The sequence below is a fragment of the Diplotaxodon limnothrissa genome, linkage group LG6, assembly GCF_057381915.1.
Source record: "Diplotaxodon limnothrissa isolate DT_005_m linkage group LG6, D_limnothrissa_male_GT1.1, whole genome shotgun sequence".
In the NCBI taxonomy this organism is placed as follows: Eukaryota; Metazoa; Chordata; class Actinopteri; order Cichliformes; family Cichlidae; genus Diplotaxodon; species Diplotaxodon limnothrissa.
In genome coordinates, this window is record NC_140601.1 from 41,694,487 (window position 1) to 41,982,844 (window position 288,358).

A 288,358-nucleotide genomic window follows, 5' to 3' on the forward strand; every position below is an offset into this window, starting at 1 on the left:
CCTTCCGAATTTATATTTTACCATCTGCATTTCTATTCATCAGCAAGTGAATGTTGGAAACTGGAGCTTAAGTTACTTCAGCCACAATGTTGCAAATGCATTTTCAGTCAGTACAGTACGGTTTATTCTCAATAAAATCAATAATGTAAAAGATCAAACCACCTGCAAAAATCAAATTTGCACTGCATTTTTTTAAAGTACCTGCCTAAACATGGTCACTGGCTGAACTTGTGTTTGCAGCTTTATCCAGTTTTATGCGGGGACTGATAAGTAACAAGAATTCTAATAGAATAAGTGTTTAAAAGTTTGAAATTTGATCTCTGTCCTCGCAGCTTCACATGATTTTTTCCATACTGAGTAAAGCACATGCATGATAACTCAAAAACTTTTTGCAAACATTAGGCTCAAAGTATAATTAACCATGGAAACGATAAGTAAAAAGGGAAGATGCAAAACTGTAAAATTAAGCAGAAACATACATATTATTCGAAAAAAAATTTGGTCAAAAGAATAGGCGGCTTCTGTAGCTGTGGTCTGTTATCAATTCATTATAGTGTTGCTTATGGTTTAAAAAACAATTTTGTTAAAAAACTATTATTAAAATACTGTAGCTACATTGCCCCATTATTTAGTATCAGTCCAAATACTTACAAATATGTTACCTTTGGATTGAGAAGTGGTTGCGGTATATGATGTACCACTTAAGGTAGTCCTTAATGATGTTGCCTTTACCATCTAAAGAGTCCGGAAATACATAGCAGCCAGCTGTCTGCAATAAGCTGCAATGCATTTCAATGCACCCATGGAGTTCCTTCAGCGTTGCAGCATTGGATATCTAGTGTTTACATAATAAAAAAAAGAAAATTGCAGTATCACAAGGTTGTTGTCCATGACGTTCACATCAAAATCATTTTAAATATAATTACTAGTGCACTTCAATGTTTGGTCTATATTTTAAAGCATGTTATTCTGGTATTGTTTTCTACTCCTCTACTTAAAGTCAAACATTTATCTTTGTTCATAATTAACAAACATTGGTACACTTAGCATGTTGATTAAAATTACAACTACTATGGAGCACAGCGTTACAGTCCAATGTGCAATTAACACATCAAGCTTTGTGATAACAAAGGAAATTGTAGTTTTACAATCGAATATTTAAATCAACATACTTCCAACAGAAAAGCTTTTGTAGCTTCATCAGTTACATCTTCAATCGTGACCTCCACCACATCAGACTTTGTTGTCCCAATCAGATGCTGGTAGAGTGTCTTGGAGAGGAAGGCAGGCCCTGGACCACCATGTACCAATGATGTGGCAATCATTCTGCCAGTAAGGAAATATTCATCCTCTCTTGCAGCTGGTAATGGATTTATTTAGTTAGTTATGCTAAAATAATGCTTTAAATTATATGCCTTTTTATTTTAATAAAAAATTTATCATCCAAGCTTAACTTCAGAATGTATTAATTTAATTTTATAGTCAGATGGTATAAATTTCTCACCAGCGCTGTCAAATGTAAGAAATTTGCTGTCCTCAGGTCCATCAAAGATTCATCGCGATCTAAGGCATTTCATTAATAATGTCAAAAATTCACGTTTAGGACCACCATTATCCATTCCATCTTCACGCTGTCCTGCATCATCGCTGAACTTCACAAGTATATCATCAGTTGGGTTGTAAGACACACGTCTAAAGCCCCGAGCTGCTCCATCCCAAACATTTGCCCTGTTTATATTAAATCTGCTGACAGATGTTTTTATTGTCTTAGACGCCAGCTCTTCGAGTACTTCTGCAGCAGACAGGCCATTTGTACTAGAACATAAAAAAATTATTAAATATCACATAAAATGAGGATGTTATTACTCACTTTTATCATATTTACATTCTCACATTTAAATGTATACTTACCTTTGTGTTTCACTCTCATCCTTTTCGATGAGAACTTCTTTGTCTGAGTCACTATCAATTACAATCGGTGCATAAACACTTGTGTATGTGCTGCAATGAAAAACATTTAGTGGGCAAAGTAGAACATTTCTTAAAATCTAAAGTTAACTAATATTTTATTGGTCTAGTCTAGTGTGTCAATACACAAATTTCTGTGTCCAAAACATACCTGTAGCAGGGACCTTGAGTCTAAATATCAAAAATATATGAACAGTTAATATAATTTATGTTTGTAGCCTGTATGATAATTATTAATGACATTTTTCAGAGTCTTACTTCAGAAGAAGTTTGCAAGTTTGACCCCCTGTAAAGAATTTAAATAATTTCAGAATTTACAATATAATACACAAGAATGTATTTTGGCTCCACCCTATTCACGGTCGCCGCACTGTATTCTCCACAATACAAAACTTACCTATTTCTTGAAGGTGCTCTTTCCGGCGTGCTGTGATTATCTGGAAAATCCCATACCTGATAAGTAGTAAAATAAGATTAACAGCACTTTTTAAAACTTTAAACTTTTCTTGATTATATTGGTGTATACAAACACACACACACACACACCCACCCACCCACCCACACACACACACACACACACACACACACACACACACACACACACACACACACACACACACACACACACACACACACACACACACACAAAACACCGTTAAAAAAAAAAAAGACTAACCACAGTGTCCGACAGTGGGCTTTCTACTACTTTTACTTGAACTTCATTGTCCTCTTCAGATTCACACTCTGTGTTGCAATCTGCAAATATTCAATGATTCAAAAAATACAGTCTAATTTAAATATATGTATGTATTGAAAGGTATATCTAACAATTAGCAAACATATACAACACTTTGGCTATGCAGCACAAATTAAATATATTTAAAATCTGTGGCAAAATCATGTCACTCTCTGATTAACATTTTTTGGAAAAATCTTGAATTATTTTTAATATCTAAACTTTATGATTGTCACTGCTTTATCAAAATCACTTACCAGTATTAAAGAAGTCATCATGGTTACAAATGTAGAGAGTTACTCTTTGATAGGCCTTCCCTATGGCATCCTTGTATTTTTGGATGGTGAAAGGGGTGTTGGTTCCAGGAATTGTGCTAACTTCCCTTGCATCAGGGTATAGCAGTACATAGGGTCCATCGGCCATGGCCTGGTTAAAGTCCTTATGTTTTTTCACGCTGGCAGACAAGATTTGCTCAGTTGACCAGTGAGAATGAACATCAACCGGAAGTGACTTTCCTCGAACAGGTGTTATACCATCACTGGTCCTTCTCATGATGCCAATCTGTATCTAGAAATGAGATTAACAATAACATGTTTTTACATCTTTGTTCCTACATGGTCTTCCATTTTATTTCTGATCTGTAGTTGTGCTCCAGCTGTGCTATGACTCAAAAGACAACATTAGCGACTAAATATAGTTTTAACAGGGGGCATATATTATTGAAGGACTGTTGACCAAAGGCTGACAATTAAGAAATTCAGATCAGGTTAAAAATTGTAAGCCCTGTATCAGTGGTGAACTACAACCCCCAAGAGCGGCAACTAGATCGTTTCTAGTTTCTTCGACGTTCCCCGAGCAACACTAATGTCCAAGGTTGTGATTAGCTGAACACACCATATACAGGCAATGAACAGCAATCAGCCTGAAAGTAAATTAAACAGAGATAGTACGGGGGGGTCCATAGCTGTAGAGGACATAGTTAGCCACCCTTGCAATATATACAGTTCCTTTCATATGCATATGGAAGTTTACAGTGATGCCTTGGCAGTGCTAAAGGTAATTTGGATTTTGTATTAGCAACAAAAGTGGTCAACTTCCACGTTCAAGTTTATGACATACCTTCACTGGTTTCTGTTCCTTCTGTTCCTGGTGTTTCTTTGAAAAAAATGCCTTTCTTTCCCTTTCTTTCACATCCCGAAATTTTATGAATGACTCCACTAATGATTTCCCAGCTATAAACAGAAAAAAAAAATTATCATTTTAGGGAAGGGACAGTTAACAAGATTTATTTAATACAAATATGTTTTTTACCCTGTGTAGACTGTATAGTTGTGCCAGTCAGGATGCTGGAACTGGTAGATGGAAGAGCTGCTGCCTCTTCACTAAGGGCAGGATTTCTCGACACAGTGCTGGTGATGTCCTTTAAAAACTTGATGTTTTTACCACATAGACTACAAAAGGCAGGACTGTCTGCCAAGAGGTGTCCACAGAAGGGACAGTACATCTGTAAAAATGACCCCATCAAATGTTTTACAAAATTAAGATTCACTACAACCCACAGAAAATACAAGTATTTCACATCTTACATTAAGACTCCTGAATGCACAGGAGATTACATATTTTATCTTAACTTTCATTATATATATGTATATAAAGTGCACAGCATGCTACTTTGGATGTTTAGCAAAGGACAGAAATCGCTAAAACATTACGTTTTCATACTTTTATCCATTTTTTAAAACCAGTTGTCTATGAGCAAAGCATAAACCAAGCGTTCATATTAATAAAAACAAACAATCAAACTAACAACAGTTTGCACATTACCTTTATTATGAGGCGTGGTGACTATCCTTGATGGTGTTTTCCGCTGGTATCCATCTCCGTGTGTTTTCAACAAAATTGCCGTTTAGTTTGCAAATCTAGCTCAACACTGCCCCTAGCGTCCTGGAGCACTTCCGTTGTGCTTTGGATTTTGCATGTGTTTTGTATTTTGCAAGTGTTTTGTATTTTGCATGTGTTTTGTATTTTGCATGTGTTTTGTATTTTGCAAGTGCTTTGGATTTTGCAAGTGTTTTGTATTTTGCATGTGTTTTGTATTTTGCATGTGCTTTGTATTTTGCAAGTGTTTTGTATTTTGCATGTGTTTTGTATTTTGCATGTGTTTTGTATTTTGTACGTGCTTTGTCTCTAGGGGCCACCGTACAACAGGAGGGAGACACAGCTGGGAGAGATCAGGGCTAACGAGACAGGGGGAACAAAGCTGCACACGCTAACATAAGACAAAGACTTTCACAATAAAACAGGAAACATGAAACACTACTCAAAGACACGGACTCGACACAGAGGGGTGGACAGAAAATAATACATGAAACTCAAACAATACATGAGACCACAATTCCTAAAACATGGATAAACAGAAACATGAAACTCTAATAATAAACATCATCATAATCATCATCAACACCAGCACAACAAGAGAACAAGAAAACAATCCATGATGCAAAATTAAACCAAAACATAATAAACTCAAAATACTGAGTCCAACGGACCCAGAACCGTGACAGAAGTGCCAGAACTTTATTTATTAAAGACTCGTGTTGTCAGGTGTTTTTCATTTACCACAACTGTGTTTCTTTATAGAAAAACTGTGATGTACCGTTGAAATTGCACTACTTGTTTGTACGTCAGTAATTAAATGTGCAGTAAAACTTCTTCACACAAACACAAAGGGACTTTGACCGGGCACGCTTTGGGAGGACAGCTGTGGTGATTGTATAAATGAAAGCGAAGCGAATTAGTCTGGCTTAATTAAAATAAAAGCGGGCCCACAATGTTCAATGGTTTAACATCCCTCATCCAGATACTTAAATGAGGGGCGTGTCTACTTTGACAGGTATCCTAACACAGACAGCTGTAGCTGATTGGCTGACAGGCTTAAGTTCTGCTTGGCCCATGTTATCCGATGTGTGGGATTGCAGTACAAGATACAGATTCACACAAGACATCTAGAAATGCAGAAATGAAATCTTCTCATTTCTGCACATAACCACCTGTGACTTTGATAGTTTGTAAAAATGCTTTGCTTTAAGTTTGTTTGTGAAAAGCAGTGGTTGGTAAAGCAACTCTTGTGGAACGAATGATCAAAGAACTCGTGGCTTCTGTTCTGAAGGCAAAGACAAACATGTAACAACAGAAATTTCTAAACTCCGACCTTAGCATGTACTGTTGGGCAAGGTTATTTTCTAACTGAAATATTTTTGTTTTAAGTATTTTTACTCATTTGCAGCTCAGTTTAAATCTGAACCGCTCAGCTAGTTATTATGACTGTGTGGTTATAGTTCTATCAGATTATAATCACCATAATCCTAATTGATTGGAGATCATGTATGTGCCATCACCTTTTGTCTTCTTCAGTCTCTCTGAATTCACACCAGGCCAAAGATTATACACAGGAAAACGTTCCCTTTCTAGGAACTCATTGGATTTCCAAGAAAAAGTGCTGTTTGAGAAAATATTCAGCAGGATTTTCAGTGTTTGTGGGAGAATAATCATTGAAAAAGGAGAATAATAATGATGGGTTACTGAATGATAAATCAATTCTACAAGCAGGCACTACTGTGTTAGACACCTTTAGGACACAGATACTCACAACCACCAGTAGGAGTGAAAACATGAATTAGTAAGAGACTGCAGTGAGTCACATGAGCTAAATGGAAGATTGGCAGTTGGGGAGGTGATGTCAGGACTACCTCTGTCCTCTAACAGGGCGCCCACATCCTGACATCACTTCTGGGTCATCCTCTGTCTGACTGGCTTCTTTTACTAAGTCAGAAATGTGATGATTTCCTTTATCCGTCACATTCCTTTGGGTTGTTTTGTCTATTTTAGGGAAATATAAAAATGTGCCAGATCTGTTTTTTATGACTAAATACTGCTATATTACTTTTAAGGTAACCTGCATCAGTGATATGTACAAACACTGAGATGAAACAAGTTCTTCATTAGTTGATCAAATGAATAAAAATAACTAATCACATCCTCTTAATATGGACATTAACCTTCAGCGACCCTGACAGAATTAGGATGGAGGTTGAGTTTAGTTAATGATGAGCTCTTTTTAATTTTAATTTCATTTATTTTGTATTTTTATTTCTGCCTGTTGGGAATCAGACATTCAAAAGAAACTGTGATACCGAAGACGTGAGACTTCACCTGAAATCTAACATCTCAGTTTCTGAGTGTTTTCTTCTTTGTAAAGTAACACAACACAACTCTGAGCCTTTCAAACGTTTAAGACCACTTGAAACAAAATAGCCTGTTTCAGTTTGAGCTTTGTTTTCAATAAAATAATTGTTGCATGTTAGAACCTTGATGCAATCCAACCATTTTTTTTTTTACCATTTTTCAAGTGGCCTTAAACTTTTAATCGGGACTGTATGAAGGATTTTATGAAGTCAACTAAACAAACTCGAGCTATTTTCAAGTCCTTGAAGTCCGTCCTTCACTTGAACAGCTTGCAAGGGCAAATGGTCTAACTCCAAACTGCCATTTATTGTACTTTGAGTCAATCGTGCAACATTTTGTATTTCATTTCTGGTGCACTCTGTGTGTGTCTGTGTTAGTATGATTATGTGTGAATTTTGGGGGGCAGGGGGTTGTTTTGTTTACCAGAGATGAGTTTTTGAAGCGATTCAGACCCGTCCCTGTAGATTCAGGAATATTTGAAAGGTTTCTTTATCATTGTGAGACTTGGGGACTTTGGCAAAATTGAGCATTTTGGACCATAACGTTCCCGTTTTAGCTTTAGTTTCAGTTTTATATGTAATTGGAAACATTTACTGAATATTCTCAAGAAAATATCACAAACTAATTAAATTCAAGAATTTGTTCTGGACTGCATTTCATGTATGTTTTGCATGCAAATTTTGCCTTTGAAGAAAAGCTTCAGTCTCTGCGCTGCTCGTTTCTTTTGTGTTTCCTCTTCCTCATTTCTGTTTTGTCTCTTTGATCGGAGGAACGTGGGACCACACATGCAATCAATACGCACGTCTTGAAGTCACCCACTCATCAGCGCCCTACAGCATTTACACTCCAGCTCATCTCATCATTCTCCGCCACATCATAAAATTAGTTTGCTAAAAAGGTTATTTTAAACTATAGTTATAGATTTTTAGTCTCTAGATCTCTTGTTCAATCTCAGTCTCTTGTTTCTATGGTTCAGGTGCATCATCACCAGTCATCAGTGTGCTGCTTGCTTGACCAAGCTCTCCACCACCTACTCTGCATGGGTGAAGCTTGCCTGTGCAGCCCTCTGCTCAACACCTACCAGCCAGCCTCTCAGCTCCCTCCACCTCCTATAGCCTCGCTTACTGGCCAACTCCTGTCAGCCACTCACCTACACTCTACAGCTTTCGCTGTTGTTGCAGTTGTAAAACTGCAAGAAACCTTGTTCTTATCCCAGAGTGATGCTCTGCTTTGATTTGAGAAGATATTAACCAAATGTAGTTTGTTCAACAATACATGTTTGCACCATAACTCTTACTATATTATATAAGATAAGATAAGATAAGATAAGATAAGATAACCTTTATTAGTCCCACACGTGGGAAATTTGTTTTGTCACAGCAGGAAGTGGACAGTGCAAAAGTTATGACGCAAAAATTAGAATACAATAAGAATAAATACAGTACACAGCTGTACAGAATAGAATAAAATAATATACTATATACAGTAGAATAAAATAGAATAAAAATATACAATAAGATAAAAATAGAATACGAATGCTATATACAACTGAGTAAAAATACAACGATGCCAGAAAAGATTATTGTACTTAGTGTTATTGCACATGTGTGGATGTGTGTGTTTGTTCAGTTAAAGTCTTTGTTGTGGAGTATGACAGCAGTGGGGAGGAAAGACCTGCGAAATCTCTCCGTCCCACACCGTGGGTGCCGCAGTCTCCCACTGAAGGAGCTGCTCAGTGCTGTCACAGTCTGCTGCATGGGGTGGGAGACGTTGTCCAACAGGGATGACAGCTTAGCCGCCGTTCTCCTGTCACTCACCACCTCCACTGGGTCCAGAGGGCATCCTAGAACAGAGCTGGCCCTTCGGATCACCCTGTTCAGTCTCTTCCTGTCCCCAGCAGAGATGCTGCCGCCCCAGCAGACCACACCATAAAAGATAGCAGAAGCCACCACAGAGTCATAGAAGGTCTTCAGGAGTGGGCCCTCCACCCCAAACGACCTGAGTCTCCGCAGCAGGTACAGCCTGCTCTGCCCTTTCCTGTAGAGGGCGTCTGAGTTATGAGTCCAGTCCAGTCTGTTGTTCAGATGAACACCAAGGTACCTGTAGCTGTCCACAGCCTCAATGTCCATACCCTGGATGTTCAGTGGTTGCAGTGGAGAATGCTTGTGCCTGCGGAAGTCTACCACCAGCTCCTTGGTTTTACTGGCGTTGATCTGGAGGTAGTTCAGCTGGCACCAGTCCACAAAGTCTTGAGTCAGTCCTCTGTACTCCTTGTCGTCCCCATCAGTGATGAGGCCGACTATTGCAGAGTCATCAGAGAACTTCTGCAGGAAGCACTGGGTGGAGTTGTGGGAGAAGTCTGCAGTGTAGATGGTGAAGAGGAACGGAGCCAGAACCGTTCCCTGTGGGGCCCCCGTACTGCAGACGACCCTGTCCGACACACAGCCCTGAGTCCTCACATACTGTGGTCGGTCGGTGAGGTAGTCCAAAATCCAGGTAGTGAGGTGATGGTCCACTCCAGAGTTCTCCAGCTTGTCCTTCAGAACCGAGGGAAGAATAGTGTTGAAGGCACTGGAGAAATCAAAGAACATGATTCTCACAGTGCTTCCAGCGGTCTCCAGGTGAGCGAGGGAACGATGTAGGAGGTGAATGACGGCATCATCCGCGCCAATGCCAGGCTGGTAGGCAAACTGAAGTGGGTCCAGTGATGAGCTTGTTAGGCGCCGAAGCTGAGCCAGGACCAACCGCTCCAGGGTCTTCATCAGGTGGGATGTCAGAGCCACCGGCCTGTAGCTGTTGAGGTCCTTGGGGCGTGAAGTCTTTGGCACTGGTACAACACAGGAGGTTTTCCAGAGCTGTGGGACTCTTCCCAACCTCAGGCTCAGGTTGAAGAGGTGCTCCATCACCCCACACAGTTGGTCCGCGCAGGACCTGACGACCCTCGAGCTGATGCCATCTGGGCCCGCTGCCTTCTTGCCATTAATCCTCCTCAGTTCCCTCCTAACCTGGGTGGTTGAGAGAGACAGGCTGGAGCCTTGTGTTGAGTGTGTATTGGATGCTGTTGTTGGGGGTGGGGGGGAGTGAGCAGGGTGAATAGAGGAGGTGTGAAGTGTCTGAGGTGTCAGAGGTGGAACAGCAGCAGTGGGGGTGGGTGAGTCTGCAGCCGATGTTGTAGACTGTCTCATGGTTGAATCAAATCTGTTGAAGAAATGATTCAGTTCATTTGCCCACCTCACATCCCTCCCAGGCAGAGAGTTCTGCTGTTTGTGGCCTGAGATGGTTCTGAGGCCTCTCCAGACTTCACCAACGTTGTTTTGCTGAAGCTGGTTCTCCATCTTCTGCCTGTAGCTGTCCTTCCCATTCCTTATCAGTCCCCTCAACTCTCTCTGCACCCTTTTCAACTCCTCTTTGTCTTTGGATTTGAAGGCCCTCCTCTTCTGCTTGAGGACAGCTTTAATTTCTGGGGTAATCCAAGGTTTGTTGTTGGAGAAACACCGTACAGTCCTGGTAGGTACGGTGTTATCCATACAGAAATTAATATAGTCAGTAATGCATGTAGTAAGGCTGTCGATGTCCTCTCCATGGTCGTCACAGATCACCTCCCACACAGTCGACTCAAAACAGTCCTTAAGAGCCTCCTCGCTCTCCTCTGACCATCTCTGCACTGTGCGGGTGGCTGGTGGCACCCTGCGCACTAAGGGCTCATACACAGGGACAAGGTGCACCAGGTTGTGGTCAGATTTGCCCAGTGGAGGGAGAGGTGATGAACTGTATGCCTCTTCAGCATTGGCATACAGTAAGTCCAGTGTTTTATTGTCTCTGGTTGAGCAGGTCACATACTGGGTGAAGGTGGGCAGTGTGGAGTCCAAAGAGGCATGATTGAAGTCCCCTGATATTATGAGAAGGGCTCTCGGAGATTGTGTTTGCAGTCTGCTGACCACTGAGTGGAGAGTGTCACAGGCTGCATCCGCGTTGGCCGAGGGGGGGACATACGCTGTTATTGCGATAACATGCGAGAATTCCCGGGGCAGATAGTACGGACGCATGCTAACGGCTAACAGCTCAATGTCTCTGCTGCAGAGTTGTTCTTTCACAGTGATGTGCCCAGGGTTACACCATCTGTCGTTCACAAAAACTGCCAGTCCCCCTCCTTTCCTCTTACCGCTGTCTCTCGTCCTGTCCGCTCGCAGCATCTGAAATCCCGGTAGTGTCACGCTTGTGTCCGGAGTTAGCGGTGTTAGCCACGACTCCGTTAGCATCATGATGCTACATTGCCGGTACTCCCTCTGTGACCAGGTTAGCGACGTGAGCTCATCCATCTTATTGGGCAAAGATCTTACGTTTCCAATGATTACAGAAGGAAGAGATGGTCGATAACGTCTCCTTCTCGGGCGACGGCGCTCCTTCCCAGCACGACACCCCCGTCTTTTCCTCCTCAGCTCGCTGGGAATGTCGGGTCTGTCCGCCGGCAGTACCGCTGCGGGACGCAACGCTAACAGCTGATCCTTACTGTAAACAAAGGATCCCTGCTCTGGGTCACCAGACACGCGTGAAAAAAGTAGAAATAAACTAAGAAAAACGACCAGAACTAGCACAAAACGGTAGAACATGGTTGCACACATATAATATAGTAAGAGTTATGGTCAGGACTAGGGTGCCATTAGTGTATTAATTAATATACCAAAATCTCAAAATGATTTAATGCCATAGAAAATAACAAATAATATATAATGCATGACGTCTGTCATAATGGTGTAACTATTTCCTCACTTGAGATTCTCTGCAGGCCTTTCCTGCAGCCATCTTCCGTTGCAGCTTGTTTGTGGTTCTCTCTGTCATCAGTTCCGTCTTCACTAACTCAAAAGTGTGCTCTGTTAGGTTGAGTTCAGGTGACTGCCTTGTCCCTTGAAGGATTTTCCACTTTTATGCTTTAAAAAACTCTTTTTACTGTTTGCTTTGGATCGTTATCCATTTGCACTGTGAAGCCCTGTCAGATCGGTTTTGTAGGGTTCAGCTGAATCTGAGGAGAGAGCACAGCCCTGTGCACTTTACAGTTCATCGTGCTGCTTCTATCAGCAGTCACATCATCGTTAAACATCGCTGACACAGTTCCACTGGCAGCCATACATGCCTGTGCCATAACACTGCCTCCACCGTGCTTGACAGATGATGTGATATGCTTCTGATTATCAGCTGTTTCACCTGTTCTCCATTCTTTTCTCTTCCCATCACGTTCATCTCATTTTTTTTGTTGTTGTTGTTGACTTTTAGAAGTTCATGAGTGTAACCAGGGGTTTGCACACACTTCTTTATGTTTCCATTCATGAAAGCATCTGACAGCACTTGATTATAGACTTTGACAGTGTCATGCCTCCCTCCACAAAAGTGTTCTTGGAAATAATTCTGTCATTCAGGCAGCCTGTCGGGTCTTGTGTTTTTTGCTAACTCGGTTTATTTTGCTTAAAGATGTACCAGAGTGCTTGGCCACTTGTAAAAGTTTTTGCTATGTCTGTAATATTTTCATTGTGTATTTTTGACCTAATGATGGCTTCCTTCATATGTATCTCCATGTCTCTGGATCCTTATATTGAGATTTCCAGGGTAAAGCTACAAGTTACAACATTAAACAACTCTAAAACCAGCTTAATTGGTCGTTTTTTCATTTTGTGTTTCTTGTATCCTTGTGATATTTTGTATTATGTGTTATGTTCTGGTTCATTAGTAATCTTTGGTATTATGTTTTGAGTTTCTTATATTTCTTGTTTAGTTCCTTGATTATTTAGTATTTTCCCCTCGTGTCTCTCTGTGTGTCTGTGTTTATGTATGTTGTGTCTTGTTTTCCTCTTGTTTTACTCGGTGTTCCCTTTTCTTTTCATGTTTATCTATGTTTCCCCAGCCCGTCAATCTTCTCTCTCTCCCTCGTGTTCCCTCACTCCCTCTCGTCTACCTGTTCCCCACTCCTGTGTCATGTTCCACTGTATCCTGCTTAATTGTGAAAATCTTGTCTTTTAATGTTTGGTGTGCTTCCCGTGTGGCGTCTTGTTAATTTGTATCACCTGTGTTGCCCATGTGTTCTCACTTGTCACTGCATTTATGTCAGCGTCTCCCTCATGGTTGTGCGTTTCTTTGTGGGCCTCTTCGTGTCCGTAGTTCATATAAATTCCCAGTTTAGTTTGTATTTCCTTTGGTGCAGCAATAAAGCTGTGTTTGAGTTATTGTCTCCGTGAGTCTGCACTTGGGTCCTTTCCTGCCTGCACAGCCGAAATAATGACAATCGTGAAATTGTGAGTCAATTGTCCACTTGCGTTCTGCCTGAAATTGGGGGACTTTGAAAATAATACAGGCAAAAAAATGTTAAAAAGTGTAATTGTCCAAATGCTTATGGACGCCTGCACCTCTCTCAACAAGGTATGTCCTGCTTAACTGTTCATCTGCGTATAAAATTTAGTCAACTCAGTCAAAAGAACAAAGGAAGGTGGAGGAAAAGATTCCCTGCAACAAAGGCAGCTAAGTAGTGGCAGGTAATAAAGTGAGACTTGGATTGCAAAATGCATCCAACTCTGGCTTTCTGTTGCTATCCCTCTCCTCCTGTCTATGGTTTTCTCATCGTGTGTCTCCCCTTGTATATTAGTATGTACTGTGTATTTTTCTGGCTGCACACACACACGCACTGCAAACTCAGCATTGTCAATCCCAAATTCTAGCCAGTCTTAATCTGGATATATAACCCCCAGGTAAGCACTAGTCTGGTACCCGTCACATCAACACACTGTGTAAGCCCAGAAAAATGAGCTGTCTGCTGTTTTCTTTCACCAGAGAGGCCTGACATGAATTTGCATCTGCGTTTCTGTAACGGTACTAATTTGTGTCACTGCAAATGTCAATGGGAACCCACAACTTCCTGTTTTCACATTGTTGTTGTTTGTTACTGCATCAGGTTCAGTTACTGTAGTTACATTACAATCCATTCTGATACTACTCATAGTCAGATTTGGATGGGGAGAAACTGATAAAACATCCAAGAAGTAAAGCTGTGTTCAGCAAACTTATTGCTCCTGTGAAACTGCCTATTGGTCAGGAGTCAGAGATACTTGGGACGTAGCAGGCAGGTGTAAAAGTGTGTAACTGTGCAGAAAAAGAGCATCCAGTCAGCAAAGCCCATCACCTGAGAGTCTTTAAAGTCTCCCCCACAACATATCAAAGCCACCGAGCTAACGTCCTCTGAGGCATATCAGCATATCTACGCCGGTTTAATCAGCATTGCAAGTGGTTAATAAAAAACTCAGAGTTATCCAATTAGACAGTGACCTTTTTAATGTTTGTTGCTATGTTGTGTGTTTCGCATCACGGTGTCATTGAGAGGTTTAGAGAGAAAACTTAGCAGACACTGCACTTCTCCCTCTGATCCAGCCACTGAGCCAGGAGCTGTAAATGCCATCACATTAACGATGCCTCCAGGGTATAGACAGTCCCCTGCATCTCTATGCAGCATGTTTGTTAAACACTGGGTGGTCACACGTGCACTGGTGTCATAACCGCACTGTTTAACAGCGTTGCAGCCGTGGTACCGCTTTAATTACTTTGCCGAAATGAACTGGAAGAATGAGACTCCTTTATCCATTCATGACTAAAAAAAACGCTTATATGGTGGATTTTCTTTCCCCCACTCAGATTCATGGTGCATCACACATATCTGCAGCCTTTGATTAATTTTATAGCCACGAGACCCCTGAGACGTGTGACACATTCCATTTAAACAATGACTCTTGTTATGCACGACTCATTCAATTTGTTTCATGGTAGGATCATTTCCTATTAAATATGTGTGCGTATGTTTTATACAAAATTCATGTCATAATCATTTTTCACCCCAGACTCATTCAGTAACATGCAGTAATAGGAACATGAAATGGAAGATTAGGGTGAGTGGCTTATGATGCACCGCTGTCCACAAAAGATTTATCTTTTTCATATTATCAGGAAATGAAAGGTTTAATAAGAAAGAGCCGGTCACTCGATCTGAAATCATCAAATTTTGAGTGTATTTTCTGCTCAACCACCTTTGATTCGCCAGAAGATTTTATGGTTTTATATTTTGACGTCTATAATGGTTTCTGTGAAATTTCAGTTTCATTTATCATATCATTTTGAAAAATGGTTCTAGCGTGGTTTCTCACCTCAATCTGAGGCCATGTTTGAACACAAATATCTCGAAAACCATTAAAGATAAAAGCCTGAAATTCTCACTGTCACGTTTTACCATAACAAATGAATCAAAGTGTAACTTGGGGCAGATATTTAAAGATAACAGCCAGAGAATTGCCTACTAAAAATATTTTATATGAGCAAACACACAGTATTAAATAAAACTGACATTGCAAAAGCAGCTAGTGGCAATTTTTGGATTGTATACAGTCTTTTTAACATTTTTAGTAACTGAAGAATATTTTCATTCAGCTCTCACGCTGGACAGCAAATTTTACAAGTTGTACCACAAAAACAGAAATGTCAGTGCATAGTCTGATCCAAATCAAACCAAACCTGGAGTTTCCTGATGGAAAATCATTTTGTTAAACACGCATATTTTAATTTTCCCACCTTGTCAGCATGCACTCTGTCCTGGAGGAGTCTGATAATTCAGCTTAAGATTAGGATGTACTTACATTAATGTTGCTTTTGTTCTATGTATTACAGCATTCACTCCAGCATCAGTGCGCCTCAGAGTTTGGAGCCTATAGTCAGCATTCCAACCTTCATCCCAAAAAGTATTTCCTGCCGTTAAAATATCTTTTACCTGTTTGACATGGTCAGGTGAGATATTTTCAAATCTGAATGAGATGGAATGATCGAAAGGTAAAATGGTGAGCAAGGCTGCAAACACAATTTTGCGTTTGATTTTGACTCTTACTCCCCTGTATGCCCCACGCACTCAACATTTCTGTATTCTTAATAAAGACAAATGTTAACCCACCTCCTCTGGTGCTCAGTGACCTGGTGCTTCCTCTCATGCTTCAGCTGAGGTGTTCCTGACACGTTGTTTTGTTTGATGTTCTTAGATGTCAAATGAAAGTGAAAATTCAAATATTGGATTTCCTGAAGGTCTTATTGAGCTACTTTTTCATACTAGATAGATGGAACAGCTCTTATAGCAAATCTACCCACGCCGTCAAATGTACTGTACATCTTGTCGAGCTTCACCCGACTGTCTCCTTTACAGTCTACAATGAACTGGGCCTGGTGCAAAACAAGAGCTCAAAGCAGAGTGAAAACTGAACTTGCATTCACTGTGCAGCCAGAAAAACGAACTCTAACAGCATGTCATATTTCAATGCAGTATTTGAATAAAAAAAACTGCTCTTTGTAGCAATGTCACATTTAATTGTATTGCTTTTTAAACACAAAGTCAAAGGGAAGGAATGGTGAAGTTGATTACCAACCTTTGTGCGGTCAGAGGCGCAACATAGCAGGAATACACCCCAGATGTCCTGATAAACTGGATTCTCTTAAAGCTACGTAAATTAAGTACATAATAAACATATTACGTACTTGTGAAAATGTATTGCTTCAATGTATTTTTCTAATGGGGCACGCCCCTACGAATGCTGACTGGCTGGCTAAAGCTGACTTCCTTCCCAGGGGCTGTTTAGAGCCTGCCAGCAGAAACATGATCTGTTGACCATGCAGTCAGTCTGCTGATATATCCCGTTCTAATAGCAATGACAGATTGACTGTTTTGCTCGCTAAAGCCCTTTTATAAAACCATAGATTGCAGAGCAGAGCCTCTGCCAAAACCACAACTCTCCTCAATAAATCCAAAGGCTGACAGGGTGTCTTTTTAGTCATAAATATGCATAGTGGACTCAATTACTCGGGATGTTATTCGCACAGGTGCTCTGGCCATAGTTTACTATGAGCCCCAGCTTCAGAAACAAGCATGTTATTTATTTGGCTCAGGTGAAGAATCTGAGGTGTGAGGGTAATTGTCACCGGGTTTAGAGTGATTTGTTTGCGTGTGATTTCACAGCAGTAATGGCTTTTGCCATTTTAGTGACCGGAAACAAATGATTCTCTTTAATAGGACAACACAGGACAACATTCACTTTTCCACCATCAGTGTAGTGCATTCATTGCTTCTTAATCCACCCCCAAACCCCCTCTTTTTTTCCTTCCAGCACTCTTCAAGTGAGTTTATGAAATAACTGGTATAGAAATCCCCTGGAGCACCTGCCCCATGATGAAACAGATGTGTCCTAATATTCAGACCAGCTTACTCCAGTAATTGCTGCCAGTATATTAGATACAGAAAAGACGGAAGATGTTCACTGAGAACATATCCCTGATGTTCAGGAAAAGACAGGGAGTTGTATTTGAGCTGTTTAGCCAGAAGCAACCATGCAAAGTGAATCTCAATCAACATCCATCTCTCACTTTTTCTAAATAGATGCAAAACATGTGTGTGATTTCTGAATTTTGAGTAGGCAGTTTCTCATCTGACCGTGCATTTAAATGCAGGTAAACAACCGCTCTTCATTATTTTTCTCTGAACTCTGAGGACTCTAGAGATAAATCATAAACACATAAGATTCTGTTGCCTCTCCTTGTCATTATTCAGTGACATCTCACATCAGGGAACAGATGCTAATAGCCGGTGAGAAGTGAGACAGGCTGCTTATTAGGCATGCTCCAACTGAAGTGAAAGACCACCCACTGTCTTGCAATTATTCTGCAGTCTCTGCCTCAAATTACAGCTTAATTGAACTTTTCACAATCATACCATTGCAAACTATTCCTTGGGTCAAAGTTGACCGAGTGGCGAAGGGCACTGAAACTTAAAGACATCATTAGCACAGCTCATTTTATAATTATCCTCTTAGGCTGGTGGCTCTGCTCAGATGTGAGGTCAATTACAAATATACTTATTTGCATGGAAGTGCATGTTAGTGGGAGGTGTGCAGATTTATCCTCAGGAACAAATTAATCAGTTATCTGACAACTGCAGAAAATACCGCAAAAAGACGTGTTCTATGCCAGTAGTGAACATCCTTCTTCCAGTGTGGAGGGGAGTTATTAGACCAAGTTTGAAAGAAGCAATGAACACTGAACATTAGGTTTTCTTGGCCTTATTTTGTCTGCTGTGACCAGGAGCCAATCGTGGCAGAGTTAAAACACCAAATAAAAGCTAAATAAAATAAAATCTTAGTTAATCTGCTGATCTGACCTGATCTTTGGTAATGGCTGATTTTTCAGAACTTAGTGTGACGTCTCTGACCCCCAATGGTCACACCAGATGCCTCGCCCTCCCTGAGCCTGGTTCTGCCGGAGGTTTCTTCCTGTTAAAAGGGAGTTTTTCCTTCCCACTGTCGCCAAAGTGCTGCTCATAGGGGGTCATATGATTGTTGGGTTTTTCTCTGAATGTATTATTGTAGGGGCTACCTTATAATATAAAGTGCTATACAGCTAGTGCTATATAAATAAAACAAAATAAAATTTAACTACAAATAATGGATTCACTAACATATGCGTAGTGGTAAGAACAAAAAATAGGCAGGTGCAGATGATTCCACCAGGAATCATGTGGTCAGGAATCACTTACTGTTGTATTGTAGTCAGAGATGGGCAGTAATCTGATTACTTTTTTCAAGTAACGAGTAAAGTAAGGGATTACTATTGCAAAAACGATAATTAGATTACCGTTACTTTCCCGTAGGAACGCTGCGTTACTGCGTTACTAAAACCGTGATTTTTTGCGAGAATGTCTCACGACAGTGACGTAAGCGAGTGCGCCGTTTGTGACAACAGCTGTGTGCAGATCAACAGTGGATCATATATCGAGTGTGGGAGAGAGTATGAGCGTGCAGCGTTTAAAGCGTGGAAGTACTGACCTTACTTTGAGTTTGATTCCATAAAAAGTGACAAAAACATTAGTGTCCGCTGTGCGTGGGAAGAAAACTTCTTTTTACAGTGAAAAAACCCCTAAACTTCCAACAAGCACCGAGTAGCTACGACGTGATGGGAAACTCACAGAGAAACTCGCGGATTCTTCCACTGACCGTGGCACACCTGCACCAGGGTAAACCTCCGCCTACCCCACTCCTGCTTTACAGGTGAAAATAGAACAACAGGACCGCTGAGTCTTTGACTTTATTTATTTTCTGCTGTGTTTTACTTGCATCTATTTGAAAGATAAACACACAAAAAAAAAATTTATGTGCTGGAATGTGCAGAAAATAGGTTTAAATGTTAAACTAATTTCTTCCAGTCAGAGAATGTTGCATAAAATAAAATTTTTGCTTGATGCATAAAGTTAAAAGATTAAAACTAATAAAACAAGTTTTAAAAAGAGACTTTTCCATCTGATTACATTTTGTATGATGGATTATGCAGAAAAAGTAGAATTGGGCTGAAAGATCTATCACTTTATCACCTATTCAGGTTGTAAATCGTGTTTTTAACAAGTAACTAAGTAACTAAGTAATTAATTACTTTTGAAAATAAATAATCAGTAAAGTAACGGGATTACTTTTTTGGGGAAGTAATCAGTAATTAGTTACTGATTACTTTTTTCAAGTAACTTGACCAACACTGATTGTAGTGCAAGAAACACCTTAGTTACACCTTAGTTGTGAGGAGGAACAATAATAATTATTCTGTTAGAATCATATCATGCTATTAGGTCTTTAAGGAATGTACCTATGGATCTACTGTCGTTGTAATATGGGTGTGCAATATAACATTAAAGGTTTCTGTTGATTGAACCCTTTTACTTTTATTAATGTAAATGTTACTTTAAGTGCTGCGTTCCTACTTTTAATAGATAACATATCTCGACTGAATATATGCCACTGCTTAAATTTAGCAGATCGGAAATATTTTGATGATCATTGTATCTTTTGTGTTTTTTGTATTCTATATGACTGTAATCCTGATGCTTCTTCAGACAGGAAGTAGCAGAGAACAGTGAAGATGTCCAGCATGATGCAGGAGAGAGATGGAAAGACGGGCTGACTAAAGGTAGATGTTGTAGACTGCTCTTTTTGCCCCACTACATTAAACAGCACAATCACTCATTAATAAGCTTCTGCGTCACTCTGCTGCAGTATGTTTTAGTGCACGTATTCTATTTGATTTGGTTATTTTTATTTAAGTATCACCCGTCTCTGCTGCAGGGCAGCGTGTAATGTAAAGGTGATAACAACCCTGCGCTACAGATGGAAATCCATCAAGCCAATGATCCCAGCGAGTGAGTATTTGGTGAAAGTGAGTCTGTGTGTTGTGAAGCCATCTGAACAGCTTATAGCTTATAGCATTTAACTTTTTTTTTATTTTCAAGGGCCTCGTGATTATTCAATACAACTGTGTGTGAAGTGGTGCCGTCTATTTCAAATAACGTCCTTGCTTGAAGAGCCAATAAGCAAAAGAGAGCCTGAACAGTCTATTCATCAAAAGTGCGGCGTCTTCTGGAGTGACACTGTTTCTCACATTTTTATGAATAAGTTATTTTGAGCACAACCGCTGAGGTAAACAAATCAGCAAGATGAGCTCCATCTGCAATAAAAGAATAGTAACAGATTGTTCATTTCTAGTCTACTGACTCCACGTAGAAGCCAATGCTGTGCTCTGCTTTCCCTCTGAAGGTCGCAGGCACTTTGAACATCCAGCACAGTGGACTGAAGATGAGATTAATTAATAATTATTGTTGCCTCACTCTGAGGATACTGGTAATGTTCCCGAGGAGCAAATATTAATATTTCAGCCCCGGTAGGAAAGCTTTTAAAGCCGTCATTCATTTGGCCCTTCGAATGGATTAAGAAGGATCTCGTTCTACCTCTTAACCCACCTTTTTTCAAACTTTATTTCCTTTCCTCTTAGGGTTGATATGAGAACTCAAAACGTTAGCAGGAAACTGCAGTGACAGCCTCAGAAATGCACCCCTACCACTCTGCCTCTTTCTAACAGAAAGGCCAGCCTGATGAATAGAAGCTAATGGCTTATCTGTGCCTGAATAAAACCTGGTGGATAAACAGCAGGTGGATTTGGTTTCTACTATGGATGTCAGAAGCATAGCTGATTATGTGTTCAATCACCAGTACTTCATGGAAGAGTCATTTCACCCCTGCAGGATGTTCAAATTGAGGGAGGGCGGGTTTCTAGAAAGGCAGAAGAATCTGGATGCTACTAGTGAGAGCTGGCTTTGTTAGTGAAATATGCACAGTATGAATGAAGTCACTGTGCGATGAAATCCCTCCTTCTTCCTCTGTTGTTCACTAACAATTGCTCTTTCAACAGGACACAGTAGTTGCTTCTTTGGCCTGTTAGGTATATTGCAAGAAAACTATTTGCTTCTGGTGAAGTCTGGTTGAGATGTGCCCCCAAAAAGTGCCGCTGGAAACTGGGCAGAGGGGAATAAAGTACTCTAAGATAAAGTCCAGTGTGAAAGCAATGCAAAAGAGCAAACAAGTCATCTGTGCACGAAGCTGTCAGAGAGTTTTTCACATGATGCACTGCACAGTTGGATTAACTCTGTCAAAGGTGCTGGTGCTGGATTACAGTATTACCTGGTATCAGATTGTTTCGTGAGCCCTCACTGCTTTAGTTTTGGGTTTATCCAGGACGCCATCAGCGCCAGGACAAAGTTCCAAAAACTGCAGTTCTTCAAATGTCCACTCACTCTAAAAGTGAGTCTCCTGTGTTAAGAAGTTCAGCTTTACAGCAGCTGTAACTAATTGCTGAAAAGCAGACCTCGACCCACCTCATTTAATTCACTTAACTGGACTTCTTGTTCACTTTTAAGTTGCTGGTGTCTTCGGCGACCAGTTTCTTGCAGTTTATTGTTATGTTGCACCTTTCCCAAACTGCTAGCTGACAGTCTGAGCACTTCCAAATATGGTCACTTGTATGGTCAACAGTGAGGATTCAAAATGAGCACTGTTTCAGAACCATGGTATTATTATGCAGTTATTGCTTTTCACATGTAACGGCACTCCAGAGCAGAGCTGCGTCATCCGGTTTGGAAGCAGAATCCTAACTAACTGCTGGTCTTTTTCTGTAGGTACTCTTTCTTTTTTTTTCTTCTTTGTGAAAAACTGGCTTTGATTTAGGCTGCAGTCTATTTCTCACAAACTCATACTGCTATGGGTGGACGGTTTTGCAATTAATGGCAGGCTGAGACACAAACATGCCAAAAAATGTTGGAAATTGAAAGATGTTGAACTCAGATGTTGCACCCCTCTCCATGAGCCCATGGCAAACTGATTGCTCCTGACCCCATGTCTGCTCCCTGCAGTGTATGAATACCAATAAAGTCTGTGTTACTGGGAAGCTTATTTATCTGGAGTAACTTTCCATTTCAGTTGAACACAGGCAATATAAAAGAGCCATTTACTTAATCTCCCTACTACCCAGTGCCAACCCACCCTCTTCTTCCTTGCTTGGCTTCTGTTCTTGACTTCCTTCCTCTTTTCAACTCTTGCTTTTTCACCTAAAAAACCCCACACACTCAAGCTTAGCTTTTGCATTCACTGGACTTTTGCCTCTCCTTTTCTTGTTAGGAATGTCTTTAGGCTGGAAAAAGGGACATCCATGTTTGTTCCACTGATTCCAGCTCCTGTTTGTGATACAGCTGGAAAGCTTTTACTGGGCTGGGAGTAACCTCAGGAGCTGACCCAGGGAGGGGGACCAATGCTGTAAAAGGTTTGGCTTTATGAGTCAGTGCTAGTGTTTAGGTGAATGGCTGAAATAATGTGAGGCTTTGAGAATGATAATAGGGACTCTGTGTTTGCTGTGTTTCACATATAATGATGTGATCTGAAAAGCCAAACAAACACCAGGCTGCAGTAGGACATTTAAAAATAAATGGACATTAAAAATGAAAGTATATTAAAAAAAATCACCTGCATGATGCCATCTATGACTGCAAAGCAGCTACATTCCTATCCCCCGCATGCAGACCAACATGTTTCATTGTCAATGATGCAGACAGAACTTGAGGCCTAAGGTAACACATAAAAAGAAAGCAGCAGAAAAATGGAGCAAAGTCTGAACCTCAAACTGTATTTTGTTATTTATTTGAAGCTTAGCTAGTTTGGTTAGCACACTACAGACACACACACCTGATAATTACATGTACTAGAATTTCCTTCACTGAGACACAAACGTTTGGATGTTGTGCAGAGCGAGTGGAGTGGAACGAGCTGCAGAGCACGGTGGAGTTTAGGTGTGACTACACCTAAACTGCAATTAGCCAAGTTTAGGTGCAGTCACAACTGTCAAAGTAGCTCTGCTGCTAACTTTCAGCTTTACCAGTATCTACGCAGATGATTGACCTGCTTTTAAATCAGAATGAGTTTGTGTTACTTTTATTGATCTTATTCCTTACTCAAATATTCTAATTTTAATGATTCTTTTTCTTAACTCTTCTCATGTCTCCCTATGTTTTTATTTCTTTTAATTATCTTAATTGTACAGCACCTTGGTTAACGGTTGTTGTTTTAAATGTGCTATATAAAGAAATTCGACTTTGACTTTGATTACCTCGGTGGCAGTTAAATAAGTTGCGGTTCATGTCCCATCTAGGTCAGGTTAATACAATATAACCTACTTGGTTAGGAGAACAAGAACGGCCCGATTAAGCACACGCCCGACTTGACTAAATCATTCAGAGGAGCTGAGGTGGAATAGGCTCAATCAGTCAGCTGATCTCAGTCTGACTGAACTGCGAGCTGCCTGCTGACGATCAGATTAAAGGCAAACAGATTCTATACCAAGCAGAACTTCCCAGAGAAGATACCTGCTGATGTCTGTGTTGGTCCAAAACTCCTGGAGGATTCAATGGCACTTATTATGACACTCGTGTAAATCTACACAAAATAGAACTGAGGCTTTGATTTCCTAAAATCTATGTGGTCACCAGTGGCCCAACTTTATTTAACCACACGCTAAAATAGCAGATTTTCATAAGCTACACGATGTTGCTCTATCAAATGAAGTATTATACACTTTGGTATTACAGTTTTCTGTTAAAAGCTTTCCTGTTTGGGTGTTCGGAACAGGCAAAAAACTTCCATAACATGGGGTGGACGTTAATTGAACCCTTCCTCTACTCTTAACCGTAGGTGGGTTTCCAGTGACACGGTGGGTGTTAAAAGGTTTTTTTTCTCTCCTCAGATCAAATATTCTGAAGCAAAGAAAAGGACAAAAGTGTAACTGTCAAACACTTACACTCTGCACTGTGTAAGTGCAAAGACCATTTGAGTAGTTCCACTTGCCTCTGGAAAGGCTTAAAGGCTCTCAGTCATGCTCATTTTACTATGTTAGATTTTTTTGAAGCCCTGCGGTAAATTCCCTGCCCTCATTTTTCACACAAGAACACTTTTCTCTGATTTCTGAAACTCACCACCTTGTTGTGCATTCATAGCACATCAATGCCATTTTATCTGAATATCAATCAGGCTTTAGGAAGAATCACAGTACTATCACAGCTGCAATTAGAGTGGTAAATGATATTACTATTGCACTTGATAAAAAACAACACTGTGCATCCCTTTTTATTGATTTGTCAAAAGCATTTGGACTCAGTGCATTAAATCTGACGGTCTATGTTCTGACTTTGTTACAGTGCACAGCGGAGTGCCACAGGGTTCTGTATTAGGTCCCCTTCTATTTATCATTTACGTAGTCTACATGTGCCAGATGCAAACTTGCACTTCTATGCTGATGATACAGTTATTTACAGCTGTGGTTCAACTCTTGTCCAAGCCATCGACTCCTTGCAGAAAGCCTTTTCTGCTGTCCAGCACTCATTACATCAGCTTAAACTTGTTCTCAACGCAGACAAAACAAAGCTCATGTTGTTTTCTAAATCAAGGAGACGAGCCCAAACAATCCCATCAGTAACCACTCTTGAAGGTAATAAAATAGAGTTGGTTCACACCTATAAATATCTGGGAATCTTAATTGATGACTCGCTTACCTTCAAACCACATGTAGAGAATCTTGTGAAAAACCTGAAGTTAAAACTGAGATTTTATTTTCAAAATAAGTTGTGTTTCTCTTTTAATACAAAGAAGCGGCTTGTTGCTGCAACATTCTTGCCTGTGCTGGATTATGGTGATATTCTATATATGAATGCTTCTGCTCAATGTCTTCGAATGGTTGATTCTGTGTATCATGCTTCTCTGAGGTTCATCACTAACTGTAAATTTCAGACTCACCACTGTGAGTTATACTCTCAGGTAGGATGGCCTGCTTTGGTAAGTCGGAGGAACTCTCATTTATACAGTTTTATATATAAGGCGATACTTGGGTTGCTGCCTTCTTATATATGTTCCCTGCTTGTAATGAAACATGCTGGTCGGTATTCTCTTCGTCCGCATGGTTACTTGTTGCTTTCTGTTCCATTTGCCCGAACTGAACTTGGTAAAAGAGCTTTTGTCCATTTAGCACCCTTGGCCTGGAACAAACTGCAGAAGGAATGGAAAATGACTGAATTCATTTCATTAAGTGATTTTAAATCTAAACTACGAATCCTTGAGGCCAAGTCCATAACATGCAACTGTTTCAATTAGATTGATTGTCATTTTAACTGACTTTTTATTTTATTTGAATTTTATTGAATTTTATTTTTATTTTATTTGTATTCTTTCACTTATTGTTGCATGTGTGTTGTTGCTGCCTGTGTTTGAGTAATTTCTGTAACTGTGAGACATCTGCTGCTGCCTATCTTGGCCAGGTCTCCCTTGAAAAAGAGGTTTTTAATCTCAATGGGATCTTCCTGGTTAAATAAAGGTTAATAAATAAATAAATAAAATAGTCCAAAGGGATGCACACAAATCAGACAGCTCAGGCCTGCATATTGCCTTTTGCAACATCCTCAAAAATCCATCTCTGCTATTGGCAGGGCATCGATTCCCTGTGAATGGATGGTGAGTCCAGACAGGGACAGGAGATGATGTGGTGTGAGACGGTTACAATGCACGCGCACGCACGCACGCACACACGCACACAAACGGGTTGATAAGTGTCTGCTAGCCATGTGGGCCCTGCCCATTGCAGCACCATTAATCCAGTACAATATGTCTGCCTAATGCTGTGTGCCATGAAGAAAGGCAGCACTTATCATCTTTAACGTCTCTGGTAGAACATGGCTGGGGAGGATCGGTCACAAAAAAAGCAGAGAGGGTAATTTAAAGGGCCATTTCATCCATATTACCAAAGAACAATATTGAGGGTGAACAGTGAAGTGCAGGAAAATCACGTGTATAGTTTAACCAGAGTAATACAGAATATTTCAGGTCGATACTACAATTGATGTCTGTGATTTAAAAAAAAAAGATTTGGCGTGTTCAAAACAAATAGGATTATACAATATTCATATTAACCCCTTTAATGTGTGTTGTTTTAAGGGGATATTTGCTCTCTGGCACACAAGCTGTGCCGTCACAACACTGTTTCCTCATTACCTTAAAATAAGCTTGTGCTGCAATTTATTGTTACATGGGTTTAGTTTATTCTCGCTGTTGACGTCGCTCTCCATGACTTCAGTTATGGAAAGGTGAGACTGGTATGCTCTCACGTAGAAATGATTTTTGGTGAGATTCAGGTGAGAAAAATATAGGTGCATTCATTATGAAACAACTTGTGCAGACTTCTTTTAAAGACAGAAATTTTCCGTAATGCTAAACTTCAGACAGGAGTCTCACCAAACAGCTAGGCAGTTCTTGAGGATTTCAGAACAGGTAAAGAGGCAACCAACACTCCAAAAGGCTCATCGAGCCTGACCTCCTTCAGGCATTTCTCAGAACATTCAGAACGTGCAGAGTTTGACTGTTAAGTCACTGGTGCAGGTTAGCAGTGCAAACTGGCTTCTTTTCTGCTTGTCATGAACCTCCAGCCCTATTGCCATGGAGCAGTGGTGTATTTTTCTTGGCAGTGGCACCTATCACTTAGGAGACGACTGCAGTCAGTTGTGCTGATGTCAGAGTTTGGATGGAGTCCATGCCAATCCCAGCCAGGCTGATGGGGCAGAGATGTACAGGCTTGTAGGACTGTGTATTTGTACCGGCACTCACTTCCACAGTGGAATCACTGTCAGTATCTTCTCTCTGTAAGTGCTCTCTGGTTTGTTTTTGCCCATCTTGCTTTCAGCTTTGTGTTAATATTTAAAATGCCTGTTTTTAAATGTGGTATTAAAAGAAGTGTGTATCTGTATATCTGTAGATATGAAACATTCAGCCAGTTTGTTAACACGGTCTATGCGGACAAGCAATTGAAAAGTAATGTAAGTAGTGTAAGGGATTACTTCTTTTTTTTAAAGGTAATATGTAAATAAAAGTCAGACACTGATGCCAACATAAAAACCCATGATGCTGAAATAAACCAAAAAAATTTTTTTCCTGTATTTTGGGGACTATTTCTTTTAACCACGACCGCTCCATATTCTGATTCTTATTGTGAGTATTGTTTTTAGAGCTAGCCGAGGTTATGAACGGGTTACATCTCAGTATATAGACACAGCCTTTGTGGTCAGTTATGCTGGACAACGTGAAACAAGACTGTTTCAGTGACACAAACTCTAAACTCTAAACTCACGGTGACTCTATGACACAGACAACAACAAGAACATAATGACTGGAGGTTTCTGACAGAAAATGAGCTGAGGGGCTCTACCAGCTCTTAAATAAACAGACAGAGAAATACGACCTCCAAGAAGTTGGGAAGCTGCGCAAAATGTAAATAAAAGCAGAATTGAGTGGTATGCAAATTTCACAGTATGACACAGAAAACACATTAAGGCCGTTTAAAATGAGACATTTTACTATTTCCTGAAAAATATGAGCTCATTGTAAATTTAATGGCAGCAACATGTCTCAAAAACTTTGGGATGGGGCCAAAAAAGGCCGGAGAAGGAAGTGGGGCCGAAAAGAAACAGCTGGAGAAACATTTTGAAATTAATTAGGTTAATCGGCAACTGTTCGATTAAATGATGGGCTCTTAAAGGAGCATCTTATAGAACCAGTTTCCCTGTAGTAAAGATGGACAGCTGCAACAGACTGCAAATGTAGACATTTTTGGGATAACATTCCTTAACGTAAAAATCTTTGATTATGTCTTCAAAATATCATCCAAGGATTCAGAGAATGTGGAGAAATCTCTGTGCGCAAAGGAAAAGGCTGAAAATCAATATTGGATCCGTGTGATCTTCAGGCCCAGACATGATTCTGTCACGGAAATCACTGCATGAACACCTCCAGAAATCACGGCAGTCCCGACCTTTCATCATCTGACAACATTTTGAGCATCATGAAACCAAAGATATGACAAAAAAGACCAAGGACAACATTGCTGTCCCTAAACTCCAGCAGGAGATCTTCTCAGGTCCCCGATGTTTACAGATGATTGTTAAAAGAAGAGGGGATGCTACACAGTGGTACGTGGTCCTGTCACTGTTACTGTCATCAAATTCAAAATTAGCCAATATTTTTAATCAAAAATTTAGTATTTTCTGAGTTTAATAGAAAATAAAGTGGAGATGGAAATGAATCAAATGAGTTTCTTTAAGCCTGGTTTATTGGCAAAGTGCATTAAACTGTGAGTGCAGGGATCATCTAACGAGGATAGCTTCTTGTAACTAACCATGAAAACTTCAGGATCAGGACCTTGGAGAGTGCTGCAGGATACATTTTCCCACCGTCTCTGAAGGTTATAGCGAGCTAAGTGGATTGTTTATCGGGTTTAATAACCCCATGAGCAACAATATAACAGTAAATGCAAACAAATAAAAACAAATATAGCTTTAGACAGTTTAGGAAGTCTAAAATCATCATCTGATATGACACTGTTAAATGGCTTGATTATGGTTCAAAGCTCGGAGAAATGAGATGATTTGCTCTCAGGAAACAGTGAAGGTGGCTCTGAATGAGCAGCACTGCACTGTTATCACGCCAGATGGGTCCTTATCAACAGAAGACTCTTTTCAAACCCAGTGAGTTTATATTCAGCAGCTTTTTCAGAGCACGTGACACAAATATGTTGGGAGGAAGCGTTTCTCTACACAGGAGTGTTGTTTGGCAATACTTCAATGAGCCTTTACACTTTAATCTGTCGCCTTTAGATATTTTTCCTTGTGGTAAAATTATCACATCTCCAGGCACAATCTGTCCATTTTATTCCCTCATGGCTGTAAAATAGAAAGCAGCCAGCTGTTGTAGTAGTCTGTGGCCATTTGTATAGCCTTTGTGCTACTAAGTGCTCATCCTTCAGTTATTAGGCACAGAGACCTGCAGGGTCAGATAGAAATGAATGTCCAGCCTTGTCCCACTCGCCCCCTGTTGCCTGACACTAAACCATACCCGATGTCTCCCAGAGCATTTAAATACTCATGACTCAGTCCACACTGAGCTTCCCCGCAGCTGGACTGGTGCGCACAGTAAACGCAAACACATCCTGGAGGGGTGAGAGATGTATGAAGAGATGCAAAGTGTAAAAATCTCATGTTCCCGCGTGGGCTGCTAAATTCTTTATTGCTGTTTAATAAGTCATGGAATATGTCATCCGTGACAGTGCGCTTAATTGGAAACATATTAATACGTTCCAATTACCCGAAGTTCCCGCTGAGACCCGAAAGGGCCCGATCCAAACAAGTTCATCACAGGTAAAATAACTCAGTTTCATTTGCTAAATTAAGAAATGTGCTTCCCCGGAGGGAGGTTGGTGATAAAATCAGCAACAGGAGAGAGGAGAAAAAAAACAAGCTGCAGCAGCTTCCTCTAAAAATGTGGCTGTGAGGAGAAATAAAAGAGCAGCAGAACAAAATGACTGTATCACTGACTGCTTTAATTATAGGCTGCCATATGCTGGCAAATAACAAATATGGAGAAAGACAGTCGCAACATTATCCTTCCATCTCTCAGTCTGGATCTCTCAGCTCCTCCCCCATGCGCGCGCGGCTTCATTTGATCAAATCCTTCAACTTGGACCACTTAGGCTCAGCCGCACTTTTTACAACACTGCATTTGGGCAACGCCACAACTTGCAGCAGTTCCTCTTCCAGAGCCGAGCACCAGTTTACACCCCGAAAATCAAGGGAGGACAGTCGAGGGGGAAAGGACATCCAGCACCCACGGCATCCTGCGCACCGCCCGCGATGAACGGGGAGGTCATATTTTGCCCAAAGTGGCACCGCGCGTTTTGGTTTCTGCTTTTCGCGGTGCCCTGCTTCCTTCACGCCGGCGAGGCTGAGATAACTTGCCGCTCATGCCAGCCTGGAAGTAAGTGGCTCGGACAGGAATTACTGCTGAAATTTCACACGAGCGAGTCCGCAACAGGGTTCAGGGGACAAGTTTTTGGGAACAGTGAGCGGAGATTCGGGGCCGCGAGTGCGGAAACTCCGCGGCTCAGTTGCGCAGCTGGGTCCGCTGAATGCGCTCGAGCTCGGGTGGAATACCCGGAGACGAGCCTCAAACGGAATACACGAGATCTGCGCGCAAAAGGCGAACTCGGCCAGAGCGAGTTTACGCAGATGAAAGTTTCCAACGTGTCGGCGAGTGGCCAGAAGAAGAACGGCCGTGTCGAAGGTGTGAGGAGGCGCGCCAGGAGGAACAGCCACGGGGACAAAGTCGGATCCTCCCGTTCGGCCCAGAATCAGGACCGGGGAGAGGCCACGGGCACGGTGGCTGGGCGCAGAGTGGCGCGCTCTGAATTGCGCTGGAGCGGAGAGGAGCGGAGAGCCGCCGGTCCGAGGCAGGAGGAGCTAAAACTTAACAGTTCGACGTTCGCTTTGACCGGAGATTCGTCTCACAACCAGGCTATGGTGCACTGGTCCGGGCAGAACAGCAGCGTAAGTGATTCACTGTGTCAGCTTAAAGCATCACTGGTCATATGCACGAAATCACAGCAGAGACAAGTGTGCGCGTAGGCTGGTCGCCATCAGGTGGGCACACCGGCCTCAGGACAACCAACGGAGTCTCTGCTGCTTAAAGTGTGTGTGTGTGTGTGTGTGTGTGTGTGTGTGTGAGGGAGAGAGAGAGAGAGAGAGAGAGTACAGATCCCCACTTCTTAATTAAACTGTCAGGTCCACATAGCGCTTTGGGGACTAAGTAAAGCGCTATACAAATACAGGCCATTCACATATGTAATAATCTACACATTTCCACACATTTCATGGTTTAAATGAAGGATCTGAAATTTATAGAACACAAGTCAGGAGTCCTAGCCCATCATTTCCACAGGAATCTTTTAACTCATGGTATTTGAATCTCATATCAGGCCTAAATGTGCACGTGGTTTTGGTCTGGTGGGCAAAGAATGACCCCTTGAAGAAGGTACAGAGACGGGTTGGGGTGGGAGTCCAGGGGCTTTATCTCAGGAACTTCTGCAGTCTGAGCAACTCAACTGATGTCGGGATAAAGCTGTTCGTTTTGAGCATCTGTGGCCAGAGGGCAGGATTTTTAGGTAGTGCAGCAGGTTGTGGGAGAGGTGAAGCAACTTGAGCCTCCCTCTTTTCTCTACTGCTGACAGGTTTCCTGAGACACGCCAGTAAAAGGAACTGCAAAGTCGACAGTTGCATTTGCTCGTGGGCCCTTTCTTTTAATGGCAGGACTGAGGAGATTAGGTTTGACGGTGTTGCAGGTCACGGCTGGAGTTCCTCATGAGGCAGGAGGAAGAAACTGCAAGTGCACCTGTAACAGGCTGCTTAATTATTGCTTCACTTCTCCAAGTTTAATATGAGGATGGAGCATATTTACAGAGCACATGACCAGCAAAGCTTCTGTGTCAAGTCTCAAATAAGGTGTCAGATGTTTCAGGGCATCCAGAGTAAAAAGTGTGTTTGTGGTTAGACCCCATTCCAAGATCTAAATTAAATACATATTTTTTAAAGTGTCTCAATCAGAATATTGTATTTTTTCCTGTCTCCTCTTTGCCTCACACGAGACAACAATTGCAAAAACAAAAATGACATATTTTCATAGCATAGGGCTAGGACACCTCGCAGGTTTTGAGGGTTAGCAGTGGGGCTGAGTTTAGCTGGACAGTGTTAGAGACTATTTATTTTGTGTGATAAAAAAAACAACAAATGATTGCATAGAAAAAGTGGAATTCCTTAAATGCAGTTCTTTTAGGATTTGCACTAAAGTGTTGGTATTGGCCTGCTTTTCTTGCATGGGCAAAATATTTACAGATAGTGGTATTAATACCTCAAAGTTTACATACTTTTTTATAATTATTATGAACATCTCTCTGTTTTTTAACCGTAACATCAATTTAAAGTGAAATCAGTTACCAGAAAAAGAGAGAAACCTCCTCTAGACCAGAAAAAAAGGTTATTGATCAAAATGATTTCAGGTGTTGATGTCAGCTCAGAATTTCACAGCTGCAACTGTAACATTTTTAGGGTTGCATTTTTTTAATTATTCATGAGAAAGCGTTATAATGTCTCTTGATTCCAAAATATTCCTTTTCACACTAATGCGAGGGAAACCAAAACACTCACATAGTTACAAGAGTTAGGAGTTCGCCTTGTAATCGGAAGGTTGCCGGTTCGAGCCCCGGCTTGGACAGTCTCGGTCGTTGTGTCCTTGGGCAAGACACTTCACCCGTTGCCTACTGGGGGTGGTCAGAGGGCCCGGTGGCGCCAGTGTCCGGCAGCCTCGCCTCTGTCAGTGCGCCCCAGGGTGGCTGTGGCTACAATGTAGCTGCCATCGCCAGTGTGTGAATGTGTGTGTGAATGGGTGGATGACTGGATATGTAAAGCGCTTTGGGGTCCTTAGGGACTAGAAAAGCGCTATATAAATACAGGCCATTTACCATTTACTGGATTTTTGATGTTTTTTCTGGAATAATGACTGAAGACATATTTTTAAAAAGGTTATTATTTTTTATGACATCCTAATGGAAACATTGGCTTATAATTTCTGCACTGCTTTTGGTATTGAAACTTTGGTCGAGACACACTTTGGCTTTTCTTTTGTTGTGTCACCAGGATGAAGAGTGTGTCTTAATTTTGTGGGTGTTTCCACATCGTGGCCGTTGTCCAGGTGATGACGATGTCAAACGTGTCCTTTGCCTCGGTTCAGCTCTTAGAGCAGGTTCACACTCGTCGCACTCGTGGAATTTTAAGCCATTCACTTAACGGCGACTGAATGTAATTGGACTAGAATTAGCGTTCGGGTCCAGCTGATGATGCTGGATCCCAACACTCAGAGTATCTGGAGAATGTGGTGTGAGTCTACTCGGACATGAGCTGGCAGTGGATGTGTCATTCCTTGCCGTGTCGTCCACATTTTATCGGAAGCTGCCTTTTATGCAGCATTTTTGCTCCCTCTGTAGAGGGAACAAGCAGCGGGTGTAGGAGGAGGAAAAGAGCTCAACACTTTGTCTCGGCTCGAATCTACGCACGAATCAAAACCTATACAAATCATGCTTTATCTTAGCGTAAACGCTTTTTAAAAAAAAAAATTGCTTGAAACTTTAATTAACATCACGAGATGCGAAGAGAGACTTTGGGAAGCTTAATGAAAAAAATCACTAGAGCACAGTTCAAATATATTCATCTGCTGTGAGCACTGATATCTCAACAAGGCTGCTTGTTCTTCTTCAGAGTCAAAACATAATTAGCCTCGACTGGAAGGCAATAAAACATAGAAAGTATTTTCCCCTCTCTCAATTCCAAATGTCCAAGTCCAACTGCTCCACACTGCACAGCTCGGTGTTACACCCACACCACTTAGGCCTGTCTGCAACCAAACCAATTACAGTCAAACACGTATCACCGGCTCCCATGGCCTGCACTTGGACTGAAATCCCATCCTGTGCCTCGGGTGTTTCTGTGGGCTTGACAAACTAGTGTAGCTCATGACACAAAATGACCGTACAGTGGAGACGAGGGAGGAAAAAATCTTGAGAATGTCAGAAACGGTTTGGATTTTTTCCTCCTGTTTTTCATTTCTGCTGCTCTGCTTCCATCAACTTGCGTTCACCCTCAAAAACCAAACAGTCATTACTATTTAGCAGCCCTATTTGGTTTTGTGATATGAATAGACTTGTGTGACTGTGAAACAATTTGCCCCTATTCTTTCAGCCGATGCAGACGACGAACTCGAGAACATCCTGCATTAAATATGTCGAGTTGTTGCTATAAGCAGGAACAGATGTGCTTGGTCTTTACAATCGGAGCCACTTTATAAATAAACAGATGAGTCAACGGCATGCCACGGAGCCAAAGTGAAAGGGATACAGATAAGGGCTCTGATGCTCTTAATATTTAACCTTTAAGGCATTTTGGCTCATCCCTCAGATGTCCCAGATTACTGAAAGCTTGTATGTCAGGCTGGATTGGAGGTTGTAATTATGACTCATGAAACATTGGCCACAGGAGTCACGTTAGCCTCAAACAACAAACAAAGGAAAACACGCTTGCACGCATACCCCCGGCATCAAAACGAAAGTAATAAAAAGGCAGTCTGGACACGTGTATTCTACGTTACGCCCATGATTTGTACTTTTATCATACACTTATGTCCAGCTTCAATAAAAATCCAGGACTCAAGTTTTTTGGTCACATGCCCAAAGTTTAACTTCTAAAACTTCTCCCTCTCCCAGAGAATGGCCCCAGTGTTTATCGAGGGCATGATTTGTCATTCTGTTGGACTTTTCTCTTTTTTTGTGCTTGTCAATCCTTTTCTTTGTGTCTGTCTCTTTTACTTCCTTGCACTCTCCAGAAAGACATTTGACAGCACAGAGAGCTGCTGTGAACTTGCTGTGTTGAGCTGTGTAGGTGGACAGCACCGCACTGTAGTAATGGCATGGCAAGATCTAAAGACGGTGTCACTGAGAATCCGTCAATACTCATATGTGTCATTCACAAGTAGTGCAATCAAACAGGCGAAGGAGGCTGTGAATTAAAAGTCTTTCTCATTCATTTCCAGTAAAATGTAAAAAATGTAACTGCCATACTGTAAGTGTTGATTCAATTTGAGCTAAGTGCTAACAGTAGAGGACAGGACAAACATTTTTTTCCCCACTGCTCCGTCAGCATTCGATCATTTCAACACAACAAATTTGGCTGTCGGATTAGCTTTAAGTTTGTATAACGAACGAGAACAAAAAAATTTAGGATTACCATCTTACAGTTTAACAGCTGCTATGATCTACGTCTCCAAACCGACCAATATGCAGGATCAAATTAAACTGGCACTTGTGAGAATTAAAAAAATAAACCTAAAGCAGATGAAGGTTAAATATGCAAAACAAAATATCTGTGAGGAATGAAGGAAATCTAGTTTTGTAACTCCAAACTTTGACCTGAGCTCCTCCGATTTGGGTCTTTTCTTTATAACTTTAAAAACACGCCCGTTTCATTTCAACTTGATTACTTTCTGACTCTTCATTGTCTTGCCGTCTGCTACAGGATTTATTTTTAATGTTGTAGTGTTTGCTTTTAGTTCACTAAATGGATTAGTGAAGACTTGCGTCTTGAGCTTTGATGTATTCTCTTCCTCTTGGGAACTGTGAGCAGATGCATTTGGTTGTTTTAAGGTCTACGTAGAGCTCAGAGTGGATTCAGCCAAAACTTTTGAACAGTTTATACCTCCCCATGTGATTTTATAGACTTGGCATATCGTGTACTTAAAATGCATTCTGTGGTGTTGAATGACAAGTATAAAGGTTATTATTGTGGTTATTAAGGTTACGGTTATAGGGTTAGTGGGTCATTTATAGCATACGATGATCAAAAAACCACAAAACAGCTCAGCAGTAGTGTAGTGGTAAAACCTGCCACATTTAATGATACCAGGCTTCCAGTCTGCAGGCTGTATCATCACTGACAAGTCTGTGGTCCTACCCATGAAACAGCCAAGCTTAATTGATGGAAGTTATCCCCTTAAAAGAGAAGAACTGAGAACTGGTTGTTGTCGAGAACCATTGCCAGTAGTCCAATGTCTTGGAATTATTCGTCTGTCTGCCCTTTGAGCTGCTTATCGGTCGTTGTACTGGCACAACAATCAGCTGATTTCAGTTCATATGTTGGAGGAGGAAAATAGCAGCGCAGTCTGCAGCGTGGACATAACTTTGCTTTTGGTTTTCATCATCTTTGTGTTCTGCTAAGAGAAAGATCATATGTGTTCTTACAAGGATAGAGATTTATGTTGGTGTGTGGAGCCGTAGCCTGTAGGTTTACATTGTTAAATGGTAATTATGTAATCACCAGACACTGTGTTTCAGATCATTTTACAGTGTAACATGAAAGTAATGTAACGAGTAGTATAAGGAACTACTTTCTCCTTGGAGTAATTAGTATTTGTGTATTATGTGTAATAATTAGTTTTTTGAGTAACAACCACGACACTGATCACATCACAGTGGGCAAAAATCTCCCACATTCACACACATCTACCCACAGAGCATACAGTTAATTTCCATTAATATAAAGTCTTTGATATGATGCTTAAAGATGATGGAGACTCAAAGGGAAGCTGATGAGAACCGAGTGAGAATCAATAATGAATCAAATGATAAGTGATAATATAATATTGATTATGTAACTGAAATCGCTACATTCTTATCAATCCCCCGTTGTCTCCTTTTGTAGCCCTGCACCACTTTCAGCTCTACTCAGTTTTTCACCTGTTTTCCTTAATATTTTTGAGTGTTTCATTATTTGTACATTTACTTTATTTATTTTGTGGAATATTTGTAGATTAGATCACAGAGTTGAAAAGAACGATTTAAATCACAAGAGTGGTCTTTATAATAAAAGCTCATTTGAGGCACCATAAGGGCCAGTGAAATGGTTAAGTGCTACAGTGTTTCTGCATCACTGTTCAAACTGCCAACTGTTTTCAACTGACATCTACAAGTAATACAGATAGAGAGCGGCAGATCTAACTGATCAAATACTGACTGTGTTCTTGGTACTGGCAGGAGCAGCATTGAAATTCTATGAAAAAAGGTTACAGGTAAAGAGCAGAGTCACTTTGGGACTGGTGGCATATTGCTCGGATGGATGTAAGACATGCACCGCCACAGCATTATTTACATTATGAAATGTCAGGCATTAAGTACCTTGGTCTGTCACTCAGAGGGAGGCTGACATATTGCCTGTCAGCCTCAGACGTTTGCTTTTGAGCTTGCAGAGACATAGGACAAGCCCTGTGGGAACGTACCTAATAAAAGCAAACAGAAGCAGGTAAATTATGAAATGAAACCCCGTAGAGACGACGCAGCGTGCCGTTTTTTTTCCTCTCATACAAACAGAAAAGTAACGCATCATAAGATTTTGTCACCAATTAATGAGGAGTCGATCATGTGACACTCTTTGAAGAGTTGTGAGAAGCTCACTCACATATGCTGTCTCAGCTGACAGTCTCACACCATCTCCAGAGGTGTTGAGAGAATCTATTTGTGCATGCGTTCCCATAGCCGTAGCAACACCCAGTTTACCGCAGACCCCAGATCTGTTTTACCAAAGTCACGTCTCTGCCGGTTCTCTTGACACCACCGAGCCTTTGCCGTTTGCTCATTTTCAGACATTTGAGGACTGTCGACACCGCGTGGAGTTGTGAGACGAGCAGTAGATGGAAAACATTCACAACCGGCTCATCAGACATGTCGTTTAGAACAGATATGCCACGTTAAAAGGAACCGTGAAGAAGGGAAAACTGGTGTGGTTAGAGGGCAATACGGCTCATCTGTTTTTTACAATCCTGTTTTGTTGCCTTGCAACATATTAAGTCCTAAGTATAAAAGCCTGTTCTTGAAAGTCCACTAAAGGTTTTAAAATTAAATCATTTATCTGTCATAAAAGTTTGGAATGCATTTGCTCGCAGTGCAGCCTCAGGGACAGTAATGGCTGTCTCTTTAATTGGTCGCCAACTTTGATCCTGAATGAAATATCACAGCTTGTATGACATGAACTTTTAAACCAGAATTCATGGTGCCCTGATAATTAATCTCAATGACTTTGGTGATATAATAGCTGTAATCTAACGCCACTGTTGAACGTTTTAGCTGTTAGCAAAATTACTGGACAAACTGTCTTGATGCACGCTCAATCATCCAGGTCGATAGATCCCAAAATGTTGAGTCTGTTCATGTGGATGTAGCATTCTATGATCAAGGAACTGACCTCACACTCACTTTTCATTCAGTGGGCTAGTTTCAGTCATTGTGCAAATGTACTGTTTGTAAGGTTGACGAAACATTTCTCCCACAAAAAACGTTATGTCCAGATGAACAGAATCAACCTTTTGGTATTGGACAAACTGCTATAACATTTTGTATCCACAGAATAATAAAGACTGACTCTATATTTTTTCTCTAATTGTACCTGGAAAATTCTCAAAATCAAATTCAAAGAAAATCTGTTTTCATAAGAAAAGAATAGCACAAAATACACCATCAGGTCAGTCATTACAACCGCTCTAAACTGCACACAATGACCAATTTTGGAGTAAAGTTTAGCAACATGTTAACACTTTTAATATTCCTCAATCCCAATCGCGTCAACACACACACACACACACACACACACACACACACACACACACACACACACACACACTCGCTCTGTGACAAGCATACAAATTGTAGTAGCTATTACCTGCTAATTACACATACCTACTAACTGTGCAGCAACAGAGTAAACAATACAAATATGGTAAAAAAGTCCAGTTCAGTGACTTGAATCCAATCAAACCGTATCAAACAGCTTCCAGCAGCATCGCTCTGTGCTCCTGACTTTAAGCCTTGACAAATTGATAAATTCAGAAAAAGATCACAGCTGTTATGAAGGGGAAATTAGCCACAGAGCAATTTTTGCGGAAAACTGTAAACATGTTTGTTTCTGTGCCAAAGTTGACCTGGGACACTATGGTGACTGTTTCTGTTTTTGGAGGAGACTTGAGTGGACGTGTAGGTGATGTAATCCACCCGAGTGGATTACATCTTATGCAGAAGGAGCAAGCTGAAAGAGATATTATACTGTACAGTGGTGTCAGAATGTAGCTTAGCAGCATTGGATGGTAATCTGCAGAATGACTTTGGAAATCACGAAGATTAAGCGAGTGAAGGCAGACACAAGAATTAAGTGGTGGAAGCTGAAGAAGGATCTGGGTGGAGGGGGAGATACCAGATAGCTGTGACAGTACGGCTGGAGTAGTGAGGAAACCTTAGAAGGTGTTTGGTGTCCTGACAGAGGAAGGAGGAAAAGGAGACTTAGTGGGGAAACGAGGAAGTACAGAAAAGCATTCAAGGTAAGAGATTAGCAAAGAAGAAGCGGAACAGTCGGGTTAGAAAGTAGACCAGTGTGCTATGGGCAGGGTGAGATGAAGGCAGATGATCTGCTGTGATGACCCCCCAAAGGGAGGAAGACGAAGGAGATGAATACCCTTCTTATAACAACAACATTTAATACAACAGAAATAAACTACAACAGTCACTTTAGACATATCACTCAATAAGAGTGAGTTATTGTCACATTTCTTTCAAGGTAAATGTTTGTTTTTTTAAATGTGACAGGTCACCCAGACCCCCCACCAAGTGAAAAATCACAAGTATGAATCCTAAAACATGATAAGAGCTACAATGAAACAAACGTTGCTTAAAAGAATCCTGAAGAAGGGAAGTAAGAAACCTGAAAATAACCTTTACGTTTGTGCTTTCATTAATTAAACTGAATGTTTTTAAAGCTTATTTCCACCATTTCTCACTGTCATGTCTCTAGTTTCCATTCTTCACTTGACCCTTACTAACATGTTTTCAGGTGTACACGCTGTATCTTCAGATGCCTTAAAAAACTTCAATCAATTTCTTATGTAACACTGTTAAAAATGCTGTTTTTATAGATGTTTTCTTGGCTTCTTCCTGACAGTGAAGTCGAGGCAGTGGCTCAACTGTTTCACAGGTATAACAGTGCGTCTTCCAAATAGTCACTTTAAGGTTCGCCAAGTAATTAACCTACAAATGCCTTTATTTCTGTTTGTTGACAAGAGAAATGTATAAAACTTGTTGAAATAGATTTTTTTCATCAAGAAATATAAAAGTACAGTTTATGAGCTGTCGTTTGAGAACTTGTATTCTGTACATTAATGTGTTTTTGGAGCAAATAAAGTCACAGATGTTTTAACAAAATCCAGATGATTATTAGTAGAACCTGATACAGGATTTTAAAACCAATGCTGATCTTTGATGATTTAAAAATGAGATATTCCGATATATTGGCTGATGTGTTCAGTGTTCTTTCAGACACTAAATATGCACAGTTTTTCCTAAATTTTGTCAGGTATATTTATTTATTTACTCATTTACCTTTTGCTTGAGCCTGCTCAGATCAGCTAGTTGTTGTTGCTAACAGAGAGTTAGAGAGTGACCTCTGCTGGTAAATGATGCAACAGCAGCTCGCATAGCAGAATTGAACGGCGTTTCTCCGATGCCTTCTCTTTTTTGGTTTACTAGTCGCTGTAAATGCTGATACCCATAGATCGGAAATTAATTAATATCGATCGCATCGCTGTTCAAATCAAATCAAATTCAAATTTTATTTGTCACAGACACAACCATACACAGTACGACATGTGGTGAAATGCTTATTGCTGTGCAATGCCCAACCATTAAATGACAGTAAGAATTGACCTATTGCCAGATTACTACAAAATTTACAGATTTTAACTTTTACAGTAAAAGAATGTGCAAATAAACAGTGTGTGAGTCCAGTCCTACACCTGGTTCAAAGACCGAATAGCCCGGGGGTAGAAGCTCCTCCTCTTTCTCTCTGTTTTGGCCTTAAGGGACCGGAAGCGCTTCCCAGACCTCAACAGTGAGAAGAGTCCGTTGTTGGGATGAGAGAGGTCCATCATAATCTTCCTGGCTTTAGTCGTGCACCGCTTGGTGTAGATGGACAGCAGGTCAGGAATAATTTAATTATTCGTTTTAACTGGTTTCCTTATTATAAAATATTTGGGTAAAAATCGAGTCCAATAAATATATGCCTCGAATTACTAGCTATACATTATACATGATAGGTTTACATCATCCTACACACTTGAGTCATGAGTGTGTCCATGAGCGACTTACCCTTTAATATGACATCTTTTTAAGTTGATTTGGTCACATTTGATATTTGTACACAGCCAGTTCTCTGTTTCATGTGCTTTTATTCTCCTTAATCTGTATCCATGTCTGTTTCTTTCTGTTTATTTTACTCACATGCACCTGGTGTCTTGGCCAGACTCTTCCTGCGTAATGCTGCAATTACAGTGTGAGCTTCCAAATCAGGTTGTGAGCATCCAAATTTAATGCGAGTGGAGTCTAATCTGTGTGCTTTCAGACCTGTTACTTAGCACATCCTGCTGAGAGGAAGCATGAAAGACACATCGAAACAACAACCAAAGCTGCTGTGTGGGCTAAGCGATCCTTCGGGTACGTGCCTGGGAGTGATCAGGAAGGGGGGACGTTGTCACGCTCCGCTGAACAGCGTTTACTTGCCATCAAGCTGCACATGCTTATAAACAAACTAGGTTCCTAGTCCCTCTGTCTTTCTACGAGCAAAATCCCAAGTGAGCCCACACAAATAAGTCCTTATTTCTTTCAGTCTGAAGTCATATGGTGTAAACTCAGTCTCTTGAGTACTCTGTCTTCCTGCAGGCAAGCTCCCTCTTCACAAAATATATACATTTTGTAGATAATGTGGGATATTGGGACACTGTCAGCCAAGCTTGCGAGGCCCTTATGAACAGACACTTTATTTAATAAGTACTCTCAGGAGATCCTGAGAGTATTACTCCTACAATCCTTTAGTTTTGAACCATGTACGGTTCACACTCAATTTGTGACCCTCTGACTTTGCAGAAAGTGGGTAAATTTATACACAGCACAGAGTACTGAGGATCTCATACAGGTAGCTGATTGTTCAGTTTCTTCCTTTTATATTGACTGTGAAATTATCAATTGATTCTGTTTTTTTTTTTTAATTGACCCATTGCATAATTGTCTTTAATGGCAAGCAAGGAAACAGTAGAAATTCATCAATTTAAGCCACAGTATCGAGTTAAGATGAACGTTAAAGTCTTTAAAGACTAAAATTCCAAAGTAATCTGTAAGCTACTCTCTACATTAAGCTGAAAAAACTAAGAGCATCAAAAGCATCTTTACATTAGTGGAAGATTCCTGCTAAAATAATGTGACATCACCTCAAACTCACAGTTCCCAGAAGTGTAGCGCACCTTCCCAAAGTCACACCACAACCTTAGGCAAGAGCACCTGGCTGCAGCCACTGTGGAGCTCCACAGTATGCTTTTCTTTCCCCTCCAGCTTTATTTCAAAAGGAACAATGACAACAAACATAATACATGGAGGAGGCAATGTACATTTGTAGTGCAAAATAATAATAAAGTGGGAGAGTATGTGTAATTCAACAAATAAGATAGAGAGAAAGATTAAAAGGGAGAAAAAAATAGAAAATTAACTTTAAAAAGAAAGCGAGCGATACAGTGACATTGAATAATGAAAGAAAGACATTAAAAATATTACAAATATTGATGGTTTTTAAAGCTTTCTTGTTGGGAGAGGAACAAATTGTATGGTTAGGGTTCCATGTTGGGTATTTTGGCTGTTTTAATGCATTATTTGAAATGGCAGAGTGAAGAGTGACAGGAAAGCTGTGGGAGTGAGAGCGGGTAGCACATGCAGCAAAAGGCCACGGGTCGGATTCGAACCCGGGCCAGCCGCTCTCAGCCATGCGACATCTATATGAATGACTCTGTCCCAGCCTTTACGATCCGCTTTCGCGGTTTCCACTGTATCACGTGTTTCCACCTACTGTGGATCTCCACAGTGGCTGCAGCCAGACCCTTCTCAACTTAGCGGGAAGGTTAGCATACCGCAAGCTAGCTCTTTCACTCTGTGAGAAGCCTATAGTCTGTACTGTGCTAAGTGGATTGGCTCTTTGTTTTAGCTCACTGGCATTGATGTTTTAACTAAATCCTGTAAACGTATGTAAGAGCAATATTTCCCTCTGCTTCTAATCTTAAAGTCAGTTCATTGGACTCCTACAGTGTAGGCTAACTCAATTAAAATCATTGTTTCCAACTTAAAGGACAAATGGACCAAACTGTCGATTTGTTTTTTGTCTTTACATGATCTTTTTAACTGATTTATGTTTCAGCTTAAGTGTGTATTTATCAGCCAAATGACAGGGCAAGTAGTGTAAAAGTGTGAGAAATAAGGACAACGTAATTAATGAGTCCCAGCAACGTTACGTATTAGCTCAGGAAAAAGAATGGCCTTTGTGGGAATGACTTGAATGTCTCAGTATGTCTCTGTATGTTCACTTACTTAATCATTTCCTGATAGTTCAGAAATAAAGGGATCATTTCTGAAACTGGTTCAGTTCAGCTGGGTTGCCTAACATGTCTGACACAGTAGTGCCATAGAGTGTGAGATTTTATAGCAATAAAAGATTTCATTAAAGATTTGTTAGCCTTGTCATAATGAAACCCGTTATTAAACCCAAAACCTGCAAGCCTTGGCCTTGACTCGTTGCAAATGCCTCTATGTGCACCTTTGTGATACAACACATGTATTTTTTTAACACAATGCCATTTCTCATCAGTGCACTCACTTTTCTGCTGCTGCTGGCGACAGTACTGCAGCTGCCCCACTGCCCCCGTGATGTGATTGACACTTTGATGTGAATGACGGTGATGGAAGTGATGGGTGTACGGGAAAGAAGAGCTCTGCACACTATTAGGAGAGCATTGAAGCGTGGCTTAAAGGCTGAGCTGCGAGGTGGAGCTCACTTACAGATCAGATTTTGTCTGGACATTTGTGGAAGTTGTTGAAGCAAATGTAATTTATGCAGCACACAGAGTGTATTAAGCAGGAGCAAGGAGTTTAAATTACTTTGGGATATCTGAAAAAGTTCAGCTTTAGAGATTTAGCAGATACCCTCCAAGTGCAGATTTGCTCTCTGGCACAAACATTCAATCTGTGGTCGTGGTGTTTATATATTACGCACTTCCTTTGAAACCTCTTCCCCAACATAGCAATTCAGATTGACAAGGGTGATTCTTGCAGCTATTGCAAGGCAGCCAAGAGGCTGCGGTCCCATCTCACTCGCTGATCAGCTCGAGAATTGCACGGGACATTTCTGTGGCTCAAATTGAATCCCTGGCAATCTGTAAACCACAGGAATGTGTCTGAAAGATGAAAAAGGTGTTTTCTAAGAGCAAAGCGCATTGACTGAGAGAAGCAGATGAGACGGCCGGTCAAGTTAATTGACCGAGCCTGATATAGCATGGAGACAGGGCGGTAGGGATAGCTGGCGAAACAGGCGATGGATGGAAGAGGCTCTGGTTTTTAAATGCACGCCGGTTGCATTTGATAAGCAGCTGTTTTTTTTTCTCTGTCTGCATTCATAGCAAAATCCAGCTTCAGAGGAGACCTTGTGTTGCCCACTCATGCTCTTGAAATTGAAATGGTGCATAGCGAACAATTTCTCTTTAAAAGCGACAACAAACTGATCCTTTTTCCCTTTTCTTTGCCTTTACAAAAGCCCACACTCTTCCTGGCTGTGCGTGCAGAGGTGACCTAACATTGCAATTGACAAATCTTATAATGAGTCCATATCACAGTGCTGTTCATTATGATCAATGTGTTTTTCTGCTACAAAGGCCACTGCTCTCAAAAAGTACAATAACAAGAATATATGTTGAAATGCATTTTTTCTTGTTTTTCTCTTATCTCCTTTGATGCTAAAGCTCACACAGTGTTTCTTTTCTATAGAAGCTGCCAAGGTTCCTAAGGGCTGGTGTGAGTGTCCATGTATACCCGAGTGTAATCTCTAGATGAATAAACAAACCTTATCAAACACTAGAGAATAAAATGCTAAAATCATGTTTTTTTTAAATGATAATTCCTATTTGGAATATTTAACACTTTATATCTCTCAACATGATTAAAAAAGTTACAGTGAACTGACTTTGTGGTTCCTTATAATTAAGATTTATGAAACGTGACGGTAAATTCATCATACACATGCCATTTAAACACTTCTTTCAGCATCTATTAGCCCAGTTAACACCTGTGTTTAGTGGAAGTGCATAATACCACATTAGCGCTGCAAATCAGTACAATGAATTTTAATTGAAAATGAGAAAGTCAGAGTGCACAGAGTACACACTTGGAGCCGATCCTGTAATTATGATGTTTTGCTGATGTAAAAAGGTAAAGCAGAGATGGTCTTTGTGGAGAGGATGATAGTCTTACAGCTGTAATAGAAATTCCCTCCAGATCGCAGAGATTCAGCACAGCTGAATGTCAGGATGCTCTTGACTGCTGAGAGAGAATCACCTGACAGTTTCAGTGTTTTACTTGGTTTACCATCTTGCTGGAGGTAACATGCTTTGTGAGCTTATGCTGTCAGATGTACTGCAAAGGAGAATTGACACCTCAAACTGCAGGCTGTGTTTTCTGCGCTCCTTTCTTCTTGGTTATTTACAGATTTATCTTTTAGCAATGAACTCCCATTGACTTTATGTCTGTGGAAGGATATAGCCACAAGTTAGGGCCGCTGCAATGAAGTCATTTTTCTCGGAACCAGAAGTGACCATATTTGGACAAGTGGGTGGAGTGCTAAGTTGTCAGTGAATGCTAGCAAACATAGTTAGCAAATGCTACTAAAACTAAAGCACAGACTTCTTGGATGGTCTGCACCGCATGGCATTTCATTAAAATGCTCCAGAAAGCACGAGCATTGCCAACGTAGTGGAGACGAGTAGTTCAGCCTCTGATATTAGCTGAGGTGAAGCCTGGCAGACGCCGATAACGGGACATGACCAAAACATCTGCACCCCAAACTCCAGTATCCAAATAGATCCATTATACTGTATAAGAATGTACCCACCCTATAGATGCTATGCAGCTTGAAACTATCATATGAAAAACTATTTGTATTATAGTGTACAAAGGCTTTTTAATAATGGAAGGTTGGGCAGTTTTAACTAGAGATGGTACGATACCACTTTTACGTGTCCGATACCGATATCATAAATTTGGAAATCTGCCGATACCGATATGAATCTGATATAATGTATTTTTTAATCAATAAAACTGTTTTTAATATCTTGCTGCATTTTGTATAAGTTCATACTCAAGTTTTAAAAAACAAAACACTAAAGCTATTCTGTTATACCTGTATGCAAAAAGTACACTGCACCCAAAATATTTCATAGTTCAGCAATGCTGAACTATGAAATATCTAATCTAATGAACTTAAACCTGCTCCATCCTTCCTATTCTGGTATTTTAAAGAGTACTTAGCAGAAATATTAAACAACCTAACTAATAGGGTTGTCAACTCCCAGCAAAAAAAAAGGGAACCACACCCCACCGTCCGCCTCATGATGCTTAATCGATGTAATCAACTTTAATTTAATGCACTTTTTTTCTACAATAATTAAATAGATTCAACATCTTTCTTCAACATAATTGCAGACTGCATAGGTGGTACCTTCCCAAAGGAAAACATACTATAGCTCACTAGGGTATATATTAGACTTAATAGTCACTATATTCAGTAATGGATTTCTATACATGTAAGATTCAGATAATTATTTAATAACAGCCAGACATTTTAAATAAGAATAAGAAAGAAAAGCATTTCATTGTACCCCCCTTTCCCTGTTAATGCCCTATCGGCCCCCCTGGCAAAACTTTGCTAGATCCGCCCCTGCACAGTTAGCAGCGTCAGCTACGTAGAAAAAGATCCTGGTGTAGAAATTAATATTAAATAAATTCTAACAACAGCTTATCAAGCTTAAACGTGCTGCTGTTGTTCAGCTGCTGGTTTCCTCTTTCTGGTGCAAAGTGGGACAAAAACAAACAAGAGAGACGGACTCGCAACAGAAAAGCCGATCAGCTGATCATTGATCAGTTTCATGATTGAAGTAGCAGCAGGAGAGAGAGAGAGAGAGGCAGTCATAAGCTTAACGTGGGAATGCTTTACAAACATTCAGAGATGAACTTACACACTTGCTTTACTTCTTTCTGAGATAACTTTCTCAGAGATGAAATGCTGGGTTGGTAGCGAGGCTCCAAATGCTCAACCAGACCGCCACAGGTCTCACACGCTACAGCCGCTCTATCACGTGACGCATACTGCTCCGACGTGCTAAGGTTATGAGCTGAGTCACACCATGTCGCAAGTTTTGTGAAGTGCTTTAGTGATATTTAATGGATCGGATTACATTTTTTTTATTTGTCTCTGATATCCGATCCAATAATTTAGGTCAGTATCGGACTGATACCGATACCTAATATCGGATCGGTCCATCTCTAGTTTTAACATGAGAGTCTATGGGGGCTAAATCACTTTTGGAGCTCACCTCAAGTGGCAGTGAAAGGAAGTGCATTTTTTGGCTTTATTGTTTTGACTTAATGTTTGGGTTGAGAAATGCCGCAAATTACCACGTCTTTATTAGTATATAGGTTCTGGAGCACTTTAAAAATCAAAGGTTGCTATTTAACATTTATTCCTTGTCTGCGCGTGCGTGTGATCACACTTATAAACTTCATTTAAACACATTTGATATAACAATCAATAGGAAGCTGGGTGTTTCAGAGATAACAGTAATTAATGGGCCAATCCGAGCGTATGTAAAACCACACCAACTAAGCATGTTGACAGTTTATAGTGTCTGGATGATCCAGACACAATGTGTAATGTTTCCATGCTATCACAATTTGACGTCTGCGCAATAACGCTACACAAGATTTGAGCAGCTGTGTAGGAGTTCAATGTGCAACAGATGTGTAGATAGAGATAAAATTTAATTGAACAGCTGCATGTTATGCTGCACGAGTCTATATGTATAAGTCATGCGTATATAATATGTAGTAAGTCATTAGGAAACAGTTGACTTAATATATTATTTCTATATTATTATCACTTTGTGTCAAGTGTTTATAAAAAAGAACTTCAGAGAATAATGCTTCGTGCTGCTGCTCGGTTTTCTTTTCCGTTATGGCTGCAGGTAATTGATGAACACTCGGTTATGAGACTGAATAACGGAACAAGAGCAATATTGAGGATTTATGAAGTAGAACTGTGTGGAATCAAAATCAAACCATGGCTCTGTAGTGACTGAATGGAAGCCGTTTCATGACTGAGGCTCATGTCACGAACAGCTGTGAAATCATGCATTATATATTGCTCAGACCAAAAATGTGGGCAAATCAAATTGTCCTGCACTGTTGTTCACGTTTGTCACAGGCTTGCCTTTGTTCTATCTTGGCGCCTCTGTCAGTGTGCCCCAGGGTGGCTGTGGCTACAATGTAGCTTACCATCACCAGTGTGTGAATGTGTGCGTGAATGGGTGGATGACTGGATATGTAAAGCGCTTTGGGGTCCTTAGGGACTAGAAAAGCGCTATATAAATACAGGCCATAAATACAGGCCAATGCCCTGAAAGAGATGCCCAGGAGTTTTACGAACCTGAAATACCTTTCTAGAAAAAGAAATCACTTCCTGCTTTTTGGCAGGTCCCATCCTTGAAAAGACACACTAGGGAAAGATGAAGACATCTGGAGATACAGTATCTGCCACATCTGCTGACGTCTAAGCAAATTTACCTCAACCCTGTCATTACCATGTGAATTACCATGTATCCCTTGGATGATGCTTTGATCGAGCGAGCTCCCCGTGTCACGGCTCTTGAAGCCAGCATCCAACAATCACAGCGCATTAGCTGCAGTGTCAACAGCCTTGCTTTACTGCTGTCTAGAGTAGCACCACTGGATCAGATGTAGAAAACATCCATATGCTCTGAGGCATGCACACAGACTTTCGGAGTTAGTACATACTTTTTAAGGAGGTTTCTTCACTTGTGTAAGGTCATTTTGACAAGTTCACAGTTTTAAGTTTTTATTTTCAATAAAGAAAATACAGTTTTCAGTCACTAAATATTTCACTTTTTCTGCTTTGTCCTCCTGACCAATGTTAAGGTACTGTGAGGGTAACATCTAAAAACATATCTGTGCATGAAAATATAAAATCTGTAGGCGAGGGAGAAGATTAGTGGTCACTAAACATTCTAGTGACCTGTGGCGTTCAAGAAAACTTTGGTTACATGCAAGTAAAAAAGTCTGTGTGGACAGAAAAAGAAAGAATAAACATTGAAAGTTAAAAAATTAATAAACAATACCTATTCTATTTCAATTCAGTCTTATTTACACAGCGCCAAATCACAACAACAGTCGCCTCAAGGCGCTTTATATTGTAAGGTAGCCCCTACAATAATACATACAGAGAAAAACCCAATAATCATATGACCTCCTATGAGCAGCACTTTGGTGACAGTGGGAAGGAAAAACTCCCTTTTAACAGGAAGAAACCTCCGACAGAACCTGGCTCAGGGAGGGGCGGGGCCATCTGCTGTGCCGGTTGAGGAGAGAGATAAAAGACAGGATAAAGACATGCTGTGGAAGAAATCTATCTATGCTGACCAGTGCACAGTCTCGAATCTGATTGGTTTTCCGTTTACGCTTGCTATAGGAAAAATTGGGTGGTTGTAGTCACCTGACTAGCTCTCAGCAAAACTCAACATTTTCCGATGATGTTTCACAATAAAAGCCCACCAGGAAAGGAGAGACCCCAATGCTCATTTTGGGTCACTTAAAGGGTTTGAATCGATGAAAGAAATCCAAAATAGAAATAAACCAGAAATTAGTAAATTAGAAGAATATTTGTTAGAAATGCAACATGCTCAGCACCAATCCAGGACAGCATCATGTTTTACTTAAAATCCCTTCCATGTCTATTATTATGTAAAGATTATGTAAAGATATAACATCTTAACAGCACAAAAGTATATATAAGCTGAAAATGGATCAGCTGTAGCACGTTGTCACTGATATCCAGTTCAGTTTTTCCAGTCAAGATTGGACCTTTTGGATCCAAATACCAGATCCATCCATCCTGAATAAATAATGCAGTAGAAATTATCATTTTGAAGAAAAGATGTTTTCAACGCTGGCATTGCAGTAAATATATTCAAAAAACACATAACAAAATGAAGTACAGTACAATTAAATGTACTTTTAATTGGGGGAAAATGCATACAATTAAAATGTGTGGATTTTAAATTGGACAGGCTGGCTCGCTAATTGGAATCTGTCTCATTGTCATTCATCCTCTACTGAAGAGATTCAGTCACAACCAAACGTTGTATACAAAATTGGTTCAGCAATGAAAATAATGTTTGCTTGGTTGTAATCTTTATGTAAATCAGCAGACTGCGAATAGCAGGATGATAAATTGGATAAGTGTATCTGACTACAGCAGGAATTAGCTCATTAGTATTTCAGGTCTTCCTTTTGGACAAGAAGAATACAGCAGTATATTCAATTCATCTTTTCAGCAGCGAGTCGGTCCAGGGGGCCGAGAGGACCTTTTAAAATAGGACTACATCATAGCAGGAATCCTACCCGGGCAAGAGAAAGACTGAGAAGACATCATAGCGCTTCGGGTCAAGTACAAAAGTGGCCGTCATGCCTAATTGAGCGCTGTGGCCACGTGCCGTACCTCTCATGCTTCTTTTTACCGCTGAGGTTATGCACGGAGAGTGGAAAGAAAGCTCGAGTTCAGCTCTGTGAGATAAAGCGATACTCCGTGCGATTGCCATTGTGTGAGCGGCGATAGGCTCTTCACATCTTTGACTCACCACTTGCCCGAGAGGTGCAATGTGGAGGTGTGCGATAGTAGGAGGTAGATAAAAGGAGTAGATCGGTGAATTCGGATATTACTTCTGATATTTTTTGATAACCCAAGGCTGTTGCTTTAGCATTCAAATAATAAAACAATTTAGGAATCTGTTGATTTGAAAATAGAGACATTAGAATAAGTTTCCCGACCTACTGAATGTGAGGCAACAGTACTCATCCATTTACTAATATTAAACACCAATTATTGCAGCAATTATTGTAGTTTTACCAGGTAGTAAAAATCATGTCAGTTTCAGCATTAGCATTTCTTCCTTCTCTCTTAGATGTGCTAATAGCAGTAAAAACACACAAATCAGAGAAAAAAGCCCAAATTAACACACTTGCACAATTTATTTGTGCAGCCAAAACCTCATTTAGCATCTGCCTCTGTGTAGCAATATGCTAACATGTTCCTTCATTGCCATGAACATTGCTCCCATCCCAATCATGCCATCCTGCTGTAGGAAATGGGCACAAGGTTGGTGCGATAGCTCACCTGGTTGAACAGGTGACCAGTGTGTTGAGGCTAAGGCTATTGGAAGAGCTCTGAGTCCATCCCAGGAGGCAATGACATGCTTCCATGTCATTGCCTCACTCCCTGTACCCACTTTCTTGTAAACTGTCTCCACTATCTAATAATAATCCTGTGTAATAAATCCAAAATGTCAAAAATGTTAAGAAGAAAAAGACAGCTGTTCCAAAAAACTACACTATAGTTAAAAGCGCGTCGGAGGTTACATAGTTTAAAGTACTGCATGGCTGGAAATACATTATTAATCATGTCACTTGCTCTGCAAAATTTCTTCAGATATCTTCAAAATGTGGGGACAGAGATGCCAAATGAGTGTCTGACTGGAGATAAAAGAAGGATGTGGAACTTCTGAGGGGTGGAGATTTGCTCATTACTTTGAATTTATTAGAAGGACAAGAACGTGAGAGTAAAGTCTAAAGATCTGGTCCTTTCTTTTGTAGGGATTAGGAAAGGGTTAGTCATTGCTGTTTCTATGTTTGACTTCACGACCTCTTCACCTGCTCTGTGCAGCTTGCTTCAGTAAAGAAATGGTCTCGATGATACTTTTCTGGGATGCTTCTGAAACGTGCTGCAGCGGATCTGCTGGGTGCGATCGGCTCCAGTGGTCACATGACAGTCAGTGTCCCTGCATCTGGCATATTCCAAGTGTTAGAGTCTGTCGACAGGGTAGGGATCCTCAAAAACTATTAAAGGATTGGAAAGTTGAGTTTGTTTGTTTTTCCTGAAGTGTTAATGATGTTATAATATTTCACCAGTTCGACACTTCCAATTCTTCCAAGTGTTGTTTCTGAATAACTGTTATTTTCTACAGTTTAAATTTTCCTTTTAAGGCAGTTTAATCTCTAAAAAGCATCCCGTTTTGAGCTTCATGGTCTCTGCCAGCGTGAGATGCATATGAAGTTCTTGCAGAGCTGCACTTTGAACTTCCTGTGCTCCATTTGGTAATTTTCCAGCCAGAGGGACTCCCTGCTGAAGAGACCCATCCAAATCAAAGTGAAATCTTTCCAGAGCTGGAACATCGCCAAAGAGTGGCCTGCCAACTTTACCAGGTGCCTGTGGCCCTGGTGTAGGGGGCAGAGTCAGGTAGAGCTCTTCAGGCCAGATGGCCCCTTCATGGGGCTACATCACTCAGCCCTCCCCCTGAGTCCTTCTGGAGACCACTGACTATGGAAATGGCAGAAATTTGTTACTACAAAAAGGAATAAGATTTGCAAACAGTACAGAAATATGCTACATGTAAAAACTGGTATTAGTTAGACGGCCCATGCAGAAATGTTAAACCGACATGAAAAGTATGAATGCTCTACGAGCTTATATTAGTCTACCTGCACACTGCAGTCCAGCAAAGCCTCAAAATGATATGCCAGCAATTCTTCACACAGTATGGCCAATCAGGACAGATTTAAATTCAAAGTCCAACAATGCACTTTACTGAGCCGTTAGCCATGTAGCCCCTTTTCAATACTACGCTCGGCGCTTGATTGCTCTAAATCATGAAAGGAATGATTAATGCTTAAATGACAGACTGCATTGCAGCATAGCATGCTGAGGGAAGTTGGGGCTCAAAGTGATCTGGCCACTCACTCTACGCAAAGCACACTCCCCCTGCAGACAAGGTCAAGGTTGCTAACAGAAGAGCCTGTACAAGCATATCTATATCTGCAAAAAACAGCAGAACTGGTGCCACATATGAAGTGTCCCTGAATGGGTATGTCCAAGCTGTTGATGAAATGCTGTCCATCTGCAGACGGAGATTACGAACTCGAACAGAAACCTAAACACAAAGATTTCAGGAACTGATAATGTGTGGGAGTATATAGTCAAATCATACAGGTTATGTATTTCTATCTGTTTACTGTTTTTGTCCTTGTAAATTTCTCATTGAATATGCTATTATTGTGGTGCAGCGACACAAAAAACCCTTAAAAAGGAACCGCTACCCACAACATGGCAGCAGCAGAGAAAAAGATGGGAACAGTATTTGCTTTGTGTGGGGGTACTTCCTTACATCTGCCTCTCTCCCTCCTTCCACCGTCTCTTTTTCCATCTCACTCTCTGCTGTCAGATGTTGACTGAATCAGGTTAGAGAGGGGAGGTGCAGAAACAGAAGCATCGCTGATGAAAATGACAATGCTTCTCCCCTGTTTGGTTATTGAGATGCACAAACTTGCCTCCTTTCCCAGGAAAACGCAAGCTTATGTAACCTGTGAAAAATACAGAAGGCAAAGGAAGACAGACCTGTGAAAGTGTCACGGGCCTGAGCAGGTGTAATCAAAAAGCAAAACAGATGGATTAAAAACTTATAAACAAAGACTGCTATAAAATATTACTGTAAGTCTGACACATTCATAACCTCCGACACTTCCAAAATCCAAAGGTATAATGAAACAAATGTTTTCTGATTCACAAGTAGCTCAAGATAAAAAGTAAGAAAGTGCTTTGTAGATAGTGGTGCTGTGATGGAACGCTGTGCAGGTTTTATTTGATGTGACTGTGACATTTACTGATTTGTTACTCAAATAAAGTCTGACACAATGAGCGCAGATAGTCTTGACATTAAGGAGCTCTATCTGTCGGCACTGATGGAGTCTGTACTTCTCGCCAGGACGTGTTCCTCTGCTTGTTTTCAACGTTGTGCTCACCTTAGATCACACAGAACAGCATAATTACAGGCTGATGTTTAAACAGACATTATTAACACATTGTTTCATTGCTTAACCGTTTCTGATGATTAAGGTTTCTGAATGTACTTCATATGTGTTTTGCTGCGACATCTTGGCTTTACTGTATAATCTCCCCCCGCTGGTAATGCAACTTCTGCCTGGACCGGTGTGTCTGTTACATGTTTTGTGACACTGGGTTGCCAATCCACTTTAAGATGTTCTTCTGAAACACAATAACTGAATACATTATAACGGATGAGGTGCATCCATCAAATGACTGAGGCTGTGCGATCACAAACAAAACACCTGTTTTCTCATTCCACTTGCAGCTAATTGAGGGTCATCTGGATGTTGGCAGATATAGATGGTTTACAACTGGGACGAAAGACTACCGCAGCAATTACCACACTGTCAAACGTTTAAAGCTCATCCCCGGTCTTAGATCGGGTACAGGCTGTCTCTCGAAACCCTGCTATTATCACTATGTGACCCTGAATCGCAAAGAAGTGGATGAAAACAAATTTTAGCCAACTTTAACATTTAAATTCATATCATTATCATATGGGTCTTTTTTTTAACTAGTCAATCAAAACAAATACAGTATCTTTCAAGTATTTTAAAAGTTTCTTTCTTACTTGGTGGAAGATCAGATCAGAGTAAAAACTCTTGTTTGCCATTTTTGCCATCCGCTCATGGCAAAAATAGCAAACTAGGATTAGGATCGTATATCTGTGAAGGTTCTCGGCCATCCAGCTCATCGTAGTCTAAGGAGCTTGGAAAGAAAAGTGTCTGGACTTCTTGAAGTTTCTTGAAGAAGTTTCATCCAAGAAACTTCTCCAGTTCTAAGAGCAACTGGTGGAGAGTCCCAGATTTTAAGCCCTGTGGGAGTGTCCCCAAGAGGGTCGTGAAACGGTGTGGATCACAGTCAGCCAAGGTTTGGGTTGAAACCATTGTGAAACCTAGGCCCACTCTATCATGTGATTTACTGAGGTCAAAAGGCCCAGGATGTGAGTGGGCTAGGGGCTCGGACTGTCATATTCTGATGAGAGGACTTGTTACTTTTCTGCTAGGCGCTAGCCCGGTTGGTTAATGAGGCAGCTTTAACTTAATGTGATATAAATAGGATACTAGGAGATCATAATGGCAGTAGATGTGTTTATCTGCTGTAAAAATTGGCATTTTAATGTGATACTCTGTGGGGACTGGCTTGCTTTTAAGCTAGCCCCAAGTGGACATTCTGGGTACTGCAGTTTTTGGCATTTTATGCATTAGCTTTATTTATTTTTTATTATTATTTATTTTTTAGCCCTGGAGGTTGCTGCTTGCTTGGCAAATGTAAACCTAATATTCATTCTTCCCTTAGCTCATACTATCACCTGAGGAAATTCTCTGGCTCCAAATATCCCACTATGTTCACCGACAGGTAGCTGACTGCACCTGGCTCGTCTTTGGTGGTTTACACAGTGGATTTAAAATGTATCTGTTTGAAAACAGCTTCCTGCCACTGCCAAAAGCTATACTATGTTTTAAAGTTAGAAGCTGATCTAATCAGTAATCTTGTAATGTGAGGAATATCACTCTGGACCACTTTTATTCTCTAACAGCATAATTCATTATTTTGGTTTGGTTTTCTAGCTCTGTGTTCTTCAGTCTTTTACCCAGCTGGCATTGCCATGAAGAGCTCTGACTAACCTTTAACAGTTAACCTGTAAGTTCCTGTAAGGTTAAAATGATGTGTTGGAGTTGAGATTTTACTTTGGTGCCTTTAAGCATGGCTCATATCAGTGTTTGTACTTGAAATGTGCTGGTTAAATTTTCGTATCGCTCCTGCATTTATGGTCCTCAGCTGATGAACCCTGTTAGTGTTGGAGCATTACTCTAATACAATCAGACCAAAATAACAACTCTAGTAACTGTACTAATATTCACCAGGCCTGCACTACTTTTTCAGATTTTTTTATTCCATATTTAGTGGTGATTCAAACAGAATTCCACCACAGATACAAATTTTGGTGACCATTAATGTAGAGGCAACATATCCTGAACGTGACATGTAAAACAAATAGAAATGGATCACACAATGTCAAATACAAAATTCCAAAGAATTTCAATTTGTAATAAATCTTTAAAAAAGATCTAGCTTTTAATAATCCCTGGATATGTGACAATGCTCGTGCAAGTTTTGTGCAGATTTCTCCACCTGTTAAAGAGGAGATGGGGTACATGCAGACATATATACATACATACGCTATGATAATTAAAGGAAGATACTATGATAACTATGATAAGTCTCATACACTCAACAAAAATATAAACGCAACACCTTTGTTACTGCTCCCATTCCCCATGGGATGGACGTAGAGACCTAAAATTCATTCCAGATACACAATATAACCATCCCTCCCAAACAGTGGTCACAAATCAGTCCAAATGTGTGGTAGTGGGCACATCTGCTATATTGAGATAATCCATCCCACCTCACAGGTGTGCCACATCAGGATGCTGATCTGACATCATGAGTAGTGCACAGGTGTACCTCAGACTGCCCACAACAAAAGGCCACCCTGGAATGTGCAGTTTTGTCTCACAGCAAAATGCCACAGATGCCACAAGCAATGAGGGAGCGTGCAATTGGCATGCTGACAGCAGGAATGTCAACCAGATCTGTCGCCCGTGCATTGAATGTTCATTTCTCAACCATAAGCCGTCTCCACAGGCGTTTCAGAGAATATGGCAGCACATCCAACCGGCCTCACAACCGCAGACCTCGTGTAACCACACCAGCCCAGGACCTCCACATCCAGCAGGTTCACCTCCAAGATCGTCTGGGACCAGCCACCCAGACAGCTGCTGGAACAATTGGTTTGCACAACCAAACAATTTCTGCACAAACTGTCAGAAACCGTCTCAGGGACGCTCAACTGCATGCCCGTCGTCCTCATCGGGGTCTTGACCTGACTCCAGCTCGTCGCCGTAACAGACTTGTGTGGGCAAATGCTCACATTCGATGGCGTCTGGCACGTTGGAGAGGTGTGCGCTTCACGGATGAATCATGGTTCACATTGTTCAGGGCAGATGGCAGCTGAGAATGTCCCAGTTCTTGCATGGCCAGCATACTCACCGGACATGTCGCCCATTGAGCATGTTCGGGATGTGCTTGACCGGCGTATACGACAGCGTGTACCAGTTCCCACGAATATCCAACAACCTCGCACAGCCATTGAAGTGGAGTGGACCAACATTCCACAGGCCACAATTGACAATCTGATAGACTTAAGATTAAACTCAAAATAGGTTTTTTTTTTTAAGAAAAACATGCATATGCTTTTTTCATTTGTTTGTTTGTTTAAGACTAAAAGAAAACTAAATGAATGAGATGTAAAATTTGAGGGGGTACGGCCAAATAAGTGTATACTTCTGCCTACTCCTTTTCAAACATGGAATGATATATGTAATGATGGTGACTGTACATGTTTGAAATAAAAATTAACTGAACTGAACAGTTCAGGTTCCTATATCATCTACAACAGGGGTGGGGATCTCCAGGCCTCGAGGGCCGGTGTCCTGCAGGTTTTAGATGTGTCCTTGATCCAACACAGCTGATTTCAATGGCTAAATGACCTCCTCAACATGTCCTGTAGTTCTCCAGAAGCCTGGTAATGAACTAATCGTGTGATTCAGGTGTGTTGACCCAGGGTGAGATCTAAAACCTGCAGGACCCGTGCTGGGTACAGCAGCTGTAACAACTGTAATATCCACATTTCGACTTTAATCTCAAAATTTCGACTTTTGTCTCAAAAAATGATCGATAATTTTTCCCCAACACTCCTTCAAAAGATCAGCCACATGCAAAGAACTGATAATTTGTCTAACATGGCTTCATTTGCATTAGGATCTCAGTGACTCGACTTTAATAAAGATTATACAGTATTACAGAATAAAGTCTCTCATTGACTAAAACATTCTAGATTTTTAAAAACCAAACGATCTCTCCCTCGCACCAAAAACTGTAGCTGGCCTTAGAGGTTGTTCCACACACACCTCTACAGCAGGAGAGTTGACTGCAAGCATCTGAACAGAGTCTAGACTTGTTTGAAGCTGTCTATTTATATCTCCCAGTGACTTTATTCTTGTTATCTCAGGGTAGGCGTTTTTTCTGTTTATATGTGCCTCGTATGCGAGCTTCCGTTCTTCCACCTGGGAATCTGAAATATTGCTGGTTAGAGCACTTTCGCTTCATCTCACGTTGGGAATTTTGCAGCTCGGCAGCTTTTTTAAAGACGTCTGTTTCAGTGCCACAGAAGCACATCGAGGCGAGCGGGATGTCTTTGTTTCTTCAGGTTGCTGCTTTTTTCCCCCCCTTAAACTTGACTGCTGGGATTCCTTAAGCACGACACTGTGATGGGGCAGCTGTGCTGAAAAAGTATTGTGCCTAATGAGATTTCCTTGTGCTTTCCCTTCGCCTGGGGCTTCAAGCGCCTCGCTTAGTTCAAGTGGAGGTCTTATTACCGTATTCCTCAATCAAAGGACTTCTTCTGATTCACACCTCAAGCAAATTCCAGCCTGTTTGATCCCTCAGTGCTGCACTGATGAGTTGATCTGAGGGTTAAAAAAATAAAAGTGCTTCCTTCACAGATGATGAGAGATGCAGCGTGCTGTGTCTTACCAGCCCTGTGCAGGATTTAATTGCTGGAGAATTGAGGTTCAGGTCAGAATGACGCCTGCATTGTGTCATTAGACGGGATGAGAAATTTTCTGTCTTGTCAACGTGGATCCATATGGAAAGCGTAACTGCAGCAGCTTTAATTAGTATATCTCCCAATGACAGATGGCAATGTCTTGCTATGTTAATGACATCCAAAAGAAACCTTTTTAAAACTTGTAACTTGTCAATCCCAAGGTTTGGTTCCCTCTGTGATAAACCTGTCGCATTTTCTGGCTTTTCATTTTGAAAGCTCCCAGACAGCAGCCGCAGCTCAGCACATTTGTGTCTCTCGGTCTGACAGTTTGCCGTTTACCAGACGCAGAACTCGAACATAACACAAACTTCTCATTACGGTTATGATGCTGCAGATAAAAAAGACATCTCCGGCATCCACGAGGGTGCTGAACTTTCCAAATGGAAGTCATGGGGGAGGAGAGTGGAGGCAGTTTTTTTCATTAGCATCAATCATGAGATTGTTAATTTCAGTGATTAATGTCTGCTTCAGCTTCCTCTGCTATTTCTGCCTGTCGCGATACACATATTTAGCTCATAGGGATGGGACCAGCCAAAGCAATGTCACAGGAAGGAGAAATGACGTTTTTTTTTTTTCATATGAATTAATGTTGCAGAAATGAATGTGAATGGATAATTAGAAGTCTTCATTAACGGTGAGCAGCTCGGGACTTAATGATGAACAGAAATGAAATGTTTGTTTATTGGGATGGATAAAACATGTTGCACGCTTACGCCTCTGTTTTGGTATTTCACACGTTAGCAGCTGTTGGAAGATATGATTGGCTACAAGTGATGTAACAGAAGACAATAGATAAAGAAGATAATAAAGTCTGAAGAAGCGACATGCATTCATATTTGTAAAGATTGTTTTTCTCCTCACGTTGCCTTGAGTTGCCTTGGACAGGAAGTTAAAGACACCACATCGTTCAGCAGTGAATGTGGCATGAATGTCACAGAGTCTTGAGCACATTGATGTGTTTCAATCAGTTGGTTTCCTGCATTGTTAAAGTCAGAATAACTTGAAGATATTTTCAGCTTTTTTAACCTTTTCTCAGATGTCGTGCTCTAATATTAAATGGTAAACGGTCGGGTTCTTACGTTGCTCTTTTTTACTCTACCCGAGCACTCAAAGTGCTTTATACTACAAGCCTCCTTAACCTATTCACACAGACACTTTGCCCTATGCCGAAGTGCTTTCTATCTAACATTCACACACATTCACACTAAGATGAACGCATCGGAGAGCAACTCAGGGTTCAGTGTCTTACCCAACAGGGCTCTAGACTAACTTTTTGCCATGGGCGTACCGGTACGCCTAACTTTAAAAAGTTGGGCGTACCGGCACAAAAGTTAGGCGCACACAAATTTTATAATAATTGATATAATATAATGTGTTTTTCTGGATACACTGTGCTTTTTCAGCATTCAAAGATTGATGACACCGTGTCAGAGCACTGGCTATGAATTTCAGACGGATCAGGCCTTAACAGAAAAGTTAGCAATAGTTCTTTTCCTATTACAGCTACATCCACTTCTGTCCTGCCTAGGCTGCTCACTAGGGCTGCGTATCATCACTGATTTCTATAATCCATTCGATTCCGGTTTTCAAAGTCCCGATTCGATTCAACTTGGCCTCAGACAGTCAGAAATATTATAATTCTGATCATTTATCAGCACTGTCTTCATCAGAATTGTGAACATCACAGCAGATGCCTTTGTGTGAAGGTAACTGAGAATAAAACACAGAAAAACATGAAGGAGATTTTCCTGGTCTGGCTTTTTATAGCAGAAAACCTTAAAAATATTCTACAATGTTCTGCATATAAAGTTTAAATTTCTTCAGTATTGAACAACAGAAAAAATAGGCTTTCTTGTCCGAGGTCATTTAAGTGAAAAAGAAAAAGACAGCAGCCACAGCGCTGTAAACAACGGTAGACTGGTGGGTAATAAGCCAATGAATAATACAGAAAACAGAGATTGGAGATGGAAACTGTTCTTGAACTACAGAGAGAGAGAGAGAGAGAGCTAGCTGTGCATGAAGTGTGATTTTAATAGTCGTGGAAGCAAAACAGCAAAATTCATGACGACATTGATCAAATGTGAAGCGCAGTTTGCTGCTTCTTTTGCTGCAGGCTCGGTGAATTTTGGTTGGAGAGACAAAACCTGCAGCTCAGAATCAGCGCAAAAAGACGTAATCACAGCGCAGACCGGACGCATCAGGATCGCTGAGCTCCGACAGCGTGTCCGTCTGCGGGCCGGCGGGTGAGAAAGCCGAGAAAGACAAAGCTGATTCTGATGCGTCGGTCTGTGTTTACGTCTTTGTGTGGAGTCCGTGTACCTGCTCTCATCTGCTGTTTGGTTGTTGTTGAAATGGTTTTGTGAGCTTTAATCTGAGAATCTGGCGTTTCTGGCAAAACACAGTTATATTTAAAAGTCGATTCAGGATTTAATGAATTGATATCGCTTTATTCAAGCTACTCACCTCCCACTTCCACCTGCACTTTCAACTGGACCACGGCCAACCCTGACTATCTCTGATTGGTTTAGTCCACGATAGGGGCAAAATGTGTCTGTTGTTGACCACAGGGAAGGTTGCAGATTTTTTTTTTTTGCTACCCGAACATTTGGTCGCACAGGTGCAACCAAATATTTTTTTTTAGTCGCACCACTGAAAAATTTGGTCGCATTTGTGACCAAATTGGTCGCACTCTAGAGCCCTGCCCAAGGATACTTTGGCATGCAGACTGGAGCAGCCAGGGATCGACCCCCAGGCCTTTAATAGATGACCTGCTCTACTGCCTGTGCTACAGCCACCCCTAAACCATATTAAAGCAGGGCTTTGAGAGTCTTATTTAATAATTATAATAATAATAATAATAAATAAAGTGGTTATCTAGTGTTTAAAATTAAGTTTCCAATTAAAACACCAAACTAGGGACAATTGCAAATGTGCAGAATAGAGTGAATCCAGTCTCAAAAGAGTAAAGTGATGACTTAAAATTAGAAAAAGGTGTAAAATTTGCTAAATAATAAAAACGTTCAACAAGTTTTAATCAGGGATTGTAACAAAAGGGTAATTTAATGTATAAAAGTTAGGGACTAAAATAGGTGTGTTTTGCTTTAAACATTGTTGCACTGCATCCACACTTTTTATTTTATATATCTTTGAATTAAATTAATAAATATGGTGCCGGAAGCAACTATTGGCTGCTTTTTATGAGTTTCTGTTTCATTTTTTAATCATAGACTCTTCAGACCCCCCTATAAAATAACCAAACCAATTTCTTGCAGTCAGATCCTCAGGTTATTTCATTTCCTCCTCCTGTTCTTAAAAATACACTTATTTATTTAATTTATTCTTGTGCAAAGTTTTTTTCTGCAGATATAAAAAAGGAGAAAGAAATTTAGAAAACTGGACACAAATTTAAGGCTAATCCAACCTCCAGCTGTGACGATACCTGTATATACGTTAAAAGCAGATACTGGCAGTAGTTTTCTACATAATTACCTTCAAGTTAACATGCTGCTGCTATAAGGAGGAAAGAAAAAGAATGTGTTGCAGGTGCTTCTCAGTTCCTCTGAGCTACAGGAACCTCGCGCCAGCACGAGGATGCTAAATTATGTTGCCGTTATTGGCAGCGCGGCCTTGGCATATTTAAGTGACAACATCTCGTGTGTGAAAAGTGGAAGTCGGCTAATGTAGAAGCACGTGTCAGGACTTATTAAAGCGTTTTACCTGAACCCTCCAACGCATGTGTTGATGTTGTTCTGCTATAATTACAGTGCAGATGCAGCAACGTGGCGCGGCGTGCGTGACACACTGATGAATCAATGTGTTCCCTCTATCAGATGTAGGAAGAGGCAGCTGTGCGTTGTGAGAACTTTGACTAGTAGCCTCCCTGTCTGCATTCACAACTACACATTGTGTGTGACAAATGGAGAAATTGGATGAAATGGAGAATGAATGATTTGCAGTCTAACTCTATTTAGCCGTAAATCAGAAAGACAGCTTTTTTCTTTTCCTTTCTTATTGGCATGTTCCTGTATCCCGCCATCCTCTATGTGGGGGTGATAATCCAGCTCTTTGCTGTCATTTGAATAGCATGCTCGTACTGATCCTTGCAGCGTGTGACTGCGTTGCTTCTGTAGGATCCCCCCCCCCAGAGAACCATAACTCTCTGTATAATGTCTCTGGCATTTTTTTATTCTGCCTTCAGCAGAGAGGACAGGTTGTGTATATCCATCAGTCAGTGAGTGTAGTCATTACATGAAGCAGGTAGGAGTTTCAGCACTGTGATGTGCACCATATTGTAATTTGTAATTCTTATTCACACCTCCTCGTTGCATCGGGGGAAGATTAATGTTGCTGCACAGCTTGGTTTAGAAACTTTCTTCTTTAATCTCTCTCATTGCCAAATGAGTGTCCTCATCAGAATCACCAAAACCTGAATTCAATCAGCATGCGGCACACTCACCAAGTCATGGTTTAATGTACTGAGTTCCCCATCGTCATAAAATATTAACAGAATTATTCCTCTATTAAAGATAAAATGAAAGCCGTTACTCACTGTTTATGAGCTTGTGAGGAAACAGGGCGATGCAGCAGGTGCGATAAGCCGAGGCAGTCTACATCTCACCAAGTTAACATCTCATTAGGACCTAAAAGTTACTCATGCGCGGACGTTTTTTAAAGCGGTGAGTGATGACAGCGCGAGTCTTTTAACTCTGACTAAATGCATTTCTGAAAATATTCTTAAATTAAAAAGCAGAGACTTGGAGAATAAAGGCTGCTTCATTTCATTTCTGGGTTCAGACTGGAAGCTGTTTGGTTGCTGTCATAGTGGAAATTAGAAATAAATGAGTCATTTCGTTCTTTGACTTCAAAATAAAGGCACAGACTTCTAGGTTTGATATGTACATGGATGACAAATTAAAAGAAAACCCATAGCTTGCATATCAATGACAGTATGCCACTGTGGCGCCACCCTGTGGTTTCTGAAGTCCCCTTTTGAAGCGGAAGCTGTGCTCTCACGCTTTACCGACGTATCAGCCACGAGGAAGGCAAACTCTACAACGTTGCCAACATTGTTCTTTGAATAATCATGATTTTGGCTTTTGGTAAAAATAATTACTTTTTTATTACTAAGTTCTTATTTTGCCTCGTCACCGATTAAGTTTAGTTCAAATCTAGAAGGACAAGTCAAGGACAAGCAGCTGCTTTTAACTCTGTGGTCTTCCAGAGTCACCTGGTCCACTTTCGTGGTGCACAACTGAGGCGTTGTTTACTTGTTGGCTTCTGCTCTCCATCTCCCTCCCCACTGTGCTCCTGAGATCAGTGAGTGGGTGCTTGAACCTCTGCATGTTCTGGACTCACAGATACTGCTAATGTTGGCTTTTAGTCAAAGACTGCCAGCAGGATGGGCATCGCTACCAGACATCGGCCATTACTCCAAACTCTTTATCTGCTTGTTCTTCATTTGAATTATGTTTAGATTTCTTTAAAAAGACATTTGGAGTTCATTAAATGGTAAATGGTTATGTTATTCAATAATCAGGGAGTACAATTGAGATTATAATGTCTAATGCACAATGCAGCCATACTTTGTCTTTTTTGGATCATAATGTTCAAAGCAAACTTCTTTAAAAAACCTGCGACTGAGACCATCTCTTCCCATCTTTAATTGTCACCTAATCTAAATAGTTGATGCCTTTTTGTTAAAAATCTGTCTTCTTCCAGCTACAAAAATATGACAAATCAGTGTAACATAGAAAAATGAGTTATGTAGCAATATTTTAGCTTTAATAGTATTGCTATGTCTCATCTTCGGGTCAGGGAAGATACACTGCTCTACACTGGCTCACAGCACCATCTTGGGGTACAAGGTTGCATTACACCAGAGTACAGCCTAGTCCTATTTCAGCTTCAGCAGATATCTCACATGTCACAGCAAATAGAGCTCCTCACTGTACGGGTCCAGGGCTCAGGTTTCTCTATTTTGCAGTCAAAAAGTTCTTAGAAACCAAAAAACTGCTAAAGGGAACATTAACCTTAAAACTGCATCACATACAGAAACACATCTCTAATTAAATTAATGCTAATGTGCCTTTGTGCCTCCTGGATGTGTAAGCTGAAAGCCAATATTTTAGCTATAAAACTGTTCAATGACAAAGATAGGTGACAATTCTGTGAGTTTACAAGTTTCTCTGGATTTCACAAAACTGAAATGTTAGTCTTACATTTAAATGTAGAGTATTTCATGGTTTTGCTCTGATGTCTCTCACATGCTTATAGCATATAAATCCACAGGGCCCCTCGGGTCGTCTGTCATGGATGACAGACATTAAGTGAGGAGCCAGCTTTTAGCTGCTGAACATGTCCGAATGCGACGATCCAAGAGCAGCTTAAAACCCTGGTTGGTAGGCTTGATTTACTTATCTTACTGTATTATGGTTTTCATATAATGAGATTTATTGTTATTATTTTGGCTATTTAAGTTTTTATTTTACTTTCTCATTATTCACTGATTGCTCTTACTTTTACTGGGATGCTTTCATTGTACTTAGAAGCTTTTTAAAATGCATTTCTATGAGGTGTTATCATTTTAATTTGTTTAAGGCTGCTCAACGCTGCATACCATTTTCCATTTTTGTGTTTGCCAATCATCCATGAAGCAGTTTGAACCTCAGTAACCTGCATGGAAAAAGTACATATGATCACAGAAACGTTAGACTGATCGACTGAATGCAGCTTTAAGTAAAAACTATCACGTGTACTGGAGCTTCTTCTTGTGCAGGCTTCAGAGTGATAATGAATCAACACAGACTTTAAATTAGACACTACCATATGCTTCTACAGCTGATAATAAAAGCATATTTGCTGATACAGATCAAGAGCCAGGAAAAATAAACTCTTATCTGTATAAGTGGAATAATTTGTGATAAGGATTCTCTGGATCAGGTTCTCACTGTAACTCGAGCTCGCTTGACTCTTTAGAAACGTGCAGCCAGGTGGCATTACTGGTGGCACAAACACAACTTCTGAAGACATTCATAGCATCAAATATGATTTCTTTCTATTTAACAGAAAAATGCAAATCAAAAGTGTTTTTTTCCCCTTTCGGTGTTGTGTGTGACTTTGAATGGTGGCTCTTTGTTATCCCCGTTAAACAGCTGGCTCAGACAGACTGCTGAGCTGCAGCCGATTCTGCTTTGGGTTTGTTTTCCCTATCAAAAGACTGCAGAGAATAGAGCTTTACGGAGAATTGCATTAGTCTGCATAATTACGACAAATTATGCATGATCGTTTGTCATCCCGGGCTAAAAAGCTCATCAGACAAATGTTTGTAATAATATCAACTTTCTCTTCAGAGCAGCAACAAAGTCTGTCAAGTAATTTGTAGGAGTTTTTGGTTGTGTTCACACAAAGAGAGCTGCCTTCACTCTGCTTACAGTATACTCATACTGTTATACCTTTAAAGTAGTTGTCAGCACACAAGAATGACTCAAAAGGACATTTGCATTTTTTTTAACCCTTCCTGTTCTTCAGCACAGAATGGCTCCTCAGAAATAGCCCCTTACAATTGTGAGCTCTTTATTTTAGACCACATTCATTAAATATGATGGTGGGTGCAGCACGTATGAAATAGCAGAGATTTCTGCCAACGCCTTCTCTACATCATCTTAATATATTCATAAAGCTTTCGTATTTAAAGAAGTAGTTCATTATTTATAGTCCTGAGAATGAGTTGCATCATGTCAAGCGCTCGAGTGTCAAGTCCACAGCTACTTTAAAAAGTGTGTGGAGCAGATCGACTTCCTTTTTAAAATCAGGACGCTGTTTAATGTCTGGCCAGAGATGGCCTATAGGGAGAGAAATACAGAAAACAATGTCACATTTCATTGCGAGGGGTGAAGCATTTAGCACACTTGGACTTCACTGGGTGGGCTGCTCAGGTAAATTATCAGCTGCCAAAATATATTTGACGACACTTCTTATTTTTGAAAATATAACTGAGAAGTTTTCTTCAGCCTTTTTCACTCAGTGAGTTACATTCCACCGCCATCCGTACTCTCAATGAGCACGGATCTGTCTAAATGAAGCCCTAAATAAGAGTAGTCTTAGCAGCCAGTGATAAATCTGTCACTTTGTGCCCAAGAGATCCAGTACTGCAGGTCTCAGCTAAATTTGCTGTCGGACTCAGGACAAGGAGGAACAGAGAGCAACTCAACCCGGGGACTTCAGAGCCTCACAGAGGCTACTACATATGATTAATGTGGATTTTTGGGGTTGAAAGTCCCCAGGCACTTAAGAAATACAAGAAAAGCCAGTCTGTGGGGTGGAACAGTGACAGTTTTGTGTGCCCTTCAGGACCCGAGACACTCTCTTGATCTTTTTTGGCCTGTTTTTGCAGTTAACTAGTGAATTTGAAATAAAGCTGAGCTGCTTTGTACTTCATCTTGACTGCAAACAGAGCAGACTCCACATGCACCATAACAGAAGTTGTGATCTGAAGTGTACCACGGATCGTCTTCTGCAGATCTCATTTCATTTTCTAGTGTAAGGTAAAAAGTAACAACTTGTGTGATGAACCTTTTAAAACTTCTTTTTCATGATTAGTTTTAGTTTTCCCAGGTTAGGTTATTGTTTATTCTCATCTCTGTTCATCTTGTGCATTGTTTTGTAGTTCTCCATCAGCCATAATAAACGCCTCGCTTTCAGTTAGTATAAAGTTTGTTTCCATGCTTTGTTTTGTCTGCATTTGGGTCCTCTACTCTCCACTCAACACAGTCTACATCCACTGACTGCAACAGCTTCACCCTCATCCATACCTAAGCCATTCTACCCTATGGCTGTCATTTTTCATAGGAGATTTTGTCATAGAAAATAAATTATGGCTGTAGGCTGTCAGCAAGTGCATATATGGGAACTAGGGCCAGACAAAATTATATGTCATCGAGCCAAAAGCTCGAAACATACGACGTGAAATAAAGTAATTAATTCATGTTATAACTGGCAAAGCCTAGCGTCATTCTAATCAATTAAAAGCGCCTCAGATGTTGAACTAGCTCTACTCTTGTGTAATAAATGTTTTCATCGTGTGCAAAATCATCTCTCTTCACCAAGATCACATGACTGACCTGCAGTGTCGTCATAAAAAGTTTTATCTCAAAGGTCAGTTGAATTGTGGTGTGTTAAAATGTTCCTAATCGGTTGGGTTTGCACTAATTACATTACAAATGAATAGAGAATCTCATTGGGATGTGCGGTCTATAGCATTGGACCAAATCCTCCTCCTTATTGGCCCAGGATGCAGAATATTCAGCTGCAGATGAATTACCCCAGATCCCCAGGCATTTCATTTGTCAGCACTAATGACCAGAGTTCCCTCCCTCTCGCTCTGCTGTTGTTTTACCTGTAATAATGGATTGATTTGTGACTCAGAGGCAAAGCAGCTGTGAGAGAGTGAGGGAAAGTTTGCATTGAACTCATTAAAGTTTGTATTACTCAGTGTTTAGCACACTGATTATAGCAAAAAGAGCCATCTGCTTAGGGGAACAGAGATCCCATCACAGCTCTGTGTAATTTAGAAAACAAAGTTTGTTGCTACCATCAGAAATCTGCAATCCAGATGCGTAGAGCAGAGGTTTGAGTCACCCAGTGAACTGAGAGGTGTGGGTGTACCACATGTGAATGAATATTATGTAGATGATGTTTTCATGGGGTCGTGCTTGATGCTCTCTGTGTGATAGTATAGTGCTTTTATAATCTTACAAATCCCATCTGTCAAACATCTACATCGACACTCATAATATATCCATTAGACCTGGAAATGTTGTAAGTATATCTCACAGCTAAGAAAAAATACAGACAACCGATCACACTCACAGCCAATTAATTTAACATCATTGGATGTGGGAGAAAGACAGAGGCTGCAGAGAGAACCCACACAAGCACGAGGTGAACAAACTCGACAAGGAAAAAGGATTTGAACCCAGGACCTTGTTGCTCTAGGGCAACAACGCTAAACACGACCCCACCGTGCTTCGCTGCTAAATTCTGTCCCTTTCCTGATAATACATCTTAACCTGATGACAGGTTAGGTTATTAGAAGGTTATTAGGAGTGAGCATGGTTTGGTTTCTGGTAACCTACTATTTATTTTCCAACAAAAAAGGTTTTCTAACAGTGGGTTCACCTAATGTAAAAGCTTGTAACAGAAAAAACTGTAATAATTAAATCCATCCATCCATTTGCTCCCGCTTAGCCTTTTCAGGGTCGCGGGGGACGCTGGAGCCTATCCCAGCTGTCATAGGGCGAGAGGCGGGGTACACCCTGGACAGGTCGCCAGTCTGTCGCAGGGCCAACACAGGGACAGACAACCATTCGCACTCACATTCACTCCTGCATTTACACCTATGGGCAATTTGGATTAATCAGTTAACCTATCCCCACAAGCTGCATGTCTTTGGACGGTGGGAGGAAGCCGTAGCACCCGAGGGAACCCAAGCAAACACGGGGAGAACATGCAAACTCCACACAGAAAGACCCCGGCCTGATGTTGGAATTGAACTCAGGACCTTCTTGCTGTGTGGCAACAGTGCTAACCACCGTGCCACTGTGATAATTAAATTAATAATAATAAATTAATTACATTAATAATAATAATCAATTAATAATCAAAATTGTTCTGTTCATAATTTTTATGGACAGGATTTCTAGGCGCAGCCAAGTGGCGGAGGGCTTTCACTTCGGTGGCCTCAGAATCTCATCTCTGATTTTTGCACATGATGTGGTTCTGTTGGCTTCATCGGGTGAGGGCCTCCAGCTCGCACTGGAACGGTTCGCAGCCGAGTGTGAAGCTGCGGGAATGAGGATCAGCACCTCCAAATCTGAGGCCATGGTTCTCAGCCACAAAAGGGTGGAGTGCCCACTCCGGGTCGGGGATGAGTTCCTGCCCGAAGTGGAGGATATCATGTATCTCGGGGTCTTGTTCGCGAGTGATGGGAGAAGGGAGCCGGAGATCGACAGACGGATTGGGGCTGTGGCTCTCAGTTTACCGGTCGATCAACGTCCCTACCCTCACCTATAGCCACGAGCTGTGGGTAGTGACTGAAAGAACGAGATCGCTGATACAAGCGGCGGAAATGAGCTTCCTCAGAAGGGTGGCTGGCCTCTCCCAGAGATAGGGTGAGAAGTTCGGCCATCCGGGAGGGGCTCAGAGTAGAGCCGCTGCTGCTCCACATCGAAAGGAGCCAGCTGAGGTGGTTCGGGCATCTGATGCCTCCTGTGCGCCTCCTGGGCGAGGTGTCCCGGGCATGCCCCACCGGGAGGAGGCCCCGGGGCAGACCCAGGACACGCTGGAGAGATTATATTTCTCGGCTGGCCTGGGAACGCCTTGGTATTCCCCCGGATAAGCTGGAGGAGGTGGCTGGGGAGAGGGAGGTCTGGGCCTCTTTGCTTAGGCTGCTGCCCCCGGCCTCGGATAAAGAGGATGAAGATGGATGGATATTTCAGAAATTCATTTTAATTGTAACAGCTTCTGTTTTCAGAAAAGGCTTTTCCCCCATCGGGTGGATGTGGTGATGTGGTGGATGTTAAGAAGTTTAAGTAGCAAAGCCACGGCACTGCCGCAAAAAATGGAAGTGGCCGAGGAGGTTCAGATGTTCAGAAGGTTTTACAATTCAATTTGGTTTTGTTTACATATCTTTAACAAATCTTTAACAGTCGACTTAAGGTGTTTTATACTGTGAGGTAAAGACCCTACAATAATAAAGAGAAACTCCAACATGCAAGCACTTGGTGAGAGTGTGCCGGAGGTTTCTTCCTTTTAACAGGAAGAAACCTCCGGCACAACCAGGCTCAGGGAGGTGGAGCTATCTCCCATGACTGGTTGGGGGTGAGGCGAGAAAGACAGGACAAAATACAGTTTCATGTTCTTCAACTGGAAGGAGATCCCGGGACAGACCGAGGACACGCTGGAGAGCCTTTGGACCATGTCAGCAATGCCCTTGAGGATCTGTTAGGAGGTGTTAGCCAGGGACTACAGTATACTACAGCATAGTGTAATAAGTGATAGAAAATGGATCGGTGCAGATTAATGTCTAAGAGTGTAAAACCATTCTACATAAAACCAAATTGTTGTAAAAACTCACAAAACTATTTGCAAACTGTATTGCAGCTGACATCATTGTTAGAGTTTGTATTGTTGATTGTTATTTATGCTTAGAAATATTTAACCATAGATGCTTAGAGGTGTATAATCAATTGTGTAGTGATAAGTTGTGTGATCTTTAACAGGCTACAGAGGCTTGGTGTGCATTCCACACTAGAATGCACACCTACATCCTGGGAGCACGGGAAGAGGTCGTATCTTGTTTTAATTGTTTTATGGTAGGATTAACGTAGCTACGTCTGTTCTAGTCTAAGTGCTTTTCTGTTTAGATGAACTGCTGGACTTCCTCACCGGGGGGGGTCTAGTCTACCCTCTTCCTGACCAAGGATGTTTGACCCTTTGATCAGCAACACACACACACACACACACACACACACACACACACACACACACACAGGCAAGGTACTCTTTGTTTGTATGTAGACGTCGTATGTTAATGAACCTATGCATATTCATGTAACCTCAATAAAAGGACAGTGTTACGGGAGGACGGACGAGAGCGACTGGGGTCAAGCGAAGGGACGGCGCTCTGTCCGGTCTCTCCCGTGCACGAGTAACACGAAGAACTTTGCCTATTTGTGTCTTGCTTAGCAGTGTAATTATATTGTCTTCAACGTTCCAGCGGATGGGTTCAAGCTACAAACCTATCAATCATCCATCCATCAAGCCATGTAAATAAACGTCTATAGTTTTAGCTATGTTATAGCAAATGAGCTAAAATGCAAATAAATAATTAAAGTAATCAAGCAAAAATTGAGAAGTAGCTAGTTATAAATAGTTAAGGGAGGGTTTTTGTCCTTTAGAGTGGGCATCAACTGAAATATAGGAGCCACAATCAGACTTGATTATGGCTCGTATATTACTGGTCTGATATATTAGACTGGTGCCTAATCAGCCCCATACCATTTTACTCTAATGTGGAAATGGCCATCATCCTATCAGGGGTTCCCTGGACTTTATTCAAGAACCACTCAAATGAACAGATTTGTACTTTAGTGGAAAATGTGAGTTGAAGGAATCTGTGGCCTTCACCATTTTTCTTGTAATTTCCTGTTGACTACATGCAGTGCTCAGGAGTGTTTCAGACCTGCTGTGTGAGTCTGGCACTCTCTTCAAGCTTTAATCTGAATGAAATGAAGTAAAATCAAATCTATCCTGTAACTAAGACCAACTTAGTTAATAATGCATATTTTACATTCACTTCACCGTGTTGTTATCATATTGTGTTGTTTTTTTTTTCATCTATGAACATTTTCAGTTCCCATGTGGTGTTTCTACAGCTAACTGTCCAGTTTCATCCTCTGCTGCACCTAACATCGGCTACTGGAGGCGATTTCAAATATTCTTTCATATCTGCGTGATTGTCGTTCCCTTGACTGCATCTCATATTAATCATGGGCCACTTTGCTTTTGTTTGTTTTTTCTTTTATCGTCCAACTTCATGTAGCACAAACCGTTCCCTCCGTCACAGTACAGCTGCTCTGATGACATTTTGCTGGCAGCCGTACTATTATTATTCTCTATAAAACCTTCTAACACTACTGACGCTGACACAGATGGATGTTTTATGCATTTGTCTGCTGATTGCAATATCATTACCTGAAACTCTGGTGGGAAACTCTTGTTTTTAAATTAAGGACCAGGTGATTATTTAAATTATGTCCGATAAAACCTTAGTAATGAGTAAAATAAACTATTCCCTGTTTCAATTCTGTTTGTATTTAGAATAATACACAGCACCATTATACACACATAAACAAATTCATTATTAGGATTCAATTATGTGTATGTTCTTCTGCAATACATAGTTTTATAGGGCTGAATGTTATTAGAGAATAAAGTATCTTATTGTCCCTTTCGGGGTTCAGTGGTTTACCTCCAAGGGACTCGACAGAGTCTGCTTACTTATAAGCTCGTGTTTTTTATGGAGACCAGATCCTAAACCTCCGGTGACAACTTTGTGCCTTTACATGAAGGTATGATGGTACACGTAGTGTTATACTTTCACTATAATTCATTCATATTCTTACTGATCCCTCAGAGCTTTATCTGTCACACATCTACATCAGTGCCCCCGACAAACCTCTAAGTGTTTGATGAGAGTGCTCACCTATGAATAAACAAGTCAAGCTTTTCAGAAAGTATCCAGTGATTTCGCTTAAAAAAACCCAAAAAAGTGGAATTATTATCCATCCATCTTATGTTGTGTAACGTCGGGTTGCGTTTAGTGGTTGAGAGGAGGCGGCAAAACACCTAGCAGGGTAGCCAAAAGAATACACACTCACGCTGGCGTTGGGGATTCCACAGTGTGTTCTTTAATATACCTTCTCTTCATCAACCATATAAGCCCGGTTGAACGGCTGCAGCTTAACAAACATAGCGCACAGTGTTCGTACAACCCATAACGTTGCAAACAAAGGTGTCTGGAGAGGTAAAACATAAAATCCGTCCCTCCTCATGTACTAGCGTGCAAGCACATGTCCACACCATCACAGAGAGAGAGAGCAGAGAGACCAGTGGCACACACTGATGACACCATCAACCCTCGACTTGGGTGTCTTAAAGGGACACCACACCATAGTGGCTGTTACATATTCCCCCCGGGTTAAACAAAGGCTGCCCTCAGCCGGACCCAGGTGACCCTCCTCCCGCTACCCCCTTTCACCACACATAGCTACTTTAGGTAGTAAGCAGGTCGTGGAGGAATTGTTACACACCTGTACAGCATTGGTACAGTCCAGACTTAACCAGCCTCCATACATGGTCAGCAGGATAAGAAGTTAAAACCAAAACAGGGAAATGTACAGTGCAATATTGACAAACTGGCATACATGACAGTGTCCCACATGGTGAATGTCCATTTAAACAAAGGTTAAAGAAAGAAAATAAACTTAGGATAGCCAGGACAATTGCAGAATGAAATTCCCTTTTTCTTTCATTGCGTTTCTTCTACTTCACAAACTTGCAACAGACAGCATAATATGTGAAAACAGTACCAGAAAGTACTGTAGAAAACCCAAACAACAGTCATGTTACAACAGTAACCAATACGAAATACATAAGAAAAAAAATGCAAATTCAGGAACTATGGCAAAGCTGCATCGAACCCGCGCCCAGGAAACGCAGGTCCACGCGCATCCAATGGAGCCACGACGAAGAGGCCAAACAGAGAACGGCGCCACAGTCCACAAACCACGCTGGGGCAGCTCCAGCCGCTGCCATGGAAATGCACCGCCGCGACCCTTTGATCCTCCCGACGTCCTCGTCCAGGCCAGCCTGGTCCGTTCCCGCGAAACATGGCGGACAGCCACTTTGCCGCGTCGTACCTTTTTATGTACCAATCATCAGATGCTCGAAGATACTGCATACTGAGGTCCAAGAGAAGATGTTCGGGCGCCATTTTGTAACGTCGGGTTGCGTTTAGTGGTTGAGAGGAGGCGGCAAAACACCTAGCAGGGTAGCCAAAAGAATACACACTCACGCTGGCGTTGGGGATTCCACAGTGTGTTCTTTAATATACCTTCTCTTCATCAACCATATAAGCCCGGTTGAACGGCTGCAGCTTAACAAACATAGCGCACAGTGTTCGTACAACCCATAACGTTGCAAACAAAGGTGTCTGGAGAGGTAAAACATAAAATCCGTCCCTCCTCATGTACTAGCGTGCAAGCACATGTCCACACCATCACAGAGAGAGAGAGCAGAGAGACCAGTGGCACACACTGATGACACCATCAACCCTCGACTTGGGTGTCTTAAAGGGACACCACACCATAGTGGCTGTTACAGTTGGTAATCCAATTCAGCGTCACGGTTGGACTGTTGCTTCTCACCAGTCTCACTAGGGTGAGAGGTGGGGTACACCTTGGACAGGAAACCAGTTTATTGCAAGGCTATCACAGAAATATAGACAACCATTCACTTTGGACTGTTGGTGGAAGCCAGAATCTGTAGAGACAGTTTTTCTTTTACAAATAGGCACTTTTGTTTCACCTTTCTGCTTTTACCTAAATAGAATTATTTGCTCACTTATTCAGTATTCACTCTACAACAACATTTCCGGTGCTTATTTCTCATCATGTTTGCTGGTTTGGGCCCACCACTGCATGTTCTAATTGGTTCATCTTTAAAAACAGCGGCGTTAGCTCAAAGTTACAGTTGATTACAGTCAGATTGTAATTGCAGTACACAGAGATCTGAAAGGGTATGAACCTGCAGAAATGCTGGTAAAACAGAAAAGTTAACTTCCTAATTGTAAAACCCAACTGAACTGAATGGCGAGGTGATTGTTTTGGATTTTTGATCCTCGCCAATTGAACAGAATCTGATGGACAGCAAACCAGCTGCCTTCTATCATCACAAGAAACAAGATTAATGACGAATTGAGCCTCCATTCTTCAAATGTCAAATCGCAGCCCGAAGCATCTGATGGTCTTAGATCATCTCTGCCTTTGAGGAGTCTTTGTGGAGTACTCGAGAGGAAGAAGCTGGAGAACACAAAACTCCCATCTTCGCTTTTTTTCCAACCGCAGCTGTGGATTTGCTATCTCGGTTGTATTTTCAACCACCTTGCTTTATTTAGAAGTTAGTTTTAGTGTCTGATTTAAGTGCCTGTTCCATTTGTTTCGGCTAATAAAGCCAGCAGCTTCATGGGGATAAAAAATGTTCATTACCTTTCAAAGTTCACCAGGTTTTTATCTGTCCTCTTAAGAGGGTTTTAAGTGCCCTGTTAAGTTGCTCATTAATTCAGGCCATATTGATCTCACATGGGTGCTGGAGGGCTTGGCAACCATCATATTTTTGAAAACTTCCTCTCGACTCTAAAATGCTTACTTGTTAATTATTTTTGAAATGTTGGACCTTCCAAACCTCCGTCTAAACATTAGCGGTCGATATGATTTGATATTTTTCCACACGTGGTAATTATGCATGTCACTGCCTCAATTACTGCATAGCGGTACAGTGGATATTGATGTGAAGCTTTTTCAGTCTCCAGGGTTTCACACAGTCTTAGTTAAACTTGTGACAGAAAGATTTAGCCCTGATCTTCAGCTAATTGTGGAAGTTTTCGTCATCTGCTTGCTTATTTTCTTCACTCTGGCTCCCATCTTTGTGAACCTATCAATCAAAACGCTCCTCAAGCAGCATTTGATCTCGCAGCTCAGTGATTTCTTTTCTTCTTTTCCCACTCAAGCATCCTCTCACCAGCTTCTTGATGTCCAGTCGCTCAGTTCTTATAACGCCTGCGCTGCTACAACAGCCCAGGAACAGATTTTTATCAGTGTGGAAATAGTGCGAGAGACAAAACTTTTCCTGTAGCACCTATGACAAGCCACAACAGATCAATGATAAACACAGTCATGAAGAGTTTCTCTACTTTTCCATCACAGGCAAGTTTCAGACGGCATTACAGCCGCTGTAACTTTCTCCACCCCCTCCCTCATTCTCACAGATGAAAGTTTCTTTCCCTTCTCCGCCCCTCTTCTCCCCATTCGCTTGTCACTTCTTATGCCTGCCATAAATATAGACACAACCTCAGTATTTTCTAATGCTATTTACATTCAGCCCCATCTACCCATTTCCTCCCTGTTGAGCAGTGTAGTCATTCATATATACGCCTGCAAGCAACACTGCGTCTCCCTGTCATCCACTGATGCCGAGGTAAATATAGAGCGAGATAAACAACAACACGACTTGATCCCCTGCAATGTACTGTGTGTATAAAACACAATATACAGTACTGTTAAAATATTGAAGTCATGTATCTTTCATCTGAGTCATCTGAGTCTGTGTTGTTCATTATTCCACCTTGATAACAGAAAGCACTGCTATTATACAGCAGCTTCTGACACTTTGACCGATGCAGTGCAGCAAAAGTGTTTCTTTTTTTTCAAGTTAGGCATTTTACGCTGTTTGTTTTTGCCTCCTTTGTTTTCTGCACTGTGTTGCATCATCTCCTGCAGGTGAGGTTATTGATTAGGTGGATATGGAAACAAAATAAATCTACTCAGAATAATCCCAGTATAGCTGTTGTTTCATATGAAAGCTGTTCCAGTTTGTGTTGCACCCAGCTGATTCTGGATTTTTGTATAAATACAAATATAGATATATAAATGAGAGACAGAGAAAACAATCTTGTTGATGTTCTGAACATTACTCCTGTTTAAGACTGTCTTATCTAGCGCTTTGGGGAGCTGGTGAGAAGCGGCGTTTATTTGGAGGTGGAAATTTAACCAGATGTGCACCTTGTGTTGTGTCTGCACTGTCTTTGTTTTGTTTTGTGGGTTTTTGCACACTTGCGCGCACTTTATGTGTTGATTGTCTCTTATATGTCATATGTAGCACCATGGTCTTGGAGGAACATCATCTTGTTGTGTGCTGTACCACAGTCGGTGTTGGGGATGTTACTTTTAAAATGTATTCCGCTACAGATTACAGTATACACGGCAGAAAAATGTAGTTTGTAACGTATTTCGTTAAGTTACTTAATGCTTTCAGAACTGCACATGACCCATAACCCAGGTAACTACCACAACTAAAACAAGGTACACAGCAAATTCAAAAGTGTTAAATTTTTTGGTGTTAATAGTCTCCTTGCAAAAGTAGAGTTAATTTTACTCTAAGCAGAGTCACATTTTTTTAATGTAACTCTGAGGTGTAAAATGATAGTAGTTAAAATCGAGTGTTAAAAATGAGTGTTTCTATGTCAAATCTGGAGGTGTTACAATGGAAACATTAACTCTTGACCTCTTAACTCTGAACTCCTACAGGGGCTATGACACCAACAGAGTAAATTCACAGACTCCGCCCCCAGCACGGCTCCAATCGAAGCTGAAGTGAAGCCGTTTCAGAACATTTTGCTCTACATATTTGAGTTGTTTGCCATGCTTGGTAAGTCATTTTTTCAAAGATTGTTTCAATTATTATTATGAGCTTTTACTTCTGTGGCTCTTTGGAGTTGAGACAAAGCTGTGTGAAAGGCATTAGCCATGTTGCTCGGTGATAGCATAATATTCTGTTTTAGCTAGCTGAAAGGTATTGTTTGCCGGCAAATACCACAGCCTTGAAAAAAGCTTGCATGTGAATTTTCAGTCAAACTTTTGGTCAAATACACCTAAAACAATGTCTAGAATGTGAAATGTTGGTATAATGGTGCTACTTGAAGCCTGAAAACGATCGCCCATAAAAATAAAAAAAAAACGAGCAAACAGCAGTAGCTGACATCCTGACTGGATTCTACGTTAGCATAGATCCCTCCAGAGTTTTGTGCACACGGTTTAGGTAAAAATGAAAAAGGTTGAGGTTTTTACATTTAGTTCAGTATTACCTGTTGCCTGTGTCCTTGTCTTTTGGGAAAATACTTTACACAAGTAATGGCTCAAAGAGGATTCCTTTTTTTTTTTACTGTGCTGCAATTGTTTACTGGATTATTTGTGCCATTAATTAGTGTCAACTAATTTTTATTCAATCTCTGCACAGGATATGCTTGTGAAGATGGAATATGGGGGAGAGCAGAAGTGCGTTGAAGTTCCACAAAGTGATGAATGAAGGACATGCATATTGTATTGAAGAAATAAGTGATGAGAACGCTGTTATTTGCATTTACCATGTCAGACCTTTTGATAAACAAAATTCTAATGAAAGTGAGAACATGTATACTGTTACATCTTTCAGAAAATGTTTTGAAATTGTGGTGCACAGTTCAGAATAAATGTTTTTCAAAAACCATTGCATCTTTTTAGCAAATGTTTATTTCCAAAAGAAATTTCTAGAAGTTCAGAACAGTAAAATTCCCACTTTTTAGAATGAATTAGAAGATAACTCTTACGTAGTTAAACTAAAATACTCTTTGAGAGTTAATATATAAACTCTTAACACCAAGTGTTAAATTATCAACTCCAGACAGATTTGGTGTTTAACACTAAATCAGAGTTAACGTACCAACTCTCCAAAAAGAGTTAAATTAACACTCTCTGGTGTGGACCCATATAGACACTTTAATAGTGTTGAAATCAAATCTGACAGTGTTAATTTGGACATGCTGGATTTGCTGTGTAGTTGCAGCAGGCTAACGTTAGCTTTTAACTTACTTCCAGATGGGTTTTTTTAGGTTGGAGTTTTTTGACCCTGAAAGCAACTTGGTTGCTGACAAACAGAGTTTGCATGGCACGGTAAGATTTCCGGTCAGAGCCTATTATTGCGTGTTTTGTTTGGGTTTCTGGCAATGTGTGGAATTACTAGGGATAGAGAGGGCATAGCCTAACATATGAAACAGGAAAAGACCACCGTGCAGTCCATTTATTTCAACAAAATAACTAATTATCACCTATTAAACTGTAACGGCATACAGTTACTCATATTTTGTATTTCAAATCCATAACACCGGTACATGTATTCCATTACTCCCCAACACTGTCCACTGCACATGGCTGGAATGACAATAAAGCCACTTGACTTGACTTTATCTACCAAGTTCACCCCGTTAATAAAGGGGAGCACGAACAGCAAATATCTGTATTAAGTTTTGGGGAATTGATTATTGGTTGTTTACAAAGTGGAAAAAGGGCGGGGCTATGTTGAAGAATAATGATGGTCATTCTGAAATATTGACTTTCAAGCTTGTTGGAATTGTACAAACTCTACTTTTGTACTATTTTGTTTATTGAAACATGTTAGCATGTGTTTCGCAGCATCTATTTCCCAAATGTGAAGAAGCGAGGCCTGGCTCAAGACCTTTGCACAGTTCTGTATAAAAATAGCAACATGGAAATAAAGTGAACGGGGCTGCTTTAAGTGTGCAGCACAAACCCCAACTGCTGCATTCATGACTGGTTAAAATTACCAGCTTGTTGTTCAGAGGTCGGCTTTGATAACCAATGATGCAACCAGCCGCTCACAGAGAGTCAGGGGTAATTTTCTGATTCGTTCCTAAACCTGAGATTTTCTTATCAGACTATCAGAGTTTTATTAAATTTTCCGTCTCTATTGCAAATCTGGAGCGCAGCGTGTGACATTCTTCTCCAACATAAAGAAGAGCTTTTCTTACAGCTTGAACCGTCTATCAAGTCATGCTCATTACAGTGTATTTTTCTAATCAGTCTTAGCTCAGAGGAGATATGATGATAATGCACGAGTGACTTTGGTTTCGTGCTTAATTAGCCAACTAGCCATATGCTTCTCAATTAACTGGGCACAGCACAGACTGAGCTGCCCCCCCTTGTAAACCAGAGATTACTTGATTTGATTAAGCTCGTATGTGATCTGTTTGCGGTGATGCAGCCATAAGGCATGCAGTTTTATACGAGTTTGTTCGAGTAACAGATGAACATTAAACACACTTTACATATAAATATTAAACATACGGAAGATCTTTGAAAGTGGGAAACAAAAAAGTGTTTCACTGATAAAAAGTACCATCCTGTCACCCTTCTGTCCCATCCCCGCTGTGCAGCTTCATGATTAATCCGGTTGCTCTGGTGCTCCGGCTGGCAGCCAAGGCTCCTGCCCGAAGCACCTTCCGTACTTCAGGGATAGACCTCTGTGCTTTTAAGCACTGAGAAGAACAATGACCTGTCTAAAGTGATTGATCTCCCTGAACTGGCAGCTAGACGACATATTTCCATTTCTTCCTCCTCCTCCAGCTGAATGTGCAGGGAGACTTGTGAAGGTCAGGGAGGCAGACATCATTCACAAGTGAGTGCAGGAGTATCCGACACTTTTTTGCTCTTACTGACATATGGACATTCTGCTACTCACAATGTAAAGCTTTAGGCTGACTCAAGACTGAGATTATCTCTTCTTTGTCATCATGCCTTCTTTCTTAGAGAGTTTGCATAAAGGCCAATGAACACTGCAATTTCATTTTCCGCCAAAGCAGATTTGCTGCTCTTAGCGAACTGGGAGAAAGCCATGAGAATTTTGGATGTCGGCTTTTAAAATTGAAATTAAGCCATTCATCACTTGCAAGTTGTTTGGAATATAATAATGATTCATTTTAACAGCACAAATGTATTCCTGAGATTTTCTAATTTTTGATGTTATTACAATGAAAACTATGCGGGTCAAGAGCAAATCCTCTGTTGTCTGCATTGTTGAAAATGTTAGAAACAATTTTAAGAAATAGTTTGTATTGGTGACACCTAAAATTATAACGTGAATCAGAATCATCACTCTTTTTCTTGTGCTCACGCATCATATGCGACCATTGGGTAGGACTGATGAGACCTTCAACGCTGCCCATTAGATTGTAGGTTTTTCTGAATAATATATATATATATATATATATATATATATATATAAATAAATAAAAGGCCTTTAAATTAAAAGGAAAGTCATCTGTTTTTTCATGAGACAATTGATTTAGGTGCCAGTTTAGCTCTCTGGGTTGAGCAGGTGACCCATTTGCTGTAAGGTAATGCAAAGGCCAGTTGAGTCTGCCCAGAGGCTGTTTACTGCATGTCTTCCTCGTGGTTTCTCTCCCAGCCTTCCTGTCTGTACTCCACTGTCTTATCACATAAAAACTCAAAAAGCCCCAAGATATATTTTAAAAAGGGAATATTTGAGTTTAATTGCATTCAAGTGAAAAAGATTGTTTTGTTTATTAGACGGAGAGAAATAATTGGAAAATACACCGATTTCTGTTCAGTAGAGACGAGTCACTGCCGTCAAAGGTTCTGTGATTAAAGTTAGCAATAATCTCATAGTAAATTAAAAAAGGCCAACTGATCGTAGCAGCCCTGGGAGTTTGGATGAATTAGCCAACCGTGTCCACATGACACCATTTTGCTATGTGAGATGGATTGCAATTTGTCTGTGTTAGCAGGTATGCTAGTATTAGCTTAGGTTAGCCAGAAGAAACACAGCTAGGGTCAGAATTCATCCCCCAAAACAAATAGTCCCTCCATCTGTTCCTTTTCCATCAAAATAGCTGCCTTTATCGTCTTTGTGTATAGTTTGTGTTGGAGTCGAGGCTAGGAGCAGGACAGACAAAGAAAAAGAAACTTCCAAAAGATCAATCAATAGATATTATATAATTTAGCATCCAGACATAATAATGCCACAAATTATGTCCAATTCCTCTAACAAACAGCTTTAATGTGTACATGATGTTGCTACACATGGTGTTGACTCGCAGCCTGGCATGAACCGATTATTATCGAGTTATACAGGAAATGCTTTTTGCAAATGAGGACATTTAGTTTCATCACGGGTGCTTTCATTGTCATTTCTCTGAGCAACACATAGCCCAAATCAGAGCACACCTTTTCCGGTAATTGAGACTCCCTTATTAAATGATGTCCCTGCCAAAACGCATAAAGAAGAAAAAGCTTTTTTCTGCGGCGTAATATGCCCCGAGGCTTCATTTGCTGTTTGTCGTTGGCTGGCTACTCATTAGGCCTGTGGATAACACCCACCTGCCCACATTTGGCTTAAAAGTCTGTGTTCGTAAATCGTTTCCTGTATACATATCGAGTGATGGAATTAAAGGCTTACGCTCCAGGTAAATCATTTAGCACACAGACAGTTCAGAAACAATCATCAGGCTTCGGAGGAGAAAACTTTTGATTTTCTTCTGTCAGAAATGTGCCGCCGCTGCCTGCGGACCTCTGAACCTCTCTTAGAGGAAAGCAGCATTGATGCATGATCACTACTCGGTGTGAATGATTGATACCACACGTTGGAAGGACTAAATTGCCACAATTTGTTTAGATCCTTGGCAGAGAATATTTTGCATTAATAAAACATTATCAATCATTAGCATGAAACTCTGCGTGAGCCTGGCTGCAAATTACTCTCCAAATTTAGCCAGAGATGTGCTTCTCATAAAAACAAAAACACATATGTCATGTCACCCACAATCCGCCCAAGTCTAGAGATTTGAATAAGTCAAATAAAGCATATCGGCGTGTTCGCGTCTCAGGGTTTCTCACGTTTCTGGGAGCGGTGCTGAAAGCATGACTGAGAAACAACAACACTTTTTACCCATTTTTCCTGGGAGCACACAAAATGTCCTCATTGGTTATAATATTAACAAAACTTAGTGGCACCGCTAAGCGATGCAACCTCTGTGTGAACGTAGTGACAAGACGCAAAAAGAAAAGTGACGTAAACCTTTAGCTTGTCTGCTTCTGTGCATACATCCAAACCCTCTCTGTTCCTCTAAAAACAGATGACAGCATGAGGAGTCTTAAATAAACCTCAGGCAACTTACCAAAAGAGAGAGAGAGAGAAAAAAAACAAAGTCGATCTGGATGGGAAACGAAAGTGAAATACAAAGGACTAGGAATGGGTAAAACTTCAGAAAATAATTAGTCTCTGTAGGGATGAGAATAAAAAAGAGGGATGTAAACCACGAGGAGGACAGGGATGAAGAGCGAGGCAGCGTTTCATTGTAAGTGCTGGGCCTGTTATGTGCTGAGCCTTTTTTCTTCATTCCCAGAGAACACGGCCATCCGTTTGTTTCTCCTACCTGTGATACTCAGATCTGTTTGCTCTGATTCTAGTGGTTGTAATTATTACAGCTTTGTGTGTATCTGTGCTGAAGCTAAGGCGGCGGCGGCAGGGGGTCTATTCTCTGTCCTCTAAGATCTTTTCTGGGCCAAACAATTTTCGTTAAACATGAGTGACAGATGTGAAGCAAATAACACCCACATGAGTTTTAAATGCTGAGTATGAAGCCTTCGCCAACATTGTTTAAGATGACATTTAAGATTCTCGCGACTGTAGAGGAGAAATAAGTGCAGCTGTGCGAGACACCTGCAAAGAAATCCTCCTTGCACTTGGATCTAGAGGGTCCCAGAGTCGCAAAACGTACACGGAATTATAATCGGTACCATCACGACTCAACTTTCGCATATCTGCCTTCATCCGGCCGGCTGGCTGTATTTTGAGGGTTTGCATTCTCCCCCCGTCACCAATAAGCAGAAGGTTGCTGTCTGCGACTTGGCAGTCTCTCTGGTCCTGATGCTTCACACATGCAAATTAAATAGACAGTATGACATTTAAGTAAGTGCCATATCTGCGCCTTTGACTTCGCTCTCCTCTAGTCGTTCATGCTGTCTTGTCCTGGGCATGGATGCAGGCAATCGTCGACAAGAAAGCTTTGGCAGAGGAACACATGGAACATGTATCCTTCACTTATGCCGGGACACCAGATTGGCAAAATAGTCCGCAATCTGGCTCAGCGTGGAAACGAGGCTGTGCTGTCTTTTAGAAAGCACTTCCTGTGGCAAATCACAAGGCCTCCTGCTGCCACATTGAGTCCTTGAGGCTTTTAGAGGGATCCTACTGAGCTCTTTACAACTTGTTGTCAGGGCACAGAGGACGAAGAAAATCGATGGAAGATGGATGACATCTTTTGTTACACCTCAAATGAGAAATGTGTTAACTTTGCCCAGCATATGAAAAATATACAAGCTCCAACTGTGTAATACAGCCTCGTGTTGTGTTGAGTGTGGAGCTACCCACAGTCCCATCAACCCAAGAGAGGCCCCTGTCGCATTACCGACAGCTTCCAGCTGACTGGTGCCTCTATCCGCTGCAAGGTGTTTAAGATAAGACCCTGGTGGTGAAGATGGAGAGCGAGATAAGGAGGGGAGGGAGGCCATTTTCTTTTGTTATCAATCACGCCTTCGGCTCTATGGGATTTCCCGTGAGGTCCAAAGCACAAACAGACCTTCTGGGGAACCGAGTGAACAACCCTTTGCAGAACCAATAGGGCAGCGGTGTTGATATCATGGGACTTTAAACAGAAACCCGAGTGGATAGCGCTAGCCAATCAGCCCCTCAGAGAGCTTAAATCAATCAACACGTGCTGTGCAGCTGCAGCTTCTTACCGTGCTGTGTTACACGGAGAACGTGGGGATTTTATTTACACGTTCTAGCCCTTTAGACCTCATTGTTGTTTCAATCAAATCATCCCAAAGAACTTAACCCCCAGTTATGTTCAGGTTTATATACTGATGAATTTAATGATGCTTCATTGTTCCAAATTGGATCACAGTTTTCAGTATTTCATTGTGTTCCCACAAGTCTTTGGCGTACTGGAGACTTAAGATACAGTTTACACTTTGTCAGCAGTAAAGGATTCCTTCTAATCTATTCAGTCTCATTAGAATGCTCTGTGGTGTTCATTCACCCTACAGCTGTCAGTCTTCATAATGTATTTAAAGCACGTTTCTATATATGCTAGATTTCAGATGAAGAGATCAATAATTAAGGTACAGGAAGAAGATCCAACATTTATTCTTCTCTGATGGAGGTATACTTCTTGTGTTTTCATTGATGGATTTGGTGGAAGGACCAGTACGATATACATTTGAAAATTTGCCATAACGATATAACTGACGATATAACTGACACTAGACAAAACATTTTACAACTCCACAACTTTATTAGTGCAAAAAAAAAAAAATACATCAATGTATTTTCACTTAAACAAGCAGCTGTTTTTTTATGTGCATTAAAGTTATATAAAAATGTAACAGTGCAAATGCAAATTCCTCACTGACAGTTTAACCAAAAGGCATTTCCAGTGGAAACTGGCTGACATATCCTCAGCATAACCATGTATAATATCCACAAAACTTAAAAAGAGGTTATACACACACAATACGGTAACATTATGTTGAAGCACAGCACGTATCACTCCGTGAGGCTCCTGCCTACGATAGCCGTAATGCACCGACAATCCATCAAGCGGTGCGGCTTCGTAGCTTAGCAAAGTCGTACTGAAACATTTGACAGATTTTCGAGCGCCGTGCACATAAAATAGTTTCGAGGTCAGTAAACACAACCAGAGTTCATACATAAGGCACACGGGATTATAAAAGGCTCTGTCGACTTTCAGAAAAATCAAAGGATTGATTTTAAGTGTGACGTATTTTCCAAACAACACGGTAATAACGACGGCCCGCTAGCATGCGCTACCAAAAATAGTGCTTTGTTGTGTATCTGACGGACGAAAGCTAAACCAGTTCCACACCACTGAAGTTGCAGCATTTTTACAAACCAGTTCTGGTTCATGTTTCATTCAACAATCCGCTTTCACCCTTCTCATTCTCCGTTGCCGCCATGATTTTTTCACAAAGGCACTGCGCATGCGTGTTTTACCCATATTCTATCGCGATATTTCATTTTCTCATCATTGCCCAACATTATACCGATATTACCGTGAACGGTATGATATGGCCCAGCCCTAATCATGTATTCTGTTTTCAGGGCATCAACCACATTGTCAGAAACCAGTGATCAAGACACATCTTGTCTTTTGTTATGTTTATCCACCAAAACCACAGGGGTTTCCTACATGTGGTCAGTTTTCGTTCATCCTGGTAACCCAATGTCAGATCATCCTGGTAACGCTGATTCAGTTTACTCACAATCAAATTTGGGGAAAAATACTGATAGAAGAAAATAAGGATGTGATTTTTCTGCGCTCACGTTCGCTTTTTCTAAAGCCACAATGTTTATTTGTTTATTTATAAGGAACCCCATTAGCTTCCACAACAGTGGTTGCTAGTTTTCCTGGGGCCCAAACCATCAAATACCACCAAATAAAATGTTACACAATGAGTTGGATGCAAAACTCATTGTGTAACATTCTCTGACAAAAGTTTCAGTTTGATGGCTCTGAGTCATTTTAACAGTAATCATCTGCATGTATGTATTTCCTAAAAAAGGCTGGCACTGTCATAATTAAAATGAGAACATCAGCTCATACATGTAGGTACTGTAGCAGGCTAAAATCTAGTACAGCAGTGGCCAATGCATCAAGGGCAAAGAAGACTTTGTGTGTGTCTTTGAGACACCAGCTGCTTTAAAACGGCACCAGTGTTTGGTGCTCGAGGAATGAGAATGGGTTGGTCCCAAACACATCTGTTATATAAGATGGATGTGGCCACTGTGAAGTCTCATTTTGAGGAGTCAAACTGATCTTTTCCTTGGCAAACTGAATGTGGTGAGGCGGGCGAGTCTGCTTGAAAAACTGAGGACACTGCACAGGATGGCAACTGCTGCTTTATCACCTATTTTTGTAAAATGGAGACCATATTTTACACAATGAACATTACTTCTGTATTAAATAAGACTTGAAATGTGTAAAAAGACCATAAATCCACCAGGGAATTGTTGACCGAGGTCACAGATCAAGTAAGCAGCGCTGTTGTTTTCTCATAGATTACGTCTAACAGACTTCAGTCTACGCTGTGCTGACACCGACTGATAGAATAATGAAAGTAATGCACTTCATATGCAGCTTTACGACTGCCCGAGTGAAAACCCTGGGTATGTGGAGTGTCTTTAAGAGGGGATTCTATTAAGAGTCCTTCAGGTAAGTTGCAGAGACAGCAGCTTGGTGCCAATGGGGAGAGAATGACTTTGATGTCTGGCAGAAAGTCCCCGGCCCCCCAGTGGGACGCGGAGGACAGAATTTACATAACTAACATCTTGATTTGCTGTAAAGTGAAATTAGGGCCTTCGCTATGTTCAATTAACTCCACGAATCTTCCTGTAATTAAAACTCAGCAGCCCCCCACTGTTCAATAACTCTGCGCCAGGAAACGGAGAGAGATTGAAAGGTGATGGTAGGTGGTGGGGGGGCTTAGAGAGAGGTAGATGGAGCCAGAGAGGGAAGGAAAGAGAGGAAAAAGCAGAAAGATAAACTGCTGCTTCATCATGTTTTCATCAGATATGACCTTGGCAGTCATAATGGCGGGGCAGAAGATATCGCTGGAGAAGAGCCACAGTATCCATAAGTTGAAAGTTAATGGGAGAAGCATCAGCCACGGTGGCCCCTTTATGGCGCCCTTGCCAGCTGTTGTATGGAGATCAGCGGCTGCGTCGCAGGTCCCTAATGAGATGTTTCTGCTTAAATTGATTACATAGGGTAGGTTTTATGTCCCGGATATAACTCTGAGTACCGTCCTTTAGGTGTTAGGTTAACTCTGAGCTATATCGCTTCCGCTTTGTTAATTGTTGTAATTCTGACGTCTATGAGTTTTTATCCTCCCACAAAGATTCCACTCAAGCTGTGTAATTTCAATCCTTGATAACGTTTTTGATTTCGTTTTTAGTTGTTGGGGAGTTACAGTGAGGCGTTACCAGAGATTGCTGCAGTGCAGATCGCTGTTTGTCATAGGCGGTCGAAATGCTTGTGTCGTTATGATATGCTGCCATTCTAAAACTGCAGTTTAGCTCCCGAGCTTTTGTTTTATGCAGGCCATTAATCTTTATTAGACATTTACCTGAAAATTGCAAAGTGACAGGAAGGCAGCGTCTGTAGTCTCTGCTTTTACCACACAATGCATCTAAAGTGGCTGTTTTATGGCATCAGTTAGAGAATTTTAACTAAGCCATAATCCCTATATTGATGAAATTGCCCTCAGATCTATTGTAATGTTTAATTCATGAGCAATAATAATATACACAAGCAATAAATCTGAAAACAAGAGAAAAGCGTCCACACCTTCTGCAACGTTCTGCTTTCACAATCTTGTTTCGGTTGTTTCTTATTTTCACGTCTCGTTAATGAGACAAAATGTCAGCTGTGTGACCTCTATTACAAACAACACATCACGTTATTAAGAAAGGCCTAAAAGATCAAAAGAAAACTTGCATATCATCCATTTAAAATGCATTCATTGAATTTCTCTTATTCTATTTTAGCTGATGGACTTGAATTAGCAGGAAGCTGAAGACCAGCTTGGCTGCCGTAATTTCTTTGCATCTTCTGCTTATATGTGCAATTTCTGGTCCAAGCTATCAGCTAATATTCCCCAGCTTACTATAAAATGGGCTGCATACATTATGTCATTAACTGCTTCAGCTCTTCCCCCCGCTATGTGATCGCTAAACTCTATTTATAAAAAGCAAACACAGCTGCCTGCTGCGAGCACTTTGGGAAATAGTGATTTTTTTTAAAGTCCATCTGCAGCCTACAGTTGATCGTGCACGTGTTCACAGACATAATTAGATCAATGATCACTGTGTGTAAACGAGTAACAGCCTTTAACATCATGGGGCATATCCTTTAAAAAAGCTCTGGCTAGAACGTTGGCGTCGTCTGTCCACTCAGGACGGTCAGAGAGAAGCACGGCTCGTGGATATCATAGATTTACTGACAGTAACGAGGGCCGTGGGCGGTGGGAGCGAGAGGAAAGATGCTGCCTAATGGCCACACTGTGGTCTCCATTGAAAGAGGGGTTTTAATCACAAGAAAAGTTAATCCTCAATCAATGAAAATGTAAAGCAGTGGCTTTCCGTTGTATTTGTGCTGATAGCAGCTTAAAGGATCATTTTTGAGGGGCTCAGACCTCATTTGCGAGTGCCTGGCACGGCTCCTAGTCACGTCTCGTATGGCGCATGCGCTGAGGGGACACAGACTTGCTATTTTTATTTTTGGATGCCCCTGAAATTTATCTATTACTGTCCCAAATTTCCCTCAAATGCCAACATTTAAAGACCTTTACAGGTCATTTCCATGAAGAACTCAGTGTTCAATGCAGTGAGAAATTTAGATTCTGGAGAGTTTATCGATGAGGAAAGATACACGTATATAATGTGCGGCGGCCTTGTCTTCTCCTTTTCTCCTCTAATGTCTGTAGGTCTCGTTTGTGCGTGTTGTCAGAAACATATTTTGTTTAGCTGACACCAACAATTCTGCCAAGTCATGAAACTGCACTGCAGCTTGTTATGGTAATACTTTGTCAGCTGGTGTGTCTGACTCTGATAGGAGAAGTCGGGACGTTATTCACCCCTGAGTCTTTATGGCTCTCACTAAGCAGCTCCTTTAAGGAAGGCGGGATCAAAGGGAATCGGGTTGTAGTGTAACAGGCAACATTAAAGATGCATTATGCAATTGTCAGTGAGCCACGACAATAAACTGCAGCTTGTGTATATATGTTTGAGAGACATATTTTAAGTATTTTTGAACCCTTTTTTGGCGTCCAAATCTATTTTAGAGCAAAAGCTAAACCTTGGCTCGTATATGCTAAACTGTCCCAAAATTACACCGTGTCCTCGCCTACAGGATAGCAGTGCAGTCTCCTGATGTTGCACAGGGGATTCATTTGTATCGTGTGAACGCTCCTCACTCTGTCCACAATAAATCATATCTGCTGCACCTCGGAGAATGGCTGCGAGCTAATACAGATTCCCTACACCTTGACATAGTTGTAATCAGATTCGCCACCTGTTTGTCTTGCTGCTGGGATGTTTTTCACCCCGGAGACTCACAGTTATGCATCATCTGATGTTCTTTGTGTGATAAAGTTATGGGATTGTTGGAACAGCTTCCACATTAGATTTGCGTGAGGGGGTGACCATGTGCGCTTGTTCATCATTTTCTTTTCTGCTCAGAGTATAATTCACTTCATTTAGATCAAATTGACAGTGATATTATTGTGTTAGAACATAGTCTTTTTTTTGGAAATGGCATACCTCCAGAAATTTAGTGACCGAAAAGTCCCTCTTGGCATTCGTCCCATAGAGAATCTAATTTTAGCCACGCTGGGGGCACTGTTGCTCTGTGCACCGCAGTGTGTCATCGTTAACCCACAGCTATGCTTGTGGTTTTTTCAACATTGTGAAAGGTTGTAATTTTTGCAAAACTAATAGCTCCTCCCCCATAGATCAGTGAAAGCCGATAATAATCTGAACTAATCTTTGATAATAACCATTTTTAGCAAAGTGAAGGTCCTTACTTCGTGGGTGTTTTGTTTCATAAGCAAAATAGTTTCAAAATGCCTTTTTCCAAACATCTATTTTTATTTCCTAATGGGAATTTCCTCCTTATTTTCATTTCATTATACTTTTAATTTCATATCACATATCTGCCTGTTGTGTTAAGCCAACACGCTTATCATCTGCTGCAGATGCGTCCAGCAACTCTGTCTTTAAAATTTCATTTTTTCATTTCATTTCATTTCATTTATTTATTCATTTTCAGGCACAACAAATACCTATATTGAACATAAAATACACAAAACAAAAAACAAAAATTGCCTGAAAAAGGAGTGGGACGAAGAAAACTTATTAAATCCCACCCCTATACTCACTCATCAACAAAAAAAACAATAAACTTCCCGCAGCTACGCCCATCATTGCATACAGACCCATCAACAGCTCCGGGCACATACAAGCATCTAAGCGGCAGCTCGCAACCAACAATTAGAGCCTTCATAACTGAATACAGAATATATAAATTATAAATTGCATTACCACAGGTAACAGGCAGTAATAACTACAAGTAACAAACACACATACATATACATACATATATATCTACACACACAAGTACATATATGTACATACATACGCACACTTTATTTTTTTTAATTTTTTTTATTTTGGAATCCATACCAGCAATGGTAAGAGGACAGACATTACAGAGCACACTAAAACCCATCATTGAGTATACTGTGACCAGACCAACTGTTTGTAGAGAAATTTAAATCTATGAATATTTTTGCATTGTTTCAATTGTAAACTCAGACTGTTCCAGATTCTCACACCACATACAGACACACAAAAACCTTTACGGGTTGTTCGAGTTCTGGGTAATTTGAATTCTCCAAAGCCTCTCACATTATAAACCTTTTCTCGAATTTCAAATCTAGTTTGTAAATTTGCCGGTAAAAGTTTAGTAAAAGCTTTATACAAAATTATGGATGTATTGTAATTAACCAGATCCTGGAATTTAAGTAACTTTGCCTGAAGAAAGAATTTGTGAGTATGATCTAGATAACCAGCCTTGTGAATAATACGCAGTGCTCGTTTCTGTACTGTGACTAATGGATTAGTTGTATTTTTATATGTATTTCCCCACACTTCCACACAATATGTAAGATATGGAAGAACCAGGGTACAGTACAGAGTACGAAGTGCATCTTTATCAAGGAATTGTTTCACTTTGTTCAAAACTGCGAGGCTTCTAGAAATTTTGGTTTTTATGTGTCTGACGTGGGGTTTCCATGAAATTTTGTTATCAATTATAACTCCCAAAAATTTGTTTTCACTCACATTATCAATTGGTACACCTTCAATGATAATTGGTAATTCTATATTATATTTTAAATTACCAAAAAACATTGCTTTAGTTTTATTTATATTTAATGATAATTTATTTATGTCCATCCATTTTTTTATTAATTTTAGCTCCCTGTTTACGGTCATTACAAGATCAGTATAATCATTGCTACTGAAAAATATGTTGGTGTCATCTGCGAACAGTATGAGTTTAAGTACTTGAGAAACATCAAAAATATCATTTATGTATACATTGAAAAGTTTTGGTCCCAACACTGACCCTTGGGGAACACCACATGTAATACCAAGTTTCTCTGAATGGTAATGCCCTATGCTAACATATTGTTCCCGACCCGTTAGGTAACTTTTTAACCAGTTACCAGCTTTCCCTCGAATACCATATCTTTCCAATTTATCCAGTAAAATTGAGTGATTGATTGTGTCAAAGGCCTTTTTGAGATCAACAAAAATACCAACTGCATATTTATTTTTATCCAGTGTATCAGTAATTTCTTCTACTGCCTCAATTATCGCCATTGAAGTGGTTCTTTGCGTTCTGAAACCATACTGACCAACATTTATTATTTGATGTTTTTCAAGGAATTTTTCTAATCTTGAATTAAAAAGTTTTTCTAGAATTTTTGAGAATTGAGGCAGTAGAGAAATAGGCCTATAATTGGTAAAACTGTGTTTGTCATTACTTTTATATAGTGGTATTACTTTCGCAATTTTCATTTTTTTTGGAAAACAACCGGACTGAAATGATAAATTACAGATATATGTTAAGGGACTAGCAATATTCAGAATAACCTTTTTAACTACAGACATATTTATGTCATGATAATCCATTGAAGACTTACTTTTACATTTTAATGTGATATTTATTACTTCTTGCTCATTTGTAGCTGAGAGGAACAGTGAAAAGGGATTTGATTTTATATTACTGATATTTTCATTTTTATGACACGGGATGTCCGCTGCTAGTTCTGGGCCAACATTTATGAAGAATTTATTGAACCCATCGACAATATTACTCATGTTGTGATTTTCACCATTTGCATCAGTAAAATATTCAGGATATGATGTTCCAGAAGATCCTTGTTTAATTAAGTTGTTTAACACATCCCAAGTTCCTTTTATATTGTTTTTATTTTCATATAATCTTCTTCTATAATAAAGTTGTTTGCTCGTTCTTATAATATCAGTCAATTTATTTCTATATGCTTTATATCTTTGTTCCACTTCTTTTGTTTTTACTTTGATAAACTGTTTATACAGATTGTTTTTCTTTTTGCAAGCATTAATAATTCCTTTTGTGAGCCAAGGACTTTTTAATCTTTTTTTTCTTTGTCATGTGTTCGTTTACAGGACAATGTTTATTGTACCACATAGTAAAAATATCTAGAAAATTATCATAAGCCTTGTCCACATCTGACTCTTCATACACCGAACTCCAATCTTGTTGTGCTAAATCGAAATTGAAGGCATGAATTGCTTCTTCATTTATTGTTCGCTTTGCTATCATGATCTTGGTATCTATTTTTTTTAAATCACAGTCACACAAAGTAAAAACTGGTAAGTGGTCAGTTATATCACAGACAAGCAGGCCACTATTAATTTGGAAATCCATGACATTAGTAAAAATATTGTCAATAATAGTGGCGCTATGTGATGTTATTCTGCTTGGCTTTGTTATTGTTGGATATAGTGATAAGCTGTACATTGTGTCAGTAAAGTCATCAATGGCTTTTAACCTTGTTGGATTTAACAAATCAATGTTAAAATCACCACAGATAAATAGTAATTTTTGGTTCACCGAAGCAAACGTTTTTTCTATCCATTCATTAAAAGTGTCAATACTTGAACTGGGTGTCCGATATATGCAACTTATTATAACATTTCTCTTTTTTTCATTCATAATCTCAATAGTCAAACATTCCAAAATTCCATCAATAGCCATAGACATAGTTGTTACAACATTATATTTTATAGAGTTATGAACATATATAGCAACCCCGCCGCCCGCCTTATTTAATCTATTCATGTATTTTAAATCATATCCATTCAAACAAAAATCTATTCCTTTATCGACATTGAACCAAGTTTCAGTGATGGCTATAACACTAAAGGGGCGAGAAAATTGTTGTAAATAGTCCTTAATGAAATCAAAATTAGAGTACATACTTCTGCTGTTAAAGTGAATTAATGAGAGCTTCCCGTCTAGGTTAATTTCTTTTTCATATTGTTCCTGAGTGAAATAATTACAATTTTTAACAAAAGAAGAGAGAAAGTTACTTTCAGAATCTATTTCTGGATCTATTATATTATGCTCCTTATATTCACAATCTAGATCAATTACTTTCTGTTGAAGAACTAATTTCAACGTGTCCATGTCATTTCCTGGTGTAATTGATACATTGGTGTCAGTTATACTTGTCCAGATCCTCCATGTTCCTCACTATCAGTACTTTTGCCTCTTCTGGTGTCCCGTTTAGCTTAATGAAAATCTTACAGTTTGTTACCCATGTATGTTGTATTTTACCGTTCTTCTTCAGTTGCCAAAATTAAAAAAGGAAATGAGTCATTATGAAAAAAGCAACAGTAATGATTTGAGTTTTAATGTTTTCAATTATGAATAAATTGTTAAATTATAAATGGGACACAATTGGCTGAAGATTTGTAGAATAAATAAAAATGAAATTCTTTTAGTTTTATTTAACTGTAATAGCCTTGAATTATGTATTTTCTGCCAACAACGAGAACAAAGAGGAAACAGTTGGGATTTTTGTCTGATTCATGTTAGAATTAGTTACATATGATCATGTGAAATAGAAAGCATAGAAAGTACAGCTGCTATAGGGATTTAGAGAGTAAAGGGTCCTTCAGATGGAACATGACAACAGCACCGCTGCGCTCTGACTCACATTCTTTTTGAGGACTTCCACTTTGCCGTAACAGTTTCCCGTTGATTTGAACAAAGTGCAGTGCAAGCGTGACGTACACGTGCATGAGGAATCGAAATGCAAAATGGGAGAGAACATGGACATATCTTATTCTTCTTTCAGCTGTTTCCTTTAGGGGTCACTAAAGTTGATCATCTGCCCCATCCACCTCCTTTGTATGTCCTCCCTCACTACATCCATGAATCTTCTCTTCTGTTCCTGCCTAGCAGCTCTGTATTCAACATCTTTTGCCGAGTTTATCCACTATCTGTCTTCTGCACATGTCCAGACCATCTTAGCTTTGCCTTTCTAACTTTGTCTCCAAATCGCTCAAGCTGAGCTGTCCCTCTGATGTACTCATTTGTAATCTCGTGCATGCTGGTCACTTTCAATAAAATCTCAGCATCTTCAGCTCTTCCACCTCTAGCTCAGCCTCCTGTCTTTGTTTTAGTGCCACTCCATTTCTCAGGCATCCTCTCACTCTCCAAGAGCATGTTAAACAGTATGGTTCAAAAGTCCACTGCTCTCTCTCCCAAACATTGCCATACCTCCACAGATATGTCATCTGCACCAACTGTCTATCCACTCCCTCCTCTTCATAGCCCCGCTCCCTTCCTCCTGACTCATCATCTGGACTTACTGATTAACAAACTCTCCTCCATCCATCCTCTCTCTCTGTTGCTAATTTTCTTCAGTCATCAGCTCCTCAAAGTCCATCTTCATCATCCCATCTCTTTCCAGCTTGACCTCTCTGACTAGCCAATCAATACAAGTCCTTTAGTCCTACCTTACTGTCCAGCCTCATGTACATCTCACTGTAAGACTTTGTTCTGGCCCCTCTCTCTCAGCTAGCCTCCAAGTACTTCATCCTACTTTCTTCATCTCACTGACCATCCAACTTTTCTTTGCTAACCTCTTCCTTTGAATAGTTTTCTGTACTTCGTCATTGCACCACCAAGTCTCATTGTCCACTTTTCATTGTCCAAAGGATACACCAAAAAACTTTCCTAGTTATCATTTGCAACTCCTCCCTCCACCTAGAGCCTGTCTCAACTTTTCCCCACAACATTTTTTCTTTTTCAAGTACCATGATTTAACTCTTTCCCCTGGTTCATTGACCTACAGACTACCATCCAGTGCTACCAAGCTACATTCTGCTCTGACACCACCTTATACTCTCCTATCACTTTCAGATTTCACCTTCTACATCAGACATAGTCCACCTGTGTGCACCTTCCTAACTTCCACTAACATCTGGCATTCTGCCTTTCTTTCCTTCCCACCATGCCTGCCCAACAATCCTTCACTAACTCTGCTCCCTTCATCTCCACGTCCACTGAAGTCTGCTCCAATCACCGCGCTCTAAAACTTTCTCTTCTGACATCCAACTTGTGGGGCACACACACTGATAACATTCAACATCACCTCTTCGATTTCCAGTTTGAAATTCATGATCCTCTCTTCACCTCCACAACACACTGACACATGCTTCCTTCTATCATGGTAAAGCAGCTTGTATCCGCCTCTAATGCTCCTTTCTTTGCTTCCCTTCTACCTGGTCTTATGCACAATATATCTACCTTCCTTCTTTCCATCATATATCCACCTCTCTGTCTTCACCAATCCTAGTCCCTAGACTTACAGTCTCTACCCTCACCTCAACATGCTTGCATTTCCTTCTCTTTCACTTCCTCCAACCACTGCTTCCCCAGGTACACACAAAGATCACTGGTGACCACAAAATTATGTAGCACAGGCAGAGAGGAGTGACCGGTGCAATTCATATTATGGGTTGTTCATATGAAGGGGTCGTAAATAGTGACTACACGTTGCTAATAAATTATGTGATCAGCAACGTCGATGACCTCTAGAAAAGCAGAGATTTGGACATGTTGCTGGAGCTTATATTCAAACATCCCAGCAAAACTGGAAAAAATCAATTCATTACTTTCGTCTTTTTTTTTATTTAGTATTTTTATAATGCGTGATGTGTTTGATATTTAATTTAAAAAGTTTATTGTTGTAAGTCATTTTCCAGCTGCTGTTCACATGCATCAAGTCAATATTTCATTCAGTTTTTCAAAACATTATATTAAACTCGGCTATAACAGATTTTCATTTACATGGAGTAAATTAAAATCTGTTATAGCAGAGTTTAGTATCATCTGTACGTTTGTTGATATGCCACTACTACAAATATCAAATTAAACGAAACCTTCAGGCAGTTTTCATATTAGAATCATCAGATGTGATATGGAAATAAATGAAGTCAAAGTGAATAACTCACATCAGTGGAGAATGTAGGAGTTTCTCGTTGTGCCAACCTTTGATTTCCAAATATTTTTAGCTTAGATGTTGGCGTTTACAGTTTTCCTCATGAAACGGGAACAAGAAACGCTTAACAGGTCAGTTTCTCAGATGTAGAAAGTGTTCAGAGTGTGTCAGTGAGCGCGTGCCAAAAGAGAAAAGAAAAGAAAGCTATAAATTGTTTTGGAAAAAACAGCCTGTGGGATGCTTTGTCTCCTGCCAGAGCTCGGTGAAAATTGAAGTAGAGTGAATGCGTCTGAACATAGACAGATGAGATATCAAATTGGCGGGCAGGAGTGTGATAATCAGGGAATTGGAGAGGGAAAATTGCATCAGAATGGAATCATAAGCCTGGCCAGAAGTGAGGATTTGCTGATCCCTGACCTTCTGTTTCAGAGCTGAGGATTTTAAGTAATGAGATCTATGCAGTGAAACAACTCCACTATCAGACTGCCAGTCTTCAGCGTTCTGGGAGGAGAGCGTGGCTGCTGCTTCAGAAAGCATAGTCGAGGGATTTCACGCATATTTAGAAATGTGCTATGGCAGCACTCTAAGCCACGAAGGGTTAAGAAGGCAGAATGAGTAAAGGAATGACATTTTGCTGCAGTAAATAGACCTCGTGTGAAAGTACAATGTGCTGAGAAGCTTCTGCGCTGTTGAATACCTGATCTAATGGCCTTCAGTTGCAGGAAGAAACTACATGCAAAAAAATATTTTTATTGCTTTCTGACAATAAGAAACTTGAATGAAACTAAAGATGCAGTAACTGTTGCAAGTTTCTTGACCTTTTCAGTATATTATCATCTGATAATCTAATCGAAGGTTTCCTGTGAAACTGAAAGTCTTCCTATTATCGATTATCTCTTTTTGAGGACATTGAGAGCGGTTTAGTAATAATTGAGACAGTGTATAACACCCCTGCTGAACACGAGTCCTTTCTTTTGTAGCTGAATGCTAATTGCTCCTTACATGTTTTTGGGTCTGGAATGATCCCGGGTTTAAAAGCAGCCAGGCAGCACTGATAATCCTCTCATTAATTCTGCTTTTATCACTGGGATGATTAGATCATGTTTGGAGAAAGCCAAACAGCTTGAGAAGTGGAATTACACATTTTTCACAGTGTTGAGAAACCTTTTCTGTGTTTCCATTTCCATTCAGTTAATTTGTCTCAATAATTAACATAATTGGACTAATTTGGTTCATTATCTTCTTCCAGTTTGTTTGTGGCTGGGCAGTACATGTCTCCATGCCTAATTTAGGTTCTCAAAGACATCACAGCTGTTACAACAACTTTAATTCCAACCATAAAATAAAAGTATTTGTTGTGATCATAAATGTGTATGACAAATAGACTTTTGTTTAACTAAATGCAATCTTGCCCACATCTAAATATAATAACTTGAAGTTGTAACTGTCATTTCATGGTTTGAAACAACAGCTTAAATCCATTTGAACCAATCTGATCTCAAGTTGGTAAAACCAGTAAAACAGTTTCTTTCTTTTAGTTGGTTTAACAGGTTTATGAGGCTCACATATTACAGTGCAGTTCACCAAAGTCCTCCTGCAAAATTAAGTGAAAATGCCAAAAAAAGCCCTCAAACTCAGTTGTTCACTAAAGCCTCATCAGAAATGTTCTCAATAGAACGGTGGCTGTTATCAAGAGACCTGGGGAGAAAATCTGTATGGACTAATGAATGTAGACACTCATAACAGTGGCTGCCTATATCCATCTTTAAAACACGTTGGAGACTCTGCCGTGGTCTGGGGCTGCATTTCAGCAAGTGGTGTTGGGAATCTTTTTTGAAGACAAATGTAGCACACCTATTTCCCATTTAACCAATAAAATATAAAGAACTGAAAGGGGTCAAGACTTTTGCAGGAGACAGTAGATATTCAACTTAATACAAGAAATGGTGTCGGGTACTAGAGATAGATTGCTTCTGTCCCTGCTTTTTCATTTTTTTTTTTATTATTATTATTATTATTATTATTATTATTATTATTATTATTATTATTATTATTATTATTATTATTATTAGCAGTAGTAGTAGTATCATTATTATTATTGCATTATGCTTACATTTAGAGGCGGGGCTATTTTCACTGTAAGCTGTAGTCGGGGGCAGGGAAACAGGCTGTACACATAACAGTGATATACTATCGGAATATAAAATGTTGGTAATATGTTATGTTATATTAGAAAGCTAACTAACTATATTTGTGTATTTAAGGAGATTCATTTTACTGGAGTTATTTTTCTCCTCCTGTGAATATAAATCCACATCTCTCTTTTTTTAAAACTCAGTACTTCTTTACAAATCTTACAGTGTGGCTTTCACGAGTCTACGTTAAAATAAATTGGAGTAGACCTTCTGCTTCTTTATGAGAGTAAAGGCTGACACATTCGAGGAAATCAAGATTCAGCTGAAGGACTAAACATTGCTCAAATAACCCCGAGCCACCGTTCCCAAGCTCAAATTTATTTAAAAAGCACAGAATGGATAGAAACAAAAAAGGGAGATAAATAAGAAATAAGTAAAATGCAGGCTAGTAGGTGGTTAGCATATACAGTCATGGAGGTGCAGGAGACACCAGACAAAACAGACAGACTCAAATGCCAGTGAATAAAAAGAAGTTTAAAGTCTAGTTTTAAAAGACTCAACGGAGTGAGTGAAAGAAATGCAGTAGAAAGAGCAAGCAGTAAAAGGAACATGGATATCTCGGGGCCCCTCATTTGAACCCGCTGTACGTAGCCACCGCAGAGACCAGCGCTACAGGTCCTTAGAACAATCACTCTACGCAATGTTGACGGGCTGTGCTCAGCTTGCTCCGGTGAGCGCTCGCCGCCAGCTCACCACAGAAGTCTGCCTAATTCCAAACATCAGCCTGTGCTGTCACTGAATCCCCGCTTAAAGAGATGGGGATGATGGGATGGTGAAAGGGGCTGGAGAGAAGCTGTCTCAACAACAAGAAGGAAAGGTGCTACCTCAAATGAGATTGGATGGGGGTGGTGTGAGGTGGGGAGAGGGTGTGCAATACCAAGTCTAGATTGCAGAGCAGAATGGCAACACGGAGCACTACGAACACTAAAAAAGAAAAGAGAAAATAGAGACTTCCTGTCCATCTTCTTCCACCTACACACCACAGTCTCCCCTGAGCTGCTCCTGACTATCCAGACATGAACTCACAAGCTAAACTCTTGGACCAGATAAGTCAAGACTGCCAACCTTCGGCAAAAACAAGTCTACACAAAATGAAAGCATCAGGACATTAAAAGTCTTTCGACTGACCTCACCTGGAAACAAAGTTGTTCCTATCATGTTACTTTAAGAGCTGCTTTTTACAGCGTGCCACCTGCTGCCCATCCACTTCTGTACCTCTGAGAGATGGACTGCGGCTGGAGCGTTAACATGCTATGAGCACTAATCTGCAGCCTTTTTTTCTTCTTAGGAAACGGCAAACCCTGCATGAATTTTGAGCTTGGTACCATAGAAAATGTCAGCTACTACTGTTTGTTTGTGCTGTGTTTGGCTCTTTTAGCTTCGTCCCTGACGTAGAAGGCAGATGCCACGCTATACAGATAACTGTTAAAGTTGTCTACTTCTTTTCCACGCTTTGTGTGTTTTCTGCTCTTCTCAGTGAACTCTGAAAAGATGGTCTAACAGCCATCAGTGAGCTCTGAACCTGCGCACAGCACAGCGTACCTGAGTGAAGTGTTGTTGGCGTTTTGAAGGACTGCCACAGAATTTTGAAATATTCAAGAATTTCCCTTTCATGGGCTTCAGGGTTCACGGAGGGTGCTCGCTAGATAGGTACCAGTTTTCATCATGGTTTGGATAGACATCAAACCTTACATTAGTTTCATGTTTTAGATTTTTTTTTCACAGTTTTGTACTGTGGTGGAATATCCTTCTGTTAGCACTGGAATCACAAAACCCTGAGACACTTTACAGAATCTGTCATTTTTACTTGAGCTGTGAAATGAAGAGCAGCAGCCTGAGAGCGTCACCATGAAACAACACAACCAGCTTCATCTCTTAAACACATAAAACCTCGTGCAAATTTCTTTCAAATAACTATGCTTTAAACTTCCAGTTATCTCAAGTGTGATTGGGATTGAGGCAGAATACATTACCGTGTAAGTGTTATTTAATTTCAATTCAGATTTCATTCACTGATTACTATTTGGTGAGCCCTGCTGGCTGAATTGCAGCCTGTTTCTGTACAACGGGAATAACAGGAAGTGGAATGGCGCCCCTCAAAAGTCGCACAAATGGACACCAAGTTACCATAAATCTAGCTTTAGCAAAATTTGCCTTAGGCATCAAAAAAAACAAACCTTTACCATGTAGAGTCATACTGCTCTGGATGTACAGGATCAGTACAGTTGATGTCACCCACAGATGTCACTAACCCATGAATGACATGACAGCTCCCAGACATAAAACCAAAATATCTTGACATACATTTCAAAGGCTTACCAGGTGACTGAATGATTTATTCCTCCGGCAGTCATTGTGTTCCTGTGGACTGGTTTCTGCTGGGGCGGGTCATGTTCAGTCTGCACCAGTTTGCTGATAGCAGTTAATGTTTTTGACATTGATTTAAAAGCTATTTCTGTAACCTGGCTTGAAGGTATCCGTTTGCATGATCCTCTGGCCCCATGGGTGTTTTTGAATGCAACTTTAAAGGTCTGGCACAGGAAGCTGATGTACCAATTCCTGAGCCTGCGAAGCCAATTAGCACAACGCCAGACCTCTTTGAATCTCTGCAAAGCTTTGAGATGTTGGCATTTCAGTATGGACCCAAGCTCAGGTTGAGGCTGAGGCATTAGAACTGACCAGTTGTCCACGAGTAGCATATTTACAAGAGATGTGGGCTGCTGTCTGTGTATCTCGTGACAATTTTAGTGCTTCTTCTACCTGACACTCAAAGGCATTCCTGCCTATTGTCTCTGAAACCATCAGAAAATGAATTTTGTGTATATATTTATTTATATTTAGATTTCTTCATACATTCTTATATAGTTCTATATTGTGTATTTTGTTGTACAGTTATTTTATTTTCAACTTTAATTTATATATTTATCTTTATCTTATTCTTCCCAGTTAAATTTACCCTTCATTCTAATTTGTGTTGTACAGTTATTTCATTTTTAACCTTAATTTATATTTTATTCCTTCCTAGTTAAATTTACCCTTTTTAATTTTTCATATTTATTTCCTATCTTATTCATAGCCTTTTCCTTTTTTTGTTCTCTTTAGGTCACGAGCAGTTGTCCAAGCATTTCACTACATATCGTACTGTGTATGACTGTGTACGTGACAAATAAAATTTGAATTTGAATTTGAATTTGAATTCCAAATGCTCTTTTATACACGTCCTCATTTATGGTGCAGCCTTACGCATGACTAGCAATTACCTCCTCCAGCACTGAACCAATTTTTAATTATAGAAGGTAAATATGCAGGCAGTGAAACTGATCAGGCAAATTACATGTAAGTGCTGATAAGGCAAATATGATGAGAAGAGTAAAAGAATTGTAATGCTGAGCTGGGCTCTTGCTCCTTTAGGCGCTTTTACATCCTTTCCTAATCACAATATCTCCTGGATACACAACAGTAATTACATTTCACTGAATACGCCATTGTGAAGTGCAATAAAGCTCCTCCATTTGCATTTCTCCAACCACAGTGAAGATCTGAAAATGTCATTTACTGCGAGGAAAACGTGCAGATTTTACAGCGACTGTCAAAGCCCACAAATCAATCTGCTTATAACCGTTTGACAAATTAGACTGTGACCTTTCACAGATTCACTTTGTGGTTTGATCTTAGTCGGGATAAGTTTCATTTTAAGTCTGAATTGAAATTGACAGCTCAACTGCTGCAAATATTAGTCAGGTAGAAGGTTTGCTGTCTTATTCAGAACTTCCAGTCATTTCACTGATGAGTCATTTAGGTGTTGTGGAAAACATCCACGCCGAAACTCATTGGTTCAGGCCTTTATTTTGTTACTAAAAATTAAATGACTGTTACAGGGTCAGTTCCCCTTGTTATGGATCTCGTTCTTCGTCAATAAATCATTATTGATAAAAACTTAAAGCTACTTATACACCTGCCAGTTGGTAATTCGTCTCTTCTCAATCTACTGCCGGCTTCCCTGAGGACTCCCTCCCTCTGCTGGTTTTAGCTGACCACAGAGAATCCTGCTGGTTCAATCTACTCTTTTATAATAAGCAGAAGTGAGCTGAGCCTTTGTTTTGTGGCTATAGGAAGCCACAGTAAGCAATAAATATACTTGCAGATAACAGATGGGAAAGTTATGGTTTACCACCAACTCTGCAGTGTATTTCTCTCTATGGCAGAGCTGTATTTTAGAGTTCACGCCTCAATCCTCAGCAATAGACTCCACGGCCCCTTCCCACAGCCCCTTATTAATTTATGCATTAACTTGGAAAAGGTCCAGTATGAAATTTCCAACAGCATCCAGGCGTCAGTGCAACCCAAATGATACCATGGTAAGTAATTGGATGGTGTTAGGAATGCCATTAAATCCTATAGAGAGGCTGGCAGAAGCAGGTCAACCATCGATCACTCCTGCATCTTGACTCATTTCATTTGCTTAGACCTACATTTTAATAGGAATTTGCCTTGTTTGCGTCCAGCCTGTTGTAAGTACATGCTGTGTTTGACCCACCCAATGATGGCATCTGTGTCACAACTTTGCAATAAAGGCTAGGGCTGCTCGATTATGGCAAAAATGATAATCACGATTATTTTCACTGAAATTGAGATCACGATTATTTGACGATATTTATTTCGTCCGCCAGAGCTTATATTATTTTTTTTTACATGCTGTAGTGCCATTTGTGGGAGCATTTCAAGTTGCTATACATCAATACAACTGTTATAGCCCATATTTTAAAAATGTGTATGCATTAAGTCCATAGTAACTACATTAATTGCAAAAAAGTGCAATAAACTACAAAAAAATTGAAAATCGTTTTTGTTTTTACATATATTTCTACTTGGAGAAATTTAAGAGGTTTATCCCTCAAAACTTTGTTACACCCCGGCCTAGGCAACCGGGGTGCAACGCAGAAAAACAAAGATAAGGAAAAATAAACCACGAAGGCCCTCCACCAAAATCCCAAAACGAAAATATCCCATGACGAAAGTATTTACAACAGACTATTTATTTATAACAAAACACCAAACACAAGACGTCAAACTATTTACAACGGGGGGAGATCGCGACCATGACATACTGAAACACAAGGCTTAAATACATAGAAGGAGCAATTAGGGAATGGACCACAGGAGGGAAACACAGCTGGGGCAAATTAGAACTGACGAGACAGGGCAAAACGTAAACTGAAAACACTAAGATAACACAGACTTTCAAAGTAAAACAGGAAACACATAACAGTCACGCCAAAAGCAACACACCGACAACACCGAAACGTAACATTTCCCCCCACCCAAAAATCAAACATGTAACCCCAAGTGAAATGTTTGATCCAGACAGATGAAGCCGATGAAGGCTGGAGCGGTCCCACTGACCCTCCAGCAGACGACGAAGGCTGGAGCAGTCCCACGGACCCTCCAGCGAAGGCGGATGAAGGCTGGAGCGGTCCCACGGACCCTCCAGCGAAGGCAGACGAGCAGCTCACTAGCTGCACACATGGACACGCAGCCCACCAGCTGCACACATGGACACGCAGCCCACCAGCTGCACACACGGACACGCAGCCCACCAGCTGCAGAAGGCTGGAGCGGTCCCACGGACCCTCCAGCGACGACAAAGGCTGGGGCGGTCCCACGGACCCTCCCCCCAGCGAAGGCGGATGAAGGCAGACGAAGCTGATGGAGGCTGGAGCGGTCCCACGGACCCTCCAGCAGACGACGAAGGCTGGTGCGGTCCCCCCGGACCCTCCAGCAGAGGCGGATGAAGGCTGGAGCGGTCCCTCGGACGCTCCAGCGAAGGCGGATGAGCAGCCCACCAGCTGCACACACGGACACGCAGCCCACCAGCTGCAGAAGGCTGGAGCGGTCCCTCGGATCCTCCAGCGAAGGCGGATGAAGGCTGGAGCGGTCCCACGGACCCTCCAACGAAGGCGGATGAAGGCTGGAGCGGTCCCCGGACCCTCCAGCGAAGACAGAAGGCCGAAGCTGTCCCTCCTTCGGACCCTCCAGCGATCCCGGACGAGCCCCCATATGTTACACCCCGGCCTAGGCAACCGGGGTGCAACGCAGAAAAACAAAGATAAGGAAAAATAAACCACGAAGGCCCTCCACCAAAATCCCAAAACGAAAATATCCCATGACGAAAGTATTTACAACAGACTATTTATTTATAACAAAACACCAAACACAAGACGTCAAACTATTTACAACGGGGGGAGATCGCAACCATGACATACTGAAACACAAGGCTTAAATACATAGAAGGAGCAATTAGGGAATGGACCACAGGAGGGAAACACAGCTGGGGCAAATTAGAACTGACGAGACAGGGCAAAACGTAAACTGAAAACACTAAGATAACACAGACTTTCAAAGTAAAACAGGAAACACATAACAGTCACGCCAAAAGCAACACACCGACAACACCGAAACGTAACAACTTTAAATACAAAAAAGTTGCAAAAAATAGTTTACAACAACAGGAAATTTTTTTTGAGTGTCTTCATAGTTTTATTTTTGGAGATACAGCAATTTTTATATACTGCAGGAAAAACAAAAAAACAATCCTATGATGCAAATTTGCAAAGAAAACAGCATGTGCATCAAAATAAACAATTTCCAGCAGTGCAATTCGAGTTCTAAGGCCTACAAGTAAAAAACTACATTTTCCGCAAAAATGACGTCACTTGCGATAGTTCACGTTGACGTCTTTTTCAATGTGGGAAGTGTTAAGAACAGCTGATCGGATCGGCAAAGCGTGTTTCTGGAATATTATGTTTTTGTTCCTGCAAGCTCTTTTTATGCAATTTTTGCAAAGCTATATGTGGAAGGAAACCGTGACCGAGGACAAGCTGATGGCATAAGATGTAAGTACAACTCCTCTGGTTTCATATGGAAAAAAATTTATTGTGCTAGCTTAGCGTTCAGGTTCTACAGGGATTTAAAAATAGTTACACAAAACGAGCATGCTGCTCTGACCGGCTTTAAAGGTTTAACAATAACAATGTATTGAATAATGACTTTAAAAAATAATATAAAATAGTGTGCAAATACTGATAACAGTGCAAATGTTTGCAATATAAGAAATAAATGAAAAATGTGAACTTTGCAGTGTTGCTCTGTGGTGCAGCTACGACACCATAGCAAAGTTTACACACTGTGTCTACTTGATCCACGTCTGACTCCGCGAAGCCATAATGTTTCCACACCACTTAAGTTTTTTTTTTTACCTCTCTTTTCAACCAACGGCAGTCCACTCCTCTCCAAATAACTTCTGCTTAGCTTTCCGAGCTTCCCTCGGGTCCTCTTAATTGTTGTGACGCGTGTTCGAAATGCAGAGAGGTGCGCTCGATTTGCCACATGGAGCAGCGCGAGAGTAAAGCATGAGGGAGGGGCTAATAATCGGCTCAGTCATTTTTAATGATCGTTGAAAGCCCAGATCGTAATCGTGATTAAAATTCGATTAATTGAGCAGCCCTAATAAAGGCATCACAGCAATATCTGGCTATTTGGGTTTGTGTTTGTGTTCAAGTTTTTGTCTTTTTCTAAAATCAGAAATTCCAAACCCTCCCTGCTGTGACGCCTGGCATCGCTCTCTCTCAGCAGTGACTTTGTCTTTAGATTTAGCCACTTTTTATATCCCCTTACAGATATTTCTCTTTCAAAAAGGCCTAAAAAAAACTTTCCCGACTGTAGGCCCATCTTACTGCTTCATAAAATCATCTCGCTCGCTTGGCAAAAGCCGTTTCTCCCCCTCTCTGCTGTTTCATTGGGTGAGTGTGCACTGAGGCTTCAGAGAGTGACAGAGAGCGGCGATTCACAGTGTGAGAGGAAAAAAAATAAGAAACTTTTTCTTTCAGAGAGATTATTTGAGATGCAAGTATAGCACAGCTATCATTTTTACTTATTTGATGACTGATGTGCAGACTGTCGTGCTTTTGGTTTCTAGTAAGTTTCCTGTTTTTATTTGGTAATTAGTTACTTACACTGCTGTCAGTCTTACTTTGTTCCTTTGGTAGTTATTTGTCCCTGAGAACTGTATGTCCCACCTGATCTGTCTCACTTGTGCTGGATTTGCCACTTCTCAGTGTTATTGTGAAACTTTAGCTGGTTGCTGTTTTCATGGACCTTTCACCTGGTTCCATTTATTTATTTTTTTATTTTATTTTATTTTCATTTTTTTCAGATTTCAGAAATGTTATTTCGTCTCTGTGTCCTGTGCTTGGTCCTTTTCCTCTGAGAGTGATAACAAACATTTGTCATAAAAAACCTTGTACAGTATGTGTGCTATAAAAAAAAAAAAAAAACTTGAATTGTCACAGTCTGGCGAGGGCAGACTGTAGGGGTTGACAAAAGGACCCAAAACGCAGACTCCAAGGAACAGGGAACAGAACTTGAAATATTAACAAAAAGCGAGCCGTTTAATATGGCTGGTCAAAAAGGTACAAACAAAGGGCAAGGCAAACTGAAGCAAAATTAACACAAACCTAAACTGGGAAATCTAAACAAACAATAAGAAAAACCTAGACAAGAAACTTGGAAGTAGTGATGGCCCGCTTGAAGCTGACGCTCCGGAGCGTGTGTCGAAAAAAACAACACACTGGTTCAGAAGCACTGTGTCGAGGCTTGCTTCGTTTGGCAAAAGTCACGTGACCAGTGACGTCCGAAGCTTCATTACGCACGTAACTGCTTCGGTACCTGATTCAAACAGATATAAGGAAGTGAATCATCCACGGGATTCGTGGAGTGTGTTGATGGTGACAGATAGCGACGAGGTGATCATTCCACTGACAGATATGGAGCCAGCGAGGAAGAGAGGACGTTCTGGCGTGTGGGAATATTTTGAGTTGATTTTGCTCAATTCATTTTATCTGCCGAAGTGAAAAACTTGAAATGTCCAAAATCATGTTTTCATAATGTAAATATCATTACAGCATATGACTTTAGGAACACTTCCATGTGAATTAAAGCTGATGAAGACTACAAAAATGTATTTGACACTATACGGACATTGCTACAGTTTAGAAAATCATTTTGTTTATTGTTTTTAGGTGATAGTCTGCAGGACCCAGGAATGCCTGCATATCTACCAGCTTGCAGTGTAGTTCCTGCACTCCACAGCCTCTTCTGTTCCATGCAAGTGGATTTTCTCCAGGGCAGGAGAAACTATTTCTAAGAAAAGAAACAGACTCAGCCAGCGCACAGTAACACTAATCCTCTTGTTAACTGTAAATAACAAAAGGGCTACCTTACATTGATCATGTTTTTACTTTGCAAGTTCTTGATTAGGGATGGGTTTTGATTATCGCTTTTCTGATTACAATCCATGCTAAATTGAATAAAGTGATATTGATTCATTAAAATCCCGTGTCGATTTGTAAATTAACGTTATTATGCCTGAAACGCCAGCATCTCAGGTTAAACCTCACAACATGTCGTCAAACACCATACAGCTAAAACAGTAACTGGGAGCAGGTTTACGGATTCTGCATACAAACGTGAACACAGAGCGCGGACCCGACGCGTCAGAATCAGATTTTGATGTGTCGGCGGGTCCGCGCTGTGTTTGCCTCTTTTTTTTCCCGCTGGCTTCTGCAGCTGCAGGTTTCATAACTCTCTGTTTACATCTCTAATTAAGTCTCACATGTGTCAGCTTTCTTTTAATAGATACGAAATTATGGATATATACTGTTAAATGATCAGAACTGTAATATTTCTGACTGAGGCAAAACTTTCCAGATTCCAATCAAATTGAATCGGATCCTGTATCGAATCAAAAATGATTCTACAAATCAGTGACGATGCAGCCGTACTCAGCTCCCTAAGCATTTTCCCTTTCCAGTTCACAATCAATCCCACCCCTAGGTCAAAAATATGTATAGGACAATCGGCCTCATCTAATATTTTGTATGAACCTGTCCAGCTGTCCAGTGATTAAACGACAAGTAGATGGAGGCAGGACTTCACAGCAGGGGCATACTCCATAATGTGCTGTGCATTCTCATATGTATATTATATATATTGCTCACTTATTGTATTTACCAACATCAAGGAGTTATGAGCAAAGAAAGGCCACCATAGTGCATGTTTAAATAGGGAAAGTTTATTGATCAAAATGTATTACGCAGATACGCATTACATTTTTTTCAGCCCCCCAATCGAGAAAACAAAACCAATTACATGTTCAAAGCAACGGAACGGTGGCCCAATATCAGAGAGAACTCCACTCTTGAGTGAGCAGTGATAATTGAGCAGTCCGTTTTATTTTGCAGATTCAAGCTGCTCTTCAAAATTTTCACCACCAGATGTCACCGGAGAGCACTGTGTTGAAAAGCTTCGAGTAATGAACCGTTTTTCAATACAAGCTTCAGTGCTTCGGAAAGCTTCATTTGGCCATCACTACTTGGAAGCATGACATGGCATAGGAAACATGGCGTGGACAACAGACGACCTGAGAATCACACACTGAAAACAGAGGACTTAAATACACAGGAGGTGATTAGGGGAAGTGGGAACACATGGAGGAACAGCTGACTGACATGAGCCTAATGACAGGACAAGGGAAGTGAAACTAAATACAATGAACAAAGAACACACGACTCCTTCAAAATAAAACAGGAAACATGAGACAGACATGATAATACAAACTTGATAACATAAGACACGCAGCATGAAACACAAAGGGTGAGGGAAACTAATAGGAGTCTAATAACCAAATGAACTTCGCTAATCTAATGAACTTAAACATAAACAACATCCAAATAAACTAAAACTTAAAACGCTGGGTCAGCAGACCCAGGAACATGACATGAATAGTTTATGAAATGTTGTTTATTTCATAAAAACTGTCTTGGAATAAGTGTTTCACCTGTCCTGTAGTTCTTATTTTATTTTAGTGTAGTTGACCTTCTCCATTAAACTCATGTTAGTTGAAGGCCATTGAATAACGAATGTGAACACACACACACACACACACACACACACACACACACACACACACACACACACACACACACACACACACACACACACACACACAAGCCATAGTGGAAGAAAAAACAGCCTTTTTTGCCTGTGGAGGATAAAACTCCAGGTTAATAAAAAGGTTTCTTTCTTTTAATCAGCGGCAAGTTGGGAGGTCTTTTATGGGAATTTTAGTTGTAATGTCATAATTGAGGTCATTCTGTGCATAACTGTGATATATGCTCATACAGTCTAAAGAAATTTAATTTAACGGGTCGTCTATCAGAGGGAGCTCGAGGGTTCTGTGCAGTATCTTTGCTGTTGTCTCCTCTGGACAGAGATCTTGGATGTCATTCCTAGAATCTGCAGGAGCTACTCGCCCAGTTTGGGAGTCACAGCTCTGAGTGCCTCAATTATCACAGGAACCACTGTTGCCTTCACCCTCCACAGCTTCTCCAGCTCCAGCTCAGCGCTTTATATTTCTGGAGCTTCTCATTTTCATTCTTCTTGACTTTGTCATCACTTGGTATAGCTACATCGATCACTATGGCCGTCTGTCTGAGGTCCTTTTCTTATCCCACTGAGCATACTGAGGAGGTGGTTTATAGTGGTTTTGGTGGGTATGACTGTCAAGACAAGAAATTTCACATTTTATGCCGAAATATACCCGAATGACTATGACATTAGAAATATAGTTTTATATATTTTATTTCTGTGTAAGACAAAATTAGAGGGGGATCGGGTGTCATGTGGACACCTTGGAATAGAGATACACTTGCAACACCACCAATGAGTTCAGAGTGCCTCTACCCTTATTTAAAAGGATTCTACTTTACAATAAATGTGTGCATTTGATGACGGTTGTCCTCCAGCACACATCCTGTATGTGCGTACAGCGTTTCCTGTTAGTCCAGCGTGCACCAGAACACATCTTGAATCCAAAAGATAAAATGCAGTTTGATGTAACGAATATATCCTAAGGATTCTAATTTTAGGAGCTATTTATCTCAGCAGTGTAAGAAGCAGTCGTATCGAGCTGAGGATACAGTGTAGGCCCATCATTGACACCAAGCAGACAGGCCACAGCAGATAGACATTGATCATGTTTACTCTTGTCCTCTACATTAACCTGCAGGTAATGACACCTATTCAGATCAATAGTTCTCGTCGCATCGTCTGCAAATGGATTCTGTGGTTAGATGCCACTGAGCATCTACAGCTGATACTTAGTGAGAGAAATGACTCAATTCCTCTGATTCGCCTGCTTTGCTCTCACTTTCAGTCCTGCCAAACTTGCTCATTTGTCCTTGGATTTATTCCTGCATTAGGGGAGCCAGCATGGGTTCTGCCTCAGCTTGTACTGGAGCCAAGGCCCCGGCTGGCTCGACTGCCTGGCCTTGAATGACTTCCTGTGTGGGCTAGGTTGAATTCTTGGTCAGGAATGGTATCACGAGGAGACGGATCAAATGCCAAAAGTATCTCGGCCCGAGTGAAGTCTGAATATTTGCTTTTGACCTTCCTGGCGTCTCTTGAAAGCAGCGACCGCAGCGCACACGTCACGTCATTTGATGTTCTGCTGCAGCAAAGCAATCTGTAGATTACTTTGCGTGCTGCATGATTCGATGCTTCTATTAATTGCGTGGGCAGTGATACAACTGTCAATTAACATGTGGGAAAAGGCGTCCAGACTCCCAGGGGACGATGCTTGATCATCTCATTACGGCAGCGTTGAGACAAGGTCACCAGTGTGATTAATTTACATCCCTTTACGATGTATTCCTCTTAACAGACGTGTCAATTTCCTCCCTGAAAAGCCTTATCGTCTTTTGTCTTATCATCGTCTAATTTTCCATCTTCACTTTAAATACTGTCAGTGTCTCTTTAAAGAAATGCATCACCAAATGAATTAAATGTAAAATGTCAACATTTGCAAGAGCAATTTATGCGGTGCTTTGATGATACAGGAGAAGAAGGCCTACAACAAAAGAGGGTCAATGTCAGCTCTACATTGATGTCCATGTTGATTAAGCTGCAGCGGAGGTAAAAGGAGCCACTGAAGTGTTTTTCTCTTTTTTTATCACAGCTTATCTAATCATCTTTAATCAAATGCAAATGATGAGAACAGGGAATCTTTAATTCTGAATTATGTGAACAAAGGGAGAAAACATAAGAGCTTGTTAGTTACCACCATCGGTTTGCTCTCCAGGCAGGTCCTAAGGGAGCTTCTTTTAATCTAGCATTGCCTTGGGCATCAGCTACCCAGCCCTAAAGCATCCAAACGGGATGAAATTACACAAAATCAGTGAGCCTAATTCCCTTTGACAAAGTTGACGAGTTCTTTTTTCTCGCCGCTGCCACCGTGTCTTGTCTGGGGATGAAGTTGTTATAAATTTCTTTATAAGCATATTAAACAATTAGCCAAACAGCGGTGCTTCTAACAGCACCAATTTAAATAATTAATCACGTTCAGCAGTAAAGTTCCTCTCGTGTGATGTTTATAGTCCATCTACTGTACATATGATAACAGATTTCAAAGAGATGACATGACAGATTTCCACGACTGTGTTTTCCAGGCTCCAGCTGCCTCTTCACAGCATGACCTCTGCCTTTGTTGTATTAAAACTCCTGACTGTACTTTATTAATACCGCTTGGGGACAAATGCATCTGTCTCTGGGCAAGGCACCGCTTGCAGCGCTTCTCATAAACTTCCCAAAAGTCGATAGTCTTTCGTGCATTACATGAATCAAGTCATTTTTTTATTACTTCATATAAAAAATATCCCAGGGCAACACAAGAAGTGATACTTGTGATTAAAATTCATATATTCACTCTGTTTGTTTAAATGACCTGCATAGGAAGATGACGTTTCTCTCAACTGAGGCAAGGTTGTTGTTCGGCTCTCCATTCAGCACAGTGAGCCTGTTATGTGCGTGGAGTGATGCGCCGTCTGTTATCAGCAGGACGAATATCCGTGCATTTCTTTTCAGTAATTGTGTCAGGCGTTATCTCCTCTTTATGACAAAGTGCTAAACAGTGATTTATTGACTAAATGCGCATTCTTCACAGGAACATCAGCAGTAACACAATTCTTGTGCAAGTACACAAATTCAACACTGAGCAGGTTTTGTTCCATGCTTTCACACACACACACACACACACAGATATATATCATATGAGATGTGTGCCATTTAGCAATAAGATTATGATATATATGTAAGATTGCTAAGAAGAAAACAGTTCAGTCAAAACTGTTATCATCAAAAGAATATTTTCACTTACAATCGTTTATATTTGGTGATATGGTTCTGTCTCTTCTATGTACATACAGGAAAAGCCAGGGGAAGGGAGACAACACAAACCCGAGAAACAGCATGTAAATAAAACCTGTGGTGGAGGTGGGTTGTAAAGCAGCTTGCAGATGAGCAGCAGCTGCTGGCAGCTTAAACATTTGCATTTGGCAAAGTGCTCACACATTCTTTGGAGCAAGAGGCCACTTGTATTTGCGATCCTATTCTTTTGGTCACTACCAGGAGTTTTGCCTGAACCTTCCTGTCGTGTTCGGATCAAATCTGCCCAGCTCTCTCTTTGCCATAGCAGACTAGTATAAAATCCCCATGACGTGAAAAACGGCACTCCTCCACACTACCATTACATTTGAACAAGACCCCAAGATACTTGAAATCATCCACTTGGGGAATTCCCAGCTTGAAGTGGTCAATCCATTCTTGTCTGGTCGTGAACTATGACCTCAGACGTGGAGGCGTTAATTCGTCCCAGCTCCTTCGAACGTCGCTTCAAATTGTCCCGGTGTGAGCTGAAGCAATTTGTGGAGCACATTGTTCCCCCCAAAAAAGCCGTGATCCTGAGGTCACTGAAGAGTGAACCTTGGCTGCACTAAAAGTTATGAACAGATTTGGTAACAAAGGGCAGCCTCAGCCAAGTCCAGCATCCACTGGCAGCTTACCAGCAATCCCAGCTAAGCTCTCTATAGGTCATCATCACCATCATTTCAAATAAGATACAACCACTTGGCCAAATCTGCGTTTCCTGGTTTAGGAGAAGATTTCTTGTGTCAAATGGGAGTGATGAGAAAAGCAGCTGTGTAGATGCAAATACGCTAAATATGTGACGTGAGAAGGTAAGGGTATTGTGGCTTTGCATGATAAATCATCGCTCACACGTTAGCGCAGCATTATTTCGCCTCTTACTTCACAGCAAAATGCGACAGTTTAAAACACTGCATGAAAACACTTTAAAATGAGGAGGGCTTGTAGTTTTCGTGTGTCCCATCATAAAAGAAGAGCATGAAGGCGCAATTATTATGCAGAGTAACTGCATACTTTTAATGCTCATTACCAGCAAGTATCCTGTTAATATCTTTCTGAAGCCTTTCATGTCTTCAAATGCGTTAACAGCTCCACACTTGAAAGATTGGCTACTTAATTGCGATAATTTTCATACACAACATCCATCAGATGTGCTGAAAGGAAATGTGCAAGTTGCAAAGAAGGGTAACAACCAATTAGAGGCTGCAAAAAGCCACGTTTCAGGGAAAACACTAGTGGTTAACCCTGAGACTGCATCATCGTCTTCACAAAAGAAACAACAAAACAAAGCTGACAGGTCTGCGGGGATCAAAGAGGCGACAAATGAAGCAGCAGGCTGCAGACTTCCTCAGTATTCCATAACATCTCTGCAAACATCACAAGCACACACAAAATAATCTGCTCCAATGGAAGTGAAAATAGAAAATGCACGTTTTCTGATACCTTAAAAAAAAAAAAAAAAGAGGAGGAGGAGGAAATATGAATTTAATGGTGCAACTTTCCTACAGCTTCTAGGTGTCATGGTGGAGAGAAATCAGGTCAAATGAGACCACAGAAGACTGATTATTTACTGATAAGCACCCCCCGATTGGTGAACATTAGCATGCAGTGGTGTGTGTGTATATGCATATATCCTCCCCGGGAACTGCTGCCAGACAGGCCTTGATAAATTCTGATCTTGATGAAGCTGCATTATTTTTAGATTTGTGACAAGTAGCTGAAAACTATGTTTCCCAGGCATGTTTTACTTTTATATTAGCAATAGGCACAAGTGGTGCATTTTCCAAAGGAAGATGTGACAGGCTAATCCACAGAGAGGCGCGTTCCTGACTCAATGATTCCCCATGAGCCTGACAGTTTGAGGCATCTCCAAATGTCAGCAGGTAAAACTTATTTACATCTTTCCGTGTGTGTATTGCGCTGTTTTTCCTCCCCGAGTCTTCATTGCAGAATTAATTTGTAGATTAAAAGGAAACTTAAATGCGTCTCTGTGGCAACAAACTTTTGTTTGTATGTTTTCTGCTCGAATCTTCTTTTTTCGCAGTAATGAAATGGTGCACAAAGCCCTGTCCCCTGGAGAAATCTGGTCTCACGTGATTACAAAACTGAGATGAGAAAAACAAATAGTTCATAATGCCCTGCAGAACATGAACGCAGCACATTTCCTTCTTTTGGAAGCTTCAGAATATGTGCTAATGCTCTGCATTTCATATTTGTTTATTCTGCCTTCTCACGCCCCAGGAAACGGTAATTGTTGTTTGTATATGCATGTTTGGGAATTCTGATCCATGATGATATTTTCTCTCCTCTATCCAAGGACAATTACCAAACAGTATAGGAGATAACAGTGTTTGCTAGCAGCAAAGGCATAAATTTGATTAAAAAGAAATAATAGGGAGATATTTTAAATACCTAAAGCTTTGCACAGACACAGTTGTTACTGATCCTTACCTCCAGCTACGGCTTCCCTTTGCATGACTAATATTGTTGGACTTTTTCTTTGTACGTCTGAAGGCCTTCTTGAACAACTGTGAGAGACAAACTCGTTTCTTTCTTTGAACTTTGTCCTTCAGTGGAAGCTTGTCGAGTTTATCGCAATTTTGGGACTTGAGCAAAGGATGAATTAAATTTTGATGGTTTGATTGTGGCCAAAGAAACAAAGAAACGAGTTATTTTGTTTTCGTTCAGCCCTGAGCTGAAGTAAAAGTGTAACCTCTTGGAAACTGCAGTGATGCCGTTTGAAAACAGACACATCTGTTTGCTTAGTCTGATCCCCTTTGTGCTATATGATATCTAATGCTGATGAAACAAAAGAGGAAATATATGCAAACCTACACAGTTTCTACAGTTCTAATGAGAAGTCAGTATTTGGTACGAACACCTTTATTGTTCAACACCAAATTGTTATTGTTATTTCTTTAAAAGTCTTCAGTTTTCCAGGCCTCTTGAAGGAGCTTCAGAGCTCTTTGTTTTACAAATAGCTGCAGACACTCTCTGCTGACCTCCTACATACATACTCACAACAATTTTGAAGCTGCATATTTGGATTTTCTTCCCTGTTTCTTAAGGATATGGCTTTCAGATACTGTTCCCTGGGTATAGGTTTATTTTTGGTCCACACAGGACGCACTGCACACTGTACTGAGATGTGCCAGTTTTTAGGCTAATAGCACTCTGGGAATCACCTTCTTGGTGCAAAAACACTATTTTGTGCCTGTCAAACTGTTGCATTTCCTTGGCATAGATTCAACAAAAGAAATGAGAACAAATGAGGTGCTGCAAAATCGGCTCTTTGCTAAGTGGTCTGTTACATGTAGACACAACACTGGTTCATCCCTTGATGAACCAGGTGCTTGTTAATGCTTGACAGGTTCATAGGTCAGTGTTAAGTGGCCTAACGAACAAAACACCTCTGCTCAGTCAACAGCAACAAGCTGAGCAGCGTCATGCCCGTGACATTAGCTTAGCTGTTGTTCTTGTTTTAGTTTCAGTGAGCAAAAGTTACAGCTTGCTGCTTTAGCTTTAGCGCCCACCATAACAATGCCGTTTCTGTTTGTCTTGTTATCTCGAGTCGGGCAGGCAGGGACGGCTGGTGATCCTGAAGCCACATTATTGTATATTCTTGACATATGGCAGCAACTGTTTCATCAGTGGACATCATTCCAGTCGTTGTATGGGACACATACTGTACATTTGTGACACCGCCGCCTGTCCAAACGAATATACACCGACATTGTAAGAGATACGATACAGTATTTTGCAAAGGCGTGAGCGTGAGCCTGCATGAAGCTTGTTTTAAAGCTTTTTCCTAATCATTGATTCCTGCTGTAACACCAGCTATGTCCCATCTCCTTCTGATGCCTTCATGCTCTCCTGCACTTCTCCAAACTGTCAGAAGTTAGTGCGTGTCTGTGCAGAGGTGGTTTCTTCTGGCCTTGATGGAGAAGAGACTTGCCTCATCGTAGTATTTACAGTAGGAGAAGCCCACAGGCCTAATTGGCACAGGCAGTGATGGAGCATATGCACTTTCCAGTAGGAGCCCATCTGACAGGGCCGCTCGCTGATGGCAGCCCACACAGTCTCCATATGTGGCAGACAGAAGGGCCTGTACGCACGCTGCCCTTCAACTAATGCAGCCAAGTCATCGGGCTACTACTCCATCCAGAGTTCAGAGCTCTACCTTTCACAGCATGTACACACACAAATATGCATGCGCAAACATGTACACAAGTCACAAGGGACGACTTAGGGATGTAAAAGCTTAACTGCTTCACCTCCCCCAGAAACCAGGCGCGTACACAAACACGCAGCAAAGTGGCTCAGAGATGTTAAAAACATAATTGCATCATTACCCTCACCTTCACCTCCCCCCTTCTCTCCCTCTCCTACACAGAAACAGTGTTGGGAAGTGAAGACGAAAGGAAATAAAGAGAGCGAGTAGAGAGAAAGAAGGAAACTGTGTGGCGCGGCTGTGAATTCAGCCTCCAGCTGGGCAGCTAAATGGACTTGGTCAGTCATTAGCATGCAAAGGTCTAGTCCGGACATTTAAGGTTATTCATTCCCCAGGCCAATTCTCCCCACACTGAAAACAGCCAGCCACTTCCTGAACCGCTCTTAATCAATGCCTTTTTACTAGTTGTTGTCCTGACGGTTATTTTCCACAACACATCCTCGACACCGAAACCCCGCCAGCTGCAGGTCGGCCAAGTGCACCGCACGTTTCGAGTGTTTCAGGGGCTGCAGATGTTAGCGCATACTTAATAAGCCTGATCACAGGAGCCCCAACCTTGCGATGTAATTCTGCTACCCAAGGTGCATCTGTTCTGCTTGTACTCACAGGAACCCCATGCTGGTGGAGCTGTTTCACAAAGTCACACAAGTCATTCGGCGGTTCAGCTGCTGCCTCCGTAACAGGCAGTGCGGAGGTATCAAAGGCAGTCAGGCCGAGGGGAATCAGCTGGATATTGGTCTAGCACAGTGTGGTACGTCTTAAAGGCAACAAGTATAAACTACACAGATTTAAGTTCTTTATGTTAGCGTGTGCAGTGGGAAGCAACACATATCCCTGACAGCAAAGTCAGAGATAAGGATGAACCAGGCCGTCGCAAACAATGCACTACGTGAATAGATATTTAGATATACACAACCGGTAGAGTCGCCCACCTCATATAACTAGACTGCTGCGCCCTGTTACCCACAATGCATAGGGGTTATCTGATAATGGAAAGGTCACGGCAAAATACACAGCTTTATCAAAAGGAAACGGCATGGAAAAGGAAGGACTCAGCACAACTGTTAGAAAACAGAGTATATTGAAGTGAAACCGCGGCGCTCCCTGAGAACATTTTCCTGCCTCTTCTGAGTTTTATCCATTTCAAATATACCTCCAGTCACAAAGTAAACAGAGGCAGAAACATCACATTTTGCTCAAAGGGTAAAAGAAGTAAAGCAGCACGGAAACTCACAATCTGTTTTCCCCCCCAGACTTTAGCTGACCCACTTTTCTTCATTGCTGGCACCTTCGGGGTCTGAGCGGAATAAGGAATATTTATGGCGTTTAGAATCAGCCTTATGCGATTAAGTAATGACTTTGAAACAATTAGATACGATCATGCTAAGCAACTGCAGCGTGTGCAGAAGAAGCTGCTCACACATATGGGTGGTGTTGAAATTAAATTACATTTAAATGTACGCTTCCAACGCCGACACCCCGTGTTTCACAAATCGTCCATGATGGGACAAATAACGTGCTGGAGTTTGTTGTATGCACTTGGAGGCCACGTCTCTTGGGGTGTGCTGTGCTCTGAGGGCTGCTCAGGGAGTCAGACTCTTGCGCACACTTGCTGTTGGATTTCACCAGGGCTGCCCTTTGTTCCCAGTTCTGTTCATAAAGAAATACAGGAAACACGAGACGTCTGCAGAGCTCATGAAGCAGACTGAGGACACGCTAGAGAAATGTAATTTAGTTATGGTTGGCTTCACTGTTTGTGATGGCTAGGATGAGGTTTGCAGACAAGTCACAACTTTGGCTCGGTGATGAGTGACTGCGTCAGGTGAAGGAGATCAGGTGTCTTGTGGTTATTCCACAAAGAGAATGAACATTTGTAGTGATGCTGATATTTTAGCTGCCTGCTGTGGGAAAAACAAAGCTATGCATGAACACAGAGCTTTTAATTTACTTATGATTCAACCTTTACCAGCTGCTAGTGACTGAACAAAGACGATCAGGGTCATAAGTGACAGAAATTGTAAAGCGCTTTGAGGGTCTCGAAAAGCGCTATATAAATGCAATCCATTATTATTATAAATTAGTGTCCTCTTAAGGGGGTCGGGGCTCAGGCTGGCTTGCAAGGGGCCAGTTAAGGTAGTCAGGGCAAAAAAAGGCGGTGAGGTGTTTCGGAAAAGTTCTGCTAAAAGCAGACCTCATGAGGCAGGCTAAGGACACACTGGAGAGATTATGTCTCTCTGCTGACTTGAGAATGCGTCAGTATCTCACGAGAGCTGGAGGAGGTGGTGGAGATTAGACTGCTGCTCCTCTGACCCAAACCTGGATAAATGGCAGAAAATGGATGGATGGATTTAATTTTGGAAATGCTCTGATAAAGTGATTTAGTGATAGCAGTTAATCATACTATTGGCTGGAGTAGTTTAGATAGCATGGGCTCTGTGGAGAAACTCCCTGCTTTCCTCTTCTAATTTAAACCGATTTCAAGCCACATCTGCGGGAGACAAATGGCACAACAGGAAGTGAGTGAGAAAAGATCGCAATCACAATCTCCTGAGCACACCGTCCAACCTATAAAGTCAAACTGCTAACCAGCACAACATGCAAAAGCTGTGTTTGGCTGTACATGTGTTGCCGGTAGTCCCAAAATCCCATTTGAATAAATATAGAAGCAGGTATGGAAATCAGTAGCGCTGTTTGCAAAACATCCTGGTCAGATTGAGTATTTGCTTTTAGCCACTATGTGAAAAGAAACGGATTCATGTGTATTTTCTGAAAAGCTGCAGAGAGCTTGCATTCACTTCCCAGAAAAGTTTCTTTTTTTTCACTGCTCGCTCTCCTGAACCTCTTGAGCAGAAGTGGAGACTCCCACCTTTTCCTGCTCTTTAGGAAAGCAAACACCAGAAGAGTGAGCTGTCCTCAAATGATGTCACTGTAGTCTGAACTGAGCTAACTAACGCTCATCAGCTCGAGTCCACATTAGCATCTGCTAGCATAACGCACCCAAAACTCAAGGCAGGCTGCACAGCAGGTAAACTTGGTTTTGAAGGCAGAGAAAGAACACACCAGGACTTTTTCTGTGTCAGGTCTATGTTATACAGTCACAACAAAAACCTGTGTTTCAGTATACATAAAAATTAGTGTCTGAGGCTGACTTGGTGGAGGGGGTATGACTTATGGCTTCTGCCAAACTGTATTCTTCCTCAAAGCGTTGGTGTCACGCTGCTGCCGTTTGACATGCCACCACTCACTGGATTAATAAGTCTGCATAGGCCACTAATTGCAATGCTTTTTTTTTGTTTTGTAGGTGATTCTGATGCTGACCAAACTATTTGACTTCAACCTCAACAGCGTGACCGAGAGTTCATTATGGAGGTAAGCTTATCACACTACATGAGCTCATGACATTTTCAGAAAAGCCTCAAGCAGAGCAGAGCCTGACACAACAAATTGGTCAAAGGGGACCGAACGCGGTTCTATATACTTCTGATGTTTTTAATACGGGGGTTTGAGCTGCTCCCAGCTCTGTTCGCAGGAATAAGTGAAACCAATTTTCACAAAGTTCTCATAATGTGAATTAATGAAACATTCACAGCCTGAAAAAAAAAGGAAAGGGAAAGAAAGATCTGTTAATTGGCGAGCCTTAACAGCAATGTCCTCGGTTGGTTTTAATGTCTGTGGGCATCAAAAATCCCTCACATGAAAGTCACTAATCACTGCCAGTGGAGCTGGTGGTCTTATCCGGCAAATTACCTCGACCAGCCTTGTTACAAGTGTAGCCTAACTTAAATCACTAGCCTCATTTCAGACTGTAGTCTGATGTAATATTTGCAGATGCCTTTTAGGAAATGGGGTGTATGTAATGTCTGAAAAAGAGTCTCAACAGTCAACTTAAAAATTCAGAAGCTGGGACAGAAGCACATCTTTGTTTGGAGAGAATTTTGACGGTTAATAGCATGAAAACAAAAATGAAGAATCTCTTAATTTTCTGTAATTGAGCCAAGTCTCAGACTAGATGGAAACCAATTTTCTGAAGTTTGCAGAAAACTGAATGTAATTGCTCACCATAACTCGTGCTGCACAAACAAGAATAATCATCAGAGGTTTTCAGTGCATGGCATCTCTTCTTTTGATTTTTTTACTTTATTTAAAAGGAAAAAGATTGTAAAGCTTCTGTGTGAATAATTGTGTAAGATCCCTGAAACTGAACTGCAAAAATTAAATGGCGACAAAGCTTCAAAGTGAAATGGTAACAAAAGCTTCAATTTAAATCACACACAGAAAAAAGCCTCATTTTACAGTTTCACCTGTGTGCAAAGATCCAACAGTAGCTTGACGGTTACTGTGCTGGATTCCCAGCTCTGCTGTTGAGCTTTATTCCAAACCACAGAACTGATTTGAAATTCCAGTGGCGATAAGAGAGACTGCGTGTCAGACAGAATTACGAGGGAGACGTGCACAAAACATCCAGAGTATTTCCATTTGATGTAGTGTTGCAGCCATAAAAATATAGCAGCGTGAGTTTGAATGTTTAACTTCATGTAGCTTCAGCAAAGTGTTCAAACAAGCTGATCCTTGTCTTGCGATGATACCGAGTGTCAGCAAGTGTCAGACACAGATTCTTTCTCTGTGATATGTTAAAGAAACAATCAAGTATTTTGTATGTTAGTTCCACTAAATACTGTGAATTTATACTATATTCACTGTAACAATGTAAAGCATCGAGAGCTTGTTCACTGCGTGTGATGACAGGAAACGCCACCCTGCACCTTTCACTTTCCTGATGGACTCAGTTCTTTAAAGAATATCAAACTTTAAAACTCTCAGAGAAGTGCGCCTGTATACCGAGTCATGAAGGTTGGGCTGATTCGAGATGGTACATCTAAATTTGATTTTGTGGGTCTGTTCATTAAATTTCACACGTCCAAGGTTATTTAAAAATCAAACAAACAAAAACCCTGAACAGACTTTGGTATGTTGGTACATTTTTTACCTTCTGTGCTTTCAAAACCTCACTTTGAGTCATCTACATAAAGTCAGGAAAACACAAGAACTGACTAATACTCATTTTTCCTGATACACCACAGACCAGCTTGCGCAGTAAATTAAAGCAATTGGATTACTATAGTTTGTCTAGAGTATATAAATCAGCAGCACGCACTTTAAAAATGCCCACCTGGTTAAACTGTAGTGATTTCCAAATTTGTCATGCAGATTTCGATCTACAGAGCAATACCAGCTGGAAAGCATCTGATATGCTTTCAAGTTTTCAGCATGGCAGTGATCCCAAACACACACAATGTGCCTTGGTGGTATGTTTTGGGTCATTGTCATGCTGGAAGACCCATCCATGACCCATTTTCAGGGTTCTGACTGAGGGAAGCAAGTTTTCATCCAAGAGTTTAAGGAAGGCCAATGGTCAAATCCATTGGCCTTCCTGTGTGGTGAAGCCATTATGTGCCCTTAACAGAAAAACAGCCTAAAGTTTGCACCTCTGTGCTTGACTGTTGCGATGGTGTTCTTTGGGTCATACTACAAATCTTGTCCCAGATGTCCTTGGACAGCTCTCTGGTCTTCCCAGAGTTGGTGGACAGGTTGCAATGGAAGAAACTGATAATTGATTCTGTGGACAGGTGTGTTTTATAAACGTAATGAGTTGAGTGATTGACTGTATGTGTGAGTCACATGGAATTCTGTGATTTCGCTGTATTTCCATGGTTATAGTTATCAAATGATGACATTCCAGTGAATAAACAGAACATTTTGGCATTTGGTTAGAATAAACAATAGTCCTAAAGTAAGACTTGATCGTATTTTGCTCTCCACTTTAGCTTCCACAGTGGCAGAGGCATGGTCATAACCTGAACCATCAAGACACTTCAGGCTTCCAGTGGGCCAACGATCCACTTGTACCTCAGTTTCTATAATTCGGTTACATCATAGTAGAGTTGTTCTTCTACATGTGAGTGCAAGGCCAACATTACTGTGCACCAGTCTGCCACAGTTAGTATGCACCTGCTGATCTGCTGTAAGTCAAAATTAAGGAAATCTGGCTTCAGGATTCAAGCCTGTCTGTGTCTTCAGCATCTGCACTGTCATTATCGTCAATTTCACCAAAGTTTGTGGGTTATTTGCTCTGCTCTCCTGCCTCTATGTTGAAGTTATGAACTTTCAAACAGGTAATAGAATATTTCAAGCCTTTTTGAAGTTGAGTGTTGGAGAGTACCAGCTAGCCTGAAAACAGAGGTGAGATTAGTTTTGTTTTCAGCAAATATGTGCGACCAATCATTTGTGTTTGTGTTTCTGTGTGAAAACTTTACAAGTGGACCCCAGAGTGTCGCTTTTGCTGTTTTTTTACCAATGGAAATGTGAAGGATGGAAATTAACTCTGATTCTAAAATGCTTAAATGATTTTTTCGACTGTCTGTCTTTACTCGTGCCGTTTGTGGAGTAAAAAGCCATCTGGTTTGCAGAATAACAACACAGTTTTCCACAGAGACAGCCTCGAGGCTTAAGCTCTTATGCACGGCTATAGCAAATGTACCATTATATGACTGCACGTACCTCATAGAGGATCAAGTGAGGCTGTAGCTTTGTGTCTCAGATCCCGCTACCGCATTACCCTGGTAATGGTGCATCTGCTACTGACGCTTCACTGACATCGTTATAAATCTGATACGTTGGGAAAACAGAGCCTCTTGTAATGGACACATGATTAAAGGTGCATGTGGATAAGCCAGACAGATTGACAGAAAGACAAATGAGTGAACAGATGATGCACATTTTGAGCTAGTGAAGAGGATAATGAGAGTGTAGAACATTAGTGGACAATTTACAGTCAGTGAGAGAGCGTGGAGCAAAGCCACATATACTACATTTAAGATAGCCCGCTGCTCTGCCGGCAATCCAGAAGATCTTACAGAGTCTGAAGCATCTCTGCCTGCTGCGGCCCCAAATAGCAGCATGAGGTAACAGCTTGAAACTTCATCATGCCGTATATCTGTCATGTGATGTGATGGGTGCTTGTCAACCTGTTATAGCAATAACAGACAAATAAAGTAAAAGCCTCACACTGATGTGCCTTGATATAACTAGATGTTTTTCTATGTTTGTTTTCACTTCATTTATTGATACAGAAGGCTTGAAGGGAGTCTTAAAGACCCAAATGCCTGGTCCCAAATAAGGACTTGGAATTTTTTTCTTCCTTTTGTCCAGTACTGTCTGTTATGGTCAGTGATGGGAATAATGGCGTTACAAGTAACGGTGTTACTTTTTTCAGTAACGAGTAATCTAACTAATTACTATTTCTATCGTTACAACGCCGTTACAATTACTAACAAGAAAATGCGGTGCAGTCGCGTTACTATTTTTCAACAAACAGACTTCAGTTTACAGCATTTTATATCAGTTGCACAGAAGTAGCTGTCTATGTAAGTAATCTGGGCGCTACAGCTTTAAGCAGCTGCGCGCGCTCCTGCGGGCGGCGATCACTTTTTGGCACAAACACCTGGCGCAAAGGGGGTAAAACAATCGCATGAGTGCTGCTGTTTGACTGAGGAAGAACAAAGTAGTCGTGGCAAGCCAATCACATGACCACTTTAAGATGACAAAGCAACAAGGTGATATATACCAGTTTATAAATTGTGTTGATAGGCCACTAAAACCAGAGTCATGATAAACAATATATACGTGGCGTTTTTTCCTCAATAGTTTTGCCACGTTTAACGTCTAAGGACAGCGCTAGCAAGCCCTCTCTGCACCATGTCAACCAATCAAAAATGATATGGCAACATGACATTTGGTTGTTTAGGAAGAGGGGGAAGTTTTAAGAGTGAGAGAGAGACAGAGACAGACAGCAGAAAAAGAGACCTGTCAGAGCTGCAGGTATCAGGCTGTGATGTTCTCCTTTATAGTCAACAGAAATTTTTGGAGTGGCACAAATAATTTGTGTGGCATCTTATTGAATGTGGAACAGCTGATTGTTATGTAAATAGTTTGAAATGGTTATTTAAAAAAAAAAAAGGGCAAAAGGTAAATGGCTGCAAATAACTTTGTTTGCAAAACTTGTGCGTATGATTTTAAAATTGACAATTTATATTTGCATTTAAAGTTATGAAATATGATTCAATAAACATTTTGTGGTTGTTACAGTAAAAAATATAACTTTTTTTACTATGATTTTATGTTTTTTGTCTGCTTTTAGATCAATTGTGTTAATACATTTGTTATGGCAAATGCAGATGGACCCAGGGAGCAGAACGCACAGAGGCAGAGTTGCGGTGAAGACAGTTTATTTACAGTGAGGGGGGAGGTATTTACAAGGACAAAGTATATACAACAGTGTATGAATGGGGACGCGGAGCCAGGACGTGCAGGTGATGGAAACACACACAGGTAGTGCGCTCGATCTTTTTTTTTTTTTTTTTTTTCTAAATGACATCAGAAACAGCAGTATGCGACATTACGTGATGGCAGAGCTTCAGTTCATCCTTTGTCTTTTTTTTTTTTTTTTTTTTAATAAATAGGACAGGGGGAATGAATGAGAGAAAGAGGGGGAGAGAAAGAAAGAAAACCAAAGGGGAGAAGAGACGGTGAGAAGGGGGGGGGGAAGAGAGAGAAAAAAAAAAAGAACTCCTGGGTCACCTGTATGGAGAAAAAAAAACAAAAACAAACAAAAAAAACAAACAGAGGAGACAGCAAACAACAAAGAGCAACATAATAATAGAGAAAACAAAGCACCATCACAATAAACTAGCTAGCCATAGATATCAATATTTACTAAATAATAAACGATATTGTGCAGCATGCAAGATAGACAGCGCACAGTGTGCTTTGAGGTAGCAGCCAAGAAAGCTTTAGTCCGCGTCTGTGAATACCCATGTGTGCATACCTGTGTGGATCAGCATGCTTGCATTCCAAAGGTTTCTCCATGTAATGATCTGCTAGGGAGTGTGGGGGGGCCACAGCCCCGTCCTCCAGGGTGTGAAGCGGGTATGGAGGAGATCAAAACTCCAGACATCCAGAGGCCCCCAGAACACAAGAGACCATGGAAGACCAACAGAGGGGCAGCCGCGCCACTGTTCCAGTAAGAGCTGAGGAGAGTCCCAGATGAGGGCTCGCCCAGCAGCCGCGGAGCAGAAGTCAGGGGGAGTTGCAGTGACGCGCCCGTGAGCTCCGCCGGCCCCCAGCTGTGCCTGAGTGACCGAGCCCCAGGCCGAGAGGCCGGGGGCACCCCACCTCCAAAGGGGCCCGAGCGAGCCCCAGGCCCCAGGCCCCGACAAGCGGCCGCCAAGGAGTGAGCCGGTGTGTACCCGGACGCCCACCCCCAGACACAAAGAACCACCAACACACCGACACCTGAGGGAGTCCGCCACCGGCAGGGGAAGTGGTGGTGGGTGGAGATAGGCCTCCAAACCTTGGAGGGCCTGAGGTGTCCCCAGAGAGGTGGCGTCTGATACCCAACCTGACATATAGACACAGACATACAGGCACACACAGATACAAACATCCATTCCCACCCTCATGCTCTCATATGCACTCACTCCACACTCAACCAACGTGGAGACAGACATAAAGAGACGCTGTACACACAATCACACTCCCCAAGCGTACTCTACAAACCGGGTCTAGGTACCCTTACCCCTGGAGGGGGGAATTGCACCCAGACCCAGGTGGTGTTACCCTTTTCCCTGCGGTGGGGAGAGGCAGACCACCCCGACTCCGCAGCAGCAGGGAGGCCCCACACCCCAGACCGCAGTCGGACGGCCAACTCCTCCTACTAGCCCTCCCGCTCCAGCAGGCCGCAGAGAATGGGGGTGGGAGAAGACTCCAAACCTCCCTCCACCCACTCATTGTAGTGTTGATGCATATGTGTTCTAAGGTGCAATTAAAACCCAGGAGGGCATGGAGCTACCTGCCAAGGAGCAGCAGGTAAGCGCATAGTCCCTCCTGCTAACCCTCAATGACTAAGTGTATTTAAAATTGAGAGGTGGGCAACGACGTCAGGGGTGAGGTATACACCCTGATGGTAATTTGGACTCCGTGATTGTGCCCACCCCCAAGATCCTATATGTATGTGTAATGAGAGTGTGAATAATGTGAATGTCTAAGTTGTGGGATAAAATTGAGGCAGAGGCAGCCAGAAGGGGACGGGGGGGGGGGGTAGCCTCCTCTGCACCCTGGTGACATACCCCCACTCCAAGGCCCTGCATGTGTGGGTGGTTGTGGAGGAGCGGGAAGAGGGAGGCAGCTGGAGATGGGGAGGGAAGGAAGGGAGGGGCAGGTAACCCCTCCCTGGGGCCAGCTCCCCCGCTGACCCCAGTAGGCACTCCCACCCTCCGCGACCCGCCAGGGAAGGGGGGCCCAGGCCCATCAGACCGGGGCCCAGTGCAGTAGCGCCCACAGAGCCCTGGACAGTCCACCCAACCCCACCACAGAGAAAACTGCACCCACCCCACCATCCACACATCTTCCAGACTACATAAGACGGTAAACGCCCAGGCTGAGATCTTCCTCCACCTCTCCTGTATCTCCCCCTCCTGCAGTGAGTTCCTGAAGAGAAGAAAGCTCCTGCCAGATGTGACCATCCCCCCCACCAGTTGAAGAGCCCCCCAGGCGGCTCGACGCACCGGCGGCACCCTGCTCCAGGGCCGGGCCCCCATGCACCCACCCGCCCACAACCCCGGCAACACACCAACCAGGACCCAAGCCCCCGAGGCCCGGCCCGGGCCCCAGCCCAGAGACGGAGCGCCCCCAGAACCTCACGCCCATCCCGGACCCACCCAGGGGCAGCCAGGTTGCCAGGTCAGTAACCCACGTCCGTCAGCACAGACCCTCCCCTAGCCCCGCTGCACGCAGCCGCGAGGAAACAGTCACCTGAGAGCCAACAGAGCCCCCAACCGGACGTGACCGCTACCCCGGGTTGAGCCCCCCAAGGAAGATGCCTCCGGGGAACCCCCCGACGCCCTAAGCCTGTCCCTACCCCCTCACCAATCACAACAGTGAAGGCGGGACCAAACTATGACCCCCCACCCCCACTAGGTGATGGAGCTGATAAAAGGGGCCCAGAGCAATTGATCTAATGTGGTGGCAGAGGCTGTGTCAAGACTAATGTAATCTAATAGATAATTTCTATATTGGTTAGAATTAAGATTATTTTTATTTTTCCAGTTCATGAGGACTGTTTTCTTGGCTATGCATAGGGCAGTGAAGATCATATGGGCTATATTCTTTTCTGAAGTGACATTATCTAAGCTGCCCAACAAACACACTAAGGGGGAAGTTGGAATGTTACATTTCAGACACTTTGATAAGTCTTCACATATCTCGCGCCAAAACTTTTGCACTGGTGGACAGAACCAAAGAGCGTGGATGTAATTGTCTGGTGTATTGCCTTGACAGTGTGAGCAGTTGTTGGAAGATGTAAAGCCCATCTTGAACATCCGATGACCTGTATAGTGCACTCTATGTAGTATTTTGTATTGTATTAATTGCAGACTGGGATTTTTAATTAATTTAAAAGTTTTTAAGCAAATCTGAGACCAGAAGTTTTGGTCTAGGTTGACTGATAAATCTGCTTCCCACTTTGCAGTAGGAAGGGATATTGATTCATCTAATTTAGAAAGTGTTCTGTATATTTTAGATAATAATTTGGGGGATTTAAGAGTAAGAAAATGTGCCACACTTAGTGGTGTTTGTAATTCAACTTGACTGAGGTTAAATTTCTTTTTTACTATGGATTTAATTTGTTGATATTCTAAAAACCTTGTCTTGTTGATCCCATATTGTTCAACTAGTCTGTCAAATGGAATAAATTCTGTTCCCTCTAATATATGTTCTAAGTATTTAATTCCTTTACAACTCCATTCTGGGAAATTAATCATATTATTGTTTTGTAATATGTCAGGGTTATTCCAGATAGGTGTACGTTTGCATGGGATTAATGAAGACTCCGTTATTTTTAGAAACTCCCACCATGCTGTTAGAGAAAAGCTGATGTTGATACTTTTAAAGCATTCATGTCTTTTGATGTTTGAGCTAATAAATGGTAGGTCTGAAATCTCTAGATCCTTGCATAGTCCCTGTTCAACATCTAGCCAGGGCTCAACTAAGAAGGTATGTTTTAACCATTCTGAGATGAACTGAAGCCTGTTGGCTAAGAAGTATTGGTGAAAATTAGGCAGATCTAATCCTCCTCTATCCTTGGTTCTTTGTAGCGTTTTTAAGCTAATACGCGGGGGTTTATCTTTCCAAAGGAATTTGGAAATATATGAATCCAGAGATCTGAACCAATCTTGTGATGGTTTGTTAGGGATCATCAAAAATAAGTAATTTATTTTTGGCAAGATCATCATTTTTATAGTGGCGACCCTTCCCATGAGTGATATGGGTAAAGATTTCCATCTAGTCAGATCGCCTTCTACTTTCTTTAGAAGTGGGATGTGGTTTAGTTTAGTTAAGTCTGAAAGCTTAGGAGAGACATTAATACCTAAATATTTAATATTTCCGGATTGCAGTGGGGCAGAGGAAGAATTATGGAAGGAGCAGTTAATGGGGAGAACTGTAGAGTTTGGCCAGTTAATTGAATAATCTGAAACTCTTGAAAACCAGTTTATTAAAGTAATTACCTCAGAGAGGTTGGTTTGTGTGTTTTGCAGAAAAAGCAACACATCATCCGCATAGAGACTGATTTTATGTTCTATGTTCTTACATTTTATGCCCTTAATTGTTGTAGCCTGTCTAAATGCTGCTGCTAGAGGTTCGATAAAAATTGCGAAAAGTGAAGGGGAGAGTGGGCATCCCTGTCTGGTGCCCCTCAGGAGACAGAAGCTGGAGGATGTCTGGTCATTTGTTCTGATACGAGCCGTTGGGGAATTGTATAATATTCTTATCCAGTTTATGAAAGAGTTTCCAAAACCAAATTTGTGTAAAGTTGCGAATAAAAATTTCCAATTAACTCTGTCAAATGCTTTTTCTGCATCTAGAGATAATATTATGGTTTCGATGTTTTTATCGTATGAGTAGTCTATTAAATTAAGTAATCTACGGGTGTTTGTTGAGGAGTGCCGACCTTTTATGAAACCAGTTTGGTCAGGATGAATTAAGAGGGGGGTCATTTTCTCTAATCTCTTTGAGAGAGCTTTGCAGATTATTTTAAGGTCTACATTTAAAAGAGAAATTGGACAATAGCTTGAGGGAAATAAAGGGTCTTTGCCTGGTTTTAGCAGGAGACTAATGTTGGCAGAATTCATATTTGGTGGTAGTCTGCCCTTTTCCTCGATTTCCTGCAACATGCTGTGGAATACTGATGCCAAAATTGTCCAGAATTCTTTGTAGAATTCTGCAGGGAAGCCGTCTGGACCTGGAGCCTTATTATTGGGCATACTTATCAGGGCTTCCTGGAGTTCACTTGGCGTCAGTGGCGAATCCAGTTCCATTGCTTGACTGTCTAGTAATTTTGGAAGAGTTACGTTGTCAAGAAACAGATCAATTTCATTTTTAGATGGGTTTATTTGTGGTGAGTATAAAGTTTCATAGAAATCCCTAAAAATGTTGTTTATTCTTCCAGGATCATATATTGTGTTCCCCGATAAATCTTTAGCAGCACATATAGTTATTTTTTCTTTATTTATTTTTAGCTGGTTAGCTAGAAATCGACCTGATTTGTTACTGTGTTCAAAATTCTGCAAGCGAAGTCTTTGTATAAGGAATTGTGTTTTTTTATTAATAGTTTCATTTAATTCTAGTTTTGTTTTGCATATTTTGTTCAATGTTTCCTGATCTTGGTGGGACGCGTAGGCTTCTTCTAGTGATTTGATGTTTTTTTCTAATTCCTGAATATTTTTGTTTTCTTCTTTCTTTTTGTGTGATGAGAAAGAAATTATTTTACCTCTCATCACAGCTTTCCCTGCTTCCCATAGAACAGAAGCAGATATTCCGGGAGTGTCATTAAAGTCTAAATATGAAGTCCATTCCTTTTTAAAGTATTTAATAAAGTCTTCATCTTTAAGTAGTGATATGCGCTCGATCTAAAAAAGGAGAGGGACGAGAATTAGGAGGGTTTTGCCCGATAACCGAGAAAAGCTTAAAGTAAACTTTACAGAGAGTTGGAGCGCTTACTTGGTACTGTTTAATGCCAAAACCTCCAGACGGAAAACAAACCAGTCGAGGCAAAAATCCTAGGGAGGAACCAAAACTCCTTACAGTCACCAGAAATAATCCAACGGCTCCAGCAGGCAGGGGCAGAATTTCAGACTCTCCAAAAACGCCAATACTCCGACACTAGTCTTCTGTCAGGTAGCTCCTAAAGAACACTTCTGAAGAATGCAGCTGATGAGTAACAGGTGTGCCAGGTTCAGTGACTCACTGCCCCGCCTACAAAAAGGGAGGCACCAAAAAAGACATACAGACAAAAAACACCACATAACCAGAACCCAGCTCCTAACACCAGTATGTCAAAATGAAAACATAACTGTAAATTCAGACACGTGAGGTTGTGCTGAAAAGGATGATACCAAACAAGGCAAAGGAAATAGTTTTTAAAGGTGAAATATAGAGGTACAATTCAAAAGTAGTTAAAAATGGCCAATTATACCCTGGACTCCAGAGGGTTAAACATTTTTTTAAAGTAATGAAATAGTTACTTTTCAAGTAATTAATTACTTTTAGAATCTTGTAACTCAGTTACTAACTCAGCTACTTTTTTGAAGAAGTAACTAGTAACTATAATTAATTACTTTTTCAAAGTAACAACACCCAACACTGGTGATGGTCATTAACAAGTGGTGATTATTCAGCTGAGGGGGGCAACATGCACCACTTCTGTTTACATATTAACACTGTTGCTACAAATGTTTAACATCTATGAGCTTTGGTACAAAATACTGGAAATCAGCAGACACAATCAGCTGGTCTTGAGTTTCCATAGCTGTGGGCGTCATCTACAAGAAGCAAACAAAAAATCTGGATGGAAATTGTAATGTAATTTTCTTTTTAAACAACCAGTGTATTGTTGTGTTTACAGATCTATGGTTTTATTATTATTCTTCAGTCACCCTTGCCACTCACTATGTGTTAATAGACCTCTCTGCACTGAATCATACTTGTTAATATTCCACAGCATGTCTTTATCCTGTCTTCCTTCTCTCACCTCAACCGGTCGCAGCAGATGGCCCCGCCCCTCCCTGAGCCTGGTTCTGCTGGAGGTTTCTTCCTGTTCAAAGGGAGTTTTTCCTTCCCAATGTCGCCAAAGTGCTCATAAGAGGTCATGTGATTGTTGGATTTTTCTTTGTATGTATTATTGTAGGATCTACTGTACAATATAAAGAACCTTGAGGTTACTGTTGTTGTGATTTGGCGCTTTATAAATAAAATTGAATTCAACTGAAAAAACTGAATTGCCAAACACTGATCTGGACCTTTGAATTTTGTTCGCACAAAGACAAGTAGCAGTGGCCTTCATAGTTTTAGAGCCTCTGTTGCAAAGTAGATCTAAAATGATTTTTTTACCACAAAAAAAATCTTAAAAGTTTTTTTTTTTCAGGTCTATCATTTCATAAAATACAGCAAAAACATGTTAAAGTATCAAATATAAAACAAAGTATCAAATATTCATGGCACACAACAGAGTTTAATTATTTTCATCGATTAATAATGTTGATAATAGACTGTCTCAGCTTTATTATGATTTTCAAATATGGTTTGCAGTTCTATTTTTCTTGGTTAATGATTACCCAAAAATGTCTGTTTTGATAATTAAGGTTTCTGACCCCCGACCAAGCAGACAATCCTCTAAAGCGAAGGCTGGACTGCCAACAAAGCTGAACTCAAACTTAAACACATTAAGTCTGTGACAATTTCACAATTACAAGTCCTCAATTAATGAGGTCGGAGTCTATCCAAAGAGATGCTTGTGAGAATTATTAATAGCGCATGTTCCACATCATCACACCAGAGAGGAATTAGAAACTAATCAGCAACATTACAACAAACAGCCAATAAACACTGATAATAATCCTTCAGAAATCCTCAACTTATCCAATTAAAGATTGAGCATAAGGCCCAAACACCATATAGTAACTTTAGCTTGTATTTAAAATGTAGACACCCTCAAGACGGCTTCAAGTGGCCACTACAGGAACTGCACTTTCTGGGACTTTCAGTTTGGTGTTTCAGCCCTGATGCTGCCGCTTGGTAAAAACAGTTTTTTGTTTTTAGTTACAATTCCAGGTTCATTGACCTTCTCCGATGGTGAGTGTCGGTGTTCCAGGAATTATGTACTCCTCTGTGTTGTTTCCAGTGTCTAGTCATCTGAGCCTTGAAAGGTGGCCTCACACCATTGTGTCATCTTTCAAAGGATCATAAAGTCGGCACATTTACACACTCAGAATTCAGAAGCCCAAATAAAAGAGCAGAGATTTAATATAATGCTCTCTAAAGTAATAATTTCTTGCCACTGTAACTCAGCTGGATTACTATTCTGACGATATGCAGTGGTAACATTTTGCCTGTGAATTTCAAACAGATTTATGGATGTTTTCCTCTGCAGAGCTTAAGTTTCTGGCACAACTTTACCTACTTCAGACGTCTGCCAACATACAGAGTATGTGGAGTTCAAAGCTTCAGTGACACTTGTAGTATATAGAACAGCTTTATTGTTTAGCTAATACATTTCTGCTTGTGGATTTCACCAGGGTCATCAAACGCACCAGGGTGCTTTTTGTACAGTCCGTATCACGCAGAAAGCCATATTATTTCTCAGGTAATTCCATTAAAATGCTCCAAAAGGCATTGAAATCACAAACATGGTTGAGATGTCCAGTCCAGTGACTAGGGTTGCCAACTCCCTGAAAAATAAATAAGGGACACCTCGTGGCCAGGGCCGGGCAACCCAGTTGTCTTCACCCTTCCCAGTGTGGTAGCTCTTTTTTTGTGTGTGTGAAATTATTTTTTAACCATTTGACTTGAATTTGATTTAAGCAGATGCATATTCTTTGTGATATGACCATATGGGAAACAAATGATCATTTAGCCATTTATTTTTAGCTCAAAATGACAACATTAACACAGTAAAACAGGTCTCTTTCTTAAACAGAAGCCTGTCATGCTTAACTTTTGAGAATATAAGTAAATCTTTCTTTAAAAGAACTCTGTCCTGCTTAACTTAAAATTATATAAATTAATAGAAAGCAATAGAACGAAAAATATTCTTGTAACAGTGCACATTTAGTGCATTTAGTACAATTGGCTTCAGTTGAGGTATTATTTCAGCTTTTCTAATGCTAATCAGCTGCTCCTGTTTGTAAACCCGCTTGTTCCCATGATTACGCATCTTAACTCATCATCATTATTCATCTATGTATTACTTTTATGTATTATTCATCTATTTGTTGTAATCATCCATCCTTGCAGTTGTTTATTACACAAAATAAATTATATTATTACACTTCTGGCCACATAGCGCTGATATTCACCGCACATGCCCATATTAACCTTAACCAGAGGGTTTAAACAACAAACCAGTGTTTACATACCATATCTGCTTCTGCCGTGGCCTGGTGGACAAGAAATTGGTTAAGGGTTCCCCGAGCTTTCACGCCCCTCATGTTCTTCTTGTGCCCACCATTAGAAGCATGCCTATGGAAAAAGTGCGCCGGCACACAGTGCAGTGCGCTTTATAGGTGTTATCGTGCACTTTCCCAGCCAGGTGTTTTCCTTTTCCCAGTCCTCCCTGTACTTTTGCAGCCTTTTTTTCTTTTCTTTCTCTGAGGGGAACAAACATTGCTGCTCTAATGCTGGGCTTACACTGTGCGATTTTTGGCCCATTTTGAGCTGATTTTTGAGTCGTGCGACCGATTTGGTGATCGGCCCGATTTTGGCCTTCATCGTGCGTCGTGTAGTATACGTGGGGTAACGAGAAGCGATTAACACCTCACGACCAGCTCCCGATCATCAATCGCTCGTGAGCCGCTCACACTGCTCACGCGCAAACACGTAAACATCGGTGAAAAAGACGGAGCAGCACGGCTGTGCAGCGTGTGATCTGGACACAAGCGATGGAGGCACAACTTGTAGAACTTTTCAAAGCTCATCCGAGCCTTTTCCATGTGGCATCACAAAATTATCACGACCACAACAACCGTGAAAATAGTTGGATTTACATTGCTGCTCAATCACAGCTGCCTGATCAATGTTTTTCATTAGCAATTTAGCAAAGTTGATGGTGGTGGTGTGTCTGTGTGAGTGAAAGACGGAGAGAGAGCGCGACAGATTTTCTGTTATAACCTTCATGTTATGTTGGCACAGTGTGAGCACTCAGGTCGCATCAGAGCATCGGGCGGTATAGTGTGAGAGTACATCGTGGCATACGAACTTCTAACCCCTGCGAGTCAATCGTGCAGTTTGAGCAGGAGCTGAATAACGCGACTGAAAAAAATCGCACAGTGTCTGCCCAGCTTTAGGTGTACTGTCGTCCGAGACTTGCACCGCAGTGTCGGCGTTTGTTTCCCTGTTGGCCATGCTTCTTGTTGTGGTCATCTGTTGTCTTCCGGTATTTTCTCCGCAAGCGACCTTTCCTCGACCAATGAGATGAGCGGTAATCTGAATTGTCATACTCGAATTGTCATAAGTGTGCTGTCAGCTCATTGGTCACAAAGCAGGAGAGGGGCTGGGAATTATGTTTTCAAACAAAGCGTTAATTCCATTAACATTTATAGACTACTTTTGATTCTCACTGTATTACGGGACAAAGTGCGTCCCTTATTAGCTCAATACGGGACGTGTACTTTTGTTTCGAAATACGGGACGATTCCGTATTTTAAGGGACGGTTGGCAACCCTACCAGTGACCCAGGTTAGCAGAGGTGACGTCTAGCTAGCAGCTGCAGCTGCCTGTCAGGACACCTGTCAGTCCCACAGCTTAAAGATGAGGGCAGAAGCCATCCAGGGAGTCCAACATGTTTTGTTTGTGTGCTATAAAACTGCAAAGTTGGACATTTGAAGATGAGAAGTAGGGATGACTCACTTTTGCAGCCAGTCTCAGGTGGGCAGATAAATGAGCGTCTTTAGTTCAGGCTCAGAAAACATCTTTAGGTTTCAAAAACGAGCATCAGCAACTCAGCGAATCACTCTCTGTCATTGCTATTTACCAGAGGAGGAGCCAGACATTTGAAACACCCGGGGCTTAGCCCTAAAGGGTAGTATGCATGTGGGATTTTTTTTTTTTTTTTGAGGGGGGGGGGGGGTGTAGAAATGACTGAAAGATTAATAGGCTCTGTTTTGAGTTTTGTTCAAAAAAGAATGACTTCATATAGGGAAATATATATATCACACATGCAGGACACCTTAAACTAGTTTTTTAATTAAGCAGCAAGACAGAACGAAGTCGGGGCTGTATCAAGACACAGGGACTAAACCCCAATTCAACCAGGCAGAACTGATCCAGAATTAAAACAGGACTACAACAGTTCAAAAGCAGGACTACTGAGGACTTAACCAAGACAGAACCACAATCAGAACTAGATGATAGTAGCACTAAAAATCATCATAGACCTGCACTACACTTATTTATTTAATTCTACCAAAGTACAATATTTAGATTGAGAAAAGTTTATATAATTATTTAGCCTTGTTGTGCAAACAAGCCTGCAAAACTTAATAAATATAGAATTTGAAAAATAGCAAACCTAAAAAGAAACACTAGGTACGAGATACATGAGGACCTATGATACGGTGATACTTTTAGTAAGCAACCATTTGACTAACATGTGTGTCTCACCTGCTCTTGTTCATCTCTGTTCTGTCCTCATTCTCCATCTCAATCTCTGCTCTCTCTCTCTCTTTGTGCTGACAATCATCAAATATACAGTTGAAACCAGATATTTACAAACTCTTCAGATCAAAACAAACACTTTTTTAATTGTAACATCAAATCAGACTAAATGTTTATTTTTTTAGATTGATAAATATAAAAACATATTTGTTAACTTTAAGAGTAAAGAGAGAAACTGTCTGTGTTTTTTAATTGCAAATGGCACCAAATTGTATTCAAACTGAGCCACACTTATGGAGCTCCACAGTTCTTTTCCTGGTGTTTTGGTTGACATCTCTTGATTTTCCCATTTCAAAAAAACAGGCTCTGTGTTTTGCCTTATATGCATCCACAGCTGTGCCACCAGTTTACTCACATGGACTCTACGAACCTATCAGAAGCTTCTTCAGCTCAGAATGGAATTGTCTGGAGTTTCTTATTAATTAACAATAAACTTAATGTATATGTACTCCTAAATTTAATGAAAGTGATAAAAAATAGAAAGCTCTGTCTCTCTTTATTCTGACATTTAACTAATTCAAAATATATTTCAATATTTATCTAAAACAAAAGTTTACTCTAAATTGATGTTGTACAGTAAAAATGTTTTATGTTTTCTCCCTAAAGTGTAAATATCTGGTTACAAATGTGAATATCCTGCTGTGTACTGAAATCCCTCTTGTTTTGCATAGAAATATACTGAACAACACACAAAGCATAATATATAAAATAACATTTACCTGAGTTTTTTCTTTGAAAGAAGCCTCTAATGTCCATTCTTATATTTCAGTACATAACTGAAACCGATTTAGTCGGGGAGGGTAAGAACTGAAAATATGAAATAAACACACGTAAGCTAAGAATCTCTAAAAAATAGCATTTGTTCGGCTTTTCATTTCGCCATTTGTTGATTCACTCGAAGAGCAAGTAAAATAATATTGGTCAAGTGATCAGTTTGATATCAATCTTTCGTGATGCACCGTCATATTTACATTATTTGTACGGTACGAATGATTTGCTTTGGTACCTGGTCAAACTTAAGCTCTCCTTAGTATGGCTGGCTCCGTCTCTCCAACAGCGCACTCACGGGCAGCAGCTCCCCCCGCCCCCTCGCTCAGTCGCTTAGTGCCTGAGCTTGGATCATACCAATATCAGGGGGGGATTCACGCACAGTCGTAAATTCCCACAGTGTGCACTATGTGCTTCGAATATTGTGTGTACTTTTTGTTTTATACAGTTGTCAGCCAGGCATCTAACTATGAAAAAATTACACTCCAAAATACCCCGGGCTTCTGACAAAACAACCCGGGCTTAAGCCCCGTAAGCCACCCCCACGCTCCGCCCCTGCTATTTACTGTGTTTAAATCACACCAAGGGTCCGTTGCAAGTTTTGAGTGAAAACTACATTCTGTGTAAATTAAAGAAAATAAAGCCCTGCTTTTGTTCATCTGTACAACTGAAATTAGAAACATCCTTTTCAGAGTGATTCTGGAGAAAGTGCAGTTATTATTTCTGGGCTGGACTATTGAAGTTCATTATTTGCAGGTTTCTCTAAAAACTCCCCGAAAAGCCTTCAGTTAATTTAAAAAGCTGCTGCTACAGTTCTCACAGAGACTAGAGATTACATTTCTCCCATATTGGCTTCTCCTCCTTGTTAAATCCAGAATTTAATTTAAAATCTTTCTCCCCACAAACAGTGTCTCAAATAATCAGGCCCATCATATCTTAAATGATCTCACAGATCATATTCTCCCAACAGAGCTCTTCACTCTCAGACTGTTGGCTTACTGGTGGTTCAGAGGATCTCTAAACATAAAGTGGGAGGCAAAGCCTCCAGCTATCAGATCCAGATTCCAGTCTGGATTTGGGAGACAGACCTTCTCTCTCTTTTTAAGATTGCATTCACAACTTTCCTTTTTGATAAAAGCATATAGTCAGGGCTGGATTGGGTGACCCCAGATCATCGGATAGTTATTCTGCTATTGGCTTAAGCTGCTGGAGGCTTCCCATGATGCACTGAGCTCTTCTTCTCCACTCCCCTTTTTCACTCTCCACGTGTTGACTGCTGCAAACCATCATTAGTAATTACTGAACTGGCTAACTCCCCCTCGCCTCACCCCCAACCAGTCACAGCAGATGGCTCTCCCTCACTAAGGTTTCTTCCTGTTAAACGGGAGTTTTGTCCTCAGACTGTTCTTGCTCATAGGGGATGATCTGATTATTGGATTTTCACTCTAATATTGTAAAGCCTTTACCTTGTAACATAAATAGCCTTAAGATGACTTTAGATGAACCGGCGCTATATAAATAAAACCTTGTGATTGTGACATGCCAGCAGCTTTGAAGAACAGGAGATGTGGACACCCTGGGAACGAGAACAGGCTGCTCTGTCCTTATTCAGTGGGTTCCAGCAGCATGAATATATTCTCAAGGTGGAATCAGTTTAATGTGATCCTTTCTTAAGGGGGTGTGCATGTTGGTATAAACAAAAGGTTTAACTGAAAAGTAACTTTTCTGTCCAGAGCGTCAGACTGTTCTTTTCTTGCCCTAAAAAACACAATCCTGCCTGGTGCAGCTTTAAGTGTGGAAGTTTGCCACCAGCCCTGATGGGCAGTAACATGATGGAAAGGGACTGCAGATATAGAGCGAGGGAGGAAAGGCTATGATTCAGTCTGCTACTCAAAAGATATACTGTGCGAGCGCGCTGAAGGTTTCATAAATTCATCTTGGATCGTTCAGCTCAGCTGCCATTTGTCCAGTGTTTCAAAGGGTGCCGCAGAGTTTAAGCGCGCTAATGCAGCGAGTGACCTCACGTTAACTATCCCGGGACGCCTGCAGTTCTCCATCCTCTGAACCGCTATTAATCAAAATCCCCACGGAGGATGTAAATGTCTAGTGGCTGCGTATCAACTTATACTATACTCTGAAAATTGTAATTGAAACTCCATCTAATAAGTCTGTTAATATGCAGCTGTAGACATAATTTTAATCTGTTTTAGAGAGAAAGTTAAAAAAAGAACCGTTGACTAAAGGAGGTTTGAGGCTTTTAATCGAGCGTCTATGTGTAAGAGTGTGTTTCAAGATTTAATGGGGAGGAGTTCGGTCATCCTCCCAGCATATCCCGAATCCATTTTCCTCACTGAGCCATATCGCCGTAATAGGACTGATATCATTCTGGTGTCCTCGCACGGCGTTTCATTAATTCCCCCTTTGTTTAACCCAGCGTGTGGACGGTGTGGAGCTGCTCACCTGCAGCCCCTGAGGAGCTAACGTCCTCACAGCACAGAGCGGTCAGAGCTGCTCTTTACATACACGCAAAACCAGCCAACAGCATCTGAGAAGTCGCCACTGAGACAGTTTCGCTCAGAATTATCGTCCTTCAGAAACTATCATTTTTCATTTAACGCAGCTTCCATCTTCCTGGGATCTGCTGGGGCTGCGCCATTTTATTGCTTCATGTTCAGATTCACCGGGCCCTAAATCAAGTGATTCTGTGACAGGAGCCGATCAATAGACCGATGATGTCATTGTCCAGCGGTCTTAGGTGTTGATGGTTTCTGATAAATGATGGAAATGACTCCCTCCAGAAGAGCTCATCGGATGGGAAAGCATTTGCTCACCATGGAAACTAGCCCCAAGAAAATCTCAAAGGGTTACCGAGTGAGACAAAATTGCCAATTTCCCATGAATATTTCTATATTTTCACGGCTGGTTGTAAACTTCAAGTGTCGCTCTCTCAGAAATCGCCAAACCCTTTAAACAAGGACTTCAGTGTGGATTTAACGGCGCCACAGAAAACATGCCGGTCAGAAAAACTCCCACATCAGTCGATGTAAGTGATTGCTTTATTTGAAGTCACTCAAGACATTCTCCGGTGTCTTTGCTGCCTTTGAAAGATTTGTATGCTTTTGGGCTTTTTCTCTATCTTCATGTGGAATTAGAATAGCTCCTTGATTGAGCCCCAGGCCTCTCAAAATAAATTAGAGCTGACAGCTCAGATAAGTCGCTCAAACTTTCAGAGATAGTCTGAAATGCAAAAATACGACAGAAGACAAATTTCGCATTAGCACTTTGACCAACATTTGAATATTTTAGCCGTCATTTGAAGATTTAACGGGTTTATAACTCTCTTCTATGTAAATGAGGTTTAAGAAATGATGAAGTGTCTCTGCTTGCCAGTCATGTCAGACAAGATATCTGTTTTTTACTGAATGCAGTTCAGAGGGTGGCGTGAAATACGCTGGAATAAAGGGAACTGAAGTCAGGATAGGCTGGCTCTTACTAGCTTCTTTGAGTGAACGCATCGATCGCTCAGCGAGAAAATAAATCAGCAAGTTCCTCAGTTTTCCTTTCATATTTGAGGACAATCTGGCTTCAGTTGACTTAAGAATTTAAACATGTATAATTGACCTGGGGAAAATACAGCTCCATTTTATTTTATTCATAATTTCTGCAGAACTCAGATTTCTGTGTTTGGCTCAGCCATGCCACACAGACACGTGTGAGCCACTTCTGACCCTTCAGTTCACTCGTGGGCTTGAATCCTCTGTCAAACTGTGACATTTAGCCCACAGTCATGTGAGAAAATGTAAAGTGGAAGTTTTGAGTCTTTCATCTTTGTCATTATGGCTTCAAAATGATAAAAAAGATGAACTGATGGTTGTAGCATCCAGAGCATGCACAGGTAAGTGAAATTCAGACAGACATTTGAAATAATGATTTAGTGGATAGCTGATGGTGCTGACATGATTTTGTGGTTTTTATTTATTTTCTGTGTTTGTTTATAGCGTTTAGTTCTTTGACAAATTTGCAAATTTGATGCCGCTGTTCACAGTAAATAGCATCCTTTTTGCTGATATGTTGGCATCGACCAGTCTGATCTTTGTCCAAGATCATTTTAGAAATTGTTTTCTGGAGGCTGAATCCTGTTTTAGCTATTAATGGCTCCTTTTTCTGAACCAACAGCCTTAAAAATCGAATTATTAACCTAAAGGTTTTGAAGCATTTCAATCTGTTCCCAGCGCATACACACAGCTGTAAGCAGCAGTGTAAGCTTTGAGCTTAGCATATTTTGTGAGCCACAAATTAACAATATTCCTTTGATATACTGATAAGCATACCTGCATTACTTTGTAACTGATAAAATCTTATAACCTGATGATTCTCAATCAAGTTTGGGAGCCTTCCTGTTCCTGTTCTTGCCCCATTAGCCTGCACGTAGTGAAACAGTGTGAGAGTTCTCAGCATTATCTCATCCTCATTTCTGCTACTTTCAGATCTTATAATAAGAAAACTTTGGCTTCTAAATTATTTCAAATGTCTGTCTGAATTTCACTTACCTGTGCAGCAATTTCCTAATGTTGTAAACCTCAACATCTGGCAATAAACCCATTCTGATTCTGATTCTGATTCTGATGCCTAATAAGTCACACAGTATTTATACATAAGGTTGTGCAGCAGGTTTGCGTTTGCTTCATACCACTGAATTCTGTTCCAAGACTGTATTTTTAGTTCTTACCATAGTTACAAGTATTAGTGGGAATTTGAACATCTTGATATTTTTTTTATAAGCTGGAAGTTGCAGTTTCTCGTCATCTCTCGAGAGAATTCTGAGCAATAGTCATGTGAACATCAGTGAGATGTTTTCTGACTTTTCTGTGCTGGGATAGTAAAGGCATGAGGCAAAACGTGACGTGGTAGTGGCAATGTAATAATGATGTGTAATCCTCACACCGTTGCGTGTTTGTGTGTTTACAGCTTAATTAGATGTTACTGCTTCCGTGGTAACTGAAGTGCAAATGAGGTTGAAAACATAGTTTGTCAGCCGTTGTGCTACCCAGTTACTATATGCAGAATAAGGAGTGACTGTTTCCAGTGTCTGTCACACACAGCTGCTGTTAATCTTTAAGATAACTTCACCTTTAGCTCATTAAATATGGAGAGAAATTTGCTCAAAAGTGTTATGAATGCATATAATATGATCCACAAGCATATAAACAAAGATTCACAAATATGTGCAGTGATTTGTGTGTAACTCACAGAGTCTATACAAAAATACAAAGCAATGTGATCAAATGCGTTCATAAATAGTGATTATTTACACGTAATTATTTAAGTCCAGCTTCACGAATCAGATATTTTCTCCTTCAAAAACTCTTCTGTGCATAAAAATGTCTAAAACTACACGTAACATCCCTCTCTGGAGTGTTTCAGGATCAGCTAACGTCAATGTTAGCCTGCTCTTAACAGGGACCAGTAAGATTAACATCACAGTGTTGTTATCTACAGTGTAGCTTATTTCTATATTCAGAATATACAGAGGTTGGTTAGCGTATACTCCCTCCAGAAGGACTCACAAGTAGAGCAGGGCGCCAAAAATATTTATCATGATGTACATTTGAAAATTTGCGATAACGATATAACTGACGATATAATTGACACTAGACAAAATACTTCACAACTCCACAACTTTATTAGTGCAAAAAACCCATCAGTGTATTTTCACTTAAACAAGCAGCTGTTTTTTTATGTGCATTAAAGTTATATAAAAATGTAACAGTGCAAATTCCTCGCTGACAGTTTAACCAAAAGGCATTTCCAGTGGAAACTGGCCGACACATCCTCAGGATAACCATGTAGAATATCCACAAAACTTAAAAAGAGGTTATACACACACAACACGGTAATATTATGTTGAAGCACAGTACGTATCACTCCGCGAGGCTCCGCCTACGATAGCCGTAATGCTCCGACAATCCATCAAGCGGTGCGGCTTCGTAGCTTAGCAAAGTCGTACTGAAACATTTGACAGATTTTCGAGCGCCGTGCACATAAAATCGTTTCGAGGTCAGTAAACACAACCAGAGTTCATACATAAGGCACACGGGATTATAAGGGGCACTGTCGACTTTCAGAAAAATCAAAGGATTGATTTTAAGTGTGCCGTATTTTCCAAACAACACGGTAATAACGACGGCCCGCTAGCATGCGCTACCAAAAATAGTGCTTTGTTGTGTATCTGACGGACGAAAGCTAAACCAGTTCCACACCAGTGAAGCTGCAGCATTTTTACAAACCAGTTCTGGTTCATGTTTCATTCAACGATCCGCTTTCGCCCTCCTCATTCTCCGTCGCCGCCGTGCCTTTTTCCGCCATGTGCGTATGAAAACAAAGGCACGCGCGTTTTACCCATAATCTATCGCGATATTTCATTTTCTCATCATTGGCCAACATTATACCGGTATTACTGTGAACGGTATGATATGGCCCAGCCCCACTCACAAGCACACGGTCCAAGGATGACCCACAGAGATGTACTGCCATGGTGTTCCCTCATCTGCAGCCGTGCACTGACTCCCTTTTCCTAGCAGGTTATTGTGTAGTGTTTATAATTGGTAAAAATGTGTTTTCTACACTCAAAAAAAGGAAATTGGGTGGTTGTTACATTTACAAAAATCACATGACATCCTAAACCACAGGAAATTCACTGGAGTTCTAAGAGGCAACCCACCACACACACCACGTGTATGCTATCGCTATTTATTGTGGTTTAACCCCTCAAGGACAAAAATGTAAAGAAAATTCTGTATTGAGCCTTGTAATCATAGCTTTCCTACTTTTGTGAAGCCTGTATTGAAAGCTCGGTGGCACATCGGTCAGCACTGTTGGCTCACAGCAAGAAGGGCCTGGGTTCAAATCTGCAAGCTGTCTAGTTTGCACTGGGTACTCTGGTTTCCTCCCACGGTTAAAAGTTGTGCAGTTATTATTAAAAATGGTTGTTTGCCTCTCTGTGACAGACTGGCGACCTGTCCAGCGTGTACCATGCCTCTTACCTTTTCACACCTGGGATAGGCCCCACCCCCTGCAACCCTGATAAAGATAAAAGAATGGATAGAGGGAATGTTGTTGTAAATCCATTAAACATTTATGTTAAACAGACTCTAGACATTGTTGAACACGTGACCAAGTAGCATTGGGGTAAAAGTTATAGAACAGTGTTGGGATAAAGTGAGAAAATTGTGAAGGATTAAAATATTCCAAGAGCTCGACTTACTTCATCTAAACATGTTTCAATCACATTTTATCAGTAACAAATGCACAGGTTTATTGCATATGAATGAGTTCTGTTGATTTAAGTTGTTTAAGTTTCTGCCAAAGCAAAACACAAGTGCGTAACCAACGTCCTTGACTGAACTGAGTAAATCCAACATGTTCTTTTTTCCAGTGGAGTGATGAGCTGTTCTGTTTATTTAGAAAAAACAATGTCTGTTTTATTAAACTGAGGAACTGTGTAAATATGTGTGCTGAGCTTTGACAGTGATAACACACACCGACACAAGGTATATGTCAGCTTTTTATAAACATTGTCTGTATATTTTGTAAGTTTTGTCTTTGTTGTTTTCCTTTTAATGATACGGGCTAATTTTGTCTGAAATTAAACAATAATAATAAACAACAAAAAGATAAGAAAAAGAAAAACAGTGCAAGAAGAGAGGAAGCCCAGATGTCCCAGTTTTACACTGGGATTTCAAAGCAGCTTACATTTGTTGATCTGTACGAAGCTCACAGCGGGAAAATTTGTGTCAAAATCCTGCGTGGACATGCGACGTCGTCTCTGCGTATCAGGCGATTGGTGCACACACACCTGGCGTGTAGTTTTAGACTTTTGTATGCACAGAAGAGCTTTTGAGGGAGAAAAATATCCGATTCGTGAAGCTGGACTTAAATAATTAAACGTAAATAATCACTATTTATGATTTTTAATTGATAAAGTCATTTGTAAAATACGTGTGATCAAAGTGCTTCGTTTGTGGGTTGGAGCATGAGCCTGTGAATCCTCAAAAGTTACACACAAATCACTGCACATATATGTGAATCTTAGTTTATGCTTGTGGATTGTATCATATACATTCGTGTTACCTTATCGTAGCAACAGTACAGCAACACAACAAAGACTCAAATCAAATTTAAAAAGTTTAAGCGTGATCTTGTATCAAAATGTAAAATAGTCAGAAAAATGTGTTCTATTTTTGTGGACGTCTACACAAATGCACCTTTTTTGACATCACAACTTTGAAACTGCTCACTGGAATTATGTTTTGTACGTGCAGCATTTATGCTCTTGACTTATTATTGGTTTCCCTGGAAACCAAGAACAATGAAAGTTTATTGTAACACAAACCATGATCATTTTGTAACCCCAAGCAAGTAATATATTTCTTAAACCTAGTTGATTAGTTTTTATTTGGTAATTTGAATGTTTATAACCAAATACTTCTAGTATTGCATCGCTCCAAACATCTAATTCTAAATGTATAAATGTAATCGAGTAGATGTTTTTTGTGTTAATCTAACTATAGTTTAACAAAAAACAAATTAAAACATAACTGAAGTGCAGAGAATATAAAGAAATGAAAAACACAAAAGAGAGTTTTATAAAAATGCGTTCTGTGTTGGGCCTCGCTGATTCACACCCTCCTGTTTCCAAACGTGAACATCTCTGCCATCATCTTTTTCCTGATTAAAACAGGAATCAGGTTCACAAGTCTATAGATTAAATGTACTGAGTATGAACTATTCCACAAACTGATGAAAGAATACAGGGAAATTGGAAAAATGTTTCATATCTCTACCAACCAACCTGCAACCAAGAAAATGCAACATCAGTGCAAATTTATACCAAAGAAACTGGAAAAAGGTTGGGTTTGAAAAGGAAACCTCTAAACCTCCAGATGCTAGGTTTTGAAAGAACTTCAGGATACATCAACAGAAATTAGAACGGGAGGATACAAATCAATGAAAAACTGGTGTTAGGGTTTGTGCCCCGGATTCTGAATTAATAACCAATTAAACGCTCAAAACTGTAGTGTGACTGTCTTACACACATCCAAAATTTGCAATTTATTTCAAATTATTACCCAGGTAAAATAAGCATTGAACGTGTCGCCAGTTTTCAAAGTAAATATATTTCTAAAGGTGCTCTTGACATTAAATTCCCATCAGATATCAGCAACGACCCAGCCAATCCACACGTGCAAAGAGATGTCCATAAATTAAGCTACATGTAATAATGCGAAACAAAAACCCTTCTATGGACTCTGAGTTTTGGTCCTTTCTAGATTTTCGGATGGATTCAGGTCATGTGATTGGCCGGACCGAGTGTCAGGATTGCTTTCTAATTACTGATAGATTTCACTCATGTCATGACTTTCCGGGCTTTTTTGCACTTCCCTTTCCTCTTGAATAAAGCACTCCTGGGCCAGCAGGTTTGTCTGTACTTCATTAGAGATGCACTGCACTGAAGTGTTGTATACTTATACAGTATACTACACGGTGCAGAGTGACAGAAAGAGCCAAGTCGCAGTGAGTTCTAAAGCCATCTTCCTGGTATGACTCTCAGAGCGCAGTGGTAAAAAAAACATCTAAGGGCGAAGTGCAGTCGATGGCTGTTGGATATAAATATTATCGTCAAGTACGCGGATAATTGCAGACTGAAGCTCATGCACGAGAGAAAACAACTTCTATGCGTCTGCATCGTGGCGTGTATGTTTTTCTTCTGGGTTTTCATTTGCTACTGTAGCAGTAATCTTGGGAGGCCAAGGTGTGAAACAGGGTGTGGGTCCCAATGAGCTCACCCGAAACTCTGGCTGATTGGGACCCACATCCGGTTTCACACCTTGGGTCAGGCGATTAGAGGATCATCAGGGGGTCCTTTGTCCCTCTGTGGGGGGAAACTCCCACTAGGTTTAAATCTGGGACTCTCCACCATTTGACCTTAGAACTGAAGAAGCTTCTCGGATGAGAGGTGAAACGTCTTCAAGCAACTTAAAGAAGTCCAGACGCTTTTCTTTGCAAGCTCCTATAACAGTGTGTGTTTATGATTTTTTTAGTATATAATGGAATTTTTTTGGAAGTGTGATGCCGAAAGTAAAAGGACGTAAGCAGGGCTAAAGTTTGAAGTGTAGTGCGGCCTCGTCTGTTGTACGGTATATGTAATACATCCATGGAAGTAGTTAAAAGAGAATAAAATATATTTAAACTGCATAGAAAACATTCCATAAAGGCTTTATGAAGACACTCTCTAGCCTTTAGCAAAGCATTGTTTTACATTCTCGCTTTCTGATGCACAAATTTTAAAAATGTAGCTTTTATCTTGATCCAGTCTTTTTAAAATTTCTCCAGTCTTTCAGTTTTCCTGCTCATTGTCATGTTCCCTTTGTTGCTTTTGTCTTCAGCTGGCTGCTTTATAGCTTTCAGATCCCCATGCACAGTTGTATATACATTGTTTACATTTCTACATGAATATCATAAAAAAAACTCCCTGTACTGTGTCTTTTTGCAGTATGGCAGGCAAAGATATTGTGTATTACAGTCATGATCAGTAAAGTTTAAAAGTGAAAAACTGTATATTTAAATGATATTCATAGATTCATGAAAGAACGTTTACAGTGTGTCTGTTTGTTTTTCCGATGTCGGATTTTTGTATAATGTTGCTGCAGCCATCTAAGAATATTCATAACAGGTTTCTGTGTGAAGCAGAGCTCACCTTCTGCATATTTATGTAATCGTGACATTTTTAAATACTTAAAACTTTAAAACACATTTTGTGAAAGACATCAAGAATGTCAGTGAACAGTTTCAGTATGCATTTACTCACACTGTTTCATTGCACCACTTCATTACACAGGTCTAGAGACTGGTCAGCAATACCTTGGTCAACCGACCATCAGTAGGGAAAAGTGTGTATTCTCTGACTAGCTGGCGAGTGGATGCGCTTAGATGGATGTGTGAAATCAATAACATGGACTGTGCTGCACCATAAACCTCCTTGTAATTACTTTGGTTGCTTGCAGACTGCTGATGTAAACTGTAGTTTGCATGGAAGATGGCGACTTGTCAGCAAACACTTGCTAACTCGTGTGAAACTTGTGTGATGGAAACCGGAAATGTTGAATGTTGCAGAGTGAAAGTTTGGCCTTACAGCTGAAACCAACATGTTTCAAAAGACACAACTTTTGCTTTGAAGGTGAACACTTCCGCTCCCTTAAGGCCAAAACAGAGAGAATGAGGAGGAGCTTCTTCCCCCAGGCTATTCGGGCCCTGAACCAGGTGTAGGACTGGAGTCTCCCACACACGCCACTATAAGACTGGACTCTCACACACGTCACCACACGCATCACCACACATTTCCTATAATCCTATAATTTATAATCTTTATAATCTCTTCTGCTATTTGCACATTCTTTACTGTAAATTTCTAAGTTAATTTGTAAATTTTTGTAGTAACCTGTAAATTGTAAATATTGTAAAACTTTTTTTCTGTCATTTAATGGTCGGGCATTGTACAGCTACAAGCATTTCACCTCCATGTCATACTGTGTATGGTTGTGTGTGACAAATAAAATTTGAATTTGATTTTGAACTGTATCTGTGTTCAGTTTGTGTCACACTCCTCCTTTAACTTAGTAAGTAGTTGGCAGAAATGACACCATCTTCAAACAAAGTACGGGAAACTGCATCAACTACAGCAATCTGCAGGCCACCAGTGCATTCGTAAGACGGTTATTGGTGAAGCACTGTATACCTCTTTGCAACCAGTTTCACCTACCAACAAGAAGAAACTACTTCCAACAACTACTGGTCAGGAAATGGTCTCATTCTTTCTTAGTGACCAGTGGTTATCACTGACCAGCCTCTAGGCATAGTGATTTCCAGCAGCTACCTGCAACCTGCTGAAAAATACTTGTTTGTCCTAGTGATCCGTGGTTGCTGACTGGTCTGCAGGCATGTGGTTCTGGGTTTTATGGGGTTTGATAGGTGGATATATTATATTGACCCTTGACAAATGATTTAAATAAAAATGTGCATATTTTGCTTTAATTATTGAAAAAGACAGTTAAAAATAATCCAGTTCATTTTTCTATCTTCAAAATGACCAGGAGCAGTGGTCAGCTCTTGGGTGGTACAGTATGAGTTCACTGATAACATGTGTCTGCATTTACTCAAGTATGTCTACATCAGGTTATTAATGCTGCAATCCATGCCTGGATTATAAATACAGCAGCAGTGACCGTAATAGTCCTGCTGAGGTTCATGTTGCCATGAGCACAAAAGGGACTTAATCAAGTCTGTGCTCTTTCCCCTCCAACACTGAATTCTCAAGAGGAGTCTTTTAATTGCAGCAAGTAATTCACCAAGTGTTCATCAGACCTTTCTGATTAAATTTCAGGTCAACAGACTACGGAGCAACGTACCAGAAGCTGAATGACAAAGTAGGAGCAAAGACAATACTCAGTTATTTGTACGTGAGCCCCAACAACAAGAGAAAGGTAATGGTCCTCTTTTGTCATTTCTTCTGTATCCTATTTTAAAAATTGTCTTGACTGTATGAGTTACTTTTGTTTGCTCCTCACGGTTGGCATGCCAGTCACACAGTATGCAGTATTGAATGCATGCAGACATATTGATGTGGTCTGACTCACTGGTCTCGGTTTGATGTCTCTTCTCTGTCGCTGCCTACAGTCTCAGTAAGAAGCACTGAACTCACTCATTTATTAACAAGTTCAAACCAAAATGACAGTTAGCTGACAGAAAGGAACAATCTCTCCCAGTTCTACATGGATATAAATCAATTAGAAGTCAGACAACCCCTTCAATCAGTGCCCCTGCCCTTCCTTTGGTTTGGGTCATTTGATGGTATTAACCACCTGTCTGTGTTCACAGTCGCTTTACATGACTCCCTTTACACAACTCTAATCACGAAGTTTTTCAGTTAATTACCATCTAATTATGAAAAGGGAATGCAGCCCCAATTCATTTCAGATGCTGGCCATATGATATAGGTTGTTGGGCAGTGACTGTTACGCCCCTGAGGTCTGTTAAAGGTGCTGAACCAGATGATGAGATGATGAACCTGAACACGGAGAGAGACATCCAGGACTCAGCAGAAAGGCTTGAATGTCCTTCTGTTATCGTCAGCAAAGCATTAAGAGACTTTCTCTGACCGTGGGATTTTCTACAGCATAATTTAGTGAGAAATTTTTGAGGAAATGGTAAATGGTAAATGGCCTGCATTTGTATAGCGCTTAGGAAAACAACTACAGATCAGTCTGTCTTTGTTAACACACAAACCTGGGGAGTCTGGAGACAATCTGCAGGATATGACCCCTGCTCCACCAGACAAGATCTCTTTATACTGTATATGAAAACTCCTTCACCAGAATTACCACTGGTGAGGATATTCTCCTGTTTTGGACACTCAAATAAAACCCTTACAACATAAATACTCCGAATCCCCCAAAAATAATTCAGCATCTAGTTTCTGAGAACATGTTGCAAAAAGCAACCTCAATACTAACCCTAGACGCCTCACCATTGACCTGGCACATGTTAGCATGTAAAAAGCCCAACCTTTCATTCTAAAATCCACTGTCATCTACAGGTTGGTCTACAGTGGCAACAAAAGAACCGAAAATCTTAGAAATCAGAGTCTGAGAATTGCAGCTTATGACTTTTATCAAAATATCTTCAGGCTATGACTTCCTGTTGATCTAGTGATGCTCCAGAAAAACAAGTTTATGATATTCTGTCCTAAGATCCCTACATCCCACAGTCCGTATCTCGACTTGTCTTCGTGTTATATAGGTCAATATGAGAAATGACAGCATTTACAGACAGTTTTTGCAACCTTACACTTTTAAACGATCGGTGTAGAAACTCATCATCGTAGAGTAAATGTGATAATTGGCTTTCCCATTTTTCTTTCTGCTTCAGAGATGCTGGAAATTTCCAATGATACCGTTTGACTAGATGTCATCTGTCTACCCCTCTATATCTGCAAAATTCAATCAATACTGATAATCACAGCAAAACAGGAAATTCTTACTGACCACAATACTTAATCAATGAAAGACACAAAAACAGGAAAAAGAAAATGTGGTCCAGGAATAAGGAGAAATTTTAGCTTTCATCTGATGACAAAATACATGATGGGAAGTTATCAATCAGGCATAAGCAGTATATAGTACCTCAAATTAAAAGCCCTTTGCCAGAACTGTTGCATTGCCTTCTGGCAAAAGCAAATTATTTGTCCTTGCAGCCCTATGCGTTTTAATAGTTTTTTTCAATAAAGTCAACCAAGTCAAATACATTGGATGGGCCTAGTTTTTCCTATAAAGAGCTGAGTTGCTTTATCCCTTTAAACGTAGATGATGAACTGAAGCTGAACGTGGATGTTTTCAGCCTAATCATTGGGAGCTGCTTGGATATAAATCATAGGTTTTCTCAGCTGGTTTAGAGTTGGATGGGGTTGCTGAGGCAAGCTCTCTATACAGGCTTAAAATACATTAGAGGCAGCACATCAGCAAATGGTCAGAGTTAACCACTTTTCTGTGCTCAGGTCCATTTGGGTCAATTTTGCCAGGTTCCATTATGGCTTTGGTCCATTAGGGTTCTGGGCATCTCTGATTGTGTGTTTGTGTATTTCTATGTTTTAAATTTTGTTTTGTCCATGGCTATTTTGGGTTTATGAAACACCATAATTAATCCACACATTTTTGCCAGACCCTAAATATCCATTTTTTTTTCTCTCGTCTTTATTTGTCACATCCATCTAAATGTTAGTGTAACAACAACACTAGACTAGTGATTACCGTTTTAAGTTCCCCATTCTAAGGATGTCTGTTTGGGACTTGGTTTAAGTAAGCTGTAAAATCTCTTCTTCTTGCATGTTTGTATTATTCATGCTTTTACGATACATATTTGGCCAACTATGGAGTCTTTATGACATGCCTCTTATTTGCATCAAAATGAGTGGCAGACTGGGGTAGAAATGTTCGTATTAGCAAGGCTATCTTCTGTTTTATTGCTTGTAGAGTGATGGGATCTGGGCAAACCCAAAGAAGATGTCTCTAATGATGCAGAGAGACAGAGAGACATCACAGAAACATTTCAGTCCACAGAAACCAGCAATCACCAGTTTAACAGAGCAGAAAACAGATGAAGGCCAGCAAATAACTTGACATGTTGCTAATGTCACACACGCATTGCGACACACTTTCTACCACATAGCCAAAATGTCAGTCAGCCATACAAACCATCACGTGCCAGATATACACAAACATGAGCCTAAATAAGCTCTTTCACACAAAGTTACGCATTCATATATTCTTTGTCTCACACTTACGCTTTTTTCTCTCACACATCCATAGTATCACCATATTGCCAAAATATGACGTGTAAAATAAAAATGCTACTGAAAGCATCCTTGTCAGTCTATAGAGAGTTTATTACATGCAAAACATACTAGTAATGTTGAGCAGAGGAAAAATGACTTGGTAAACTAGGCTTTGTTTCATCTGCAAGATGTAAAGTAGAATTTGAGAGCAGTATGCTCATTGCGCTCATTGATAATGTTAGGCAAGCTGAGGCTAGCAAAACACATCAAATTCACTTTTTATCTGTCAATAATGTAACATAGAATTCATAAGTGAATGGCTTAAGACTACAGATTTTATAGATTCAGATTGCATAGACACTCTTTAGCCCAAGCAATGGGTGTTGGACATCACTGGGTGCTTTATTCTCCTTGAAATAAGGAGACTACATTACACATTTATAGAGCATATCTATAAGTTTTTAATCAGGAAATGAAGATTTTCCAACATAATTGTTAATCGGGAACAAAGAAGAAGGAGAGTTTTACACTGCATTTCTGTGGGAACAATCAGTGATTCAAACTGGATTCCACATAAACTGTTTGTTCTGCTGTGTGTTTGCTCACTTATCCAACTGAGGGTCATGTGGGGATTGGAACTTGTCCTAGCTACTGTAGGCAGGACTGGTCACTGACTTGATGCAGGGATAACACAGAGAGACAAACTACTATTCAAAAACATACACATGTATGCACAATTAAGAACTAGATGTCTTTGGACTGTTGAAGGAAGCTGGAGTACCCAGAGAGAACCCACTTGCACATGTGGAGAAAATGTAATCTCCACGCAGAAAGGCCCCGGTGGATTCGAACCCAAAAAATATTCTTTCCAAGAAAATCATAATCTAGTGGGTTATTAAAAGTTTCTTATATCACACATGGTGGCCAGCACGGTTCGCAACTGAGACTTCTGTTGATAAATCCCAAAGTGCTTGAGTACTTGCTTATGCTATGCTATGCAAATGTGCAGATGGTAACTGATCTCAGAGCAGTGAAAGCAGAGCCAGTAGCAACTTTTCTAGCATGTTAATTTCCTGTTAGTTTCTCATAACACTGGAGGTTTATCCACAATGCACAGAGTACCAGGAAAAAGACCTGCTGGCCTCTAAGTTAGCCCAGCTCAAACTTTTGTTAAATGGGCCACAGACACACCAATGAAATGAACACATACTTAAGTGGAATTGGACTGAGAGTCAAACCTCCTTCATGCAAACTGGGACCACAGTTGGCACTGATAGACGATGAGAAAAACTTACTGGACTGAACACTGTTTGAGACGTAAGGAGAGAGATTTGGTCTTAATTTATGTTTTAAGATGAAACTGGGCAAGCACTAACTGCCTTGCTCGCCCCGGGGCAATGCTACTGATTTGAGATATCCTGAAATACAGTTAATGTGTAAGATGTAATTGATGTGGGGCGAGTAGTCAGTCACTTTTGCAGCACATTAGCAACATGAATGGTAGGTTTCCTTTTGTCAGTCAAATCTACAAGTCTGCATTTAGAATTGGCTTGTAGGATGCTCACTTGAGGCTTTGGATCCAGCCTCAAGTGGACAGCAGAGGAACTGCAGCTTTGGCAGTTTCTTTCATTTCTCACATCAGATCCTGGACATCACTGTCCTGGATACCATTTTCATTTTATTCAGATAAGACACAAGACAGTATTCATGATGTCATTGTGAAATAGGGCAATTATCCTGTCATGAGCTGATACAAGAGAGCATTTATCTTGCTTAGATAATATGTCTGAACCAAATCTAATTGCAGTCGATTCAATATTTGTTGTAATACTTCATCCTGATGGTAGCATTAGGCTGACATATAGCAGGATAGACTGACATTGTTATCTACTGCTAGCGTCGCTAACATTAAATAAAAAAAAGAGTGGAACCAGAGAAGAAGCAACTTTCTCTATAAAGCACTCCAGACTCAAACTGTTTTTTCCTCCATTGTTGCTGTTTCCACATACTTGGAAAGTAGGGAAGCAGTAGAGACTGCAGGTTCGTCAGTCACCCCGGGCACAGCACCATGTGACTACTGCTGGTGGCAGACAAAAGCCCCTCTCTTCATCAAGTAGTGGAAGTAAATCAGGCCTGTGTGGCTGTGGGGGATAGTGGGAGTAAAGCAGTGGAGAGGGACAGAGAGAAACTGCACAGGGAGCGAAGGAAAGAAAGGGAGCAGGGGGGAAAGAGACAGCACATAAACTGACAGGGAGCAAGTGAGCATGGAAGAGTGGCGATGGGAGTACAGGGAAAAAACATGACAGAGCAAAAAAAGAAATAAACAGAGGCATGGCCCGGGGGTCACTTATGGAGAAAACAGACTGACAACACAGCAATTACATCAATTTTCATATTGTGGCTTCATACTGAGGCTGTACATGAAAGAACAGAGCTCGAGTACACATTAGGGGAAGTAATTTGGGGTTTTAGCCGGAGATTTTGTGTGAGAGCACATTATTACAGTAAATGGCTGGGATGGTGAGTGCTGGTTAACAAAAAAAAAAAAAGCACACAGATTGCAGTCATACAAATGGGTATTGCCTCTAATGGTTTGAAAACAAAAGGGATTTTTCCAGGGGAAGCATTTGAGTGACAGCAGAGTCAGTCTGAGCTGCTTTCCTCTCAGGCTCAGCCTTCTCTTTAAGGAATACATAATGACTCTTTTTCATCAATGTACCGAGTAAAAGAAAAGTCACAGGGCTCAAATGTTCTCTCGTGACAAAGGCCTTGAATGCTCACCCATTTGTGGGAGTGCATGCCTGTGTTTGTATGTGCAGTATTCCAAACAAGTATGGCCATTGTGGAGCTGTGAAGGCAACAATAGGCAGGTGGGTGGAATATGAATTCACCTCAGAAGAGACCTCTCTCCCACAGTCAGGCTTCAAAGACTTCTGTTCATTGTCTCGCTTTTCTGTATAAGTTCAAGGCTTAAAAGTGAACTTAAATATTTCATGTCCTCGAAGTGTCCTCAAAATAACAATGACAACAATAACAAAAAGAGAAATGTTTCACAGGAAGACAAACAGAATCCACACGAAAAATGTCCCGAGACTTGCATCATCATGCAAACGCTTTCATACATGAATACTTAGCATTTTATGACATTGATGCATTTCTGTGCAGCAGCAGTGAGGAAGGAAAAGTAAAAAAAACATTTTTTCACTCCTTTACCATCGTTAGTGAAATACCCAAACGCACATCATCAGCTTACAGATTTTATAGCTGGAATAGAAATGTGTAGGGCGGCTTCTGTCAGCCATGTAGTTCAATGATGGGATTAAGTTCCTGGAGGAATAACAAATGTTTAATGTGTCACTTTTGTTGAATGGAGTGTTGAAATGCGCGCAGTGTGTCACGAGACCAGGATTTTTACAGAAGTCATAAGTGGAATGCACAAAATGAAGAGAAGCATGTTAGCAAAGAATTGCATGAATTTAATTTTTTAAGGAGATTTCTGGTTTCATCAAATCAAGTCAAATAATAAAAGTAGAGAATGTTTGAAAAAGCACCCAAATGAGACAAAATAAGAAAAATAACGAGTAAAAGTCAAGTTTGTTTTATTTTGCTTTTCCTTTGTTCTGAGCTGAAGCTGTTTTCTTGGCATTGGATGCTACAAGACAGCCTTTTTCATGGCTCTCTGATTCTGGATGTGCTGAATAAGTGGGGCACGGCTACTTTCTAAATCAAGCTGTGAAGCACAGATGCGGAGCAGTCTATTCCAGGGTTGCGGTGGTTTCTTCAGGTGCTGTTGCAGAAGAGAGTCTGGAAACAGTCAGGCTGTCAGACTGTGTTAAAAAAAAATCTGAAGTTTGCAGAAGTTGTGAGAACAAATTTTAATAGCATCGGGGTTAGATTGATTGTCATTGATGACTTTAACCTCACAGGGTCGACATCCTGACTTCCATCAGCAGGTCGATTGATGTGTCACTTTCCTGACACATTAAATTAACAGTTAACTTTAATTTGTAGCTTTTTTGTAGTTATATTGCAGTAATAAGGAAACCAGGACTTGGTGCTTTATTTTCCAAGTGTTACAGCTAAGTGTATTTAATGTTAAAGTCAAATATTAAAGATGATTTGATGATGAGAAAAGTGGTTTTGTTGGTGCATTTTTGATGAGAGGTGTGCATTGTCTCCCGTTATGTCTTCACAATAGCAGCCAGCTTGTGTTTTGCCAGTTGAGTGCTTTTAATGTGAAGCAGCAGGAGCAGAAAAGTTGATTTTGCATTAGCAATAACTTCTTCCAGCTCTGTCAGTGAGCATTGACACTATTTAATAAGATATAATTACACTGGAACATGCGTGCATCATTGCCTCTGAATCACTCGTGAAATACAAGAATTTTTTTACTCTGTGTTGAACATTAAAAGGATGCGGCAGGAAAACAATCCTGAGCAGACTCAAAGACTGTTATATGTTAAGGTTAAATAGGGTTAACTGAAGCTAAAAGCTCTGCTCTTCCCAGTTTGTCTTGTATTCTCTTACAGTCACGCTCAGAACGGCGAAATAGGACAACAATGTTGCATCATGTGTTTTTTCTTCAAATAAAATATCTGCTTTAAGTTAAATAAATGCTGCTTTTTTTTTAAACATGCCGCTCTCAGAGACAGAAACGCTGAAGGAGAGAGATCAAAATGTGAGTGCTGTGTACTCGCTGATGTTGACAGGTTTGTTCAGCTCCACAGATTTACAGACAAATGCTTTTATTACCCGAGTTATTTTATTCATTTGTAATTCCTGTACATACTTTTAACTTCAGATGGTAACAAACAATCATACTTAATGAAGTGTTTCCCAGAATAAATGGATTTAAAATAAGAATAAACTGAGCTGTTTGAAAATGCAGCACTTAAAGCTCTCGGTGGGAAACACTTGTGTATGAAGCCTTGATTGTGTCTTTGCAATGTAGGTTAAAGCTTGATGGCCTCATGCTGCTCATAAATATGATTTATGTGGAGGCCTTTAAAGATATATGAATAGAATTTGTCTTTCATGCAGCAGCTTCAGTCCAGGACAAACATCCGTCGTTGAAACAGAGACATGAAAAGCTCTAAACGTGTTATTTTTAGTGACGCAATGAAAAATCATTGTCACATTTCAAGATTCAGAATCTTTCCAAACTTGCTTTGGTCTTTTTGTTATGCAAAGAAAGACAGACTGTTATTTGAGGACAGTGCTAAAGTGAAAAGATGCAATTTTCCCCTCAAGACTAAAAACATCAAGATGAGATGACTATTTATGGAGAATGCATATTCAAATAGCTTTTATTACATATTTTCAGCAGAAAACGTTGCATAAACTAGCCAAGAGCTAAATTAGTGCTAGAATAAAATTGCGATGTCACTTCTAATTAAACAGGTCAATTCATTGCAACACATGCTTACTTACACCAGACAAACCTGGAGCAATACCACCTGGTGCATGTTCAGTGTACCGACAACAGCACGTAGAGCTGCGTGTTGCATGGAGATAAGAAAAAGAAAAGGAGAGGTAAAGTGTCGTCTGGTCCACCAGCTTTTTAAGGACACGGTGCATGCCAAAATAATCGCAGCGAATCAGCCATGCTCCCCTGGCCCGCACAGCAGTGGTTTCGTTTGAGGTGACGATGGTGATGGAGGTTCTGGTTGCTCAGAGGGGACGCAACATCTGTCAGGCCTAAGGCACAATCTCCAAATGGCTGCGGTGAGCGGAGAGACGAGCGCCCCGGAGCCCGTGGAGAGGCGCGGTGACAGAGGGGGGAGACAGACTCTGAGACGCAAATCCAGACGGACAGAGAGATGGAGGGAGATGGAGACAGGGCTGACAGAGTGTGAGGTGCTGAGATGGAAGAGGGAGAGAAGGGGAGTTGTAAAGAAGATAGGATGGGTAAATCTAGGTGAGCCGGGGGATATTCCATCAATATTCTTTTACGTGCCTTCACGGGTCATTGCCCACTTTCTCAGCAGGGGATTGAAAGCTATACAAGTCAGTGTGTGCTGCTGTCAGAGTAAGAGAGCCGAGCTCCCCTTGAAAAGCATGCTAATGCAAAATGTTGTGGAAAAGGCCTCTCCAAATGACATATGTTGTTGTGTTATTTATTGATGATCGCTGTGAAGAATTCATTATTTCAGTAACTCGAGACAGATGAAGATGTCTGAAGTGGGATTGCTGCTGGTTAATTATCTAAATGGATCTTGTTTGTCTTGTCTCTGTTCATTCATAATGAACGTGTAGCTCTGTGTTTTCACACGCAGCTTGTGAGCTTCCAACTTATGTACTGCCATAAGGGGCAGCTAGCTGAGCCAAGATAGAAAACCCAATTATTGTGAGAGGCAGAAACTGACATGTTTGTCAGGTCTGGCAGGAGTCTAGGTGAGCTAAAATGTCAGGCGGCATTCAATTAGCATCGGGCTTAAATGTCTCCGATCAACAGACGGGAGTTTCGTTTAATAGGACGGATCTAACAGTTGAAGGCACCTGGTCGATGCGGAGGACGAGGCGGCGAGCGAGCACAGAAGTGATGATTATGAATATGTGCGTCAACTCTTCTTTGCTTTCATGGCCTGCACTTAGACGTAGCACAGTGGAGTGTGATGGCTTGAATATTCATCGGGAAAAAGTAGTGACAGGGATTTGACTTGTCTATGCAGACACTTAGCTAAGTTAACACGATTCCATGTGGATACACAGTAGCTCGTCTTGTGCTTGAGGACTACAGTTAAAACATTATTAATTTCACCAGTCTCTCCTCATATCTGTTAGCATTAGCTTTGTGGCCATTAAGCTGATAGAGGATGGTGTGTTTGTGCTGTTAACACTGATACAAGGGTCATGTAAATCACATGATCTGTTTTGGGGTAATTTAAAAACTAAGTCAGACTACTTCGGCTGTAAATGCTTTTTCATGTCAAAGAGCAAAAACACATGAAATATTTTTATTTTGAGCTACCAGAAACCACCATTACACCAGGTTGACAGTGTACTCTGAGTCAGTTGGGTAAACTGGTAGCACTCTGGAGCTATTGTTGCAAAAGAAGTGGAGTTTGGATCCAAACATGCCACACTGGTTGTGAGTTCCAGTCAAAAGGAAACAAGAAAGTGGTATTAGTCTGTGCAGCTTTCCTTTCAACACGAAGATGAGAAAATGCTTTCAAGAGACCAGGAGCTGTGCTCTCTGAACATTTCCTCTGATGCATTTAGTATATTTTTTAAACTGTGTTGTGTTTAGACTAAAACTAAACACAATGTCTACAGTTTCTGCCCAGAAGCAGTCAGAGTGCCCCAGCGTAACAAGTGGAAATCGAGACGGGAAATTTGGGCTCTCTCCTGCTCTTTCCCAACCCCAATCACAGAGGAAGACGACAATCTGCCCTTTCAGTCAGCTCAGCCGTCCATCTGTGAAAACATGTTCCTGCAGGACTGTCAACGTAAGATCAGTTCGACTGCTCAGAAACATATAGACATGCTGGATGCTGCCGTACCGTCGCCAGCGTATGTGGAGCTGAACAAAACTGATGTTCATCTCACTGCGACTGTTTCAGCTATTAGCTAAAAATCACCAGACTGCATTATTTCATAAATAAGTGAATTAAAACAAAGACATTTATAGTGTTTGTGAATTTTAAATGCTGATGATAATAAGCAAGTGTAAACAAAAACTGTTGACTGAATATATATTTAGAAAAACATCCACATATATATGCATGCAAATGTCTGCATGGATGTGGTTATAAATAAAGTCAGAACTTTAACATGCTGTTGCTGGAAAATAGAACTATGCTTTTTGAATGTTGCGTTATCATACAGCACAATGTGAAAGCAGCCAAATTAAGACAAATTGAAAAGCATCAAATTTGCAGTCCACGTTAAAAATATTGCCGAGTATGACTTCAGCAGATGTGATCCTAATTGCAGAGTTATTAAATGTACATCCAAGACAACCTCAGTGGAGTAAATTAATATATTTTTTAATATACACGGACAGGGAAAGACGAGCTCGTGTATCAGTTCTTCAACCGCAAAGAAAATGTCACTGTGAAAGAGCTGCGTCATGGGCCACAGAAGTTTATGAGAGACTACGAGTTAAAATCCATCAACTCTTTGTAAACCTTTAAGACTTGGAAGCTATAAAGTCGAAGTGAAATCAGTGCAGAAGTGCCTGAAGATCTAAGATTAGAAATTTTGGATCTGTGAACACTTTTAACGACCAGCACAGAGAAGCTCATGTGGTTGTACAGATGCTTAGGGGAAAACGGCCCTTGGCTTCTTGGCTCTCTTGACCTCGGTAAGTATTTTACTGATGAGTTTATGGTCTCAACTATTGGTTTCAAGCCTTACTGGATACAGCATTATCAGTTTTTAAATTATGGTCCTGACATTACTTTGAAAAAGGAAGTTTAAGCTTTAGTGCGGGGCTTTCCTGTTACTGCAAATTTATGAGACACAAAATCTCAAGAATTCTCAATTTTTTTTTCTTTACAATCAGAACGACTGACATATTGCAGTTAAAGGTGATGCCTGTATGACGTACGTAATGAGTTTCATAAACAAAGGTGCCAGCCATATTTAAACCTAAACCATAAATATTTTCTAATCATAACTGAGTAGTTTTGGAATCCACACCTAACCACCAAGTGTCTGAAAACACTAAAGGCCATTACACACTGAGCGCGTTGTGAAAAAAACAACACATTTACAACCCTAACCCTAACTCAGAAAACGCACAATGAGGCCAAAAGACTGAATCAGGTGTGTGAAAACATCCATGAGAACATGTTCCTGGATGGACAAGCTAATCTTTTATGGCTTCTTCCTGCCTTGCATTTTTGGTTAAAGGTGCTGGCAGTGACAACAGGAGGTGCCGGGACCTTTAGCCTGTCCAGCACATGTTTACCGCTGACATTTTAACAACCTCTTGAGAATGCTTCACTCTCTCCTGGCTGAAGCTGCTCCACCTTTACTGCCCTTTGGCTTCACTTATGAGACTCAGTTCCTCTGGCTTAAGTAGCACCTGAAGCTGACTTCTGCTTCCCTTCAGCCTGTGCTGAAATAATCCAGAGTTCATTCTTTGGCTTTGAGCAACATTTGTAAAAAAAACAAACAAGATAATCCCAATCACTTCAGGACAAAGTGAACAGACAAACACTAGAAGTGATTTAGCAAAGTGATCTTCTTGTCAATAACTGTCTGTTGCTGCAATAAAGTCATAGTAAATAATAAGTATGAAGTAAGCAATACAAATAAATGTTTACAGCTGAAAAACTGTTGAACATGAAGACATTGTTGCACCTATTAAAATGAAGCGCCCCAGGACTTATTCACAATGCTGGTTAAGCGACTCTGTTCGCGCTCTACGACGTGTGTGTCGGCAGGATGAGAGGAGGTGGAGGAAAGATAAACTCCAGGCATCTTACGACATCCTACGTATTAGCTGCATGAAGTTTCAAACTGCTGCCAAAATGGCTAAAGCAGCTTTCCTTTCAAAAATTATCTCTACCAATGGTAACAATCCTCGAATTTTATTTAAAATTTTTAACTCTGTGGTCAACCCCTGCCCCACTATGCCGCTGCTGTGCTCCCCGGTTCTTTGCGAACAATTTTTAAATTATTTTTTAGATAAAGTTTCATCTCTCAAATCTGCTCTTCCTTTAATGACAGGCCCTGTGTTTACCCCTGACTGTTCCTCTACCTTCCATCAGTTTGAACCCGTTTCACTCCCTACTCTTAAGCGTCTAGTTGAACAGCTGAACAATACTAATCTCGTATATGATGTTCTTCCATCTCGTATAGTCAAGGACTGTTTCAGTGCAATTGGACCTAGTATATTGTCCCTTTTGAACTCTTCTTTGCTTTCCGGCTGCGTACCATCAGCCTTTAAACATGCTATAATTCAGCCTGTTCTTAAAAAAAGGAACCTCGATTATAATGATTATGCGAACTATAGGCCGATTTCAAAGCTTCCGTTCTTGGCCAAAATTCTTGAGAAGATAGTTTTGCTTCAACTCCAGGCTTACCTGGATGAGAATAGCATAAATGATAAATTCCAATCGGCCTTCAAACCACATCATAGCACTGAGTCAGCGCTGCTTCGAGTTTTTAATGACCTTCTACTAATGGCTGATAATGGACGCTCCTCGGTCCTAGTGCTACTGGATTTATCGTCGGCATTCGATATGGTTGATCATAACATCCTATTGGCGAGACTTGAGCACGCTGTAGGCATCAAGGGTGCTGCTCTGGATTGGTTTAAATCATACCTCTCCAATCGGCTCTCCTCGGTTCATTTGGCCAATTCCTCTTCCTCCGCTGTACCTGTTTGCTGTGGTGTCCCTCAAGGATCTGTGTTAGGCCCTACTCTGTTCTCATTGTACATGCTTCCTTTAAGCGCTATCTTTGAGAAATATCACATCGCTTTTCATTATTATGCTGATGACATTCAGATCTACTTTGAGTTAAATGATGACCTAGCTTCGTCCTTGAATTGTTTTCGAGAGTGCATGTGTGAGGTCAAGCAATGGCTCCTGGCAAATACTCTTATCCTCAATGATAAGAAAACTGAAATTGTGGTCTTTGGCAGTAACGTTCTCCGTGCCAAACTTCGTGATGCTTTTGGTTTTCTCACTAGTTCTTTCCCTGACATTGTTAGGAATCTGAGTGTCTTATTTGACAGCTCATTTAAACTTGATAAACAAGTGTCTGCTGTTGTTAGATCCAGTTTTTACCAACTCCGCCTTATCTCTAAGGCCAGGCAGTATATCCCGCATAAAGACCTGGAAAAGCTCATCCATGCCTTTGTAACTTCGAGGCTGGATTACTGCAATTCACTCTATTTTGGTCTCCACTCTGCCCTCCTTCACAGATTACAGACAGTCCAAAATGCTGCTGCACGCATTCTAACCAAAACTAGGAAGTTTGCCCACATTACTCCCGTCCTGGCTGATTTGCACTGGTTGCCTGTGAAATACCGTATCCAATTTAAAATTCTGCTGTTTACTTTTAAAATCACTAATAACACAGCACCGAGCTATCTTAAGGAACTCTTAAGCTCATATGTTCCTGCTAGGGCTTTAAGATCATCCTCACAGTTACTGCTGGTGCAGCCTAGATCTCGGTTGAAATCTAGAGGTGATCGAGCGTTTGCTCTGGCTGCACCAGAGTTGTGGAACAACCTTCCGATTGGCATCCGGGCGTCTGACTCTATTCAATCTTTTAAATCATGGCTTAAAACGTGTTTGTTTAATCTTGCTTTTTCTACCGGCTAAATGCTGGCCTTGTCTGCAGAGATTTATTTATTCTTTTAATTTTCCTATTATGCTTTTATTTCCGCTGTGTGTGTCTTGTCGCCATTGTGTTTTGATGGCATAGTTATATTGTGCTATAGTTATGTGCTATAGTTATATTTTTTCTATTGGTGGCTTTTCCTGTGAACATAATTTTACACTTCTATTTTTTTATGACTCTGTTTATACTTGTGTTAATTTGTTTTATGTTAAGCACTTTGGCATGCCATTGGTTTTTAAATGTGCTCTATAAATAAAGATTGTTGTTGTTGTTGTTGAAAGTGCTCAAGTCTGTGGAAAGTTTGAACTGTCCTTGACCCCCAACGTAACTGTGTCCAAAAATGCCACACTGGTTGTGATTTCCAGTCAAAAGGAAACAAGAAAGTGGTATTAGTCTGTGCAGCTTTCCTGTGTCTGATTACAAATACAAGATCGTTGCTGGCTCCTGGGCTCCTGCTGGCTCCGTCAATCCCAGTTCAAACTGTAACCTCAGGTGGATTTAGGTATTTAGGTGTTCGCCTTCTCTGTCTTTTTTTATTATTATTTCTGCTCTGCAATCAAAAAGGATGAAGCAAGTCTAGCGACTTCTATTAAATCATCCCCAAAGGGGGCTTCCGGTGACGCCTTGATCTAATCAAGCAGCATAAGGAACGAGCTCCGTCCAGATTAATACATTACTCCTAACTACAATGTTTAAAACTCGGCAATTTCCATTTCAACCAGCATGGCATTGTCCCTGAGAGGCAAAGGATCCAGCAAACAGGATCAAAATAAAGATAAAGGCGAGCATTTGAAGCAACTAACTTTGTCCTCGAATGCAGATGCTAATGCTACTGCTAGCACTCGTGATGCAGAAACGAGGATATTAGCAGAACTGGAGAAGATAAGAAAAGATAACAAAGACGGGCATATGGAAACACAGCAAGCTCTGACGAGACCGGAGGCGTCTTTCAAGATTCTGAGAGAAGATATGACAAAGCTGGAAAACAGAACAATGGAGATGGAGGAGCAGATCGGCGACAACGAAGACTCCACCAGGCGTCATGAATGAGCCCTCCGGTACTTGTTAAATAGAGAAATGGATCTCACAGCATGATGCGAGGACATGCAAAATAGACTAAGGCGAAACAACCTGAGGATCTATCGTGTCCCAGAAGGGAGTGAGGGGAGAGATGTTAAGCTGTTTGTACTAGAGCTGTGTGAATCAACTCTTCAACTTCCCGCTGATCTTAACATTGGAATAGAGCGAGCACACAGAGTCCTCGCTGCTAAACCCAAGAACCCCGATGCAGCACCGCGCTCACTGGTGGTCAGATTCTGGGACTTCTCTGTGAAAGAGACCATTCTATGACAAGCCTGGGACCAGAAGCGTGTCTTATATAAGGGCACGCAGATATATTTTGACCATGATTTTTCCCCGGAACTGCAAAAGAGGAGGGCACTGGTACGAGATGCGGTAAAGCAATTAAAGCTGAAAAACATCAGAGCCAAGTGTGTGTTTCCAGCAAAACTGAGACTGTTCAAGGATGGTGGTGAGAAGACGTTCTCAAGTTTGATGGAAGCCCTGCCGACGCTGCAAGAGCTGGGGATACAAGTGCGAGTCGACCAGAGGGAGCGCATGGAAACGGAGCAATCCCGGTGCCGACGGTCCGCTGGGGGAACTGGGGCAGGTATGACCCTCTCCCTTGCCGAAATAAAAACTTTCCTTATGGAGGACTGAGATGTCACTCCTGCCGAGTTAATTTTAGTTTTTCTTGGACATAAATGTTAGGAAGAGATAAAAAAATTTTTTTGCTTGTACAATGGATGGAAAGTGCGCACACAAGTGGATACCCCCCCCCACATACTTATATAGTCGCAATGAGCCGCTCTGCGAGCGGGCAACAGCGACGAAATAACACATTGTGTTTTTCCCCCACGGAGGACTTGTCACCACGCTCCGCCCAGGATACACCGCGGACTGGTTTGCTCAGGTTGTTATTAATCCAGTCGGGTACGTGGAAGCTACTGTTCTTAATGTTCTTTGTTTGTTTAGTTCTAAATGGTTTTGTTTATCTTGGCCTGAGACCAATTGTGGACCATTATTTCATTGAGTATAATAATTTAGTTTTGTCTGTATAGGATATGAGTCTAAGATATGAAAGATCTAATTTGTGTTTTGTATAACGTAAAGGGTTTGAATAGTCCAATTAAAAGGAAAAAGGTACTGAACCAAATGAAAAACTTTAGGTGCTCCATAGCAATGCTCCAGGAGACTCACCTCTCTGAAAGGGAACACAGGAAGTTGGGGAGAGAGTGGGTTGAACAACAATATAGCTCTACTTATCAGGATGGGAGAAAAAGAGGAGTTGCAATTCTTGTTAGCAGGTCAACATATTTCCACCATGAAAATACATTTGCAGATAGGGAAGGGCGCTATGTGATGGTGATTAGCTCTGTAGGGAGGTCTAAAATTACTTTACTAAATTTATATGCACCAAACGAGGACTGTCCAAATTTCTTCAAGAATATTGCATCATTAAGAGCAGAAAAATCTGAAGGAATGATCTTGGTGGGAGGTGATTTCAATTGTACTTTGAAAGCAGCTGTCGACAGACTCCCGGCACACAATGGCCCCAAATCCAAAAAATCTTGTAGTTTAAATACAATGATTAAAGAATTGGGCCTAGTGGATGTGTGGCGCCAGTTCCACCCCAAGAAAAAGATTTTACAGAGCAGATATTATGCAAAGTTTATAATTATGCATTATTTAAAGGTGATCCCCCCCCAGTCATGGTCTGAAGCTATTATTAGTGTCATCCATAAAGAAAGCAAGGACCCGACTTTACTCAGCTTGCTTTGTGTTGATTTAAAAATTCTTACAGCCATTATTGCAAATAGAATTCAAAAACACTAGTGAAACCTGACCAAACAGGTTTTATTTTCCATAGGCAAGGTTCAGATAATGTTAGAAGGGCCCTCAATCTTCAGATTATGGCACAGGAAAGGGACACCTCTTCAATGTTCTTGAGCCTGGATGCAGAAAAGGCCTTTGACCGGGTAGATTGGGACTTCCTGCAACAGACTCTCAGGCATATGGGCTTTAATGAGACTTTTATCTCATGGGTCCAAACACTATATAAAAATCCCAGGTCTCGGGTAAGGGTTAATGGTCACTGCTCCGACTTCTTCTCTCTAGGCGGTGGCACTAGACAGGGTGAAGTGTTATCGCTGTCCTTATTTGCTCTTAGTATTGAACCGTTAGCTGAACTGATCAGATCCAACCCTCTCATACAAGGAATTAGAGATGAAACCAATACACAACATAAGCTGTCACTTTTCACAGATGATATTCTGCTATTTTTAGAGAATCCGGTCACCTCTGTCCCAGCTCTTCTGAGCAACCTTAAAGATTATGGTACAGTGTCAGGTTATAAAATAAATACAAATAAATCTGAGGCGTTAATGATTGTTGGCAACTGGCCCACACAGCTAGATCATCTTGTATCTTTTAGACGCTCCAAACAGGGCTTCAGATACTTGGGGGTAATTATTACTCCTAAAACCAATCAGCTACTTGCACTCAATTATGATCGGTTGTTCAAGGAGATTAGGAGGGACTTGGACAGATGGAACCTACTCCCACTCACTTTTATGGGGAGGATTGAATGTATAAGGATGAATATTCTTCCACACCTATTATTCCTATTTCAGCACCTACCCATTTTGATCCCACAGTCTGCATTCAAATTATTAGAACGCATTACATCTAAATTTATCTGACAGAATAAACGACCAAGGGTCAGACTCAAAATGTTAATGTCTGGAAAGGAAAAAGGGGGCCTCAAATTGCCTAACTTCAGAATGTATTATTGGGCAGCTCAATTAAAATCAATGGCTGCCTGGATTATTCGTGATTCAGAAATGCAGTGGGTATCTATGGAAGAGTATTCATTACCAGGTATCTCCCTTCGGAGTCTCCCATTTCTCAACCCACAATCACGGAAAAAGATTAAAATAACTAACCCATGGGTCAAGCATACCGTAAAGATTTGGAACCAAGTGTTAAAAATGTTAAAAAGGAATTTGACCATGTCTCGAGCAGTTCCCATAAATGGAAATGTTGAGGTGGGCGGAGAAAGGATTGATTACAGTCAATCAGCTGTTTGAAAAGAATACTCTTAAACGTTTTGCCCAGCTAAGGGCGAAATATGTTTTATCCCCAGGGGACCATTATAGATACTTACAGTTAAGGGACTACATTACAAAGCATAAAGACTGGGACAATATTAGAAGAGAACCAATCGGGTTGGAAAACCATTTTATAAAACTGCTTGAAAAGTCGGGTACATTGAAAAACCAAGTGTCTTTGATCTACCAGAAACTGCTGGTTGACATGTCTGATAATACCTATCATATAAAACAACAATGGGAAATGGAGCTCAATATAATGTTGGATGATGTCACATGGGAGAGTGTCTGTTGTGGCTGCCATAGAGGGGTGGGGAGTCAAATGTGGAAGGAATTTGACTGGAAGGTTAAATTAAGATTTTTTTAGAACTCCACTGAAAACCTTTCTATCCAAAAGTAGCGTCAGTGATAAATGTTGGAGAGGGTGTGGGTTTGTGAATGTAAATGTTTGTGTATGTAAACTGTGTTTACATACACATACATACTGGATGGATGTCAAGAACATTATACAAAACATATTGTCAGTCAACCTCCCAATGGATCCTCTGATCTTTTTGTTGGATATCTTTCCTGATGGTTTCTTCTATGAGCAGCACTTTCTCCTGCATCACTGGCTCAAACCAGAAACACCCACAGTTGCCCAGTGGCTTCTGAAAACTAGACATGTCTATACGATGGAACCGATAACAGCTCAACAAAGTCAAAGGAGCTTGCAAAGAAAAGCGTCTGGACTTCTTTAAGTTACTTGAAGACATTTCACCTCTCATCCGAGAAGCTTCTTCAGTTCTAAGGTCAAATGGTGGAGAGTCCCAGATATAAACCTAGTGGGAGTATCCCCCCACAGAGGGACAAAAGGACCCCCTGATGATCCTCTAATCACCTGAGCCAAGGTGTGAAACTGGGTGTGGGTCCCAATCAGGCAGAGTTTCGGGTGAGTTCATTGTGAAACCTGGCCCCACCTTATCATGCGAATTCCTGAGGTCAGATGGCCCAGGATGTGAGTGGGCGTTAAGGCGTCTGGGAAGGGATCTCAAAACTGGATTATAGATGGCAGAGAGTTGGTGTCGTAAACCACCGCCTCTGTTCAAAGATGGTCGCTCACAGTGGACATAGATGCTTCTTTCACTCCTCTTTCAAACCATCTGTCCTCTCTGTCCAAAATGTGAACATTGGCATCCTCGAAAGAGTGTCCTTTATCCTTAAGATGCAGATGAACTGCTGAGTCTTGTCCTGTGGAGGTGGCTCTTCTGTGTTGTGCCATGCGCTTGTGAAGTGGCTGTTTGGTCTCTCCGATGTAGAGGTCTGGGCATTCCTCGCTGCACTGTACAGCATACACCACATTGTTAAGTTTGTGTTTTGGCGCTTTGTCTTTCGGGTGAACCAGTTTGTGTCTGAGTGTGTTGCTGGGTCTGAAATGCACCGGGATGTCATGCTTGGAGAAAACTCTCCTGAGTTTTTCTGATACACCGGCTACATAGGGGATGACAATGTTGTTGCGTCTGTCCTTCTTATCCTCCCTCGCTGGTGTCTGATCTTCTTTTCTGTGCCTCTTTGCTGACTTTAAGAACACCCATTTAGGATAGCCGCACGTTTTGAGTGCTTCCTTTACATGTGTGTGTTCCTGCTTTTTCCCTTCAGGCTTAGAGGGAACATGTTCTGCCCGGTGGTGTAGGGTCCTGATTACTCCAAGTTTGTGTTCCAGAGGGTGATGGGAGTCGAACAGGAGGTACTGGTCCGTGTGTGTCTGGAGTGTCTGGACTTCTTTAAGTTGCTTGAAGCACAGCACAACACAGAAGAGCCACCTCCACAGGACAAGACTCAGCAGTCCATCTGCATCTAAAGGTCAAAGGTCACTCTTTCGAGGATGCCAATGTTCACATTTTGGACAGAGAGGACAGATGGTTTGAAAGAGGAGTGAAAAGAAGCATCTTTGTCCACTGTGAGCGACCATCTTTGAACAGAGGCGTTGGTTTACGACACCAACTCTCTGCCATCTATAATCCAGTTTTGAGATCCCTTCCCAGACGCCTTAACGCCCACTCACATCCTGGGCCATCTGACCTCAGGAATTCGCATGATAAGGTGGGGCCAGGTTTCACAATGAGCTCACCCCAAACCCTGGCTGATTGGGACCCACACCCAGTTTCACACCTTGGCTCATGTGATTAGAGGATCATCAGGGGGTCCTTTTGTCCCTCTGTGGGGGGAAACTCCCACTAGGTTTATATCTGGGACTCTCCACCATTTGACCTTAGAACTGAAGAAGCTTCTCGGATGAGAGGTGAAACGTCTTCAAGCAACTTAAAGAAGTCCAGACGCTTTTCTTTGCAAGCTCCTTTGACAGCTCAACTACAACCAAAAGTGCCAACCTTTGAGAAAAAATGGAGACTAATTATAGAATATCTTGAAAGGACACTCAAGCCGGCAGCACGGTGGCACGGTGGTTAGCACTGTTGCCGCACAGCAAGAAGGTCCTGAGTTCAATTCCAACATCAGGCCGGGGTCTTTCTGTGTGGAGTTTGCATGTTCTCCCCGTGTTTGCGTGGGTTCCCTCCGGGTACTCCGGCTTCCTCCCACCGTCCAAAGACATGCACTTAGTGGGGATAGGTTAATTGGATAACCCAAATTGTCACTAGGTGTGAATGTGCGAGTGAAAGTGAGTGCGAATGGTTGTCTGTCCCTGTGTGTTGGCCCTGCGACAGACTGGCGACCTGTCCAGGGTGTACCCTGCCTCTCGCCCTATGACAGCTGGGATAGGCTCCAGCGCCCCCCGCGACCCTGAAAAAGGATAAGCGGAAGCGAATGGATGGATGGATGGACACTCAAGCCTTAACATTGTTACATCTGTGCTTAGGTATTGGTATGTATGTATGTATGTATGCATGTATATGTGTATATATGTTTTTTTCTTTTAAATTAAGTTTTTGAATAAGCCTCACCATTATATGCTGCAGATTTGGTCTCAGGTCATGTTGTTGATGTGAATTGCCTTGTTATTTTTGGCAATAAAAGTTAAAAAAAAAAATCATCCCCAAAGCTCGAAAATTGAGTTTCCCCAGAGAAAGAATAAATCTCAGGTTGTTTCTTTTGTTCCTCTGCTTTCCCGATCTGGACCTGCTTAAAGTCTCAGCAACGAACACTATTTATTGCTGAGTATTGCAAGAAATTAGTCATAGATTTATTGAGAGGAGTTGGTATCCAATTACAGGCTGAATATATGAAATGGAAAATATGAAGCTAATTTTATTAATATTCTCTTACAGAGTATTTATGCTGCTGCAGTGGTGGATTACACTCCTTACACATAAATGTCCTCCAGCAGTCACAAACATGCTTCATTAACCTTTGTCATATTCAACCTTTTTGGCCTCATATACACACACACACACACACACACACACACACACACACACACACACACACACACACACACACACACACACACACACACAGAGTGTGAGTGCTGATAAGAAAAGTTTTAGGGCAAAGTTCCTAAGCATTGTGACCAGACTGTTCAGTGCTCAGAAGGGCACTACATGTTAATCTGTGACTTTGAATTTGATTACTGTGGGTTCATTACTGCACCATTATTAAAGTTCTGTTTATATTACTGATTACAAATGTGACGCCACAGATCTGTTTGAAAGTAATACCCCGAGTTTGACTGTTGTTTTCTGCAGTAGGAGTATTAAACACGACAGCTGAATAGCACTTCAACACTCAGCAGTGAGCTGAGACATAAAAAAGAAAATCTAAAAATCTTCAGTCTTTTTCATGGATGGATATTCACTGTCCTTTGAAACTGCAATCATTTTGTTAAAACACCATTTCAGTGATGAAGAATACATTTTTAAGTGCCAAGCTGGGACAATTGTGGGGTTTCTGCTGACATTGAGACGCTTTTTTGTAAAGCCACAAAATTTAGCTAAGCTTTAAGCAAACTGTGCTTCTTTCCAGCCTGTTTGCTTCTGTCTTCTCAACTGTACTTAAACAACCTTTAGAATCACTTTCCAATGCATACATTTAAATGTGATGCCAACAGCATATATACAACTGCAAAAAAAAACGAGGAAATGAAGGTAATCAGCTGGTGGAAATCAAATTTGGCAAGTGAAAGCCAAGGAAAGAAAATCCAAGATATGAAACTACCAAATCCGGACATGAACCGTGTCTCATGGCTGAAAAACCTAAGAACCTCTAAGCACTTAGAGATCCAGCAATGTGGCATATGGGACTCTATGAATTCAATTCAGTTTTATTTATACAGCGCCAAATCACAACAACAGTCGCCTCAAGGCGCTTCATATTGTAAGGTCGACCCTACAATAATACACACAGAGAAAACCCAACAACCATATGACCCCCTATGAGCAGCGCTTTGGCGACAGTGGGAAGGAAAAACTCCCTTTTAACAGGAAGAAACCTCCAGCAGAACCAGGCTCAGGGAGGGGCGGGGCCATCTGCTGCGACCGGTTGGGGAGAGAGGAGGAAGACAGGATATGAGCAGCAGTATTTGATGCACTGGGATCAGAATGTGTTGAACTGTCATGCCGTCATGGATGGATGGTTGGGTTTGTTAACAGAAGAAAAAAACCCCAAAAAAACACCTAGATATAGTTGAATTTAATTGAATATTTGAAATGGAATATTTAGACCTCACTGATTACAATTATCATTTTTGACACAGACATTAAGTAAAAAGACAAGATATACTTAATCTATCCCAAAGTTGAGAAAGATTCAGATTCAGTCTTCTTTCCATCTGAGGACTGCAAGTAAAATCTTCACCCTCCTCCATACTCAGCACTAATCTTTTGTCCGTGCACCAGATAAATTTAGATTTCTTAAAAATTTTGTACAAAAATTTTGTACAAAACAGCAGCTTCTTGCAGCTAAAGGCAAAGTTAGGTTTAAGCAAACAGTACCCGAGTCCCTCTAAAAACCAAGCCCCTCAGCAAAAAGAGGCTAAAAGCCACATTAGGTGCATTTACAGGTTTGTCTCTGAATCATGTCAGCCATTGCTTTTATTAAAAATATTCATTAGTGGAGCTTACTCATTATAATGAGTGAGAATGAGAAAAGGCCACAGCCTACACCTGAAATGCGTTCGAAAAGGATGCAACATTTTCTCATCTGACAAGTTTCTTTGCTCTTTGTCTAAAATGTAACATTTATTAGCTGCATTGTCTCTGCCATTTCTTCTTTGTATAAGAGTGTGGAATCCAGTATCTGTATTCAGTCCGTTCATGCATGTGTTAGCTTTCTGCGCTGGGAGGAGCCCACACAAAATGAATTCATGAGAGCTCGTGTGAACCTCTACATGCAGAAGTTTTATGTCGAGCCTCTTTTGCATGCTGGGATGCTGCACGTGGAGCGAGTGAGGCGAGAGACTGAATGCAAACAAGGCAAAACCAAGCTATTTTCACACCCTCACTTTGTGGAGCTAAACAACATTACGCTACAAGAATCTTTTTTTTTCATGTTGTGGTGTCTGTCTGACAGCATCATCCATTATTTGTCCGTGTCTGAAAAGGTTAATGAAGTGGTCTTTTTTTTAATACAAGAGAGCAAAGCGGGGGGAACCCCCCCCCAAAACAGAGCCATGCATCATAGCTGTAGTAATTACCATATTGTATTTACACATTGTAACAGGCTGTATTGATCTCCATATTTTGATGTATACTAGTGGATTACACATTTCTGCAAGCATGCCAACAGTGTTTAATGTTCCTGTAATCCTCCACTCACCACAAACACAACAGCAATTATAAAGTTGTCTGTTATTGGACCTGCGTCGCTGTTCCAGGGAATGAGAAAACCCTTAATTGGGGTTTGTAGTTCAGACAGCATTTGAGTGCGTTTGATTGGATTGGTTAGCATGTGGCTCACGTATGTAACATTATATCTGCCTTCTGTGATTGATGAACTGGTGTTAGTGGGCCTGCCTACCACGGCTGCTGTTGTCCGAGCAAGTGCTGACAAATGACTCACCGGCATGAGTGAACAGAAACACTCGACCGCACGCTGCCACACCGAGACGGATATTGACTGTGAGAGCAGTGTGTCTTCTCATTCTCTCGGCTGTCTGGTGACATAATGGCCACACGGAGATTGTCATGCTAAAGGCCATCTTTAAACCTAATGTAAGACACGGGGACTTTTCTTTATACAACTTTACACGACTGCTTTTATCGACACGTTGGCATCAGAAACGTTGCGAGAGCTTTGGCACTTTTAACAGCCTGTAATTGAGAAAAAACAGAGCTAGGCTTTCACAGTTATGAAACTCGACAAATAAGATTGGGCTGACAAAAGGAGTCAAACTCTGCCTTATATACTACCTTATATATTCTTAGTCACCAAAAAGACTCAGACCATAGAGAGGATGGATAAAAGCTTATAAACACAAGGCAACCATTAGGATAGGACAGTAGAAATATATGACACTGTTAACGATAGAACTTAAACTCCAACACATTCAGTAATAATGCTCTAATATTGAAGGTAAAATGATCATCATGCACATAAGTGAACTTTCAGTTTTCCCATTGGACTGTTTTAGGTTCTTAGTTTGGAAACCTGTCATTAATAACACTGACCAACAGAAACAGCACTGAGCAAAATAGCAACGCGACAAACATTCTAGTCTTACAGTACCTATACTTATATATCTATAGGTACCTGAAAAAGTGTCTGTGAACTGTGATCACATTAAACACACTTATCTTTTTCTTCTTCGAGAACTTTCAGCAGCTCAGCATTTTCTGTCTTATCCTGCAAACTTTTTTCATATACTTCCCAGATATTGCTGTATTTGTATTCTGCCAGGAACACTGTGCTTTACTGTCTCCTAATGTTCGATCCCAAAACTTTTAGATTAATATTTTCAGCTAATAAAACTATATTCGTCACTTTTTCAGCCAGTACAGCCTGTATGTAGTGTAAAATTTACCAGGGCTCTTGGAGCTCCTCTGCAAGCCTATTGCCTGTGGTACACAGTAACACATTTGTAACAAATCCCTTTCCCTCCAGCCTTGACAGGACAGTAGGAGAACAGTGGGGATGTTTTTCTCATGTCCTGTGGAAATTAAACCCTTTCCAGAAATGGATGCTGAAGCAGTGCTTCCTCTAAAACATTTACAGCACATTTTGCCCCTTAAGTCGGTGTTTGCGTTCTTTAACATCTTAAAATCCGTGAAGCTGTCGGCCAACTGATTAGGGATAGGTTTAGGTTCACATCTACCCCTTTATATGGAATTGTCACCTAATTGACATCCAAATGTAAATTTGCAAGTCCAGAATGTGATATTCATACCATGCTTAGTGGAACTGTAATAATGAGTTCCCCCACCCTGACTATCATAGCTGAGCGTTGTAGATATTGTGAGAAGACAAATTCAGGAGTAGCTCAGAGTGGAGTCACTTTTTTGAGCATGTCCAACTGGGAGGAGACGTAGATCTCACTGAGGGCAGGGAGCTATGGGCGTCTCAGCATAGACTGCTAACCCAACACATCACCTGACCAGGATAAGTGATGGATGGACTGATGGGTGGATTGATTATCGTGGTCAGAACTGTCCTGACGTTTAAACCAGAGTTCTGATGGTTGTTTTTTGCTTGTGTTTTACTCACAAACACCTTCTAGTGTCTGACCTCAGCAAACTGCTACTTTACTGCTACTCCTGATGCTGACAGTACTTATGGCGGTTGAGGTCCACCGATTCAATTATATTTGCATCTGATAATAAGCAGGAATTTTGGACGGTGTTTTTTTGTCCTTTTTCTGGGGGCTGTGCCAGAATTCGGCAAAAGAAAAGTTGGACCTCTAAGAAGAGAAAGAAGCTCATGGGAAATCAAAGCTCTTAAGGCCTGACTGAGCATAGGCAGTGAGCATGAAGACAGAGACAAACAGCGGGTGCACGCTGCTGCTGTTACACACACCCATTTGCTGCAAGATGTATCATACTGATTATATCATCAAACCTAACAGATACAAATTATTTTTCGCGATATGGTATCATCAGTGGAAAACTGACTGTGGATGACAAGTTTTTATATGCTAATCTGCAGCCTCACTGGTAATAATATGCTTTATATCTCAGATATGGTAATCAGTTCTGATTGACTTGTCTCTGTGTATTTGTCTTTTACAAGTGGGTGAATTGGAAGAAAAGCGACAAATAATTCAGCACAATCAAAGAAGAAAACTCACACGCTTGCATTTTGATGCACAAATGTTTCACTGTAGGCTATCCTCCGCTGGCCTGTCTTTCTGCTCTGTTTGGGCTAACTGTAACTGCTGCTGTTTTGTGAGCTGTTTTCTCAGCCTGCTTGCAGTGTCCCTAATCTTTCATCTTTGTGACATTTTCAGATCATGCTGCTAACCGATCCGGAGATAGAGAGTAGCCTTCTGATCAGCTCTGATGAAGGAGCCACCTACCAGAAGTACCGGCTGAATTTCTACATCCTCAGCCTTCTCTTCCACCCTGAGCAGGAGGACTGGATTCTCGCCTACAGCCATGACCAGAAGGTGAGAGAACGGCTGAGGCGAGTTCAGTGGCCAGTTGTTCAAAAGGAATCAAAAGAGCGTTAAGTAAGATAAGCAACAATGAGGGCAGGATTACAGTGGCCAGGAGCAAGACGGATAAACCTGTTACACAAGAGTTTAGCTCAAGCACGGGTCAGAGTTCACGAGTTTCACTTGAGAGGGAAGCGGATAAGTGAGGATAGTAATATTAAAACTGGCGTGGAAGCCCGTTTCACCAGGAGAACAGGAGAAAGATGGGAATTATGATGCTTTTAGTCAGACGTGTATGCTGAAGTTCACTTTGAAAAAATCTGGCTCATCTTCTGACTTTACCTCTGCAGGCAAGGGCCAGTGTCACAAAGACATCAAGATAGCAAATAACATGGTATCAGCTTCGAGCCTTCTTGTTTTGTGTGACCAGTCATTGTTTGCAAATGTGGAGAAATTCAAAATGGCATATAATATAGTCCTCTGTTTTTAACAGGGACAGTACTTTAGCCTTGAGAAATGCCAAGTTATTCTGAAAAAGACTGACAGCACTCACTAGACAACCAACACTAAGACAACAAACAAGCCCTCTATGGAAGGCCCAGTCCTTAAATTAATTTCCTTTTGCTATATTCAACCCAGAGAATCCTTTTTTCTTCCTCTTGGTGGAAGTGGGCTTCCATACACTGCAGCTGTGTGCTGTTTAAAGAACCATGTTCACGGATAAGTGATTCGGAAGTTAAAATGCACCAACCCAATAATCCAGAACCCACACAGCTCAGCTCACGCGGGCCTGCAGCTACGTAACGAGCGGTTTTAGGTTGAGAAATTCCTTTAAATCTCTTAAGCATCTTAGCTGTTAACAAGTCACCTGGTTTGAATGCACTGCATTTCAAAATGATGCCACCACATATGAAGCCAGACTTTATAATACACCTCCAGCATGGCTAAAACGAGGCTTCTCATGAGGAGAATGAGCCACTTTAAAACTTCAGTGGGCGCAGTCTCACTGTTAGTGATATTAATTCATAGAAAATGTATTTTGAAAACCTCATAAACATGTTGCATTTATAAAACAAGGTGGAGTCTGTTGATTTGCCATTTCTGTTTTTATAAACAAACAAACACCTGTTCATCCTCAACCCGTTTATTTATTCAGCACATTTGCTGAACCTAAATAATTCACAGGTGGTATTAGCTCTATATATGGAGGATTTCTTTAGTTGTTTATCTCTTTGTAGGTTGTTTAGCTTATTGGGTTCTTTTAAGCCACAGACAACATACTGAGAGTCTCACGGCGTTTGAATTTTGAGATAAGTAAACTGAACTTGGTTTAAAACGTACAGATATGAAGTTCAAACCAACTGGTGACCCAGATGTTCAAAGAGTCTTTTTTCTTTTTACATTTTCTCAGTATGTATGATTTGTTCTTCAGTCAAGCTCTGAAAGTGCACCTGAAACCATTTTTGTATTGGTAATAAAATAAAATAAATAAATCATTTCCAGGGAATTTGTGCGTGTGGTAGAAGCTGAACTCGTGACCTCTGACCTCTATCATGCTTATGACTGTTTCTGTTCTTTTGAAATGAAACAGCTTTGACTTAATCTGAGCTGTATTAAAGCACATGGTAGCTTTGTTCAGACTCTGAACTTACTAACGATCCGTCGGGGGGAGCCAAGGTTTTTGTGTTTTATTGACCCAATTTGACGAGCGGAGTGAACTCTCTGCTGTGAATTCATTCAGCTCCTCATTTCCGTCTAAAGTTCTCGAGTTTCTAAAGAACTGTCAAAAAAAGAGAAAGCTACACTGAAATAACTATGAACTAAGCCTCAGTATTGACACTGACTTTTTTTCTCAGTCATCATTTTATTAGCACACAAACTGAAAATTAGAGATTGGAGAAAACACTGACTCATCTAATGTAGGAAGCAGTGTGGGGAGAAAGTAGCTGTATGTCTGAGGCAGAAACAAAAAGAGGTGGAATTTATAGACATTTTAAAATGACCGTCTGCATTAATAAAAATGCTTTTCTTGCAGCTCAGCCCATTTGGGTCTAATATTTCAGCTATGATGAATAATGAAGGGATCCTCCTTTGTTGTGGACGCGTGGATATGTGGATGTACAGAGTGTGGGTGAACTTGCCTGTCTCTTTTACAATGAAAGTAAATCACGCTCTTACTGATGCTTCCACACACACACACACACACACACACACACACACACACACACACACACACACACACACACACACACACACACACACACAGTTAGCCTATCAGTTGTAGGGACAGATTTACTAAATAGGGTGTGAGTGCAAATCCCATGTGCTGCTGATAGGTGTGGGTAGGTTTATGGATGATTGACCAAACCACCTTTTCTGTTTTTCTAAACAGGTCAGTTCATTTCAACATGACACACCTCGTCTGCCAAGAGCTGTGCAATTTAGCACAAGGTTGCAAACTAACAGATATTCAGCTGCAGATCAACAGGACAGGCACCGCTTGTTAATTGGAATCAGGAAAGCATATAACTATAGACATATAGGCCATACACATGTAGAGTTATTATGAAGGAAACGGTTGTCAGGTTCAAATGTAGTACTGCAAGCCATACGACAGTTTTCTATTGTCACGTTCTGTGGCACTGTTGTACTAAGAAAGCTTACAGTACTTAAAGGGATAAAACCAACTGGAAATGTATATGTCACATAGTGTCAGCGTGCACACAGCTGAATTTGTCCACCACAAAAAAACACAGTCATGTGTGCTCTCCGTGGTCCTGAAATGATAAAAAGGATCTACTGGATTCATGCCGTAATGGGTCGGGGCTGTTTAGCAGCAAAGGAGGAACCGACACAGTCTATCTCTGCATGTGGTATTGCTGCCGCACAACAGCAAAGAGCACACTCTGCGGATCTGTGATTCTTTGTTATTAAACATCATCATTTTTCAGCATTTTTGGTTTTGGTTTTAATTTTCAGATTTTAGTCCCATTTTATGAGGCTTGGGTTCAAGAAGAGCCCGTGTTTGTGGTTAAAACCCGTCCTTTCATAAAGGTAATTATGTGTCGAAAGCAAAGCCGGGGCGCGGTCACTGATGGTGGTGGAGCGACACATGATGTCACAGGAACAGCACCAACGCAGCGCTGTCAGGTGATGTCCTACCTTGCATCACCCAGCAGATGATGTAGTAAACAGTATATTAAAACTTCATGCTCTGCTTCTGTACCATTTCTTTGCTCGCTGTATGTCAGGTGTCAGGACTTGCTCAACCCCCCCCTTTCTTGCACTTACACTCGCTGCCTCCCCCACCCAGCTGTGCTCCCACCCACATGCATTATCTCCACCCTAAAGTGCTTCTCTTTCAATCTGCTCACCTCCTTTTTGGCAGTGCTGTTGAATTTCTTGACTAAGAGACCTTTTGGAGGTTGTAAAGACTGCGTCAACCCCCTGCACCCAACTTAACAGTTGCTGTCACTTGCTTGGCTACATACTAACTTGCTGTAGGAGGGTAATTAGTCAGAGTGATTTCCTGCCCCCTCCCACTTCCTTTCTCTGGCATCTGCTTAGCACAGCGTTGCATAGATGTCATGGAAATCTTATCAGCCGTGCTGTTTGCCATTTGTCTCGTCGCTGTTCGACACGCGAATGCGCACGAACCAGATGCGATAGTGAATATATAGTTTGCTTATACTTAGGATGAGGCAGGTAAGCTTCGTGTCTCAGAAGCCCCACTGCTTTCTACAGTCACCATCATGCTGAGTGTTTAGCTGTTTTTTTTTTTATTTAAAGATATTGAGCAATATAGTCATATAATTAAGGCTTTTAAAGTGAAATGCTATTAGAGAGTAATTAGTAAAACTTTTTTTAAAAAACAGAATACAATCATTGATTTGACATCAGTAATAATCTATCAAGACACGGTCTCAGGGATGTTTTTTGAATGCAGGCCTCCATGCTACCCTTCAGCACAGAGTAAATATATGCAATTAGAAAATAAATGAATATAAACAAACAGAGTCACATTTCTGTTATCCACTAATAAATGATTGTTTACACATTCTGCATGGCTGGCCATGCTTAAAATGGAAAAAGGTCCAGCCTGAAACACTGAAATAAGTTTCATGGCTCATTAAATTCCAGCTGTAAGCTACAGAGTAAACGGATTTGTCAGAGAATGCAGTTGTTTGGGGACAAAAAGACTGTCAAGGTTGTTGATATACTGAGCAAGCAGCACGCAGATGCCTGCATAATCATCAAACAAACAAAAAATGGATTGATGTGATTTTTTACATTTGATTTCAAATAGCACATAAAGAGTCAGAGTAGGATTAAAATGATTAAAAAAATCATAGTTTTCATGGTACAGTAAGAAGCACAGGTCTGCAGATATTTGACTGTGACTTTTCTGCTTCCACTTCGTAAAATATTAAATAGATTTTAAAAGCCTTTATGAAATATTTAATGAAATAATATTTTGTGCCTATTTTAAAAAGGAATTCAACTCATTATCATATTACAAACTGTTATATTTAAACATTTTATTTGATGTTTTTGAACTTTCAATTTAGTATTTTTTGTGATAACAAACAAACACAATGTTAACATTCTCTGATAAAGGACCACAGAAGAGAGAAAAACAGACCAAGATCAATAAAATAAAATATCATGAGGGGAGTTTATAACCTTATAGTGCAACATTCAGGATTCTTGTTCATTCACCAGGTTTCTGGTCACACAGTTTCATCTCTGGTGGACGCTCACTGTCATTCACTCCGTTGTGTGAACTCTTTTCAGTCTCTGTTTCCGTTGTGTTATGAATGGTGGGCTTGGTTGTTTCCATTTCACAGTTATCATTTTCTTAGCTATCAATAGGAGTATCTGTAGATTCTTTTTTTTTGTCTGGGCTATATGCCTCTCTAGGTATAACTCCTAAAAGAAATAAGGTTGAATTTAATGGAGGATTAACTTGTAGGATTTTCTGTTTCTTCTTTGATTCTTTTCCAGAATCCTCGAATTATTGGACAATCCCCACAAATATGTGAATAATCTGCTGTTTCCCCACATTTTCTCCAAGGGCATAGTTCTTTATTAGGTATATAAGATACCTTGTGACAGCTTTTGCTTCCCATATATTATCAGTGATTATAGCATTTAATTCTAATTACCAGTTCTCCTTAATATAAACCGTATTTTGGCACGACTCATTTATTTTGTAAATATGAGAAACATGTTTCTTAGTTGGGAGATGTTTTTCCATAATATTAATATTTAAGCATTTTATATCCAGTTATCCTACATAATACATTATATTATACATAATTCTAAAGAATATAGATTTAAAAGACTGTATTACAAAAAAAGCATGTCTAATATAAATTTCGCCCTAAACGTGAGCACCTCCTTGATGAGTTATGCAGTCCCACCGTTTTCCATCACTTCCCTCGTCTCAAACTCGTCATCCAGACAACATTACTGTCATGAAAAAGCTTATAAAAACATCATTGTGAAATATGAAACTGAATATGAAAAAAACAAGAAACAAATTAAAAACAGTCAAATTAACAATTAGAACTTTAATAACTTCCTTTTGCAAATAGATTCTTGATTAACACAGCGGTATGGTACAATAAAATCCCATTATTGATGTTTGTGGTAGCATGTGTGTGTGCGCCTGTCATCTTTCTGTCTGTAAACTAGTGATGTGTCGGTTGCGAACGAAACGGCTCTTAGGGCCGGGTCTTTGAGGTGAACTCCTTATTTGGAGCCATAGGGTTTTTTTCTCTCACCCTCTCTCTCGCACTTTTTTCCCGCTTCACTCCGCACGCGAGCCTTGTGCTTTGCGCTGGGCAGAGGGGGGAGGGGCGGAAGTTACAGTCAGTAGCACAGGAACAGAGCGGGAGGGAGAGAGAGAGAGAGCCAGGGACAACAACGTCACATTAGAAAGGTAGTAATCATCCACAACTATTTTCAGGTGCAGATGATAAAGGATTCAGAAAGCTTATTCATGCAGGTCCATATGACAGAGAATATGCATCTTCTTTTTGTTTTCATATTATAATTTATATTTAATTGTGTTGTGGTTTGCAGTGTTTTGTGTTGTTTCACTTTAAATTTGTTTAAAAGGAAAAAGCTGAACATTTAAATAGTTAAAAGTTTAAATGTAAATAGTTGGTTTTTGTATTATATGATTTATTTATTACATTTTATGTGGAGTGAATAAATAAAAGTATATTTACGGTGGCCCCGAGAGACAAAGCACATACAAACCCCGAAGCACGTACAAAACACAACAGAAGTGCTCCAGGATGCTAGGTGCAGTGTTGAGCTTTAGTGGCTACATAAGTGTGATGTGTGGTAGCAACAGGTAAATGAACTTTTTTTTTAAATTATTTGAATATATATGAGTGCTGGTGTATAAATACACAAACAATACACATGTGCTTTCAATTAATTTAAGTGATCTTAGGTAGCTCTGTTTTGGAGTTTGTACGTGTTTTGTCTCTAGGAGCCACCACATATATTTATATATAAACATAAAGGTTTTGAACGTATTCTGCTGGTAAAGACCGCCCACATGGCGAGTGGGGATTTGTAAAGAAAAATACAAACACACACTGATACCACTGTTATTATTACTGCTGTTATTCCTGAAGAACAGATCATTAACTTTATGAACAAAATCTAGAATATCAGTGTGCCGAGATCACAAATTCAGTGTAATACGTTGTATCTTGAAGACAGATAATTAGTCAGTTAGTCTTTCAGTAATTCCATAATTGCTTGAAGAACACAACTTGAATAAGCTGAAGTCTCTCAGTTCTCAGTGGATGTGAGTCTGGAATGAACGGAGACACTCGGGGGCTCCTTTGTGGACATCTGGATGCATTACACACAGATTTTCACATGTATTCTCTGCTTACTGTGTAAACGATAAAATCTCAGCTTCCAGCGATTTACCCACCAGTGAATAACGTCTGTATGGAGACCACCCACTACGCTTTGGCTCCTCATACCTCATATGTCGCTGCAGTTTGCAGGCTTGTTACAGCGAGGCACATTTCTGTAGCATATGAAAAGCTGCACCCTACACATTTCATTCTTATCGTGTTTTTCATTGTGTTAATGGCTTCATGGCAAAATATTCTCTGTAAGAGTTCTCTAGTAACGCACAGCCGTGTGGGAAGACAGACAGTGATTACACTGCTAGATGTTTTTAAGCCATGTTATTCATTTGCAGTGTTTGAATATTATGTAAATTTTAATCTAATTTAATACCTTCGACTCGAGCCAAATATGTGTGTGAGATATTGTGAGAAAGCTCGTCTCCCACTCCTCGTTACGCTGCTGCTGTTAAATTGACGAATAAATCAAGGTGTGAAAACAAACCCACAGTAAAGAGTAAACACAGCTCGTGATCTGAAAAAGGCCAGTGTTATATAAAACGGTCAATTTCAGCAAGTGTTAAGATGCATGTGACGAAATACTCATGTCTGGTTGTCTTTCTGCAGCTCTACAGCTCGGTGGAGTTTGGACGGAGGTGGCAGCTGGTGCACGAGCGAGTGGCTCCCAATCGTTTCTACTGGTACGTACGGTGCGCTCGATAGTGTAGGATAGTTCCTAAATCAGCCATGATGCAGAACGGTTTTTGTTCTTTACAAATTACAGCATTGGCTTGCACAACGCATCCAACCGAGCCCGAATATTTCTTTATTTATAGTGTTTGTAAATTTTTAAAAATATATTATTTTTTTCAAACCAGCCAGCTGATAACATTTTTCATATTCTAGGAGAAAAACATGCAGCTCATCCATATTTAGCAATTGTTTAATGTCTGTGAAATTGTGACAATCCTTCTCTCCCCCACCAACCATATAATTGCTGTCCAACTGTGCTCAAGCATGTTGTCTGCCCTCTGTGTTACGGTGACACACCATCATCTGAAAAGGAACGTTTTTTGCAGTCCTATTGCACTACATGACTCCTGTAGAATCAGCTGTAGCTGGAATAACTTGTAGTGTTCATTTTCTGTGTGACTTTCTAAGTCTCTCACATCATTTCAGCCAAACGTCTCCACTTTGGTCTTGTCTGAAGATTTGTGGTTTGCCCACAGGCAGTTTTGCATGTCTGAGCAGAGTCAGAGATGTAGTTTTTGTGAATTTGTAGGGATGCATACAACCTTAAAAAAAAACCTTTTTTACATGACTGTACATGATTTAAAGGTTTTTTTGTTTTTTTTTAAATCGTCACGTGAGAAAAAGTCAACTTTCAAGTAACGTAGTCGAGGCATTTTGAGAAAAATAGAATTAATCCAAAGCTACAATAGTCCTTGAGGCCTTGTGATGTGGTGCTATATAAACAGTGTTGGGTAAGTTACTTAGTAATTAGTAACTTAGTTACATTGCTAGTTACTTCTATCAAAAGTAACTCAGTTACTCGTTACTTTCAAAGTAACTAGTTACTAGGGAAAGTAACTTTGGTTTTACTCAGAATGCTCTTATTAATGTGTTGCTTCCCTGACTGAATGTGCATAATTCCACGAGAGAAATCCCACGCCTGGACCGTCGTCGACTGCTGCCAGGATTCTAGCCTACGTCACAGTGTCACGTGCGCTTTTTATGTCCAACACAGAAACTGCAGTCGTGGTGCTTTTAATTGTACTTGGATCTCGGAAATTCTGCCTTCCGAGTAGGAAGATGTAGGTAACTCCAGACTGCAGATAAGCTGCATATGTGTTTAGTAGTCATTTGTTTTTGTAGAGGGCTAGCAACACCAACCGTTTTCAAGGGCATCGCCATATTGGAATCCAGCATTCTCTGATGAGGCTAACCAGAACGCCGTTTATTCGAGTGTGACATTATTCCCAGGTCCGTGTTCCGATTTCTGAAATAAGTCGAACGCAACACATGAAGTAACGAATAACGAGCCTATCTAAATCCCAGTAACGATAAACGTGTTCCTGATGTTGGCATAATAACTATTTACCTTCTTGTTACCACAATAATAACATAGTTAATGTTACTTAATATGAGCCAGAGAGGTTTTTAAGATTTCCTTTATTCATGTGTCTGACGTGCCTGATCGTCGAGTTCAATCATGAAAAAAGGCTTCAGAACCAGTTTGGAGTGAATCTGAAAGTTTTCTCGTCCACTGAGATGAAATCAACTGAAATAATCGACTAATTTCTTTCAGCGGGCCTTAACCAGCAACACAAGTTGTCATCTTAACGTTGCTGCATTGCTTCATCTTCTCATAATTGTTACAATGTTCCCTGGCCTTCCCTCACTGCCTCACTGCCACCGCCCCACAGTTGCTGTCCAACTCGGTGTTATCTAGCACGTCTGCCCTCTGTGCTGTAACTAACACGTAACAAAAAGCTTTCACCTCGACTAACTGCAGAGGAACCGTCGGGTAGTAACGAGCTGGGCAGCCAGGAGTGAAGGGAGCCTGAAGGGCTGATGCTGCAGAAGCTGTCAGAGTTCTATTTTGGGACGCTCGCTGTGCAGTAGGTGTGGTGGTAGTCGTGGTAATGAGGCTGCAGAGCGAGCTTATATCTGTAATATACATAGCCACCAAGAGTGTAATCTCATTTCGTGTTTTGGTAAACCTGAGCAGCACTTGGCCACACGCCGTTCTAACTTTGGCCACATTTAATACGTTTGTGAGCTTAACGTGTGCAATTTGCCTGTGACATTACAAATGTGAAAAGCGTGCAGAGCTGCCTGTATGCGATATACTTTTGCAAGGCGACGGCTGCATCTCGTTTTTATGCATGCCTGTTCTGAGTCGCTTCAGAGGCCACACAGCTGTTCAGACGAGTGTCATACACACAGACGCCCCGCTGTAGGTGTGCCATCACTGAAAATACACAAGTTTAAACAAACCGTCCACTTCTTCTGTGCCCGTCTCACACTGCTCCTGGGTACCTGAATGGATTATTCAGTGAAAATGGAAATGTGGCTCAGATAACTAGGCCATGCTATTCACAGCTGCGTTTCATCTGGGAAATTACCAATACTACCAATAAGTATAATAATGATTAAACGATATAGTGGTCTCTGCCTCTCATTGTGTCTGCTTCACACAGACTCCCCTTTATTTCCCTCCTCGTTTGTGTGTGCGCTCTACCTGTCGACACAGCCTCTTTCCCAGCTTCTCTCCCCCGTCTCGCCCCACCTCCCCCGTTCTCTCCCCTCTGTGTGTGCTGCCTTTGCTTCTCCTCTGATCCCCCAGTCTTTTTAATACATATTTAATGCCGTAATGATTATATGCTATTCCATCTGCGGGCATCCCTACTGTAGTGCGAAAAATCAATGGCTTTTCCTCTCCTAATGATGCCAGGAAACATCTTCCTCCATTTTTCTGGGCAAAAAAGGACCTTGTGGGGACTCTGAACATTTAGATCGCACAGTAAACCCGAGGCCCTCTTTTTCCCTTTACAAGTTAAGCTGCCTTTCACAGTGAAGACAAAGACGAGGTAATTCCTGCAGCCAGCTCCTGCTGATGTTAAGCACGACTGTCATAGTGCTTGACTTAACCTATCCGTCGTCATAAATTTGTCTGACTTTGCAACACGCAATCTCTCGTGTTAGACAGCAGCTGCCATAGGTGACATCTGCCCGAAGGCAAAAGACCAATAGTGATGTTCCTGAAACACATTTGTCTGCCTTTCAGGTCGAAAATGGGTTTGGACAAAGAGCCGGGCTTAATTCACCTGGAAACCAGCATCACTGAAGGACGTGAGTAATTGAATTCCGAGTCCGGTGCTCCATTTTCTGCCGTCTTTGTACTGTATCGTGAACATTGTGCTAAAGTAGAGAAGAATTGGGAGTTGTGTGGACAATTCCATTGAAGGGTAATACGAAGGGACAGCGGAAATGGCCGAGTCGGGGGACACACAATGACAACGGACGGAAAAGTAATGCATATATTAGAATATTTTTAAAGCAAGTGATTTAGCTCAGGGGGGCTCTTTTAAGTAGAAAGAAACACTCTTCATCCTGAATGACAATGAACACTGGGATATTTGGGGTTCATTTTCACTTTTCTGGGAGCGACTCCTTGTTCTTATATTTTTAATATTTTTCCCTAAATTTCGGCAATTTTCAGCAGCAACCCAAAATGCCAATAAAAATAAATATAGAAAAGGATTGAATTAAATGCAAAGAGCACAAATTACTGATAAACAAAAGTATGGACAGAAACTTACAGCATCTACTCTTTTAAACAGCACGTTCTAAAACAAAAGTACATTTGAATAGTTTTAAAACCCCTGCAGATATAATCTAAGTACATAAGATTTTAGGGCTCAGCGCTGAACCCCAAAGGTAACTCAGTAAATCAGATATGACTTGATTTATTTTTATCTGTTGTTGAGATAACTATCATTGTGATAGCTTTCTGAAAATTTTCTTGCTATTTTTTTCCACAGAGGACGATCTGTGGTTGGTATTAATAAATCACCACTCCCACAGACTCCTCCCTTCTTTCTCAAAATTGCATCACTGCAATCGACGCGGATCTATTTGAGTTTAAACCAAACAAACAAAAAAGTACAAATAAAAAACAACTTTTTTGAAAGTGAGATAGATTGGCCTTTTATTTCCTACTCTTATAAACCGAAACAACGTTTGTTCTTTTCCTGTTTCGTGTAAAAATACGTGTTTGGGTGGACTGTCATTGGTTTTTCATTTTCAGTCCAAAGTGGAAAAATGGGGGAAAAGTTTGTACAAAAACTAGTAAGAGCCTGTTCTTATTCCACAATCTGTATTTGCTGGAGCTATTTTTCTTTAATCTTTTTTTCTGCAAGAAAAATATTTCATGGATAAAATTCAGTTTTAACCTCCTAAGACCCGAACTCTTCCACGGCATGCATTTTTAATTTCTCTTTGATATTTGGGCTGATTGGGACCTGATGAAAGTAAAAACAAAGAATTGGCAGATTTTTTTTTTTTTTTTACCTAATCTTTGTTTCTAAGAAAAATGAGAGCCATATGTGAGGATATTCATATAAAACTTCGATAGAACAGTGGCAGTATAATGTCCTCACAAGTGGATATCAGGCCCTTGTAGAGCAAAATTGAGTATTTTGGTCTAAATAACACAAAATGTGATGTCCACATATGTGGACGCAGGTCCTAGGAGGTCAAAGAAGTTAAAAAACATGATCTAGCTTTATTGGTGTTACTAAGAACTTAAAGTCAGGATATATCGGCCTTTGCCACTTCAGTTTTAACCACGTTTCAGTCTCTCTTTAACACTTAAATGATTGTAGTTAGTTTTTTCAATCTCACAGAGTTTGTATGGCACCTCTCTGAGGCCAATACAGTAAGGGAAAGCCAATCATCCAAACATGCATAGCAGACATCAATCGTGTCAGATGTTACAGTCGCACAGCCAGAGACTATCACTATTGATCATGCGCGCGTGGGGGGAGCCGGCACATATTTGGCAGAGGCTAACGTGTGGGGACAGGCGCTTTCCCAGCGCTGCGATTGAAGGCAAAGAAAGCAATTGGCTTCTGTGGTCATCTGTCTTCCCCTCCACCCAGCTCCTCCCTTACTGGGACCACTTTATTGACACGAGTAATGTAGGGGCCAAAAGAGGCTGCTTGGCTCTGGGTGAAGGCTGCCTTTCTTCATTGGCTAATACCATTGCTGATGCCAGGGCTTGACGTGTGTGTGTGTGTGTGTGTGTGTGTGTGTGTGTGTGTGTGTGTGTGTGTGTGTGTGTGTGTGTGTCGGAGCAGAGGCGCTGTATGTCACCTGCAAGCTGCAGAACTGCACCGACGCCAATAAGGGCAAACCATTCCCCGGCTACATTGACCCCAATTCTCTGGTGGTGCAAGATGAGTATGTGTTTGTCCAGGTAGGTAATTGTCCAGTTTGCTCAGTAAGAAATATTACAGAAAAGTGTGTGGAGGAGAAAAGATGTTGGGTTTTCTGGGGAATTTGTCAAGGTCATTCTTACAGAGAGATGCTATTAGTTGAGCTATACGTGTGAAAATCCTTTATCTGCTTTATTAATGTCTACAAACTTTTTTGGCTCACCTTAAGGTGTCAACTGGGGGGAGGCCAATCTACTACGTGTCAGCTAAAAGAGATGTCTTCACCCCTATGAAGCTGCCCAAGTATACGCTGCCCAAGGTAAGAAATATACCTCGTTGGCTTCTTTCTTTTTTCTCATTTCTAAAGGGGAAAAAAATAGGCTTTAAACTTTGTTCAATATGAAGGCGAAACTTTCAATAACGCTCCAGATCGTGCCGGCTCCGTGTGGTGCCCTCTCTGTTATTTATGGGCGAATCAAGGGCAAAAGTAGCTCTCGCAGTGTTTCCAGAATTGTTATTCCATGCTGCTCCATGTGCGCGTGGCCTCGCTTGTCACGTCCCCGTTGACAATTAAACATGTTTTATTCAATCAAGCTCTGGGCGCCCAGGTTGCTGCCAGCTCACTGCAAGGTGTTGCTGGCACAGTCAGAGGTAGATGAAGCACACAACTAAACAGCATGGCCTCATCTGCATAACTCTGCCCAATAAGCCCGACGTAGTCTTAATGATTGCTGTATCCTCTTAGTGGAAATACATGAATACTAAACGTGAAGCGATTCTGATTAATAAATATGATTAAGCCCAGCAGGAGGGTAAGAACAATATGTATACACTAAAAAATTACATTTCTATTAGCATAGAAGAGATCATGTTGCCTAAAAAAAACAAATTAAAGCCTTTACAAATTTCCATTACAAATGACAGTAAATGGATGTTCTTTTAAAGTGTAATTTCAAGCTGATGATGATATTAAGAGCACGCATAAAGAGGGGATGTTGACTTTTATTGGATAAAAGCAATGAACAAAAATATCAATATGCAAAATGCACAGAGGAGTCGGGAGCACACTGAACAGAAGCTTACTGTTGACACGGTGAATACAAACTGTTTGTTGTCTCTGTCAAGATATTAACGAACATTTAAACTGCTTTTTAAAGAGAGGGAGTTTTAATCATTATGATGTTACTATTAAAGATTGTACTTTGCTATTAAAACAACCATTTGTAAGTCTGTATGCATCACTATAAGATCATGGCTGTTTCCCATTGTAGTTATATAGTAGAACTGACACAGGGCAATGTGGTACTGCGCCAACAAATTCACCAAATTCACACATTGCTTATAACACCACATAAATAAAGGTGTCGCGGATGAATACAACAAAATAAAATGATACGACCGAGACAGAACCTTTGGTATTTTCTTAATATAATAATAAACCCGAAATTACTGTGTAATTGTGTAACTTTATTAGCAGCATCCTCCTGAAAATGCACCAACAACATTAAGAGTAACATCCTCCTCTCTGCTCCTTAATGCTTTCTGGTCACTATGGTAACTCGGAGATATTTCTTGCAAAATAAGACGGCGAGTTAACGACACAAACCCTGAAAACCATAAATTTCACAGCCGAGCGTGAACTCAACGACTCGTGGACCGGTACCGGGGACCGCTGCATTACATGGGCAAAAGTCCTGAGCTCTACCTTTTAATCTTTGAATCCAGGTCTGTGCGTTCCCATTGCTACAGGTGTATAAAGTCCAGCATTGACCCACGCAGTCTTCATGCATCGTTCTAAAGATCTCACTGAATTTCAGTGTGAGACTGTAATGGGATGAAATTGTTGCTGCAGGTCGGTTTGTGACATTTCTTCGCTTGTAGATTTCCCGCCATCAGCTGTAGGTGCTATTGCTGCAAAGTGCAGCTGTTTAGGAACTACAGCAACTCATCCATGAAGTGCCAGACCTTGTAGGATATAGAGCAGACTCTGTGTGCTGAGCAGTGCTGGTCAAGTTACTTGAAAAAGGTCATTAGTAACAAATTACTGATTACTTCTCCAAAAACATAATCCTGATTACTTATTTTCAAAAGTACTTAGTTACTTGACACACAGCCTGAATACGTAATAAAACAACAGACCTTTCAGCCCAGTTCTATTTTTTCTGCATCCATCATATAAAATGTAATCAAATGAAAAAGTCTCTTTTTAAAACTTGTTTTATTAGTTTTAATCTTTTAACTTTATGCACCTTGCATCAAGCAAAAATTTAAATGTATGTAACTGTCTGTGGTTTGAAGAAATTTATTTGCTATTTAAACCTATTTCCTGCATAATCCATCATATAAAATAAAATCATGATTTGTGTTTGCACTCACTCTTTCAAATAGATGCAAGTAAAACACAGCAAAAATTAAATAAAATCAAAGGTTCAGCAGCACTGAGTCCTGTCGCTCTTAAATCTATTGTCCCCTGTTTAGCAGGGGTGAGGCGGGTGGAGGTTTGCCAACAGTGGTCATGTCAGCGGGGGGATCCGGGGGTTTCTCTGTGAATGTCACATTCCCGTGGCAGCTCGCTCAGATATGAAGTTTCATTTTTCACTGTAGAAAGAAGTTTTCTTCCCACACAGAGTGAACAGCTGATGCTAATGTTTTTGTCCCTTTTTAGGGAGTCAGTACTTCCACGCTTTAAACCCTGCATGGTCGTACTCTCTCCTGTACTCCGTATTATCCATTGTTGATCTGCACACGTCTGTTACCATGAACGCTTAAGTCACTGTCATGAGACACTCGCACAAGCAAAATCACGGTTTAGTAATGCTTACAGGAAAGCAACAGTAACCTAATTGCTTTTTTTGCAAAGTAATACCTTACTTTACTCGTTACTTTAAAAACGTAATCAGATTACAGGAATGCATTACTTGTAACGAAGTTGCAAACGCTCAGTGACTGCAGCGATCCAAACCTCGTCTGGTATTTATATCGGCACAAAAACAGTGTGCCAGCAGCTTCATGCATGGGTTCCCATGTCTGAGGTGTAATGTGTTTCGTCCACATGGTGTATATGTCAATTTGTTATTATTGTCAAGACTTTTTATTGTATGATACAGAACAGCACAAACATAAGTTGTAAAGATAAAAACGCTGGGGTAACAAGGGTCTGTGATATCATTTTACTCCTACCAGGATCTGCATGTGATCAGTACGGATGAAAACCGTGTCGTCGCGGCTGTGAGGGAGTGGAACCAGAATGAAACCTACAACCTGTATGTGTCAGACACTTCAGGGGTCTACTACACTCTGGCTCTGGAGAATGTGGTCAGCAGCATGGGCCCCGAGGGAAACGTCATGGTCGACCTCTACGAGGTAAAAAAAACATTCAATTTCAATTCAATTCAATTCAATTTTATTTATACAGCGCCAAATCACAACAGCAGTCGCCTCAAGGCGCTTCATATTGTACAGTAGATCATACAACAATAGATACAGAGAAAAACCCAACAATCACATGACCCCCTATGAGCAATCACTTTGGCGACAGTGGGAAGGAAAAACTCCCTTTTAACAGGAAGAAACCTCTGACAGAACCAGGCTCAGGGAGGGGCGGGGCCATCTGCTGTGATTGGTTGGGGTGAGAGAAGGAAGACAGGATAAAGACATGCTGTGGAAGAGGGAAAGAGATTAATAACAGATATGATTCATGCAGAGAGGTCTGTTAATACATAGTGAGTGAGAAAGGTGAGTGAAGAAGAAAAACTCAATGCATCATGGGAATCCCCGGCAGCCTACGTCTATTGCAGCATAACTAAGGGAGGATTCAGGGTCACCTGGTCCAGCCCTAACTATATGCTTTAGCAAAAAGGAAAGTTTGAAGCCTAATCTTGAAAGTAGAGATAGTGTCTGTCTCCTGAATCCAAACTGGAAGCTGGTTCCACAGAAGAGGGGCCTGAAAACTGAAGGCTCTGCCTCCCATTCTACTTTTAAATACTCTACGAACAACAAGTAGGCCTGCAGAGCGAGAGCAAAGTGCTCTAATAGGGTGATATGGTACTACAAGGTCATTAAGATAAGATGGGGCCTGATTATTTAAGACCTTGTATGTGAAGAGCACTGAGGAGGACCACTGATGCTGTATCCACAGGAAAATAAACTCTGTGTCTGAAGCAGGAACATCGCACAAATGCAGAAACCTCAGCTTTAGTTTTGGAGCCTGCAGTATTCATTTTAGACAATTCTCTGTTTTTAAACAGCAGGCCTGCTCGATGAGCATGCGGCCTGCAGGTTTATTACGAACGCTGATCAATACTTTGGAGCTAGCAGGCAGACGTGATGAAATGTACTTACTTTGTCATTTTGCAAAGGAACCCTGCTGCTGTAGGCCTACAATCTTCAGAGCACGTTGTGTGAATATGAAACAGCTTCAAAGTGCTGACATCAACAAAGGCAAAGGGGCATTGTGCCAGCCATATAGATTTTTAGGAGCCTGAGATTATTTCTTCCTTTGATTAATAACTGCAGATCACTTTGCACAACACACCAAATCCAAAAACAGAAGGTGTGCTATGAGCTGGTGTTGAGGCTCTGTGGAACTCACGATGCTTTTAAGTTTAACGTAGAATAGAACTATATCTGTGAATCTAATAATTAAGCCCTTGGTGATGCCGCTCATGTCTGCTGTGGCCTGAGCAATAGAATCGAATCTACTGTCTTGATTGGGGTCGCCACCCGAAACGCATGATGTGCTAAATCTCTCCTCCAAGCGAGATTGAAGTATCTGTCAATTACTAAAGTGGAGTTTCATTGCCTGATGCCACTGTCACAGACTCAATTCAGTATCCCTGAGTCGTCCTGCAGGTCTCCAACAGGGAGTCAGATTCCATTTTACCAAGATGGCGCCGCGTATGGATGCCCTGGTGCTTCAGTGCGTTACTTTTGTCTTGTTTTTGTGCATTTCTTCTGTGTCTGGGAACTCCTCTGGATACTCGTACACCAGAGAAGAGCTCCTTAACTGCAGGACTACAACGCCTGTGGATTTATTTCCAATATTTGTCGCATCTGCGGCAGATTTACTGCTGACTCTGATCAGGAAAGTGAGACGTCGAAAGAGAGGTAAGCGAGCCGGCGTACTCGTGCGTTTGAGGAAACGCGGACTGAGAACGGCCCTTCCTGGGATCTTCCTTTCTAATGTACGCTCACTCTGGAATAAGATAGACGAACTGGCCCTGATGAGAAGCATGAACAGAGACTTTGCCTCCTCCTGTGTCTTATGTTTTACGGAGTCGTGGCTCAGTGAGGACATCCCGGACTGCGCGCTCAAGCTGGAGGGCTTTCATCTGCTGCGCGCGGACCGGCAGGCCGCTCTCTCCGGTAAAACCAAAGGTGGAGGTGTCTGCTTCTACATCAATAGTGGCTGGTGCACAGATGTAACAGTGATTGCTCAGCACTGCTCTCCCTCTCTGGAATATCTTTTTATTCACTGCAAACCGTTTTATTCTCCGCGGGAGTTTGCTTCATTCATCCTGGCCGCTGTTTACATCCCGCCAGACGCGGATGCGCAAGCAGCTCAGTGCGCACTCGCAGAGCAGATTCTCCACACGGAGCGGACATACCCGGACTCTCTCATCATTGCTCTTGGGGACTTTAACAAAGCCAATCTGAGCCATGAGCTTCCGAAATACAAGCAGTATATTAAATGCCCGACCAGAGAGGAGAGGACATTGGACCACTGCTACAGCACGATCAGCGGGGCCTATCGCGCGGTGCCGCGCGCTTCACTCGGACTTTCTGATCACGTCATGATCCACCTAATCCCCGCGTACAGACAGAGGCTGAAGCTCTCCAAACCTGTCGTGAGGACCAAAAAACTGTGGAGCAACGAGGCTGTGGAGGAGCTTCGCACGTGTTTGGAGACCACAGACTGGGACACATTGAAGGCTGCTTCTAACAGCTTGGACGAGTTTACGGACACTGTCACCTCCTATATCCACTTCTGTGAGGACAGCATTGTGCCATCACGCACCAGGGTGAGTTATAACAATGACAAACCCTGGTTTACTCCTAAACTCAAAAAGCTGTGGCTGGAAAAGAGTAAGGCGTTCAGAAGCGGAGACAGGGACTGCTACAGAGAGGCCAAGTACAGGTTCACTAAGGAAGTGGACATTGCCAAACATCAGCACTCTGAGAAGATGCAGCAGCAGATCTCAGAGAATGACTCGGCCTCTGTGTGGAAAGGTTTTAGGAATATCACCAACTACAAGCCTAAAACCCCCCACTCCACTGATGACTTGCTCTTAGCCAACACCCTTAACGACTTCTACTGCCGTTTTGACGAGCCATCAGGCAGCCTTCACACCTCCAACGACCCCAACAATAGAGGCACTTTGGACACTCATTCCCCCACCTCTCCCCCCTCCATAGAGCCATCACCACCTTCAAACTGTTCACCTGCAACACCCGCCCCCTCACCCCACACAAAAGAGGATTTCACACCACCTCCTCCGACCACAACTCTTCATATTCATGAAGCAGATGTGAGGAAGCAGTTTAGGAGTCTGAATGCTCGGAAAGCTCCCGGCCCAGACGGTGTGTCTCCTGCCACCCTCAGACACTGTGCAAACGAGCTGGCCCCAGTGTTTTCTGGCATCTTCAACTCCTCACTGCAGGCATGTCATGTGCCTGCCTGCTTCAAGTCCTCTACCATAATCCCTGTCCCCAAGAAACCTAGGATCACTGGACTAAATGACTACAGACCCGTGGCTCTGACATCTGTGGTCATGAAGTCATTTGAGCGCCTAGTTCTCTCCCATCTCAAGACCCTCACGGCCCCCCTCCTGGACCCCCTGCAGTTTGCATATAGAGCCAACAGGTCTGTAGACGACGCCATCAACATGGCCCTACACTTCATCCTGCAGCATCTGGACTCCCCAGGAACCTACGCCAGGATCCTGTTTGTGGACTTCAGCTCTGCCTTCAACACCATCCTTCCAGACCATCTCCGAGGCAAGCTTTCCCAGATGAATGTGCCTGATCCCATCTGCCGGTGGATCACTGACTTCCTGACGGACAGGAAGCAGCACGTGAGGCTGGGAAAGAATGTCTCGGACTCCCGGACCATCAGCACCGGCTCCCCTCAGGGCTGTGTTCTTTCTCCTCTGCTCTTCTCCCTGTACACCAACTGCTGCACCTCCACCCACCAGTCTGTCAAGCTAATCAAGTTCGCAGATGACACCACCGTCATTGGACTCATCTCGGACGGGGACGAGTCTGCCTACAGGAGGGAGGTTGAACGTCTGGTGTCTTGGTGCAGCCACAACAACCTGGTGCTGAATGCCCAGAAGACAGTGGAGATTATTGTGGACTTCAGGAAGCACACAGCCCCACTCCTCCCCATCATCCTGACTGACACCCCCATCACCTCTGTGGACTCATTCCGCTTCCTGGGTACCACCATCACCCAGGACCTGAAGTGGGAGCCCACCATCACCTCCGTCATCAAGAAAGCCCAGCAGAGGATGTACTTCCTGAGGCAGCTGAAGAAATTCAACCTGCCAACACGGACGATGATGCAATTCTACACTGCAATCATCGAGTCCATCCTCACCTCCTCCATCACCGTGTGGTACGCTGGAGCCACTATCAGGGACAAACAGAGACTGCAGCGTGTTGTGCGCTCTGCTGAGAAGGTGATTGGCTGCAGACTCCCATCTCTGCAGGACCTGTACACCTCCAGGACACTGCGGCGTGCAGCCCGGATCTCAGCTGACCCTTCTCACCCTGGACACAGTCTGTTTGACCTGCTCCCCTCAGGCAGGAGGCTCCGGTCCATTCGCACCAGAACCTCTCGCCACAAGAACAGTTTCTTCCCCTCTGCTGTTGGACACATGAACAATAACCACATGACTGTCCCCGCCACTAACACATGACCCTACGCTGTGTCACTGCATCATTTCATGTTTGGCACTGATCACCACCTGCACTCATGTATATATCTTTCTACGTAGCACTCATAATTCTTATTCTCATGTATATATCTCATGTATATCTCATGCACATATCTTTCTTTCTACATAGCACTTTAATTCTTATTGTCTGCACTGAAGCACCGCAGCAATTTCCTAATGTTGTAAACCTCAACATCTGGCAATAAACCCATTCTGATTCTGATTCTGATTCATTTAAGACACACATCAATTATTCACAAGTCTCCAGACAGTCGATCATTTCCCACTCAGGGTTTGTGACTGTGTTTGGTTTTTGTTGGGAATGCAGAAGTAGGCTGCGTTTCCTTGAAGTGTCTGATTTGCTTTTGCAATGCGTTGCGATCGTTTTCGGCACAGTGACTTGAAAATAGGAAAGCAATCTTATTTATTGGTCAAATAAAGTAAAATTTCACATAAAGCCGTGAACCGTTCTGATTCTCCAGGTAGCGGGAATAAAAGGAATGTTCCTCGCCAACAAAAGGACGGACAACCAAGTGAAGACGTACATCACCTACAACAGAGGCAGAGACTGGAAGTTACTGCAGGCACCGAGCAAAGACCTGAGAGGCAACAGCATTCACTGTGTGCTGGTGAGTTTCTTTGCATCTGCCAGCGAGATGCGTTCATACATGTTTTTATATGTGTGCGCTTCCATCAAAGAGAGGCCTTGACAGGAGTTGACTGATCCCAGCAGCAACGAGAGCCCGAGCTCGGAAAGAGCAGCGCCCGTCAAAGCTGAGTGCTCTGAGGCTGCTCAGCTGAAAGGTCAGCCATTTTGATTCAGTCCAATAAGCTGACCTCCCATTTAAAGAAACACAGAGAGAAAGACTTGTCAGACAGAAAGGCTTTTCTGTATTTTATCTGCCTTCCTTCCTGAGAGCCTCTAGAAAGTTGGAGGCTTCTCATACTCTAGTGGAGTTTTCACTCACTAGTAAAGTTCAGAATTACAAGTAAACCCTTGAAAATGGAAACCGCTTATTTCTTGTAGCACATTTTTCTTTTCAATACCTTACCTCTTTGTGTATTTCTCTGTTAAATGAAATGTTGCAAAACCAGTGACTCAAAGAGAAAACCTAGGTAAAGAAAGCACAAAAGTCCTGAGCATTTGTAGAGTTATGTCAATACTCCAGCAACCTTAGACGCTAGAACCACTTCTGCAAGAATCATAGCAAAGCAAGACATTTATACAGAGGCCAAGGATGAAGTCAGTCAGTGGATGGAGTACAGATTGTGTATTCGGTTTTTAAATGATGACATATGAACCCTGCTTTCGGGTCCAAACTACTCTTTGTTTTTAACATGTTTTAATGCTTTGTATCTTGTTCTATTTAATCTGAACAAGAACCTAAAGAAAATCTCAGTTTTTAAACCCTTACGAACTATAACTACAGCCCAGCCCTTGCAGCAGTATATTAATGACTAACCTCATATTGTGGATGGATTATCTCAGTCGTTCTCCTCACTGAAGTTTGGTCCCTTTTATAGCATCCTGCCATGTGATTGCATTTGTCCCTAACCATCGGGAACCCTCACGTTAACTTTTATCGAGTGGAAAAATTAGCTTTCATCCTCCAGCTTCACTGTGCTAATGTGTTTATGTCATGCTAACAAAGCTGTGTAGTTAGCCACCACGTAGCACATCATTATATACCAGCTAGCCCAACTTCAGAAACCCTATAAATGTCACTGCTGTTTAGTTTTCTGTCTTCATTTATGTCAGAAGTGATAGCAGAGCTGTACGTTTTAATTGATCAGAAATCCCTCAGTCAGAACATGTTTCCATCTAAAGATTACATACCTAGCGAGCTAACTTCAAACATTGTTAAACTTCATAAATCCTGTTTTCATGGATGCCTGGATGTTAAACTTTATTGTTACACCTGGTAGAGCAGCAGCGCTGATCATTTTATTAAAGATGGAAGACAGTTTGTAACTCTCAGTGATGCTGCAGTGTTCGTTTGACTTTGGGACCTAAAGCGGAGTTTGGACCCGGAAACGGCTAATGACGTCAAACGTAAAGACCAGATAGGTGCTAAGAAATGCCAAAAGATGTGCCTTGCAGACAACAATGGGGGTGATCAGTTAAGGAGAGGGATATTCGAAAAGCACAAGACTGTGCACAAGTTTGCTCACATTGTTATTTTAACAACATTGTGTTAATTAAGAAGCAACCAAGTGGCAACCTCCAGGGCTGGATGATGCTGGCAGGTCTCATCACTGATAACTGGAGCTGATCACCACTGCACCATGTTTGCGGTTTTGATTGCTTTTAGAAGATTATTAAAATCAAGTGACCTGAGAAAAGTATGACCTACTGTGTGGTACACACCAAATTGTGCTTTAGTTCTGTTGGTGAAATTCTAGTTTTTTATTAGTCTACACTCATTTCCAGCAGCTATCTGTGCCCCTCCAGTGCAGCTGGTCAGTGCAGCATGGTAATCAGACTGCTAAGACTAGCAGATAACTCAATCCTTGGACCAGATCTGATGGTTTCTGGCTCTAAAAGAACCTACGTGGCAGCCGTTGAAATGCTAATTGTGAGGTTTAACAAATGCTTCGTTTAGATGCCATAGGTGCGTCATGGTGAGGAGGAGCTACAGCCATCTGTTATCGTGTCTGTGGCAGCAACAAAATATACAAGTGTCAAAGAACAAGGGTTAGACGCTTCATCAGTACAAGTTTCGGATGAGCACGGCTCACTTTAATCACCTTTTACTAATACATGTCGCTAGATGACAAGAGTTTGACAGTTGGTGTCACTGTAGCACACCTTCACATATGTCCTCTTGAAATGACTGTATGTACAGAAATAATCACCTTTTTTGATAAACCAATTAGCGATTCAGTGGCATGCCTCGCCTTCCACCCATATTATACAGTCATTTGTCAGGAAATGTCAGAGTTTTAATAAACCTCTAAACAGCCCGTCACAACATGGCCTGCACCAGTGGCATTTTGCTGGGTCGTAATGAGAATTGTGCCTGTAAAGGTTAACCCAATCAAAATTAATGGTGAGGCCAGTCAATGGGGAAATGGTGTTTGTGATAAAACATAAGACTTGGGAGGGTTGCCGATCCACATTGAGGCAATAGCAGTTTTGCGCAGAAGCATCTTTTGGAGGTTTTTTTTAATAACTGAGTTTTTGATTTCTCTCTGTAGCCGTACTGTTCACTACATCTCCATCTTCACGTGTCTGCAAATCCCTACACATCTGGAAACATAGCCAGCAGGGACTCGGCGCCGGGGATCATTGTCGCATCAGGTGGGTGAGAGGGAATATGTTTCGAGTGGCACGTCGTCTACATTCTCCGTGTCTTCTTGGACTTCTGAGGAGTTTTCTTTAAGACAAAGCTCATGTTTTTATCTGTCGTTAAATTATTTAATAAAAGAAGGACTTTTAGCCCTTGACTGAAAGGTTAAAACATTTTTTTTTTTTTTTATTTAACCTTTATTTAACCAGGAATGTCCCGTTGAGATCAAAGACCTCTTTTTCAAGGGAGTCCTGGCCAAGAGGCAGCACATTTCAAGACAAATACATACGAACAAACAAAGTTAAAATTACACAAAACAATTACACATTATTGAGGCAGCCTGTAGGCCTTTGAGTTTAGTTTTAAAAACATTTAAAGACAACAATTCAGTTAGTTTCCAGTCTTTCTGTAACATGTTCCATGAAAAAGGCGCAGAGTGGACAAAGGCTTTCTTACCCAGCTCTGTGCGGACAAGGGGAACAGACAACAGCAGCTGATCATTTGAGCGCAAGGAGTAAGAACCACTATTTGTCCTTGTGACCAAAGTACAAATATAAGGAGGCAGCAATCCAAGCATAGCTTTGTAAATAAAAGTGTACCAATGCCCCTGTCTTCTAATGGCCAAAGAAGGCCATTTTACTCTTAAGTACAAATCACAGTGATGGGTCAGGTATTTACAATTGGTAATAAACCTCAAGGAAGCATGATACATCGTGTCCAACATTAGAAGACATGAAGAAGAAGCGTTCATATACAGAATGTCACCATAATCTAACACAGATAAAAAGGTTGCAGTGACAAGACGTTTTTTTACTGCAAAAGAAAACGTCTAACCAGTGCTCACTGTTGTTGATTTGCCAGGGTTGTAGAAGGAAAGTCGAACAATATGTGCATTATTCAGTTAATAAAGTAAGGTATTCTATGGTTTGCTTAGATTTTAGTATACAGCAAAGGTAACATGAAAGAGCCTCCAAACTGCAGAGACATTAGTGATTAAAAATGCTTCTCCTTTACTGTTTTTCTTCTTTCTTCTGTGTTAACTTTAAGATATCTGTCTGTTTCTCTTAGTTATTAATCATTTCTGTCCATTTTCCATGACTTGTTCTTCTTTGCAGTTGCACTGTAGTGTTTGTTGCATTTAGCATTGGTATATCACTCCCGCAAGCATGTGACATGCTGGCATCAGCTCACCTTAAAACGCAAACAGATACAGTGGGGCAAAAAAGTATTTAGTCAGCCACCGACTGTGCAAGTTCCCCCACCTAAAATGATGACAGAGGTCAGTAATTTGCACCAGAGGTACACTTCAACTGTGAGAGACAGAATGTGAAAAAAAAATCCATGAATCCACATGGTAGGATTTGTAAAGAATTTATTCGTAAATCAGGGTGGAAAATAAGTATTTGGTCAATAACAAAAATACAACTCAATACTTTGTAACATAACCTTTGTTGGCAATAACAGAGGTCAAACGTTTACTATAGGTCTTTACCAGGTTTGCACACACAGTAGCTGGTATTTTGGCCCATTCCTCCATGCAGATCTTCTCGAGAGCAGTGATGTTTTGGGGCTGTCGCCGAGCAACACGGACTTTCAACTCCCGCCACAGATTTTCTATGGGGTTGAGGTCTGGAGACTGGCTAGGCCACTCATGTTGGAAGACCCAGCCTCGTTTCATCTTCAAAGTTCTCACTGATGGAAGGAGGTTTTGGCTCAAAATCTCACGATACATGGCCCCATTCATTCTGTCCTTAACACGGATCAGTCGTCCTGTCCCCTTGGCAGAAAAACAGCCCCATAGCATGATGTTTCCACCCCCATGCTTCACAGTAGGTATGGTGTTCTTGGGATGCAACTCAGTATTCTTCTTCCTCCAAACACGACGAGTTGAGTTTATACCAAAAAGTTCTACTTTGGTTTCATCTGACCACATGACATTCTCCCAATCCTCTGCTGTATCATCCATGTGCTCTCTGGCAAACTTCAGACGGGCCTGGACATGCACTGGCTTCAGCAGCGGGACACGTCTGGCACTGCGGGATTTGATTCCCTGCCGTTGTAGTGTGTTACTGATGGTGACCTTTGTTACACAGCAAATTCAAAAGTGTTAAATTTTTTGGTGTTAATAGTCTTCTTGCAACAGTAGAGTTAATTTTACTCTAAGCAGAGTCACATTCTTTTAATGTAACTCTGAGGTGTAAAATGATAGTAGTTAAAATCGAGTGTTAAAAATGAGTGTTTCTCTGTCAAATCTGGAGGTGTTACAATGGAAACATTAACTCTTGACCTCTTAACTCTGAACACCTACAGGGGCTATGACACCAACAGAGTAAATTCACAGACTCCGCCCCCAGCACGGCTCCAATCGAAGCTGAAGTGAAGCCGTTTCAGAACATTTTGCTCTACATATTTGAGTTGTTTGCCATGCTTGGTAAGTCATTTTTTCAAAGATTGTTTCAATTATTATTATGAGCTTTTACTTCTGTGGCTCTTTGGAGTTGAGACAAAGCTGTGTGAAAGGCATTAGCCATGTTGCTCGGTGATAGCATAATATTCTGTTTTAGCTAGCTGAAAGGTATTGTTTGCAGGCAAATACCACAGCCTTGAAAAAAGCTTGCATGTGAATTTTCAGTCAAACTTTTGGTCAAATACGCCTAAAACAATGTCTAGAATGTGAAATGTTGGTATAATGGTGCTACTTGAAGCCTGAAAACGATCGCCCATAAAAAAAAAACAAAAAACGAGCAAATAGCAGTAGCTGACGTCCTGACTGGGTTCTACGTTAGCATAGATCCCTCCAGAGTTTTGTGCACACGGTTTAGGTAAAAATGAAAAAGGTTGAGGTTTTACATTTAGTTCAGTATTACCTGTTGCCTGTGTCTTTGTCTTTTGGGAAAATACTTTACACAAGTAATGGCTCAAAGAGGATTCCTTTTTTTTTTTTTTACTGTGCTGCAATTGTTTACTGGATTATTTGTGCCATTAATTAGTGTCAACTAATTTTTATTCAATCTCCGCACAGGATATGCTTGTGAAGATGGAATATGGGGGAGAGCAGAAGTGCGTTGAAGTTCCACAAAGGGATGAATGAAGGACATGCATATTGTATTGAAGAAATAAGTGATGAGAATGCTGTTATTTGCATTTACCATGTCAGACCTTTTGATAAACAAAATTCTAATGAAAGTGAGAACATGTACACTGTTACATCTTTCAGAAAATGTTTTGAAATTGTGGTGCACAGTTCAGAATAAATGTTTTTCAAAAACCATTGCATCTTTTTAGTAAATGTTTATTTCCAAAAGAAATTTCTAGAAGTTCAGAACAGGAAAATTCCCGCTTTTTAGAATTAATTAGAAGATAACTCTTACGTAGTTAAACTAAAATACTCTTTGAGAGTTAATATATAAACTCTTAACACCAAGTGTTAAATTATCAACTCCAGACAGATTTGGTGTTTAACACTAAATCAGAGTTAACGTACCAACTCTCCAAAAAGAGTTAAATTAACACTCTCTGGTGTGGACCCATATAGACACTTTAATAGTGTTGAAATCAAATCTGACAGTGTTAATTTGGACATGCTGGATTTGCTGTGTACTTTGGTCCCAGCTCTCTGCAGGTCATTCACCAGGTCCCCCCGTGTGGTTCTGGGATCTTTGCTCACCGTTCTCATGATCATTTTGACCCCACGGGATGAGCTCTTGCGTGGAGCCCCAGATCGAGGGAGATTATCAGTGGTCTTGTATGTCTTCCATTTTCTGATGATTGCTCCCACAGTTGATTTTTTCACACCAAGCTGCTTGCCTATTGTAGATTCACTCTTCCCAGTCTGGTGCAGGTCTACAATACTTTTCCTGGTGTCCTTCGAAAGCTCTTTGGTCTTGGCCATGGCGGAGTTTGGAGTCTGACTGTTTGAGGCTGTGGACAGGTGTCTTTTATACAGATGATGAGTTCAAACAGGTGCCATTCATACAGGTAACGAGTGGGGGACAGAAAAGCGTCTTACAGAAGACGTTACAGGTCTGTGAGAGCCAGAGATTTTCCATGTTTGAGGTGACCAAATACTTATTTTCCACCCTAATTTACGAATAAATTCTTTACAAATCCTACCATGTGGATTCATGGATTTTTTTTTCACATTCTGTCTCTCACAGTTGAAGTGTACCTCTGGTGCAAATTACTGACCTCTGTCATCATTTTAAGTGGGGGAACTTGCACAATCGGTGGCTGACTAAATACTTTTTTGCCCCACTGTAACTTGACAACAGAAAAACCCCTCAGAGCAGCATTGTTCCTGAGAACACGTGAAAAATAGGCAAGGACTCTAATTGATTCACCGTGAAGACAAAAATAAGGTAATGTGACATCAGCAGCCCCCAGGTGGATTCACATCTGTGATATTTACTCCCGTGTGGACCGGCTCTGTCAATAACATGCAGGCACCGGCCTTGGGTGTCTGGAGAAGGCCAAGTTTACCCTACCAGCATGAATGCCATGACCTTTATGAACCACTGTGGGATAAGTCGGTTTCACTGATTTGGGAGTAAAACAATTAACTTATTTATTTCAGTCTATGTCATTATTTCAGCTACAGAATGGTGAAAATGAATGAGAATGATTACTTATTTCTTCTTCGCTTATTTCTTCTTTTCTGTCCCAGACCATCATTTGGAAGTTATTTGGGGATTAAAAATATTGGGAAATAGTCCTAAAACAGTAAAACTTATTCAAAGTCCTGGGTTCTGAATGATTATCTCAGTTTTACTTTTTTCTGCCTTAGTAAAAAAGGTGGCAGATGACATGGGAGACATCGCGGCATTGTGTAAAAATCCCATTTTACAGAGTTATGAGGAAAGGTTAGCTTTAAGGTAGGGTCATCAAGTCCATGAGCTGAAAGACACATTAAAAGCTAAAATGATCTATTGATACTGAGTCTATTCATACACTTGTGATTAATTAATGTTATGTTATGAACATTAGCCCATTCACAATGTGACATGGGATGGGCTTTTAAACATTCCAATAGTTTTGTGGTCTTGTTCATCCGTGGGGGAAGAGAGGAGCGGGAGGTTGACAGATGGATTAGTACTGATGCGATCAATCACTGGTCCAGTCTCTGTGGTTAAAAGCATAAAGGCAAAGCTGTCGATTTATTGGTCAGCTCCTATCCTCGTGTTTGACCACAAGCTGTGGGTCATGACTGATTGAGGATAGTATCAACAGGACAGCTTCCTCTGTAGGGGGCCCAGACTCAACCATAAAGAGGGTGAAGAGCTCATACGGGAGGGGAGCAGGGGAAAGCCACTACCATAGGTTTAGGTCAGATTTTCTGTCTGGTAGGAAACTCCAAGGGCAGAACCAGGACATGCTGATGAGATTTTGACATGCTTGGGAATGTCTCTGAGCTGAAAGCTGGGATGAGACTGGATATTTCTGCTTAAATATCCAGTCTCATAAATATACTCTCTAAGTGTATGTATATACACTTAGACAGTATTATAGCAAAATAGCCTTTATAGTAGTGAGACCGAACACTGAGCTCACTGTAGGATAAGGGATCAACATTTAATCGGCCTTTATTTAGCTGAGATTGCTATTACAAGTTCATTTATTGGTCAGTAGCAGGAAACTGGACTATAATCCACATGGTCACTGTTGTTTGGAGTCCTGTGGAATTTGTAGGCAGTAGTCTACAGTACTTTCGCAAGACTCTATGCTCATAAGTTGTGCAATGTGAGGGCTAGGAGATCTAGTAGATCTTTATTTTCTATGTCTGGGTGACAGTGCAGTTTGTGACACATTAAAACAGAACTGTTAGGTAGAAAAAATGAGACCTTTATAATAATAGCATCCCAAGATTTCATCTCAACTCTAAATTGTTCATTGCAGCATTTGTTGCTTGTCTTTTGAAGTCAAAATGAAAGTAAATCTGTTATTTCGACCGCCCGTAGTGCCATATGGGACCCCAAACTGGAGACTTTATAACTTTCAAAGACAGGAAGCAGAACAGTGATGAAAGCAAACGTGTATTTTAGAATATTAATTGGTTACCAACGACGTCTTTCAGACATCTGCTGAGTTCTCCCTAATCTTATGTTTTTAATTAAACCCAAACCCTGAACCACTGTCAAGGTGGAAGACTCGAGGAAATCATTATCAATCACTCAAAGAAGAAAGAATCATGAAGCACAAGACGAAATGAGGCTAGAGGAGATGCTAAACATTAGCACGTATACAATTATAGTTCTGTGAATTATAAGTGTATTACACTGTTAGTGCATGATACAGATGCACTGTATCCACAGCACACCTGTACATCACACCAGCATGGTGACAACATCAACTGGAGCTCAGCAGAAATCTAAATATTCAGCACTCGTGTAGCTTGTATGTTATGATGAGTGTGAAGCCTATTGTTTTTCAAGAGGCATTCAGAGTAGGGGACAACTGGAAAAACCACCACCTGGCACCAATTACGGGCTAAATTAAAGCAATTACAGCCATCTGCACAGAATTAGGGAAGCTTGTCTTAATGTGGTCAGAACTGCTGAATGAGGGATACAGTAATCTGGATTTATTGGTTAATTTAGGGGTATGGGCAAATGTTGCACTGCACAATAGATCTTTCAGAGGACTGTAATTACAGCAACTGTCTGCAGCTGCAAGCTGGTGCCTCCTGCTGTAGAACCACCTCTTGTCTGAACACAATGTGTAAAAGTCGTGTTGTATTTTGTCAGAAATTAATTTCCTTTTTGTGCATCAAACTGTCTCTCCACCTCAAAGCACTTGATCAAGTTTGTTTTCTATCCTTTCTGTGAACTGGCCTCACGTCCAGGCTCCATTGGGGCAGAACTGACCACGAGCAATGTCAGTGTGTTCATCACCTCGGACGCAGGAAACACGTGGAGACAGGTGAGGCAACTTTGTTTTTGGACTGTTGTGATGTCTCGCTGGTAAACTAATTCTGCATATGTGTCACATTTGAGGAAAAAGTATCTAAGCTCTAAGTCTTCACATGGCAACAGCTGACTGACATTTAACAGTTGGTACGAACCACGCTGTCAACTTCTGCAGTCTCCTACTGACTGAGAACATTACTTTCTTTTCCAGCTGATCACAAGTGACCAGACTGTTAAACAGAACGAGTCCTCTCACGCTTTAGCTCCGTGTTTTAGTTTAACACCACTTTATATAAAGTTTAGAGATAGTTTGGTTGTATGGAATATTCAAGTTTTTAATCTTGTTATTCCATCATTGCAGACTAGAGGATAACCATCCCTCTGAAAAAAGGAGTAAAGGAGTTCATAAAAATATTCATAAATTCATTAAAATTATTTTAAATGTTTTTCTGTTAGCATATACTTTTATATAAAAGATGTATGAAAGTCGAGCCAACGTGTCCTTCACTAGTTTTGGAATCTCAGAGACACAAATATCTGATAATTAGTGTCAGGTAACAACAAAAAGAATATTCCAATGTTCACTTCTTGGATGCACTGCGCCATGTTATTTGTCAAGAACTCAAACACAGTGGAGAGGCCCAGCTCAGTGACTTGAGTGTTGGGTACTTCTGCATTGGCTTTATTTCCCCCCCAGAGGTGGTTGCATGTCGGTGGATAAATACAGAAATATAGAGGACAGTTGCAGGCTGATCCACTTACCATACACTGTGTGTGTGTGTGGTTCACCAACCCACTGGAGAACTGACTGTTTGGTCTTTGTATTTTTCTCTTGGGTGATTTCTGGGAAGGTGAAAACAATGTGTAGGAAAGCAGCTCACAGTGTATATGAAAGTATTTCCAGAGCTGACTTTCATTCACTAACATGGATTTTAAGCTTGGCTTCAAAAAACGTCAAGGCAAAGTGAGCAGTTGGGACCTGAGCATTGAACGTTGTGTATCGCATTAGAACATCCGCCTGTCTTCCTCTGTTTGATTTCGCTTGTCTGTGGACTCCAGTTCCAGTAAACATGGCTGGCTGTCAGTCTGAAATGACCTGCAGCCCTGATCATAATCATCCATGTGGTTATCCACCATCCCATTTAGCTTCTGAGTTTCATTTAAAAAAAAAAGCCTCACACATGTAAACAAACCAATGTGCAGTGATGAGTATGAGGTGATTAGGTCAGACATTACCCCTCAGATGGAGATCCAGGATGCAATTAGCAAAATGACTGTTACAAAAATAATTTGGGATTTGTTTTATGGAAAAGTTAACATTGGTGGTGGAGAGTGCAAAGTTAGAGTAACTCTATAAGCATCATTAGTAAAATAAAAAATCTGAAACGAATGCATTCATCCACCAAGGCTGAACATTAATCCAACCCTAAGCATGAATTGACTCCTGAGCTCATATTTTATACCCATACTGAACCCAAGAACATCAAGACAATGATGCAGATTATGAAGAAACGAAACAAAACAGTAAAAAGTCCTTTAAAAATGTCAAAATCTTGAAATTGACTTTAAAAGTTTATCAAACAAATAATCAAATACCTCATCAGAAAAGGTAAGAGCCAGGAAACCCCTTAAATTTTCATCCACATATAAATAAGACCAATTAAAAAATCAACATCATTGTTCAGAAACAAACTCATCCCCACGGCTTCTATTCGGGCGCCACAACGTTCTAATCAGATCAGTTGTTCTTGTTTCCAAGCACAAACAAATTTTAATTTAAGAGTCACAAAGTTTGCCAAGTCACTGCTGTTGGCGAAGATCAACTTTATTTATTAATATTACAGCCTCATGTCTGATAATTAATTTTTCCAACGATGTGCCCCGTTAAATCTTGAACAAACAGCCGCTCGCCATATGGAGCACAATGAACCGACTGACCTCCTGTCCTCTCGCTGAAAACATCCTCCTCCTCGCTCGTTGCCTATCCTCAAGTTTAGAATATAAGTCCTCAGACAACAGCCAGATTTTTTTAAGGTCACCAATCATATTACTTCTAAAGACCGGCTGAATTCATTGGCTGCATAAACCGCACATTAGACGGCCTCTACATCACTAGATTCACTTCAGTTTATGAGGCTTGTTTCTAATTAAACACAGCAATGAAAAATAATTATTTGGAAGGTAATGTAGCAAAGCAGGGCCATGATTTGCATGTATGAGTGTGTCTGTTGTGAAAAATGACAGGGTGGGTGTGTGCAAATGTGTATACAAGTAAGAGTACATCAAGCGTTTTTGTCCCAGCAGATTTTTGATGAGGAGTATGCAGTGCTGTATCTTGACCAAGGAGGGGCTTTGGTGGCAATAAGACACACTCCGCTTCCCATCCGACACCTGTGGTGAGTCATTATGACAGAGACGCCATTTGTCACAGCATGACTAATTTTCTCTGAGGAAACTGCAAGTCCTAAGTTAGTCAAGTAAAGGCAAACGAGTTTGTCTTGGAACGAAGGGAGGGTACGACTCTGTTTAGAAAACCTTGGATGATTGTCATTCGGCTTTCTGGGTTTGAGACTGTAATGACTTTTGCTCTCACTGATCAGCGTTCTCCGAGCGGAGAACCTTCAGCCCTGCGCGGAATATAAAATAAAGTCGTTAGACAACTCTCAGGGTCATTAGTGTGCGCACACAGTTGAGGGATTAGCAGCGGCCCCTTGTGAAGCAGCTGTTTGTGTTCCCAGGTTGAGCTTCGACGAAGGACGGCAGTGGAACAAATACAGCTTCACCAACACGCCCTTGTTTGTGGACGGGGTGCTCGGAGAGCCCGGAGAGGAGACTCTCATCATGACGTGAGTAGAAAAAAAACAGAGGAACAGCAAATTGCTGGTGTCTTTAAATGCGCGCTCTCTCGCGTCGTGACCCGAGCCTGTGCCGCTTCCATCTATAGCTCTGCTCTATTCAGGATTCCTGACTGTGCGTTTTCCTTTTCATGAATAAAAAGGTTTCTGTCAAGGTCTAGCCAACATCAAAACTGGCTGTCTGCTGATTATGATCACAGGAGATCAATGCTTCAGCGACAACCTGACTGCCCATTTGAAGAGCATGAAGAAGAGTGATCAAAAAATGCCTGAGAAAACAGACGAGAAACTTTATTTCTTTATAAAGTTTTAACTGCATTAGAAAGTGGAGAGAGGCATGGGGATGATTTAGCGTGCCCTCAGAAATCAGATTTATGAAGATTCCTTCTGTGTTCTTTCAAATGTATTATTAGAACAGCCCAGAGCAGAAGTGCGTGCATATGCTATGACGCAGCACTGCTCCCTTATTGGAGCAGAGATTTAGGACTTTGGGACGTGTTACCACAGCCATTACATCAATGTTTCATGATACCTGCCATAAATGACAGACTGACAGCTGGCTGTGGAGTCGGCCTTACAGGAGAGTGATAGGGCACAGCTGGAGAGAGAAAAAGGAAAATGCAGCTCTTCTTTTGGTGGGACTCGAGGGTGGGGAGCTAAAGGCGATGCTGGTAGAATAAGTTCTCGAATGCAGAGCCTCTGAGCTGGCAGACACACCATTAGTTTTCATAAGACCATCATGCACTGTTTTCTTATCAATTTGTACTCATTTTTACAGTAAGTGCCTGTCATGGCTGGGTGCCTCAGAAGCTAATTGACAGATTAATTGTGATAAATATGCTGTGGTATGAATGGTGAGGAGGGGTCAGTGCAAAGACACGCAGCCACTCAATTTAGCTAGAGATGGAATATTTATCCACTTAGTCTCATAACCTTGGATTGTGTTTTGTTCCTGACCAGTACATAAAAAAAAATATGGCTTTTCGTTCTGATTAAGTTAAACTTTAAAAGAAAAGGTTTTTAGTAACAGCATAACGCTGGAAATTATATACTGTGGATTTCGTTTTTAGATTGGGAACATTTCAAGTGTTAGTCACTGTTAACGAATCGCATGTAAAGACTAAAGCCTTCCAGCAGAACAATTTATTGCACAATACGTCTTATTTTCCATGTTTCATTTCAGTCTGTGCTGACACCATAAAATAAAACCAACAAACCCTTTATTGGATAGGGAAGCTGTGTGGAGGTGACAAAGTAAGCTGAGGTTGAACTTTCTGTTGGCTCTCTGTAGTCGCTGCACAACTATTTCTGTCACGTGTGCTTTGAATGAAAAGTTGGATGCCTTCTCGAGTCTAATGTGTTTTCCAATTTCCCAGCTCCCTACTAGAATCCAGCAACTGGTGGTCACTTGCTGCAAGACAGAGCCATGCAACAGCGACTCTTTTTGTTTTAACTTCCATGTCTCTGGCAGTATGTCTAGGGTTAGGGTTGTGAGTGTAGGCTGGGTTTGGGTTTGGTTAATGTGCTCTCCTTTACATAGATTTTTCACCTCTTTGCACTACTTACATCGAAACACTTTTAACAGTAAAACTGTACCTACAAAATGAATGAGAGTTCACTTGAAATCCAGCATTTAGTCCCTGAAATCTTTTTAGCATGTTGCGAAAGCCTAAGCCCTAAGCCTAGACAAATCACTGGTGACTGGATGGATTTCAAGAGTGACTTCAGTCATGCTATCAAGTGATCAAGTAAATAATAAGCAGTTGTGCTTTACAAGATACCGAGCTGAATTCTGGCTCAAACCTCCTGTAGCCTCTCTTTCTGGTGCTCTGCTTTCCTTCCACAGTCCAAAGATATGCTCTCATCTGTGATGGATGAGGAGCCAGCCCAGGGTGTACCCTACGTTTCGCCCTACACCTGCGGGGATAGGCTCCAGCATCCCGATGATGCTTACTTGGATAAGTGGTTAACAAAGTGGATCATTGGATGGATGAATAAGGTTTCAAAGAGGCAGACTGCTAGATTAGTAAATTAAAAATACAATGGAGGATAAAAAGTGCCTTTCTGTTACCTGTTGGTTCTTCCAATGATGGATCGCAGGCGGCAGATCTTGTGTGTTTTAAGTGAGGAGCCAAATGCACACAACGCAGGCGGGACTGATCTTAACAAAAGTGCAGATTTATTCGGACTAATGGCAAAACAGACAAAACAAAAGGCAAAAGGCAAAGTCAGAGTTGAGATAAACTGAACTGGGAGAGCTAACCTAAACACTAAACTTGGACACAGGGAACGTGGATGGTGACACGAGGAACCTAGACATGGAGACCTGGAACATGATAAGAACAGACAACCCGGCAATGACCACATATTATAAACACACGAGGGTGACGAGGGAAGTGGAAACGCTGGGGAACACAGCTGGGACGAATAGACATAATGACACAGGAGGAAGGAAAACTGAACACAGAATGCAAGACTGTCAAAATAAAACAGGAAACAGACTAAGATGCACAGCTCAACACTGGGCCCGGGGAGAGAAACAGACTTAGAAATAGAAACGGGAGACCAAACACAAAGACATGACGAGGACTTGGGGAATTAGAGAGAGAGAGACACAGAGAGGAGAGAGGGAGGGACGAGGGAGACATGGCAGGGTGGGGAACATGAGAGCAGAAAAGGGAGAAGAGACATAACAACAAGGCTAAGACCCAGAGATCCCAAGAGAGAGGGACACAAGGACACAAAGAGAACCTAATAGACAACTATAGACTTCAAAGACAAGAAAAACTCAAAACATAGAAAGAACTAAACTGAAGGCTAAACTGTAAACATTGAACTTAAACCCTCTTTATAATGTGAGAGTCACAAACACACTATAATCTCAAAAGAGCCAGTGCCCTGACACAAACCTGTAAATCTTATATATCTATGCTTGCAGCAGTTTTCTTGCACGGATCATCTGTTGAAGCATTTGTCTCTTTCACTCACAGTCTTTATCAGCTGTTTAGTATTTCACTTTTAAAGGCTCTCTGTAATTTCCTAAAACAGCTGTCCACTGCTGGTAGTATCAAATGCTAGCTAATGAAGTTGTTTATTTCTGGTTGCATTTTCAGTTTGATGCTCTGAAGTGTATTTGGGGCATCCGAAAGCTGAACGCGCAGGATCAGCGTTAATAGACCTCCGTGCTTCCTTTCACGATAACGATGGCTCACGACATTCAGCGCAACAATGAGCCTCACAGATGTGTTTTTAATCATGTGTGGTCAAAAAAACATCAGCTCTGTGGCCTAGATGATAAGATTCATCAGACAGTGCTTATTAGCAGGATGAATTCACTCCCGGCTTTGATCTTCGTGTGGGATTTGCTCACCAGACTTTTCCTTTAACATCGTTTTAGTTCGATCATTATCCAAATCGTGTTTTGTATTTAACGAGTGCAGCGTGTGTGTCTGCTTTCTTTTTTCAGGATATTTGGACATGTCAGTCATCGATCGGAGTGGCAACTGGTGAAAATAGACTTCAGGTCCATTTTCAACAGGAGGTGTATAGAGGCAGATTATCAGACATGGCACCTGCACAACCAGGTACAGCATTTAATCAGATCAGGATAGAGTTTTGATTCTTTTTACACCCTGTACAAAATGTTTTAGAGCCTTTAATTATATTTTTAATTAAATAACATTTCAAAGAGGCAGACTATTAAAATGATTTTTAATTTAAAAAGTATACTAATGAGCTGCTTCAGTAAAACACATCATTATGAAACCAGGTCTAAGTACCCTAGCTATACGAACCCCAAGTGCAATGTTTAGCAGAAAAACTAAATAACTTTGAATTATAGACAGTTTCCCCTTTGACTGCATGTCTTGAAAAGCCAAAATTCCAATATTCTGAAATGTTAGGGTTAGAGCTTTCAAATTAGGATTAGGAATCATGGAATAAAATGGTAGTAAGTAAAAGGCAGGACTTAAAGGAATTAAACTTGTTACTTAATGAACTATTATTTCCTAATGAGAAGTAAATTCATTGAAGGAATTCTGAAGTCTGTGGAGACCATCTCCTCCAAACACAAGTTCTTAAGTTTGGTTGATTCAGAGCCCCTCGCTGTACGCTTTCAGCTTTGCTGTGTTGTGAAGCTGGAGACCTCCCAGCGCAGAATCCTTACGATTCCTCCCTCATGCTTTAAGTGAACCTCCCAGCATACGTTAAACCTGCTCCGAAAGCTCCTCAGCCTGGTCGGGCCTGAAGCAGAGCCAGACGTTTAAAGCTTGCCTTTATTCATGGCCCACTTCTGTAATTGGTTTAGACACCCATATGCTCAAAGCAGGCTAATGATCAAAACATATAGCATGGAAGATGACAAGAGTCCAAGCCAATTACAGGGCTAAACTGCCCAAATGTAGTGTGGGTATAAAAAATAAACACCACCTGAAAACAGAGGTTTTGTGTTTAAGTTAGGGAAGGAGCTGGCAGTTGTATTTGTGGATGCTGGCAAGAATGTTTTTAGCCATCTCACTAGTGACACCTAATGCACAAAGACAGAATGTTGTGGTAATAAAAAGAGAGCAGCAGTGTAGGATGAAGGATGCAGTGGAAACAGGCTGCTGATATCTTCACATCTTTTTGTACTCGACTGATTTTATATTCACTTCCCACACATAGACACGTGGCTAAAAATGGATTAGGTTCTGGCAGCGTTTGCAGCTGAAACTCCTTCACAGTCGTTCATCTCAATATCACAAAAAAATCCCTTAAAAAAGAACTCAAGCAGCACATTCGACAGTGTGACGCTTGCAACGGAGGAACAGTTGCTGAGCTGAGCACGCCACACGCCACGAGCCCGTAAATATGCGCTGAACAAGAACGGTGTTCTTTGCACACATGGCTGATTGTATCCTGTAAGTTATTTATTGTGGATACGGAGTTACAAAATCACTTCAGTTTCAAACTCTGTTCCTTTCCGCTTGGCTTTGTTTTTGGACCCTGCAGGGTGAGCCGTGTCTGATGGGAGTCAAAAGAATCTACCGAAAGCTGAAGCCCACATCCAGGTGCGTTATGGGAAAGACATACTCAGTGACCATGACATCGGCACCATGCGACTGCACAGAGGCTGACTTTGAATGGTCAGTATTTAATTTTCATTCAGTCCACTTTGTATGTGCTAACACTTTACAATCCCCACTTTTAAACTGTGCATTAATAATTCATCAGATTTGAATAAGTATAATCTGGGACTACTGGGCTCTGGTGGCTCCCTGGGAGCTGGAGAACTGTGCCTGGGTCTCTGCCTCAGTTGGTGGCGGTGGGGGACTGGGGTTGGTGCTCTCTAACGGTCTTGGGGTGTGGGGCGCTTGTGGTGGCGGGTTGGCCTCTTCTGGGTGGGTCCGGCTACAGGGCCTGGGGCCCTGGTTCCCGGGGTCTCTGGCTAAGACCCTTCTTGCGTGGGGTTGGTCTGCGCCCCCTTGGGTGGGGTGGGCTTTCTCAGGTGAGGAAGCATACATTGCTGAGTGCAGCTTGTCCCAGACCCAGACCAGGGTGTCTTGTCCTTTTCCTGTGTGTGTCCCAAGACTCATCTGAACACTCCGGTCTACTGTCTTGGGTGGAGGCCCCGGACTGGGTGGTGTCATTGCAGACCCTACACCCCCCCGTGGCTGGGTGTGGGAGATGGGGGTGCCTACTGAGCCAGTTATTTCCTGGCTCTCTCCTTACACACCCACACCCACACACACTCTCCCTCATACAGCACATGCATGCGTAGGGTCACAGTGGGTAGAGCCATTCACGTGGCTGTGTTGGTGCTACCTGTGAGTTTTTGAGTGTCTGTGTTCCAGGTGTTGTATGTTTGTTCTCTTACAGGTGCGGTAGTTGGCGATACATTGTGTATTTCTTTTTGTACTCTGTTCTTTTATTATGTCTTCCCCAATCCTCTATTTTTCTCTCCCTGTCCTGCCTTAGACATTGTCATACTGTATACCACATATAATAGAATAACTGAAATAACAGGAATATAAATGAAGATGTAAACAGAAACACCCTAAACAAGAGGAGCCTGTAGAGAATTTATAGAGCTGCTCTTGGAAAAGCAAAATGTGTTTGGCACACAGTGCATTCAGATCATAATTCTGATTGTAAAAGCTGCCAGAGAGATCAGGACTTGAACAAGAAAAAGAAAAACACAGCTGGAGTAAACACTCGACACCGTCAGAGTGTTTGGATTCTCTGTGTTTTTGCTGGGTTTTTTGTTTTTGCTAAGAAGTCTGACTCCTGTGAGCCCTTTTCGGTGTGTGTGTGTGTGTGTGTGTGTGTGTGTGTGTGTGTGTGTGTGTGTGTGTGTGTGTGCGCGCACTAGAAAGCCTGCAATATTAAACCAAAGTTGCTGGAACTCTTAACACTTTACCATCCACTTTGTTATTGCCTTTGACCTTGAACAATCCTGTAAATAAACCTGTTAAACCTTAAAAAAAAAAAAAAGACCTCAAAGCAAACTGTGCTTGTTGAGCATGTGGCCAAAATGTAGCCTAACCCGAACTGACATCTGGTGGATGTTAACAGGTTATGAATTTTACTGTGAACACACAATGATAATTCATTATTGTTAATAATCATTAGCAGTACCAGGATTCATCATATTCATTAGTTTATCTATTCTTAGATTGTATTTATGAATTTTACATTTTGTCATAGCTGATAAAACATGCTGATAGTATTTTAAAAATATTACATGTTATATGATTTACTGTGTATTTGGTAATGATGTTTTGTACCCAGTGCTTTAGATGTAGCTTTAAATATAATTTTAATGTTGCAGTGAGGTATTTTTAACCTAAACCATAATGTTCCTGTAACCACATCTAGCCTGTAGTGCAAAAAAATATTGCATTTAATCTTATTGAAGAATATGAATTCTTTACAAAAGACTTTCCAGTAATTATACTAAAGGTTTATTGGAGATTCTGAAAAACTAGTTCATGCATTTATTACTTCCAGGCTGGACGACTGTAATTCATTATTATCAGGCTGTTCTAGAAACTCCCTGAAAAGCCTTCAGTCCTGACAGGGACTAGAACGAGAGAGCAGATTTCTCCTGTATTGGCTTCCCTTCATTGGCTCCCTGTTAAATCCAGAATTGAATCCTCACATACAAGATCTTGAATAATCAGGCCCCATCTTATCTTAAAGACCTTATAGTTCATGTACAATATCACTTGTTGTTCCTAGAGTATTTAAAAGTAGAATGGGAGGCAGAGCCTTCAGTTTTCAGGCCCCTCTTCTGTGGAACCAGCTTCCAGTTTGGATTCAGGAGACAGACACCATCTCTACTTTCAAGATCAGGCTTCAAACTTTTCTTTTTGCTAAAGCATATAGTTACTCTGCAATATCGGGTTATATATAATAATATAATATTGGGTTAACATAGGCTGCTGCAAGCTTCCCAAGATGCATTGCATCTTTCTTGCTCACCTTTTCACTCACTATGTGTTTATACACCACGCTGCATTTAATTATTAGTTTTTATTGATCTCTGGCTCTTTTCTATACTGTGTTTTCTGTCTTCCTTCACTCACCCCCAACCAGCCACAGCAGATGTGTTGTCTAAATATTGCTGCTAAACGCAAACCTCACCAAAATATCTTATACTTGTTGTTAGGAATGTTTACATCACAGTTGCCTGGGCTTGGCAAACTTAACACAAAGCCACCGTAATTTCTGTAAGGTGGTACGGCAGAGCGGGTCTAAGGAGCTCGGAGAGAAAAGCGTCTGGACTTCTTTAAGTTTCCTTGAAGACGTTTCATCCGAGAAGCTTCTTCAGTTCTAGGATTTTAAGGCCTATGGGAGCGTCCCCCAGGAGGGTTGTGGACCCCTTATTGATCCTCTGCTTAATCACACGAGCCAAGGTGTGAAAACAGGTGTGGGTCAAAATCAAGGTTTCGGGTGGAACCACTGTGACACCTGGCCACACCCTATCATGTGATTTACTGAGGTCAAATGGCCCAGGATATGAGTGGGTGTTAAGGTGTCTGGGAAGGATTCTAGATGACAGACAGTTGGTGTGGTAAGCCCCGCCCTCTGTTCAAAGATGGCTGTTCACATGTAACATGAAGTGTTTGTAATGCCTGTCATTACAGGGACCTTTGAAGTACATTAAAATATATCTGAAATAAATGACCCCTGTCAAGGTCAATTACTGAGTGACCCAGCAATACAATTTACCAGCAAATGGTAGAATAATCTACTTTATTACAGTTATTGGATTTCAGCCATTCACCCTCCATTGGTTGGGGGTGATGGGAAAGAGAAGAGAGCAGACAGAGCCACAGTTTGATAAATGTAAAACTGAGTGTGTTTCATTTTTCTCTTATTGCTTCTTCCCTCCACAGATGGAAGTAAAAACTAGCCAGAGCTTTAAGTTCAGGAATGACACTGTGTCCCCCTCATAGTATTACACACTATTAGTGCACCCATCAGCCCCGTCCCATTTTTCATTGTATGGTGTTTCAGTTCAACTCAGCTTTATTTATAAAGCGCCAAATCACAACAACAGTCGCCTCAAGTAGGGCTGGGCCATATTATACCGTTCACGGTAATACCGGTATAATGTTAGGCAACGATAGGAAAATGAAATATCGCGATAGAATGGGAGTAAAACGCGCATGCGCAGTGCCTTTGTTTTCATTTCAGTCAGGAGAACAACTGAGATAATCCATCCACAATACGAGGTTAGTCATTAATAGACTGCAACAACATGGGAATAGAGCAGCTGCCAGAGAATTCAACATTAATGAATCAATGGTACAGAAGTGGAGGAAGCAAGAAGAATGAGTTTAATAAAGTTTGATTTATCTGACTGCTTTGTTTCGCTTAATGTGCCTTATAATCCCGTGCACCTTATGGTCCGAAAAATACATACTGCACACTGCAGTTTAATGTTGCAAAGCACCTCTTTTTAAGTTCAGTGGATATTATACATGGTTATGCTCAGGATATGTCAGCCCATTTCTACTGGAAATGCCTTTTGGTTAAACTTTCAGCAAGGAATTTGCATTTGCACTGTTACATTTTTCTAAAGCTTTAATGTACATAAAAACCAGCTTCTTGTTTAAGTGAAAATAAATGGAAGGTTGTCTTTTTGCGCTAGTAATGTTGTGGAGTTGTATTTTGTCTCGCATCAATTATATCGTCGGTTATATCGTTATCGCAAATTTTCAAATATATATCGTGATAAATATTTTTGGCCATATCGCCCTGCTCTAGCCTCAAGGCGCTTTATATTGTAAGGTAGATCCTACAATAATAGATACAGGAAAACCCAACAATCACATGACCCCCTATGAGCAAGCACTTTGGCGACAGTGGGAAGGAAAATCTCCCTTTTAACAGGAAGAAACCTCCAGCAGAACCAGGCTCAGGGAGGGGCGGGGATGTTTGTAGTGTCAGTATGATTCCCTCCAGTTAATACACAACACCACGGTTCTTCATTCACAGATGGATTTATTCTTCCGTCACACTTCTCCTCCAAACCACCATAAAATTCACCGTCAAACTGTCATTACATAAAAGTACAGAATGACCAAACATAAAAATTACAAATAAACATTAAACCCAAGTTAACAAATGCGCGATACACAAACACAGTTAACATACCTCGCTGGCTGCAAGTAACTGAGGGAATGAGTCCGCTTCAGGAACAAAAACTTAACGAAAATAATTCCCAATTTCTTCTTCTTTACAGCTTTCTTTTACTTTAAAACAGCTTATTTATTCCTTCTTGTGACTTAGTCAACTTACAGTTTAGCTTCTTTGCACATGCTTTCTAGACTGTACTTTGCGGCACTTAAAGGCGCCTGTGCACAACACAGAATGAAACTTAGTTCCTACCCCAAAAGGAACAACAATAAATAAAGGAAATAAATAACATATTGAAAACAAATTGACATAATTTATAATTATGGCAGTTAAAGTCATTCATGCTGGACTCCCAGACATCACTCTAACTGCCACTCTGGACCACTGCTGCCATCTGTTTGTTTGCTTTGCTGACATCCGTGCACAAGAAGCTTCTGTTTGTGGCACTTGGATCAGAGTCGTTTGGTTTCTCAGTAGCTTGTAACTCAAAGGAAAGCGTGGGCTCTGTTATGTGGGACACTCGCATACATCATCACCGAGGGTATGATGGCATCACCTGGAGGACAGAGAACAACACATAGCAGCGGCTAATTGTTACGCGAGGTATTTCCTTGTATTTGGCACAGAGCCCTGGTCTTATCAGATGTAGAGATGCATTTGCAATATGTCCCGGGGTTTAAGGAAACTGGGTTTAAGTGAGGGATTAAAAAGTAAGAGATCACCGTGAAGGATAACATCCTCCAGATTATAATTGCAGAGCAGCTCTGGCACATTCTCCCGGTGGCTGCTGCTGCTAAATGGAAACCAGTTAGCTGCTCAAACATATAACTGTGTGTGTGTGTGTGTGTGAGTGTGTGTGTGTGTGTATGTGTGTGTGCGTGTAGTCATTCCCATAACTGTGTGTGTGTGTATGTGTGTGTGTGTGTAGTCATTCCCATAACTGTGTGGCATCGTCACCTCTTGAAAGGACAAAGTGTTCAGTGGAAAAAAAGATGATATTTCACACCTGCCTTTGTGCTGGTGACTCCTGATATCACAGCTGCAGTCACAGAGAATGTTTTTCTACATTAGACAAAAAATATTTTCTTTGAATTATCAGCAGTTTTAATGTTTGTTTTCCTGCGTATTTCTTTTTTCCTCACGTTGGTCCCATACCTGCAGGTCTCTCGAGGAGGACTGCTTTTGAAATAAGCTCTATCAAAACCATAAATCACTGAGCCTAATAGCTTTCATTAACAATCACAACACTTTTGCATCTGTGTGCATGTCGCGCTAATTGGGGCAATTTGTCCCTATCATTTTGGGGACACAGCGCTGCTCTGCCTTTTAATTTATGGCACAAACAACTCGTGGGCTGTGTTTAAAGAGCACCAAAGAAGCAGCTGCTGCGGCTCCTTTGAAGTCGATACTTAGATGACATTAAGGTTCCATGTTGAATTTCAATCTGAAATGATCTTACAATATGGAGCCTCTTTCGGTTTCAGAATATTTTATTAACTTTTGATTGATTTCCCTGTGAGTATTATCAGCCATTTTATAAGCAGGTGTCACACTTGTAACAGCCTTTATCTAATTTTCAAATTGAATTTTCCAAACGCTGTCTCCTCCATGTCCCGATTTAATGACGGCGTCTGTTTTGTCGGATCGTTGCAGTGATTACGGCTTTGAGAGACGGACGGACGGCAAGTGCACCCCTGCCTTTTGGTTCCATCCATCATCGATGTCCAGGAGTTGCACCACGGGGATGACTTTCCTTAACAGCACCGGGTGAGGATGAGAGCTGACTAGAATCAGCATGCACAGTCTCAGCAGCGACTCGCAGGGATTGGATAAAATGAATGGTGCATTTGAGCCGAATAGCTCAGGGTGCTTTAATTAGTTCCTCAGGGACGACACGGCCGGGCCGAGGAAAATGTGGGCTGAATGATCAAACCTGCACTTTTAAAAAACAATCATGAACCAACAAGGATAAAGCACCGGTAATAAAAAGATCTTCTTTGGGTGAAAATTGTGTCAAGAATTTCAAAGAGGGATGAATGAAAAATTCAATGCCAAATCCAGTGTGAGGGTGTGTGAAGTGCCGTGGCTTTTTCCAAAAATAACTCAAGCGCCCAGGAAAAAAGTCTGATTTAACATTGATGATCACAGTGTGGATTAAAGCTCAGAGCTAAATGGTCCTCAGGAGAAATGCATTTAAAAAATGTCTTAAATGTTAACAATAATGGGACTAGTCCATTTTGTTCACTTAGGAAAACGTAAGCAGAGGTATTGTGAATAAAACTGATGGCGATAGATGTTCACCATCTTACCCAGAACACACGTAGGATTGTTGGGGATCAGATGTACGATGCTTGCATATTCTTCCTGTGCTAACGTGTGATTTTCATCCCACAGCCCAACAACCTATGCTTTAGTTTCATTTGTGCTTCTAAAGTGCCTGAAAGTGTGATTGGGAGCATGAATGAAAGCCGTTTCTCTGAGTTAGCCCTGCAATAACTCCTCTCTCGCTGTGACAGCTGGGGCAGTTTGTCATGCTGTGAATTCAGAAATGTGAAGAAGGCTTTATACAAATTTGAAAACTTGAATTATGCTAGCTTTAGCGTATTTGACGCCCAGAATAAGAACTGCTTCTGCTAAAAGTCTGCTTTGGAAAGAGTGGATTACTATAATTACTATAAGGTCATAACGGATTAATGATTATTTCTTTGACTAAAAGTTGTCACTCTGCGATCTCAGCTGCAGAAATCTACCATTTAGGTTCATTACTAGACTTTAAGATTACTATATGTATCTTTTTTTTTTTTTTGCAGCGAGAAAATAATTTTAAAGCAAAAAGTATTCAAAGTCTACAGGAAACTATTCAGGGAACTGCCCTTCTGTATATAACTTTGGCAGCCTGGTGACATGTTAGCATTATCTGGTGTCGTTTTCACCAGACATAATTTTCTTTTTCTCAATATTTATTTATTTATTTTTTGACAGAACCTTTTAAGATAGAGAAAATGTCAGGAAAAATAGATCACATCCCTGCAATCAGAAATAAATGTGATTGTAACAAGACGAAACATTTGTGTTGTCCTGATCACATGGCCATGAAGCCGTGTTTGTGCAGCAGTGAGCTGCGGTGCTGTATCCATCCGACTTGGTTGTTTATGTCTTGCACTCCAGACACCAGACGGTGCATCCTGATGCTGTTTTTGTGTGTGATCTCTTTAGAATGGCACACGGGTGGTTTAGAGGTGTGGAGATTGAATTTTTTCCCAGTTCCTAACAGAAACTAGTGTTTTAGTTTAATTGATGATTCCAAATTGGTCAGAGGTGTGGATGAATAGTAATTGTTGTCTGTGTACCTCCCCTCTTGCCCAGTGTCAGCTAGGATAATCTATCACCTCCTGTTGCTCCAGCTAGATAAGTGGTTAAGAAGGTGAATTAATGGATGGATGGTAGGTTGTACACTCCAGCACAGTTGTGGAGGGTCAGGAGGGTGTAAGTTGGTCTCTCATCCAAAAAGAAACCGACTTTCATTTCTGAACACATGTAAATGTAAATATTTAATTCTTTGTAAAACAAGGCACTTTTTTAAAAAAATTGATAAAGATTTGAGTTGCAAAAAAAAAAAAGATTGTAGGTGTACAATGACAATAAAGGGCTACTTTTTTCTATTCTATTCGAATGGATTAACTTTTATGAAAATAAGATTATTACTATTATATATAGCTTCTTTGGATGGTGTTTTATCCTTGAGCTTGAGGGTCCTGCACAGTATCTCAGCTGTTCCTAGGACTGCACTCTTCTGGACAGATATCTTGGGTGTTGTTCCCGGGATCTGCTGGAGCTGCTCGCTTAGCTTGGGGGTCACTGCACCGAGTGCTCCGATTACCTCTGGGACCAGTGTTACCTTCACCCTCCACATCTTCTTGAGTCCTTCTCTCAGTGGGCATGTGGCAAGAAATACCAAGGGCTGAGTTCCTGATGAAGGCTCTTAGGGTCCTGTTGATCTTGTACAGTTCTAGGTACTCGAGGATTCATGTGTGGGGGATCGAGTCATAGGCCTTCTTGTAGTCAATCCAGGCAGTGCACAGGTTGGTCAGTCTGGTCTTGGAATCTGCTCCGAACTGCTCTGTCTGTCAGTAGCTGGTGTTGAGCTTCTCTGGTATTCCTGCCAATTCCTTTCTGTGTCGCACTCGTGGTTCATGTATTGAGCCACGTGCCTGTTCATCTTAGCTGCTATGATGCCTGACAGGAGCTTCCATGTGGTACTGAGGCAGGTTATTGGCTGGTAGTTGGATGGGAAGGTCGCTGCTGGGGATCATTAGGAGCCTTCAGTTACATATATATGTGGAAAGCCTAAGGGAGGCACGTCAGCAGCACTGTTAGTGACAGTCAACATGATATTAATTAGTCAGACGCAGCATGAAACAGGTGGGTTGCAGAGTGGCTTGCAGTTGTGCAACAGTTTCAACAGCGCTCCCTACAGGATGAGAAATTGGTGAGCAGTGTGTAACTTGCTGAGGCTGGCACTGAGATCAGCTGATGTGTTTTTCTTTTTGCTTATTTGTTTTTTAAAAAATTAAAGATCAGCAAGGTAGCAAAAGCTAACTCTAAGCTTTCTTACATAATTCACGTCCAGAGGGACTGTCATAAACCCTCCCTTTCTGTTTAAAGATACTTGGATAAAGAAAACATATAATTTTCTGACATGTAGTAAGGATTGTAAAATATCAAATGCTGTACTCTGAATATGTATAACAACCAACATGATTAAAGAAAACATGCAACACAATATCTCTGTGGCAAAAATGGCACATTCATTGTCACCAGAACATTAATCAGGGTAAGTGCTTTTTAAAATTTCTGAAGGAGCCTCAGCACGGCTCTTTGTTGCAGGAACATTGACATTCCCACCACATTTTAGAGTTTCTGTCAAAGGGCACATTGTTTGTGTTAGCGTCTACGCCCCTCACTACACAAACAGCACTGCTGGCACTTCAAATTGAAAAGTTTTTTTTCCTTTTTTCTGTTAAGTTTTCTTGTGAATCTAAATGAGGGAAGTGCAGACAGATTAGGCTCTGCTGTTATTTTAAACATAAATATGGTTAGTTTATACGAAGAGAAGTTTATACGAACCTTATATGAAGTTTGTGTTTGTCTGATGGCACATCTAATCAGTTTCATTTGCTTTTCCACCTTCAGCTACAGAAAAGTGGTCTCCAATAACTGTACAGCTGGTGTGAGCGCAGAGTACACAGCCAGGAGGCAGCAGTGTCCTATCCAAGCACCCAAAGGTCTCCACCTGGTTACCAGTGAGGGTTCGCTGACAGCCGTGTTAGGCACCAATGTCACCTTTCTTGTTTTTCTGGAGGAGGTGAGCTGTATCCAATGTTTCCCATGAAATCACACAGAGTCAGTGTCATTATATTTACAGTGTAAATAAGGGCAAAGTCAGAACTGTTAGCAAATATTAGTGAATTGTTTCAAATGTACAGTTAGATTGGAAATGGCTATCTGGGTTGTTTCTATAGCAACACCAGCATCCTCAGCTGTGACTGTGCTGTATCCTCTCATATTTTCCTGTGTTCACACTCTAAACTAAACGTACATGTTTAAAGGGAGAAAAATTCCCTTTCTACGCCTTTTTTTTGCTTTTTATGACCAAAAGTACTCACATACTTTGACATAGTTACACATCAACACAATTAGTGATCCTAAGAGGTGTTATCGTATTAGTAGTGTTAGGCTTTAGGGTTCAAGTTACTTCTCATCATCATTGAAAACAAAGAAGATACTCAGACAGGGACTGCCAGCCTGAGGAGTCCTGAATGCAGTAGCACAGTTTCTTTTAGGTGGGACTTCCTTGTGATTATAGAGTCAGCTGTGCGGATTGTCTTTGTTTTTAAATGCAGATCGTAAAGCAAAGTAATTAATAATTAGTAATACAGATAGTAACTACTATCTGCTGCAGTGAAACTCTTATATCTGGAAATTATCCTTTGTCCTCTGAGAGGGTGACAGCGTCTGCATGTAAAGGCAGCAGATCGTGACCTGTGCTCCTGTTGGAAAAAGTTGACAGTGTGCAAACTGTGAGTCACAGTGTCTTTTACAAGCATCCGTACATGATGAGCTAGGACTGAGATCCATGTCACTATTGACACTGTTAACTTTGGAGTAAAGTCAGTGTCTGACAAAAGTATTACACGCCTTGGAAATGAGACTGAGCTGAGTGACCACGCTGACAATCGCAGCCCTTAGCAGGGAGTGTGATAAACATTACCTACATTATTGTGCCTAGAAGGAAAACCGTGCTCTGTGTTGGTCAAATGTAATAAAAGCCAGCTCAAACCAGAATGAATATTTCATAAAAGGCCATACCTGCAGATTTCCTGGAAGTGTTTGTCCTGTTCAGGGTGACGGGGCGAGGACGAGCATCACTCTGGACTTTGGAGATGGCCACGCTCTTACATATTCCAACGTGAGCTCCATCGAGGAGGGGATCAAACACATCTACAAAGCTGTGGGAATCTACCGAGTGACCGCTACCGGGGAGAACAGCTTGGGCTCAGAGACCGCCACGCTCTACCTGCATGTCACATGTGAGATACCGAGTTTTGTGAAAGATGTTTTTGTGCTCTTCGTTTCAGCTCTTTCCACTTTTTATCAGAGTCTATGGAATTGCTGTTTCCTGCTTGTACGACATTCTATCCTTTATCTCTTCACAGAACATGTTCCCCTCCCTTAGCCAAACAAACAAGTGAGACAGAATAAATCCCATTTCTCTTCTACTCAGTTCAGCTTATGCTTTGCAGCCACTCAGCCCGCAGAAGCCACGGCAACCTCATACGTAACAGGGCTGACCACCCCCCGTGTATTCAGGGGTGACAGATGTAACGGAGCTGACTTATTGATCAGGGAGCAATGTTGCCCCTACCAGTCTGTCAATCCTGTCAACCGTACAAATAGAGCCACCGCAGGCTCCAGAGTGCCACGGATGAAAAATAGTACACAGATGGCAGCCGGCAGTCCCAGAGCAAGAGCGAATCTTGAACAAACTCACCCTCCTTACCCACCTATAAACCCCATCTCCTCCCTCTTTTTTCCCCTCATTTGAACCAACAAAGTTATTTCATTTATTTTTATCCTCTTTTCACATACTGTGGCGCAGAGCGTCGAGTTCACACTGTGATGTATATGTGTGCCTGAGTAGGTCAGCTGGAGTATATCCATCTCTCAGCTCCATTTGTGGCTGTGAGGAATAAGGAAGTGAACCTGACTGCTGTTCTGTGGCCCGGCCAAGTGGGAACGGTCACCTACATCTGGTGGATCGGAAATAACACAGAGGTACAGCGCACTCAAGAAATTCACCACTTCTCTCAGTACTTCTCTTCTTCTTTTGCCCATTTGCAATTAAGTAGGTTGCTGACTCTTCTGGTCCAAAATGTGAGAATCATTATTTTGTGGAGCTATTTTTGTGCATGCAGGTTGGAAAATGTGTAGCCTTGTTAATCAGCGTCAATAAAAATGGTGGAACGTGCTGACCTGTTCACATAGTACCTTAATTACTGATAACCAGTGAAGTGAAAGCATCTTAGTGTTAGTGTAAAAATCCTCCAATTCTAGGGCCTGCTGCAGTCAGGCAGAGCCGATCAATCACACAGAGTTAGAGGGTCAGAAAAGACATATTTTTCTGTTAATCCCTTTGCGGCATCTAGCCATGCGGATAGTTTCAGCTTGGGGGACACAGCTTTGGAGATATCGGCCTTTGAAGACAAAAGATCTGCATGGATTTTGTTCAGAATAGCGAAACGTGACAGTTTAAAAATGGAACAAAGACTTCTGGAAACACTGCAATTCAGAAGCAGTTTACAAAATAAAATTAATCAGCTTCCACCTTGCTGGTGGATTGAGTGACCATTATGTTTACATTTAACAGAGTATTTGCGTGATTATGCCAAAAGTACCAGTCCAACAACTGAGCATGGATAAACTTTTTGTCAAAAAAGGGCATTGGTCTTGGCAGAAGATATAAAACTTTTTTTTTAAAAGTAAAATATATAATCCTCGCACGTTCTCACTGCCATGGTGCAGGTAAAATAAAAATTATAAATGCTACTGGTGATGGTGATGTGACCTATTAGGATAGTGCTGCCATGTGTATCACTGTCTGATCAAGTTGCTTTCAAAGTGCTTAAGTTGTCACGTATTGTGGAGATGTAAAGAGCTAGCTTAGCTCTTAGCACGGGGGATCCCTCATGATTCATGAGTGGGAGGTTAGCCAACTAAATGTAAATAAGACCACAAGGTTAACGTTGACTCCACAGCTACAACTCCTGATACAAGAAGAAAATCAGGTCTATGATGTTAACGCACCAAGTTAGCTTGCTATAGTTGCTTAGGGTTAGCTTTGCAACTCACCATTGGTCAGCTGGTTGCTAGTAAGTGATGTCAGCAGTGATGTCAGCAGTGATGTTCGTCATCATCAAACAAGAACTTTGGCTGTCAGACACTGACACTTCTCACCATACTACACACAGCAGTGCTGCTTTGACTTCCTAACAGTTAGCCATTATTCAAAGGTTTTACATGTAAAAGGCTAAACAGCATCTCATGCTACCGCAACCACAAAGTGGACAAACACAGCAAAGTTCTTCAATAGATAAATAAAGTTGGTGTATCTGCTCAAAGGCTGCAGGTGATTCCTGGAGTCATTTTCCCCCACTGTGGTATGAAGATGAGATGCAATAGCACCCTAAACTTGAAAATCACCCTGAAAATTTAAAACTGGTGTTGGGAGGAAAAGTTTGCTTAAATAAAGCATGAATTTGTCAGAGAAATCAGTTTTAAATTTTCACTCCGTCTAAGAGATACAGTGGGGCAAAAAAGTATTTAGTCAGCCACCGATTGTGCAAGTTCCCCCACCTAAAATGATGACAGAGGTCAGTAATTTGCACCAGAGGTACACTTCAACTGTGAGAGACAGAATGTGAAAGAAAAATCCATGAATCCACATGGTAGGATTTGTAAAGAATTTATCCGTAAATCAGGGTGGAAAATAAGTATTTGGTCAATAACAAAAATACAACTCAATACTTTGTAACATAACCTTTGTTGGCAATAACAGAGGTCAAACGTTTACTATAGGTCTTTACCAGGTTTGCACACACAGTAGCTGGTATTTTGGCCCATTCCTCCATGCAGATCTTCTCGAGAGCAGTGATGTTTTGGGGCTGTCGCCGAGCAACACGGACTTTCAACTCCCGCCACAGATTTTCTATGGGGTTGAGGTCTGGAGACTGGCTAGGCCACTCCAGGACTTTCAAATGCTTCTTACGGAGCCACTCCTTTGTTGCCCGGGCGGTGTGTTTTGGATCATTGTCATGTTGGAAGACCCAGCCTCGTTTCATCTTCAAAGTTCTCACTGATGGAAGGAGGTTTTGGCTCAAAATCTCACGATACATGGCCCCATTCATTCTGTCCTTAACACGGATCAGTCGTCCTGTCCCCTTGGCAGAAAAACAGCCCCATAGCATGATGTTTCCACCCCCATGCTTCACAGTAGGTATGGTGTTCTTGGGATGCAACTCAGTATTCTTCTTCCTCCAAACACGACGAGTTGAGTTTATACCAAAAAGTTCTACTTTGGTTTCATCTGACCACATGACATTCTCCCAATCCTCTGCTGTATCATCCATGTGCTCTCTGGCAAACTTCAGACGGGCCTGGACATGCACTGGCTTCAGCAGCGGAACACGTCTGGCACTGCGGGATTTGATTCCCTGCCGTTGTAGTGTGTTACTGATGGTGACCTTTGTTACGTTGGTCCCAGCTCTCTGCAGGTCATTCACCAGGTCCCCCCGTGTGGTTCTGGGATCTTTGCTCACCGTTCTCATGGTCATTTTGACCCCACGGGATGAGATCTTGCGTGGAGCCCCAGATTGAGGGAGATTATCAGTGGTCTTGTATGTCTTCCATTTTCTGATGATTGCTCCCACAGTTGATTTTTTCACACCAAGCTGCTTGCCTATTGTAGATTCACTCTTCCCAGTCTGGTGCAGGTCTACAATACTTTTCCTGGTGTCCTTCGAAAGCTCTTTGGTCTTGGCCATGGCGGAGTTTGGAGTCTGACTGTTTGAGGCTGTGGACAGGTGTCTTTTATACAGATGATGAGTTCAAACAGGTGCCATTCATACAGGTAACGAGTGGGGGACAGAAAAGCTTCTTACAGAAGACGTTACAGGTCTGTGAGAGCCAGAGATTTTCCTTGTTTGAGGTGACCAAATACTTATTTTCCACCCTGATTTGCGAATAAATTCTTTACAAATCCTACCATGTGAATTCATGGATTTTTTTTCACATTCTGTCTCTCACAGTTGAAGTGTACCTCTGGTGCAAATTACTGACCTCTGTCATCATTTTAAGTGGGGGAACTTGCACAATCGGTGGCTGACTAAATACTTTTTTGCCCCACTGTATGCTCCTTATGCTGTTGGAAAAGTAGCTGTTAGGATTCTATTAGAACTTCCTGAAAAAGTAGAGTGTTGTTCCTCCAAATATAGCAACTGTCAGAGTGCAAACACGCTGACCCCGGCTTTACTAGCATCAACAGGATTAGCAACTAATGTAATCAATACACTAGATGTTAGAGAACCGTAACATTTAACATGACACATCAAAAAATTTATATTACAAGAGAGTAAAAAGAAACAATTCAAGCATTGTGGTCTGAGGATGCACTGCTATAGCTGTAGAAATGCGCCACTCCTCTCTGTCTGTGTAATTGTAGCTGGGTAAATGTGTTTGCTCAGCACTAACAGGGGCCTTTCCACGAGGACGAGCAGTTCTGTCACTTGGTAATAAACAGTGGCAGCATTAGCATCTTAAAGCTATCTGAAGAACAAATGGAGACGTGAGTAATGACAGTAAGGAGCTGCTGGTGTCACACAGGAAACTCCCTGTAGGCCTCTGTGCTGCATGCAGCACAGCACAGACTTTAGCAACGCTGTGTGTCATCGTGCGTGTGTGTCTGTGTGTGTTTTTGTCAGTCGGCCAACAGCCTGACACCTCTGTAGTGTAAATAACAGCAGTGTGAGATGTTAACCAGCCGTTGATAAGGGTCTCTCATGGGAGCACGTACAATCTGACTCCCCATCTCCCTCTCCCCTTCTTCCTTCTCCCTCTCTCTCTCGCTCCCCCAGCAGCCAGTAATCACCCTAGAGGGAAGTGTGGCGTACACATTCTCCCGGGAAGGCATCAATACAGTCACTGTGCAGGTGTCTGCAGGGAATACTATTCTGCAGGACAGAAAAACCATCGCTGTACACGGTGAGCCGAATTTCTCACTCAGTGTCCACTGGGAATCTGTTGCTCTGCAAACAGGCTGATAAGTTTGGTCTCCACAGTGGAATAATAATGCTGCTTCCCTTTGATGTTATACTTCTTAGATGTCATTCTTCTACTTAATGTTTTAAAAATAATCTGCCATTGTCCAGACTTAGAGGTCACTTTTAACCATATGCTAAAACTTTTCCTTTGCTAAGCTATAACAGAAATTGTATATAAATGACAGCTGTAGCATTCCTTTTGTTCAAATAGGGCCGTCTGTGGCTCCAAAACGCAATAATGATGTCGTCCAAAATGTTAACATCAAAGCTTTAAAATCTCGAGTCCAAACATGAACGTCCACATGTTCATATTCGCCTTTAAATTTCTCTTTTGTTTCCTCTAACTCAACATGATGCATAACTGATGATGAATGTCTCTGAGACAACTTCCCGTTCTTTTTCCCAGTTATTCACCATTTAAGCTTTAATTGAAAAGATGCTTTTATTGGCTCAGTAAACACTACAAATCATTACGAACTGTGTTACAATATAAGTGATACGAGCTTGGAGGAGTTTAGAGCAGAGCTGCTGCTCCTTCACACTGAAGCTACCTGAGGTTTCTAATCAGGATGCCTTCTGGCTACATCCTCTTGGAGGTTTTCACCCAATTTGGAGGAGAGGCCCAGGAGTGTCTTAGGAGAGATTGCATGGCTCATCTTACATTGGAGTGCCTCAGGACCTGCTAGGAGGAACCTGAAAATGTGGCTTAGAAACTGATGTCTAGAATAACCTTCTGAGCTGCTGCCACTGATACTGGACTTTGATTGATTGGCAGAAAATTGATGCATACATTACCTTTGAACTCCCAAGATTCATTTTTCAAAGTTACTACACATGATTCATTAACATCCGGTGCATGCTAACTGTATTTATCAATCCTTTTTCTTAACAACTACAACACAAAGCATGATGAATAGTTTATTAAGAACATCAGCAGCTAAAAAAATGACTAAGCTGGTACAGAAGGACAGCGCTCTATCATCTATGTTCTCATACTGCAGCTTTTTCTCCCCTTGTAAGATCTGAATAGAGGCCGAACCTGAAAATAAACCCAGAATTTAGCAAAAAGAAAAAAAAGCACACGTACATGATCTGAATCTTAAAACCGAGCTTTGCATTTAATGACAGATGAAAGGCATAAGCTCCCCTCACACATTTACTTTTCTTCCTGCAGAATATTTCCGATCTCATCTGCTCGCCTTTTCATCAAACCTGGATGAGCACAACCCCGATATTGCAGAATGGAGACTGGATGTGAGCCGAGTCATTAAGAACTCTCTGATCCAGGTAAAGTTCTCTCTGGCTCTTTTGTGGCAACTGTCGCCTTCCTTTGGTAAATACTGTCAGCGCTCAGCTGGACCTCTGAGTGCTGCGTGACCTCCCCGAGGCTTGGAGACATGAATCTGACTTTTATGATGATAAATGACAAGGCAAGAGGGAGAAGAGGGGAAAAAGATAGTTCAAGAGCTGGCTGATTGCTGCTGCTCGCGGACCCTCAGAGTTCAGGGCCGTACAGTAACGAGGTTGTGTACAGAAGAATAAACGTCAGTGCGGGTCTAATGCGTGTTCTGCACTGACCTGAAGGAGCGCTTGGAGACGAGTGCTTTGCAATCCGTCAAATGGACGACATGATTCAAACCCACACATGACATGTTAGGTACAGAGTTTGCCTCATTAACTTGCCGTTATTTCTTCCAGCATCCTCAGAGTGTCAATACGTTTTCTGAAGCAGAGGAGGAAGCAATCTGAGCTTTCCATCATATTTTCACACTTTTTGATCTTGCAAATCAAAACGGATGCTAAAAATATACAGCCTGTCTTCAGTCTTCACTGAACACGTCAGTTCGCTATTGACATCTTTTTTTTCCATGACATCCACAGCCCGGAGGCCAGAACGCATGCCGAAAAAACAACAACAACTTTCAGACAAAAACACGACGCACTGGTTAAAACCCAGCGCGTCGGGAGGAAAACCCAACAAGGGAAAGCTGGCAGCCTCAACTGGAATCAATAAGGCATCCAGAAATTCATGTTTTTTTTATTACACCAGTCCTCCCAACCCAGCTCATCAGTTTGATTTTCTTTAAGCGGCGATCTGAAAGTGAGCTCCAAGTGAAGGGCTGCCATTGGTTGAAAACCACACCTGACCTTTAAGATTTCATTCATGCTCGAGATGAAAAACTTATCTCAAAGGTGAACCCTGACATCCCTCTTTCCAAATTACATACAAGATTCTGTACGAGCCAGCCGAAAAAGAAAAAAGAAAAAGAAAAGCCTAAAATGTAAAATCTGCGGCGGGGTTATATTCTCTTAACGCCGGGCCACGCTGTTTGCATCTTTCAAGACTGTCACATGAAAAAAACTGATATTTTGACAAAAAAATACTATCTATTTAGAAAAAATAATATTTTTGCTCTATCGTATTATAATTCAATTCAATCTTATTTATACAGCGCCAAATCACAACAACAGCCGCCTCAAGGCGCTTTATATTGTAAGGTAGACCCTACAATAATACATGCAGAGAAAAACCCAACAATCATATGACCCCCTATCAGCAAGCACTTTGGCGACAGTGGGAAGGAAAAACTCCCTTTGAACAGGAAGAAACCTCTGACAGAACCAGGCTCAGGGAGGGGCGGGGCCATCTGCTGTGATTGGTTGGGGTGAGAGAAGGAAGACAGGATAAAGACATGCTGTGGAAGAGAGACAGAGATTAATAACAAGTATGCTTAATATGTGCTTTTCAATAAAAATAACGTTCACTAGAACACGTCAATAACAATATCCTTTACTCTTGCCTTGCAATCCAGCCATCATCATGACAGCAAAAAAACACAAACTGCTTAATTTTTTAAACAAAGTATTTTCAAATATGGCATCAAAACTGTCTGTTTCCCACTGCGGTGAGTTTACTGCAGGATGGAATACAATCACGGACACGCGTCCAGTACCTTTGAATGAACACAGTAACAGTAAGGACATTTAAAGGAGACCTTATTAAATCATCTGTGATTCATTTATTTTAGCCCTGTTTTTATTTAAAAAAACTAATAAAGCAAGTTTCTATAATTAATCAATTGCAATTACTTTGATACAGGAAATTAAAATTTCACCATGTAATCGTGGAATTGTAATTTTATGCTTTAATTTTTTGTAAACTTTCTTCTGCAAAGCTGCTCATCACTCAGAAACAGCACTTTGAAAATGATATTCAAAGCCAAGTTTTGGACTGCAATGCACATTTAATCCAGCAGATGGCGGCTGACGCAGCACTGTTCAAAGCAGGACTGAAGTTAAATGCAGCTTGGACTCCAGTCGGGTTCAGGAGTAGCAGACATCCTCTAATCAAATGTACTGTGTGACACATTTAAAATTATGATTAAACATGGCATAATCACTTTTTTAAATCAGTTTGTTTCCTCCTGTGACCCTGAATTTGATAAGTGGAAGAAAATGGATGGATGGAATTTGTTACCTTGAGGGACATTTGTGTTCATGTTTTGGAATAGTTTGATGTTTTGGAAACTTAGTTTCCTTTAGTCCTCCTTCCTTTGTTGTTTTCCCATTCTGTTCTTGCTGGAGACGTAACACTGATCTTACTGATCTTCTCATGTGAGTAAGTGAGAACATTTCTAAAACCTCAGACTGCAATAAATGTTTAAGCTCGAATGATAAATGGTTGCAGCCTGAATCCAGCTAAATTCTGGTCGACGAAGGACCAAAAATATGTGGGCGAACGTTGACTGTCAGAGCTTTTTTGTACTTATTGTTAAGGTTTCATCTCTGTGAGCTGACTGCTGCAGTTCAGTCTGACCCTGTCCACTCTACTGTCCTCCTCTAGGCTACAGGCGTGAGAGAGGATCAGCTCCTGGTCACTGTCCTCCCAGGTTTACCCACAGCAGCAGAGTTTTTCCTCCTGCCTGACAAACAGATAACTGAGGGGAAACCAGAGAAGAGCTCAGCTCATTTAGATCAGGTGAGGCAACAACACCTGCTTTCTGACCTGATGCATGTCCTCCAGACTCGCTGCTTTTCCCCATCTCCACAGTGTAGGTGGATGGTTTCACCTTGTTATCCTCACTCGAACTATACCAAGTTTGAAGCATTGTTCCCCGTTTCTGCTTTATGACTCATAGGGGAATTTTTCTTCTCCTAGCAGCAGCAGCTTCTCCTGTAATTGCTCTTTCCTCCAGCAGATGTCAGTATTAACCTACTCAAGCATGTCCAGTTTTTTCTTCTCCAAAAGTCTAATTTTGGAATACGCCCGAGGAATATCTTTGCAATAGATTCATCAAAAAGCCTGACAAGTATTAACAGGTTATCGGGGGGAATGACTTTTAGACTTACTTAAGTCACATCCTGTGGGGTGCAGGGGGGAGCACTAGAGGGTGGCAGCATCTCGTAAGAGCCTAAAAGGTCACACAAGGAAAATTTTTGTGGTCCATCAGTCACTAAATCACCAGCATATCAACATGAGCTCAAATAGCCCTCAGCTTCACGTATTAGATAATGACTGATAATGTTGGCCGCGCTCTCTGTGGGAAGCACTCAACGGGCATGTGCAGAGAAGGAAGCTGGGAAGAGAATCAATTTGATTTTCCTCTTCCTTCCCCGCTCACACCTGGTTGATTGCCTGGAAAGTTCCTCTGCCCTACCAGCCGGTGATAAATCTTCATTCAAGGTTGGCATCTTTAAAGTGTAGCGCAAGCTCCGCTTATTAGAATGTATAATAGATTTACTGACCCTGGTATACAGTGGGAAAAAGTAATTAGTCAAAGCATAGTCTAAATTTAAACAGCTAAGAAGTATAAAGGCGAAGATGAAGGACTACAGAAATTACTCATATCACAATTAATTTGGCAAATGAGGCAGATAAGATAGATGAAGCCTCTACAGAGGGAAAAGGCTGCTGCAGGGAGAAAATGGAGAATTTTGTTTAGTTTTGCTCTGCAGAGTAATGCAGCAGTATATATGCTGATCCCATAAATGAGGAAAAACAGATTAATGATAGTGAAATGTCATTTATAAAGAGGCTCATTTGACTGAGAATTGGAGCCCTGAGACAGAGATTCATGGAAATGAAAAGATCTGTGTGAGGAAAGTAAGATTTCCTCCCGCTCGCTATAGTTTACCTTTGGGTCATGATAATCTGCTCAATTTGTATCAGAGTCAGATGTTCTCAATGCAGAAGGTTACTCGCCTGTCTGGAAAGCAGAGATCAAGTGAGACTGCTTGGTATGCATTATGCATTACACTGGAAAGGTCCCACAGACAAAGGCTCTTACATAAACAGAAGAAAGCTCGGATGGGGTTGTCGGTGGAGGTAGCGAGGTTTCTTCGGGTCATGGGTGCTTACAAATAATTCAGCAGCCTTGCAAAAAGCATTACATTTAGAAAGTTTGGTATTCAAAGTATATTCAGTTTGGTGGTAATTTGCATGCAGTGATAGCCTACTTCAGGTCAGGTGCACATGTAACCGCTTCCATTTGTCTTTCACAGGCAACCTAAAGTTGCATTAGTCAATATTTTTATGGTGGAAACAAATCAAACATCGATCACAAAGTGTCTCTCAAATGGACAAAACCACAGATAATTATCACCCAGCTGCTGAACTACACCACCTTTTTATTTCTGCCCCATAGATTTCACTCCATAGCACTTTTCTAGATACATCATGTGGCAAAAATCTCCAAAAATTAGCTCAGATAAACTCAGCGCAACACCTGCCCAGTATGCAACTGTTCTCATACCAGTGTATTAAACTGATAATAACTGTGTGTCACTGCTGTGTTTTTGCTAGTTTTAGTGGTTCTTATGCACAGACGACTTTTAGAGGATCGCAGGAGCCACGGTGACATCACCGACTTCACCCAATGGTTTATGAATCCTCCTGGCCATCTCTTGACTTTTTTGAGCCATGAAATTGTGTCATATTTGATCAGTGAGCTGCACCCGTGCATCATATAGACACAGATACAACAAATGCTCTAAACATACAATTACTGCACATAATCGTGCGAAATACTTCATGAGGCCTCCACACCACAAAGGTTATCCTATTCAGTGAATAAAGTTAGCCTCTTTAGTGTTCACCTGCTATATGTGTTATCTTATCCATTACGCCGTCGTGCATTTATTGCCATTTATTTTACAAAGGCTGCCAATGTCAATTCAATTTTATTTACACAGCGCCAAATCACAACAATAGTCACCTCAAGGCGCTTTATATTGTAAGGTAGACCCTACAATAATACATACACAGAGAAAAAAAACCCCACTGGCGACAGTGGGAAGGAAAAACTCCCTTTTAACAGGAAGAAACCTCTGGCAGAACCAGGCTCAGGGAGGGGCGGGGCCATCTGCTGCGACCGGTTGGGCGGAGAGAAGGAAGACAGGATATTTCTGCTTTTGAGTCGGGTATTTTGACATCAGAGTCTAGGGGACCGATTCGATTTCAGCGCCAGCCTCAAGTGGTCATTCGAGGAACTGCAGTCATGGGCTCTTCACTTTGGCTTCCTTTTTCAGCTGCGGAGGTTGCTGCTCGTGACAAATCATTTTAGGATTTTAAGTAAAACAAAACAAAAAATATATATATATATAATATATCTTGTCCTGACCCCCGTCAGTATATTAAGATAACTCGTCTTTCATAATTCACTTTGGTTGTTTTTTCCTATCATTTACAAACTCACTGAGCAGACTCTGAAACTTTTAGAAATGCTTTCAAAGGCAAGCGAGTTTTGGACTCAATTATTCAACCTGGCATCAAAGGACTGATCGTGACTTTGACCACATTTGCTCTTAAATGTCAAAACACAGATAATAAATGACGAGTCAATCGCAAAGACGGATGAGACTGTAGTGTGATGAGCTTGACTTTACCTTTTTTTTTACCTGTAACATTTTCCTTTTTTATTTATTAAAATTGCAACAAAGGGATCTGAAGCTCCCCTCTCTCCATCTTTGTCTCAACAGCTTTCCGAGCTTTTGCTCAGCGCGCTGAATCAAAATCTCGTCCAGTTCACGTTGCGGCCCGGGGTCCAAGTCACCGTGTATGCAGCGCACTTATCAGCAGGTAACAATCCCCCCTGCATGTGTGTGCATTCACAGCTGCCCAGAACGGCCTTTGTACCTTGTGTAGCAAGCGGGACAAAACATAGAAACAGCAGTCAGTCAGGTGTATTTTATTACTTAACTAACAACCCCAACTCTGTGTCTGATTGGCTCCCACCATGTAGCTACACAGAGACATTCAGAGAGTGAACATCGTTACAAGTATGTGTGCCTCTTCCTATTGGGGATGCTGCTACTGTCCTAAAGGGGCTAATAAGATAAAGAGTAAGAGAAGTCCATACTACTGTATATTAAAATGATTCATCTTTGATTCACATAGGCTTCATGTGTGTAGACTGCTCATTGCATGATTCAGCTGGGTGGAAATACGGGTGGTGTCGTTGATGTGATATTTACGCTCTGGGGTTCCTGTCTCCCCTTTCTCTGCAGCGCCCCTAGTGGACACCAGCGAGAACCACAGTGGCTCTGCCATGCTAATGCTGCTATCAGTAGTGGTTGTGGGTTTAGCTGTATTTGTCATCTACAAATTCAAGAGGTAAAGTGTTCACGTCTATATAGTTGTCACATTGTGCGCGATAGGGAGTTGTTGAGCCATCCTGACAGCTCGGTAAACAAAAGCTGTCGCGGGGCTAAGAGAAGGTTGATAGGTGCCTCTCAAATGTCTACCCCGCCGTACCCAGTGCTCCTGGGTGGAGAATTGGCTTTTCCCCTCACTCACTCACACACACACACACACACACACACACACACACACACACACACACACACACACACACACACACACACACACACACACACACACACACACACACACACACACACACACACACACACCTGCAGAAATTCTTTTATCAGGTCAGTCTTTACAAAAGAAATGTCAGTTAGTCTTCAGCTGCTATCAATATTAAGCCCTTTGAACACTGGCAGTTGACCTTTCTCAAATGTTAAATTATGTCTCTGCGCCAAGAAGCAGTTCCAAGGGAAAATGATATAAAGAGTCATGGTGAGGCAAGCAGAGACAGAATCAAACTTCACATTTACAGACCATATAATTTCTAATGTTCCTGCCGATTCGCACGCAAACATCGCCAGATGGCTCAAAATAAATAGAACTGCAGATGCGAATGATCAAAACAGCACTGCTGCAAACTGCTGCCACTGTTTTAGTTTAGGCCGTGCTCTTTATTCCTCTGCCTCACTGTAAATCTTTCCTCAAGGAAGATCCCAGGCCTCAACGTCTATGCGCAGATGCAGAACGAAAAAGAACAAGAAATGAGTCCAGCGAATCCAACGGTGGCCACGCCCAGCTCTCAGCAGGACTTGGTGCATTCTTTGGAGATTCTGGACACAGAGTTTAACTCGCGGCCCATCGGTAAACATCAGTTTCAGTATTTTTTTTCTTTTATGCCGTTGTTTATTTCACACCATCGTGTTCACGTGTTGTTTCATGACACTGTACTGTGCGTTTTGTTATGTGTTTCTCAGTGAAATGGTCCAGTCAGCAGGACAACTAAATGAAAATGAGTATGACAAACAGTGGAATTGCCTCTCAGTGGTACAATTAACACATTTTTCTCTCTTTTCATGTCCCTCTTTAATCACCTCAGAATATTGATGGGTGGCAAATGAAAGAAAAAAAACAAGTGGCTCGGGAACATCTATAACTGTTCCGCTCTACTTTACTTAAATAGCACCTTTAATTTTAAGATGCAGCTTGAAATTTATTACACTTGTCAAGAAAATGCATCGGCCCGGCCGAGTTTGGTGATATGAAGACTATAAGATGATTCATACCAATTTTTTAATTCATTATTCATTTCATGTCTCATTCATTCAGCTTTTCTTCCAGTTTGTCACCCATATGTACATCCTGAGTCAACATTTGCTTGTCTAACATGCTAACACATAACAAGCCTTTCTTTGGGGTGGGAGATGTAGTTTTTCGTTTTTGTGGATCCCTCTGAATGTTGGTGGTATATTTGAAGTGTCCACATTTGACAAAATTAATAGCGAAATAGATCTGAATAAATTCATTGTTCCCAGAATTCCCGGCACTGGTGCGATGAGTTGTGTATGTCAGTTAGTGTTAGCGAGCTTCTGCTCTGTTGTTGTGTAGCTGCACGTCATCTCACTCACGCATTTAAAGCGCTTCTTGTCATTAATCATTATGTTGTAATTGTCACTTGTAGGCTCATTCATTGCTGTTTAAAAATCATATATTGTCTGACACCTCGTGATGTCTAACCGACACCTGGGCAGGTGAGATTGTCACGTAAAACGACTATAACGTGAAAGGCTTTGATTCCCCGCCTAAGGTCAATTAAACTTTGCATTTAAATGCATCTTTTGTCCCGTTTCCTTCCCCAACCGGTCGCAGCAGATGACTGGTTCTGCCAGAGCTTACTTCCTGTTAAAAGGGAGTTTTTCTTCCCCACTGATGCCAAGTGCCTGCTAAAACGGGGTCATCTAAACATTGGGGTTTTCTCTGTATTTTTAGGCTGTATTTTTTCCATCCATATCTGAAGTACCTGCACTGCTTTGGTAAAGGAGGCCTCAGGTGTTTGGTGGGGACCAATAAACAAGGGAAAGGAGCTCAAATGCAGGACTTTAATTCATGAAGTTTTCAAAATAAAACTTCAAACGAAGGCATGAGTCTCCTAGATGTCCAGACTGTTCCTAACACATATTTACAGTATTTAATGATCGATACTGTTGTTCGTGTAATCAGCTAGCACTGAATAAGCACTGACACATTTCTTTCTTTTCTCCACCAGGATGTATGAAACCTCATGTACATGTGAAATTTTCCACAGAACTCCCCACGTACATCGTCTAAACTCTGGACTGGATCACTGTTCCAGCTCTGTCATGGATATTTTTTACCATTTGGGACACAATGGTTTTGAGCTTTATACCTGTGCATGTTGGACCCCGCTGACACATACTGTGCTCTGTTCAAACCAGAAGAAACTGTGTACAGGTTTTCAATTTATTTTAACACGTCTCCGATAAATTTAATATTTAGAAAAAAAGTCCCGTTTATTTATACGAGTCGCATCCATAATGGAAGAAGGATCGGCGGCGTGAACCGAAGAGCAGAGAATGTGTAACGAGCAGCAGCGTTTTGGTTACATGTCTGAGATTGGTTTGCTGTTCTATGAAGTAACAGCAGTAGTGTATTATTTATTCATGAATATACATGAAGTATGTTATTGAAGTGAATTACACATTTATTTTGTAAATCATGAATGTCTATGTTAGAAATAATTTGTGTATTTTAATAACAAATGTCATACTAAAAAGAGATACTGTTATAAAATATGAATAGGGCACCTCAAAGCTTTTGGTCCATTGTCTCTCAGAAAGCTGATTTATGGCACAATACACATTTTCTACAAAAGTGTTAATTTTTTTTCCCAATTTTAATTTATTAACAACCGAACAACAACAGGGTGTGGATCTCTGGATTAATTTAAACCTTGCTGTTAATCTAATGCTTCTGGTACTATTTATGATACACGCCAGTTTGTAAAATGTTTTGTGCTTCAGAATATCACTTGATGGCTGAGGCGCCATCAATCTGCGGGTGACCTCCAAATATCACCGGACCTTTTAGACCTTACAAGATACAACGGATGACGACCTGGCAACGATCCCACAAAGAAAGATCATTCCTGGCCACAGTCTGGGAGGTACTACAAGATGCAGAGAACAACTTATCGCGGCTCAGATTTAAGGTGGCACTTAGGGATGCAGCTGCTTTGTGGGAGAATCTGAAGAGCATGGCAGTGAGAAAGAGAGAGACAGACAGAGACAGGTTGAGAGAGATTGAAGACGGCTTTTAGCGGACATGACGCATTAAGAGCGTTCTATTGGACAGAATAAGAAGAGGTTGGCTTCTTGAATACTTAATGTGGCCTGTCAAGCTCAAGGCTGGCTAAGGTTGGTTACACATTTAGGGTAATATCCCAACCTGCTCTCAAGTAGCACCCATCTTCATCCCAGCTCATTATTTCATGCTGTAGGATCAGGAGAAGTAGAGCGCAGATGCTACCAGGCTACATGGATGGTTAGCCTCAGAGGACTGTCAAGCCCTCTGGTGCTCTGTGTGTGTGAAATCTGACAGATGTAAATGCCTGATTGATGCCTTTCATATCTTCTGAGGCAACTTTTTAAGATGTTCTTTTCTCTTTTTTATTTCGGCGGGATGGAGAAATACAGCACAGAGGAAGTTGCTTCTGTTCTGTTGCATCATCTTTCCTGCAAATGTGCCAAAATTCACCGAGTTATGAGATGTAAACTGTGCAGCATCATTTGATTGACTGTAAATTGAGCGACTGGAGAAACTGATGAACAGCTAACGATTGGACGATTCCAATTTTGGTCCAAATCTCCACGCTGTTGACTGAGGCACTAATATTTTCCAAAAACAATTATATGCAAGTCGCCAATGGCTCCCCAGAGGGTGTGAGTGTTTCTTGTTCGGCCTCTGGGCAAAGATGGTCATCGCAGAGACTTTCCAAAAGTGGAATCAGCAGGAAAGCACTGATTTTTCTTAGTCACAGGGAGGGTGCCATCCTATTTTTACTCGAGTGTAAGTGAACCATTATCTAGTCGGGATAATTTGCCCTCGTTGTAATGAAAAGGTCTGACTGTTCAATACTCTGGGGTTCTTTGTGTAATGAGATGTTAAGGTTACACGTGCAAACAGATATGAATCAAGGGTTTTGTCACCAACTTGTGCAAATTGTAAAAGCAGCAGGTAGTTTTGCAGCACAGCTTGTTGATGTGCTCCGATACTGGAGCAAAATTGGTTAGTGGTGTTCAAGTGCTGATAGTTCTTTAGCAGAGAAAACTTGAAAGTAATTGGCTGTAATCATCAGCTTTCTCTATAGCTGTTGAATGGAAGAGTTAGAGACAGTGCTGTAATTCAAGCACACGGGGTTATGGCCAGGTTGTTGCTATCACATGTCTGAAGATCTGAATATTCTTCCCTTCTTTGCATTGCTGGGTGCCTCAGGATTTCCACATCACACTTATTGGCACCATATCGCACTTGAAGTGCTTGAGTCCATATACTTAACAGGGAAATGATGCATGCAGACATCGGGCCATGAGTGTGTTGGTATGCAGCCAGTGTGTCCTGCCCTTAAAACTGAAAAGTGCACAGACAAACACCAGTGATATTTTCAGTTGTCATAGGTCTGTTCAAGAGGAAGTGTTCATATTTCAGAGCTGCATGCAAACATGATTTGGGAAACAAATCAGCTTACATCTTCATCTGTCTTGTGGCTCGGTGTGTTCTGTCTGCTGGTGCAGGACAAAATTTGTACTCAGCTATGAGCTCGGTTTATGGAGTTGTGCACAGTGTACGTGGGTAATTTTACAAACTGGTGATTGGGGTTTTGTTGCAATATATTAAGACATTTTAAGGGGCCTTCTTTTTTGGTTTTTGCTTATTTCAGACATGGCCAAGGTTTCAAAGAACGAGGTCAGGGCATGTATAAGTAATCTTTGTTAGCTAAAAGCTCAGACTGCTCAGTTTCATACGATTTCTAATCTTGGCTCAGTGAGTGCAGATATCCCCATTATGGTCATTTCAGGTGCAAATCTATGGTTGTAAGTGCAGAAGACCCATCTCCCTGCCATTCAACTCTTTAGAATCAGAAGTTGTCTTAAAGACATGGTGCCAAATCAGCTTGTTTCAGATGGAAGGTAAACCCAGGGTCCAGTACAAACATGTTATTTAACACCAACTCATGCAAAGCTACTCTAGTAGAGTCCAAGATTAAAGCTATGGAGCTGAAAATGAGCATCATCGCCCCCCTGTAAGAGTATCTTACTAGTGTTTCAATGTAAAGAATGTACTGTAGGTGTGCTGGGATTACTTACGAATTACTTAGCTCGTATTTGAGAGCATTCATATCCATCTCTCTGTCTGTCTCTGGTTTTGCATAGCTTGAGGGAGATACTGTACAGCAGCCTGGAACCACAGGCCTGTGATCAGAAACAGCAGGGCTCTAATATGAACCTTAACTCCAGGGAACAGGAAATGACTCTGACCAGACAAGATCAGCAAGGCCATCATAATAACAGCACCTCCTCCTGCCTGTGAGTTTCACAGGGAGAAAGACAGGTCGAACAGCCTGGAAGCCATGTTAACAAGGTGGCTCTCTGGCCTCCTGGTTAGGGTGAGCTGTGATGTGACAGGACCCAAGGGTGCAGAAAATCAAGTTGTAGCCTAACTCCGAGCTACTCTCTCTCCTTCTCCCCATCTCCTCCGCCCTGCAGAATTAGCAAGATTATTATTTTTGTAGAGAAATAATAATAACAATTAAAAAAAGAGTTTTACTACTGTACAGCTTTTGTATAAGAACAGACGGTAAGGTGTTCCAGTGTTTTTGTTCGGCCTCAACTGTGCCGTGTGTAATTGTTTTATGCATTTACAATCATATTTATTAAATGGAAAGAAGTCTGTTAACTGTGTTCTCATTTTCTTACAATATTTGTAAAGAAATACTATGTATTTGCAAAAGTAATAATCAACCTATAAAGAAAACAAGACGAGCACGTGTTGGTTCTTTCTTCTGCACACATACCGTATACTCACCGGGTCCACGAGTCGGAGACATTTTGAATTTAATGGGTTTAAATCATTTATTCTAAATGAAATTATCAGCATGTGTGGATGCCACAAGCTTTTTCATAATTGATTGCCCAAGTTATCCCAGCATGGGATGATAGGACAATGTTCCAAAAAGTGTTGAGCTCATTACCCGACTCCAGTACGAAGCCTCCTCCATGAAGATAAAGAAGTGCTGCTTCTACTCAGTTAGGCTGGATTTGATCCAAGTGAGATTTCCAACTCCAGTGCAGCACACTTTAATATTTCCGATGTGTCTCACTGTCTCCTTACATTCAGGTTCATACTCATAACAGATTCCATCCACTTTGAAGTGTTTATATAGTTCAGTCCATAAGTACGTGGACAGTGAATTTTTTTCTCTGCACCACTGCGCTGGATTTTGAATCCAATCTGCAGACTTTCAGCTTTAATTAAAGAGGTTTAACAAAAACATTGCATTCAACATTCCCCATATTCAGAGGCTCAAAAGTAATTGGAAAATTGACTGGAAAGTAGTTTCATGGCCAGGTGTGGCCTGTTGCGTCCTGTTCCTTATTCCATGACCAACTAAGAGGATAAAGACCTGCAGTTGATTCTGAGTAATGATCTTTAATTACTCATCTGCTTGCTTTTCTTCTTTACACCACTTTCAACACTGACATCATTATGATAGTCCGATAATTTTCTTCCCTGCCTTCGGTGAGCCAGTCAGCCTACATCCTGTGAGCTTTACATCTCACTGTACCTCTGTCATTCTGACTGTCAGTCTGTCTCTGCCTCACCCTGGTTACTCAGAACATATCTGAGCCTCCAACTTCACCACCACCAAAGTCTAGTCTCTGAGGGGTCCTGTCGTGAATTGACTACAGGGGTCTTGTTCTCCCATGATGACTTATTGGAGTCTAATCATGACATAGATCCCTCTGCATGTGGGCCAGGGTTTTAATAGTTTTGCAATTTTCATTAGTTTTTATTTTTATTTAGTTTTGACTTCAGATTTTCAATTTTATATCAGTTTTAATTCGTTTTTACCAGTTGTTTGCTAGTTTAGTTTAGTTTTTATTTTTTTGAAAATCCTTAGTTTCAGTTTAGTTTTGATTAGTTTCAGTTATAGTTTTAGTCGTGTTTGCAAAAATTAAGTGCAACAAAATCCCAGTTTCATCATATCAGTCATGCTCTTCTGCTTATCCTTGGGTATGTTGCTATTCCAGCTACCATACCCTGCACCCTGCACAGGTCGCCTGTCTGTCGCAGGGCTAACAGCAGAGACAGACAACTCACATTCCCACCTATGGGTTCTTTAAATAAATAAATACATAAATAAATAAATAAATAAATAAATAAAGGCAGATGAACAACCATTGATACCAGGCAACTATAAAATGTATATCTTGGCCCCAATGAGACTATAACCCTTGCAGCACCGGGTGTTCGTAATTTTGGTTCAAGTGAATTGATAAACTTTTTGAAGGCAATTGACTCACACAGTTATGTAGATGTCCCCGTCCTGTTGTCCCAGGATGCATCACGCTGCCTTGCCTGGGGTTAGCGTCTGTTTCTGGGGATGAGGGTTGAGTGTGGTCCCGTACCTTCTCAAGGTAAGCTAGGTTAGCCTTCTGGTGTGAGCTTTTCAAGTGCACTTTAAGGTTTGTGGGATTTTTTCCCTTTAGAAATGTCCCTCATAATTTGTCTCTTCCCACTACGAGACACTTGCTTTATCCAAAACACAGTCATATTCAAAGTAATCCCAAATTGGACTCTGGCGCTTTCTCCCGACTTTTCCTGACATGATTCTGCGCGTGGACGGAGCAGCAACACAGACGACTCGACTAACGTGCTGCCACCTGCTGGCATAATGAGACAGCAAGAAAAATCTGGAAACTAAACTTCATTTTCACCCTCGACTATTGTATGACACGCACACATCAATGAAAACTAAACACATTTTTGCTATAAATTCAGTTAATTTTAGTTTTGTGAACACTCATTACAGTTTTAGTTAGTTTTCCTTTTTTTGTTTTTATTTTTATTTCCGTTAACGAAAATGTTTTTTCACTTCTAGTTTTCGTTATTTCGTTAGTTTTCGTTAACGATAATAACCTTGATGTGGGCATTGTTAAAGAGAAGGATGCACTGACCAGATCAGCAACATCAAAAGGCCTGAAAGGTCACAGAAGACGACTCAAGTGGATGATTGCTGCATTGTTTCCGTGCTTAAGAAAAACAACTTCACAACATCTAAATGACTGAAGAATACACTTGACTTGGAGGTAGGAGGTGTATCAATGTATGTCAAAGTCTACAATAAAGAGACGCCTTCATGAAAGGAAGCATGATCAAATAAAAGTTTAGAACAAGGTGCAAACCACTGATTACATTCAAGAACAAGGGCAGATTAGCCTTCGTCAGCAAACCTTTAAAAGAGCTCCACACTTCTGATTGATATTTATTTATATAGTTTTTGTCAGATGAATTCAAGAACTCAACATTAATGTGTACAAGAATGATGGCAAGAAAAAAGCATTGAGAAGGACATAAAGAGGTCGTGATCCAAAGCATGTCGCATCTGTTCATGAGTGTTTTTTACTTTTGGTAAATTCTGCAAAACTGAGAATGGATAAAGACCCAAAGCAAACTGCAAAAGCAACCCAACAGTTTCTCAACGCAAAGAAGTGGGATGTTGCACTAGGCAAGGCAAGTTTATTTGTGTAGCACAATTCAACTGCAAGGTGATTCAAAGTGCTGCAGAGACATTAAAACTACTCAGCTTCTTTATGGGTTTTGAAATACTTTGTAATTATTTCCAATTTAACACGACAGCAATGGTGGCATATTAGAAAAAAAGCCTTTAAGATGTAAAAAAATGCAACATGATGATATAATGAATTTTTAAAAATGACAGTGGGATTATTTTACCCTGTGGTAGGCTGGCGACCTGTTCAGGGCGTACCCCACCCGTCAGCTGCTAGGATGAGCTCCAGCACCTACAGCCCTGAACTGAAATAGTTAAAAATCCATAACTGTCAGTAATAACATTCACAAAACATAAAAATGTGAAAAAAGTAAAATAATAATTATGTTCTTATTAGCAACAAAACCCAGCGTAAGAAAATCTAAATAAGTCTGAATGTTCACTTTAAAGTCTCAGCCATCTTTAATAAGACGATTAGTATTTTCCATATTTATATACACAACTTACTTGAGAGAAACTTGACAGTAATTTGACTCTAAAAAAGTCGGGTGCTCCTCCTTCACTCCTCTGCTGAGGGTAATTTAGACCAGTTTGTCAAGCACAGGATACTCTCATAAATGAGGAAGAGAGTCATTAAAGATGAGGATGTTAATTTCAGCATGGATGTAACCTTAATGTTCCAGAGCAGAATATAATGATGCTGAAGTGAGCGATTGTGCATAAAGGATGGGAGTAATTATTACTGGCTCTCTTACGCTTATGTATGCCCTTCCCAAAATAGCTGTGGTTGGAGTGGTGCTGGCGATAATGATGGTGCAACAGCAAAAAGCAAAACTCACAAAGAATGATTGTTTGACTGTACCACAGCATTGCTGCCAGTACACAGTACTTATCAGGGCTGCAGGAGTCGAGGAGCATCTGTCATCTGAATAACAACGATGATGAGTGCGTTACTCATAGTTCACATGATGCACATATCCAAAGGCTTTTGTCATCCTTAACAAAAGAGAGACAGGCCACAGGAAAGTGTCATCACGCACGAGTCGAGGGGGGAGGTCCGGACAAAGTGGCTGGGAACGGAGGAGGAGGGAAGATGGTCGAGGCACTCTTTAATCGTTCTTTGCCAGAAGAGGCTGGAGTGCCCAGGGGAGAGAGAAGATTACCAAGAGATCAATTCCAGCACATGGCTGGCTCTGCTGACATCTCAAGGTAGTGCGCTGCAGTGCCCCCCTGGGACACAGCTGCCAATACAGGCTGGCATTACTGCAGATTTACTGTGAAGGGGACTTCGAGAAAGGCCAGGGGAGGCTTTTGGTGAGAGTTAATAGCTAGAGGATTACATAAAATGTTAAAGTGTAACGAGGGTGGAACTGCCTGACTACGCTAATTTAAAGCTGCAAAGAGAAAAAAAAAAGTTTTCAAACCGAAATAATCTTCAAGTCCACTTTAACAGCATTTCCTGGGTTTTTATCCTCATGTCTCACCGTTCATCAGTGAAGAAACACGTTGGTTCAGGTATGGCAGAGCCTTTGGCTTTTGTAAACACATGAAGTATGGAAAGAGAAGTCAACAACTCTGTGTGAGCCAGGACTACAAATTATTAATTGTTGCTATTCTCACCTGCAGTAATATACTGCAAAATTGGCTCCATGTTCTTTGCGCATACAGGGGAAGCAGGAAGGCCATGACATCAGGACATAACAGCAGGTATCAATGAAAACAGATGAGAGTGATTACGTCAGGCACAGCCTCATATTACAGTAAAATCAACAATTAATGTAAAAATATAATCTTTATAAAGTGGGATTAAAAGTTAAAAAAAAACTCACAGCCACTGTTGAAGAAGCCAATTTTCATGTAATAACATCACATGAAAGCACAGGGTTGCTTAGGCAGCGTGTCCCATACTTCGTTTCTACATTCTTCAGCTCTGATCAAATGTTCTGATTTTATGTGGATCAGCTGCTTTGTTCTTAGTCCCCCTTTGAACCGTCCTTATTTAAAAGAATCCAGGAAATGCCTCTGATGTGTTGTTGTAAATGTGACAACCTACTCTCAGCGTGTGTGCAGTCTGCTTATGCTCCAAACCTATAATAAAGAGTGAACAGCCTCTGTTTAAGCAATGGAGCGTGCGTTGTGCATGGTCACATGACTCTCCAGAGGTAGGCGTCTTTCCTTGTAAAGCCATCAGCAGATTGCAGCTACACCAGCAGTCTCCCAGTTATTATTGTACACCGAAACATTTTAGTGGATCAGCGTTTAGTTCTAAATCCAGATTTATGATCATCACAAGAAGTAAATCTTGTAACATATGAGCCAAAACTAGTTGTTTAAAATAAATCCATAAACACTTTGATATCTTCTGCTCATATTCTCATATGTAAATCATCATTTCAAAACTGTTAGTAATATTGCACAAAGAGTTATCACTGCTAAATAAACAGACTCAGTTTGATAGAGTTTGATTTAATTTTTCATTTATGTAGCACCAGTGCCAACAACAGACCTCTTAAAGCTGTTTGCAATATGTTACAACATTAGAGGCAAAACTCCAACAATCAGATGACGACCAGGGTCATCTAATAAGGCCTGCATCGATTGGGTAGAGTTGCTGTTTCCTGATGAAATCCTCGCTGAATGCTGAGTGGTGCGTTTCTATGTTCTCTACATTTAAACTCAAATGTCTGAATAGATCAGAATGTTTGAGCACTGATATTCAAATCAACAGTGTGAACAGCTGTAACCAGGATGTTTCGCAGGTCGACTGGTAGAACCCTTCTGCTTACAATGAACACAGAGTCAGTTTAATGTCCTGAAATATTTCTCTGGACACACCTCATAGTGTCAGATTCAAAGGCCCGTGACGTCATACTCAATTAAAGACTGAACTTAATGACGAGGACCCGAGCACCGCAGCAAACGGACATAATGCTCCAAGAGGGAGAGTCTGAGAGGGAAGGGCAGGCAGAGGACAGCCTGTTACTTTAGCTCAGGGTTACATGAGCGCATGCATTGTGTGTGTGTGTGTGTGTGTGTGTGTGTGTGTGTGTGTGTGTGTGTGTGTGTGTGTGTGTATCCAAGAGTACACTTTGCTTTGCTGAAACAAACTGACAGCCTGTTACTGCAGCTTAGGAAAATATTTGTCTGTTCTTCTGTATCACCGACAAACTTTACTTTTCAAAAACAATTTTAAGTTGACTACAGAATAGCAGGTACAACTAGGGCTGTCCAGAGTGGCTGGACTGCAAGTGGCTGTTGTCTAATGCTTTGGTTACTTGAGCAATGATCGGTGTTTTGTGGCACAAAGCGAATATGCTGCGAAAACTTAAGTTGTAACTTTGGCCTGCTGAATGAAATTCAAGTTCATTAAGAAGAGTGAAACATTCATTAATGAATGTAGTTATAACAACTAACAACAGACAGATGAGGCCACCTACGGGTTATATGTGTGGGACAGATGAGGACCATTGAATGGGCTGATAAACAATCACCCAAGTGAAGTATTGCTTACGGTGACAAACCCACAGAAATCTGTCACAGGAGCCTGCAGTTCCCCTTTAACCAACATGTTAGTGGATGCATGAAGAACCTGAGCATCCATTTTTACTGTTGGGAGAAGTCACAGCAGCTGGAGAAATGCTATGCAGTCATATGCAGGAGTTTGCAGAGTTTCGTAAAGTTACCTGTATCTTACCATCTATGCATGTTACCTTGATAGTTTAGCTCCCACTGAGGTTCTGCTGCTGTTCTTTACATCCTGTCAGTACATTGGAATATGTGCATTTCCATCCAGGCATCTTAAACAGTAACTGAAATGAAAATACTGTGAAAATGAAATTCATTTACACTTCTGCCTTTCCTGTTCATATCTAATATGAACTATGAACTCAACAGACCTGGTGAGGACACACTGCAAAGGGACTATTAATGTTTAACAAAAGTACATAGAGGTGAATATAATGGTAACTGGATACTGGATGCACAGTTTTTTAATGGCCTGAATTTAAGGTCCAGTTAGTGCCAGGTTTTGTTGCATGAGTCCCATGAAGATTTTAGCAGTCGTTTTAGCAGTGAAGGGCGGCGTGGACAGCAGGGACCGTGCAGCTTCTATTTATGGTGAAAGCAAAGCTACAAAGAAGGCCACAGCTAACAAGACAGCCTTCCACTTCCACTGTCCCCTGAGGACAGGGGGCACAGAGAGGACAGATAGAGCTGAAGCCTGGGAGTCCATCGAGGGAACGCTGTTCTCCTGGGCAATTTGCATGCTCTAATATTAATTGCTATTGGAAATGCTTGATTTGATTAAAGAGGGGGGAGTCCCAGCGGGAAAGCACGGCTCACTGCTGCTGAAGAGGAGGGAGTGGCATCTTTGTGCCTAACCTTGTTATGTTGAAAGGCGGCAGTCAATACTCCTCACGCACGCACACTCACACGCTCAGTCTCTGGAGTTTGTTTGCACATTTTTACACATGTTTTGTTCCACAGATCACTGACACAATAGCTCCTGCACATGAAAGATTCATAGCAAAAGCGTTGTAGACGTATTCAGGAATACGCACGTAACTGCGCACAAACTGTGAACCGTACACGTGTTTAATAAATGATTTGCTTCCACTGAGCTCCCTTCACATTTTCATCAGATTAAACTATTGCAGATACGCACACAACAAATTTAGCATTCAGACAAGGTTAAAGAATTGATCATGTTGTTTGATATGGAAATGCAGCCTAAGCACACTGTATCAGCCGAACATTTGCATTCTGCTGATCACTCCTTAATTCATAGCTGAGGTTTTCTCTGCATCTTTTGTTTTGGCTCTGAAGGATCTTTTGTTTTGACTGCAAAGGGCATATTTGTCCCCTGGCCTTAGCACAAATAGGAGCTGACAATAAAATATAGCTTGCAGGAGAATTTGCAATTGGCTACGAATGCGAAGCAGCGCCGCTATTGTGTCACCACGGGCTGATTTGCATAAACGTGTGTGTGAGCACAAGTACACGTATGATGCACATGCATGAAGCGTCTTATGACACGGACACGCAGCACTCAGTGTGTAATCACATGTATGTGTAGGTTATACAGACCACGCTTAGTCTGTCTTAGGTTTTGACCTCCACCCAAGAACATTAGCATACAGTACCGAGGCTCGAAGCAGGCTTATCTTAATGGTCTTCAAATGAAACTCGGCGAGTTAAATCTGGAGCTCAACAGACTTACTCAGTAGATTACTGGACTGCACAGAACACCGACTGATGAACTTGGAATTCCTCAGAGGCTTCTGCCATTAATTCCTGTCACTGTTCCAGGACACACACACACACACACACACACACACACACACACACACACACACGCGTCTTTCATTTGAAGCACTTTATTCAGCCTGCTTTTGTTTCCCGTCGGGACGTGACTGGTGGTGTAAACAATGCAAACAGACAATGTTTCATTAAAATCCCCATCAGAGGTGCAGGCAGTCTGATTTGGGTTCGTGAATAGGCTGTAAATTTATACTTGTGAGAACATGCGCTGCAGAATCCACTGTTGCGTTTAATAGCAGCCACAAAATGTGATTGTTTTGTCACAATTTATGTTTTTCTTGCATTGTATAATTGCGATATACTATTTTTTTTTTTTTTTTGCCTTTTCTCAATTTAAATTTGACACTCTGAAAGTAAAGCAGCTCCGTGTCAGCTGACCAGAACCTACTTGCACAGGTTGAATGAGTTATTTCATGTGTCAAAACTGACAGGCCAAATCCCACTTTCCAACTTGTCACATCATGACACACGGTTGGCTTCACATTGCCACACACCAGGCCCCCCTTTAGTGTAATTTTTTAATTTGCATTGAAGTCCAAAAGAATTCAAAGTGAGTCCCTGGATGACAGAAACAGACACAATGAGACAGCAGGCAAGTGTTTTTGATATGTCCACGAGATGCTTATTGCATATGAGAAGAATCTGCAGGGCTAATTCTACTCCAACAATGATGGGCCTCAAACTCTTCTGCTCAAAGGTCACTTCATCTGATGCAAATGCAGAATTTCAAGCTGTCATTGTTCTTTACATAAGAAATAGATCCTAAAGGATTAACCAAATCCTATGGAAAATGAGCATTGGAGATACCCACTGTGTTCTTGGCAGGAACCTGTTGTTGGCTTAATCGGCTGCATATCTGATTTTTGCAGCACATTGAGTCTGTGGAAGTGCAGTGGAACTGGACCGTAGTGTCACCTTCAGTCATGTGCAGTGGTGCTTTGTATGTTAGCAGACGAGTCAGTCCATGATTCTCACAGCGTTCTATCTCCCTGCTGATCTCAATTTAAAATAGCCAAATACGCTGTTTCTATTCTAGTCTATCCATCAACGAGTAGACAACTCACCTGAGTGAATGAGTGTTTAATTAGGTAGCCCATATGAGAATATACACATGCGTTATTACATTATTGTAAATATCCTTGTCTAAACCACTTCTTTAAACAAGTAAATGCATTTCCATGAACTCTGTTTATACCCAATAAACACATGAGAGGAAAGCTAAATACCACAAATACTATTTCTTGTAATTCAGTATTTTTCCATCCCCACCTACTACAACCTCACTAATCAACAAAGTAAAAGCTCCTCTTTCAGCTAAGTGTAAATGAAACTTTATTTAAAGCACGATTGACGGCTGACATGTTGTATTTGATTGCATTCACCTAACTACGATGTCAGTAAGTGTGTGACTTATCTCACTGGGTTTGTTTCTGTGACCCAAACACAACAACCATCCAGCTCCACCTGCATCAGCCAAAGTGTGTGGCATCGCACACAGAGTTTTGACAAGCAGTATACTTTTCCCTCAACAGGGGGAGATGTGGTTCTGTCATGTCTGCCTCAGCCCCGCGTCAGTGAAACGTGCACCTTGTCGAGACACCTCGGCTCCCAGACAGTGATGAGTGCAGCCGTCCTGCCACACCACCCGTAGGCTGCTGATCTGGTTTGAACTTGCTGTTTTTATGTTATTTAATAGGCTTTTCGTAGCAATGTGTCACTCCCCGCAGTCTGTCACTTCCACTGACTGAGTGCTTACGGACCGGGAGTTCATCATGGTTGTCTAAACAGGGGAAAACTGAGTATGCGTGCCTTCAGCTTATGCTGCAGTTATAGGAAACTTAGAAAATATATGCCTTGGGTAGGCAGCGTTAGCTCCTAGGGTCCACTGGATATTATGAAACTGAGCGTGCACATCTCGTGACATGCTGGGTCACATGTCAAAAGACAGCAGCAAGGTTAATTGCTTCAGCTAAAGCCATGGCATGTTAGCCGTTTGCAGTGCTCGCACAGAACACATGCTTCAATGAGCCCAGCATAGCAAATAACTGAAATGGACCATGACCTGAGGAAAATCTATGTCAACATCTCAGAGGGATATTTATATCTAAGAGCCTCTGTGGTCAAAGACGCAGTCATCAGTGAGCATTTGAGCTTCCGTCACTTCCTGTACAATTCTGCAAAGTCACTTATTTCATGTGATTTTATCTCAGTGGCCGTCTTCTCTCCCACCTGCCACGCACACTGCTTTTTTTCCTCATGTTCTCAGAACCACGGCTATGCTCAGATTTACCAGTGACCGTGATTATTAGTCTTTTATGTCTCATTTTACAAAAGCCACAGACAACACGACCTGTTCCAAACCAGTCTGATGCATGTATTTTGACTTTGGTGGAAGAGTACTTCATCTCAAATCTTTTTTAGAGTCAAACACTAACCTCCTGCTGGCTTTAAAGACTTCTGAAAAGCTTGTAGCGTGCTTCTTCTCAGCAGCAGAAGCTTGAAAATCTTCTAAGAAACTTGGAAAGTAGCTTAATACCAAGCTGAAGTTTCCTGTTGAAGTCTTGGGTTTGAAAGTCTGATGGGTGACGTTCAGAACTCAACAGTGATGTCACAAGGAGTGTTCATACTGCAGACTTTACCAGACAGCGATGTTTCACAGAAGATTTCCACGATCCAAAATGGTCCCAGTAAGAAAACTATTGAAATAATTTTACTTTCCTTCGAATCCAAGAAGGACATGTGGGCAGTGTTTTAGAAGGATACCCAGCAGACGGGGGAGGTTATATCTCTGATAGCAGTACAACTTTCACTGTGGAAATGTTTTTTCCAAACAAGACTAGATATCAAGTAAAGACAGTTGCTGGTTATTAAATATTAAAAGGTTTTCTAACTGTAAATTGATGTTAGCGCTGTCAGCTACCAAGTACAAAGACTGTCTGATGTCCGAGCGAAAACAGAGATACTATTTGGAAAATTCACCGCAAACAAGCGTGTGTTACACGCCTCATCCACACGGTGCATAAATCAAGAGGTATAGTTCCACTCCTGAGACTCGTCTGACGTCTCACTCACTCTGAGATGCTACACATGAGAAAAGCCCTGACCTCGTTCTCCAAAGGCTGATGTGTCACAAGGAAAATACATTTCTACATTCCTGTAAAAGCAGAAGGTAAAAGCAAACAGGCTTTTCAGACTACAAGGTGCTATTTTTTATTTATTTATTGCCAGATTGAACATTTAATGTCCAATGATCCAGTTAGGTGTCAACAGTGGCCTTAAAACTTGGTGGGTCAAACTATAAATCAAATAAATGCCCCAAAAATTACTCTAACGAAGAGTAGGTGTAGTTTCTATGTTTGGCACATCTATCTCAACTTCAAAGTGATTTACTTTGATAAACTACTTTGAAGCAGGTTAGCTAAAAGCAAGTAGAAAAGTGGCCAAGATGAGTGAAGCAAGCTCAAAGAAGAGGTCAACCGCTGTTGTCTGTACAAAGCCGGCCAAATCAAAATAGCAGAAACCTCAAAGCTTTTATCTGCCAAAAAGCTAAAAAATGGAGGACTTGTGACGGATAACAGACGGCACACTGGCAGCCTGAGAAAGATCAGCAGCAGGAGCTGGAACCACATCATAGTCGGTTAAAAGGAAACAGAAAAACAGCTGACTGGATACAACTCACTTCACACAATTACGGCAATACGATCAACAAGTATGCGTAAAAAGAGGGAGACTGAAATGGCAGAAACGTGACTTTTATGGTGGCACAATAACTCGTTTTGTTATGTCCAGGCTGCCATCAGCTGACCTGCGCTGGTATTCACAGCTCTTTGAGGATTTAGCCAACTGAATGTAAGCAGACGTTTAACGAGCTGTCACGGCTGATTTCCATCCTCTAGACACTATAAAGATGGTGTAAAAGGTTCAGTGAGTGAATCTAATCAGCAGCATGATTTTAAATGTAAACTGACATGTGCTGCCTGTGATGTAGCCTTACAGTCCGCTCTCCACCAATCCAAGATCACCGTGATCACTGGTTAGTTTATAATACCTCAGCACAGTATTATAAACTAACCAGTTTAGCCTGCATCACACTGCCACGCAATGAATGTACTCAGTAGCACAGTTAGCATACTTGGCATTGTCAGGGTTAGCTCATTTCATGTATAACTCCAATACCTGATTTAGAAACTCTAACATGAAGTAAGCCAATACATGCAAGCTTTAAGTTTTTATTTTATACGTTGTGAACTGTCCTCACCTTTCCTTCATCTTTCTTCATCGCTGTATGTTATGCATGAACATTTTTTTCTCTCCTTGGGAAATTTGGAAATTACACATTAGCCAGAAAACACACTTTTGAAATACTGCACGGGTATCTTGGCCTGGTCTCTCTTGAAAAAGAGGTTTTTAATCTTAATCGTATCTTCCTGATTAAATGACAGTAAAATAAAATAATAATAAAAAACAATGTGTGTGTTTGGTCATCTTTGTTGAACTGTTTAAAAATTTTCATTACAAATTACCCACATCTTTAAAAAACAAACAATAAAGAAAAAACAAGCGAACAAGCCTTCACTACATCTGTCTCCCTCTCATCGCTCATTCAGACAAGTGTTCTATCTTTTTTTACTGATTCAATTTTAATTCTTATTCTAATTGTGTGTGCACAAGAAAGGGAAAATAGTTTTGCTTCAAGGCAACAATAAGAGTAAACAAAACAATAATATTAATAATAAAAATAACAATAATAGTAATAAAAAGCCACAAGACAGCCATTTGCCATTAAGGAGACGGGTTGCAGTAGGGATAAAAGAAACCTGGAGTTCTGCTTTTCCTCACAGGTTCTCTAAAACAGCGGCCAGAGGGCAACAAGTCAAACTCACTGTGGAGTGGACGGTTCAAACAGTTACCAATAGAATGAGCCTTCCTAAGCACATTTTATGTTATACATGGCCGATAGTCGGTCTTGCCAGCGCCCTGAAATTTTGCGTTTTTTTACCAGAAGTCCCAACTGATTCTTATTCTTCACAGTTATAACTTTTGTTCCTCTTCTCTCCAGAACATACCTCCACTTCACCAAGTCCTCTGCCACCTGCTTCCTACTCTCATTATAGATCACAGTGTTTTCTGCAAACATCACAGTCCACAGGGACTGTGGTCCTGCACTCCTGACGTCCCCCGTTCAGGACCACAGCTCCTCTCCTCGCACCCTGTCATGGGCTTCTAATGAGCCTTGCAACCAGCAGATAATGCTACATGAATACACCACATAACATACAAATGATGACATTCCTTTACAGCTATGTCTCTACAGACCCATATGTAGTAAATTACAGCTAACACGCCTGTGCTCTCAAGGTCTTATTTTTAGTTTGTCTTTTATTTGGTTTTCAGAAAACTCACCAGTTAAACCATTGAGCCGTCTCTTCTTGTTGCTGTCTTCACCTCCATGATAATAGTCCTGCTAAATGAAAGTTTATCAACTACATCCATCCAATTAGAATTAAGAATTTTTGTAGGCAGGTCTATTAAAGCCTGCAGTGATGTGTTAGTCTTCAGAAATTGGACTAGCAAAAGCAGTTATGTCCATTTCACCTCAGTGACATTGGCTCTAGCGACTAGTGTAGAGAAAATTGCATATTTGTATTAATATCGCTGCAGCAGTGGCTTTAATAGTTACTGTTTCAGGTTCCAAAATCAGCTGTTTTATTCCATAATATGCTCTCACCCCTGTGGCTATCACTCCTGCATAAGTTGTGCAGTTTTGAAATCCAGCTACCACCACTGTGCACCCACGCAACAAGCAGTACTGCCTGCGTGTCTACGGACTCATAAACAACATAACTGATTTAAAGATGTAGACGACAAACAGAAAAATACAACAACGCAATTTTGTCCTTGTGTGCAGTTTGCATTGCTCCATGACAACGTGCTTCAGACAAGCACTGCAGCTCTCTGTGGATGCCAAAAAAAAAAAAAAGAGGAGAGGAGAGGATGAGAAGAATATCGCTGTGCTGATGTTCATAGCTTTCATCTGCTGTGAGCAGAAACAAGCCAGATGAAACGACCAGCGGGTCAGACAGGCGGCGCGGCCTCCGTGACTCATCCTTCTGCCACTTTTCCTTTTTGAATTGGGTTAAAATTACCACTGCAAAGTGACGCACTGAAGATTATGAGCTGCTTCTCAGTAATGCAGAACAAAAGGTGGGGGATACAACTCGCAGGTCAGACATGAATTATTTGGTGCCCCAAAAATCAAACTGAGTGATGAAGCTCAACACGATTGGCTCTTATGGCAGCGCATTTATTTTTATCTGTTTTGATGTTGCCCTGAAGGTTTAGCTGAGATATGATTAGGACTAAATTTAGATTCAGTTGGATCCTAAAAAGCACCAAAAATATAATTAAAGAAAAGTAAAAACTGATTTGTATCTTTTACCTGCTCCCTGAGCATTTTCAACACAAAGTGACGCTATGTAGCTTGCCATCACCAGTGTGTGAATGTGTGTGTGAATGGGTGGATGACTGGATATGTAAAGCGATTTGGGGTCCTTAGGGACTAGTAAAGCGCTATATAAATACAGGCCATTTACCATTTACAGGCCATTTGTGTCTTTGGCAAGTTAGGCCACATGTTTCCTTCTGCATGTGTATTCATCCATCACACATTTCACTTTCCGGCACTAGATGGCACTGTGCACACGCCTGTGAAAGGCCTCTTAAACACAGTGGCTCGATCAAAGCACGCAAACATCCAATATGATCACTTATTGACACAGTGCTTTGTATTTAGACTTCACCCCATCAGGCAGTCTTTGCTGCTCTCGGAGCAGGTCGAAAATGGACTGCACAAATCCACACAGAGTAATTTGCTCCCCATCCAGCATCTTAGTGCGAGTCATTGTAATACATACAGAAGCTCGGTTGAGTCAGCAGAGGTCACAGAAGATGACACTACACTCTGAGAGTGAATTAGCCAGGGGTCCCTGCCAGAACCAGGTGCTGAGCCCTCGTTGGCTTACAGCCAGGTGATAAAGTCAAGTCTTGGAAACCAATGTCCTGTAAAAGCCAAGTCCAACTTGAACACTGTGCTGGCCAGCTAATCCAGGAGTTGAATAAAATGTCAGCCTGGCTCAGCACACCTGTTTGGCACCACAGCAAAGCTGCTTTGTCCAATGCTATGCAGTGCAGCTGGGCCACCAGCCCACGGGTCCATCCAGACTGAGTTATGGCCAAGTTTATGGCTTCAAAGGGTCAGTCCACCCAAATGACAAAAAACAAAATCATATTTCCTCAGTGACCTTTTATGTTATCTAGCTAAGGCAGAAAAGTCCCAGTATGCCTAACCAGAAGCTGGCCAGTATGTTTCTGCGTGTATTATGACGTTTGGACATCTGTTGTTCGGTCTGTTTTTGTATCCACAGTTTCATGGAGTCCATATGACAGGTAAAATCTTCACAAATATTAAAATGCTGTTTGTTTCATACATGATACACCAGTTAGCAACAATATTAAAACTGTAGCAGGTGAATTGAAAAGCACTGATCATCTCATAGCAGTCTGTCCATGGGGACGTGACTTTGACACATGGCACCAGGCCACCGGTGCACTAATTAGGATTCAACTGGATGTACTGCAGCTCTAAACATGCTGCTAAAAATATGCAACAGCTCCATTGTAAATGGAAGCCATGTCAAGATGTACAGCAAGCAGAAGAAGAAGCCTGTGAGTTGAAGAAGCACAGCTATGTATCCAGTGTATGCAGTATAATCATCCCACCACCTCACAGAAACTGATCAGGAAAAGCAAAGTCTGGATATTAATAGTATGTTATTTTCTCAAAAATAGTACCAATAAAAGACCCAACTAAAGGCAATGATTATTCTGATTTTAATCTTGAAATATCCTGTTGCTATGATAAGCGAGTTAGGCTGGCTCTCTTGGGTGTGAACCATAAGACCATTAATAGCTCGGTTATTTGCTCGGGATAGTGCACTTTGGCTAACCCAGGAAGTTGCATCTTTTTAATCAGCTAATAGAAAGTCCTCAGAGTCCTTGCATCTCATTTTTGGATTTGATATGAACAGAGACAACCTCTCCTGTTGGCAAAAAATCAAATAGGTCACACTTGAGACCAGTTAGTGCAGGCTCTCTTTCTAACACTGCATCCAACTGAGCTTAGTGGACACGTGTTCAGAGGCGGGTGGATCAAAGCCTGAAGTATCGACGATCGATACTAGCCCCAAAATTAGCAACAAGCTGAAAAAGACATTATTTACTGTGCCTAAACAATGCTGAAAAGGTTAAAGTGATCCTAAAGCAGGGGCAGTAAGCAACTTCTTATAATAGAAATTACATACTGGTGCCAACTGGTGACTCACAGCCTGATTGTGTCACATTTTACAGTATGTTTACACTTAATATTCACTATATTGCCAAAAGTATTTACTCACCCATCCAAAAAAATGATTTTAGATGTTCAAACCACCACGAGTGTATAAAGTTCACCACCTGTGCGTGCAGACTGCTTCTACATTTGTGGGTCACCCTCAGGAGCTCAGTGTATTCCAGTGTGGTACCATGGTAGGATGCCACCTGTGCAACAAGTCCAGTCGTGAAATTTCCTCAGTACTAAATATTCCGCAGCCAAATGTTAGTGGGATTATGACAAAGTGGAAGCAATCGGGAATCACATCAACTCAGCCACAAAGTGCTAGGCCCTGTAAGATCGCAGAGCAGGATCAGTGGACGCTGAGCATAGTGCACAGAGGTCAAACCTTTCTGCAGGGTCAGTCACTACAGACCTCCAAACATCACGTGGGCTTCAGATTAGCTCGAGAACAGGCCACAGAGAGCTTCATGGATTAGGTTTCCGAGCAATGGTCTCCACGCCTTACATTACCAAGTGCAATGCAAACACAATGGTGTAAAATACCAGTGGACTTTAGAGCAATGGAGATATGTTCTCTGGAGTGATGAATCACAGATCTCCATCTGTCAGTCTGATAGAGTCTGAATTTGGCAGCTGCCAGTACTTTTGATGTGGGGCTGTTTTTCGGGCGTTGGACTCAGACCCTCAGTTCCAGTGAAAGGAAGTCCTAATGCTTCAGAAATACCTCGACTGGCCTGCACACAGTCCTGACCTCAGCCCGACACAACATCTTTTTGAATTAGAGCAGAGACTGTGAGCCAGGCCTTCTCCTCCAGCATCATTGTCTGACTCCACAAATGTGCTTCCGAAGAATGGCCAGAAATTCCCATAAACACATTCCCTGTGGAAAGCCTTCCCAGAAGAGTAGAAGCTCTTATAGCTACAACGTTGTGCCAACTTCACATTAAACCCTATGGATTAAGACTGAGATATCACTGGCAATAGAGTGTATGTCCAGAGCAGTTCTTATCTTTTTCTATCATTTGAACCCTTCCCATGAAGCTCTCTATGGTTCTTGAGCTAATCTGAAGGCCACATGAAGTTTGGGCTTCGGATTGTCACCGATCCTCAGGTTTTAAAAGAAACCACCTTAAGAGATGAAACCTGAACGCTGCCCTTTATGAGGACTCTGTACTTCATGACGTAACACGGGTGAACTGATCCTTTCAGTCTCTACATTGTGCATTTCTTCTAAACTGACACATGAAATAGTGTTTGATTGGTGGTGATAGTTTCGTTCATTTTGTCCGACTAAAAACATCCAGATGAACAGAGGGATTTTGGGGGGATTTGATGGACAAGCTGAATACATATTTATATACATACATTTGATACATATAGAGTACTCATGACTCTGTGTACCTTCTGCAAATATACATGACTGAAATTCACACTTGTAATAAAAAAATAATGAAAATTACTTTTGTGTTATGCTTGGTCTCGATTATGCTTTATAAACGAGGTCTGTCAAGTAACCGGCGCCTGTGGTTGCACACTCATGAATAAAGATAGAGAAATCGAGTCGCTGCTTTCAGCATTCAGTGGAAAAAAGACGTGTACATTTCAAAGGACTGAAAACAGGTGGTGCGAGTTCAGAGATTCCACGGAGTACTTGTCTTGAGAATAATAAAGCTGTGGCTTCCTGTTCAATACATCTGTGGTACTGCCCCAGACTTCATATGCTCAAAATAAAAGTTCATCCGCATATCATTGGCTCCATCTATTTGTGCAGCCGCTTCGCACAAACACACAACATCGGTGGAGTGGGCAGCTTAACAAAGCCTATCCAAACTAGCTTGTGGAGCAGCTGAATTTCAGAAATGTTTTTTTATTATTATTATTATTTTTAGATTTTCAAGGGATATTAAAGAATGATGGAAGTTGCAAAAAATGGTCCAGACATCAGAAATGCATAATTCGCTCATATCAGTCAGATATTTAATTCAGCAGAGGCTTTGTATCTTTTATCACAGAGATATCGTCATAAAAGTCTTAATATAACCACGGCTGGCTTGTCAGAAATCATATAAAGGATCTTATTATCATACCGAAAATGTAATGTCTCACATATCTGGTTATTGTTCACTGGGTAAAAATGAATAAGGCAGAGCACAACAGTGAAATTAAGACATCAAAAACAGAGCTTCTTCTGTAGTTCAGCATCTTATTTAAAATTCATCGACAAAATAATGCAACCAAATGTTGATTCAGCTCCTTCTTACTGCTCCCCGTCAGCCTCTCAAGACTGGATTAGTATGGGAAGGCTTTCATATGCTCTGCGTTTGGCGTCTTTAAAAGAAAAAGCAAAGACAGAAAGAAATAAAAACATTTACATTACAACATCATAAAAACAAAGGATTAATTACTTGACATGCTGGTTGAATCGGTTACATTTTCCTTGTAAATTTGCTGGCCATGAGCCATCACCTCTCAGCATCTCCCATAGGAGAGTGCCGCACTTTGTCATAAAAATTTTCACACACTATATGTGCATGCAAATATAAACAGTTGTATTTAGATGTGTCATCTTAGGTGCTTAATTTGCATCCATGCTGCAAAATGAAGAAAAACAGCAGTTGAGATGCATTAAAATGCACACAGACATCCTGCCTCTCTCATCTTTTCCATCAAAGCACTGATGGCACACAAGAAGCAGGACCTTTTGCTTTTAGTTTGAAGACAAGTGGGTAACATCTTTGTATTTATTTTGCACTTTCAAGGTGATGAAGCCTGGCTGCTTTCACAGTAGGCAGAATAAAAAGACATCGAGCCGGAGTGATTGGCCTACACTATGGGACTTGGAATAATTATCTTTCTGGGAAACCAGTTGTACATCATTGAGGTTTCACCATGAATCAGAGCTGAGTATGAAAACCACCACTGAGGTATAAACATTGTCTAAGGTGATGGGCCATATCGAGATATCGAGATATATAGAGATATCATAGCCTGATAGCGGTCAAACTCTTCTGACATCGGCATTTTGTGAGTTCAAGAAAAAATGTTTATGATTTCCCACTCCAAGATTAAGATCCTGACTGATAATTGTAGGTATCCTTCCCCCCGGGTAAATAATTACTTCTTCAACTACTAAACACTTCTCTATGTTCAGCGTTCACATTGTCATGCTGATTGTCCTAAAAACTCCCTGAAAAGCCTTCAGTTGATCCCAAATGCTGCAGCAAGAGTCCTGACAGGGACTAGAAAGAGAGAGCAGATTTCTCCTGTTTTGGCTTCCTGTTAAATCCAGAATTCAAAATCCTGCTCCTCACATACAAGATCTTGAATAATCAGGCCCCATCTTATCTTAATGACCTTGTAGTACCATATGACCCTATTAGAGCACTTCGCTCTCGCTCTGCAGGCCTACTTGTTGTTCCTAGAGTATTTAAAAGTAGAATGGGAGGCAGAGCTTCAAACTTTCCTGTTTGCTAAAGCATATAGTTAGGGCTGGACCAGGTGATTCTCAGGCAACCAGGTGTAGGCTGCTGGTGTTTCTTCTTCACTCACCATGTGTTTATACACCTGCCTGCCTTTAATCATTAGTTATTATTAATCTCTGGATCTCTTCCACAGCATGTTTTTGTCCCATTTCCTTTTTGTCCATTCAGAGTGCTTGTTCATAGGGTTCAGGCATCAACTGTAGCATTTATACTTGGGAGTTAGAGTGGGTGGGCAGGTGTTCACAAGTTCTGGTTGCGGTACTTAATAATCTAGCTAGCCCTACTGAAGAGGAGCGATGGAGAAAGATAAGAAAGAAGGAGAGGAGAGGAAGAAGAGAGTGTGTGACTGGTGCACAGTGGCTGTGGTTTCGTGGTCACGGCTAGCTTACATCAAGTGTAGCAGAGATTCAGTCCCTGAATTCCACCTTCATACCAACTTTATACCATGTAGAAAACAGCCAGCATAAACAGTGTAGTGTCAGTGTAGAGGATGAAATCAGCCAGGACAACTCAAGAAACATCTGCTCACATCTGGTTGAATTCAGCTGTGTACATCCACAAAGAGCATCAAGTCAGCTGATCACAGCCGGTACACTAAGAAAATCTACTGGAGCTAGTGTAACTTTAGTCTAACTTCTTTTTAATCAATTAATTGCACTCGTTTCTTCACTTAATTAATGTTAGACTAAAGATTCTATTCCCATCTACTGATATTATTTTATCATTAAGGTTCAGTTCACTTTGTAGAAAAATAGAAACCTCCTCCAAAGAGCTGCTTTTTCCCTTCTCACACATTTCAGAGCCTGTACTTTTTTACTTGTACTTGCAAAGCTGTTGATCTAGTAGCCCATCTATGTACCTACCCTCACCTATGATTGAACAGGGGTAGCTCTTCACCACCTGGGAAGCTCTAAATATCGTTTTTTGTAGATTTACCCAGGATACACCTTTTCTAAACAACTCCAAAGGATCATGAAGCAATGGATCTTTAAATTGTTGGGCAAATGAGCAAATTGCAACACTATGGAGTTCCACTTCCACTATGATGGTAAATGGTAAATGGCCTGTATCTACACTCAACAAAAATATAAACGCAACACCTTTGTTACTGCTCCCATTCCCCATGGGATGGACGTAGAGACCTAAAATTCATTCCAGATACACAATATAACCATCCCTCCCAAACAGTGGTCACAAATCAGTCCAAATGTGTGGTAGTGGGCACATCTGCTATATTGAGATAATCCATCCCACCTCACAGGTGTGCCACATCAGGATGCTGATCTGACATCATGAGTAGTGCACAGGTGTACCTCAGACTGCCCACAACAAAAGGCCACCCTGGAATGTGCAGTTTTGTCTCACAGCAAAATGCCACAGATGCCACAAGCAATGAGGGAGCGTGCAATTGGCATGCTGACAGCAGGAATGTCAACCAGATCTGTCGCCCATGCATTGAATGTTCATTTCTCAACCATAAGCCGTCTCCACAGGCGTTTCAGAGAATATGGCAGCACATCCAACCGGCCTCACAACCGCAGACCTCGTGTAACCACACCAGCCCAGGACGTCCACATCCAGCAGGTTCACCTCCAAGATCGTCTGAGACCAGCCACCCAGACAGCTGCTGGAACAATTGGTTTGCACAACCAAACAATTTCTGCACAAACTGTCAGAAACCGTCTCAGGGACGCTCAACTGCATGCCCGTCGTCCTCATCGGGGTCTTGACCTGACTCCAGCTCGTCACCGTAACAGACTTGTGTGGGAAAATGCTCACATTCGATGGCGTCTGGCACGTTGGAGAGGTGTGCGCTTCACGGATGAATCATGGTTCACATTGTTCAGGGCAGATGGCAGCTGAGAATGTCCCAGTTCTTGCATGGCCAGCATACTCACCGGACATGTCGCCCATTGAGCATGTTCGGGATGTGCTTGACCGGCGTATACGACAGCGTGTACCAGTTCCCACGAATATCCAACAACCTCGCACAGCCATTGAAGTGGAGTGGACCAACATTCCACACGCCACAATTGACAATCTGATAGACTCCATGCGACGATGTGTTGCACTGCATGAGGCAAATGGTGGTCACACCAGATACTGACCGGTTCTGGGTCCCCAGACCCCCAATAGCGCAAAAAACTGCACATTCCAGGGTGGCCTTTTGTTGTGGGCAGTCTGAGGTACACCTGTGCACTACTCATGATGTCAGATCAGCATCCTGATGTGGCACACCTGTGAGGTGGGATGGATTATCTCAATATAGCAGATGTGCCCACTACCACACATTTGGACTGATTTGTGACCACTGTTTGGGAGGGATGGTTATATTGTGTATCTGGAATGAATTTTAGGTCTCTACGTCCATCCCATGGGGAATGGGAGCAGTAACAAAGGTGTTGCGTTTATATTTTTGTTGAGTGTATATAGCGCTTTACTAGTCCCTAAGGACCCCAAAGCGCTTTACATATCCAGTCATCCACCCATTCACTCACACATTCACACACTGGTGATGGCAAGCTACATTGTAGCCACAGCCACCCTGGGGCGCACTGACAGAGGCGAGGCTGCCGGACACTGGCGCCACCGGGCCCTCTGACCACCACCAGTAGGCAACGGGTGAAGTGTCATAAGAAAGGTAAAAACAATCCTTATGGAGCAGTGATGACACAAGACAAATTCTGGACCATCATCCAGGAGACTGGATGATGGTCCAGGGGTGGGATTTTTGAGAACCTTTGAATTGTCAGACTTTTCCATTTGCATTTGTATTAGCATTGGGAAAACCGTGGTTTGGTTGAAACTGACCTTACAAAAGTAAGACCATAAATTGTGGAGATAAGTTAATTTGAAACCCAATTATAATACATCAAACAACTAAAGGGAAATTGAAAACAGGGCTGCTGTACATCCTTTTAAGCTCGTTAACCAGTTTGATGAGAAGCACTGGACTGGTGCTGCAACCACGCGGTTATGTGAATACTGGGAGCCATATTCTATTTCATTCTATTAAAAAGCAGCCACAGGTGATGAGAGATGGGATGGGAGATATGTAAATGAGCTTAGAAGGTAGCAGGTTGCGAGTCTGCATCTAATTGAAGTTGCTGAGGTCTCCTTGCTTCTTCCCCCAGGCCTAATACCTCCATCAGCACAACATAAGGAGAGTTCTTTATCGTTTAATCACTTCCATCAGACCTGGGTCAGTTGGCATTTCTATGCAGTTTTTTGACTGGCAGATTTACGGGCTTTATGTTCATACAAGTGCATTTAATATCAATTTACAGTTACAAACCATTAGCCAAAGCACTTTAACAGAGGAAGCTCAGGCAAGGAGCAATGTTTCATTATTTTTTCCCCTTAAAGACAGTTGAAGTACATCTCTAAAAAAACATGTTCACAATAACGGACACGTTTGTGTCCTCTGTCTTACTAACAGAACAGCTGGTTAATGCCCATTGTAGTTAGTTATTGAACCATGAAGGAAGTTTTGGTATTAGGCACCACAATTCTGCATGAGCTTTAGTCTATTCGCTGCTTGTGACAAACACAGCATCCACACCCACTGCTGCTGCAATATATACGCTTAAAAAAATAAAAATTACTAAGAAAAAGCATCTTTCTGGATCTCCATACTATAACTTCCTAATCCACACTTTTATCAACAGCAGACAGCCCTGTCATGTTTACAGCCACCACAAGTTCTGAACTACATGCGAGTCAATATCTGATCCAGTGTCTCTGATTCCAACTTAAATTAGTGGATATTTTGCACACACACATAACTTTGCCATGTATTTTTGTATAACAATATTTTCTGCAAACATCAAATGCTGTCACATGCTGTTCAACTCTGAATCAAATAAGCTTCTTATTGGAAGTACAACTTTTTTGCATAATGGTAATTGATTGTTTTTCCTGATAACAGCTTTAACTTTGTGACAAGTGTTCCCGAATGAACTAATCAAGAGTGACTTTTACTCCTTGGGAATTTCTAATTATCTGTGCAGCGCACCATATTACCTGAATCTAGACTGCAATGTTTTGGCTTAGTAATTACTGACAATTACTTTATGACAAATCAGCAGCATCTTGTAGTCATATATCACTGAGCAGGAGGATTCTGGTTTGGGTCTTTTACTCCACTAGCAGGGGATACCTGTAGGCACAGCCTCAATGATGATTACACATGAGTTTTCGATTCATGTCAAGGACCATAAACCTAAAATGAGAACAGGTTGCACAAGCTGCAAAATGGCAATAAAGACAATCAGTGTTAAAACTAATGATTTAAATTTTGCGTATTCTTTTTGTTTTGGCTCTTTCATTGTATTTAATGTGGCTGCTAGTCTGAGTCTGAGTACAATATACCGTTAGGGATTGAACTGAATTTTGGGTTCCTCTTGCTCGAACCTTTAAGAGGCAGAACAACTCATACTTTGAAGAAGACTTGTACGATCGGTCAGGTGGACCATGTTCCCTGAAACTGGCTTACACCCATGTACTTCTAGAACTACATGTCCACAAAAGAACTGGGAATTAACGTTTGAACTGAAAAAATATATATGCATCACCGCCACCCTCATAAACCTCCACTGGTTCCCAGTCAAGTCACATATTACTTACAAGATCCTTTTTCCTCACTCACAAATCCTTCAGTGCTCTGGGCCCTCAGTCTGACCTGCTGCACAGTTACACACAGTCTTGAATGCTACAGTCCTCAGCCATGGACCTGCTTTCTTTCCCCTGCTCCAACCTTCATACCTTTGGGGACAGAGCCTTCAGTGTAGCCCCCACCCTCTGGAACTCTCTCCCATCTAAGCTTTGCAGTGCCCCATCAACAGACCTTTTTCAGAAACTTCTCAAAACTCACCTCTTCCCCGTTGTTTGTTTATACTCTTTTATAAAGCATTCAGGACTTCCTTGAACTGCGCTGTACAAATCGAAATTATATTATTATTACAAAAAATGAAAGGGGAAAAAAAAGGAGACGGGGTGCATACCCCATTTACCAAAACTATTTGGATTCCTTGAAGGATTTCAAGCCAGTCTTAAACATTAAAAGACCATTTGCAAGCTGAATGAAAATGTTCCTTCCTCAGGCACTCAAATGCATATTAGATGCAAAGTGCGCATCTCATTTCCTTGTTTCTCCTTCCTTGTTCTCAAACAATTACTGTGACAATAACATTCCCCGTGTTCATTCATCCAATATTCTCTTTATTGGTCATGCAGTCAGCTGGTGCTATACTCTCCTGCTCCACATCCCAGCAAAGTTTTATACACAAAGTAGTCAAGAGTCAGATTTGTCTTGAACTAATCTGGTTTTGAGGGAAACCAGATCTGTTTTTATGGAGGAGGATTAAACAATGATGCTCCGTCCTGCCTCGGCCCACTCACCTCCAGAACCGACGCTGCACCTTATCATCACTTCATCGAGCGAACACGTCCATAATCTGAACCTAGTGCAACTGTAATTACTCTTCCTTAGCAAAAATGGATTTTTACCTCGATTGCTGGCTGCTCCAGGTGAAGTTATGGTTTTCTCCTTCACATAATTTAACACATTACTCTTTAGGATTGTGTTTTCATCCCTGGTCATTGCTTTCAGTCACCCTTTATTCGCTGTTGCAACAGCCGCCTGGTCTCCATTCTCAGTTTGCCTTTGTCAGCTGACTTCTCTGCCTCACCTGGTCCAGTGTTCCCAAACTATGTTTACTGCTGTGCTGGTCGTCTGTCTTAGTTCATTCTTCGTTAGTTTCATGGTTTTGCTATTTGGCTATTTCATGCACTTATTGTTTCTAATAAACAGTTTTGCATGTCAGTTTTCATTTTATATTTTTCTGATTCCAACTAATAATTTTTCCCCTTAAAAGCCGATAAAAAAAAAAAGAAAACACTGCAAAGAGCATCAGAAAAATCTACGGTACATGTATAGTATGTATAGTATATATTGTAAGCAGACATGGGCAGTAAAGCGGTAATCCAATTACTTTTTTCAAGTAATGAGTAATGTAAGGGATTACTATTGCAAAAAAGTAATTAGATTACTGTTGCTTTCCTGTAAGCACGCTGCGTTACTGCATTACTAAACTGTGATTTTGCTTGTGAGAGTGTCTCGTGACAATGACGTAATCGTGTGCGGTGTCCGTGGTAACAGACGTGTGCGGATCAACAATACCACTGATGGAATGACTTGTTGCCCAATACGGAGTACAGGAGAGAGTACGACCATGCAGCGTTTAAAGCGTGGAAGTACTGACTCCGTAAAAAGGGACAAAACATTAGCGTCAGCTGTTCACTCTGTGTGGGAAGAAAACTTCTTTCTACAGTGAAAAATGGAACTTCAAATCTGAGCGAGCTGCCACGGGAATGTGACATTCCCAAAGAAACCACCGGATCTTCCACTGACATGACCTCTGTGGCACCGGGCAAACCTCCACCCGCCCCACTCCTGCTAAACAGGTGACAATAGATTTGAGAGCGACAGGACTCAGTGCTGCTGAATCTTTGATTTTACTCATTTTCTGCTGTTTTACTTGCATCTATTTGAAAGAGTGAGTGCAAACACAAAACATTTTATTTTACATGCTTGATTTTGCAGGAAATAGGAGTTTCTTCAGGATTTCTTCAAGTCAGAGACTCTTGCATATAATTTAAATTTGGCTGGCAGGTGTATGTCACATTTACAGCGTTTTAAGTTTTAGTTTATTTGGATGTTTATGTTTAAGTTCTTCAGGTGTGCTAAGTTCATTTGTTTATTAGATTCCCTTTGTGTTTTCAACCCCTGTGTTAAATGTCCTTCGTCTTTTATGTGTTTCATGTCTGCATGTCTTTTGTTGTCAAGTTCATGTTGTCATGTTTGCGTTTCATTATGTTTCCTGTTTTATTTTGAAGAGGTCCTGTGTTCCTGTGTTTAGTTTTACACTTCCCCTGTGACGTCGTTATGTTCATTTGTTTCAGCTGTCTTGTGTATTTAGTCTGCGTTTTCTCATTCAGTTTGTGTCAGGTTGTCTGTTGTTTTCCCATTCTCATTTAACTCATTTAACTGAGGGGCTACCAACGATATTAGATGTAGAGTGCCAGCTGAGTCAAGCAGTTCATGGACTTTTCCAGATAGTGAATTACTGGGATTATTTTTTTATTAATTTACACTAAAACATCACAAAGTTTCAGATAAAAGCCGTAGAAACTGACCTGGAGGTAACCTTAGTAACAGAAGACTACAGGGCCCAGTGTCTTGAACATCAGAGAAGGGTGAAGAAGGAACTAGAACAGCAGGATGATATGAACATAGTGCCTGAGGTGTTCATGATATCAGTTGGTGGGGTTGGTAGTTTCTTCTTCTAGTTCACTTTCACGACAATTATGAATGTCCCGGGAGCTCCATGTTTAACATCATTTAGTTAAGACTAATTGATAACCAATTAAATGAATCCAGGTGCGTTTCTCCTAAAGTGGGGAAAAAAGCACCAATCAGAACTCACCCTCACAGAAAGCTACCACCCCCTTTCTCCCTCTAGTTAACCTTATGCCTTCTGACCAGCACTTACATGGACCCTACTACCTGCCCAGGTAAGGCGGGGATGACAAAAACACAGGCAAAAAAAATTATATATATATAAAAAAAATAAATAAATGAGGAACCCTGCTGACACACAGAGGACACATGGTGACATGTGGGCTAAAAATACACTGTAAAGGCTGTTTACCAGAATGTTAGCAGGTACAGAAACGCCGCTCCCTGCTGTTCATGTGGTGCAGCCCTTTGGTACCAAAGAACAGCCTGACTTCACGCTGCCTGATTAGCAGCAAGTGTTTAGGTAACAACAGCAGACAGTGAAACTATGAAATGAATACTGTAAGAGCCAAAGTCAATGTTTATGTTTTTCCTTTTTGTTTTGGTGGCACAGGTGTATAGCTTTACCTGCGTCTCAGGTGATGGTATGTGGGTGTGGTCACAGTCTATTTACCTGAGGTCGGTGTTCGCAGCAGGTGTGTTGGGTGAGTGGTTTGTGGACAAACTTTTCTGTTGACCGTCATTTTTTGGCACACCAGTTAATCCATGCGCTAGTTGTAAATTGATTGAAAGCGCAAATGTTTGTTTTTGTTTTGTTCTTAAAATAAATGCGCAAAGTACAAGTACGACTCATTATGGATTATTGGAGGCGCGTCACAGGGACACAACCAACTCAGCCGGCCGCGGCTTTATCTACGGATGAAAGTCGCAACATTTAGTCAACAGAAAACCTTGTCTTTTATTGCACGCATCAAAACAATGAAGAGGATTTTTGGATATACGTTTTGGAGTCACGGAGCTGTCAGATGAGTGGACGCAGTTCTCAAATGAGTAATTGGAAACGGCACCGTCACACTGGCATGGTGGAACGCAGCGCAACAGACACTTCAGAAGCGGTAGGACACGCGGATTCACTCTGTGTATTATTGGATGTTTTGAACACAGTTTGTAAGTGTCATCGCTTGTCCATTGGGGACATTGGTTTGATCTGCGTTGTGTGCGTGCGTGTGCTTGATTTGGCAAGCTGGAGGACGCTGCTCTGGTTTTGACAGCCTGTGACGCTGCTGCGCAATGGTTTACACGGAAGAAAAGTATTGGCTGTGATCTATCTGTGAAGCTGTGGAATATAATGTTGTTTTGATGCATGTGAAAAAGTGACGATGAGTGAAATAAAAGAAGCCGAACATGAACTGGAAGAAAAAAAGATCTGCAAAACTGACGGCTAAAGCGCTTGCTTTTAAAATGGAAACTTTGCAGAAAGAGCGAAAAGCTCATGTTAACAAGATTAAAGGGTTAACTTAAAGAATTGATGAACAAGGATGACAATGCAAAAGCTGTGCTGCTTAACTTGGAAAAACTGAATGATTTGTATAAAAATGCCAAAGCAGTTCATGATGCATTCATTTTATTGATTCCTAAAGATGAACAAGATGCTCATATTGACTGGTTTGGACGCATCACAAAATGTAATGATGATTTTGTTGAAGATGTGAAACGGTGGCTTGTTGAAGCTGGAAGACCTTTTATGGAAAAAGACAATGAAGCTGAGAAAGTGCCTACTGCTGTTACTTTGGATGTGCCCGTTTCTGCTGAGACGGTTTTATCAAAGGAGACGGTTTCTTCCACAAATGATAAACATAACATCTTAACATCCCCAAAGCAGGTTAAAACAAATTCTGACATACAAGATGAAATACAGCCAGGTGACAGTGTTTCAAACGTAGGAAGCAAAAAGAGTAAAATCAGTTCTTCAAGCTCAAACTCCAGAGCATCAAGTACAACATCAGCACGAATAATGGCTGAAGCTGAAGCAGCTGCTCTGATGGTAAGGCAAAAAGTGCTTAAGGATAAACATGCCTTGGAGGAACATGAAGCACAGTTAAGGAGACAGCGGGAGCAACTGGAGCTGGAAACAAATATAGCTGCCACGGTTGCAAAAATGAAAGTACTGAGAGGCTCAAAAGGATCCAGTATTAAAAGTAAACTATCAAAAATATCAGATGGTATGGAGTCATATTTTGAAAAGGGACAGAAGGTAACTCAAGTGCTGAATACTAGTCCTGATAATCCTGTATATGAAAGGCAACATGTGCATATCTTTAAGGAGCATAATGTTGCAGACTCACACTCTCTTAACCACAGGCAGAGTTCCAATACAACCTCAGACTCTTTCTGAAGATCCCTTGACATATCAGTCAAACATTAGAAATTCACATGAAAATAAACATGTACCTTCTCAAATTTCTAGTCATGAAGAAGACTGTAACATCTTATCTGTCATGAGTAAGCAGAACGAACTCACTGCTTTATTAATCCAACAACATAGTCTTTCTTCATTGCCTAAAAAGGAGATCCCAGTTTTTGATGGAGATCCACTTCAGTACCAGACTTTTATTAAATCGTTTGAACACAACATTGAAAGCAGAAATAAAAACCCTGGAGATTGTCTTTATTATTTGGAACAACACACAAAGGGTCAACCAAGAGAACTTGTAAGAAGTTGCCTACACATGACTTCAGAAGCAGGATTCAGAAAGGCAAAGTCTTTATTACGGCAGCATTTTGGTAATGAACATAAACTTGCCACGGCTTACATGAGCAAAGCACTTGCTTGGTCTTCAATAAAAACAGAGGACACGAAAGCTCTTCAAGCTTACACAATATTCCTAAGAGGCTGTTGCAATGCTATGGAAGATCTCAGTTATATGCAGGAGCTTGACATGCCTGCCAACATGTTAGCTATAACAAAGAAACTTCCCTACAGGCAAAGAGATAAGTGGAGAACTGCAGTCTGTGATTTCCATGAGAAGTGTAATCGACAAGCTACATTTAAGGATCTTGTGGAGTTTTTAGAAAAACAAGTGAAGATCGCATCTGACCCAGTGTTTGGGGACATCAAGGATATCTGCACGACAAACAGAGACACAAGAAAACTTAAGTCTCAAACTCACACAAGATTCAAAGAAAGTTCTTTTGCTACCTCTGTGATGGCATCTGAAAAAGAAAATAACAAAGTTAAGGAAAAGGAAAGAACAACACAAATGAGGAGTTGCTTGTTTTGCAAAGGTGAACATACCTTAGAAAATTGTCAAGAGCTGGAAAGAAAAACGCAAAAAGACAAAATCACTTTTCTAAAAGAGAATGGAGTCTGTTTCGGATGTCTTTCTAAAGGTCACATTAGTAGAGACTGCAAAAAGCGCCTCAGGTGCAAGACGTGTGGTTTAAAGCATCCTCAAATGTTACACATCTATCAAAAAACAATGAGTAAAGAACAAGAATCAAAAGGAACAAACTCAAAATCGTGCCATAGTCTCTATTCAGACCAGTGCTCTTACTGGGGCCGGTAAAGATGAATTCAAACTTTCAATCGTGCCTGTGAAAGTTAAGGCCAAGAAAGGAAATGTAACATTGTACACCTATGCATTTCTTGACCCAGGCAGCACTGCATCATTTTGTACAGTAAAGCTGATGAATAAGCTGAAAATTCATGGAAGAAGATCCAACATTCTGTTGAGAACTATGGGACAAAATAAAGTTGTTGAAACGGATATTATTGCAGATTTAGAAGTTGCTGGACTAGACGGAAATGATTTTTGTGATCTTCCCATTCTTTATACTCAGTTCATTATGCCTGTCCATAAAGGAAACATTCCTCACCACAACGATATACTCCGGTGGCCATATTTGAAGTCTGTACATCTGCCAGAAATTGACTCTGAAATTGATTTGCTAATTGGCTCGAATGTGCCAAAGGCTCTGGAACCACTGGATGTCATTAGAAGTGTTGGAGATGGACCGTATGCTGTTAAAACTGTCCTTGGCTGGACAGTGAACGGACCTTTGGGTGAGACTCAAACTGAAGTTCACAATCAGCCACAGATAAGTGTCAATAGAGTTTCAGTGGTGAAACTTGATGAGCTGTGGAATCAGCAGTTTAAAACTGATTTTCCAGAGTGTGCCAGAGATGAGAAGGAACCTTCTAAGGAAGACCAACAGTTTTTGGATAAAGTTTCCAATACTGCTAAGATACATAATGGTCATTATTATATTGGACTCCCATTGAAAGACTTAAAGGTCTGCATGCCAGATAATAAAAGTGTTGCTGAACAACGCCTTCAGAATCTGAAGAATTTTGCACTAAGGAAATGTGCTGAAGATCATAAACAACAGTTTAGCCTTCAAGCCGTGGATGCAATGTTGAACAACTTTTACGCCGACGATTGTCTCGTCTCAGCAGCCACAGAAGAGGATGCGACCAATCTCTATCATGAACTCTGTGCCATATGCTTGAAAGGAGGCTTTCCACTGAACAAATGGATAAGTAACAGTCGTAATGTGTTGGCTGTAATACCTGAAAGTAACAGAGCAAACAAAATAAAGGATCTAGACTTGATCAGTGATGAATTTCCGGTGGAAAGAGTTTTGGGCGTTCAATGGTGTGTGGAATCTGACGTTTTCAAGTTCAGAATCACTCTGAGAGATCGACCTTTGACAAGACGTGGCATCCTTTCTGTAGTCAGCTCTGTTTATGACCCCCTAGGAATGTTGGCACCAGTAATCTTAACTGCTAAAAAGATTCTGCAAAATCTGTGTCGAAAAAAGATTGGATGGGATGATGCATTACCTGATGCAGTTATACAAGAATGGACTATTTGGATGCAAGAGCTCTACAAGCTGGAGGAGTTCAAGGTTGATCGTTGTTTTAAAACCAACAGTTTTGGAACTGTAAAAACTGCTCAGTTGCATCATTTCGCAGATGCATCTGAGGACAGCTATGGAACAGTGACTTATTTGTTACTAAAGAATGAACGAGACCAGGCACACTGTGCATTCATTATGGGAAAGGCACGTGTTGCTCCTTTAAAACCAGTTACAATCCCTCGAATGGAGTTAACTGCTGCCACCTTAGCAAGCAGAATGGATGTAATGTGGAAAAAGGAGCTGCAGATGGAACTGAAGGACTCAGTATTTTGGACTGACAGCACCTCTGTACTGAAATATATCAACAATAAAACAACAAGGTTCCGCACTTTCGTCGCCAACAGAGTTTCTGAGATTGTCAAAGTTTCAAATCCTCAACAAAGGAGATATGTGGACACGGATAACAATCCAGCAGATTTGGCTTCTCGAGGTTTAACGGTACAATCCTTTTTGAAAAACAAACAAACTTGGCTCTCTGGACCTCCATTTCTTCTACTACCACAAGAGGAGTGGCCTCAGAATCCTGATGAAGTGAAACAACTCTCATCAAGCGATGCAGAAATTAAAACAACAGTGAATGCTGTTCAGACGTCACAAGAAATGGATCCGGTTTCTCACTTCATTCAGTATTTTTCATCCTGGACTCCGCTGAAGCGTGCAGTAGCATGGATTCTGAGTTAAAAAACTGCTTCTGCATTACAGTAGAAGAAAACTACAGATTAAACATGATCCTGAACAAAATCTTGAACTTCAAATGAAGAAACATTGTCTGGACACCAGCAGTCTCAAAGTTGAGGAGCTGATTAGCGCTGAAATGGCTATAATCTCCTTTTGTCAAAGGAAGCGGTTTGCTGATGAAATCTCCTGTTTAACAAAAGGATCGAATGTTAAGAGAACCAGTCACATTTATAAACTTACTCCCATCCTGGAAGAAGGTGTGTTGAGAGTTGGTGGACGACTCAGTAGAACTGCAATGCCAGAAGAGAGAAAACATCCTGTTATTCTGGCCAAAGACTTCCACATTTCTAACCTAATCCTTCAACATGTCCATGAAGCGGTGGGTCATGGAGGTCGTAACCACATGTTATCTAAACTGCGTCAAAAATACTGGATTTCAGGTGTCACAGTACCTATAAGAAAAATTGTGGCTAAATGCATTGTGTGTCGGCACGTAAATGCCCCACCAGGACAACAACAAATGGCAGACCTGCCCCTACACAGAGTAACTCCTGATGAACCACCATTCACGTATGTTGGAGTGGACTATTTCGGACAGTTTCTAGTGAAACGTGGAAGGACTACTGTAAAATGCTATGGTGTGATATTCACATGTTTAGCGTCAAGAGCCATTCATATTGAAATGGCATCATCACTGGACACAGACTCTTTTATCAATGCCCTTCGTCGCTTTATTGCTAGACGTGGTCAAGTAAAAGAACTGCGATCTGACAACGGCACCAACTTTGTGGGATCCCATCGTGAGCTGAAGGAAATGATAGCAGATTGGAATCAATGCCGTATACACAATACCCTTCTTCAAAAGGGCATTAAATGGACTTTCCATCCCCCAGCTGGCTCACATCATGGAGGTGTATGGGAAAGACTTATAAGATCTGTGAGAAAGATTCTTAATTCCACCTTAAATGTACAAAGTCTTGATGAAGAGAGCCTCAGGACTGTGTTATGTGAGGCTGAAGCTATTTTGAATGGCCGTCCTATTACAAAGGCTTCTACAGATCCAAATGACCTTGAAGCACTTACTCCAAACCACCTGTTGCTTCTTAAGACTGCACCATCATTACCACCAGGATGTTTTCAAAAAGATGACATATATGCTCGTCGCAGATGGAAACAAGTCCAATATATGTCAGATTTATTCTGGAAAAGGTGGATTAAAGAATATCTTCCACAACTGCAACAAAGACAGAAATGGTGCAACCCAAAACGAAACTTCATGCCAGGAGACATTGTGATCATTGTTGATGATTCCGCACCACGGAATTCCTGGATGACTGGAAAAATAGAAGAGACAATCCAGGACAAAAGGGGATTTGTTCGTCATCTTCGGATCAAGACAAAGACTGGATTCCTAAACAGACCTATAAATAAAGTCTGTCTTTTGCAGGAAACAGAGACTATTTAACATATTGGACTGACTGGATAATCTTTAAGTGACCTACTCCTTTTATTTATGGGTTATTAACTTCACAGATGGTGAACCACAAGTAGTAGTACTGATGCATGTTGCACTAAAGGGCGATTGACATGTTTTATGAACAAGAAAATGACGTAAGACTTGATTATTTCGTAATTATTATTTAAAAGATAATAATTAGGGGCCGGTATTGTAAGAGCCAAAGTCAATGTTTATGTTTTTCCTTTTTGTTTTGGTGGCACAGGTGTATAGCTTTACCTGCGTCTCAGGTGATGGTATGTGGGTGTGGTCACAGTCTATTTACCTGAGGTCGGTGTTCGCAGCAGGTGTGTTGGGTGAGTGGTTTGTGGACAAACTTTTCTGTTGACCGTCATTTTTTGGCACACCAGTTAATCCATGCGCTAGTTGTAAATTGATTGAAAGCGCAAATGTTTGTTTTTGTTTTGTTCTTAAAATAAATGCGCAAAGTACAAGTACGACTCATTATGGATTATTGGAGGCGCGTCACAGGGACACAACCAACTCAGCCGGCCGCGGCTTTATCTACGGATGAAAGTCGCAACAAATACAATTAATAAATTAGGGCCCAGCTTTCTCTATATGGATTAAACAATAAAGATCTCAGAAAGATTTATGTATTTATTTTAGTATAGTCTAAATCCACGTGTTGAACATTTTGCCATCTCCCAGTGAAATCAATGGATTTAGCTTATTTAAAAAATAAATATGTAACATGTTTTCTGCAGGAATTTAGGCTTTGGCTCGTGAGGCATAATCACTATTCTCAAGCAGGAAACTGGGAGTAAATGCTTTTACAGACAAGAAAAACCCTTGATACCTTTTTTTTAAATTGTTCTATAATCTATCCCTGCTTTTTGTTTTGCTGCATAAACCACATTTCCCACATCTATCCACAAAAGCTTTCTCTTACAAAAACATTTTGGCAAAATTGCATCCCATCTTCACTCCCCATTTGCTCACTTCAGCCCCTCGTAAAAATTATTTTGTGAATTCATGTTTAAATTGCACTTCAAAGAAGTAATTTTTTATTTTATTTCAAAACTAACTTTCAGATTCACCGAGCAACTGGCAAGCCAAGCCCGTCTTCAACTTTCCAAATATGCTTCGTGTGGATGACAGTGTTTAGTCAAATATAAGGAACTACTTCTCTCATTAGCTTGAAATGTCTTCTTCTTACAACTACAAAAATACAGATAATTAATTTGGGTTTCACTACATCAGGGTTGGGCAACTTCAGGCCTCGAGTGCCGGTGTCCTGCAGGTTTTAGATCGCACCCTGCGTTAACACACCTGAATTAAATGATTAGTTCATTACCAGGCCTCTGGAGAACTTCAAGAAATGCTGAGGAGTCATTTAGCCCTTTAAATCAGCTGTGATGGATCATGGACACTGGCACTCGAGGCCTGGAGTTGCCTACCCCTGCACTACATCATTAACTTTATTTATTACAGCTAATTAGCAATCATCAGTTTATTATCTTGTCCAGAAGTGATTTCTTCAGGTGTTTTTGTGCTGTTGTATCAATCGAACTCCTTTTCTCAAAAACTTTAATGATAAAAAATCAAATACAATCACATAACATAAAAAATAAAGGCTGGGACTGTGGTTTGCTGTAAAGTAAAGGTAAAGGCTACAATAATAATATAATTATAATAATACACAAATTATTTCATTCATCTTCAAGAGCCCTTCATGTGGTTAAAGTTGTTTTTGGTGGTTAAAGTTGGAGCATAGTGGGAATTTTTGGTACAAGGATTCAGATTGCATCACAGCGAATGCTCACTACAGGCTTGAACTCTGAAACTGTGATTGTGTCGTAGAAATTATTATGAATAAATTATTTTAATATGAATACTTGACAAACTGGTATGATCATTATGACGTGCATCACACGCATCCTGCAGGCTAAATGAACATTGGTGTAGTCGGCACATGGAGTCGATGATGTGCCGGGAAAGGTTCATTCACAATATTCGTATTTCCATCCATCCATTCGCTTCCGCTTATCCTTTTCAGGGTCGCGGGGGGGCGCTGGAGCCTATCCCAGCTGTCATAGGGCGAGAGGCGGGGTACACCCTGGACAGGTCGCCAGTCTGTCGCAGGGCTAACACACAGGGACAGACGCACATTCACACCAATTAACCTATCCCCACAAGCTGCATGTCTTTGGATGGTGGGAGGAAGCCGGAGTACCCGGAGGAAACCCACGCAAATCGTATTTCCATCGGATGGATTTGCAGTGTCTGACACTGATGGAATGACTTGTTGCTCATCAAAGATTTATTATACTGCATTTATAATTTTTCATTTTAGTGACCAAAATCATACAGTTACTGGTGGTAACATGCTATCATATCCCTCCTCTCCTTATTGATGCAATTTCTCTTTTCATAGCATCTTAACAGCATCCACTGGGAGCTGCACTGCTGCTGTCCTGGTATCTCTGACTTCCTAGACCGCATCGAGCTCAACGAGGTTTCAGTGGGTCAAATATGTTTGATAGAAAAACAGAAAATCATTTCATGGTACATGAGTCACTTTTTCTCAAAGTGGTGAGCAGGGTCAAAATGTGACATAACAGGATCCATGCTGCCTGATGTAAACTGAATCTTGGGCTTTCTGCACAGCATGCAGCTGTTATGTGCAGGCTGTGTGCAGGCAGAAGTGGTAGTAGGAGGACCCAATGTGCAGACGCTCAGAGGCAAAAGGTGAACTCAAAACAGCTTTAATGCTGAACTCAAAAATGGTAACAAAACCAAGACGCCAAATAAACTCAGGCAAGCAGAAAGAACACACACAGCATGGACGCCAGTAGATCACGACAGAGACACACAGGGCTTAAATACACAGAGGGAGCAATCAGGGAATGGGGAACAGGAGGGAAACACAGCTGGGGCAAATCAGGCCTAACGAGACAAAGGAAGCAAAACCAGACGCATTTACATGAGACACGGACTTTCAAAGTAAAACAGGAAACAGACACAGACTCACAGGCAGGCACTACAACAGAGGGAACAGAGACGTGGGACCAGGACAGACACTGACTGGACACAGGGATATAGCAGACAGGGGAGACAGCAACTAAGGATGCACAGAGACATAAACCATAAAACAGAACTCTAACAAAGAAACCAAAGACTAGAAATGATAAATAGTATAATAAACTGGGTCAACGACCCAGGCATCCTAACAGCAGCACAGACAGCTGCACTCTTTGCAGTCTGGTACTGGCTGCTCAGTCGTCTGTGTATTGTGTCACTGACTTGAAAGTCTTTGTTATTAAGAAAAACAAAACAACAGAGAAAAACAGAGAGCGGCGCTCCCTCTGAAGGTGAGAGAGATATTAACGATTTGTTATGATGTTTTTACTGCAACGTGCTGACATCAGCATCAGTGTGACATCGTTGGCTGTTGTATTAAAAACATTAAAAATGTGCCCTTTCATATGATATGTATGAGATGGTTTCTTGATATGTATTTAACCTGTTGAACCCCACTGCCCCTGTGAGCATGCTTGTTTACTCACAGATGCATTACGCACCACAGCAGCCTATCGAACAGGGCTGCTGTCACCTTTTTCAATTTTTGGTTTTGGAAAAATGATCTCTGACAAGAAAGCCTTTGTTCAGCTTCCACAGATGGAGCCCAATTGCAAACCACTTAGCTATGTCTCTAATAAAACCTCTGTAACTTTGCTCTGTTTCAATTTTCAAATGAAATGAATGAAAAAAAAAATAGGAAGAAACTTTGCAGTACACACAGGGCCGGCACAATGAACACATTTTTCTAAGGTTCTTTTAAGTAATTCACTGCCATAAACTAAGGAGCTTGGAAAGAACGTGACTGGATGCTGCACCTCTCATCCAAGAGGGTTGTTTAGTTCAAAAACCAAATGGTCAAGATTACCAATTATTTATAGCCAAGTAGGGATAGTTCCTTAAGTTGTTGAAACATTATTAATCATGTGCCTCATCACAAAAAAAGGCCTTTATCATCAGATGATTCAGCTGAAACCACTGTGAGACATTCATCCTATCAGGTGACTAATAATTCTATTCAATTCAGTTTTATTTAGACAGTGTCAAATCACAACAACAGTCACCTCAAGGTTCTTTATATTGTAAGGTCGACCCTACAATAATACATACAGAGAAACCCAACAATCAAATGACCCCGATGAGCAAGCACTTTGGCGACAGTGAAAAGGAAAAACTCCCTTTTAACAGGAAGAAACCTCCGGTAGAACCAGGCTCAGGGAGGGGCGGGGCCATCTGCTGTGATTGGTTGGAATGAGAGAAGGAAGACAGGATAAAGACATGCTGTGGAAGAGAGACAGAGATGAATAACAAGTATGATTCAGTGCAGAGAGGTCTGTTAACACATAGGCGGTGTCCAAATTCACGGGCTGCATCCTCCTGAGGCCGCATTTGTAGACCAATTACGTCACAGCGACGCGACAAAGGCTGTACAAATTCGTAGACTCCTCTGAATGCAGCCAACAATGGCGGCCGCTTCTAAGTTTTTAATATTACTCTTATTACTCTTTCTGTGTCACAAAATGAAGTTTTAACATATTTTCAGGTGAGAATGTAGCTGTGTAAACTTCAAATATTTGCTCGGTTTATCGAGACACTTTGCAAAAGTGCTTCGACGTTTTCGGAGATGTCTGTTACCCACCAGCTCGATAGCTAGCCGAGAGCTCGAGGGTCACTAGAGCCGCCGAGAACGGCACAACTCCCGGCACATCATGTTCAGATCACCGCGGACTTTCGCTACTCAGGTTAAACGTAATATGTAAGTCACTTAAAATGTTATTGTTGGGCTTTTTTCAGTGTTTTATTTGTTTGTGAGTAAATCGGTTTGGCTGAGATTAAAGTTATTAGATTAGATAAAATAAAACTTTATTAATCCCCTGAGTGGTTTTCACACAGCTGAATAAACATCAAACAGAAAACTGATTAAACAGAAGTGTGAGAATTTACTCCAGTGTCCTGTTATATTTTAGATAGCAAGGAGCAGACGGCCGAGTTTATTAAACTCCACTGAGACAGCGGTGACGCTAATGTGAAGGCTAGACCGTCCAATTTCCCCAGCCGTTTACTTCTGGTCTACCCGACCTCCTGAGGACCCGGCCCACATAGACTGAGAGGGCCGGGTCCTCAGGAGGATGCAGCCCATGAATTTGGACACGACTATAGTGAGTGAAGAAGAAACACCCAGTGCATCATGGGAATCCCCCGGCAGCCTACACCTGTTGCAGCATAACTAAGGGAGGATTCAGGGTCACCTGGTCCAGCCCTAACTATATGCTTTAGCAAAAAGGAAAGTTTGAAGCCTAATCTTGAAAGTAGAGATAGTGTCTGTCTCCTGAATCCAAACTGGAAGCTGGTTCCACAGAAGAGGGGCCTGAAAACTGAAGGCTCTGCCTCCCATTCTACTTTTAAATACTCTAGGAAGCCTTATAGAGGTCACCTGACACAAGAGTGGTGGCTGAGGTACTTGGGAAGGGATCCCAAAACGGGATTGTAGGGGAGAGTTGTTGTCATAAGCCACACCCCCTATAGAATGACGGTCCAAGTATTCATGAATGGCATCTTTTTCTCCTTTTACACCATCTATGCAGTGTTTGCTTTGTCACTTCTAAAAAATACTCTCTTCTTTAATCCCAGACAACGCTGTCGTAAACTCCTCACCTGTTTGCATCCATCCTCTACATTACTGCCTTTGTGACCATTATCTTTAAGTAAATTGTCTTTACTTGCCTTTCTGTAAAAGTCATGTATGTAAAGGTATTTACTTACCATAAAGATCCGCACCACGATGACTCCCATGCTGATACTACTTTTCTCAGCTCTTCACCACAAGCAGTGCAGGCCGAGCACATCTGAGAACTGTTACGCACAAACACCCATCAAATCGAAAGCTCATCTCCACTGTGGAGCTTCAGTCTCACTCTTGGGGGCCATCATCCACAGCTTGTGGCCAAGTAGGAATCAACATTTCACTTTCACCTCACCTCACTCTTCATCAGACTGACCCATAATGTGGTAATAATGTTTTCAATCTAAATTTAGGGTTTAGGTTGAAATTGTGGCACAGGGCTTCCAGCAGGAACACGGGAGGAGCTGATGCTGAAATTTCCAGATTCACCTTTCAGTCGTCATTACATGAAAAGATTCTGCTTTGAAGGATCATTCTGGTTGATTTTAACTTGGTGTAAAGTTGGTGAATGCAAATCTGTGGAGTTGATCAAACAGCGAGTAAGTAAGTAACATATCAGGCAGTTCTGTCAAGGTCAAGGTAACTTTATTTATACCCATAGGCAAGGTAAATTTGCTTTACAGAAAAAATGACAGCATTTGGCATCCTTTTAAAAACACACATACCTTGTAAAGATATAAACCTCACTGTGGCACATATATAGTAATTTTAATATTTCGAATCAAAAACAGTTCTTATTTAATTCAGTGACAGCAACGGGAACAAAGCTATTTTTATAACGCTTTGTCCTGCATCTCGGAAATAGAAGCCTCCGTCCTGAGGGAAGAAGCTGAAATTCACCCCTTAGAGGATGGGAACCATTTTTAAGGATTGATAAAGCCATCCTCTGAGTTTTTCTCTGTGACAGAGGTCTGACTGAACCATGCCACCAAACAGAAGGATAAAACAGACTCAATAAAAGAACGATAAAACAAAGTTAAAATTTTTTGGTCAATGTGGAAATGAGCAATGTTAGGATGCCTGGGTCGTTGACCCAGGGTTTTTGAGTTTACGATATTATTTATACTGTCTAGTTTTTGGTTTCTTTGAGTTCTGTCTTATGGCTTATGTCTATGTCTTTAGTTGCTCTGTCTCCCCTATCACCTGCATCCCCTTGTCTAGTTCGCGTCTATGTGTATCCTAAGTTCCTATATCCCCGTGTTCAGTCAGTGTTTGTCTGCCCTGGTCCCACGTCTCTGTTCCCTCTGTAGTGCCTGCATGTGAGTCTGTGTTATGTGTTTCCTGTTTTACTTTGAAGGTCTCTGTCTTATCTCAGTGTGTTCAGTTTACGCTTCCTTTTGTCTCGTCAGTTCTGATTTGCCCCAGCTGTGTTTCCCTCCTGTTATTCATTCCCTGATTGCTCCTTCTGTGTATTTAAGCCCTGTGTTTCTCTGTGTCTGTGTCGCGATCTACCGTTTTCTTAGCTGTGTGTTCTGTCATTTCTCTAGTTTAAGTTTGTTTTGAGTTTTTTTTAGTTTTGTTATATTTTGAGTATTAAATTAAAGCCTTTTTTTGAGTTCACGTCTGTCTCCGGAGTCTGCACCTTGGGTCCTATTCCTGCCTGCACACAGCCACACCTAACAAGCAAGTTTCCTAAGACAAAGGTGCTGGTGACCCTTTTTACAAACTGTTTTTACTTTCATTAACACTTGAACTGAAACACTTAATAATTCATATGCACACTGCAGGAAGCAGTTTGGGTTTATTTTTGGCTATACTGTACTTTACTGTAGCACAGAGGTGTAGCACAACAGGGTCGAGATATCACAACGACAGCTTCACTAACATATCCATCATAACTTTTTATGATAAAATGTAAATACTCTTATTCTGAATGCTGCATTTTTCTGTTGGATCACTGTACAGAGAGGTAGTGGCAGTTTTATATTTTTAAGTAGGGATCCTTTCATAAGTGCATCATTTGGAATTTGACATTTTTTTTGCGTATAACAACTAAGATAAGGAAAGAACATCCGGAACATCTTTTTGCATGGATGCTTTAAATAATTCAGCGTTCCTAAGGCCCTATACTGGGCTCTCACCACTTCTAAATAAATCTGTTCTACCTCAGAAGCTGGA

General features: G+C 41.2%; 2 protein-coding genes and 2 pseudogenes across 4 annotated transcripts in view; 2 read left to right on the forward strand and 2 right to left on the reverse strand.

Annotated features, from left to right (window-relative positions):
- The window catches only part of LOC146631272 (G2/M phase-specific E3 ubiquitin-protein ligase-like), a 2,039-nt gene extending 1,234 nt beyond the window's left edge, over positions 1–805 (reverse strand). The window contains exon 1 of the mRNA XM_085356479.1: positions 663–805. Within this exon, the coding sequence (XP_085212605.1) occupies positions 663–790 (128 nt within the window). The 5' untranslated portion in view covers positions 791–805. The remainder of the gene's footprint in view (positions 1–662) is intronic.
- A 358-nt stretch (positions 806–1,163) lies between these two features.
- Positions 1,164–2,117, reverse strand: LOC146631273 (G2/M phase-specific E3 ubiquitin-protein ligase-like; annotated as a pseudogene).
- Positions 2,118–29,968: 27,851 nt separating this feature from the next.
- Positions 29,969–242,740, forward strand: sorcs1 (sortilin-related VPS10 domain containing receptor 1). Of its 3 annotated transcripts, XM_085356483.1 has the most exons (28): positions 29,969–30,782; positions 121,069–121,136; positions 150,796–150,895; positions 177,583–177,741; positions 185,238–185,311; positions 188,401–188,465; positions 190,475–190,593; positions 190,782–190,871; positions 193,736–193,915; positions 198,972–199,118; positions 201,688–201,790; positions 208,618–208,694; positions 210,986–211,077; positions 211,420–211,527; positions 215,003–215,120; positions 216,526–216,659; positions 222,814–222,927; positions 226,354–226,525; positions 227,564–227,750; positions 228,362–228,495; positions 232,350–232,476; positions 233,710–233,822; positions 236,380–236,514; positions 239,514–239,613; positions 240,042–240,147; positions 240,830–240,984; positions 241,098–241,167; positions 242,387–242,446. In XM_085356483.1, the coding sequence occupies exons 1-27, from the start codon at positions 30,090–30,092 to the stop codon at positions 241,124–241,126; spliced, it is 3,699 nt and encodes a 1,232-aa protein (XP_085212609.1). In that variant the 5' UTR covers positions 29,969–30,089; the 3' UTR covers positions 241,127–241,167; positions 242,387–242,446. The 3 variants fall into 3 exon arrangements, with proteins under 3 accessions (XP_085212609.1, XP_085212608.1, XP_085212606.1); XM_085356482.1 differs by lacking the exon at positions 241,098–241,167 and having other exon boundaries at positions 242,387–242,740; XM_085356480.1 differs by lacking the exon at positions 241,098–241,167 and having other exon boundaries at positions 232,353–232,476; positions 242,387–242,740.
- Positions 242,741–261,895: 19,155 nt separating this feature from the next.
- LOC146631275 (uncharacterized) lies at positions 261,896–268,229 on the forward strand (annotated as a pseudogene).
- Positions 268,230–288,358: the final 20,129 nt, after the last annotated feature.

What these genes read in the sequence shown, in the direction of transcription:
- sorcs1 (XM_085356482.1), top strand. Translation starts at nt 30,090, where the DNA reads ATGAACGGGGAGGTCATATTTTGCCCAAAGTGGCACCGCGCGTTTTGG. An exon ending in GGATCGGAAATAACACAGAG is followed by an intron (nt 228,496 to 232,349) that starts GTACAGCGCACT and finishes TCGCTCCCCCAG; the next exon opens with CAGCCAGTAATCACCCTAGA. An exon ending in TGCAGCGCACTTATCAGCAG is followed by an intron (nt 239,614 to 240,041) that starts GTAACAATCCCC and finishes CTTTCTCTGCAG; the next exon opens with CGCCCCTAGTGGACACCAGC.